At 37.4% G+C, this 288358-nt stretch overlaps 2 protein-coding genes and 1 long non-coding RNA gene across 5 annotated transcripts in view; 1 reads left to right on the top strand and 2 right to left on the bottom strand.

Moving 5' to 3' along the window:
* PALLD (palladin, cytoskeletal associated protein) overlaps nucleotides 1-110842 on the bottom strand; it is an 811300-nt gene extending 700458 nt beyond the window's left edge. For 2 of the 3 annotated variants that reach the window (XM_060184229.1, XM_060184234.1), the window contains exons 1-2: nucleotides 110709-110841; nucleotides 81333-82322 (exon numbers count right to left, since the gene is read on the bottom strand). In XM_060184229.1, the coding sequence (XP_060040212.1) occupies nucleotides 81333-82246 (914 nt within the window). In that variant the 5' untranslated portion in view covers nucleotides 82247-82322; nucleotides 110709-110841. Of the gene's footprint in view, nucleotides 1-81332; nucleotides 82323-110708 lie in introns of all 3 variants that reach the window. The other variant, XM_060184240.1, reaches the window with a different exon arrangement.
* A 25781-nt stretch (nucleotides 110843-136623) lies between these two features.
* LOC132536954 (uncharacterized) lies at nucleotides 136624-182737 on the bottom strand. The gene is made up of 3 exons (XR_009548479.1): nucleotides 182527-182737; nucleotides 141203-141329; nucleotides 136624-136918 (listed from the first exon to the last, which is right to left on the bottom strand). It is a non-coding gene; the product is annotated as an uncharacterized LOC132536954 (long non-coding RNA).
* Nucleotides 182738-184680: 1943 nt separating this feature from the next.
* Nucleotides 184681-284380, top strand: LOC103117211 (probable ATP-dependent RNA helicase DDX60). Its single transcript, XM_007527223.3, has 37 exons — nucleotides 184681-184751; nucleotides 184906-184969; nucleotides 186276-186465; nucleotides 186923-187264; nucleotides 189156-189272; nucleotides 189716-189862; nucleotides 192154-192312; nucleotides 193570-193711; nucleotides 194677-194844; nucleotides 197408-197513; nucleotides 198185-198300; nucleotides 203502-203662; nucleotides 205674-205926; nucleotides 208776-208942; nucleotides 209470-209628; nucleotides 210839-210988; nucleotides 221628-221747; nucleotides 222249-222344; nucleotides 225830-225945; nucleotides 227751-227890; nucleotides 227986-228095; nucleotides 242367-242471; nucleotides 243968-244096; nucleotides 245336-245460; nucleotides 248324-248482; nucleotides 253909-254053; nucleotides 255167-255319; nucleotides 259541-259645; nucleotides 264030-264230; nucleotides 267659-267763; nucleotides 268021-268162; nucleotides 273194-273315; nucleotides 276629-276776; nucleotides 278577-278719; nucleotides 279958-280109; nucleotides 281067-281129; nucleotides 283605-284380. Exons 1-37 carry the CDS (start codon nucleotides 184748-184750, stop codon nucleotides 283702-283704), a joined length of 5124 nt encoding a protein of 1707 aa, XP_007527285.3. The 5' UTR covers nucleotides 184681-184747; the 3' UTR covers nucleotides 283705-284380.
* Nucleotides 284381-288358: the final 3978 nt, after the last annotated feature.

Raw genomic sequence — 288358 nt, 5'->3', positions numbered from 1 at the left:
GCATGTGTTCAAATTTCTTTGAGTTTATAGCTAAATAATATTTCACTGTATATATTTACCACATTGTTCATTTAGTAGTCAAAGGATGCTTGCATTGTTTCTACTTTTTTGCTCTTGTGAATATTCTTATGAATATGGTTATACTGTACATAAAGTTTTATGAGACAATGTTAACATTAAGTTTCTTACAGATTTAATTACTCATTTTTCTCCCTTTGCAAATAATTCCTGAGTGCTTATGCAGCCTATATTGATGATGGTTATACTTGAAAGTGCTATAACTCAATTAGTTTGCAGTGTTCTCTAGAGATATTAGACTTATTCAAAACATTACTTTCTCTTCAAGTTTAAATCTGCACATGAAACTTTAGTATATCAATCTGAACTAGCAATTTTCAAGTCTGAACTAGCAATTTTCAAAGGTTAATGGTGTATTTGATTCAATCTCACATTTCCCCCCACAAAACCTGATTTCAAAAGAATGCTAAACATTTTAATCAATAGATAGTAAAGTGAATAAGGAGAAGTATGTATCATGTCTTGTGTAACTTTTAAAGTTCTTGGTCTTTGAAAAGCAATTTATACTTTAGGAGTTAGCTGGAATTGAAATGAAGGATTGTTATTCAAAAATTTTCCTTAGCTGTCTCTTAAAACTACTATACAGATGATAAGTCATAGAAATATATATATTAAAATCTATTTATTTAGTGAGCAGGAGATAGAGAGAAAAACAGCATTACTCTCATGCAGTGTTGGGGTTTGAACTTAGGACCTCGTACATGCAAGTCCATTGCTCTATCACTGTGTCACCTTCCCAGTACATATTATATAAATACTAACTTTTTGTTTATTGTAGCAAGTGAATTGTTGAGGTTGCTGAATTGGATTTATAATTTGGAGGTTCAGCTTAAACTGAAAATGAATCCAATTAGATTATTTTACTTAGAGCTACAGAACTACCCACAGAATGAGTAGGCAAATTGATTGGTAAGGGTTAAAAGTGTGTGCTACAGAATAGCTAAAGCAGAAGAAAAGAAATAAATGGTGATAACAAATGCAAGAAAGGAGAAATGAGAAATGAATGGTAAGGAAGGAAAGGTGGATAGGGTGAAGTGCAAAGCAAATTAATGGCCCAAAAGGTTTGAAGATCAACATGTTTCTTTCTTCATATGAGAAACCTGCCATTATTTTCAAAGAATAGAGCCAAAGAAATAAGCTCCAGGGAATAAAAATCAAGATTACAAAACTGAGTCAGGCATAAAGCCCAAATAAATGCATTGCAAGGCATGCATTTATATCCACCTCTTTATTATCCCTAAAATGTGCTTTGAGAAGGATTGTGGGTGGGAGAAACTTTTCCAGTTTTACATATGTAGAGGATAGGAACTGATCACTATTCAGGAACTAAGCAAGAGTGTCAATCCAGGACAAAAATCAATGTGAACAGCTGTGTTCCACAATCTGACCTCAGGACATTGGGTCTTTAGTATTTCCATAATATGACTGCAAAAAAACTATGTCCCTCCAGCCTTCTTTGCTTGCCTTAATGGATAATGCTTCTGGCTTGGATCTTTGTGTGGAAAAAAGGATCTTTTGTCTCATAAAATGTTACAGATGCTGCTATGGTAACATACTTTAATTTTATTCCTATCTCAGTAGATAAACATGGAAAATGTAATTGGCAATTTAATTTAATATTTAGCATAAGCATTAGGTTCATAGAGCATTTTAGTTTTTTATCTTGAAAAAACATTGGCACTTTTGTTAACCTGCTGTACTTAATTAAGCAGAATCCTAAAGCCCTGTCTAAAAGGTATTACTCTGCCAAGTTAAAATAACTGTATGGCCAAGTTTCAAAACCCATAAGGGAAAGAAAGCATGCTGCTTCAATGACAAAATTCTTAGGTGGCCAGAATGAGTTTGCATTTTTGGGAATTTTTCTTCTGTGCCCAAAACAACATAAAGCATCTCAGTACATAAAAAAGGCATTGCCATTCTGTTCAAAACAAATCCCATCAGTTGAATATAGAGGCAATTATGGAATAGCTTCCCCCCCCCCCCCCATACTGATGTAGAATTAAAGCCTTTGACATTAAGGTAAGCTGTTTACTTTGCACTCAGTAAATAACCAAGGTTATTGCACCCAGAGGAGGAGGAAATTTGAATCTCCAGCTCCCTGTCTAGTTATAACAATATACATTTGCACAGGAGGTAGAGAATTGCAGGCTTACCAGCAACATAAAACAGTAGAAAGCAAAAGTAGAAGGAAAGACACAGGAAACATGGTAAATATTACATTGTATGGTTTTAAATCCTGTGACATTTCCCTTTGCATTCCAAAGAGAAATCAGTCTCCAAACATGCTTGTTAAAAATTCTCTCCACTGCTAACTTCCTTTTACATTTTTTTTATTAATTTTAATTTGGTGCAATCTAAAAGTGTGGCAGTAGTAATGAAGGGCATGGCCAATTTGCACACAGTTTCAATTACAGAGCAAAGGGGATCAAGTCTAATTTTGATTCACCATATGCTACACTAACAGGTTCCAGACTACACTCTGCCACCATATCTAAACAAAGTGCCTGGTTCATCCATTAAGTGATTAGAAAACATTCAATCTGTTGAATTTGGACTTAACTCTACACCTCTGTAAATAAAAATCATCATTACTATATATTTATACACTGGTAATTAGAAATACCCCCAAACAATTCTTTTCACACAACAACACATTGAAGCACTACAGATATATACAAATGGCTAGTAATTCACTGAGGTGCCTACCTAAGTTGTCCTTGAAGCAAATTTCAGCACTTTGTAATATTTTCCTTTCATAAATGTCCACAAGAGTTTACAGTCTGTAGATGAGATCATTTTCTTGAATCAGTAAAGATTAAATGAGAGGGAGGATAAGAGTGAAAGAGAGGTTGTTCACACTAACACTACTTGTATTGAAAAGATTTGAAGGCACTATATTGATTCTCATTGGTCACTTGGTGGCCTGGGACAATATTTGCCCAGTTGCTATGTGGAGAGGGGTGGCTGCCAATTCACTTCACTAATAAGCCTGAACCTGGCCTTTGCAGATAAGAGTGGTTATTGTTTGAGTTAATGTGTTTGCTGATAAGATGCTCACCAGTGAAGGTAAAGAGATATTTTTCTTTTGTGACAGACTTTGGAACTGCTATAGACAATTCTCTGTCACTTTCTTAATTCTAACAGCTGCTGCAGAAAGTAAAGCCTATCAACTTTTTTTAAAATTAGAATTTTCCTTCTCAGAAATTCACCTCTAAAAAAGATCATGCTTAAATGATTTCTTTAAAAAAGAAACTACATCTGAAATATAGAATAAATTGTTCACTCTGAAAACCATTAAAATATAATTAAAACATTTTATGATGTAGACACATGTGCATGCATACATTATATATAATATCATATACCATACATGTCTAAACATATAACATATACTACATATTATATACATCATATATTATATATACTTTATAGCATATAATACATAATATATAGCAAATACTCATATATATGAACTATATTATAAACTTTTTTTTTTTTGAAAAATTGAAAGAGGAGGGGGAGCTACAGACGAAGAGAGGCATCTGCAGACCTACTTCACCAAGTGTGAGGTGATCCCCCTGCAGGTGGGGAGCCAGGGGCTTGAACTAGGATCTTTGCACCGGTCCTTGTGCTTCTTACTATGTGTGCTTAACCTGGTGTGCAACTGCCCAGCTCCCTATTATATACATATTAATTATTATTTAATGAAGGCTAATATTGGTAAATTTTCCACAAATTTCAAGTGAAGCAGTTTGGACAATACTCCTCACCCCTGACACACACACACCATAGTCGAAGTGTCTGTGAGCATACATAATGCACACATATGTATGAAAGTTTGGACGATACAGGACTAATGTAAAGCACATGTCAATTTAGGCAGGGCTTAAAAAATTCAAAGGCAGATGTTTTTCTTTTTTATGTTTGGAGAAACATCTTGCTATTTTTTTAAAGTTATACTAAATGTGAGTGTATTTTTGTGGCATTATGCAAAGGGATAACTTTTTAAACTCTGAAATTAGCTTCATGTTGTGAAGAGAAAGGCACAAGGAACTAAGTACTAAAAATACGTTTGGCCAAGATGGAGACTTGGAGGCAGCTGCTGGCATGAGCTCCAACAAGCAGCAGCTTGTGACCTAGGATTCACTGGATAGGGTAGGATACTGGGCTGTCAGCAGGAGGGTGAATAAGGGGTCCTAAGTCAAGGAGGGGGGTCCTATATCTCACTTGGGTTAGAAAACAGAGGAAAAAGAAAGGAAATCTTCTGATTATTTCTGAAGCTAACCCTCCCCCACACCCCAGAACCAGACCCCAGGGGCTGGACAGCCACACTTAGCAGGCTTCTCACTTTTTTCTTTACCAAGATTCCTGGCTCACCAGGAGTGTTATTCCAATCTTTTTCCATTATGATTTCCTTCTCTCTCTTTTTTTTTTCTAAGTGGCTGGAGCTCTATTTGAGTGACAAAATATCTGATCAATCAGAGCTTTACCCCTGCCAGGGAAAGACTACTTGGAGGGTTTTTTTTTTTTTGATACTTCTTACAATTGGATTTCTTTGCTCAGACTGCCTGAGCCAATCTGGAGTCGTCCAAGCTGCAGAGTGACTGTTAGGGTTTCTTACTCTATTCTATTTTATTATTACTATTAGATATACATGTGTCCCTCCCCCCACCCCTTTCAGGTTAACCAAAATTAACTGGAATTGTTTTTTCCATTGCTAGGTGACTGGGTGTCCTATCAATTGTGAGAGGATCTTGTTTCACTCCACCTCTTCCCTCCACTCTCCCCTTTTCCCCTCCTCCTAGCTAATTAAAAAAAAAAGAACTCTTTTCTATCATTGCCCCCTTTTTAATTTTTCTTGTTCTTGTCTTCTTTTCTTCCTTCCTCCTCCTTCTGCTTTCTGAATTCACTGATACTTGTTTGTGAATTATTTTGGCGAAGAAATCTGACTCAGAGTGGACTGTGTGTGTCTCTCTTCTCTACTTCCCTTTTTCCTCTTGTTACCCCTAGAATTTACAGCAGACAGTAGATTTGCATAGTTGTCTATTATTGCTTTCCTTTTTTCCTTTCTTTTTCTTTTGGATTTGGTTCCTATTTTTTCTTGGACTGGAGGTGTTGTTTGGGTAACTGGTATTGGTTAAACTGCATCAATCCTTGCTTCAGTTACTATTGTTGTAATTTCTGATTTTGGTGACTGCATATATCATAAAGGTATTTAGTATAGTGTGGCTTGTACTCAAAACACAACAACTGAAGAACAACAGAACAGAAAAATAAAAAACACATCAATTAAAAAAATGTTTAAATCAAGAGCAAATAAAACTGCTACTACAATGAATCAAGGCAGGAGCCCAGAAGAAACTCCAAATCAGTCAGAAGAAGCCATAATATGCAAGCAATAATAAATAATAATAATCACAGAAATGAAGACAACTATGGAGGAAAGGGATACCAGAATTAGTGAAACAATAAATGAGACCCTCAAAAAAATGCAAGCTACCTCAAAACAATTAGAGAACTGAAAGCTGAAATAGCTGAAGTAAAAGGTCAATTAACAGAACAAGCTAATACTATAACTGAACTGAAGAAAGAAGCTGAGGGAAGGGAAAGAAGGCTAACAGAAGCAGAAAGCAGAACTAGCCAGAAAGAGGATGAAATAGAGAAAACTAAGAAATAGGTAAAAGGGCTCAAAAAGAGATTGAGAGACACTAAAAACAAAAACAGAGACATATGAGATGATCTCAAAAGAAGTAACATTCATATAATTGGCCTGCCAGAGGAAGAAAGAGAGGAAGGGGAAGTGAATATTCTAGAGGAAATAATAAAAGAAAACTTCTCAGACCTAAACAACAGAAAGCACATTAAGATTCAAGAGGCCCAGAGAGTCTCAAGCAGAATCAACCCAGACCTTAAGACAACAAGTTACATAGTTACAATGAAAAGAAGTAAGGATAAGAAAGGATCCTGAAGGCTGCAAGAGTAAAACAAAAAGTTACATACAGGGGAAATCCCTTAAGATTATCAGCAGACTTTTCCACTCAAACTCTAAAAACCAGAAGAGAATGGCAAGATATCTATCAAGCCCTGAATGAAAAAGGGTTTCAACCAAGGATAATATATCCTGCTAGACTTTCATTCAAACTAGAGGGAATGATCAAAACCTTCTCAGGCAGACAACAGTTAAAGGAGGCAACCATCACCAAGCCATCCCTGAAAGAGGTTCTAAAAGACCTCTTATAAAAAAGAACATCATTATAATACTTGCCATATATCAGGGCAAATAAATTTTTTTTTAAATAATGGCACTACAGTATCTTAAATCCAAAATATCAATAAATGTCAGTGGCTTAAACTCATCCATTAAAAGGCATAGAGTGGGAGGATGGATCAGAAAACACAACCCAACCATATGCTGCTTGCAAGAAACCCATCTGACCCAACAAGACAAACACAGACTTAAAGTGAAAGGATGGAAAACTATTATATAGGCTAATGAACAACATAAAAAGGCAGGAATAGCCATTCTCATCTCAGACACAATAGACTTTAAATTAAATAAAGTTAAAAGATATGCAAGGACATTACATAATGATTAAAGGATCAATCAACCAAAAAGATTTAACAATTATTAACATCTATGCACCCAAATGAGGGACCTTCTAAATACATCAAACATCTACTGAAAAAACTACAAAAATACATCAATAGTAATACAATAATAGTGGGAGACTTCAACACCCTACTCTCACACTTAGATCAATGAAGCAGAGAATCAACAAAGAAACAAGAGAATTAAACAAAGAGATAGACAGACTAGACCTCCTGGACATTTTCAGAGTTCTTCACCCCCAAAAAACAGGATACACATTCTTTTCAAATCCACACAGCACATCCCCAAGGACAGACCACATGTTATGCCACAAAGAGAGCACCAACAAATTCAAGAGTATTGAAATCATCCCAAGTATCTTCTCAGACCACAGTGGAGTAAAGCTAACATTTAACAACAAACAGAAAATTACTAAAAGACAGAATTTGGAAACTAAACAACATATTACTTAAGAACCACTGGATCAGGGGGTTCCCGGAAGATGGCGAACTGAGAAGCTGCTAGAGGCTTGAGCTCTGACCACATCTTCTGGAAACGGTAGGATTTTCTGCCTTTAGTAGGCCAGTCAATAAGGGGTCCTAGCGGTGACACCAAGGAGGTGACTATAACTTAATTTGGGTTAAAAAATAGAGTAGAAAAAAAGGGAAAACATTTTTTTCTTTTAAATTATTAATCCCAAAGTACACCTCCTGCCCCTTCCCCCCCCCCCCCCCGCCCCCATAATCAGTGCCTGGGGACCAGCTCCTAGCAGGCTCCCCTGCTGAGCTTCTTTCTTTACCAAGATTCCTGTCCCACCAGGGAGTATCATTCATTTTAAGTCTATTCCCTTCTGAAACCTCTGGCCTTTTTTCTTTCTAAGTAGCCAACCCCCCCACCCCAACCCGCATAGCTAATTAAATAATTAAAAATATATAAATAAAAAACTCTTTCCTTTCACCGCTCTTTTATTGCTGTTCTTTTTCTTATCTTTTTCTTTTTTCTCTCTCTCTTTCTTTTTTATTCTTTTTCTCATTCTTGTCATCCTTTCTTCTTTAATCCTACAGCTTCCAAAGCCACAGGCACAGCCCCCCCCACACCACCAAACAGTGTGCTTTCACTGTACTGATACACTTTTGGGAATTATTTTGGGGAAGAATTCTGACTCAGAGTGGACTCTCACTGCGAGTATCTCTGCTCAACTTCCTTTCCTCCTTTAGCTACCCCTAGAATATATAGTGGAGAGTAGATTTGCATAACTGTCTATTTCAGCTATCCTTATCTAGTACTGAGGTTTTTATTAATTTTTTTTTATCCCTTTCTTAACAATCAGCTGCCTCTGATCATGAGGTTTGAGGTAATCTGGGACAGGGTTTTTTTTTACCCTGCTCTATTTTATTATTAATATTATATAAAGGCATATGTCTCCCCCCCTATAGGTTGATCAGAATTAACTCTTAGGGTATCTTTCATTGCTAGGGTAGTGGGCATCTTATCTATTGTGGGAGGAACTTGTCTTGTTACTCCTACCTCCTCTACAGACTCTCCGCTTCCTCCTCCACCTAGCTAATTAAAAAATTAAATTAAATTAAATTAAAAATAAAGTAATAAAAAAAAACCTTTCCTTTCATTGCTCTTTAATTACAGCTCTTTTTCTTATCTTTTCTCTTTTCTCTCTCTTGTTTCTTTCTTCTTTTCTTCTTCTTTTTTTTTTTATCTTATCATATGCTTCTTCCTTCCTTCTTCTTTGCCTTTCTGAATTTGTGAATTATTTTGGGGAAGAAATCTGACTCAGAGTGGACTCTGTGTGTATCTCTGCTCTACTTACCTTTCCCCTCTTGTTAACCCTAGAATATACAGTGGATAGTAGATTTGCATAACTGTCTATTCTTGCTATCCCTTCTTTCTTTTCTCTTTCTTCTTCACTGGGATTTGGTTACTATTTTTTCACAGACTGGAGACATTGTTTGGCTAACTGGTAGTGATTAAACTGCTTCAATACTTGCTTCATTTGCTATTGTAATTCCTGAGGTTGGTGAGTGCAATTGTCATAAAGGTATTTAGTACAGTGTTGCTTGTACTGAAGACACAACAACTGAGGAACAACAGAGCATAAAATAAGGAACACATAAATCAAAAAAATGGGTAGATCAAAAACAAATAAAACTGCTACTCCAATGAATGAAGACAAGAGCCCAGAAGAAACTACAAATCAGCCAGAAGTAACCATAGATAAGAAAAGTATGCAAGCAATAATAAACTTATTAATCACAGAAATGAAAACAACATTGAAGGAAAGGAATGGCAGTATTAGGGAAACAACAGATAAGACCCCCAAGGAAAATACTGATTATCTTGAGGCAATTAGAGAACTGAAGCTGAAATAGCTGAACTGAGGAAAGAAGCTGAGGGAAGAGAAAGCAGACTAACAGAAGCAGAAAACAGAATTAGACAGAGGATAAGTTAGAGAAAACTAAGAAAGAGGTGAAAGAGCTCAAAAAGAGATTGAAAGACACTGAAAACAACAACAGAGACATATGGGATGATCTCAAAAGAAGTAACATTCATATAATTGGCCTGCCAGAGGAAGAAAGAGAGGAAGGGGAAGCAAACATTCTAGAGGAAATAGTAGAAGAAAACTTCCCAGACCTGAATAACAGAAAGGAAATCAAGATTCAAGAGGCCCAGAGAGTTCCAAACAGAATCAACCCAGACCTGAAGACATCAAGACACATCATAGTCACAATGAGAAGGAGTAAGGATAAAGAAAGGATCCTAAAGGCTGCAAGAGAGAAACAAGAAGTCACATACAGGGGAAAACCCATAAGATTATCTGCAGACGTCTTCACTCAAACTCTGAAAGCCAGAAGAGAATGGCAAGATATCTATCAAGCCCTGAATGAAAAAGGGTTTCAACCAAGGATGATATAACCTGCTAGACTTTCATTCAAACTAGATGGAGGGATCAAAACCTTCTTAGACAAACAACAGTTAAAGGAGGCAACCATCACCAAACTGGCCCTGAAAGAGGTTCTAAAAGACCTCTTATAAACAAGAACATCACTATAATACTTGCAATATATCAGAGCAAACAAAAAAATTTTTTTTGAACAATGGCACTACAATACATTAAATCCATAATATAAATAAATGTCAATGACTTAAACTCACCTATCAAAAGGCACAGAGTGGGGGGATGGATCAGAAAACATAACCCAACCATATGCTGCTTGCAAGAATCCCATCTGTCACAACAAGATAAACACAGACTTAAAGTGAAAGGATGGAAAACTATCATACAGGCTAACAGACCAGGAAAAAGGGCAGGAACAGCCATTCTCATCTCAGACACAATAGATTTTAAATTAAATAAAGTAATAAAAGATAGGCAAGGACATTACATAATGATTAGAGGATCAATCAGTCAAGAAGACTTAACAATTATTAACATCTATGCACACAATGAGGGACCATCTAAATACGTCAAGCACTTACTGAAAGAATTTCAAAAAAACAATAGTAATAGAATAATAGTGGGAGACTTCAATACCCCAGTCTCACACTTAGACAGATGAACAAAGCAGAGAACCAATAAAGATACAAGAGAATTGAATGAAGAGATCGACAGACTAGACCTCTTGGATATTTTCAGAGTCCTTCACCCCAAAAAACTGGAATACACCTTCTTTTCAAATCCACATAACACATACTCAAGGATAGACCAAATGTTAGGCCACAAAGACAGAATCAATAAATTCCAGAATGCAAGGCTGGTTCAACATTCGTAAGTCAATCAATGTCATTCACCACATCAATAAAAGCAAAGCCAAAAACTACATGATTATCTCAATAGATGTAGAGAAAGCCTTTGACAAAATCCAACACCCATTCATGCTCAAAACTCTACAAAAAATGGGAATAGATGGGAAATTCCTCAAGATAGTGGAGTCTATATATAGCAAACCTACAGCCAATATCATACTCAATGGACAGAAGCTGAAAGCACTCCCCCTCAGATTGGGGACTAGACAGGGCTGTCCACTGTCACCGTTACTCTTCAACATAGTATTGGAAGTTCTTGCCATAGCAATCAGACAAGAGAAAGGAATCAAAGGAATACAGATTGGAAGGGAAGAAGTCAAGCTCTCACTATTTGCAGATGATATGATAGTATACATAGAAAAACCTGAAGAATCCAGCAGAAAACTACTGGAAATTATTAGGCAATATAGCAAGGTATCAGGCTACAAAATCAATGTACAAAAATTAATGCCATTTCTTTATGCAAACACTAAATCTGAAGAAGACATCCAGAAATCACCCCCATTTACTGTTTCAGCAAAATCAATCGAATACCTAAAGTTGACCAAAGAAGTGAAAGACTAGTATAAAACTATGAGTCGCTACTCAAGGAAATAGAAACTGATACCAAGAAATGGAAAGATATCCCATGCTCATGGATTGGAAGAATAAATATCATCAAAATGAATATTCTCCCCAGAGCCATATACAAATTTAATGCAATACCCATCAAAGTTCCACCAAGCTTCTTTAAGAGAATAGAACAAACACTACAATCATTTATCTGGAACCTGAAAACACCTAGAATTGCCAAAACCATCTTGAGGAAAAGAAACAGAAATGGAGGCATCACACTGCCAGACCTTAAAATATATCATAAAGCCATCATCATCAAACCAGCATGGTACTGGAACAAAAATAGGCAAACACACCAGTGGAACAGAATTGAAAGCCCAGAAATAAATCCCCACACCTACGGACATCTAATCTTTGATAAGGGGGCCCAAAGGATTAAATGGAAGAAGGAGGCTCTCTTCAATAAATGGTGCTGGGTAAACTGGGTTGTAACATGCAGAAGAATGAAACTGAATCACTTTATCTCACTGGAAACAAAAATCAACTCCAAAGGGATCAATGACCTGGATGTCAGACCAGAAACAATCAAATACTTAGAGGAAAACATTGGTAAAACAGTTTCCCACCTATACCTCAAGGACATCTTTGATGAATCAAACCCAATTGCAAGGAAGACTAAAGCAGAAACAAACCAATGGGACTACATCAAATTGAAAAGCTTCTGCACAGCCAAAGAACCATCATACAAACAAAGAGACCCCTCACAGAATGGGAGAAGATCTTCACATGTCATACATCAGACAAGAAACTAATCACCAAAATATATAAAGAGCTCAGCAAACTTAGCACCAAAAAAGCAAATGACCCCATCCAAAAATGATCAGAGGATATGAACAAAACATTCACTACAGAAGAGATCCAAAAGGCTATCAAACATATGAAAAACTGTTCTAGGTCACTGATTGTCAGAGAAATGCAAATTAAGACAACACTAAGATACCACCTCACTCCTGTAAGAATGGCATACATCAAAAAGGACAGCAGCAACAAATGCTGGAGAGGCGGTGGGGACAGAGGAACCCTTTTACATAGCTGGTGGGAATGTAAATTGGTTCAGCTTCTGTGGAGAGCAGTCTGGAAAACTCGCAGAAGGCTAGACATGGACCTTCCATATGATCCAGTAATTCCTCTCCTGGGGTTATACCCCAAGGACTCCATAACACCCAACCAAAAAGAGGTGTGTACTCCTATGTTCATAGCGGCACAATTCATAATAGCTAAAACCTGGAAGCAACCCAGGTGTCCAACAACAGATAAGTGGCTGAGAAAGCTGTGGTATATATACACAATGGAATACTATGCAGCTATCAAGAACAATGAACCCACCTTCTCTGACCCATCTTGGACAGAGCTAGAAGGAATTATGTTAAGTGAGATAAGTCAGAAATATAAAAATGAGTATGGGATGATCCCACTCATCAACAGAAGTTGAGGAAGAAGATCTGAAAGGAAAACTAAAAGCAGGACCTGATCAAATTGTAAGTAGGGCACCAAAGTAAAAACCCTGTGGTGAGGGGTAGACATGCAGCTTCCTGTGTCAGTGGGGAGTGGGAGTGTGTGGGAGGGATGGGTCACAGTCTTTTGGTGGTGGGAATGGTGTTTATGTACACTCCTAGTAAAATGTAGTCATATAAATCACTAGTTAATTAATATGAGAGAGGAAAAATTAATTGAATGTCTCAAAGTTTTTTATAACATAGACTGACTCTTTTTAATATATAGGCTGTGTAATTGATATGCAGACTCTTTCAAAAGCCTAGGCCAAGTAGATCAGAAGCAACCAATAGCACAGCTATATACAAGATACTGGGTACTATACAGCAAACCCTAACAAAAGGACTTTTCAAAGTTAACCCAATTACCAAATAATGTGATGATAACATTAACTATCGATTGTCTTTTTGAACCCTAAGACAGCAGGAACCTCACATCTCCACTATAGAGCCTCTACTTCCCCAAGTCCTGGAATCCTTGGATAGGGCCCACTTTCCCGTATGCCTCTCCCAATCCATATCAAATAATATTGCATCTGCCGATCACAACCTAATGAACGCAATGATTGCCACCTCAACATGCTTCAGCTCAGACTGTGTCCAGAGACTTCACGTGTGGAATGACAACCCTTCAGCTTCATTACTCAGGTGAGACCTTTCCTTTCATAGTATACTCTAATTCCATCTTAGGTGCTTCACTTTCTAACAAAGTCCCAAAACAGCAGTTTCTGTGAGAGAGAGCATATGTTCACACGTATCCATAAACTACTACAAAATATATACCTGAAAGCAGAAGTACACTATAGTTTGCAGTGAGTACCCCCCTAACACTTCCTCTCCACTATTCCAAGCTTTGCGTCCATTATTGCTCAATAATTTGTTTGGCTTCTTATGTTAACCCTCTTTTCAGTCACCAGGTTCCATATGTCATCAGGATGCCGGCCAGGCTTCCCTAGACTTAAAACCCCACTAATGTGTCCTGGAGCTCTGCTTCCCCAGAGACCCACCCTACTAGGGAAAGAGAGAGGCAGACTGGGAGTATGGACCGACCAGTCAATGCCCATGTTCAGCGGGGAAGCAATTACAGAAGCCAGACCTTCTACCTTCTGCAACCCACAATGACCCTGGGTCCATGCTCCCAGAGGGATAGAGAGTGGGAAAGCTATCAGGGGAGGGGGTGGGATATGGAGATTGGGTGGTGGGAATTGTGTGGAGTTGTATCCCTCCTACCCTATGGTTTTGTTAATTAATTCTTTCTAAAAAAAAAAACAAAAACATTGGGCCCATTGGATCAGAGAGACACTTAAGCATGAAATTCAAATGTTCCTGGAAAAAAATGAAGACAAAAGTTATCAAAATCTGGGACACAGCTAAAGCAGTACTGAGAGGGAAACTCATATCCCTACAATCACATATTAAAGAACAAGAAAAATCTCAAATAAACAACCTTACTGCACACCTTAAGGACTTAGAGGAAGAGGAACAACGGAACCCTAAAGTAATTAGAAGGACAGAAATCACTAAAATTAGAGCAGTAATAAACAACATCAAAAATAAGAGAACCATACAAAAGATCAATGAAGCCAAATGTTGGTTCTTTGAAAAATTAAAAAGATTAACAAACCCCTAGCCAGATTCACTAAAAAAAAAAGAAAATGGAGAAGACTCAAATAAATAGAATTGTAAATGATAGAGGAGATATCATAACTAACACCACAGAAGTCCAGAAAATCATGCGAAACTTCTATGAAAAACTATACGCCACCAAGCTAAAGAATCTGGAAGAAATGAAAGAATTCCTGGAAACATATGCCCTTCCAAAGTAAACCAAGAAGAACTACAAAACCTAAATGCACCAATCACAGACAAAGAAATTGAAAGTTATTGAGAATCTTCCCAACAACAAAAGTCCTGGACCAGATGGCTTCATAAACGAATTCTACAAAACCTTCAGGAAATAGTTAATACCTATACTTCTAAAGCTTTTTCACAAGATCGAGGAAACAGGAACACTCCCTTCTACCTTCTATGAAGCCAACATCATCCTGATACCAAAAGCAGATAGGGACACAACAAAAAAGGAAAACTACAGAGCAATATCTCTGATGAATATAGATACCAAAATATTAAACTCACTTTCCTGCATGCTTCTCTCAATTCATACCAAATGATATTGCATCCACCGATCCCAACCTAATCAGTGCAACAAGTACCATCTCAGCATGTTTCACTTCAGACTGTGTCCAGAGAAGTCAGGCATGGAATATCAACCCTTCACCCTCATCACTCCGGTGAGATCTTCCCTTTCATAGTATTCTCTAATTCCATTCCAGGAGGTTCACTTCCTAACAAAGTCCCAATACCTAGATTTAGACCAGGTCCTGTAAGATAGAGCATATGTTCACATGTATCCATAAATTAAGACAAAATATATACCTGAAAGCAAAAATGTACAATAGTCTGTAGTGAGTCAGTATGAAGTTCATAATGAAATAGTGTCTATTTAGACTTAGATACCCTCCTCACCTACTTCCTGTTACAGTTCTCTCACTCACTCCAAAGCTAACCTTATCAAAACAAGGACTGCAAAAGCTGAATAAAGGCAAGAGACTGGCATACTTTAATGATGACTCTTAAGTCACTATCAGGCCATTGCATAAGCTGGGGCCCTAGTCTGGGAGTCCTGAGATTCCCAAACAGACTTGATGAACCTAGACCTGGAATAAATCCCTCTCTCCATTGTTACTGGTCTTTTCTATCAGGAATAACAAAATAGACACCTTTGTGGACTCCCGTAAGACCTTGCCCTCAACTTGAATCAACAATGGTAGAGAATGTCCCATCCTCAGAAGGGAGGCTGGAGAACATACTCTATGTGGCACCTTAGGAAGATGGTTTGATATTGGGTCAGCATTGAATGTTCCTACTCATGTCTACAGATGTGAGCTCAGATCTAGAGGGATGCAGAAGTCACACAGCCTCCTAAGCTAATTATGGGCTCCAGATCAGATCAAATCGATGGGGTTTACATTCAACAATATTTATACCCCTTTCTCATATTTGGGAGCTATTCTTTTCCCTGATCCAGCTTTCTGGTCCTTTTCTCAGCCATGACATCATCTCCCCAGACAATAACTTGGATCCACCTGCATATCAGATTTCAGGCTCAGGGGCAAAATGAAAAAAAAAAAAAAAAACCAAAACTAGTATAGCCACAGGCCCTTTGGAATATAACTAAAATATGTCTACTAGTTATCTACAAAATGGAGGACCTCCTCCCAACTCCTCATCTGCACTATTCCAGCCCTTAGGTCCATGATTGGTCAACAATTTGTTTGGCTTTGTATGTTAACTCTCTTGTTAACCACCAGGTTCCAGATGCTAGCATGATGCCGACCAGACTTTCCTGGACACACAACCCCACCAATGTGCCTTGAAGCTCTGCTTCCCCAGAGCCCTTCCCCACTAGGGAAAGAGAAACAGGCTGGGAGTATGGATCGACCTGTCAACGCCCATGTTCAGCGGGGAAGCAATTACAGAAGCCAGACCTTCCACCTTCTGCATCCCACAATGACCTTGGGTCCATACTCCCAGAAGGTCAAATAGGAAAGCTATCAGGGGAGGGAATGGAATACAGAGTTCTGGTGGTGGGAATTATGTGAAGTTGTACCCCTCTTATCCTATGGTTTAGTCAATGTTTCCTTTTTATAAATAAAAAATTTTTAAAAATATCAAGGAAAAAATAAGCATACCTTTAACAAAAAAAAGCTTAAATTATACTTTAAGACTCATTTATTTCATATGAAATGGAGTGTCACATGACAAAGTCAGAACACCACCTCAGTATATGTGGTACTGGGAATGGGACATGGAGTCTCAGATATTCAAGGCCTGCATTTGGTTTGCTGAATAATTTTCCAGACTGCAACAATCTTTTTTGTCATCACTGAGACCTCACTACTCCCAGATGAATTCCCCCCCCACCATTTTTGTTTTCTTTTAAAGACAGAAAGATGTAACAGGGGGCCAGTGGTGGCACACCCACTTGAGTGCGCATGTTATCACATTCAAGAACCCAGGTTCAAGTCCCTGTTCTCCACCTGCTGGGTGGATGCTTCATGAGTGAAGCAGATCTGCAAGTGTCTATCTTATTTCTTTCTCTATCCCCTCTCATTTTCTCTCTGTCTTACAAAGTAAAACAGAAAGAAAAAAGAAAATAAGGGGGAAAAATTGGCCACCAGGAGCAGTGGCTTTGTAGTGCCTGCACAGAACACCAACTAAAATTGATGGCAATTACAAAAATGTGTGTGTGAGAGAGAGAGAAGGAGAAAAGGATAGAGATACCACAGATCTGAAACTGAGGCTTCCTTCAATACACTGGGGACCAGGCTGTTACCTGGATCATGTGTCTGACAAAGCAAGACCATGTGAGCTCTTCTCTCTGCTAAATAGTAATTTTATTTTATTATTTATTTATTTTATTTATTTATGTTTCATTTATTTTTGCTTCCAGGGTTATTACTGGGGCTCAGTGCCTGCACTACGAATCACTGCTCCTGGAGGACATTTTCCCCTCTTTTTTGCCCTTATTGTTTATTGTTGTTATTGTTATTGTTGTTCTTATTGCTGTCATTATTGTTGAACAGGACAGAGAGAAAACGAGAGAGGAGGGCAAGACAGAGAGGGGAGAGAAAGACACACACCTGCAGACCTGTTTCACTGCCCGTGAGGTGACCCCGCCTGCAGGTGGGGAGCCAGGGGCTCAAACCAGGATCCTTGCACTGGTCCTTGCACTTTGCACCACTTGCGCTTAACTTGCTGTGCTACCACTGGGCTCCAACAAGTAATTTTAGTAATGTCCTTGTGTGTAAAATAGCAAGAGAAAATGGAATAAGTTATTATCTTAACAAGTAGGATAATTTCCTGTAATCTGCAGTAGAATTTCTCAAGAAGATTATTAACACTGATGGATATTATCAATATATACTTAGATTTTAATACTAGTTACAACTTAATGAATTTTTGTCCTATATATTTACTTAATGGTTATCAATAGGTTAAAAACTAATACAGTAGTATATTAATCAGAATATATTCACATAATCTCTCATGGAATCAGAAAGGGTCATTCGCCTTACATTCTTCATTAGAATACTAAGAATTTTCAACATTCATACCACATATTTTTCAGAATTGAGACAAAAAAATTCTTGACAATTGAAAAAAAATCTCAATGCATAAACCAACAGATGAAGTTTCTGCTATCTAAAAAAACAATGTCTACTTCTCTCTCTCTCTCTCTGTTTTTCTTTTTACCAGAGCACTGCTCAGTTCTGGCTTATGGTGGTATGGGGGATGAACCTGGGACTTCAGAGCCTCAGGTATGAGAATCTGTTTGTGTAACCATTATGCTATCTTCCCTACCCAACAACATTTTTACTTAAACTCAACAAATGACACTACTAAATTTTTGTCATTTCCCCAGTGAGCCTCAGAGATATCTCACAGGGCAAGTGAGAGGATAATGCCAATAGTTAAAAAAGGGTGCTGCAGAAGGTGGTTCCAATAGTTTTTCTTTGATACTTATCCAATTAAGCAAGATTTTTCTGAAAGAGTTTCAGAGGTACCATGTGGTAAATCCCTGCCCTCTGTGCATTTGCTGAGCTCTGCTGAAGTGGCTGAGCTATATGAAGGGAGACCTTCATTTGGTGCCCATGAAAAAGCACAAGCACAAATGTCACTATGCCTATATAAATAAACCCATGTGCTTTGGTCCATACTTGATTTCATTGTCTGGATAAGACTAAGACTTAAAGAACAAGATTGATAACCCTCATGCCATTGTGTGTGTGTCGGGGGGCATGCCAAAGAACAATATGCTTATAAAACAGAATATACTTATAATTTGGAATCATACATTAACATACTTTCCAAAAACATGAGTCAAAGATAGAAACATAGGTGTTGGGAATCGGGCGGTAGCGCATCGGGTTAAGTGCACATGGTGCAAAGAGCAAGGACTGGCTAAGGATTCCGGTTCAAGCCCTGGCTCCCCACCTGCAGGGGAATCATTTCACAGGCAGTGAAGCTGGTCTGCAGAGGTCTATCTTTCTTTCCCCTTCTTTGTCTTCCCCTCCTCTCTACATTTCTCTCTGTCCTAACAACAATGATAAATAATTAGTAAATTAATTGATAAATATTGTTGTCCTAGCAATAACAACAATAATAACTACAACAAAAATAAAAAACAAGGGCAACAAAAGGGAAAATAAATATAAAAAAAAGAAGAAAAAGAAACAGGCATTTCCCTTACTAAAAAAACTGTAAGAACTTTATTTACTTAGTTACTTTAGTTTCTTTATTGGAGGATTAATGGTGTACACTGGATAGTAAAACACAGTAGTGTGTACATGTGTAACATTTCTCAGTTTTCCACATGACACTTCAACCCGCACTAGGTCCATCATGTTCCAGGACCTGAAACACTCCCTTCCCCAGATTCTTTTACTTTAGGCACAGTATATACCAACTCCAGTTCAAGTTCTGCTTTGGGTTTTCCCTTCTGTTCTTGTTTTTCAACTTCGGTCTATTAGTGAGGTCATCCACATTCATCCTTCTTATTTTTGATAGTCTAAATCTATAAAAAGTATGAGGAGAATTTGATGTCTCTAGAAATATATCACTTTTTGCTAACTGCCACTCTAGCACTCCCACAGAAAAAATTTCTGTTGGATGATGGCCAAAGAGATTAGCTAAATACTAAGAGGCTATATCCTTTCTTTTTATATTATCTCAGATCTATTTCACACTATTATAATCAAAATAGTTCCTTTGTGTCCATAATTTGCTCATAGTGCTGGTCAATTTTAAAAAAGAAGAAGAAAGCACTGTACAACTTGGAACTCATCAATTCTTCAACGGGTAGCAGAATTACTTAGGTAGTTAAAAGGCAACATTTTCTGAAGGCTATAAAGTTTCATGGGGCATAAAATATACTAAAATAAATCAATTATTTTATTATGATAGCTTTTACTTCCAATTCAAAATCAATTTATCTAGTTTATGAAGGGGGGGTGACATTTTACCTTCATAAAGGTAAAAGGTAAAATGCATTACTTGTTTTCAAACAAGGAATCTGTGGAACAGCAGGATCTGACATCTAGAAATGTAAATATGATCATGTAATTTCCTGTTTGGGATCTTCGTGGTTTTTCCTTTCCTTGTAGATGACATCAGAACTGTCCACACTATCTCTTGGGTCTCATGCTGTCTCTCTGTCTGGAGTTCACCCTGTGTTAGTCAAGTTAGATTGGCTTTGGATGAATTAATAGACATAACTCTTCATCATCTCCACCTTTCACACTCATGGTTCTCTTGACCTAAACCATCTTCCTCTCACCTCCTTTTCCTGACTTATGTTTAAACCTCTTTCCAGACTCAATGTATATATAAATGAGTTGTCCCCTAGCTCTGGATTGCCAAAGCGCCAAAATCTCCCTTCTTGTACTTAAAGACTGACCTCTCTAAGATGATCACAACAGGTCCTTCTGAAACATGTCACCTTGGCATGCAAATTATTTTTTAACTGAGGTCAATTGAGGCTTTGTAAGCTCATGGAGAATCTTTACCACTCCCTAGACTACCTAGAAGAATGAAAGTTGGGAATATAGTCTAGAATTAGTTAGTTTTTTTTTTTTTGAAACAAGAAATAACATTTCTAACAGAGAAATTTATATGGTGATATAGATTTCCCTCCCACTTCAACAGTAGCACATATCACACATGTAATTTCATATATGCAATAGACAGCAGTTGACTTTAAATGTCTTCTGTCATATTCTTAGACATTTTATTGCAATGTCTAGCTATCATCTAGTAAGCATTCAATAAACATTTATTTCATAAACATACATTTGAACAGGAATGTATACTTTTGGTAGCACTGATCAGGGAAAAAGCGAAGGACATGTTTTCTTAAGGGTAATATAATATGGACTAAAGGAAAATATGCGGTTTCTTTTGAAGAGCAAAGATAATGAGGGTAGATCTGCTTTTGATCAGTCTGAAGACCTAGGACTTTTTTTTTTTTAAAGCTGCAGTGATTTTTCTCTAAAAATATCAAGATGCAGACCAGAAGTTAATAATTACATAAACTCTCTTGGAATCTCAGCAAGATTAATTTGTACATGTAATACATATCATGATCTAGCCTTTCTTTTTCATTTATTTCTATTCTTAGTCAGTCTCCAAACTTTTAACTCCATCATAGATTTCTGTCATTAGTCTCAGTCAAAAATTCTTTTTTTTAATTAAAAAATTTTTTTATATTTATTTATTTATTTTCCCTTTTGTTGCCCTTGTTGTTTTATTGTTGTTGTAGTTATTCTTGTGGTTATTGATGTCATTGTTGGATAGGACAAATAGAAATGGAGAAAGGAAGGGGAAGACAGAAAGGGGCAGAGAAAGATAGATACCTACAGACCTGCTTCACCATCTGTGAAGCGATTCCCCTGCAGGTGGGGAGCCGGGGGCTCGAACCAGGACTTAGGCTGGTCCTTACACTTTGCATCACCTCCGCTTAACCTGCTGCACTTAACCCGCTGTGCTACCTCCCAACTCCCTCAGTCAAGAATTCTTAACAGCCATTATATATTCTTTTGTTGGAAATGCCTGGCTGTATCTATCCACAATTTGAGATTATTTTTACCTTTTGTAATAAGTTGCAAAGGGCAGTACATTTCATTTGAATTTTTATCTGTGCTTATCTCAAGTTATGCTAAAGAAACTCCTCAGATCCTTGCTAAGTAAGTAGACTAATTCTTAAGTTGTTATAACTTTATGGAAAGAATTATAAAAAATATTGTTAAAACTCACAGTACATTGAGGGGAAAAGGGGTTGCTCATTTGAAATACTGGTTATGTTGGAATCTATGTGATTTTATCTGTTCTCATCTTAGTAAGAAGCACTGGTTTTATTAACATTTGAACAAGAGGCCTGGAAATGCTAATTAAGGGCTCTCTGTAAGTGTTGAATGAATTCCCTATGAGCACATTTGGATAGTGTGAACTATGACAATATTATAGTAATGGACTGTGACAATATTATAGTAATGGTTCAGAATGAAACTTTCATCCTCCCCATTTCAGTGAAGTCCAACAAATGTTTTTTCATAGCACTTGTAGAAATTCTTTATGATTCTTTTGTAACCACCCATAAAATACAGATTGAAAGTTAGCTCCTTGGGAAAGAGGGCCTACAAGGGCCTTCTGCCTTAAAAAAAAACTTAGTTTATAATTCATATCAAATTGGGCAAAATTGTTATAATATCTGATATCTATATTTAAGAGACCTCATTCCTCCCTGGAATTTACTTTAACAAAGCTAGTTTTTTCCTTCCTTATATGCCACTCCTCAAAAATCTGCATTTATTTTATAAGATACACATATTCAAGTTACAAACATAAAGAAAAGTTGATGGAGAGCTAGCATATAGATTTATATTTAATATATAAATCCCTCTCTCCATTGTTGCCAGTCATCTCTATAAGGAACAACACAAGAGATGCCTTTGTGGGCCCCCATAGGATCTTGCCCTCAACTTGGATCAGAACGGTAGAGAAAGTTTCATTCTCCGAAGGGAGGCTGGACAACATACTCTATACTACACCTGAGGAAGATGGGTCCTGATATTGGGGCAGCTTGGAATGTTCCTACTGATGACCACAGAATGTGAGCTTAGATCTATAGAGATGCAGAGGTCACATAGGCTCCTAAGCTGAATATGGGCCCCAGATCAGATTAATCGATGGGGTTTACACTCAACAATATTTTTATCCCTTTCCCATATTTGGGAGCTACTCTATTCCCTTCCCTGATCCAGCTTTCTGGTCCTTTTTCCAGCCATGACATCATCTCTCCAGACAATAACTTGGATCCACCTGCATACCAGATTTTAGGGTCAGGAAAAAAAAAAACTAGTATAGCCATAGGCCCTTTGGGATATAACTAAAATATGCCTACTAGCTCTCTACAAAATGGAGACCCCCCCCCCCCCCCCGCAATTCTTCATCTGCACTACTCCAGCCTGATTAGTCAACAACTTGATTGGCTTTATATGTTAACTCTCTTTTTAGCCACCAGGTTCCAGATGCTAGCATGATACCAACCAGACTTCCCTGGACAGACAACCCCACCAATGTGTCCTGGAGCTCCGATTCCCCAGAGCCTAGATATAGACCAGGTCCCATGAGATAGGGCATATGTCCACATGTATTCATAAATTAGGGCAAAATATATACCTGAATGCAAAATTACACAATAGTCCACAGTGAGTCAGTATAAAGTTCATAATGAAATAGTGTCTACTTAGACTTCCTCACCTATTTCCTATTTTACTTCCCTCACTTCCAAACTATCCTTATCTAAGCAAGGACTGCAAAAGCTGAATAAGGGCAAGAGACTGGCATACTTTAACAATGACTCTTTAGTCACTATCAGGCCACCCCATCAGCTGTGGCCCTATTCTGGGGAGTCCTGAGATTCTCAAACAGAAAGGTTTGGCTTTAATCATGGAGATGGGTAATGAAAGATATCTATCTGACTGATAGCATGGTGCCTCAGTCATTTAAAAAAAAAATCCTCAAGTCTCTGTTTAGACATTTCCTAGCAGATCAGATTCACATGGTTTCAAGGGCTTTAAGTGTCTGTATTTTCCACTTTCCAACCTTTTATCTTTAGTTCCCTCCTTCTTACTGAGTGTACAAGTGCAACAAGTTTACTAGTCAGATAAGTATGTCTAATATAACATGTCTGGAACAGAAATACTTAGGCTCTCTTATCAACCTCTTTATCTGTGAAATCTGTCCTTGTCAAGTTGTTCCTATTTTAGTTAATAGATTCACTATTCATTCACCTTCGAGGGATTCCAACTATCTTTTGCTTATTCATCTGTCATTTCCTACAGTCTGTCAGAGTTTTTTCTACCTCTGCCTCCAAATCTAGATGGTAAACTCTACTTCTTTCTACCATGTATATGGCTCCAAATCATGCCCATTTACCTGCTGTACTCTTCTTTTTCTCTTTCATGTGCTCATATATTGTCCATTTATTCACAAAAAAGTTGGGAATTATAGTCAAAGCTAAACTCAAAATTCATATATATTTTTTTCTCTCTTATAATCATAAACTGGCTTCACACTGCAACTTGTGTAAGAGCCAACTCCTTTCTAAGACTTAGATCCCTCACATGGCTCGGCTTTTCCATCTGAACTGTTGTTTTCAGGGAGATCTATCCTCTTACCCCTTTGCCAAACTGTCTAAAGTAACTCAGCAATCCAGGTTCTCTCTAGTCTAAAGTTTTCTTTTTCTCAAGCTCTCAGCACCATTTGAAATTATACTGCCTAATTATTTGTTCATTTAATTGCTTTACGCTGAATGAGCAACTTGCCTGTACCTAAACTCCCAGAAAACAGAAACTATTAGTCTATTGTGTTCATAGCCATGACCCTTGTACCTAGAACTCTGATTTAGTTCTGTGTCCCCTTTAGTGTTGAGTGAATGCAGGGGATGAATGAATAGCAGACATTACTTAACTCCAAGTTTCTTTTTCCTTGTTTAGGTATTGTGAGGTTAGAAAACATATGTGAAAATCAGACAGGTGGTGAAGCAGGTGTCTTTTCTCTCCCCCTGTCTTCCTCTCTGTCCTTCTGACAATGAGTGACATCAACAACAATAATAACCACAACAAGGCTACAACAACAAGGGCAACAATAGGGGTTAAAAATGGCCTCCAGGAGTAGTGGATTCATAGTGCAGGCACTGAGCTCCAGCAATAACTCTGGAGGAAAAAAAAAAAAGAGCGTAAAGTGCAAGAACCAGCAGAAGGATGCAGGTTCGAGCCCCGGGCTCCCCACCTGCAGGGGAGTCGCTTCATAGGCGGTGAAGCAGGTCTGCAGGTGTCTGTCTTTCTCTCCCCTTCTCTGTCTTCTCCTCCTCTCTCTATTTCTCTCTGTCCTATCTAACAACGATGATATCAATAACAACAACAACAACAACAAAAAGAAAATCAGGGCTACAAAAGGGAAAATAAATAAAAATTACAAAAAAAAAAAGAAAGCATATGTGAAAATCATCTAGTTGGGTGTCACAAACAGAAAAGACTCTGAACAAATACTTGGTTACTGTAGGAAGAATGTTTTAGCTATAATGCTTAGCACTCACGGTGAGGTGGTTTGGTGAAGTGTAAAAGACATGTGGAGTTAGAACAGTGTTTGAGTTTATGATTATTTTACTGTCTATATGATGACTGAACCAATCATTTAACCTCCTGAGTCTCAGTTTCTTCATATATAAAATAATAATCCGTTTTTTATGAGGCTAAGCGCTTAGGCAATGTCTGCAAAAGTGGTTTGTGGATTGTAAAGTGGTGAACAAAGACATAAAACTTAAATATTGCTATTCTGTGGAAATGCCTGTTGATTAACAGAAGGAAGAAATTGTGATAACTTGCTCTTTCATTTAAAAAAATATTTGTTTTTATGGGACAAAGAGAGAGACAGTGGAGAGACACAGAAGACAGAACACTGATCCACACTGACATATGTGGTGATGGAGCTTGAGCTTGGAGTTCCGGGCATAAAGTCCTACTACTCTTCTCACAAAGCTTCCTTCTCACCAGCAAGCTCTCATTCTTTCTATTACTATTTCTCCTGACTTAGTCAAAGATAAATATATCGAATGCAAACTGATTCCATTTCTGATGAAATAGTTTATCCAAAGTCCACTGGTCAGTGACCAGGGAGGTAGTGAAGGGGTAGAGCCCATACTATACTATGTGAGGCCTCAGGTTCAGTCTCTGATAATAAATTTGATGGAGTAGTGTCATGGTATCTTATTAAAAAATAAGTAAATATATAAAATCTTAAAATATTTACATACCTGAACTAGTGGACATGTAGGATCTCCTTTATGTGAAGTTAAGGTAAATTCTAAGGCTACAGTGATAGATCACTGGGTAGGGTGTAAAACCTGCCTCACTGTGAGCAATGCCCAGACAAGAACTTTTGTACCACATGGGGAGTGTTACTGTGCCACTGTGGTGTCTCTCCTTCTCTACCTTTCTTTATGTATCTGACTGCAAAAGTGAATCATACATGCAACAGACTCTAACAATGTCCAAAGAAAGTTTTTTTTTTTTTTTTTTTTAAAGTTAAGGTAAATGGGGCCAGTGGTGGCACACTTGGTTAAGCAAACATATCACCATGCACAAGGATCTGGGTTTATTCCCCAGCTCCTCACCTGCAGGGAAGATGCTTCACAAGAGGTGAAGTAAGTCTGCAGGTGTCTATCTTCCTCTTTCTCCCTCCCCCTCAATTTCTCTCGTCCTGTCAAATAAAAATAAAGTAGAAAGAAAAAAAATGGCTGCCAGGAGCTGAGGATTTGTAGTGCCGGCACTGAGTAATCACCCAGTGATTACTCTGTTGGCAATAAGATTTTTCTTTAAAAAAAAATAAGGTAAACTTTATCATTCTTTTCAGGGGCTCAAAATAATAATATAAAAACTAATTGATTGTTCAACAAGTTGTCTGGCTTTGTATGTTAACTCTCTTTTCAGCCACCATGTTCTGGATGCCAGCATGATACTGACCAGACTTCCTTGGACTGATGACCCCACCAATGTGTCCTGGAGCCCCACTTCTCCAGAGACCCACCCTACTAGGGAAAGAGAGAGGCAGACTGGGAGTATGGATCAATCAGTCAAGGCCCATGTTCAGCGGGGAAGCAATTACAGAAGCCAGACCTTCCACCTTCTGCAACCCACAATGACCCTGGGTCCATGCTCCCAGAGGGATAGAGAATAGGAAAGCTATCAGGGGAGGGGATGGGATAGGGAGATCAGGGGGTGGGAATTGTGTGGAGTTGTAAGCCTCCTATCCTATGGTTTTGTTAATGTCTCCTTTCTTAAATAAATAAAAAAACCCTAATAATCTAAGTTTTCAACACCAATGAAAGTTTTTGACATGTTAAGAAGTCTGTAAATATGTTCCTAACTTATTTTTCTAACTTAAAAAAGTACTTTGAAAACTGGTCATTTGCTTTCAGTTGCTATCAGGTGCGTTGCTTATAGTTGTATAAATAGTCTTTTCTGGATTCTTCCTGTGACAACTTTGAGAGAAGGGGTCCCAAAAGTGGCTTGCATTCAGGAAGGCCAAAGAAGCACAGGACTTTTCAGGGCCAGGTTCACAGCAAACTGCAAGGTTTTATTATTACCCTCCTGGGTTCCAGACAAAATTACAAACACCTGAAAGGCTTTCCTCTCAACTTGGATGCATTTTTCCGTATCTGCCTGGAAAGTGCTTCCTAAGTTACTGTAGGTAAGCCTATTTTCCACAGTGAATGAATCATAATGAGTTTCTATAATAAAATACTACAAACTGGGTGGTTTATAAATAGAAATCTATTTCTCATGCTTCCTCAGTCTGAAACTACAAGGCCATGATTCCAGCATGGTCAAGTAAGTACTAGTCAAATTTCCAGAGTTTGGGGAGTCAGGTGGTAGTGCAGCAGCTTAAGCGCACATGGCACAAAGTGCAAGGACCAGCATAAGGATCCTGGTTCTAGCCCCCGGCTCCCCACCTGCAGGGTCGTCACTTCACAGGTGGTGAAGGAGGTCTGCAGGTGTCTATCTTTCTCTCCCTCTCTCTGTCTTCCCCTCCTCTCTCCATTTCTCTCTGTCCTATCCAACAATGATGACAATAACAATAACTACAACATAAAACAACAAGGGCAACAAAAGGGAATACATAAATAAATAAATGGATATTAAAAAAATAAAAAAAATTTCCAGAGTGTGCAGACTGCAGTTTTCTTGCATAGTCTTCACATGGTGGAAGGAAAGAAAGAAGTCTCTCTAGGAGTCCTTTAAAAGACACCACCTTCATTCACATGGAGGATTGCTCTCATGACTGAATCATTGCCTGAAGGCTCCTCCTCCAGATCAACATCACCTCAGTTGTTAGGTTTTTCAAATATGAATTTGGAAGGGGATGTAAACATATGGACGACAGCATTCTGTGTGTATCAGTCAGGGTTTTGCAGGAAAATAACACTAATAAGATGTCTATCTATCTATCTATCTATCTATCTATCTATCTATCTATCTACCTACCTACCTATCCAGATGTATCTAGTGATGTAGTTAGATAAGAGGAGATTTATAAGAATTATTAGTTCATGTGGTTTTTTAATGTTGAAGTCTGCCACAGCATGCTGATACCCAGTCTGCAAGGGGAAAAATAAGTAAAGCAGGTGATATAATTTTGTTCAAGTCAGAAGGCTGGAGAGCCAGGTGAGCTAACTTTCTATTTAGGGTTCTGAGAATGGGTAGAATATAGAAGGGTGTGGGGGTGACATGCCAGTGTAAGTTATAGAGTTCAAAGGTTTAGAAGTAAGACTTTGATATCTGAGGGCAGGAGAAACTAGATGTCTTGGATCAAAAAGAGAGAATTTGTTCTTCCTCCACCTTTTTGTTTTGTTTGGGTCTTCAAGTACCGGATAATCCTAGTTGACATTAGTGAAAGATGAGTCTTCTCTACTGATTCAAATGCTAATACTTCTGAAAACACCCTTAGGATACACATCAAGAAGTAGTAGACACCAGCTATCTGGAAAGTTAACTCATTCAAAAAATTACCATCAGATTAACCAATAGTTATGTTACGATATATGTGTACATAGTCAATAGAATAAATCTTTGTCTAATTCTAACATGAATATCCAAATGACAAGTCATCTTTCTGTGAAAATGTATTTAAGGGTTAATGTTCCATGAGACTAGAATTAGGACTGCTTTCTGAAATATTTATATTCCTGATATTTAGTACAGAATCTGGAATTTATTAGATGCTTAATAGATGGTGGTTGAATGAATATCTGGATGCTTTAATGAGATTCTGCTCTGATCTCCTGATGACTTGATCACACAAATTGGTACTATGGGAACAGACCCTACTTGGGTAGGTACTAAAAATCACTTAAATCATTTTAGTAATATTTTGATTAATAAGAATAATTTCTATCCTGATAATGGCACTCTTTGTCTTCCAATATAAGTAAGCCTTTTAGAGAAAAGTTCAAAAGAAAGCTGCCTGTTTCAAATTATGTGTGAACCTGATACTAGAAACTGTTGAGTAGTCTCAGATTACACTGTCAACATTGTGTGCAGATCTAATACTTTCTACTGTCTGCCTCTTTTCCAGCTGCAGTTTTACTGGATGAGAACTTCATTCTTAAAGGATTGTGTAAGTTGATGGGTGTCACTGGGGGGGATAAACGAATGACTTTATAGAAAAAGAGGGACATTTTTAGAGGTCATGTATTTCATTTAGGGTACCTAAATTATTTGGTTGCAAAGCAAGTTATGAGTTTAGTGTTTAGTTATTGGTCTTCTGAAAGAATATTCTGTAATCTTTTTATTTCATCTCTTGCAGTTCCTGCATTGATAATTGCAACCCTTTAAATCTCATGCCCAGAAATGTGTGTGTGTGTGTGTGTGTGTGTGTGTGTGTGTGTGTGTGTAAGTGTATATTGAGAGAGAGAGAGAGAGAGAGAGGCACCTGCTTCCCAGACACACATACCCTCCCCCTCCATTCTTTCCTTCTCTCCTTCTCTCCTTCTTTCCTTCTTTCTTTCTTTCTTTCTTTCTTTCTTTCTTTCTTTCTTTCTTTCTTTCTTTCTTTTCCTCCAAGGTTATTGCTGGGGCTCGGTGCCTACACTACAAATCCACTGCTCCTGGAGGCCATTTTCTTGATTTTATTGTTGTTATTGTTGTTGTCTTTATTGCTATTGTTGTTGCTTTTGGATATGACATAGAGAAATCGAAAAGGAGAGGAAGACAGAGAGAGGGAGAGAAAGACAGACACCTGCCTACCTGCTTCACAGCCTGTGAAGCAACCCCTCCCCCCATAGGTGGGGAGCCAGGAGCTCAAACTGGGATCCTTATGTCAGTCTTGCACTTATAGCCGAGTATACTACTGCCTGGTCCTTCCTTCCTTCCTTCCTTCCTTCCTTCCTTCCTTCCTTCCTTCCTTCTTCTTTCCTCCCTCCCTCCCTTCTTCTTTCCTTCCTTCCTTCCTTCCTCCTCCCTCCCTCCCTCCCTTCATCCCTCCCTCCCTCCCTCCCTCCCTCCCTTCCTTCCTTCCTTCTTCTTTCCTCCCTGTCTTCCTTCCTCCCTCCCTTCTTCCCTCCCTCCCTCCCTCCCTTCCTTCCTCCCTCCCTTCCTCCCTTCCTTCCTTCCTTCCTTCCTTCCCTCCTTCCTCCCCCCCTCCCTCCCTCCCTCCCTCCCTCCCTCCCTCCTTCCTTCCTTCCTTCCTTCCTTCCTTCCTTCCTTCCTTCCTTCCTTCCTTCCTTTCTCTCATTCTTTCATCAACACTGAAACTTCATTACCCCAGGACAACTTTTTCATATAGACAGATTGAGGCAGAGATAGAGAGTGGTGGGTACTGGATTTGAACTGGATTGTGCCCATGGCAAAGCAAACAAACTATCCAAGTGCGCTATCTTGTTGGTACTCCTTGACACTACACTTTACGAAAACTTTTTATATATGAAACCTATGTTGAAATTTGTAAAATATTCCATGAAATACTACTCTGCAATTAAAAAAATATGATATTGTGTCCTTTGGGACAAAATGGATGGAACTGGAGGTGATTATGCTTAGTGAAGTAAGTAAAGAAATGAAGGCAACTACTGGATGGTTTCACTCATGTGGAATCTAGAGAACTGATACACATGAACTTGGAAAACAAAACAGAACATTAAAACTTTAAGCAAGCAAACTGTTTCTAAGACCTTGTGAGAACTACTGTGGCTATCTTTGGAAGGTGGGAGGTAACAGACACAGAACTTTGGTGGTAGGTTCAGTGTGTAACTGTACACTGTAATCTTTTTTTAAAATTTTTTTTATATATATATTTTTTAAATATTTATTTTATTTATTTATTCCCTTTTGTTGCCCTTGTTGTTTTATTGTTGTAGTTATTATTGTTGTTGTCGTTGTTGGATAGGACAGAGAGAAATGGAGAGAGGAGGGGAAGACAGAGAGGAGGAGAGAAAGATAGACACCTGCAGACCTGCTTCACTGCCTGTGAAGTGACTCCCCTGCAGGTGGGGAGCCGGGGTTCGAACCAGGATCCTTATGCCGGTCCTTGTGCTTTGCGCCACCTGCGCTTAACCCACTGCGCTACAGCCCGACTCCCTGTACACTGTAATCTTATAATCCATGTTAATCACAAACAAAAATAAAAAAAATCATATGGCTCAAATACTCTTAAAATGAATACTGAGTAAACCATACTGGTTTACATAGAACTTTCTTTAAAAGATTAAAAGTCCTCTCCAAGTGCTCCTCATAGTATCATGGCAGTATCGTTTCTTCATTAAAAACATGCATATTTGAATATTATCTTAAATTAGTTCATATATGTTTGAATTCTAATGAGTTTTACTTTCTAGTCTTTAAAAACCAATGTCATGGTTTACTCAGATCAAAGCAAGTATTTTTGCATACTTTATCAAAAGGATTATGCCAGTCCCCCATATTTTGCCTTCTTAGCAGTCATTATTTTTAGCAAACCTCCATTTTCTGGTAGTCTTGTTAAGACATTAGCTGGTGAATTGGATTAAACTAATTTGAATTTTTGGAGTAAATAATCAATATGAAAAGAATCTTAAGGTAGATACTTTATGAGCAATATAAAGTGTGAAAAATGTTATGATTAAAAATTCAAGATAGGTTCGAAGCCTCATTGTGCTCTTCCAGAAGACATTCTGCTTTTTTTTTTTTTTTTTGGTCACTTGTGATTCACTGTGAGCTATAGGAGAGATTTCTAGTATCATATTGGAAACAGAAGGCTCCATTTTTATAAATCAAATGACATGGAGAAGTGATTAACTCCTTCTAACTTAGTTCTGTAGTAACCTATTAATCTATTATTTCAACTACTAAATGGAAAAGTACATTACAAAATGAGCCTTGTCCTTATATAACACAGAAAGAGGACATACTTAGGCCATGTTTTATAATAAATGGCAAGTCTTTATTGCTTCCTTTGGTATTTCCTTTGTAGTGCTGATTATGATGAACTCTTGGCATCATGACAATAAATGCCATTTCAAAGAAATTCCATTTTCACTTATGTAACAGAATATTCGAATGGGACTCTTACAGCCTGTGCTTCAGTTGAAGCATTAGTGTGATAGATGTCAGGTACCACAACCATGTTTGAATGAGAGAAAGCACATATCTGGATTTTCAATGACAAGATCCAAAGATTCTTTTTAAAAAAATATATTATTTACTTATGAGAAAGACAGGAGGAGAGAGAAAGAACCAGACATCACTCTGGCACATGTGCTGCCGGGGCTTGAACTCGGGACCTCATGCTTGAGAGTCCAAAGCTTTACCACTGTGCCACCTCCCGGACCACTGTTTAAGATTCTTATACCTTTCAGCTAATGAAGATTATAGTGCAGTCAGAGTTTGGAGAGAGAGGAATGACTGGTGAAGAAATTTCACTTGGATTGAGCTATTGCCAAATATATCTTCTGTGAAAATGTTGAGAGAAGATACTACTTCCATACCACTGGTTATTGGGGGAAAGCACCACTTCTAGAGTTTTGAAATGTTCTCCTTGTACTTGAGATAGAGTACTGGTTGCTGGTATTCCAGAGAATGCTAATTGTACTGTTGACTGAGGTCTTTTCTGTCCTGGAAAATTTTATGTGGGGAAAACACCTGAATTCCCCTACATGCATGGAGGATACAGGGAAAGACTAATATGTCTTCACTCCCAGCTCGTGGGTTCAGAGATTCAGAAGATCTTCATCTTGGATGTGTAGAACAGAGCTGCAGATGGTCCAATGAAGCAGCATGGAGGGATGAGAGACCTCAGAAAAAAGACAGGGGTAACTAATTTGCACAGCATAAGGATGATATTTACAAATGTCATTGGGAATGTGAATGCATCTACCAAATCTTGGAAACTGACAAGCTGAAGAGAAGGGCTCACCAGAAGAGGCTGACACAAGAGCTATCATAACGAAGAGGCTGACACAAGAGCTATCATAACTCAATAAAAAAAAGAACTAATACTAGTTATTATGAGGCCCAGAGAGTGCATAGGCACCGAACTAGTAAGGATTATCTTGTCCTCTTATTTCTTCCTTTTCCATTTGTTTCCTGGTAGAGTAAATAACAAGTAGAAAGATGAACAGATAGAAATTTAAGAGCAGGTGGGAATCTTCTTCCCCGTTTTCTGCTTACAATCTAAAAGAGGTATAACTTGGGGAAGGGAGAAAGTTTTACATTGTGTCAAGTTCAGAGGTTTGATAATTACAATGAGATTTCACAATCTTAATACCACTGATGACTGTGTATGCAACTTTAAAGGAACATAGAGGTTTTTTTTTCTAAGTTCTTTTTTTAAAAAAATATTTACTTATTCTCTTTTGTTGCCCTTGTTGTTTTATTGTTGTTGTTGTTGTTGTTATTGTTGTATAGGACAGAGAGAAATGGAGAGAGGAGGGGAAAACAGAGAGGGGGAGAGAAAGATAGACACCTGCAGACCGGCTTCACCGCTTGTGAAGTGATTCTCCTGCAGGTGGAGAGCCGGGGGCTTGAACCAGGATCCTTATGCTGGTTCTTGCACTTTGTGCCACCTGTGCTTAACTCGCTGTGCTACCGCCTGACTCCTTGAGAAATTTAACAAAGAGTAGACAGCATCATTGAAGTTTTCATACTGGGACAAGAGAATATTACTTTAGAACAGTGGAAGAAATTTAAAGGTACAGTGGAAACAAAGACTAAATTGTGGTTATTTATTTTCTGTATTGTGTTAATCCAATAAATTGTTATGTCTAAAATGAAATAACAGGTATGATTTAGTGACTATAATTTTAAAGTTAGCAATCAGAGATGAACACACACAACACAAAACAGAGTTTGATAGTAATTCTATTCTGGAATAAACTCAGATCCATTGGAACACCTTTGGATGCAGAATATTCTGAAGTGTTATATTATATTGAACAGTTAGCAAAGGAAAATATTAGTGGAGAGAACATTCAATAGTGACATTTCCCAGGGAAAAGGTTTGCAGAAACATCAATTTTTCTGCCTCTTTTGTATCTGGGTGGGAGGTATCTTCAAAATATAATGGGATTATAAATTATTATTAATGCTTCATTTCCTTTAGGCTTATACCTTATTCAATAGAAAGTATGATGCTCCTTATACCTAATAGTGAGAATGACTTGGAGACATAGAGTCTCAATCTTTAAAGCGTTTCTTTACATTGTCTTTCTAGTACAGCTTTCAGCACTTTCCTATGTCCTCAGCCTCTTTGTGTAGTTAATTTAATTTAGGGTATGAAAATTGATGTTGGTTATGATATTCCCCTTCACATACAATGTACATGACAAAAAACAATACAAGGTTAGAATTTCAAGCTTTGGGAGTCAAGCTGTAGCGCAACGGGTTAAGCACAGGTGGCATAAAGCGCAAGGACTGGTGTAAGGATCCCAGTTCGAGCTCCTAGCTCCCCACCTGCAGGGGAGTCGCTTCACAAGTGGTGAAGCAAGCCTGCAGGTGTCTATATTTATTTCCCCTTTTCTGTCTTCCCCTCCTCTCTCCATTTCTCTCTGTCCTACCCAACAACAATGACATCAATGATGATTACAACAGTAAAACAGCAAGGGCAACCAAAGGGAATAAATAAATAATAAAATTATTAAAAAAAAAAAGAATCGTAGGTTCACCCGTGCCCATAAACTAGGGGAAAACTATATACCTGAAAGTAGAAGTACACAAGAGCATGCAGGGTATACCCCCAACACTTCATCTGCACTATTACAGTCTTTAGGTCCATGATTGTTCAACAATTTGTTTGGCTTTGTATGTTAACTCTCTTTTCAGCCACCAGATTCCGGATGCTGATCAGACTTCCCTGGACAGAGGACCCCATCAATGTGTACTGGAGCGCCACTTTCTCAGAGCCCCACCCTACTAGGGAAAGAGAGAGGCAGACTGGGAGTATGGATCGACCAGTCAACGCCCATGTTCAGTGGGGAAGCAATTACAGACGTCAGACCTTCCACCCTCTGCAACCCACAACGACCCTGGATCCATACTCCCAGAGAGATAGAGAATGGGAAGGCTACCAGGGGAGGGGGTGGGATGTGGAGATCGGGTTATGGGAATTGTACCCCTCTTATTCTATGGTTTGTTAATGTCTCCTTTCTTAAATAAAAAAAAAAAGATCATTTCAAAAAAAAAAAGAATTTCAAGCTTCTACATAGAAGGTGGTCAGACCTTGCTATGCATGACACCACTGGGTGCCCCCCCTTTTTTTTTGTTAAGATAGAGACTGAGAAGTAGTGAGAAAGTGAAAGAGATCACAGCAACAAACCTTCTTTCAAAGTAGTGGGGGCTGGACTTGAACCTGGGGTCATACACATGGCAAAGCAACACACTATCCAAGTGAGATATTTCATCAGGCCCTCCCCTCTGATACAAGAAGAGAAAAAGAAAGGGAGAGACCCCAGTACATCATTTCATCATCCACGGAATTCTCCTGGTACTGTCTGTAGTGCTTTCAGGTGGCTCCAGAGATTGAACCCAGAACCTGATGCATGGTAAGATATGTACTCTACCTGATGAATCATCTCTCAGGCCACCTTTTCCATCTTTTTAGTTCCGCCTACCCAATGAAGAATCTTCAAACATTCCAAATATCCTGCTATGCTCCGCTTACCCTCATCTAGGAACTCTCCATCCAGAAAGCCAATTTTTAAGTAATGGTTTATTTCTTAAGTCAGAAGTTCCGTCTTTTAAGAGTTTCTAATTATATGAGTTACTATTTATGGTTACATTTAAGTGTTCAGAACTGTGTTAAGAGGTCTTAAGCATGTCCTTTCTAATCTGCACTAGTTGCTCAACCTGCATTTTATGAAAAAGGAAATAAAGTTTTAAGATTGAACAATGTGCTTTAAGAAACAAAATGTGTTTTTCTCTGAATCTGGAATCAATCCTTTCTTTATGACTACACTACAGAAAGCTTTTGAATAAATTATAAAGAAGGTGTCAAGACAGGCTATGATGCTGAGTACGTGGATAGATAATGAGGGACTAAATCAACTGTCTTGGAATGAACTGCATTTTGTTTCCAAGTCTGTTAGCCTTGGTAGGTCTAGCCAAACATGAAACAGCTGGCCTACTTTTTCTTGTGGTGACTGACCTTGCACTTTGATTTAACTGTATTATCAGAAGGAGGAGAACGGGACAAGTGGTCTGCTAATATTGAGTCCTCTCTTCTAATACTCATATTCAGACTTCTAATAAAAAAAATAACGTAGCCTTATGGTTTCTCTGGATAAAACCCAGGGAGAAGGAAGTGTCCTATGCGGATGATCCAAAAATGGCCAGCTGCAATGCACAGCTCTGATTAAATTCTCTAACCCCAGGTCATCCCTTGCTTATTAGATAGCCTTATCATCTCCATTTTTCTTGGTTAGGGAAAAGCTACATATTGCATGGATTTCCCGTGGGGTCAGCCCTCTGGTGCAGTTTTAGCCATTTCAGTTTCTGTAGTTCTAGTCTCTGTGCTGTGTTTATACCCAGCATTAACATATATCCAGAAAATATCATTACAAGGCATTAGAACTGGCAAATACATTCAATTCACTGAAATAAAGGGGATCTCTTTATAAGCTATATCTAATATCTTCTCCCTTGCCTTCCATGCCTCAATAGAAGACTGAACTCCAGTTTCTGTGAGAGAGAACATATCTTCACACGTATCTATAACTACTGCAAAATATATACCTGAAAGCAGAAGTACACTAGAGCTTGCAGTGAGTACCTCCCTAACACTTCCTCTCCACTATTCCAAGCTTTGGGTCCGTGATTGCTCAACAATTTGTTTGGCTTCGTATGTTAACTCTCTTTTCAGTCACCAGGTTCCAGATGCCATCAGGATGCTGGTCAGGCTTCCCTGGATTGAAGACCCCACCAATGTGTCCTGGAGCTCAGCTTCCCCAGAGACACATCCTACTAGGGAAAGAGAGAGGCAGACTGGGAGTATGGACCGACCAGTCAACGCCCATGTTCAGCGGGGAAGCATTTACAGACCTTCTACCTTCTGCAACCCACAATGACCCTGGGTCCATGCTCCCAGAGGGATAGAGAATGGGAAAGCTATCAGGGGAGGGGGTGGGATATGGAGATTGGGTGGTGGGAATTGTGTGGAATTGTACCCCTCCTACCCTATGGTTTTGTTAATTAATCCTTTATTAAATAAAAAAAAAGAAAAAACAAACAAACAAACAACAAAAAAGACTGAACTCATGTAAAATTATTACTTAAAACATTATTTGAGAATATTTACTTATTCATTTTGTATAGAGATAGAATTGAATGGGAAGGGGAAGATAAAGAGGGAGAGAGACCTTGCAGTACTATTTGATTGCTCTAAAAGTTTCTCCCCAATAGGTGGGGATCCAGAGATTAAACCTGGATCTTTACTGTAACATCTGCACTCAACCAGGTATATCTCCACCTGGCCCCCAGTAAAATTATTTTTAGACTTCATATTTTTTTTCTCATGATATTCACTACATAGAGTTGAAAGTAGAGAAAAATCACTCAAAATCAACCTAACTAGAGTCAAACACTAATTTTATTTTGCTGTATTTTATTCTAGCATCTATCACTCCTATTTTCCCTCCTGAAGTCATTCTGCCTAAATAGGAGATGCATGTGGTAGGTTTGTCCTCTAAATATTAGTGATAATCTCGAGAAACTTGCTAGTGAATTCCTTGTTTTTGAGAAACTCTGGCACTTCCTGCATTGAGGCTTATTATTGGAAAAATGCTAAAATGTGAAAAGGCTTTTTAATCCCTATAATACTTAAGACTCTCAAATTGCTACAGAATATAAATATTTAAAAAATTAATTAAAGACTCCTGTCCCAAGAACTTTAAACTGTTTGTACTGTACCCCAACCCATAATTGTAGATACGGTTTTACAGAAACACTACATCAAGTTTGTATTATGGTTTATTAAATAATGGTGATCATTTTTGTTTTTAGAAAGTTCTAAAAATATTGTGGGACGGGAGTTGGGCTGTAGCGCAGCGGGTTAAGCGCAGGTGGCGCAAAGCACAAGGACCGGCATAAGGATCCCGGTTCGAACCCTGGCTCCCCACCTGCAGGGGAGTCGCTTCACAGGCGGTGAAGCAGGTCTGCAGGTGTCTCTCCTCCTCTCTGTCTTCCCCTCCTCTCTCCATTTCTCTCTGTCTTATCCAACAATGACGACAACAACAATAATAACTACAACAATAAAACAACAAGGGCAACAAAAGGGAATAAATAAATAAATAAAATAAAATATTAAAAAAAATATTGTGGGACTCACTATCTGAAGTGTGAATGTTTGTATGGTTACAGTGGGATGTGAGAATCAGAAATCTTAAAATGTTGTTATAATTCTGTAATTTTACAGCTTACTCCCTATCATGATGACTGTGTTGGTAGATTTCCCCACTAATTGTTAGGGACCTGAGAGAAACTGAATAGGAGTTAAAAAACAGATCATTCCCATGTGCCTTATGATGTACAAGGCTGTTGATTTAATTCTCAGCACCGTACCTAGGGAATCATGACACCCAGGGAATCTTCATGGATGGTAAAGGGGTGCTATGACATTTCTCCCTCTTACTTTTTTTTTTTTTGCCTCCAGGGTTACCACTGGGTCTCAATACCAGCACTATGAATCCACTGTTCCTGGTAGCCATTTTTTCCTTTTTTTTTTTTTTTCATTTTAAGGCTTTTCTATTCTAAATTTTATTAGTCAAAAATACTCAATTTATTTAGCTTTCTGACTTTGTGCTTGTGCCTTCAACACTTTGATGAAAATTTCCTTTTTTTTTTTTTTTTAAATCATTGGATAGGACAGAGAGGAATAGAAAGAGGATAGGGAAGGAGATAGAGAAAGAGAATGATAGACATCTGCAGACATGCTTCACCACTTGTGAAGCGTGCTTCCTGTAGGTGGAGAGCAGGGGCCTCAAACTTGGATCATTGTGTGGGTCCTTGTGCTTTGTACTATATGCATCTAATCAGGTGTACCACTGCTAGGTCCCCTACTCTTTTCTCTAAAATAAAAAGATTGTAAAAGTTGGTGGCCAGGTGAGGTACCCAAGCAGCATTAAAAAGAAAAAAAGAGAGAAACTGAATAAGGGTTTTGAAGAAAATTGTAAGTGAGCCAGTTTCCTTACAATCAGAAGTTACAAGAAGTAATAGTTTCTTAATATAGAGAAAATAGTCACAAAAATAAAGGAACAAGGAATGATCTAATAAAGTGGTTTCAAGTATCAAGTATTTCAGAAGGACTATGACCAGATGTTTCCCATCCCCATAAAATGGAGCCAATTGGCTTCAACTACAAGCTGAAGGGTTGTTTGCATTTAGCAAGGACTTAGTGACATTACTCTGTGTGGGTCAGATACATTCTGGGGGCCAGACAGAGGAACTCATGTAGAGATACAGCTTTAAAAATCACCACTGTCATAAATACCTGAAGGAGTACATTCAACAAAGATTCTTTCCAGCATTTGGAGGTGCCTGATTTCAAAAATAAAAAGCAGGATGCCCTAGGCAGAATGTCTCTTTGTTGACTGATAGTGTCCAGGCATAGAAGGAAGGACTAAAATCATTTAAGTAGTGGGAAATGCATATACAAAAACAACCAGATGAAGAAACAGGTAAGTGAACAAAGGGAACAAAGCTAGATATGAAACTGAAGGAAAAACAAACAAACAAAAAACATTATTAAAATGGCCATTTTACCAAAAGCAGTAAACAGTTTCAGTGCAATTCCTATAAAAATTTCAATGGCAGGGGAGTCAGGTTGTAGTGCAATGGTTTAAGCACAGGTGGTGCAATGACGACATCAGTAACAACAACAACAACAACAATAACTACAACAATAAGAAACAAGGGCAACAAAAGGGAATAAATAAATATTTAAAAATTCCAATGGCATTTTTTAAGCAAAGTGAACAACTTGTCCAAAAGTTTGTGTGGAACCACAAAAGGTCACAAAATGCCAAAGCATTTCTGAGAAAAAGGGAAAATATGGAGGCATCATATTCCTCAACTTCAGTTTATACTGCAAAGCAATAGTAATGTAAACAGAATGGTACTAGAATAAAAAATGGATACTTGAATCAATGAAGCAGAGTTAGAAGACCAGAAATGAACCCACACATACACAACCACCTAATAAATCCATGATAAAGGTGTCAAAACCATTCAATGAATTAAAGAAGGTTTCTTCAACAGCTGGTGCTGGGTAAATTGGACAGCTACATGCTGAAAAATGAAACTAGACCACCGCCTAACATCATACACCAAATCAACATGAATTAAAGATCTATACATTAGAAATTCTAAAACTTATAGAAGAAAATATCTGTGAAACTTTGTAGGATCTTCACATCAAAAATGCATTTGTAAAGTCAACCCCTGGGCATGGAAAATGAAAACAAGAGAAAATAAATGGGATTACACCAAACTAAAAAGATTCTACCCATCAATAGCAAACTACCCAAAGATAACCAGGGAACCCAGTAAATGGGAGAAGATATTTTCACATTGCACATCAGACAAATGACTGATATTAAACATCTATACAGTATTGGTACAGATTCACAAAAGAAGCAAAAATAACCAAATTAAAAAGTGGGTTATTTAGAAAATTAAACAGGCAGTTTTCTTTGTTGTTGTTGTTGTTGTTTTTATATTTATTTATAAAAAGGAAACATTGACAAAAAACCATAGGATAAGAAAGGTACAACTCCACATAATTCCCACCACCAGAACTCTGTATTTCATCCCCTCCCCTGATAGCTTTCCTATTCTTTAACCCTCTGGGAGTATGGACCCAAGGTTATTGTGGGATGCAGAAGGTGGAAAGTCTGGCTTCTGTAATTGCTTCCCCGCTGAACATGGGCGTTGACAAGTCAATCCATACTCTTGGAACAGGCAGTTTTCTAAAGAAGACATACACATGGCCCACAGACACATGAAGAAATGCTCCACTTCACTTATCATCAGAGATATGCAAATTAAAGTTATACTGAGAATAGCTTACATCAACAATCCAGGAAATGACAGGTGTCGGAGGGGTTGTAAAGAAAAGGGAACTCTGTTTGCTACATTGCTGGTGGGAATACAAACTGGTCCCAGTGCACTGAAGGAAGCTTCAGTGCTGTGGTGTTTTCCTACCTGTGGCATTTGCCTATCTCTATTTCTGCTTTTCTACCTGAAAAAAATTTATACTGAAGTGGTGACCCTCAGTGATGTAAATAACAAAATCTATTTCTTAAGCAAGGAGACTCTAGAGACTCAAAATGACTCTAGAACCACAGACTGAAGAATAGATGTTGTGTTAGCAGGCATGAAAACTACACTAACCTTTTACATATCTTTGTAATGGCTCTTGAATGCGTAGATGCATTGTGCATGAGCAGTGAAACTAGCTATAGTTTCTACACCAGTACTTGCTGCTTTACTTGCATTTATATTAGGGTGACTTCTTTCCTTAAATGTCATAAGCCAACTCCTGCTAGCTTCAGTCTTCTCTTCTTCAGCTCCCCGTCTTTTCTCCACAAAATTAAACAGAACCTTGCTTTAGATTAGACTTCGACTTAAGAGAATATTGTGACTGGTTTTATCTTCTATCCAGACCACTAAAACTTTCTGTATGTAAGCAATAAATCTGTCTGGTTTATCTTACTCATTTGTTAACTGGAACAGCATTTTAAATTTCCTTCAATCACTTTTCTTTTGCATTCACAACTTGGCTTACTGTTTGGCACAAGAGACCTACCTTTCCATATGTCTTGGCTTTTGACATGTCTTCATCACTAAGCTTAATAATTTCCCACTTTTGATTTAAAGTAAAAATCATATGTAACTCTCCCTTCACTTATACATTTGGAGGTCATTGGAAGTTTATCAATTGTAGGGCTATTAATAGTGTGTCTGGGAGCTGGAAACCCTGATGAATGGAAGAGAAAGAGAAGGAATAGTTTGGTAGGTGGAACAATGAAAACACAAAATTTATCAATTAAGTAATTATCTTATATAAATATATAAGAAAGAATGTTAAGAAGGATAATTTTATGAAAGTGTCTTGTTAAAGTATAATTCTAGGGGCTGGGTGGTGGTACACCTGGTAAAGTGCACATTATAATGTGCATGGACCCAGGTTCAAGCCCCTGGGGGAGGCTTCCCAAGTGGCAAAGCTGCACTGCTAGTATCTCTCTTCCTCTCTACCTTCCCTTTCACTCTCAATTTCTCTGTCTCTATTAAAAATAAATAATAAATAAAATATATTTTAAATACATTATTCTATACAAATATCTGAATTATCATTACACTTTTCATTTGGCAAAAGAGTTTTAGAGAAATTAAGCTTTGCTTTTCCCCCTCTATCCTCTGAATTAATCTCAACTTGATGAAAAAAATAAATCTACCTTAACTACATTTTTTGCAACTATTTCTGCCACATAAGATACTTTCAAATTACTCAGTTTCCTAACAGTTGGGGTGTATTTAAAATTCCGAGTCATTTTTCCCTTGAACAAATAGCCACAAGTATCTAATAGTTATCTTCCCTGAAACTGGATAACCAATTGATGGATATATTTGGCATTGTATCTCTCAGTAGAATACTGAAATAAATTGTGGAATATATTTTCTCTAGAAATAGGAAAGCTCCCCCCCTTTCAAAATAGTTGGGTGAAGTCTTACTGAGAGGGAAAAAATGAACTGGGTTAAAAACATCAAGATCCTATGGTACTAGATACTTGAAAACAAAATAGGCACAAGTGGAAAATCTTACTTAATCAAGTAGCTTATTCAACTATATTTTGTTTACCTAATTGACATTATTATATCAAAAAAGTAAGCATTAAAATATTTAAACCAACTCAGGTCTGTGTTTTGAGACTGTGCAAATACTCATACAGAGACATCTGACTTAAAAAAATTGTTTTGAATACCCAACCGATGAACATCTGTTTTTCATTGACTGCCTTATGCATTTGGTTTAGATGCTATAGTGCTGACATTTTTTAAACTGGTGTGACATTGCAATCAGATAACAATTATTAATTATTACAGTAATATTTTTTAAAAGAAGAAAAGGCATACTACACAAAAATTTAATTCAGTGGACAGTAGGTGACATTTATGTCCTTTCAATTATTAGGTGGCTGTCTTATTCTGAGATAATGATTTTCTTCTCAAGCTTTAAGAGTAACTTTCATTTAATTTACCATCCTCTCTAAGTTGTATCTGAATATTAATCTTAAGAATAAAAATAATAAAGGTAAAATTTTAAGGGATCTTTATATGAAACCAACACAAAAAAACAGCGTTTTATAAGAATTTCATTATATCTTTAAGATATCATAGGCTTCTCCTCCAGTCCTTTAAGCTTAAACTTACAGTGGTTTTATCTTTCCAGCAGTGGTCATGAACTGGATTACACTTTAGATTTCCCTGATGGTGCCCAGATCCCAACCCTGACCCATCCTAGCTGAATCTGGGGGTAGGAATCACACATTGGTACTTTATTTGCCTCCTCTGAGATTTACCTCAGTGAGTCTTTTGGGATCAAATCAATTACTGGGAAGAACACAGAACTTAACATTTATCTAAAATGATTGCTTCTTTTCTCTGTATGCACCAGAAAACAGTGTATAAAAATAGTTTAGAATAAATAGACTATCTTGGAGCACTGGAGTTTTCCTATCCAAGTCAGAAGAAAAGGGTACTTTTTACCCTTTTATTTCTGAACAACTCCTGCCACTTTTAAGCCATAGTAGTAACCATTAATGTTTGCTCCTTTTGACTGATCTCTCCCTCCTTCCTTTAGCTTTTCAGATTTTTGTTCAGTGACTTGAGATAAGATGCATCTATCTATCTGGTCATCTCCATCAAGGAACAACATCGGACCTGGCCCCTATCAGACCTGGCCTTCCATGTGAACCAACAATGGTAGGGAATGTTCCATTCTCCAAAGGGTGCTTGGATAGCATAGTCTGCCTGTCACCTGAGGATGATGGGTCCTGAAATTGGCGCAGCCTAGAAATTTCCTAGCTGTGACCACAGAATGTGAGCTCAGACCTACAGGGATGCAGAGGTTACATAGGCCCCGGTGCTGAACATGGGCCCAAGATCAGATTGATGGGGTTTACAGTTAACAATACTTATATACATTTTCCATATTAGGGTGCTACTCTCTTTCTTCCCTGATCCAGTTTTCTGGTCCCTTTTCCAACCATGACACCATCCTCCTCCCCCCCCCCCCCCCCCAGACAATAGCTTCAGTCACCTGCATATTAGATGTCAGGCACAGGCAAAAACTAGCTAGGTCATGGGCCCCTTGGAATATACCTAAAACAGACCTATTAGCTTTTTCCAAAATGGAGATCCCAAATCTCCACCCACAATATTCTTGCCTTTAGGTTCATGATTAGTCAACAATTTGCTCTGCCTTCTATCTTAACTCTTTTTCAGCCATCATGTTCCATTATGCTACCATAATGCCAACTGGACTTCTCAGAGCAGACGACCCCACCAATGTGTCCTGGAGCCCCACCTTCCCAGATCTCTGCCCTACTAGGGAAAGAGAGAGACAGGATGGGAGTATGGATCGACCTGCCAATGCCCATGTTCAGCGGGGAAGCAATTATAGAAGCCAGTCCTTCCACCTTCTGCACCCCATAATGATCCTGGGTCCATGCTCCCAGAGGGATAAAGAATAGGAAAGCTATCAGGGGAGGGAGTGGGATATGGAGTTCCAGTGGCGGGAATTGTGTAGAATTGTACCCTTCCTGTCCTATGGTCTTGTCAGTGTTTCCTTTTAATAAATAAAAACTTAAAAAAAAAGATGCATCAATCTCACTGATTTTTATGTTCCCAGCAGCTAGGGTATTTGTTCTGTTGTATACTATAGCAGCAAATACTCAATAAGCAAGTACTGAATAATTGTGCATATTAAGTGCTAACCCAGAAGGAACTACTTCTTAGAATTATTTTCTTCATTTTTTTCTTTCTCATTTTATTGGGGGGAGGTAATGGTTTACAAGAAAGTTGTAATATGAATACAACTTTATCTGCCTATGACAGCTATTGATACACCACTCCTGCCACCAATTTCTCTTTCTCCACCATTGTACACTGGGTTTCCAACACTCATTTGAGCCCTTCTCTCCCATCTCACCCCACCCAACCGCAAGTTCCTGGCTCCTCTAATAGACCACAACTAGTTGAATTTTCTAATATCTTATTATTTACAGGGCAGAGATAAATTGAGAGAAAAGGAGGAGATAGATGGGAAGAAAGAAAGAGAGATACTTGTATCACTGTTTCAGCATCACTAAGTTTCCCTTCTTTAGGTGGGAGAACTGGCCTTGAACCAAGGTCTTTGAGCACTGCAACATCTGTGCTCAACCAAGTGTGCCACTGCCTGGCCAAACTGAGTCTAATTTTTCTCCTCCTTCTCCTCCTCCTCCTCCTCCTCCTTCTTTTAAATATTTATTTATTTATTCCCTTTTGTTGCCCTTGTTATTTTATTGCTGTAGTTGTTATTGATGTCATTGTCATTGGATAGGACAGAGAGAAATGGAGAGAGGAGGGGAAGACAGAGAGGAGAGAGACAGACACTTGCAGACCTGCTTCACTGTATGTGAAGCGAACCCCCTGTAGGTGGGGAGCTGGTGGCTCGAACTGGGATTCTTTTGCCAGTCCTTGTGCTTTGCGCCATCTGCACTTAACCTACTGACTCCCTAACTCCCCCAAGTCTAATTTTCAATCTGTGTTTTCCATTTTTTTCCCTCTTTCTACCTTTCCTTTTTTCTTTTTTCCCTTTTCCTTTCTCTTCCTTCCTTTCTCCCTTTCTAGTTTTTACCTATAAGTGAGGTCATCTAGTATTAGTAAAAAGAAACTAGTTAAAGTATCCCAAAGACTGCACACTCAATGTGGCCTTACTAACGATGTTAGCTTGTCCTCACAGAATGCAGAGATGCTAAGAATGCTAATAAAGTATATGAAAACTCGATTTTGCAAGTATTTATGCATATGTATGTAGTATATATAGCATATATACACATACCACCTCATTTTAAAAATCTGAGACAGGTTTGCCAGAAATTGTTTTTTTTTTTAATTTTCTATCTACTGGGTAGGGAAATTGAGGTTGACAAAGGTTAAGTCACTGGCTCAGAGCTTGTGACACCCAACTAGTGATAAGTAGGATCAATAATCAAAGTCTGAATTCATATTTCTTTTTCACAGCACCTACAATCTATGGCAGGATGAAGGCATATAGATCACATCTGCAGCAGACATGAGGGATGGAAAAAATCAGAACACCAAAATATTTCAGCAGGTTAGATTGCTAATAAAATAATCCCAAAACTGAATGTTTTCAATATATAGGCTGTGTAATTGATATGCAGACTCTCTCAAAAGCCTAGACCAAGTAGATCAGAAGCAACCAATAGCACAGCTATATATAAGATACTGGGTACTGTACAGCAAACCCTAACAAAAGGACTTTTCAAAGTTAACCCAATTACCAAATAATGTGATGATAACATTAACTATCGATGGTCTTTTTGAACCCTAAGACAGCAGGAACCTCACAGCTCCACTAAAGAGCCTCTACTTCCCCCAGTCCTGGAACCCTTGGATAGGGCCCACTTTTCCGTATGCCTCTCCCAATCCATATCAAATAATATTGCATCTGCCGATCACAACCTAATGAACGCAACGATTGCCACCTCAACATGCCTCACTTCAGACTGTGTCCAGAGACTTCACGTGTGGAATGACAACCCTTCAGCTTCATTACTCAGGTGAGACCTTTCCTTTCATAGTATACTCTAATTCCATCTCAGGTGGTTCACTTTCTAACCAAGTCCCAAAACCTAGATATACACCAGTTTCTGTGAGAGAGAGAATATGTTCACACATATCCATAAACTACTGCAAAATATATACCTGAAAGCAGAAGTGCACTAGAGTTTGCAGTGAGTACCCCCCTAACACTTCCTCTCCACTATTTCAAGCTTTGGGTCCATGATTGCTCAACAATTTGTTTGGCTTCGTATGTTAACTCTCTTTTCAGTCACCAGGTTCCAGATGTCATCAGGATGCCGGCCAGGCTTCCCTAGACTGAAGACCCCACCAATGTGTCCTGGAGCTCTGCTTCCCCAGAGACCCACCCTACTAAGGAAAGAGAGAGGCAGACTGGGAGTATGGACCGACCAGTCAACGCCCATGTTCAGCGGGGAAGCAATTACAGAAGCCAGACCTTCTACCTTCTGCAACCCACAATGACCCTGGGTCCATGCTCCCAGAGGGATAGAGAATGGGAAAGCTATCAGGGGAGGGGGTGGGATATGGAGATTGGGTGGTGGGAATTGTGTGGAATTGTACCCCTCCTACCCTATGGTTTTGTTAATTAATCCTTTCTTAAATAAAAAAAAAAATCCAAAAGATAAAATTTAAGAAGGGAAGACTGAGATCTTAAGTTTAGATTAAAAAAAAAAGTCTATGGCAATGAGATTGATTAGCATGCAAACAAAGTGCAGTCATAATGCAAGCTAGGGTTGTTTTTAAAATTTTTTATTATTTATTTATTTATTTTTTATTTAAGAAAGGAGACATTAATAAAACCATAGGATAAGAGGGGTACAGTTCCACACAATTCCCACCACCCGATCTCCATATCCCATCCCCTCCCCTGATAGCTTTCCCATTCTCTATCCTTCTGGGAGTATGGACCCAAGGTCATTGTGGGTTGCAGAAGGTTGAAGGTCTGGCTTCTGTAATTGCTTCCCCGCTGAACATGGGCATTGCAATCCATAGTCCCAGTCTGCCTCTTTCTTTCCCTAGTAGGGTGGGTCTCTGGGGAAGTGGAGTGGAAGTGGTTGTTTTATATTATTGGTAGAAATAGTATACATTCCAGGAAATGAGAGAGATTCTAGAATTTTACATTCTGTTTTAGCTGCTACATTTTTAAAGCTTCCCCCCATATCCACTCCCACCCCTGGACCCCCAGATATAAAAAGCAAGATAAAGAAGTAGAGAGAGAGGGAAAAAGGGAAAGAAATCCTAACACTGATGTTACCCTTGATATAATGGGGACAAGACTTGAGCCTGGGTCACTCACATGACAAGGCAGCACACTATCCAATAAGCCAGTTTGCTGGCCTTACTACGACATTTTAAAGAAGACCATAACAAACAGACATTATCCGGGGTATGGTGACCATTACCATCCATATATTAGTTGGCATCCTCAAACATCAGACCAGATTGATCCACTTTCCACTATTTACCGCTGTGCACATGAAATATCTATGATTCTTCAAGGACTTTAATTTCCCTGGATTTTTTTTTTTTGTTGTTTACTTTTTTTTACTGTATGCTCCTGCTTCTTTAAACTTAGATTACATATCTTGTCTGGGCTATGTAGGTCTATTTTATTCTTCATAATTCAAATAAGCTCAGCTTCTTTTCCTGACTTCCACAGATTGTATGTTAGCATGAGATTGCTTGGTGCTAAGAGCCTTTTCTGATAGTTTATGTAGATAAGAAAAGTTTATGGAGGAGAAACAATAAATAATTTAAATTGAAAAACAGATATTTACCTTCTTAAAACATTTTTTTTGGAGGAAGCCATCCTTTTTCATGGGATTATTTTACTATCTAACTAATAAAATTGGGCTGACACATGCAGATGAATGAAACTGGACAACCACATATCACCGTGCTCAAAAGCCAATTCCAAATGGATCAAAGACTTGGACATTAAATGAGAAACCATTAAGTATGTAGAAGAAAACATTGGCAGAACACTTCACAATCTATGCCTTGGAAATGTCTTCAAAGACTCAATTCCAACAGCAAGGAAAACAAAGACAAAGATAAATCCATGGGACTATCTCAAACTAACAAGCTTCTGCACAGCAAAAGGGGAACAATCACCAAAACAAAAAGATATCCTATAGAATGGGAGAAGAACTTCACACACCATACATCAGATAAAAGACTGTTAACCAAAATATAAAGATAGCTCAGTAAACTCAGCAATAAAGAAACAAGTAAGCCATTAAAAATGGAGAGAGGACATGTCCTCATCAAAGAAGAGACACAGAGGGTCAAGAGACATATGAAAAAAGTATCAAAGTCACTGATTATCAGAGAAATTCAAATAAAGATAAAATGAGATGTTACTTTACAGCTATGAGAATGTCATACATTAGAAACTACAGGAACATGTGTTGGTGAGAAAGTCCTTACTTGACATCTATCAGATAAAGGGTTAATAAACAAAATATACAAAGAACTCATGTAACTCAGAAAATAAACTTTAAAAAATAGAGAGTGAGAGGACACAATATTCTCCAAAAAGATTCACAGGGCCAACAAACATTTAAAAAAATGCTGAAAGCCACTGATTTTCAGAAATAGGCAAATAAAGACAACAATGATATATCACTTTAAACCTATAAGAGTGATGCTAGGAAGTACAGAAAAAAGAGTACTGATGAGGATGTGGGGGATAAGGAGCCCTTCTGCACATCTAGAGGGTTCCATATTTTAAAAATGTCTGGAGATTCCTCATAACACTAGAAATGAACCTACCATATAACTCAGCAATTTCTTTCCTGGTTATTTATCCAAAGGAAACAAAAACACCTACCCATACAGATGTGTGTAAACTTATGTTCATAGCAGCACAATTTATAATAGCCAAAACTTGGAAGCAGCCCAAATACCTAAAGCTAGATGAGTGGCTAGGAAAGTTGTGGTATACAGACACAGTGGAAAACTACCCAGCTGTTAAAAATGATGAGGCCAGGGCAAAGGAGATAGCATAAAAGCTCTGCAATAATCATACCCGAGGCTCCAAAGTCCAAGGTTCAACCACCTGCATTATTAAATTAAAGTTAAGCAGTGCTCTGGTAAAATCAATCATCTCTGCCTCATCTTGGATGAAACTTGAAGGTATCCTGTTAAGTGAGATAAATCAAAAAGAGGACAGATTCTGGATGATCTCATAGGTGGAATTTAAGAAACAAGGATAGAAAGGGAAAACACAAAGTGAAAATTGTACTGAGTGTAGTGCACCAAAGCAAAGGACTCTAGGTAGGAAGGAGGGTAAGGGAAGGGGTGGAAAGGGCATTGTGGTCTTGGCACATAATGATGGGAAAAAGCCCAAGTAAGAGGTGAAAGTGTTTTGCAGACACCTTTCACAGGGAGATGAGAACTTGTACCCATGAGTCAACAACTGTAATGTAAACCATTAAGCTCCCCCCCAAAAAAATAATAAAAAAACAAAACCAACCAAAAAAAAAAAAAAACCCCAAAAACAAAAAACAACTCTGATTTCACTGGTCCCAATCACCTCCTTAAGTTTGCTCTTCATTCACTTCCTCTCAAGTTATCTGCAGAACTAGCATGTTTCTCAGTTTATGACATTCAACAATGCACCTTGCACCATTCCTTATCCTGAAACACTCTCAGTCAACTTGTGCATGTACAGAAACTGTTTAGATAGTAAGATAAACAAAAGGGCTATCCTTAGAAGAAGTTCTTTTCCAACTGAAGTCATTCTTCCTACACTGGAATTGTGCGTATAAATAGAGCTTTATGGGAGTCGGGCAGTAGCATAATGGGTTAAGCGCACGTGGTGTGAAGCGCAAGAACCCATGTAAGGATCCTGGTTCGAGCCTCTGGCTCCCCACCTGCTGGGGAGTCCCTTCACAGGCTGTGAAGCAGGTCAGCAGATGTCTATCTTTCTCTCTGTCTTCCCCTCCTCTCTCCATTTCTCTCTATCCTATCTAACAACTATGACATAAATAACAACAATAATAACTACAACAACAATAAAGAAATAGGGCAACAAAAGGGAAAATAAATAAATTTTTAAAAAATTATAAAAAAACAAAACAAATAGAGCTTTATTCCTCTTCTGAATCAGAAAAAGTGAAGGGTTTGAAAATTGTAGCTTTCTAGTACTTATTTTAACTAATTTAAAATAATAAAATAGCTATGTGAGAGAACATTCCACTTTCCCCATCATAATCATATGTGAATAGAAACTTCTTTTTGATAAAAATACATGTTAAAATGAAAGTTTATTTGTTTTGTCATTGTAAATAAATGCTAGTAGTTATAACACAATCTTAGAGACTGAAAATAACAGTGTTATAATTCTCCATATGGAATGGATCTAAGACAGATGTAGGAAAGAGGATTAACAAAAAGTTCAGACTAAAATGATGAATAATGAAAGGGAACCAAAAAAAGGTACATGATTTGCTACATATTAGTTGTAAGAAGCAAAGGAGGAAAAGAAACCAAGTTAATTTTGTATTCCACTAAAAGAAAATAAAAGAAATAGTCACAGCAAAGGTCTCAGGCTTTAGAAAAAGATTAGACAAAAAAAAAAAAAAAAAAGAAAGAGAATTCTGAAAGCCAGAGAGGATGGGGGTGGAAGTGGGGGAACCCATAGGAAAGACAGTTTTAGGCTGAACTCTGGGAATGTTTCTGAAACTACCACTTTACTTTCTACTTGCAGGCTGAGAGAATTAGCCTAATTGTCCCAGGGCTGGAGCTGAGAAGTTAAACTTAATGTTTATCCAGATAATGCTGATCTTTGTTCAAGTTGAGTGATGGCCATTTAAAGACACAGGAATAGTGTTTGTACACAGAGACCCTGATAAAGTACTCTTAGCCTCTAGTCCCTAGAGAAGACTGGAATAATACCCAGGAACAAAGTAAACTGGGAGAAACAATGTCCTCCTTTAACAAGGAGAGTTTCTTTTAGATTAGAGTGGCCAGAATACTGAGATTGCTGCAAAATCAGGGAACATCCGTAGAATTTTCCAAATAAACTGGGAAATAATAAAGAATAGCAAAATTTTTACACACACTGTAAAAAAAAAAGTAAAGTTAAAAAAGTATAAGATTTATTATTATTACTTAAAGATTTATTTATTGTATATGAGAGAGAAAATTTCACATGAGACTGAGAGAGAGAGGCCAGACACAGCACCATAATGGTACATGTAGTGCTAGGGATTTAACTGGGATTTTCAGACATGGAAGCTGATGACCTATTTCCCCTGTGCAAAATTTATTATCTTTAATTTTAATTTTAGTATAGGTATTTTACAACTTCATAATAACTTTTAAAGTCATAAGGCCAAAATTCTATAAATTAGAATTAAAAAATTATAAATGTATGTATTTGGATTGACCCATTTGTAAAACAGATTAATTCCTCCATCCACAAATGCTTAATTGATTTTAGAAAATTTACTATTAAAGGAACCATCTATGAATATGTTATTAATATTCCTATTAATTTTTTTTCCATTTCAAACCCCCTATTAAAATGAAGACTCATCAGTATCATGAACTATTCTGTATATTGTATTGCAGCAGAGACTGCATTAATTTCTCTTTATTTTTGTGGTGGAGTCATGTTCTCATGTATACATAATTTCACTACTCTCAAACTTCTTCATTTAGATAAGAGACAGAAGGAGAAATAAACAAAGAAAGAGGGAAGATGGAGAGGGATAGGGAAAAAAAACAAAGAGAGCTTTGGTGCCACAATATAAATATACATTTCAAATATTTGTTAAAGCCACTTGAATGGTTGGCAGAAGCTTACTGTGTCTGTAAGGCAGAATTCCCTTCCTCAGTTGGATAGAAGAGAAGGTACCCTTCAAATAATGACCCTTGCTCTTTAAATAGGGTATAATGTGTACCATGTACAGTACATAATAAAATGAATGGCTTTAGTAAAATGGTGGTAGAAATGTCAATTCTTTGTCATAGGAGTAGAGATAACATAAGAAAATATCCTACAGTTAATCCTATTTTTTACATTAAACTAGATACTCCATTTGTTACCACATCTTGCCTACTTAGTCAAATTAAATTCAACTTCAAGCTCCTGGACAATGGAGACAAGATTTATGTGGCAAGGGAAGATAAAGGAGAGGGAAGAGGAGAAACAGGTAAAGAAGGAGGAAGAGGAAAATTTACATAGCAAGTACAATGAGTCAGGTGTTATTCTAACCATTCCAATTTTTTCCCCCTCTAACCATTATTTTTAAATTGACACCAGGATTATCACTGGGGTTTGGTGCCTGCACAATGAATTCACTGCTGCCAGCAGCCAGTGCTCCACCCCAGGTTTTTTTTTTTTAATATTTATTTATTTCCTTTTTTTTTGCCTTTTTGTTTTTATTGTTGTTGTAGTTGTTGTTGTTATTGATGTCGTTGTTGTTGGATAGGACAGAGAGTAATGGAGAGAGAAGAGGAAGACAGAGAGGGAGAGAGAAAAACACCTGCAGACCTGCTTCACCTCCTGTGAAGCGACTCCCCTGTAGGTGGGGAGCAGGGGACTCAAACCGGGATCCTCTGCCAGTCCTTGCGCTTCGTGCCATGTGTGCTTAACCCGCTGCGCTACCACCCGACTCCTTCACCTCAGCTTTTTATTCCTTTTTATATATTTTTATTTGATAGGACAGAGATAAACTCATAAAGATTTCCCCTGCAGGTGGGGCTGGGGCTTGAACTCGGGTCCTTTCATATGGTAATGTGCACCCTACCAGGTGTACCAGCTCCCAACCCATATATTTTATTATATCTTTTTATTCCTCCCAATAATATTATCTATTTTATACTTTACAAGTTAGGAAAATGAGACATAGACAGGACAAGTGACTTTTTCAGTGCCACACAGTCAGTAAATGATAGAATTGGGAACTTATTCCAAAGGACAGATTTCAGAAACTGTACACTCAAATATAAAACTACTTTTTCTCTTAAAACAGTCAAGGTAGTATCAGCTCATGAGAATTTAAGATCTATTTTAGTGGAAGCTGAAAAAAAAAACATTAGTATAGCTGACCTTCAAACAACAAGGGTGCCAAAAATCTTAGCATAGCAATGTAGATATGCATATATGTATATATTTATGTGTTTTTGAGGCAACTCCATCTTTGCAGGATTATACCAGTTTGGGTGAATTTTTTTCTTGTTTGCTTAGATAGAAAATGAATGACAGAGAGGGAGGGAGGGAAGAGGGGGCAGAGCAAGACACCATGGCACCTCCCCACCTCTCATGAAGACTTAACCTTTGCATGGTGTGCCCCTGTGGTGGTGGGGACTCAAAGCCTAGTGCTCTCACAAGTCAAAACATAAACTCCACCTGGTGAGCTATCTCCTTGTTCCCCATAACTTCATGTTCAAATTGTGTGTGAGAAAGAGAAGAGTTTGTGATATTTTATTTAATGTTTTTGTCTTTCTTATTGGTATGTGGTGTTGGCAAATGATCCTAGGGCCTGCCACCTCTCTAGCCCTTAGACTACTTATGATTCCATGTAACTTAACTATTAACATTCTGCTGTTAATCTGAAGTTTTATTGATAATAAAAACATTCACTTTTGTCTTTTTTTTTTTTTTTTTTTTTTTTACTGGAGCACTGTTCAACTCTGGCATATGGTAATTCAGAGGATTGAACCTGGGCTTCAGATCCTCAGGCATGAGAGTCTCTCTCCATAACCATTATGCTATCTACGCCCACCCATACATTTTTACGTTTAATATTCATTAAATGGATCACCATAACGGCCTTCATCCTCTTCACACAGAATAGACTGAAAAGGAGGTGGAGCAGCTAGAGGAGAAGTTTATTTTACTGTTTGGGGCTGGCAGAAGCAGAAGATGGATGAAGGGGAAGAGGAGACAGTCACACTTGGTGTAATTTCACAGAAATATGGTAATTTATGTTTAATAGCTTTCCATTTTGATTTTTCTGAAAAGGTGCCCATTGTATTGTCAAAATTAACTTTACTTTCAGTGCCCATATTACAAAAAGTTCCTATTTTTAAAGGAGTCAGCAGGTGCTTTGAATGATGGGGAGCTTTCTGCCAGATAGTTAAATGTTAATTTGTTTTCTGTAACTGACAGCTCCATAACTTCATCCGTTTTTGTTTATATTTAATTATTTATCTTTCAGTGCAGCCAGGGTTATCATTAGGCTCTGTGTCTACACAGAAAACCTACCACTCCTGCTTTTTGTATTCGTTCAGTTTTGGAGAAAGACAGAGAAATTGAGACAAAAAAGGGAAATAGAAACAGACACCTGCAGCCACTGTTGAGAGCGAGGGTTTGAACTATGGTTCTTGAGTATGGTAATATTTACACTCTACCAGGTGTGCCACTACCCATCCCCTTTGTTTATTTTTTTATATATAAGTTGAATAAGTGTCTTGTGCCTATATAATTTCACTGCTCCAAGCCACATTTTTCATTCAGATAGAGTGACAGAAATAGAGAGGAGAGTATGAAATACCACAATATTAAAACTTCTTCATAACCCCACTACTTTTATTTATTTTTAAAAATTTATTGTCACCAAGATTATCTGTGGGGTTCAGTGCTGGCACTATGAATCCACTGCTCCTGGTAGCCATTTTTCTTCTCTTCTTTCTATTTTATCTTTATTTGACAGGGAAGGGTACATAGAGAGGGATAAAAAAAAAGACACCTGTGGACCTATTTCGCCACTACACTGGAGGCCTCTTCAGGGTTGTATTGCCTTTCATTTTCTCTGCTTCTGTCTATCTGAAAAAGTCATCCTAGAGTAGTGAAGCCCCAGTGGTGAACACAAACAGACAAAAACTCCAGAAAAAAAATGGCTATTATTCCTGTAGCAAATTATTTCTTCTTTCCACCTGCTGAGAACTTACTATTTAAGGGGAAGGCTAGGGAGTTAGTCACAGAAGACTACGCAATAGCTACAACGCTTTTTGATCAGGGAAAAATGATTTATCATCTTTTATTGCTGGTGAGTCCTTAAAAGACAAACCAAGAAGACAAAAAGGAAAGAAGGGTATAAAAACAAACCTTCTGTTCTTGGACAAAAAAAAAAATATGTACCAACTGCGTATACAAATTGAAATGAAGTGAAAAATAATTGTTACCTCTCTAACTAGAGCTCAGGCTCACATCTAAGTGATATTAAATTGTCACCACTGGACATGTTCCTTCACTGCTAAAGCCTGTTTCAAGATGAAGACATCATTAGAGTAATCCCTAAGAACATGGAGGCTGTGAGGAGCTTTCTGTAGTTTTGTGTTTCAGAAGCAGAGAACGAAGCCCAGAGAAAGGCACAATCACTGCAACAGACACAAATCACACTGAATCACCCACTCACATAATGTGAAAACCTTTCTGATCTTTTAAGCTTGCCTGTAATTTATCTTTGGAGCCTCTGCCTGTGAAAGTGAAAAGTTGAGAAGGAACTTGATAGTAGCTGCCTATTAAGGTCAGTAATTGTAGAAAGGCTTCATAGAAAACAGCTAAAGCATTTGCTAACGAGAAAATCGTAAATGTTCATGTTCTCCAACTCTAAGGCTGGAAATGCCTTGTTCTAAATACAGTGTCACAATCAATGTTCTTCTATAGCTTCAGGTATCTTTAAGATTCTTAGAATATAAGATGGTCCCCTTATAAAAAGTATGACAAATTTGAATGTATGAAGCTGTGTTTCAGTTCAGAGGTCTCAATAGGGAATCAACAAGAATGACAGAAGTAATCTGGAGTCTTCTGATGATGAGACTGAATGCTGCATTTCACATAAATCAACTATGGAAAGAAACTGAGAGGCTTTTGCAATACCTTTAGGTTTCCCAGTGACGCTTAAACTGAGAGTGAAACAACTTGAATTGGAATCTGAAGACAGATTTACACTGATAGTTTTTTTTTTTTTTTTTTTTTTGGTGATTTAGTAATGATTGACAAGTTTGTGGGATAAGAGGGGTACAATTCCATACAATTCCCACCATCAGAGTTCTATATCTCCTCCCCTCCACTGGAAACTTCCCTATTCCTTATCCCTCTGGGAGTATGGGCCAAAAGTCTTTATGAGGTGCAGAAGGTGGAAAATCCAGCTTCTATAATAGTTTCTCCACTAGGCAGGGCGTTGACAGGTCTATCCATAACCCCAGCCTGTTTCTATCTTTTCCTAGTGGGATAGGGCTTTTCTCCCACCTGCATGTTAGCTGTCAGGCTTGGGCAAAAATTAGTAAAGTCATAAGCCCTGGAATATACCTAAAATAGATTTCTTAGCTTCTTCCAACATGAAGACCCCAAGTTTCGTTTGCTATATTCTTATTTTTAGGTTCTTGATTATTAAACTATTTGTTCTACTTTATATCTTAAAGCTTTTCAGTCACCAAGTTGTAGACCCTACCATGACACCAACCTGACTTCCCTGGGCAGATAACCTCACCAATGTGTCCTGGAACCCCTCCTCCCCAGAGCCCTACCCCACTAGGGAAAGATGAATTTTTTTTTTTTTAACTGACAAGCTGTGGAAAAGTTACTTAATTTATCCCCACTTGTAAAGTCGAGTAGCAAAACTATTGGAAAACTAAAAGGGAACAACTGTGCCATTAAAATTTGTGTTACATTATGTATGAAAAATGCTTAAAAATCAATCCCAAAACATAACTTTGGAAATTAGCTTTATCACCCATTAAAAATTTATCTAGAACTTAGAAAAAAAAGAAAAACACTCTTTTAAAAAATAGATTCATAATATTAGTCTTTAGAGAGGCAGAAAGATGGGCTAAATTCTGTGAGTAAGTTTGGAACAATGTGAACATGAATCACAGCATCCCAAAACCTGGGAGATTGTTGGGAAGACAGAGAAACTTTAGAGTTGGGAAGATTTTTTCCCCCCAAATGTTTGGGGCTATTCCAAGAGTAATTCCTAGTGTAACTAAAAATTCAGTAGGAAATCAGGATTTATTTTTTGATATTTATTTATTTATTCTTTTAGGATTTATTTTTGTGTCCAACTTTGTGCAACTGCCTCTGTCCTGAAGAGAGAGAATGAGCAACAACCACAGAAAGAATACAGGTAGAACTGAAACAAGGTAACTTGGAAAAAGTATCCCAAACAGCACTTGGTTAAGCATGTACATTACAGTGCTCAAGGATCCAGGTTCAAGCCCCTGGTCCCCACCTGCAGGGGGAAAGCTTCACGAGCGGTGAGGCAGGACTGCAGGTGTCTCTCCCTCTCTATCTTTCCCTCTCAATTTCTCTCTGTCTCTATACAATAATAAATAAATAAATAAACATTAAAGAACATTTTTAAAAAGTATTCCAAACTGTAATTTATTTATTTTCACAATTGTATGAATGTATGTATGTATTTAGGTAAATGGATCTAAATTTGGAATTTCATGATTTTAGAGCTTGTTTGGAGGTTCTAGCAGGGGAGCACAGCTATATATCCTCAACCTAAGACTAGTCTGTCTCTATTTAGGGAAGGCTGTCCTCTTCAACTGAGTGCACAGCTTCTGGAGGGACACACATGGAGCGGATGAGGGAGGAAGGCGACACCAAGCCTTGCCAGCCAGATCAGCAGTATCAACTCTGGCGATCAATGGGGTGACAGATGTCACAGCCAGATTGCCCTCACATCCGAATTTCATGACTTTAGCAATTTACCATTCTACTAAATCTTTAGATTTTTCTCTGTATGCTTACCATTTCATTTTAAAAAGTAAGCATTCTAAAACAGCTTACTATGTTCCATACAACAAAAAAGGGATTGCTAACTTACTCAGAATAATTGACTGGTTCTAAGTTATGAGGCAGATTTCATTATATGCATTATCGGTTCCATTTTCCTTCAACTTCCATTTGCTTCAATATTTTTCTTTATCCTACTTAATACCCTACTTGCGTAAGTAAATACCTCAGTAACTATTTGCGTATAATAAATACCTATATAAAGAAACACAGTTTGCTTTGGTATAGCCACTCTTGTGTATTAAAAAAGGGAAAGCATCCAAGAATATAAAGTGTCTCACAAAAAAGTTTCTTGAGTGGTTCAGTTTACAGCATAGAATAGAATTTATGACTATAGCCAAAGGTTAAATGTGAATGTGGCAATAGGTCTAAGTTATGTTGAACTGATTTTAAAGAAAATAAATTTTTCCTTCCCATGAACTTTCACCTATTCTGAAACTTTGTAAAAATTAGATAAACTTTTCTCTCTTGTTTTCATCTGTCTTTGTATTCTGACTTTGAGCCAGGATTTGAAGCAGACGTACTGGGCTCTTGCAAAAAAAGCTTGTTCCCACAAGATTGCCAGCCAAATTTTGCAGACTCAAGATGTTTGGAGAGTTTGCATAATCATTACAATTTCTGGACGCCTATCTGAGGTAAATGTAAATGCCAAACCTTGAGGGTCTCATTATTAGTGTAAGTATGATTCAGTATGAGGTATTGCTCTTCTTGGCTGAGTAATTATAAGGTTTTTAAAATTTAATTTAATATGAAATGCAGAGTAAAACATGTTAGCTTGCAAACCATCACAACTAAACAATTTGCTCTAGTACACCAGATGAACAGAAAACAAATTAATACATTCTTACAACTGCTAAGTGAACGTTAAGTAAAATAATTTATCCACCTTTCAGAAAGATTACTTATTAATTGATCAAAACATGTGTTTCTTGTTGTGACTCTAAAAATTAAGAGTGGAAAGCCTTTTAACTCTTTAAAAGGTTATAGATGAAACTGTTCATTTGTACTTGAAATATTACCTATTCTACCTTCTCTATTTTAACATAACAATATACGCTTTCAGAAATGTGACTATAATAAAGACAATTCGTAAATGCTAAAATCTAGGAGAAATTTTTTCAGAGCTAAATACTTTATATAGTCACGCTAGAAAGATGATGAGAAGAAAAATTAATAAGATGGGAGGCTTACTATAAATAATGCATCTGGAAGGTTTCACTTATAAGTGGAATATAGATAATGCACTCAAACTTGAAAATAAAGCAACAAAATTATTTCTCAGACTTGTAAGAACTGTGACAGTTATCATTGTGTATGCATGTGTATGTGTTTGTGAGTGTGTATATAACTTAAATGGTGGGTATGTTGTGACAGTATATCCCTGAAATCTTACAATTTTGTAAGCTAGTACAGAGTAACTAATAAAATAAACAGAAATAAGAATTTTTTAATTAAAGATGGATGGGAGGCTTTATGCCTAAAATGCTGAGAAGAAAAGGTTTTATCCTGAATAGAGAAAACTACAGAGTTTATTGTCATCAGAAAAATAGTTCTCCACAGCATATCATTTATTTTAATTTTGGTTTGCTGAAAGTGTAAAGAGAATCCATTTGGGCTGAAAGACAAGATGCAGTGGAGATCAGAAATAAGGGGTAAGGGGTAAGCCCTGTGTAGCAGGAAAAAAATCAGAAATCTGGATAATTTGATTGTTAAAGCTAACATTCAAAGAAAGGAAACAGAAAGCTTCTAATCTTAGGAAAAAAGATCTGGTATCTTTACATTTTAACTTTAAAAAAATATTTATTTATTCCTTTTGTTGACCTTGTTGTTTTTATTGATGTTGTCATTGTTGGATTGGACAGAGAGAAATGGAGAGAGGAGGAGAAGACAGAGAGGGGGAGAGAAAGATAGACACCTGCTGACCTGCTTCACTGCCTGTGAAGCAACTCCACTGCAGGTGGTGAGCCGGGGGCTCGAACCAGGATCCTTAGGTCAGTCCTAAGGCTTTGCACCAAGTGTGCTTAACCCGCTGCGCTACCCCCGACTCCCTTAACTTTTTTTTTTTTTATTTAGACAAGTTACAATTTAGTGAGATCTTTAACTGGCACCTAGGAGTTTAAAGTTTCTTAAATCTTGTAAACTAAACTATACACCACATTTCTTATGTAATTATTTGTGTGCGATGTAATAGTTGTATTTTTATGTAGAAAGAATCTGAGCCTTGATTGTGTGCTAAATTCCTGCCTTTGCTCAGTTACCTCCTGTAAGAAGAATTTCTGGACACTTGCCATTCATATGTGTACCTTCTTTCATTTTAAGAATAATGGATAAAGGTTTTGAGTTATTGTTTTATAGTTTTTAAATAGAGATATCATAGGAGATATTATCAAATATTTGAAGAGGTGGGGTGGGGAGACAGCATAATGATTATGCAAAGAGACTCTTGTGCCTGAGGTTCCAAAGTCTCAGGTTCAATCCCCCACACCACTATAAATCAGAGCTGAGCAGTGCTCTGGTGAATTAATAATAATAATAATAATAAATATAATTGAAGAGGCAACTACAACAGCTTTTGCTTGCCTAAACTCACTGAGTTTCTCAAGAGGGGATGGTATCCTAATGGGTTAATTTTCATTGTGATCTCTCCAGTATTGCAAAATGTCTTACACAAAATGCCATAAACATGTTCTAACCACTGTGATACGTCTTGATCCCATAATGTGATAACTCTGCATGTTTCCAACCTCTCCTAAGAGACTGATATATGGATATAAACTCCAACACATTCTTGTTTAAATTTTTTAACTTATAAAGTTATAAGTTAATAGGAGTATATATTAACACCATTCCTGCCACCAAAGGTCTGTGTCTATACCTCCACCCCCCCTACAGTGAAGCTAAAAATCTACCCTCTCCCCCCACCCAGAGTTTTTTATTTTGGTGAGACACTCCAAACTCACTCAAATTCTACTTTGTTTTTCACCCTACTCCAATACTTTCTTATCTCCCTGCTACCACCATATGGCATCCACTGGTCCAGGATAGGTGGATAAAATTCTCTGAATCTCAATTATGATAAAAAATCAATATCAACTCTGATATTAAAAGGAGAACCAAATTGAGAACCAATAAATTTGTATTCTAATTTAGCTACTGAATCCTTTGAAAAATTACTAACTAACCTGGGCCTCAGATTACCCTTCTATTCAATGGCATTAAATTTTATGTTCTATTTTAGAAATTTCTATAAAAGCCTTGATATCTTATGCTAAACATAAAGAAAACATTAAAATGTTTTAAAAAGTATAAAAACCTAGATAAGGATGTAGTATAGTGAATTATCTTCACAGTGCAGTATCTTTAACATAATAAGTGATAATCTACATGAAAGAAAATCTGGCTTCGAATTGTTCCAGGGGTTGTAGAGTATTAAAAAGTAAAGATAGCATCAATCATGTGTGAATCTTATATTAGAAGGGAAGAGGAAATGTATGTAGTCTCTACGATGATAATAGAAAGATAGTAAATGATTAGAAACAGAAATGTGAAGTTAACAATGTATACAAGCTTAGGAGAGGATACTCAAGGGTTGAAGAGACAGCTCACTGAGTTGAGCATGTGCCTTGCCATGTATATGGCCCTGGTTTTAGTCCTAGCATCTCTACTGAATGCAGAGTATACCAGATTAGTGCAGTTGTGTCTACATGAGGCCCTGATTAAAAGGGGGGGAGGGAGAAATGTGTTCAGTGACATATATAAAATGCTTAAATTGGGGACTGGATGGTAGTGCATCCTGTATAATACACCTACTACTACTTGCTAGGACCCAGGTTCACGTCCCTGGCCCCCACCTGTAAATGGGAAGCTTCACGCACAGTGGAACAGTTCTTTGGTATCTCTCTCTCTCTCTTTATCTCCCTCCTCATTTTTTTCTATCTCTACCAAAAATTATACTTACAAATTCTAAAATTGTAATGGAACTACTTCCTTTTCCTTTTTTTTTTTTTTTTTTTACTTTTTAAATACATGGTTTTCTTTCATATAAAACACATTAGCAAAATATCAATCTTCTCCATTGAAGACATTTTTTATAGGTCATAGATCTTGGGTATATAAATGGTAATAAACTTCTTCTATGGGCAGTACTATCAGGCAGCAACTCATTTATCCCTGTCCCTAAGAGAAGAGTGACTGAAGAGAGGAACTCTATTAGTTCTCAACACATATAGCAACAGTTACAATGTTCTCTGACTTTCAGATTAACACTTGTATTCCTGGTGTCCTTGAGTTCCCTGTCCTTTGTCTGGCTCCAATCCTGATCCCTGTTGGCCTTGGTCTCTATGTCCTGGCATCAGTCCCAGTATTCACCTTGAACTTGGCACTCTCTTTGGCATGTAGTATTACCTCAGCTTAAATTCATGGAAACCCATCCCTAAGGAGTTTGCTTTTTGACTTTGGGTTTCCTCTAGAAATCTAGTAAAGTGCAGCTTGGAAAGTAATTTTCTACTCTTGTATCAATTAAAAGACTGTCAGTAATGAAAGATTTCTAGATTAGAATAACCTAATTAGCCTCTTAACATACAAGATTGTTTGATCATTTAGCTATTAATTAACCTGAAATTTCTCAAGAAAAGATGACCTTATCAGTTGTTAAAACATATTCTTCTCATATCTTATTTTTGTGTGTGTGTGGCAAATATTTCCCTTCTTGTATAAAAATGTCCATTTTCAACTGTGATACTAGGTAAAGTTCACAGGACCTCAAACAAAATATATGTGACTGCTGCATTCCAAAATTGCATTCTGACATTTATTCCTGATTGTGTAGCTTTTCTCTAGATCAGAATATATGTACATTATCATCCCTCTGCTTTAGAATGAATCACATCCTTACTTGGATATGACTTAATTCCCTTCAGCCTTTCAGTCTTATTACCTGTCCAAGAAAAACAATAAAAAGTTTTGGGCTAGACTATAAATTCCATTTCATCATCATCAGTTTAAATGCCCACTGACAGATGCCTGGATAAAGAAGGTATGGAACATACATTTGATGGACTACTACTCTGTAATCTAAAAAGATGATATTGTATCCTTCAGGACAAAATGGATGGAACTTGAGGTGATTTTGCTTAGTGACATAAGGAGATAAAAGACAACTATAAGGTGCTTTTGCTCATATGTTGGATATAGAGAATTGAAATATGTGAACTTGCAAAAGGTTAAGTAGCCAAATTGCAAATTGTCTCTAATACTTCATAAGAACGGTGTAGTGATCAGTGTGTGTGTGAGTACAAGGGAGGGGTGACCCAAAATTTTGGGTGGGTGTGTTGTGGAACTATACCCCTGTTAATATGATTAACCAGTATTAAGCCACGAATAACATTATTACTATTGTTGTTTTTATTATTTTACCTTCAGGGTTATCACTGTGGCGTGGTGTCTGCATATGAATTTACTGCTTCTAGTGGCCATTTTTTCCATTTTGTTGTTGTTGTTGTTGCTATTGTTGTTGTTGAATAGGACAGAGAGAAATCGAGAGAGGAGGGGAAGACGGGGAGAGAAAGACAGACACCTTCAGACCTGCTTCACCACCTGTGAAGTGACCTCCCTTGCAGGTGGGGAGCTGGAGGCTCAACTGGGATCCTTATGCCAGTCCTTGCACTTCATGCCAAGTGTGCTTAACTCCCTGTGCTACCGCCCGGCCCCCACTAATAACATTTTAAAAATAAAAGTTATGTATGACCTTTGTATAAAATGGTTCTTATTATACAAAAAGGTCTTATCAAACAATAGTCCTACACTTTTACACCTTCACATATCTATACATTTCTCTAGCTCAATACATCTCATTACTGTCAACAAACACTAAGGATATATTATTTTACATTTTATACATAATTCAAATTATGAATATGTAATAAGAAGAATACTACTTTTGAAAGTATGACTTTTAATTTGCACAGTAATTTCTTTGAGGGAGAGCATTCCTTGTTGGCACTTGTTAGGTGCCAAAAGATGCCAAGACTTCAGGTGAGAGAAGCACTAAATCCCAGGTATCACAAGGACTAGATGCAAGATATTGTCAGGGTACAGAATATATGGAAACCACAAGGGTTTAGATTAATAGTCACAATTCTATAAAACAGATTGTTACGACACCTACGCCTATAGTACTCAAGGAAGAAGCTACTTCCAGACCACAAATGGATCACCATGCTGACTGGAGACCTTCATTTGTTGGAGGGCATGGAGGCAAACCAAGAGAGAGGAAGTAAGGCAACCAAGTACCATACATTCTTCTCTTTATCTCCTCTTCCCTGCTTTGGCTCCTAGAGGCCAAATTCAAACAGAACTTGTAGAAGTCTACTTCAGTCCAAACATATCAGCTTTCTAGAGAAAGACAGCAAGGCAAAGAAGAACTGAAAGAGGATTCATAGGAGTTATGCAAGGTTACAAAAATGCTTGTGCAACAGAAAGGTAAACACAAAGTAGAACTTGGATTGGTGTATCGCACCAAAGTAAAGGACTTGGTGCATGATAGTGGAGGAGGACCTAGGCTGGGATTGAGAGAGTTTTGCATAAGATTGAGAAATTTTATACATGTATATCAAAAATTGTATTTACTGTAAAGTATTAATTTCCCAATTAAAAAGCACATTTATTGTTGATCAAAACAATAAATATTTAACTTTAAACATCTATATTTTCACAACTTTGATATAATTTGATGGCAGAGAAATTGTAAGTTTCTTTTCTTATCTTTCGGAGAAGACTTTAAAGACATATGATACTTTTTCTACACCTGTATTCTCAGTCACAAGAAAGCAGTTGTGAGCACTGCTCTTTTCAGTAATATCCTTCACCACTTCAGGATGCCTGTCACATAAGTCTTGTTGTAAGAAACAACTGTTTGTTGACAAACAGTTGATGTGAAATCCATAACTGGTCAACAAGTAAAATACTCTCACATATTAGTTTATATCCCTTGGCAATATGACCTGGAAATATTTGGTGTAATGATGTGGTATTCACTAGCACCCAACTCACTTCTCCTCCAAGTTTTTGCTGAGAACAGTGTTTGATGCCATCTGCTTCTAATCTCTTACTTTACCTCTTTCTTATTCTCTTTTTTGATCCTCCACTTGATTCTCTGTAATTTTTAACCTCTGACATCAAGCTTTTCTACTATCTGATAATCCATTATATGTTTATTGTATTTGGCTGAATAATTATCACCATGCAGGTAAGGTTTTGAGAAAACTCTTGACAAGCCAATAGCCTCTGGTCATTTCTACTACTTATCACCCAACAATAAAAAAGTAAAAGTAAAAGTAAGGTAAGAGGGTAAAGTGACAGCATTAAGTGTGACAAGTGGCATAAGACTGATTTATAAGATGGGTATGAGTGAGAAAGAAGATGAGCTCAACTTGTCTTTCAGTTTTGATCAAAATGTACTCTTAATTCTATGGATGTGAGGAACTCTGAAAGTTTCCACCAAAACAAAGCAAATTGAAAGAAAAATTAGGCTAAGTATTTTCCTGACTTTTCAAAATCTAAAAGTCAGAAAACCATCAAAAGAAAAGTGGAAGAAACACATATGTGATAGCTAAGAGCTCGAAGAAGACAGCAAGTCACCAAGGAACTCAAAACTGTTGAGATCACATAGTGCAACCTGAATTGCAGGTAGCTATGAACTAGACATGTGTTCAGAGAAAAACATAGCCTTGTGACCCACCCCCCCAAGGTATGTGTAGGAAGCTGAATTCTAGGCTGGGAGGCAATGGGTTTGCTCACAGGTCTTGTTAGAAGGCACACCTTTAAACTGAAAAAAGCTAAAGCCATTTTACATAATACATTGGATAAAAAATATTAAGATTTACAGATGAAAAGGACCAGGTGAGTATGACATTTTTTTTAATTGGCAAGATGAACAATACATAGTGGCAGTTAAGTTACTTTGATTTGGAGTAGGATAGACACACCTTGTTAATGGATTTATCATACTACCTGCATTGGCCTGCTTAGAATTGGAAAGAAATAACAACCCAAACACAACTCTCATACAAGAATGAGTCTGCTGGCTGTTTCTCTTTGGAACTTCCATTGTTTAAACTTACAGTAATGGAATCTCTCATTTAAGATAGCACACTGTTCCATAACAAATAGTATAACAAATGAGAACTTTAAAATGATTCTCTTAGATGTATTTAAATATAATACATTTATATATAAACCATATATAGGGTTGGGCCGTGGCACACCCCATTGAGTGCACAAATTACCATGTGGAAGGGCCCATGTCCCCCCTTGTCTTCACCTACAGGGTGGGGGGATGCTTCCAGGGCAGTGAAGCAAGCGCTACAGGTGTGTGTTTTTCTCTCTGCCTATCACTCATTCTCCTCTCAATGTCTTTCTATTCTTTTAGATACAAAGAAAAAAGGAGGAAAACTATAAAGAAAAGAAAATACTGCCACTGGAAGTGATGGATTTGCATTCAGGCACCAAACCTCAGGGAAAACCTCAGTGGCAATGTTAAACAAAAAAGGATTTATAATACTTTAGTATTTTTTAAATATTTATTTATTCCCTTTTGTTGTCCTTTTTTATTGTTGTAGTTATTATTGATGTCCTTGTTGTTTGATTGGACAGAGAGAAATGGAGAGAGGAGGGGAAGAGAGAGAGGGGGAGAGAAAGATAGATACCTGCAGATACCGCTTCACTGCTTGTGAAGTGACTGTTCTGCAGGTAGGGAGCCGGGGGCTTGAACCAGATTCCTTATGCAGGTCCTTGCACTTTGCACCACCTGCGCTTAACCCACTGCGCTACCATCTGACTCTCAATACTTTAGTATTATTTTTTTAAATTTTATTTACTTATTCCCTTTTGTTGCCCTTGTTGTTTTATTGTTGTAGTTATTATTGTTGTTGTCGTTGTTGGATAGGACAGAGAGAAATGGAGAGAGGAGGGGAAGACAGAGAGGGGGAGAGAAAGACAGACACCTGCAGACCTGCTTCACCGCCTGTGAAGTGACTCCCCTGCAGGTGGGGAGCCGGGGTTCGAACCGGGATCCTTATGTCCGTCCTTGTGCTTTGAGCCACCTGCGTTTAACCTGCTGCGCTACAGCCCGACTCCCAATACTTTACTATTTTTATATATAATATTTATGTACATATACTCCTCTACAACTTTTTAAATGATGCCATTTCCCCTCTAGTGCTTTTTAATCTTTCTTACATTTTTTTTTTTGTTTTTTTCCTCATCCTTCTTATTATATGTAATACCTTGAGTTTCTTTGGTATTTATTTCTGAAATTTTGTCTTTGTTTTGTATTCTACAAGTTCTACAAATACCAGTTCTTCTATACTCATTGGTTTTAACTAACAACCACCTCCAAATATCTGCCCATCTCTTCCTCTAGCATGCATTTTATATTTGATATATTTCTTCATACATGAGTTAAAATTCATCTTGCAATATTGTGCATTATATTTCATCCACTGTGCTGCAACTTTTTCTCTATTTTATTTTCTCCATATATTAGAGATTGCTGTTATTTTTCTTATAATACATAGTATCTTGCCTAAGTACCTTTTTTTTCTTCAGGTTTATTGCTGGGGCTCAGTGCTAGTACTATGAATTCACTGCTCTTGGAAGTCATTTTTCCACGTTATTGGATAGGACATAGAGAAGGTGAGAGAAGAGGGGTAGGTAGAGAGGGAGAGAGAAGGATAGATACCTGCAGACCTTCTTCACCAAGTGTGAAGCTTCCCAGCTGCAGGTGCAGAGTGGGGGCTTATACTGGGATCCTTGCATGGATCTTTGCACTTATAACTATGTCCATTTAACCAGGTGTGCCACTGCCTGGCCCCTTGCCTGAGTGTTTTGTTTATTTACATTTAAATGAGATGGTTTTCTAGGGACAAACTATTATAAGAATGACCTGAGGGGATTGGAAGGTGGGAATGACTTATTAGGTAATGAATTTTCTTTACCATATGTAAGCCTGAGTCTGAGTTTTGACACTACAAAAGAACATCATGGAAGGCATCAGGGGAGCTTCGTGGTTAATGGAGCAGTGATGTGGAATCTCTATTGTTCCTTCCCTCTCTCTCCCCATCTTACTGACTTAAAAAAAAAAAAAAAGAAAAAAAAATTGGGACCATGAGATAGCTTAGTGCTCTTTTGTATCCAAGAAACCTTGAGTTCATCCACTATGCTTTCCCTCCCCTTGTTTCTTTTCTATTATCTTTTCTTCTAATTATTATTTTATCTTTTCTTTTTTCCTTGGAGTGCTTTTCAGCTTTGGGTTATGGCAATGACTGGGATTGAATCTGAAACCCTGGAATGTCAGACATGAAAGTCTTTTGCATAATGATGGTTCTACTTGCCAATACCTGGCTTTGCATTAAACAAACAAACAAACAAACAAAAAACCCAAACAACTTAGGGGATAGGGGAAGAAGCGAAGTCAAGGAGCTTTTTTTTTTAATATTTATTTATTAATTTTCCCTTTTTGTTGCCCTTGTTGTTATTGATGTCTTCGTTTTTTTTTTTTTTTTTTTTTGGACAGAACATAGAGAAATGGAGAGGGGAGGGGAAGACAGAGGGGGAGAGAAAGACAGACACCTGCAGACCTGCTTCACCGCCTGTGAAGCGATTCCCCTGCGGGTGGGGAGCTGGGGGCTTGAACCAGAATCCTTAAGCCGGTTACTTGTGCTTCGCGCCACCTGCGCTTAACCCCTGTGCTACCGCCCAACTCCCAGTCAAGGAGTTTTATCCTTAATTTTTGTGTGTGTTCAAGGACTCTTACTGCTATTCTTTATATCTATTACCAAATGACCTGCATTTTTCTGAAAGACAATTATGGGATTGCTTTGCTTATATATGAAATACAAAGAATTGAAACACATGAACTTTTTTTTTTTTTTTTAAACAAGGCAGCTGAACTATCATTAACACATTGCTAAAACTATGGTGGTTATCTTTGGGGAATACTGGTAATACAGTTCAGGGTGAGAAAAATAGATTATGAGACATGAACATAATTAGCATATGGCTTGGGATGCATTGGATCGACCTTCTCGTGGTGCATCCCGTGAGTACCCATTTATTGGGGAAACTGACGATCCTTCCTAGCTGACTGAATCCACATGGATCCCAGTCACTTTCAAAGCCAGCAACAAGCAGACATCAGGCTCAACCTGACGCTGTTGACTGGCTACGGAAGAAGGGCAAACGCTAGAAGAAGAAGAAGCATATGGCTGACGTCAGCCTGACATCAAGTCAAGAGCAAATGGCAGTTATAAACAAACTCACAAGGGATTGTGGGTATATAGGAAGTTATTTAAATGAGTGTCTATCAGAAATCGGCCTCTTTTTCCTGCTTGCCCCTTTTCTTGGCTCTTCTCCCATTCTTCTCTCTGTTCCTGATGCCCTTGCCTGCTTGCCTTCTCCCTGGGACCTGCCACACCACTTTCCCAGGGACCTGAACATATGTAACTGAACACTGGTAACTAGCTTAAGGATTCATAACTCTCCCCCCCTCACGGTTAACCATCCTTTCCCCTTTTGCCTGTTTTTCTGCCATGATTTTTATGTACCTAGTTAACCCGTGATATAATAAACCTCCCATTCGTTAAAACTCAGCCAAAGCTGGTAGAAATCTTTGTTTTTAATTACTATAGGGGAGGAGAGCTAGGGGTGGGGGGAGGGCACAGGACTGTGTTACTGAGCATGGTATGCAACTACATACTTGTAATCTTGTAAGACATTACTAACTACTAAATTACTAAAAAAAATAAAAAAAAACATATGCTTCACTCCTCTTCAATAATATTTTCCCCCTCAAGTATCAGGATTTACGACAGAAATGAATTGATCAAGACAATTGTTTTAAAGTTGAGTATTTTCAGTTGAGTAGCACATGAATCCAGTAAATGCAACTGACCAAAATCTGATGTAAGATGCTATTTATACTAGAGAATTCCTCATTATACATACAACTCTTCCTCATGCATCTCTTTTCACTTCTCTGAATTACTCCTTACAGATTTTTCACTAGGACAGTACATATTTGCCATATTTGATGTTTGCATTGACTTTAATGCTACAATTAAATTAATTCTATAGAGTGATCAAAAGTAAATATGACATCTTTATTTTAATTCTTTATATATATATGACATCTTCATTTTAACAAATAGGACATCTTTATTTTAATACTCACTTCTTAATAGCTGATCATTTCAAGTGAATATTATGTATTCTGTAAAATAATTATATTGTAATAATGCATTTTACAATGGATTTTTATAGGAAAGTTCCATCAGATACCAGTGAAATTTAAAACACTGTTGGTGCTTTTGGGACGTGTGCTCAAGTGATGATTTGTCCTTATTCTTAGAGCACAGAATGACTGCATGTATTAGAATTCTGGATACCACATATTAGCATTTTCTTAACTATAATGCTGGCCTCTAAACATAAAAATTAAATACTACCATACTGGCTACAGATGATTTTCTACTAAGCTCTGTTTATTAAGACAAAGGGAGACCTAGCTCAATAGCATTGACAGTGGAATTTACAACCCATGCCCTGGATGCATCAACTGAAGTTATCCCTACAAAAAAGCGCTTCTCACTTGTCCTAACACTGTAAAGGGGGTTAAATGTGAACATAGTAGATTTTTTTTTCATGAGGATTAGTAAGTCATTGATCAGGGCTTTTTTTTTTTTTTTTTCTTTTCAAAGTTATCTTAACATTGGGGGAGTGGAATGAAGCCATTTTACAGGCATTTCATTTTTAGAGGAAGAAAGATTTTTGTGTTGGGTAATTCTGATGTTAATCTGGGGCTCACTTTAATTCTGGGGGTCCTGCTCTACAAGAAGGGCTGTACATTTCATTGTGTTTTGCTCAGCAGTGTGGTGACATAATAAAAATGCAAATTGAGACAATTTTCCTAAACTATCATCTTTTAGTTCATTGTTTAAAAAAAACTGGAGATCTAATATTGTAGTTCACTGATTCTAATAAGTCATGTACTATTAAGACATTATTTCATAAACCATGAAGAAATGTAACAGAGGTAGCATGTAGTACCAACAAAGCAAAGAATTCAGCTAAAGTGAGGAAATAAATACCAAATTTATAGGTCCACAGGAAATAGCAGTCACATTATGACATCTGACAGTGATGTTAAAATGCTCTATTGTGATAGACATTCTGACACTAATGATGTTAAAATGTGACAAGATCTATCTTAGAATCCAGAGAGTACAGGTCCTAGAAAAGGATGACAGAGGACCTAGTGGGGGTTGTATTGTCATTTGGAAAACTGAGAAATATTATGCATGTACAAACTATTGTATTTACTGTTGACTGTAAAAAAATCCCCCAATAAAGGAAAAATGTTAATAATAATAATAATAATAAAATCCAAGAAAAAAGTGAATCTCCACCTTATAAAAGTTTATATATGGGAAAAAAGTTTATATATGCAAAGTCTTTAGAAAATTGTCTGGCACATGCTAACTAATCAAGAAATGTTGACCATTAACATTACTAAGCCAATGGAGTGTGTACCTTACCATGCATGCAACCTTAGTTTCCAGCCCAGTGCCACATGGCACAGCTATGTGGGGTCTCTCTCTTTCTCTGTGTCTGTATCTCTGTGTGTATGTGTCTGAAGTAAAAAGAATGAAAAGATGTCCAGGAGCAGTGGACTTGCACATGAGTGAGGCCCCAGAGCACACAAAAAAAGTATTAGGAGCTAGTCATATAACCAAGTGTCATAAGACACACATACACACACACACACACACACACACACACACACACACACACACACACACACACACACACACTATGGCAAACGTGCTAGCCAGGAGTAACAATGTCTTGTTAAGACCTTACTGTTAACGAAATTATCTTATTTGTGAATAATATCCTCCGAGCATTATTCTTTTATAATAGTTACTGGTACATATCGAGCCCTTTCTCATAACTAAATTCATACAATGAAGTGGAAAATTGTTAATCTCTATATAGTGGCTAAAAACAAAAATAAAAAAGCATTTTTTCTTCTCCATATCACCATCAACTGTCTACCTATTGCCTTTTTATGCATATGTACAATGGGAACATGCTCAGTCAATCCAGATGGTTTGTGATGCCTTCTATGATGGCACAAATGATTTCTCTGGGTTTTAAAGGAAGAATGCACTATCATCTTTAAATATGAATTCCCCCTCCCCTCCTTCATCCATAATTTCAGCCCTTTCTACTTTCCTCTCACTTCTTATGTTCCATTCCCTTTCTGTCCCCACATCTCTTCCCTATTCTTTTTTTATTTTTTTATCTCTTCCCTATTCTATTCTCCCTTTCGTTTCCTACTTGTCGAACTGCGCTGCGGAGAAGAGAGAGAGAGGAGATCCGGAGCGAAGAGGGAACACAAATCTTTATTTGCGCTGGCACCTCAGAGTTGGGTGAGAGAGAAACAGCTTGGGCCACACGGAGGTAGCAAAAATGGCCACCTCACACAGTAACCTTCCCTGCGTCTAAACACAGAAGTGAAGGTCCGGCAAGAGAGAGAGGTGCAGAAGAAGAAGGGCTTTTATGGGAGTAGCTCTCAGGAGAATGGGAAGGGGAGGAGTAACCACAGCACTCCAGGATAATAACTCTCCTGAGAATGGGAAGGGGGAGGAGTAACCAAAGCACTGCAACTATTGCGGGGAATTGACAATGCCTTGAGGGCACAACATGGTGAAACAGGCGCTCAGAGAATGTCCCAACTCTCGCAGGAACTAGCAGTAGCCTGAGGGGACAACATGGCAGATGTAACTGCAACTGCACAATTTCCCAGCACCTACTCTTGATCTTTTTTCTTTTTTTAATTGGGAGGAGGTTAATGAATTACAACACATTCATCTATACATGTGTATGGTTTCCTAGTTCTATGTAACAGGTGTCTGCTACATACACATATACCCCTACATCAAGCAACCCAAACCCCTGCTCTCCCCAAACCCTATATTCCATTCCATCCCCAGAGTCCCTTACTTTGCTGCAGTATACCACCCCCAGTTCAAATTTCATCTCATGTTTCCCCAATCCTAACTCTCAAGTTCCACCCATATGTGGAGTAATATAGTATTCATCCCTCTTTTCCTGACCTATCCCACTCAACAATTTTCCTTCTGCTTTCAGTAAGGGTGAGGCCAAAAAGGTGAGACTTTTAGAGTTTCTGTTCTGATGTTTAGGTCTTTGATAGTTGACCTTGGCTCATAAATATCGCTCATATCACTGTGTCCTTTCTACTCTCTCTTTACCCATATATTTGCTCCTTTTTTGCTATTGTTTGAGTTCCAACTTCTTTTCTCCCACAGATTATCTCATTTGGAGTTGAAATTCCTTTATTTATTTCCCAATAGGACTCTTTCAGTAATTTTTGCAAGACCGGGTTGTTGTTGGTGGCTTCCTTCAGTTTCTGTATGTTTGGGTAGCTTTTTTATTTCTCCTTCATACTTGAAGGATAGCTTGGTAGGAGAGAGTATAATTCCTATCTCATAATTACTGTAAAAATGTCATTGTATTCCCTTCTTCCTTCTTGGATTTGTGTTGAGAAGTCTAGTGAGAGACTGATGTCTTTGACTCTGTATGTCAACTTCTTCCTTTCTCTTGAAGCCTGCAATTTCTCTTCCTTGTTCTTACATTTCCGTCTTTCAGTTGGATGTGATTTCTGCTGTTCAACCTGCAGGTGGTGCTGTAGTTGTACTGTTTATATGTGGTGGTGTGTGTGTTGTGTGGGGATGGAGCAGCAAGGAGAGTCACTCTTCCTTGTAACTCAAGTTGGTTCAGGTAAGCCGAAGTGGGTGGTGGGCATTTCAATAAGGCTCTGCTTATTTTCCATGGCTGAGGCTTCAGCACCTGACCCTTAAACTTTGTAGGTGGTGATGTGAGGTTCCAGGTGTTCTTTTTCTTTTTCTTTTTTTTTTTTTTACTCTTTTACCTGTTTTTTTTTTTTTTCTTCCCTGGGAGAGGTCTTTTTGTAGGTGTTATTCCTTGGCCATGCCCCCTTCCTTTTGTATTTTTTGGAAGGTTTTCCTTCATTACTTAAAACTCCTTTTCCCCTGACTTCTTATTGAATTTATTTCCCATTAGAAAATACTTCCTCAATTCCAGCAACTGAAGCTAAAAGCTATTACTTTAGGAAAAGAAAATTTTATTTCCTATGGTAGTTAAGTTTTCTGACTTACATATGGAAATATAATCAATGACTGAATGCCTGCTTCTGTGGGTTAATTTATCATTTGCTGTTATACAGAGCCAGACTTCAGTGTTAAAACTTAAAACTCGGAAAACAGAATGAGTTCCCACTTGTAATTACTCACTTTCCTGATACTAAGGCTTTTGACTGAATTTTCTATGGTGCTCAGGTAATGAGATGCTTACTTCTATTCCATCAAATAAGGAATACAACACTATTTCTTGACTCAAAAAATAGTTAAAATTAAATTTAAAAAGTGACTTTTCTATTGATTCACATCATTTGAACACACCAAATGGTAGAAAAATTTTGCATCTTCTTCAGTACAGTAAACTGCATCTAGTTTCAGACTCATAATGATATTTTCCACAGTTATACTTATAAAGTAACTCCTATCTGTCAAAAAATGTGATGTTGAAATGGAATTCTTGAATTGCTATGGTTATATCTAAACAGATCCAGTGATCCATGCTTTAGTATTGCTTCAAGGCAAATGAAGGAACATGTCATGAAGTACTTAAAGCAAACACACCAAAAAGATCTGAGACTTAGAGCAGTTTTGACTGGGAAAGTATTGAAGCTTCAGAGTCAAATTCTTTCCAAACAACCATTTCTCAATAGTTTGCATTATAGTGAATTAAACATCCAGAAAGCACATACTTTTCCTTTTGAGAGCACTGCTGTATGGTTTAATACTTAGTAGGAAGAAAATACAAAATCAAAGCCAATTTAATCTAAGTGGGGGAAAAGCCTGCATTTGTTACTCAAATTATTTTTAAAGTTTTCTTCCTGCTGAAATTATTGAAATACAAAAACAGGGAGTGGCTAAAGCTGGAGAACCACTTTCAATTGCCCTTAGCAAATATTTAACAAGGAACTATGGAGCAAACACAGGGAAGTTACTAAACAATATTAGAAGCAGCAAGAAAACAGTGGTCAAAGAGATTTATTTTTTGGCAGACTTTCCATTTTCACAGTAATATACACCAAGATGACCTTTATAGCTTTGAGGTTTTGAAAGAGAGGATGAAGAGATAATTAGTTGTAGGAGGGAGCAGTAGACTTTGAAAGGAATCACTACATACTGAGTAATGTTGCTTTCTTACCAATTATCTCCCACTTTGGTTGCTCCTATCTCCAAGCTATGATGACAGGAGGGCAGTTATTGGGTTGGTGAGGGAATCTCAAGACTCTCACTGGTTCTAAAAAAATACAATATGTGTATGTTTGAGTGTTTTTTTTTTTCTTAAGAATAAGAAGTATGTACAATATACACCATAACAGATTTTTGACACAAGGATGAACACATAGAGTATTATTCAGAAAGACTTTTATGCATAGGACTCCAAAGTTCCATGTTCAGTCTTCTGCATTACCAAAAAGCCAGAGGTGAACAGTGTTCTGGAACAAAACAAAACAAAATACCTTTGACCAATAAGATAGGTCATTTGGATAATGCACTTTCTTTGTCATGAGCATAGCACTGATTCAAGCATGGTCTGTATCATACTGAGAGAAGCTTCTGTGGTCTGATGTCTTTCTCTCTGTTTCTCTATCTATGTCTTAGTCCTTGTTTTTTCACCTGAAGGGCTGGCCTGGAGTGTTGAAGTCCCAGTAATGAAAGAAAAGAAGAAGCAGAAGCAAGAAGAGGAGGAGGAGGTGGAGAAAGAAAATACACTATGACATTGAAACAAGAATTTTTTTTTAATTATTTATTCCATTTTGCTGCCCTTGATTTATTGTTGTAGTTGTTATTGTTACTGATGTCATCACTGTTGGATAGGACAGAGAGAAATTGAGGAGGGGAGACAGAGGGGGAGAGAAAAATAGACACCTGCAGACCTGCTTCACCACTTGTGAAATGACTCCCCTGCATTCGGGAGCAGGGACTCGAACTGAGATCCTTATGCTGGTCCTTGAGCTCTGTGCCACCTGTGCTTAACCTGCTGTGCTACCACCCAGACTCCCTAAACAAGAATATTTTAAGAGATTAAAAATGGAGAGTTCTAGGGGTGTGGCCAAAGAGTAACAATGACCAAAAGAACACACCTAGGAAAAAAAAGACAACAACAATAATAATCAAAGATCCAGATTCTCACAGCAGCCAGGCTCAACCTGACGCTGTTGACTGGCTACGGAAGAAGGGCAAATGCTAGAAGAAGACAGCAGCCTACAAATTCTAAGGATCAGGCATGAACCATTAGATGTGTAGAAAGTAGTGGGAAGAACTTTGTGGAGCAGAGGAAGCCTGATTCTTGTCTCAAAGACATATCCATTTTTAATGTTTGAGTTCTTTCTAGTGTTTCAAAATAATGTAGCAATTGTCAGTTGCTATTATTGGTGAATGAGACACAACAGCAAATACATAAGATGAAAGTTCATTTGATCAAGAGTTTTATATTCTAGTGAGGAATACAGACAGGAAAAACAAGTGAAAAGTAGAGTCTATCCAACAAGTTCTATGGAGAAAAATAAGAAAGTATAATAAATGAGGTAGGTGGGTAAGACATTATTTTATATTGGGTAGTTATAGCAGGCATCACACTTTGAAGGTGATTTTAAATTTTTATGGTTGTTTCCAGGGCTTCACTGCTTTGATTTCATTTTTTTTTTTTTTCCAAATAGAAGATGAGAGGGCTAGGGAGGTAGCATAATGGTTATGCAAAAGACTCTCATACCTAAGGCTCCAAGTTCTCATGTTCTGTCCCCATCTCCACCATAAGCCAGAGATGAGTAGTGTTCTGGTCTTTCTCTCTGTTTCTTTCTTTCTATAGCTATCATTACAATAAAATAAATAGCATTTAAAAAAGAAGATGGTTGGGGGCCAGGTGGTGGAGCACCTGGTTAAGTGCTCACATCACAGTGCACAAAGACCCAGGTTCAAGCCCCTGGTCCCCACCTGCAGGGGAAAAGCTTCATGAGTGGTGAAATAGGGCTGCAGGTTTCTCTCTCTCCCTATCTCCCCCTTCCCTCTCAATTTCTGTCTCTATCCAATAATAAATAAATAAAACAAAAACAAAAAAAGATGGTGAGATAGAGGGAGAAGGAAAGAGAGGAAGAGAGATATCACAGCACTAAAACAACTTCTAAGATTAATATTCTTATATAGTGTCCCAGGGCCTTGAGCCTGGGTCACATTCTTAGTAGGCAGGGATCTTGCCAGGTGAGCTACTTTGCTGGCCCACTGAAAGTGTTGTTTAAGGAATAATATGAAATAGATGACAAGTGCAATCTTGTATTCTTCTTGGGTAAGATATAGAGGAAAGAGCAAGGGTGCAGATGCTGATGTAGGAATGTACTTTCTATACTGGAAGTACAGCAAGGCCATAATTGGGACTAGACATTACTTAACAGGGGTGAGCATGGGATAAGAGAAGAAAGATGGAGTCTTATTAACATGAGTTTTAGCTTGGTTTGGTTGCATGGATTGACCTGTCAATGTCCATGTCCTCTAGAGAAGCAATTACAAAAATCAGAACTCTCACCTTTTGCACCTCAAAAAGAATTCTGGTCCATACTCCCAGAGATTTAAAGAATAGGGAAGTTTCCAATGGAAGAGATGAGAAATGCAACTCTGGTGGTGAGAACTGTTTAGAATTATAACATTGTTATCTTACAATCTTGTCAATCATTATTAAACCACTATTTAAAAAAGACTATGAGTTTTATTTTGATTTAGAAAAGAAGGTATTGGATAACTCTGTGCTATATTGTCGTGACAATTTCATTAAAAGAACCATGCCAGGAGCTGCACAGACTGTGATGCATCAGAATGGAAACAAAGAGACAGGCAGGTAAGGAAATACAAATATTCAAGAAAAAGATGATGGTAATTCAGACCAGTGCCTCAATAGTGGAAAGTAGTGCAGATGGCAAGATTTGAGGTTTATTAAATGTAGAGACAGTCTGCGGATATGAATCAACCTGTCAGCGCCCATGTCCAGTGGAGAAGCAACTACAGAAGCCAGACTTTCCACCTTCTGCACCCCATAAAGATCTTTGGTCCATACTCCTGGAATGATAAAGAATAGGGAAGCTTCCAATGGAGGGGATGGGATATGGAACTCTGGTGGTGCGAATTGTATGGAATTGTACCCCTCTTATCCTACAATCATTATTAAATCACTAATAAAAAAAAGTGGAGACAGTTGAATTGTATGTGAAATATGAGATAAAGAAGCATCAAGGCTGACTTGGTGTTTACAAAGTTCATACCTAGAATAATTGTAAAGACCTAAGTTCTACAAATTAATACTTCTGGAGCTTTCTATTGTCCCTTCCCCCTCTTAATTTCTCTTTGTCGTATATAATAATAATAATAATAATAATAATAAAATGGCTGCCAGGAACAGTGGATTCACAGTGACTACATTTGAGCAGAGCCCTGGTGCTAGCCCTGGAGGCAAAGCAAACAAATAAACAAATGCATAGCAGAGAAGGCCAAGATATTTGCAACAAAAATAAAGAGAAACTAGTACAGATTTACACTCTTCCTCTTAACAAATCACACACACACACACACACACACACCACACACACACACACACACACACACACAATGAAAAAAACCAAAACCAAAAACCAAAGAAACCCAGCAAACTCAAGAAGATATAAAATTGACCAGCTAGCTTTAAATAATGGAGAATGTTTGTTAAAGACTTATTTACTCACGAAAACCACAACTTGTAATAACTAATGAGCATTAGTCATAGACTTTTGTAGACTAGAAGTTGACAAGAGTAAACTAATTTAACAATTCTACAGATTTTGACTAAATAAATGCCTTCTCCCTATGTAAAATGAACAGAGACTGAAGCATGAGTTTGCCGTTACTCAAATTACCAGGTAGTTAACTTTAATACAGTCATTATGATTATCTGAATTAACCTACGATATGAAAATAAATTGGTTTTTGACATTTCTGAAAGAGTATGGTACAACTCTTTATCATGCTAGTACATTTGGGATGGGTATATTGCAGAGGTAAATGTCAGTGGAATATATGTAGTGTGTAAACCTGTTTTGAGTGACACGTAAATTTTTAAATGAAGAATTCTTATTCCCAAGACTAACTGGGGGTTACAAAATCTGAACAGAATCTAAAAAGAATACACAAGTTCTTTTCTACTATAGAAAAACAAAACAATTTATGAAGAAGACATATATATGCATAATTTAAGATAATAAGTGGATCATTAGGAAGTTTTTTACTGCCCTCTGCTGTCAATTTCTAGAAGAAATGTAGTATAAATTGCTATTAAAACTGACTCAAGGTGAAACAACTACACAAATCTGTTAGAAAAGTAAAATTCCCATCTCTAATTATACAACTTTTCAGTGATGTTAAAGATTACTTCATTTTTATAAGTATTTACTTATCAAACTAAGAAACCAAATACAACAAATAATGTATTAATGAATGTAGGGTGAGGTAAAATTTATGATTTGTAAATGCTGTTAATAAGGAAATACCAGGTTATAATTTTTATAATTTTTGAAAAATTTTTGAAAATTTTCAAATTTCATAATTTGGGGATATATTTACATATATTTATATAATTCAGGCAAAATTTTGTTTATTAACAAAGTGAAACTTTCAAAGTACATGAATGATTGATTTTTTTTTCTAGTAATATCATAATTTGAAGTGTTGTTTTTCAATGTGACATAAGAAATGGGAAATGATAGCAATAGATAATACTAGGGTAGCAGATATTAGGTGCAAGACCCCTAAGTTAGTTTTTCCATGTGATTCTATTTAGTCATTACAAAGTAAAATGAAGTAGCTATTATTATAACTCCCATTTCACAACTGAGTCACAAAGTAACTTGCCTAAATGATACAGTTAGTTAAATATGAAGCCATTCTTGGATACTCTGCAGTCTGACTCCAGGGTCATCCTGCTTAATCTTTTTGCACAGGAGGTTTAAATTATGCAATTAAGAAAGAAGTCTTTATCAAATGCACTTACTGGCTACAAACAACCATACACTCACTTACCTAACTGCTATTATCATTCCTTTTTGCTGTATGCACTCTGGTGGCTAGAGCACTCCACTCTGGTTCCTCAGTCTTGTTGGCAATGTTGTGCCTTTCTTGGTTACATCAATTGAAAATGTTGCCTTAAGTGAATATGTGTCAATTTAACCCAAGACTACAATCAGGGCTAATCCTGTGGTTCATCCCTGCTGTACACCTAGGCTTTTCATCTCTGCACTGCCAGGCAGCTTCTAGTTTTGTCACACTTTCAACCACCTTCAGTAATTTATATTCAATGCAGACCAATACCTTTCGTGGTACTTGGAATAGTCAGCTGCACAATTTAAATCTCCCAGACAGTGATTCCAGACTCCTTGAAAACAATCTGTGCTGCTCAATGCCTGTCCTGTCCTTTCCCTTTCCTCTTTCTTAGCCAGTAGCATCTGGTTTATGACAACAGCTATATCTTGTCAGGAACAATGATTCAACTCGGATTTACTAGTCTGTGATGCTGTTGCCTTTATAGGCACATGAAAAAAACACAACAAACAAACAAACAAACAAAACTATGACAGGCTCCAAAAGGCCAACTTTCCTTTTAAAGCAAATTTAAAAGGAAATTAAAATGAAAAGCAAATTTCCTTTTATCCCACATTTAAGTCAAACTATAAGTCAACTCAGGCCATTTGATATTCATAATAAAACATGTCTTACCTGACTCGAGGAGCTGGGTTTCCAGTTACTCTACACTCCAAATAAACTCGACTTCCTTCCTCCACTTCTTGACTTCTAAGCTTCTGGATGAATCGAGGAGCTGCTGGCAAGTGAAGTGCACCCTGGATCTGGGGGTGGGAAATACTATGGAAGGGCACTGCTACATCCTGGTCAGCATGGTGGCAGTCTCTGGCCTCTGCTGACTTGCCCTCTGTTTCCATCTCCTGTTGGTCTTCAGTGGGGCTCTGACTGGCTGAGGCACTCATTAGGGCAGACGGCTGATTTTTAGGAGACAAGTACCCACTGTCTGGAGACGAAGACTCGCCATTTGGGCTTCTATTTCTTGGTTTTGCTGCTTCTCTGAATATAGATGTGAGTTCCTCGATGAAATTAGCTGCCTTGTCACACAGCTGGCTCTGGGGGCCAGCCTTACCTGGACTCACAGGTTTGGGTTTCACACTTGTGCTGGGAGTTTTTGCTCCATGGTTTTCAGCTTTTCGGAGACTCCGGATATAGCTGGGCCTGGCAAGCAAAGGTGATATAGCAGGTCTCTTCTTGGAAACAGTTGAAGAGATGCTTTCTGTTTGTTCTTCTGGCAGAGTCTGCACAGGTGTTGACCTGTTACACTGAGGTCTCCCTGGGGAGGGTGTCTCACCCAATTTAGCCTCCTTATGGGAAGGGGTTTCACAAAGGCTGCCAGAAGAGGTATTAAAAATCTGAGAGATCTCCTTTTCTGAGTCAAAATCTTCTGTATCAGAGTTGACTATAGCCCTTCGAGCCAAGTAAAGACTCTTGTCTATCTCTTCCTGGCTGAGGAAAGCAGATAGCTGAGGGAAGAAGTCAGTAGTCTTGCTGTCATCCTGCATGTCTGACAGGGAATCATAGAAGGAGTCATGGGAGGATGTCTCTGACATATTTGAATAGTCTTCACACACTTTTGTATTCAATAGGAAGGCAAGAGGTACTGGAAATCAGCTCACTTCTTGTGCTCTGAAAAACAAGATAGACAGAATGCCATTAACAATAACGTTGTGTGTGTGTGTTTAATTATGCATATATTCCTTTTTTTAAAGATTTTTAAAAATATTTATTTATTTTCTCTTTTGTTGCCCTTTTTTATTGTTGTAGTTATGATTGTTGTTGTTATTGATGTCATTGTTGTTAGATAGGATAGAGAGAAATGGAGAGAGGAGGGGAAGATAGAGAGGGGGAGAGAAAGATAGACACCAATAGATGGGCTTCACTGCCTGTGAAATGACTCCCCTGCAGGTGGGGACCTGGGGGCTCGAACAGGGATCCTTATGCTGGTCCTTGTGCTTTGTGCCACCCGTTCTTAACCCACTATGCTACCGCCAACTCCCCTATGCATGTATTTCATTATGGTTCTAAACTATAAGCTGGGAAACACATTCAAATGAACACATACATCTTTTCTTAATTGTGTGTATGCATATATGTGTGTGTGTGAGAGAGAGAAAGAGATCAAATCCAGTACCATAAGCAAGCAAGACAAGTACTCTGACATCAAATCACCTTCCAGGGCCCCTTTATTTGCATTTTTAGGCTCATTTTTCTCTATTCTGTAAGTTTGAAGAAAAAAAGTACCTAAATGTGTGTTTATCATTTTAATTTAGTATTTTCCCTTTGAGGTAATATCAAATATCTTAATAACCAGCAGTAAATAATTCAAGAAGGTAATTCCACAATACATATTATGGGACTAGTAAGACATTCTTCATTTTTCAGGGCAGCCCTGAAATACAGGAAGTCTTTAAGTAATGTCTTTCCATCCAACACCTTTTTGTTATAGCGTTATGAGAAAACAAATAAATAAACCTGGTCCCCAGTCTCTCTGGAGTTTGCACATTCTCATGTTTTCAAGGGTTTTCTCTTAGGTACTCCAATTTTCTCACACTCCAAATATGTGAATGTGAGCCTGAGTGTGTGTGGAGATGACAAGCTTTTAAACTGTGCCCACTTGGCACCCTGACATGCTACTATAAGTTTCACCGGAATAAGTGGTTTGGAATATAAGTAAGTGAGTGAATGAGTGAATGAATGAATTGAACGAATATTGGAAGTTAGTCTTTTTTAATATTTTATTTATTTATTTTATTTTTGAGAGAGATGCAGAGAAAGACACAGAGAGAAACACCAGAACACTGCTCAGCTCTGGCTTATAGTAGTGTGCGGGATTGAACCTGGGAGCCTCAGGCATGAGAATCTGTTTGCATAACCATTATGCTATCTCCCCAGTCCCTAGTTTGTTTTTTAATTGCCACTTGGATTAATGTTGGGGCTTCATACTGTCTGCATGACAAAATCACAACTCCTGGAAGCTTTTCTTTTTTCTTTTCTCTTTTAATACTTTTTAATTTATTATTGGATAGAGACAGAGAGAAATTGAGAGAGAAGGGGGAGATAAAGAGGGAGAGAGAGAGAGAGACAAAAAGATACCTTCAGTCCTGCTTCACCACTGGTGAAGATTTCCCCCTTGCAGGTGGGGACCAGAGACTTGAACCTGCATCCTTGAGCACTGTAATGTGAGTGCTTAACCAGGTGCATGGCCTTTTCTTTTCTATTCTTTCTTCCTTTCTTCTTTTCTTCCTCCCTCCCTTCCTTCCTTCCTTCTCCTCCTCCTTCTTGTTTTATTTTATTTACTCATTTTTTTAGGTAGGACATACAGAAGTTAAAAGGGATGGTGGAGGTAGGGAGAATGGAATAGACACCTGAAGCACTGCTTCATCACTTGTGAAGCTTCTTCCACCAGACTGGGGGCTTGAATCCCTATTTCTGAGTCTTTATTTAGACATGTGATGATTCTGTGACCAAAAATATGACATAGTAATTAACCTTTGTTTAAAGTATTTGGCCTGTCGTAAAATTGGTTTCATGGTTGATGAGGGAAAAAAAAAATCCGGTCTCTCACCTATGTTAAATGAAAGACATTATGGGGGGGGGGGAGGTGCGCGAGAGGGTACCACAGTGGGTTAAGCACACATGGCCCGAAGCACAAGGACCAGTGTACTTATCCTGGTTCCATTCCCCAGCTCCCCACCTGAGGGGGGGGGGTGTCTCTTCACCAGCGGTGAAGCAGGTCTGCAGGTGTCTTTCTCTCCCCCTCTGCCTTCCCCTCCTCTCTCCATTTCTCTCTGTCCTATCCAACAACAAGGGCAACAAATGGGGAAAAATGGCTTTGAGGAGCAGTGGATTTGTAGTGCAGGCACTGAGCCCCAGCAATAACCCTGGAGGCAAAGAAAGAAAGAAAGAAAGAAAGACAGACAGACCTTATGGATTAGGGAGGTTGTATAAAGGTTATTTAGACTTCATGCCTGAGGCATTGGTTTGTGAGGGAAGGGGAATTAGTGAGAGAAAGAAAAAGACACAGACCTGAATCACCACTCATGAAGTGACCCTCTTCAGGTGGCGAGCCAGAAGCTCGAACCCGGATTCTTGAGGGTGTCCTGGAGTTTAGAATTCTGTGTGCTTAAACCTGTGCGCCACCACCAGGCCTCAAGAGGCATTGATTTCTCAAATTCAGTAGCTAGCACTACCATAAACCAGAGCTTCCGGCATGGATGTTTTTCACATAACCATTGTGGTATCTCCATGGTCTAGGAATTGCTTTTCCTAAATGTAATTTCAGCTAAAGTTACAATCGCCAGTAAACTACTGAGGATCTTAAATGAGGATTTATCTTACCGTGCCTTGTAGGTTCACTGCAAACAATTTTTTGTGCCAAGCCGTAAGCCTTTCTTTTCCTTGCCTAATTGGTCGTAAAGCAGTTTTGCCGCAAAAGAGAAAATTAGTTGATTGACAGTTTGCTTTCATACCTATGTGATAAGTTTAGCTGCCTTGGACTTCTGAATTTATTTAGTGTATTTAAAAACTAGTTGCCAGCTTGGTTTCATTTCTCCATTGAAAAATAAGCAACCATCCGCTTCCCCGGAGACCCACCCTACTAGGGAAAGAGAGAGGCAGACTGGGATTATGGATCGACCAGTCAACTCCCATGTTCAGCTGGGAAGCAATTACAGAAGCCAGACCTTCCACCCTCTGCAACCCACAATGACCCTGGGTCCATGCTCCCAGAGTGATAGATAATGGGAAAGCTATCAGGGGAGGGGATGGGATATGGAGATTGGGTGGTGGGAATTGTGTGGAGTTGTACCCCTCCTACCCTATGGTTTTGTTAATTTATCCTTTCTTAAATAAAAAATAAATTAAAAAAAAGACAAAAAAAGAAAAATAAGCAACCAATCCTTACAATTTAAAATGTATTAGAATATTTTTTGTAGTATACTAATATTTCAATATTTGTATTTTTAAATTTTTGTTAAATATATTTACACACATATAAATATTTCTTAATTTTATGAGAGGTACTAGAGCATTTGATTTAATTGATGTATAATGCATATCTCATATACATTGTTTATTAAATGTATGTAATTATATATATAAATATATATGTTACTTTTATGAGAAAGGTGTCAGAACTGCTGAGCTCTGGCAAACTCACTTCTTAGAACTGAACTGGGAGCCTCAAGAATACCAAACCTGCACTTTACTACTGAGTCATACTTCCAGCAACTATCTTCTTAATTTTAGTATTAATTTTTCACATTTAATGATGTCTTTTAGACTGTGGCATTTTTTATGGTTATCTACTTACATAACAGAATATGGGGAAGTTGCTTGGTATGGAATTACCTAAGATCCCACCCAGTACACCCCTTATTGAAGTTCTAGCTTCAATAATGTTGTAAATTAGTAGCTCTTTATTTAATCAAGTATAATTCTGCTCATCTCACCCTAAGACACACAATACATTTTGATTCCAACTTTCATTTGTTTCAAGTTTTCAATGAAATATTTGAAGGCTTACTATTTCATCCTTTTCTTAATGTGCTATAAGGTTCGCCCATATTCGTTCAACAGGTAATAACACAACAGTTTATAATTACTAACTAGGTTCCAGGTGCTAAAGTTCAATTGTGCTCTAGACCAAGAAGTGACAAACTTCTCCATAAAGGGCCAGATAGTAAATATTTTTGATTATAGGCTATACTGTTTCTGTTGCAATTACTTGGCTCTGCCATTATACTAGAGAACCATTCATAGAGAATATATGAGTATGGTTGTTTACAAGAATTCCTTATTTATGTACCTGATGCTAGAATTTTTAATTTTTTAATTATATTTATTTATTGATTGAATAGAGAGTCAGAAATTGAGAGGGAAGGGAGGGATAGAGAGGGTGAGAGACAGAGAGACACCTGCAGCACTGCTTCACCACTTGTGAAGCTTTCCCCCTGCAGGTGAGGACTGGGGGCTTGAACCCAGGTCCTTGCACACTGTAACATGTGTACTCAACCAGGTGCACCACCATCCGGCCCCCGATGCTAGATTTTTTTTTTTTCAGAGCTAGAGTCTTGAGCAATAAGAGTTTCACTGCTCTGGGCTGCTTTTTCATCTAGAAGGGGGGGGGAGAGGGAGAGGAAGAAGAGAAGAGGAGAGAGAAAGAGAGAGAGAGAGAGAGAAGGGAGAGAGAGATTTCATAACAACAGAGCTTTCTCTAGTACATAACACATCTCGTGATGGCGGGGCTCAAACCCAGGCCATGTGCATGGCAAAGCATGCACCCTACATGAAGAACTATCTTTCTGACCCTAATATTTAAATTTTATTTAATACTTAAAATGTCATTTCTTCAAATTTGATTTTTTTTTTTTTTTGGTGGAATGAGGCCTCATACATACACAGTTTCACTACTTTCAGGTCAACTTTTATATTCTTCTCTACTTTAGAGAGACAGACAAATAGACAGGCAAACCCCAGCACAGGAGTGTTCAGTGACATAGCAGTTACATGTAGTACTAGAGCTAGAGCCCAGGCTGTGCTAGAGACCAGACATGAACCCGACCAAATGTCTGATCTTCTGGCCTCCTTAAATTTGATTTTTAGAAGAATATAAATCGCAAAATAAAAAGATACTCATTTGCAGGCCACCTACACAAGAATAGGCAGTGGGATGGATTTGACCCAGAAGCTCAAGTTTCTAATACTTGATCTAGACTGATGACAAAATATTTACAGTAGAGTTAAAAGTTGTGCAGGTGGTAAATCTGGGAGTGGTGGAGGATATCTTAAATGAATAATACACAAAAAGTTGATAGATTATCAAGGGGAAATGAAAATAATATGGTTGCTATAGTAGTGTTATCTAATTTCCAAGAACATGCAGGAGAACTATGTGCCTTGCATTGAATATTTGTATGTGAATGTCACCAACATTAAATAAATGTTTTGTTATCTGCAACATAATTGAAACACAATTTAAATAACACTATATTTTGAACTAAAAATTGTGAAGCAATAATTCTCTTGTTACCTGGAATATGCTACTCTTTTCCTGTATATTGTGTACAGAATGAAAGAGGAAAGGTCTAGGAAATGTTAGAAGTTATCCTTGCCTCAGATAGTCTAGATACCAATGAGAAGAACTTGCTGAATATAGTAAAGCTGAAGTTCACAAGTTACGTCTGGAGAAAACTTGGTAAAATGTTCATTATCTCTCTCTTTTTTTAAAAGTTATTTTTATTTATTATGGGATAGAGACTGAGAATTAGAGAAGGGAGGGGGGACAGATAAAGAAGGAGAGAGACAGAGACACCTGCAGCTCTGCTTCACCACTTGTGAAGCTTTTCCCCTACAGGTGGGGACAGGGGCTTGAAACTAGATCCTTGCACACTGTAACGTGTGCACTCAACCACGTGTGCCACTGCCTGGCCCTTCTGAGATGTTCATACTCCAGAAGATATATGTGTCTCATGAGGGCAGAATTGGACAGCTTTTTTAGAAGCAGTTTTCCTGGGCTACTGCTTAGACTGATGAGAGGTTTTGTTCTTATTCAGTAAGTGAAGTATTTTTTCTTTACATGGCTGAAAGGTGATATTTTGCCTCCTTTGGTGGCTGGAATTTCAAAAAACATCATGCAAGTGTTGAGAGGGGTACCAAAAATCTGTCTTAAATGTCTAGATAGGATGCGGTGATTGACTGACTATAGAATCTGTTAATTGAAGGGAAGATATGTAGCCAGAGATTCTAAAGCTTTAACATTAACCTTCAAAATCTTCATCAGTTGAATGTTGTACTTGTATTCCAGAAATTTTCTTGAAATATGACTCAATTTGATATTCTTCACTGTGAGATTCTCCACATTCTGGTTCTTTCTCTCTCATTAATAAGTAAATATTTCTTTTAAGAAATAAATCTGGGAGAGGAAGATGGTGGACTGAGAAGTCTCTGACAGCGAGCGCTCTGACCGCATCGTCGACAACGGTAGGATTTTCTGCCTTTAGCAGGCCAATTAATAAGGGATGACACCAAAAAGTGAGTACAATTTAATTTGGGTTAAGAATTAGAGTAAAGGTGACACGGACTAGCGGGGCTCCAGAATTCCCAGGGCGCCGGGCAAGGCGAGTGCGCCGGGCATTGTCCTCCGCCTGCCCAGGAAGGCGGCTCCTCCGCAGGTTGCAGAGCGCGGCGGGCAGAGGAACCGGAGAGAGCACTTTAGCTCGGGGGCTTTCTCTTGGGAGTCTGCAGGGTCCACCGCGCCCCTGAGAACAGATCCAAAGACTTCTTGAGTATAGCTCTCATTGGATCAAAGGATTTGGAGCTAGTTTTCATTTTTGAGAAATCCTTTTAAAAAGTCTGGAGGGAGGGGTTTCCCGGAAGATGGCGGACTGAGAAGCGGCTAGCCTTGGAGCTCCGGACACATCTCGTGTAAACAATAGGATTTTCTGCCTTTAGCAGGCCAGCCAATAAGGGGCCATAGCGGTCATACCAAGGATGTGTCTATAACTTAATTTGGGTTAAGAATTAGAATAGGGGAAAAAAATTCTTTTTTCTTCCTTTTAATTTTCAAGCATACATCCTTCCCGCCGTCCCCCCCCCCCATAAGCAGTGCCTGGGACCAGCTACTAGCAGGATACCCCATACCACCAAAAGGGTTTTTTTTTTTTTTTTTTTTTTTAAACTCACTGATACACATTTGGGAAGTTCCTCGCATTGCTCTTTAATTACAACCCTTCTTCTTATCTTCTCCCTTTTCTCTCTCTTATCTCTCTCTATCTCTTTTTTTATTTATTTTTTATTTTTTTTTTATCTTGTCATACACTTCTTTCTTCTTTGCCTTTCTGAATTTGTGAATTACTTTGGAGAAGAAATCTGACCCAGAGTGGACTCTCTATGTGTGTATCTCTGCTCTAGTTCCCTTTACACTCTTGTTACCCCTAGAATATACACTGGATAGTAGATTTGCATAACTGTCTATTCTTGCTATCCTCTCTTTCTTTTCTCTTTCTTCACTGGGATTTGGTTACTATTTTTTCACGGACTGGAGAAATTTTTTGGCTAACTGGTAACGATTAAACTCCTTTAATATTTACTTCAGTTGCTACTGTAATTCCGGAGGTTGGTGAGTGCAATTGTCATAAAGGTATTTAGTACAGTGTTACTTGTGCTCAAATCACAACAACTGAGGAACAACAGAGCATTAAAAAAAAAAGAGAGAGAAACACATAAATAAAAAAAAATGGGTAGATTAAAAACAAATAAAACTGCTACCCCAATGAATGAAGACAAGAGCGCAGAAGAAACCACAAATCAGTCAGAAGTAACCATAGATAAGAAAAGTATGCAAGCAATAATAAACTTATTAATCACAGAAATGAAAACAACATTGGAGGAAAGGAATGGCAGTATTAGGGAAACAACAGTTGAGACCCCCCAGGAAAATACTGATTATCTTGAGACAATTAGAGAACTGAAAGCTGAAATAGCTGTAATGAAGAAAGAAGCTGAGGCAAGGGAAAGCAGACTAACAGAAGCAGAAAACAGAATTAGTCAGACAGAGGATGAGTTAGAGAAAACTAAGAAAGAGGTGAAAGAGCTTAAAAAGAGATTGAGAGACACTGAAAACAACAACAGAGACATATGGGATGATCTCAAAAGAAGTAACATTCGTATAATTGGCCTGCCAGAGGAAGAAAGAGAGGAAGGGGAAGCAAACATTCTAGAGGAAATAATACAAGAAAATTTCCCAGACCTGAATAACAGCAAGGATATCAAGGTGCAAGAGGCCCAGAGAGTACCAAACAGAATCAACCCAGACCTGAAAACACCAATACACATCATAGTCACAATGAGAAGAAGTAAGGATAAAGAAAGGATCCTAAAGGCTGCGAGAGAGAAACAAAAAGTCACATACAGGGGAAAACCCATAAGACTTTCTGCAGATTTCTCAACTCAAACTCTAAAAGCCAGAAGGGAGTGGCAAGATATCTATCGAGCCCTGAATGAAAAAGGGTTTCAACCAAGGATAATATATCCTGCTAGACTTTCATTCAAGCTAGATGGAGGGATCAAAACCTTCTTAGACAAACAACAGTTAAAGGAGGCAACTATCACCAAGCCAGCCCTGAAAGAGGTACTAAAAGACCTCTTATAAACAAGAACATCACTATAATACTTGTAATATATCAGAGTAAACAAATCGTTTTTTAGAACAATGGCACTACAATACATTAAATCCATAATATCAATAAATGTCAATGGCTCAAACTCACCCATCAAAAGGCATAGGGTGGGGAGATGGATCAGAAAACATAACCCAACCATATGCTGCTTGCAAGAATCCCATCTGTCACAACAAGATAAACACAGACTTAAAGTGAAAGGATGGAAAACTATCATACAGGCTAACGGTCCACAAAAAAGGGCAGGAACAGCCATTCTCATTTCAGACACGATAGATTTTAAATTAAATAAAGCAATAAAAGATAGGCAAGGACATTACATAATGATTAGAGGATCAATCAGTCAAGAAGACTTAACAATTATTAACATCTATGCACCCAATGAGGGACCATCTAAATACATTAAACACCTATTGAAAGAATTTCAAAAATACATCAATAGTAATACAATAATAGTGGGAGACTTCAATACCCCACTCTCACACTTAGACAGATCAACAAAGCAGAGAACCAATAAAGATACAAGAGAATTGAATGAAGAGATTGACAGACTAGACCTCTTGGACATTTTCAGACTCCTCCACCCCAAAAAACTGGAATACACCTTCTTTTCAAATCCACACAACACATACTCAAGGATAGACCACATGTTAGGCCACAAAGACAGCATCAATAAATTCAAGAGCATTGAAATCATCCCAAGTATCTTCTCAGACCACAGTGGAGTAAAACTAACTTTTAACAACAAACAGAAAATTATTAAAAGACATAGAATTTGGAAACTAAACAACATGCTCCTTAAGAACCACTGGGTCAGAGACTCACTCAAACAGGAAATTCAAATGTTCCTGGAAACTAATGAAAATGAAGACACAACCTATCAAAATATTTGGGACACAGCGAAAGCAGTACTGAGAGGGAAACTTATAGCTATACAATCACATATTAAACACCAAGAAGAAGCCCAAATGAACGACCTTACTACACACCTCAAGGACTTAGAGGAAGAGGAACAAAGGAACCCTAAAGCAACCAGAAGGACAGAAATCACTAAAGTTAGAGCAGAAATAAACAACATCGAAAATAAAAGAACCATACAAAAGATCAATGAAGCCAAATGTTGGTTCTTTGAAAGAGTAAACAAAATTGACAAACCCCTAGCCAGACTCACCAAACAAAAAAGAGAGAAGACTCAAATTAATAGAATTGTAAACGATGGAGGAGATATCACAACTGACACCACAGAAATCCAGAGAATTCTGCGAAACTTCTATAAAGAACTATATGCCACCAAGCTAGAGAATCTGGAAGAAATGGAACAATTCCTAGAAACCTATGCACTTCCAAAACTGAACCAAGAAGAACTACAAAATCTAAATGCACCAATCAAAGACAAAGAAATTGAAACCGTTATTAAGAATCTCCCCAACAACAAAAGTCCTGGACCAGATGGCTTCACAAATGAATTCTACAAAACTTTCAGGAAACAGTTAATACCCATACTTCTTAAGCTATTCCATAAGATTGAAGAAACAGGAATACTCCCTTCCACCTTTTATGAAGCCAACATCACCCTTATACCAAAAGCTGATAGGGACAGAACAAAAAAGGAAAACTACAGACCAATATCTCTGATGAACATAGATGCCAAAATATTAAACAAGATCATGGCCAACCGGATACAGCAACACATCAAAAAGATTGTTCATCATGACCAAGTGGGATTCATACCAGGAATGCAAGGCTGGTTCAACATCCGTAAATCAATCAATGTCATTCATCACATCAATAAAAGCAAAGCCAAAAACCACATGATTATCTCAATAGATGCAGAGAAAGCCTTTGACAAAATCCAACACCCATTCATGCTCAAAACTCTACAGAAAATGGGAATAGATGGGAAATTCCTCAAGATAGTGGAGTCTATATATAGCAAACCTACAGCCAACATCATACTCAATGGACAGAAGCTGAAAGCATTCCCCCTCAGATCGGGGACTAGACAGGGCTGTCCACTGTCACCGTTACTCTTCAACATAGTATTGGAAGTTCTTGCCATAGCAATCAGGCAAGAGAAAGAAATCAAAGGGATACAGATTGGAAGGGAAAAAGTCAAGCTCTCACTATTTGCAGATGATATGATAGTATACATAGAAAGAACTAAAGAATCCAGTAGAAAATTACTGGAAGTTGTTAGGCAATATAGCAAGGTATCAGGCTACAAAATCAATGTACAAAAATCAGTGGCATTTCTTTATGCAAACACTAAATCTGAAGAAGAAGACATCCAGAAATCACTCCCATTTACTGTTTCAGCAAAATCAATCAAATACCTAGGAATAAAGTTGACCAAAGAAGTGAAAGACTTGTATTCTGAAAACCATGAGTCGCTACTCAAGGAGATAGAAACTGATACCAAGAAATGGAAAGATATCCCATGCTCATGGATTGGAAGAATAAATATCATCAAAATGAATATTCTCCCCAGAGCCATATACAAATTTAATGCAATACCCATCAAAGTTCCACCAGGCTTCTTTAAGAGAATAGAACAAACACTACAATCATTTATCTGGAACCTGAAAACACCTAGAATTGCCAAAACCATCTTAAGGAAAAGAAACAGAAATGGAGGCATCACACTCCCAGACCTTAAACTATATTATAAAGCCATCATCATCAAAACAGCATGGTACTGGAACAAAAATAGGCATACAGACCAGTGGAACAGAATTGAAAGCCCAGAAGTAAATCCCAACACCTATGGGCATCTAATCTTTGATAAGGGGGCCCAAAGGGTTAAATGGAAAAAGGAGGCTCTCTTTAATAAATGGTGCTGGGAAAACTGGGTTGAAACATGCAGAAGAATGAAATTGAACCACTTTATCTCACCAGAAACAAAAATCAACTCCAAATGGATCAATGACCTAGATGTCAGACCAGAAACAATCAAATACTTAGAGGAAAACATTGGTAAAACACTTTCCCACATACACCTCAAGGACATCTTTGATGAATCAAACTCAATTGCAAGGAAGACCAAAGCAGAAACAAACCAATGGGACTACATCAAATTGAAAAGCTTCTGCACTTCCAAAGAAACTATTAAACAAACAGAGAGACCCCTCACAGAATGGGAGAAGATCTTCACATGCCATACATCAGACAAGAAACTAATCACCAAAATATATAAAGAGCTCAGCAAACTTAGCACCAAAAAAGCAAATGACCCCATCCAAAAATGGGCAGAGGAAATGAACAAAACATTCATCACAGAGGAGATCCAAAAGGCTAATAAACATATGAAAAACTGCTCTAGGTCACTGATCGTCAGAGAAATGCAAATCAAGACAACACTAAGATACCACCTCACTCCTGTAAGAATGGCATACATCAAAAAGGACAGCAGCAACAAATGCTGGAGAGGATGTGGGGACAGAGGAACCCTTTTACATTGCTGGTGGGAATGTAAATTGGTACAGCCTCTGTGGAGAGCAGTCTGGAAAACTCTCAGAAGGCTAGACATGGACCTTCCATATGACCCAATAATTCCTCTCCTGGGGTTATACCCCAAGGACACCATAACACCCAACCAAAAAGAGGTGTGTACTCCTATGTTCATAGCAGCACAATTCATAATAGCTAAAACCTGGAAGCAACCCAGGTGCCCAACACCAGATGAGTGGCTGAGAAAGCTGTGGTATATATACACAATGGAATACTATGCAGCTATCAAGAACAATGAACCCACCTTCTCTGACCCATCTTGGACAGAGCTAGAAGGAATTATGTTAAGTGAACTAAGTCAGAAAGATAAAGATGAGTATGGGATGATCCCACTCATCAACAGAAGCTGACTAAGAAGATCTGAAAGGGAAACTAAAATCAGGACCTGATCAAATTGTAAGTAGGGCACCAAAGTAAAAACCCAGTGGTGAGGGGTAGGCATGTAGCTTCCTGGGCCAGTGGGGGGTGGGAGTGGGTGGGAGGGATGGGTCACAGTCCTTTGGTGGTGGGAATGGTGTTTATGTACACTCCTAGCAAAATGTAGACATATAAATCAGGAGCTAGTTAAAATGAGAGGGGGAAATCAATTGTATGTCTCAAAGTTTCTCAAAAGACAAACTGAATCTTTTTAATATATAGGCTATGTATTTGATATGCGGACTCTCTCAAAAGCCTAGACCAAGTAGATTAGAAGCTTCCAATAGCACAGCTATATACAAGATACTGGGTACTGTCCAGCAAACCATAACAAAGGGACTTTTCAAAGTTAACCCAATTAACAAATAATGTGATGATAATATTAACTATCAATTGTCTTTTTGAACCCTAAGACAGCAGGAACCTCACATCTTCACTATAGAGCCCCTACTTCCCCCAGTCCTGGAACCCTTGGATAGGGCCCACTTTCCCGTATGCATCTCCCAATCCAAACCAAATAACATTGCATCTGCCGATCACAACCTAACCAAAGCAACGATTGCTACCTCAACATGCTTCACCTCAGAATGTATCCAGAGACTTCACGTGTGGAATGACAACCCTTCAGCTTCATTACTTGGGTGAGACCTTTCCTTTAATAGTACACTCTAATTTCATCTCAGGTAGTTCACTTTCCAACAAAGTCCCATAACCTAGATATACACCAGTTTCTGTGAGAGAGAGCTTATGTGCACACGTATCCATAAACTACTGCAAAATATATACCTGAAAGCAGGACTACACTAGAGTTTGCAGTGAGTACCTCCCTAACACTTCCTCTCCACTATTCCAAGCTTGGGATCCATGATTGCTCAACAAATTGTTTGGCTTCATATGTTAACTCTCTTTTCAATCACCAGGTTCCAGATGCCACCAGGATGCTGGCTATGCTTCCCTGGATTGAAGACCCCACCAATGTGTCCTGGAGCTCAGCTTCCCCAGAGTCACACCCTACTAGGGAAAGAGAGAGGCAGACTGGGGGTATGGACCGACCAGTCAACGCCCATGTTCAGCGGGGAAGCAATTACAGAAGCCAGACCTTCTACCTTCTGCAACCCTCAACGACCCTGGGTCCATGCTCCCAGAGGGATAGAGAATGGGAAAGCTACCATGGGAGGGGTGGGTTATGGGGATTGGGTGTTGGGAATTGTGTGGAGTTGTACCCCTCCTACCTTATGCTTTTGTTCACTAATCCTTTCTTAAATAAAAAATTTAAAAAAAAGAAATAAATCTTACAAATAAAAGTAAAGAAGAATGTAGTGATGGAGTAGGGCACCTAATAAAAACCCTGGGGTGAGGGTGAGGGTGAGGGTGGATGTTCGGCTTCCTGGGATGTTGGGGGGTGGCTGGTGGGTGGGATGGGACACAGTCTTTTGGTGGTGGGAATGGTGTTTATGTACATTCCTATTAATTTGTAGTCAGATAAATCACTAATTAATATGAGAGGGTAAAATTGATTGTATGTCTCAAACTTTTTAAAGCACAGACCATAGGCTGAGTCTTTGATATGTTGACTCTCTTACAAGCTTAGTCCAGGGAAAACAGAAGCAACCGGTGGCACAGCTATATACAAATAATGTCAAAGGACATAAATTATGGTGATGTTGTGTATGATACAGCAAATCATAACAAAGGGATTTTTCAAAGTTAGCCCAATTACCAAATAATGTGATTATAGCAGTAACTTTCTATTGTTTTCTTAACTCTAAGACAGCAGGAACCTCCCACTTCCTCTACAGAGCCTATATTTCCCCCAGTCCTGGAACCTGTAGGGTGGGGTTCACTTTCCTGCATGCTTCTCTCAGTTGATACCAAATGATATTGCATCCACTGATCCCAAACTAATCAACGCAACGAGTACCACGTCAGCATGCTTCACTTCAGACTGTGTCCAGATGTCAGGCATGGAATGTCAACCTTTCAGCCTCATTGATCAGGTGAGACCTTTCCTTTCATAGGATTCTCTAATTCCATTCCAGGAGGCTCACTCCCTAACAAAGTTCCAAAACCTACATATATACCAGGTCCCGTGAGATAGAGCATATGTTCACATATATCCACAAATTAGGGCAAAATATATACCTGAAAGCAAAAGTACACAATAGTCTGCAGTGAGTCAGTATAAAGTTCCTAATGAAATGGTATCTAATTAGACTTGAAACCCTTCTCACCTACTTCCTATTACAGTTCTCTCACTCACTCCAAAGCTAACTTTATCAAAGCAAGGATTGCAAAAGCTGAATAAGGGCAAGAGACTGGCATACTTTAATGATGATTCTGTAGTCACTATCAGGGCACCCCATCACCTGGGGCCCTATTTGGGGAGTCCTGAGATTCCCAAACACACATGATGGGCCTAGACCTGGAATAAATCCCTCTCTCCATTGTTACAGGTCATCTCTATCAGGAACAAAAAAATAGACCCCTTTGTGGGCTCCCCATAGGACCTTGCCCTCAACTTGGATGAACAATGGTAGAGAATGTTTCATCCTCCAAAGGAAGAATGAACAACATACTCTTAGTTATGCCTGAGGACGATGGATCAATACTGGGGCAGCTTGGAATGTTCCTACTCATGACAACAGAATGTGAGTTCAGATCTATAGGGATGCAGAAGTCATATAGGCTCCTAAGCTGAATATGGGGCCCAGACCAAATCAAATCAATGGAGTTTGCAGTCAACAGTATTTATACCTTATACACCTTTCCCATATTAGGGAGCTACTCTCTTCCCTGATCCAGCTTTCTGGTCCTTTTCCAGCCATGATATCATCTCCCCAGACAATAACTTGGATCCACCTGCATATCAGATTGCAGGCTCAGAAAAAAACAAAAACTAGTATAGACAGAGGCCTTTTGGAATATAACTAAAATAGGCCTATTAGCTATCTACAAAATGAAGGACCCCCACAACTCTTCATCTTCACTATTCCAGCCTTTAGATCCATGATTATTCAACAATTTTTGCCTTTGTATGTTAACTCTTTTTTCAGCCACCACGTTCCAGATGCCAGCATGATGGTGACCAGACTTCCCTGGACAGACAACCACACCAATGTGTCCTGGAGCTCTGCTTCCCCGAAACCCCACGGTACTAGGGAAAGAGAGATGCAGGCTGGGAGTATGGATCAACCAGTCAAGGCCCATGTTCAGCTGGGAAGCAATTACAGAAGCCAGACCTTCAACCTTCTGCATCCCACAATGACCTGGGGTCCATAGTTCCAGAGGGATAAAGAATAGGAAAGCTATCGGGATGGGATGGGATATGGAGATCTGGTGGTGGGAACTGTGTGGAGTTGTACCCCTCTTATCCTATGGTTTTGTCAATGTTTCCTTTTTATAAATAAAAAAATACAAAAGAATGTAGTAAAAATGTATGTGGAATATGGAAGTATTAAGATAATGAAATTTCTGAATTGGGTATTTTAATTATCTTTCCATTTTTCATTTTTATTTTTATGAAGGGTGAGACAGAAAGCCGAGAGAGAAACAGAAGAGGGGATACCTTCAGCACTGTTCCATCTCTCATGGCATGTCCCCTCTTGCAGGTGGGGACTGGGGGTTTGACTGGGGTCCTTGCACATGATAGATAACATGTGCACTCTATAGGATGCACTGGTCTCAAAGTGATCAAATTAGAGACAGTATTTTAATCGCTGACTACATTCAGAATGTGAACATGTGATTATCTATGTTTTTGTGAGACAATGTCGGAATTGAGTGGCTGCAAAAGAAATAAAATAATCCTGAAATATTCATCTTGACTCTTACAGAAAAGTTTTCCGGGTACTGCTATAAACATCAGCTAATGAATTCATAGAACATGCATAAACACTAACAGTGGTGATTATGATAATGATAGTGACTTAACAATAGACTGCTTCCCATGAGGCCAGCAGGTATTTTGTCAAGAGCTTTTATAAAGATTATTTTACTGGGAATTCTCATGGTCATCCCAAAGTGAGAAAGAAGGAAACAGAGACAGGAAATGTGAAAGAATTAACAGTCAAACCTAGTGATTCAAGAGTGCATAATTTTAACTGCGCACTTTAGTATTTTTATATTGTAGATTTTGCAACTGAGAATCCTATCCAATGTATCAGACTAGTAAATCTGTGAATCAGAAATCACAGTTCCAATATTAATTAACATTTATTGCAAAGACAACATAATTTGATACATTATAGAACTTCACCAAAATATCAGATGAGGAAGTTTAACGTATCCTTCTGAATGATGAAACAATTTTCCACTTTTTTAAAGAAGGGAGTGTTTGCCAGAGGCAGATTAAATCACCTGCTTATTAACTTATATTTCTGTTTTAAGGAGGCCCCATCTGATGGGATCTAGTTGTCAGGATTAGGTATAACTTAAAAACTGCTTGCACAGTGAAAAAGAAAATAATAGCTTTACGGCATATCTGGTCCAAGTTCAATTGGCAACCTAGTTATTGCTACTAGAATATACACATCTAGGGGAAATACTTATTCAGTGAAGAATGGAGGTTTTTCCAGGTGGCCCCAACTCACTGGGAAATTATGCTTCAGAGATTTCCATGTCAATCAACACACTGAAATTAGAAGGTTATAATCAGGAGAAATATAACTGCAAACATCTCCATTATTGCTCATGCTGGGTTTTATTTTTTAACAGTGCTTTCACTGATTCTATGCTGGTTTGATAGATACAGAATATGAAATACACTAGAAATAATTAATTACACTACCTTTAATGAGTAAAGACAAAGTGAATTAAATGCCAAAACCACTGTAATGTTTCATTTTAGATAGTGGAATGGAAAGATTGTGCAATTTTCAAGAATAAAGCTTTTTGCTTCCCCTCTACTTTCTTGTTTCTTTTTTATTTATTGTTTTTGGTGGGCAGACACCTCTCCCTTTACTTAAGGAATATGAACTCTCCTGAGATTCCTTCTTTTTTTCTCATCTTTTTATTCATAATTTTCATCATTACTAGTTTGTCTTGTCATGTCCCCTTAAAACTTCCATAAGCCACAACTATTTTTCTAATTTCTTTGAATTTGAGGAGTTCTAATTTATTCACCATAAATGGCATGACTTCCTGTACCTCACCCATTTTAGAGCCACTCTTCTTTCCTGCAATTCTACTTTCCCAGAAAAATAAGTTGAACAGGAAACCAGTTGGACAACATACTACAGTGAACTATTTGTCATTACATACAGGGGAAGTTTCAAGGAGGGCAAAGATGAGCCAGACAGTCTTTTCTTTTAGTGATATTACAGTTCAGTTGGAAAGGTGAGGGGGCTTAGGTTAAAACAATAATAATGAAAGAAGACTCAAATAGGGGCTGGGTAGTTGTGCACCTGGTAGAGTGCACATGTTACAATGCCTAAGGACCCAGGTTCAAACCCTTGGTCCCACCTGCAGGGGGAAAGCTTCATGAGTGGTGAAGCAGGACTGTAAGTATTTCTCTGTCCATCTCTCTATCTCCCCCTTCCCTCTTGCTTTCTGGCAGTCTCTATCCAATAAATAAATAAAAATAATAAAACAAAATTTTTAAAAAGATTCAAATGGGGACTGGGTGGTGGCACACCTGGTTGAGTACACATGTTACAATGCTCAAAGACCCAGGTTCGAGTCCAGGTCCCCACCTGCAGGGGGAAAGTTTCACGAGTGGTGAAGCAGGTGTCTGTCTGTCTGTCTGTCTGTCTCTCTCTCTCTTCCTCTCTAACCCCCTCTTCCCTCTTGCTTTCTGGCTGCCTCTATCCAATAAACAAATAAAGATAACAAAAAATTAATAAAAAAGATTAAGATGCAAGAATCAACATGATAATTGCTATTAAAATAAGTTAAACAAATTGCAGTGGGGGAATCCAAGATGGTATGATCAACAATATTTATAAGTTTGACTATGGCATTCCTCCTCTACCCTCACCCTTACTGATATGAGTGGCACCTCATTACTGATAGGAGAGGTTCAAAACATGGCATGCAGATTATCTACATGCCCTGATATAAATGTCTATTCTTATACTCTGACACCTGTCCTCAGATCTCGCTGACCTCCTTCTTGTCATTCTTCTTACAGTTCATGTTGTTTCAAATCTATACATTTTGTTTCAGATCTATACACTTTTTTTCCCTTTGCTCTCTGTTTCTGTATTTCAAACTCCAGTTTATACTTGAAGACTTAACTTTCATTACTGTCTACTGTTTCGGTGCTTACCATGACAATTACCCCACAGTCAATATAATTCTCTCCTTTGGAACACGGCACTTTCTACAGTGTTTCCTTAGATATAACAACCATCTTATTGCATTACTAAAATGAATTCAGAAAAAATATTTCCCTGTTCGACTGAGTACTTCTGAAACAAGAGTTGTGATTCATGGTTGGCACAGTGTCTGAGTCAAGGCAAGTGATGGAAAGAAATAAAAAAAGTATATGGTGTTTGAAATTTCATTTGAACGCTGGAGAGGATTTGACAGAAGAAACCACATAACAAGGTAAAAATGTATATCCATCCTCTTCTCTTGGCTGCCCAAGCCTCCAAACAGTATTTCTCTGGGATAAGCTCTCTTCAGTGAAACACTGTTCTGCTTCTTACCCTGCTTTTTCACTTGCCTTGTCAATAATTACCTATCCCTTTTGTTTTGTTTCCTGATAAAAACTTGATGAAGGACAACAGACTTCTGAAAAATATCCTTTTCTTCAATGTTAGTCAGATTTTTTTTCTCTCTGATCAACATATAGAAAAGCTGTTGAATGAAACACGCTATTCAAAGACTAGTTTTCTCATACATACTTTAACTTAAAGTACTTTTCAAGAACTTATTGATAATCTGAAATAATTCACTATCAACAATGCTGTATGCCAAAAGTTGCTAATATATATATATGTAAAATACACTGTGTGTACATCTGTCACTAATACAAGTCAGCAGCATGTCAGACACTATATTAAAAAAAACTTATCTATAAAGATAATGATTTTTATGTGTCTCATTAGCTCAACCTCAATGAAAGCTTATTATGGAAACAGACCAGGCAAATTATTTATTCTGTTTTCTGGCTTTTATACTTAGTCTTAGGCAGTAAGAATTCTGTAATCTTCGATGATGTTCTATCAATGCTCTCTGACATAGATGCTAATGAACCAAGAGTGAAATTCTGAAACATAGGCATACAAATGTTTTTAGCCAAAAATATTTTTAACACCTTATTTATTTTCTTTCAGTGAGAGAGAAGAGAGGAAAAGAGCAAAAGTGAGAAAGAGAGAGAGAGAGAGATAAAGGAAGAGAAAGAAAAAGATTCAGAGAAAAAGAGCAGAACACTGTTTAGCTACTGGAATTTGAACGTGGGCCTCAGAGCCTCAGGTGCAAAAGTCATTTGCATAGCCATTATGCTGTCTCCCAAGCCCAGCGAAAATGATTTTTGTGTCCACTTTTCCTGTTACCCTATTCAGCTAGCACCTAGCTGCAGAGTGCTAGCCTCATTTTTTATACAAAGGGGAACTTTAAGACATAAGTCTCTTTCTCAAGAAGCTACCATTCTAATAGGAGAAAAGGCAAAAGTAGGAAATTGAGAAAATTTCAGGTTCTGAATATATATTCATGCTTAATCTCATGTATTTCATTAATAATTCTGTGCAATCACCCTATATCGTTTCAATGTTTTAAACCTCAAATTGTCTTTGAAACACAATGTGAAAAAAATTACTTTGTCAGGGTACAAATGAAATCCATATTTGCATTTTATATACTGGGGTTCTTATAGACTATGTCTGCTTTGGAAGGCACACCCTTGGAGGGAAGGTGGTGACAGTCACAAGAGGAAGATACTCTCATTCAAGGGATGTTTCAGATTGTCTCAAATCCTACCATCAAGGCAGCTGTAGATTTCTTCATGGCATCTCGAAGTCAAATTCTTGCAGGTGAATTTTGACAGTTAAAGCAGCATAATGTTTTAAGCATATGAATAATTGAACTTAAGCAAATATTTGGTAGATCAAAGGTTTAGAGGATTGGCAAATATTGTGAGGCAATGCACATTTCCCTCCACCTTGAATGTCAATAGGCAGCTTATCAGAATCTAATCTTTTTCCAAGCAACATTTAAAAAAATTTATTATTTAATTATGATTTTTAAGTGCCACCAGGATCACTGCTGGGGCTTGGTGCCTGCACAATGAATCCACCATCATTCTTAGCAGCTTTATTTTATGTATTTATTTATTTTTAGACATAGAGAAATTAAAAGGGAAGGGGAAACAGAGGAAGGAGAGAGAGACAGCTGCAGCCCCTCTTCATTGTTTGTGAACCTTCTCCCCAGAAGGTTACAACATTGCTTTAAATTGCATGTTTGCACATCATCTATTTTGTAAATCCCTGTACACACTTTATCCATTCTTCAGGAATGGTATAACACTTAATTTATAGATTATTTGTAATTATAATTTTGTGGTTCAGAACTTACGAGTTAATAGCATCTGACTTCTATTGGAATCATGTTTTACTATGAAATATATAGATCATGCAAGTAACTTTTTATTGAGCATTTTGTTTTTGTCTGTATATTAAACATTCTACATAAACAATCTTTATCATCTTAAATTGCCTAGATGTTACTATCCTATAATTTGAAAGAATCATTTCAAAACTGCGTATACAGTATAAAGAAAGCATATATTATTCACATACATATATAGACATATAAATAATAGAAAAGAGACAGATTTAAATATTATGAATAACATTTGATTTTGGGATTGCTGACTTCTCTCGAAACCAAATTTACTATTGGATAGTATTCCATTTTGAAAAAAACAAAAAAGAACAAATCAAGAAAAACAAATATTTTTCTTAATTTTATACAGTAACTACATCATAAAAAAAGTCCAGGAAAAGGCAAACTTAAGTTTGAAACATATTCCATAGTGAAGTTTTCTCTTCATTGGAGGTATTATAGTTACTTACTTTAAGAATTTAGAGAGTGCATGCTAGTGAAAAAGGACTTAAATTGGGCATGAGAGTGTTTCACAGACACCTATCACAAGGAGATTAGAAATTGTACCAATGTGTCAACAACTATATGGTAATCCACTAACCCTCCAGTAAAGTAAAAAATAATAGTAATTATTAAAAATAAAAGTTTTGATAAGTGGAGAATTGTTGCTGTCTGATTATGAAATGATTTGTAGAGACATTGACAAGCTCCCACAGTGTTAAAAGAAAACAAACAAGTTTAATGTTGGCAGGCACCAAGGGCCACTTAATATTGCATGGACTAGACACTTTAGAGAATTCAAACAAGCATAGTTTCTTTCTTTCTTTTTTCTTTTATCTTTTTAAATTTTTTTCTTAAATCTTTATTTATTGGATAAAGACAGCCAGAAACCAAGAAGGAAGGGGATGATAGAGAGGGAGAGAGACAGAGAGACACCTGCAGCACTGCTTCACCACTTGCAAAGCTTTCCCCCTGCAGGTGGGGACCGGGGGCTCGAACCTATGTCCTTGTGCATTGTAATACATGCGCTCAACCAGGTGCACCACTACCTGGCCCCAAACATAGTTTCTTTAACAGGTATTTAAAAGAGATGCATCTATAGTTAGGAATTAATACAGAAGTTGGAAAAATATGCACTAATTAATGCTGATTACCTCTTAGTAAGGGTTGGGCAGTGTAGGATTAGGTGGTAGGACACTTAGGAATCTTTTATTACTTATTTCACATTCTTTATTTTTAAAAAAGCTAAAATTATGAGTGATTTTAAAATTTAAATTTAGCATTTTGGTCTCAGTCTATTTTAAAACAATACCTAAAGCACTTACATTTTTTTTCTTGTTTTTAAATAATAAAACAATCCATTGACCAAAGTTCTGTTGAGCTTTCTTCAACAGACCCAAAACATAACTAAATCTAAGAATAATAGGAGCCTTGGGCTGGGGAGACAGCTTAATAGTTATGCAAAAAGTCTTTCATGCCTGAGGCACCAAATGTCCCAGGTTTAACCCTCAGCACCACCACACACTAGAGTGGAGCAGTGTTCTGGGAAATAAAGGAAGGAGGGGAAGAAAGAGGGAAGGATGAGAGAGAGAGAGAGAGAGAGAGAGAAAGAGATGGGGAGAGAAAGAGAGAGAGAGAATGGAAGGAAGAATAAGAGGAACCTGCCATAATCTCTTATGACTACTACACCAAAAGTCTGAGGGGAAAGTATTTATAGTATATACTAGTATATATGAATAAGAGGTAGTGAAGTAAAAGAAACAAATCTATATATACATATAAACATGTATGTTAATATTGTGTTATATGTATATGTATAAAATATAATGAGATAAAAGAAAACAAATGGGGAGTTGGGCTGTAGCACAGCGAGTTAAGCGCAGGTGGCACAAAGCACAAGGACCAGTGTAAGGATCCTGGTTTGAGCCCTGGCTCTCCACCTGCAGAGGAGTCGCTTCACAGGTGGTGAAGCAGGTCTGCAGGTGTCTATCTTTCTCTCCTCCTCTCTTGTCTTCCCCTCCTCTCTCCATTTCTCTCTGTCCTATCCAACAACAATGACAACAATAATAACTACAATAATGAAACAACAAGGGCAACAAAAGGGAATAAATAACATAAATATTTTAAAAATTATTTTTTTAAAAGAAAATGAATGATATATAAAGCAGAAATTTACATGTATACATGTTTCCCAGAAAGTTTCCAAAATTTGCTGAAGTTCTCACAAAGCTTCTGGGATCCTGGAAAAGTTCCACACTAGGAGTATTGGGCATCCTCAAGCACTAATGTTAGAGGACTGACATAATTGGGTAAATCTATAGCATATACTATTGGGGATCTTGGAAAAACAAGTTGACAAATTTCATTTAATCATCAAAATCAAAATTGAACTAGGCACAAGCAGGGTGGTGAAAAGCCGTTGGAGGGTGGAGTTGTGACGGTAGCTCAGGAGGTAGCACCTGTATTGCATGTTAGGGACCATACAGTAGCACTGAATAAAAATCAGGTAGAACTCCACCAGACGGTGAATCAGTATTTTTTGGTCTCTCTTCCCTTATAAAAATTAGGGAGATTGCTCAGTAAGAAAAACACAGAACTTGTATATGTGAAGCTCTAAGTTTGCACCACATGTGCCCCAGCAGTCTCTCTCTTTCTCTCTTGGGAACAAATACTTTTTTTTTTTAATTTTATTTTTTATTTAAGAAAGGATAAATTAACAAAACCATAGGGTAGAAGGTGTACAACTTCACACAATTCCCACCACCCAGCCTCCATATCCCATCCCCTCTCCTGATAGCTTTCCCATTCTCTATCCCTCTGGGAGCATGGACCCAGGGTCATTGTGGGATGCAGAAGGTAGAAGGTCTGGCTTCTGTAATTGCATCCCTGCTGAACATGGGCTTTGACTGGTCGGTCCACACTCCCAGTCTGCCTCTCTCTTTCCCTAGTAGGGTGGGTCTCTGGGGAAGTGGAGCTCCAGGACACATTGGTGGCTTACTGAGCACATGCCTGAGTCTGAATTCAATTTACAGCATTGGATTAAAAACAGAAAATTAAGATATCTGCCACGATATAACAAACAAACAAACAAACAAAACCTCTTGAAATGACTAATGAATCTGTTGCTAATGGAACTAAAAGAAAGCAAAGACACAAAATGTGGTGGTCACAGGTGGGCCAATTAAAAGATGCCAGTGTTTGTCTCTGGTACTGGGATAGATTGGTCACTGAACGGGTAAGAATAATATCAGGTCACCCACCAACTTCGATAAAAACTTTTGTGTAATGAAGCACATTGTGAAAAATGGCCAACTCCCAAGTCTGCAGTACATTCTTCCTAAATTTTAATTTGACCCCAGTAGATCCAGGGTTTATCTAGAAGAAAGGGGATTCTAAAGTTTAAAAACATCAAGTGCGCCATCTGCTGGTACACCTGCTTATTTTTGTCTAAGATCCTGGTTGTGGAAGTTGTGGAAATCTAAAAACAAAACAGGTAAGTAACTACAAGGAGCTGGCAAAATAGCTCACTTGGATAATATGTTGATTTGCCATATGCATGACCAAAGTTCAAGCCCAGCCAAATCTCCCAGCAGGGGATTGAACCTGGGACTTTGGAGTTTCGTTTTTTTAATATTTACTTATTTATTTATTCCCTCTTATTGCCCTTGTTTTATTGTTGTAGTTATTATTGTTGTTGTTATTGATGTCATTGTTGTTGGATAGGACAGATAAATGGAGAGAGGAGGGTCAGACAGAGTGGGAGAGAGTGACACCTGCAGACCTGCTTCACTGCCTGTGAAGCAACTCCCCTGCAGGTGGGGAGCTGGGGGCTCTAACAGGGATCCTTACTCCAGTTCTTGTGCTTTGTGCCACCTGCATTTAACCCTCTGCGCTACCGCCCAACTCCTGACTTTGGAGTTTCTTTGCATAACTATTATGTTATCTACCCTCACTAATTTCCAATTTATTTGATTTTATCTGACTTGGATTATGGAGATCCTGACTCAGAAGTGTTCTCTAAATCACAGGCATTATTTTGTTGTGAATAATTATTATCTCCCAAACATACTGCATTGTCTGAAAAAAATTAAATGCAAATGGAACATCATTGACCAGCAGACAGATGATCTCTTCCTCAGTGGAAATGATATAATAGAAGAAGAATGTTACTAGCTCTAAGAATAGAAGCCTACACGGTCTCTTATCATTATTCCATGTGGACCTAAAAAACAATGGTAACTAAGAGTCACACTAAAATTTCTTCAAGTTTATTTATTGAATTGAAGTGGATGTGATTACACTAAGTGAAATAATCACTAATTAAAATAAAAACGATTTATTTATTTATGTATGAGAGAGAGCAAATGCGGAGAGAAAGACACTGAGGAGGAACTCTTGAAATAACATTGTAGACTCAAGATAGAAACATTCTTGCCTGTACTTTACATCAGCAAACTTCTAAATCACTGTAAACTTGTCCTCACAAGGGAAAATGTTGACTATCCAGCCAATCAGTCCTCAAACATAAAACTAAAATGTTTGTACTCTGCAACTGATTCTTCTATTCCCACTTACCCCAAACATTTCCCAATCAAATATTTTATATTGTCTTTTTTTGTTACTCCTTTAAAAATAATGGTGGTGGGGAGAGGAGAAGGAGAGACACCAAAGCATCACTTTGCCTTACATGGAGTTGCCTTGGTGCTGATCATAGTGACAGGAATTGAACCCAAGACCTCATATATGGAAAGCATGCACTACCCACAGAGTCACCTCCCTAACACTCTTTCTTGTTCATTTATCTCTATACTGCAAAAACATTCTACTGTTAGTACTGTTTCAGAGTTTTCTGGTAAAAGACTGTCCATTTTTCAAAGTCTTAGGCAACATTTGTATTACTCAGGCTGCTTTCTTCAATTATCCTCAATCCTTCCTTCCTTCCTCCCTCCCTCCCTCCCTCCCTCCCTCCTTTCCTTCCTTCCTTCCTTCCTCCCTCCCTTCCTTCCTTCCTTCCTTCCTTCCTTCCTTCCTTCCTTCCTTCCTTCTTCCTCCCTCTTTTCCTTCCTCCCTCTCTTTCATCCTCCTCTCCATCCCTCTCTTCTTCCTTCTTTGCAATGTTCTTTTCAAGAAAAACCCTATAGGGGAAAAGATGAACATAATATATATTCTCTTGTTTGATACAAAAATGCAGAAGTCTATAATTTATTAACAGATACACATATATTCCTCTCCTAACCTTTAAGTAAACTATAATACAAAAGGGTATGTCATATTTATCCTATTTTTATGTACCCCCAAGCAATGTACTTTATATCGGTTTCAGGACCATAATGCCCACACCAATCATTTAAAATATTTTAGAGAATAGTATATTTGAAGTTATCACAAGTTTCCTCCTCATATTATCTTTATCTATCACATCAGATGAGTTGCAAATACCCTGATTTTGCTTCCAAATTACCCATTTCTACTGCTACATCTTTATTTCTCACTTTTAAATTCAAAACCTGTTTATCAAATTTCTTTCTAATATGACTTACCAGTTACAAATTACACAGTCAAAGCCACACTACTCAGCATTATTTTCTTTGCTGGAATTTTACCAGGACATACCAATTAACTCTCAATGTATGAATTCTGGACTGAGACATGTTATCATAATCCCTTACATATTGTTAATGAAGTGAAGACTTTTATCTTGGTCTTATAGATTTCAGTTGCTATGTCTTTAAGAATATGTCAAATTTGTTTTGAAACCTGGCTAATATTTTCTCTCTACATTTTTCTTTAATGAGGCAAAAAATCAAAGTAATTGAAATTGTTCATTACAACTAATATCCCCACTCTATTGTGAAGTATGCTACAGGGCACCTTCATTCTAAAAATTTTTTAATATTTATTTTCCCTTCTGTTTATTTATTTTTATTTACTTATTTATTTTGCCCTTTTTATTGTTATTGTAGTTACTATTGTTGTTATTGATACTGATGTCGTTGTTGTTGGATTGGATAGAGAGAAATGGAGAGAGAAGGGGAAGACAGAGACGGGGAGAGAAAGAGAGACACCTGCAGACCTGCTCATTGCTTATGAAGCCACTTCCCTGCAGGTGGGGAGCCGGGGGCTGGAACCGGGATCCCTGAGCTGGTCCTTGAGCTTCACACCACTTGCGCTCAACCCGCTGCGCTACCACCCGGCACTTTTTTTTTTTTTTTTTTTTTTTAATGTTAGAGATGGCGGAGAGGTGGGGAGAGAGAGAGAGAAGCTTCCTTCAATATGGTGGAGGCTGGGCTTGAGCCTGGATCATACACATAGCAAAGCTGCATACTATCCAACTCACTGTTAAGTTTTGACAGTGAAACAAGGATGCTCAGAGAACTGACATACAACACCTAAAATATGGGGGGGGGGCATTTGTATTCTAGGACCATCTAATAATTTTATTATAGAGAAACTACCGGCAAGATGAATAGATTCAGTGGTGTCTATTGCTAACAATAATTTGTTAAATAGCTATGATTTTAAAAAATCTGGATAATTGAGGTGAATATTCATTCTCTCTTTAAAAATATTGGAAAGTATGCTAATCATGTAATAAGGGTTTAATTACTGTACTTATTTGATAGAGTAATTTTGAATAGCATTATATTGTCTAGGCAATAGATTTTGTATGTGGTCACATTAATTTTATAAGGTATCTTTGTAGCAAATGCTAAAAAGTAACATGAACTTGGAAACATTCTATATCAACATCGTATATTAAAGACAGTTTCATGTGTAACCTAAAACAACAAAGTATAAAATTACACTGATATTTAAATTTGAATAGACTATAATTTCCCTTAGTAAGTTTTCACATTTTAAAGCATGCAAATCTAATGCATGTTTAAGTTAAAATGTATATTAAGACTTGTTAAGTAATATCTTCTCAAAGTATAATTAGTGACTTAAAATGTTACTAAAATTGTTAATATATCATTTTAAGATAGTATTTAGCTTAAAAGTGTATTATGAGATTCAAGTGAAGTTCATTCCTATATTTTGTGAAGCATAGCACATACACAATTTTGGCAAATCTTGCTCTATAACTACATTTAATCCCATTGGAATTGATAGTACCAGTTTATCGTGGTTCAAATTACAATAAGAAATTCAGTTCTCTGACAGTTTAGGTAGAAATAAAGCCTATAGGTGAATCAGGTAGTATCAGTTTTTTGAGACATAAAATACACATTATTTTCCTTCTCCCAATAAAAGAAACTATTTCTAAATAGTATTCTGACTTTTGGCAAATTACTATTATATTTTGAGCCCTAAATTTTTTTTAAAAAATGTTGCCCTATTAGTATATTGAGGTACATTAACAAACCTTTTAAATCCTTGGCTACTTTGATGATTCCACAAAGGTGGTGGTGAATTTCAGATGAGCAAGTCTTCTTTCTGAGGGACTGGAGGTTAGTCTTCCCTACTCATTTAAGACTGCTTGGTCCGTGGTCACTTTGAGGCAACTGTGGCCTGAGATTTGTATCTGCCCTCTTGCTCCACTCAACTATATTTGGTAACTGAACTCATGTTTCAGCAGACTGCCATGATCAGGAATTCCAGCAGCAGGCTGCGAAGTAGCCCCAAGTCTGAGGGCTGGGTTCTTAGAAATTAAAAGCACTCAGTGCAGAAAGCCCTATATTTATGGATCTAATAAAATAAGATTTACACATCTTCCTTTATATTCTGACCTTCTGGCAGAAAATCACCATCTACCCTTTTAACATATTCTTAAACAATTAAAACTTCACTATGTACTATTTCCAAGCAGAAAGAGTAGCAATCATAAGATCTACTACTTACTATTATCTTTGGCTATATATATATTTAATTTGTTGCCACATGGCATTTTACACTAAAATAGTATATTATTTTGAAATAGAGACTATTTTAAAATTTAGCCACCTGTCAAATTAAGCTTCACTATTTTCAAGTTGCTAGAGAAAAGTTATTACATGAATTTTATATCAATTAAGGACATAGTGCACAAAAGATTAAACAGGCATGAACATACAGGTATTGAATCTTATATACATTGCAGCACTGAGTTCTTAGCTCAGTGCCTAGTACACTGTGAACTTTCAACAAGTATTTGTTCAAGAAATAAATAAATGCTGGTTGAACAATATTTCACAACTATTTTGTTATTTATTTTGTAGCTTCTCCTTGTAATATACTTTACTATTTTGAAATTCCAAATGATCAATAGAGGTAAAAGAGACAGAAAGCATTTCTGTTTCATGGTCAGGTAGCAGAGTCAAGTATAAGAGAGAGAAAAAAAAATAATCATACAGACTCTCTCAGTTAAGTTAACTTAGAAATAAAGTGCTGAGTTTTCTATTGTGTGAATATAATGTCACAATCCAGTTTCTTATCTAAAAAGGGGTTTTTATTTCTAGTTGTTCAAAATTTATGCCCTTTCCTTTATAAAAAACAGATATTTTACAAACAGTCTTTCTTGAACCAGAATACTTTTTGTGAATCCTTTTATGCATATATTCATTAAAAGTTAAGGGGGGAGTCAGGCAGTGGCACATTGGGTTAAGTGCACACAGTACAAAGTGCAAGGGACCCGCTCAAGGATCCCTGTTTCAGTCCCTGGCTCTTCACCTGCAGAGCAGGTGTTTCACAAGTGGTGTGTATCTTTCTCTCCCTTTCTCTATCCCCCATGTTCTCTCAGTTTCTCTCTGTCCCATCCAATAAAAAAAAAAAAAAAGAAAAAAAAAAGGCCACCAGAGGCAGTGGATTCATAATGCAGGCACCAGGCACAGAGCCCCAATGATAATCCTGGAGGCAAAAAAAAAAAAAAGGTTTTAGGGTGGTGGTTCATTGGATTAAACGCACACAGTACTAAGTGAAAGGTCCAGCACAAGAATCCTGGTTAGACTGGCTCCTTACTTGCAGTAGCCTGGTGTGGGTGGGGGTGGAGGGTGCGGGGGAGGGTGGTCGCTTCTCAATCAAGCAGTGAAACAGGGCTGCAAGTGTTTATCTGTCTTCTGTCTACGGCCATACCGCCCTGAACATGCCCTATCTTGTCTTTCTCTCTTACTATCTTCCCCTCTCCTCTCAAATTCTCTCTGTCCTAGCCAATAAAATGGGAAAAATAGCTTCCAGTAGTAGTGGATTCAAAATGCCGGAACCTCATCCCAGCGATAGTCCTGGAGGCACTGTACACACACACACACACAAAAGTTTTAAAAAATTTATATATATGTGAAAAATAAAAACAAAACAAAAATCCTTTGAGAAAATGTCTGCTTACTGAAAACATGTAAAGTAATAGTAAGAACTCAAGAGGATAGAGATCGGGAGGTAAGACAGTAGAAAATGCTAGAATTGTTGGGAAGATGATTAGTGTAAAGTTGAATAGAATAACTAAGTTAAGGAACTTAAATATCTGCCAAAAGAGATGCTGATGAGAAACAAGTGATTTGCCCTTCAGAGTCCTAGAAAGTCTCAGGGATTGGAGGTGCTGGATCCCTCTCATATTTTGTAAGATATACTTATTAATGGGGGACAGAATGAGGGAGAGAGAACCATTTTATGTACTGTGTTACCTCCTAGGGTCTTTTCCATATTACTAGAAAGAGAGACAGGAGCTCAAAACAGGAAATCAGATGAAAAATAAATAAATAAATAAATAAATTCCATACTGAGAAGTTTGTTCTTACATGACCTTTCCACTTCAAGCAGCTAAGAGGCCATCTTTGTCTATGCCTTGAGAAGATAGACAGTCTTCAGTCTTAAGAATACCAAACACGGAAGATGGAAAGCATAAGACATGGAAGAAATTTTTAGATTTTGGTCAGAGAAGAGAACAGAGTTTTCAACTTTACCTAATATTATACTTCTAAAATCTAGTAATGATATGAATATGGAAGAATGGTGATTTTGATACATTTTGCTTTTTGTAGGTGTCCATGACATTTATATATGTATTTTTTGCATTTTTAAATATTATTTATTTTATTTCTATTATTGGATAGAAACAGAGAGAAAGTGAGAAGGGAAGGGGAGATAGAGAGAAAGAGAGAGAGAGAGAGAAAGAGAGACACCTGCTTCACCATCATTACTGTATTGTGAAACTTTCTCTCTGCAGGTGGGGACTAAGGACTTGAATCTGGGTCCTTGAACACTGTAATGTGTGCACTTAGCCAGGTCTGCCACTACCTGGCCCCCTTTTTGCATTTAATAATTGCTATAGTCAAAAATTAAAATTAAACTTCTGTTGCATTCTAAGGCAAACTGAATGTTTTAACTTACTAGTGGAAATAATTGCTGAAATTAACTCAGCAAGTAATTAAAATAGTCAAATATAAGATGAATGTATTTACTATTACTATTAATTTTAGGAGTGTTAACTGTAACCATAATTTTAATGTTTTAAAAGATTTTTATCACCTTATCAATAATAAATGAAACTGGAATCTTCTCCTTCTAGGCCAGACTACAAGCAGGCAATAATTTTTGTTAATCTCAGGTTCATTTTTATTTCCTGACTTATGTGAGAAGATAAGCACACTTATATTAACGTTTTTCTCATATTGAGGTTCTCCTAGACAGATATTCTTGCAGTTTCTAGAAAGATACAAGATGGAAAAAAAAATAAAGAAAGATACAAGGTGGGAATGCAATCCAAAAATATACTCTGTATTAAATGACAAAAAACTCATAATGAGTTATTGATAGTGACTGATAACTTTTTTGCCTGTTGAAGAGACATTCAATAATTAATGTAAATACATACCTCCTTCTTTTGAAGAAGTGTGATGGAGACTAGATAAAACTAAACCACATATGCCAAGAATCACTCCAAATGTAAATAGTCTCAATTCATCTGTCAAAAGACTCAGAGTAACAAAATAGATTAAAGAATATCAACTATATGTCTTTAGGAATCACACATCCCAAAAAAAAAAAAAGACAGAAGCTTACTGTTAAAGGTTGAAGCAAGACAATTCAAGGTAGTAACTCACAAAATAGGGCAGGGACAGCTATTCTGTTCTCTGCTAAAATAGACTTTCAGGGGAGTTGGGCGGTAGCATAGCGGGTTAAGCTCACGTGGCTTGAAGCTCAGGGACTGGCATTAGAAACCGGTTTGCGCCCTGGCTCACCACATGCAGGAGAGTCTTTTCACAGGTGGTGATGCAGGTCTGCAGGTGTCTACCTTTCTCTCCCCCTCTCTGTCTTCCCCTTCTCTCTTCATTTCTTTCTGTCCTGTCTAGCAACAATGGCATCAATAACAACAATAATAACTACAGCAACAATAAAAAACAGCAAGGGCAACAAAAGGGAAAATAAATAAATATAAAAAATTTAAAAAATAGGCTTTCAGGTAAAGAAAGTAAACAGAGACAGAGAGGGTCAAAGGATTAATCCAACAAGAAGACATAACTATTCTAAATATATATGCCTCAAAGTCAGTTATACCCAAATACATAAAACAATCACTTACTGAACTTAAGGGAAACACTGACAGAAACATAATTATAGTAGGAGATCTTAACACAGCACTCACAGCAAGAGACTGATCATCTAGATAAAGTGGTAGTAGGGAAATAGCAGTCTTAAAATGAAACCATAGACAAATCAACCTAACAGATATATACAGTACTTTTCATCCCGAAAGTAATGAATACACATTATTCCAAAGCACACAAGAAACATTCACAAGGATTGACCGTATGCTGGGCCATAAAGACAGCTTAAACAAGTATGTAAATATTAAAATTATAACATGCATCTTCTCAGACCATGATGATATGAAGTTAAAAATCAACTAAAAAAGAAAAGAAACTGCCCCAAAGTCTAAAGATTCAACATGTTTCTGAACAACACATGGGTCATTAAAGAGATGAAAAAAGAAATTAAGAATTATCTCAATACCAATGAAAATGAAGAAACCAGCTATCAGACCCTATGGGATGTAGCAAAAGTAGTCCTGAGAGGGAAGTTCATAAAATGCAGGCCTACATTAATAAAGAAGAGAAATCACTAGTAAACCATCTAACAATGTAACTGAATTAACTAGTAATAGAGCAACAAAGAGATCCACCAGTCAGCAGGCAACAGGAAATGGTTAAAATTAGAGCAGGAATTAATGAAACAGAAAACAAAAAGACTATTAATAAGATTAATGAAGCCAATAGTTGGTTCTATGAAAGGATAAATAAAATAGATAAACCAGTAGCTATACTCACTAAGAGAAAAAGAGAGAAAGTTCTGGTAAAATCACTTAAAAATGAGAGAGAAAATAATACAACAGACAAGATTAGGCAGAGATACAAAGGATCATGTAAGACTATTATGGACATCTATATGGAAATAAATTTGACAACTTAGAAGAAATGGACACATTCTTAGAGTTATACCAACTGCAAACCTTGACAAAAGGAAGTAGCTAAATTAACAGACCAATAGCTAGTAAAGAAATTAAAACAGTAATCAAAAGCCTCCTCAAGAACAAAATCCCAAGTCCAAATAGCTGTACTAATGAATTCTACAAAATATTTAAAGAAGAACTAACACCAATCCTCCTCATTATAATCTCATAAATCACTATTAATTTAACATGTGTGTATGTGTGTGGGGGGGTAGATTTAATACTTCAAGCTCTCTAACTGTCAAGACAATAGTTCTGAGTATAGATATTTTCTGTAGTCTAAGTATTTAGTGTTTCAGATGTATAAGATGATCAAATACTGACACTAGGATTAAACTGTTCAAGGAACTCTAAAAAATGTGTATATATATTTTAAATATCTAAGTTGCCTACAACCTTAATCTAGATAGATCAAAACCATTTAACCCTGTCAGTATAGAAAATACAGTTATTAGTAGATATTCCTAAAGGCCCCAAAGCATAGTGAGGTCAGGCATATCACAGCAGATCCTAACTTGGGTTTTCATATAAAAACAACCCCCTAACTAACTTGGTTATAACGATAATTAACTATTGCTATTTTAAACCCTTTCTAATACTACAAAGAACTTTTATCATTCTCTTTAAGATCCTTATTTCTTCTAGTTCTGGAACCTCTAGGACTATGCTCATATTTCTTCATGGTTCTGCTATCTGATCCCTTACCATCATACTGCCTCTGTTGACCTCAATGAAATAAATTCTACCAGTGCTGTCATGCCAAGTTATGCTGCTACTGACTTGTTACTGCAGATTGTTGCCAGAGACAACAAACCTGAGATGTCAACCTCCCAACTCCTCTAATCTGGTGAGGTCTTTCCTGATAGATGGGGCTATCTAGTTCCACGTCAGATGGCACATTATCTAACAGAGTTACAGATACTAGATACAGGCTAGGGTTTAGGGGACTTGGTATAGGTGAATATGTAGCTCTATCAAGGAGTAATTATATAACTCAAAGTAAAAGTGCTGAATAGCCCCCTCCGTGATTAGACTTAGACCTAATAAGCTTGGGATTTTAGTAGAAGAGCTTAAAGAAGGGATCATAAATTCTCTAACCGATTAGATTAAGACTAAATAAACTTGGTAAATTAGTAGAAAGGTACAAAGAAGGAAGACTTCATAAATCTAATACTGGTTTGGGCACAACAAATGACATTCAACACTTTAATAACTGGGAAAAAATCCAAGTTCATCTGATAAAGAACAGAGTACAAAAGCTGGATAGGGCAAGAGATTAGCTCACTTAATGTCTTTTTTGGTCAATACCAGAGTAGTCCACCATATGGGGTCCTAGTTAAAGAATCCTTGGATTCCCATACAGATATGATGGGTCTAGACCTCTAATACATCTCTTTATCCACCATCACTGGTCACTTCCATCAGTAACATCAGCATAAGCCCTCTTATGGGGCATTCTAGAACTTGTCCTTCCTTTAAAGTAGCAGTGGCAGAGACTGCCCCACTCTCTGAAGGGAGGCTGGATATCCTGCTCTGCCATGTGAGGAAGACTGGTCCTGAAATGAGTGCAGCCTAGTATTTTCCTAGCTGTGACCATTAACTGTGAGCTCAGACCAACAGGGGCTCAGAAGTTACAGTCTCCTGTGCTAAATATGAATAGATATGGGCCCTGGATCAAGTGGATTAGGTAAACAATTTAAAAAAAAATTTTTATTAAAGAAAGGATTAGTGAACAAAAACATAAGGTAGAAGGGGTACAACTCCACACAATTCCCACCACCCAATCCCCATAATCCCCCCCCTCCCATGATAGCTTTCCCATTCTCTAGCCCTCTGGGAGCATGGACCTGGGGTCGTTGAGGGTTGCAGAAGGTAGAAGGTCTGGCTTCTGTAATTGCTTCCCCGCTGAACATGGGCGTTGACTGGTCGGTCCATACCCCCAGTCTGCCTCTCTCTTTCCCTAGTAAGGTGTGTCTCTGGGGAAGCTGAGCTCCAGGACACATTGGTGGGGTCTTCAATCCAGGGAAGCCTAGCCAGCATCCAGGTGGCATCTGGAACCTGGTGATTGAAAAGAGAGTTAACATATGAGGCCAAACAATTTGTTGAGCAATCATGGATCCCAAGCTTGGAATAGTGGAGAGAAGTGTTAGGGAGGTACTCACTGCAAACTCTAGTGTACTTCTGCTTTCAGGTATATATTTTGCAGTAGTTTATGGATACGTGTGCACATAAGCTCTCTCTCACAGAAACTGGTGTATATCTAGATTATGGGACTTTGTTAGAAAGTGAACTACCTGAGATGAAATTAGACTGTACTATAAAAGAAAAGGTCTCACCCGAGTAATGAAGTTGAAGGGTTGTCATTCCACACGTGAAGTCTCTGGATACATTCTGAGGTGAAGCATATTGAGGTGGCAATCGTTGCTTTGGTTAGGTTGTGATCGGCGGATGCAGTATTATTTGGTTCGGATTGGGAGATGCATACAGGAAAGTGGGCCCTATCCAAGGGTTCCAGGACTGGGGGAAGGAGGGGCTCTATAGTAAAGATGTGAGGTTCCTGCTGTCTTAGGGTTCAAAAAGACAACCGATAGTTAATATTATCATCACTTTATTTGTTAATTGGGTTAACTTTGAAAAGTCTCTTTGTTATGGTTTGCTGTACAGTACACAGTATCTTGTATATAGCTGTGCTATTGGATGCTTCTAATCTACTTGGTCTAGGCTATTGAGAGAGTCTGCATATCAAATACACAGCCTATATATTAAAAAGATTCAGTTTGTCTTTTGAGAAACTTTGAGACATACAATTGATTTCCTCCTCTCATATTAATTAACTACTGATTTATATGTCTACATTTTGCTAGGAGTGTACATAAACACCATTCCCACCACCAAAGGGCTGTGACCCATCCCTCCCACCCACTCCCACCCCCCACTGGCCCAGGAAGCTACATGTCTACCCCTCACCACTGGGTTTTTACTTTGGTGCCCTACTTACGATTTGATCAGGTTCTGCTTTTAGTTTCCCTTTCAGATCTTCTTAGTCAGCTTCTGTTGATGAGTGGGATCATCCCATACTCATCTTTATCTTTCTGACTTAGCTCACTTAACATAATTCCTTCTAGATCTGTCCATGATGGGTCAGAGAAGGTGGGTTCATTGTTCTTGATAGCTGCATAGTATTCCATTGTGTATATATACCACAGCTATCTCAGCCACTCATCTGTTGTTGGGCACCTGGGTTGTTTCTAGGTTTTAGCTATTATGAATTGTGCTGCTATGAACATAGGAATACACACCTCTTTTTGGTTGGGTGTTATGGAGTCCTTGGGGTATAACCCCAGGAGAGAAATTACTGCGTCATACGGAAGGTCCATGTCTAGTCTTCTGAGAGTTTTCCAGACTGCTCTCCACAGAGGCTGTACCAATTTACATTCCCACCAGCAATGTAAAAGGGTTCCTCTGTCCCCACATCCTCTCCAGCATTTGTTGCTGCTGTCCTTTTTGATGTATGCCATTCTTACAGGAGTGAGGTGGTATCTTAGTGTTGTCTTAATATGCATTTCTCTGACGATCAGTGACCTAGAGCAGTTTTTCATATGTTTGTTAGCCTTTTGTATCTCCTCTGTGGTGAATGTTTTGTTCATTTCCTCTGCCCATTTTTGGATGGGGTCATTTGCTTTTTTGGTGCTAAGTTTGCTGAGCTCTTTATATATTTTGGTGATTAGTTTCTTGTCTGATGTCTGGCATGTGAAGATCTTCTCCCATTCTGTGAGGGGTCTCTCTGTTTGTTTAATAGTTTCTTTGGATGTGCAGAAGCTTTTCAATTTGATGTAGTCCCATTGGTTTGTTTCTGCTTTAGTCTTCCTTGCAATTGGGTTTGATTCATCAAAGATGTCCTTGAGGTGTATGTGGGAAAGTGTTTTACCAATGTTTTCCTCTAAGTATTTGATTGTTTCTGGTCTGACATCTAGGTCTTTGATCCATTTGGAGTTGATTTTTGTTTCTGGTGAGATAAAGTGGTTCAATTTCATTCTTCTGCATGTTTCAACCCAGTTTTCCCAGCACCATTTATTAAAGAGAGCCTCCTTTTTCCATTTAACCCTTTGGGCCCCCTTATCAAAGATTAGATGCCTATAGGTGTTGGGATTTACTTCTGGGCTTTCAATTCTGTTCCACTGGTCTGTATGCCTATTTTTGTTCCAGTACCATGCTGTTTTGATGATGATGGCTTTATAATATTGTTTAAGGTCTGGGAGTGTGATGCCTCCATTTCTGTTTCTTTTCCTTAAGATGGTTTTGGCAATTCTAGGTGTTTTCAGGTTCCAGATAAATGATTGTAGTGTTTGTTCTATTCTCTTAAAGAAGCTTGGTGGAACTTTGATGGGTATTGCATTAAATTTATATATGGCTCTGGGGAGAATATTCATTTTGATGATATTTATTCTTCCAATCCATGAGCATGGGATATCTTTCCATTTCTTGGTATCAGTTTCTATTTCCTTGAGTAGCGATTCATAGTTTTCAGTATACAAGTCTTTCACTTCTTTGGTCAACTTTATTCCTAGGTATTTGATTGATTTTGCTGCAACAGTGTATGGGAGTGATTTCTGGATGTCTTCTTCTTCAGATTTAGTGTTTGCATAAAGAAATGCCACTGATTTTTGTACATTGATTTTGTAGCCTGATACCTTGCTATATTGCCAAATAACTTCCAGTAATTTTCTACTGGATTCTTTAGGTCTTTCTATGTATACTATCATATCATCTGCAAATAGTGAGAGCTTGACTTCTTCCCTTCCAATCTGTATCCCTTTGATTTCTTTCTCTTGCCTGATTGCTATGGCAAGAACTTCCAATACTATGTTGAAGAGTTATGGTGACAGTGGACAGCCCTGTCTAGTCTCCGATCTAAGGGGGAATGCTTTCAGCTTCTGTCCATTGAGTATGATGTTGGCTGTAGGTTTGCTATATATATACTCCACTATCTTGAGGAATTTCCCATCTATTTCCATTTTTTGTAGAGTTTTGAGCATGAATGGGTGTTGGATTTTGTCAAAGGCTTTCTCTGCATCTATTGAGATAATCATGTGGTTTCTGGCTTTGCTTTTATTGATGTGGTGAATGACATTGATTGACTTACGGATGTTGAACCAGCCTTGCATTCCTGGGATGAATCCCACTTGGTCATGATGAACAATCTTTTTGATGTGTTGCTGTATCCGGTTGGCCAAGATCTTGTTTAATATTTTGGCATCTATGTTCATCAGAGATATTGGTCTGTAGTTTTCCTTTTTTGTTCTGTCCCTATCAGCTTTTGGTATCAGGGTGATGTTGGCTTCATAAAAGGTGGAAGGGAGTATTCCTGTTTCTTCAATCTTATGGAATAGCTTAAGAAGTATGGGTATTAACTGTTTCCTGAAAGTTTTGTAGAATTTGTTTGTGAAGCCATCTGGTCCAGGACTTTTGTTGTTGGGAAGATTCTTAATAACGGTTTCAATTTCTTTGTCTGTGATTGGTGCATTTAGATTTTGTAGTTCTTCTTGGTTCAGTTTTGGAAGTGCATAGGTTTCTAGGAATTGTTCCATTTCTTCCAGATTCTCTAGCTTGGTGGCATATAGTTCTTTATAGAAGTTTTGCAGGATTCTCTGGATTTCTGTGGTGTCAGTTGTGATATCTCCTGCATCGTTTACAATTCTATTAATTTGAGTCTTCTCTCTTTTTTGTTTGGTGAGTCTGGCTAGGGGTTTGTCAATTTTGTTTAATCTTTCTAAGAACCAATATTTGGCTTCATTGATCTTTTGTATGGTTCTTTTATTTTCGATGTTGTTTATTTCTGCTCTAACTTTAGTGATTTCTGTCCTTCTGGTTGCTTTAGGGTTCCTTTGTTCCTCTTCCTCTAAGTCCTTGAGGTGTGCAGTAAGGTCGTTCATTTGGGCTTCTTCTTGGTGTTTAATATGTGATTCTATGGCTATAAATTTCCCTCTCAGTACTGCTTTAGCTGTGTCCCAAATATTTTGATAGGTTGTGTCTTCATTTTCATTAGTTTCCAGGAACATTTGAATTTCCTGTTTGAGTGAATCTCTAACCCAGTGGTTCTTAAGGAGCATGTTGTTTAGTTTCCAAATTCTATGTCTTTTAATAATTTTCTGTTTGTTGTTAAATATTATTTTTACTCTACTGTGGTCTAAGAAGATACTTGGGATGATTTCAATGTTCTTGAATTTATTGATGCTGTCTTTGTGGCCTAACATGTGGTCTATCCTTGAGTATGTGTTATGTGGGTTTGAAAAGAAGGTGTATTCCAGTTTTTTGGGGTGAGGAGTCTGAAAATATCCAAGAGGTCTAGTCTGTCAATCTCTTCATTCAATTCTCTTGTATCCTTATTGGTTCTCTGCTTTGTTGATCTGTCTAAGTGTGAGAGTGGGGTATTGAAGTCTCCCACTATTATTGTATTACTATTGATGTATTTTTGAAATTCTTTCAGTAGATGCTTAATGTATTTAGATGGTCCCTCGTTGGGTGCATAGATGTTAATAATTGTTAAGTCTTCTTGGCTGATTGATCCTCTAATAATTATGTACTGTCCTTGCCTATCTTTTATTACTTTATTTAATTTAAAATCTATCGTGTCTGAGATGAGAATGGCTGTTCCTGCCCTTTTTTGTGGACCGTTAGCCTGTATGATAGTTTTCCATCCTTTCACTTTAAGTCTGTGTTTATCTTGTTGTGACAGATGGGATTCTTGCAAGCAGCATATGGTTGGGTTATGTTTTCTGATCCATCCCCCCACCCTGTGCCTTTAGATGGGTGAGTTTAAGCCATTGACATTTATTGATATTATGGATTTAATGTATTGTAGTGCCATTGTTCTAAAAAACAGTTTGTTTGCTCTGATATATTGCAAGTATTATAGTGATGTTCTTGTTTATAAGAGGTCTTTTAGTACCTCTTTCAGGGCCGGCTTGGTGATTGTTGCCTCCTTTAACTGTTGTTTGTCTAAGAAGGTTTTGATCCCTCCATCTAGCTTGAATGAAAGTCTAGCAGGATATATTATCCTTGGTTGAAACCCTTTTTCATTCAGGGTTCGATAGATATCTTGCCACTCCCTTCTGGCTTTTAGAGTTTGAGTGGAGAAATCTGCAGATCGTCTTATGGGTTTTCCCCTGTATGTGACTTTTTGTTTCTCTCTTGCAGCCTTTAGGATCCTTTCTTTATCCTTACTTCTTCTCATTGTGACTATGATGTGTATTGGTGTCTTATGGTCTGGGTTGATTCTGTTTGGTACTCTCTGGGCCTCTTGAACCTTGATATCCTTTCTGTTATTCAGGTCTGGGAAGTTTTTTAGTATTATTTCCTCTAGAATGTTTGCTTCCCCTTCCTCTCTTTCTTCCTCTGGCAGGCCAATTATACGAATGTTACTTCTTTTGAGATCATCCCATATGTCTCTGTTGTTGTTTTCAGTGTCTCTCAATCTCTTTTTAAGCTCTTTCACCTCTTTCTTAGTTTTCTCTAACTCATCCTCTGTCTGACTAATTCTGTTTTCTGCTTCTGTTAGTCTGCTTTCCCTTGCCTCAGCTTCTTTCTTCATTACAGCTATTTCAGCTTTCAGTTCTCTAATTGTCTCAAGATAATCAGTATTTTCCTTGGGGGTCTCAACTGTTGTTTCCCTAATACTGCCATTCCTTTCCTCCAATGTTGTTTTCATTTCTGTGATTAATAAGTTTATTATTGCTTGCATACTTTTCTTATCTATGGTTACTTCTGACTGATTTGTGGTTTCTCTGGGCTCTTGTCTTCATTCATTGGAGTAGCAGTTTTATTTGTTTTTAATCTACCCATTTTTTTTATTTATGTGTTTCTCTTTTTTTTTATGCTCTGTTGTTCCTCAGTTGTTGTGTCTTGAGTACAAGTAACACTGTACTAAATACCTTTATGACAATTGCACTCACCAACCTCAGGAATTACAGTAGCAACTGAAGTAAGTATTGAAGTAGTTTAATCGTTACCAGTTAGCCAAACAATTTCTCCAGTCCGTGAAAAAATAGTAACCAAATCCCAGTGAAGAAAGAGAAAAGAAAGAGATGATAGCAAGAATAGACAGTTATGCAAATCTACTATCCAGTGTATATTCTAGGTGTAACAAGATGGGAAAGGGAACTAGAGCAGAGATACACACATAGTCCACTCTGAGTCATATTTCTTCCCCAAAGTAATTCACAAATTCAGAAAGGCAGAGAAGAAAGAAGTGTATGACAAGATTAAAAAAAAAAGAGAGAGAGAGATAAGAGAGAGAAAAGGGAGAAGATAAGAAGAAGAGTTGTAATTAAAGAGCAGTGTAAGGAACTTCCCGAATGCGTATCAGTGAGTTAAAAAAAAAAATACCCTGTTTGGTGGTATGGAGTATCCTGCTAGTAGCTGGTCCCAGGGACTGCTTATGGGGGGGAGGGGCGGCGGGAAGGATGTATGCTTGAAAATTAAAAGGAAGAAAAAAGAATTTTTTTCCCTATTCTATTTCTTAACCCAAATTAAGTTATAATCGCCTCCTTGGTGTCTAAGGACACCTTATTGGCTGCCCTGCTAAAGGCAGAAAATCTTATTGTCTCCAGGGGAGTGTGTTCGGAGCTCAGAGGCAAGCAGCTTCCGGGAAACCCCCCCCCCCCAGCCTTTTTTAAAGGATTTCTTGAAAATGGAAACTAGCTCCAAGTCCTTTGATCCAATGAGAGTTATACTCAAGAAGTCTTTGGATCTGCCCTCAGGGTCACGGTGGACCTTGGAGACTCCCAAGAGAAGGCCCCCGAGCTAAAGTGCTCTCTCCGGGTCCTCTGCCTGCCGCGCTCTGCAACCAGCAGAGGAGCCGCCTTCCCAGGCGAAGGACAATGCCCGGTGCACTCGCCTTGCCCGGTGCCTGGGAAGTCTGGAGCCCCGCTAGTCCGTGTCACCTTTATTCTAATTCTTAACCCAAATTAAATTATAATCACCTCTTTGGTGTCACCCCTTATTGACTGGCCTGCTAAAAGCAGAAAATCCTACCATTGCCGACGATGCGATCAGAGCACTCGCTGTTAGCAGCTTCTCAGTCCGCCATCTTCCCGCACTCCCCGGTAAACAATTTTATTCATAGGTTGTCTTCAAGTCTGTGAGCTACTTTCTGCCCTAATACAATTTTTTCTTGCCTTATTCTCAACTCTGACATCATCTTCACAGGCAATATTTTTGTCTATTTTCATTTCTTTATTTTTTTATTTAAGAAAGGATTAATTAACAAAACCATAGGGTAGGAGGGGTACAATTCCACACAATTCCCACCACCCAATCTCCATTTCCCACCCCCTCCCCTGATAGCTTTCACATTCTCTAGCCCTCTGGGAGCATGGACCCAGGGTCATTGTGGGTTGCAGAAGGTAGAAGGTCTGGCTTCTGTAATTGCTTCCCCACTGAACATGGGCGTTGACTGGTTGGTCCATACTCCCAGTCTGCCTCTCTCTTTCCCTAGTAGGGTGGGTCTCTGGGGAAGCTGAGCTCCAGGACACATTGGTGGGGTCTTCAGTCTAGGGAAGCCTGGCCGGCATCCTGATGACATCTGGAACCTGGTGACTGAAAAGAGAGTTAACATACGAAGCCAAACAAATTGTTGAGCAATCATGGACCCAAAGCTTGGAACAGTGGAGAGGAAGTGTTAGGGGGGTACTCACTGCAAACTCTAGTGTACTCCTGCTTTCAGGTATATATTTTGCAGTAGTTTATGGATACGTGTGAACATATGCTCTCTCTCACAGAAACTGGTGTATATCTAGGTTTTGGGACTTTGTTAGAAAGTGAACCACCTGAGATGGAATTAGAGTATACTATGAAAGGAAAGGTCTCACCCGAGTAATGAAGTTGAAGGTTGTCATTCCACACATGAAGTCTCTGGACACAGTCTGAAGTGAAGCATGTTGAGGTGGCAATCGTTGCATTCGTTAGGTTGTGATCGGCAGATGCAATATTATTTGATATGGATTGGGAGAGGCATACGGGAAAGTGGGCCCTATCCATGGGTTCCAGGACTGGGGGAAATAGAGGCTCTATAGTGGAGATGTGAGGTTCCTGCTGTCTTAGGGTTCAAAAAGACCATCGATAGTTAATGTTATCATCACATTATTTGGTAATTGGGTTAACTTTGAAAAGTCCTTTTGTTATGGTTTGCTGTACAGTACCCAGTATCTTCTATATAGCTGTGCTATTGGTTGCTTCTGATCTACTTGGTCTAGGCTTTTGAGAGAGTCTGCATATCAATTACACAGCCTATATATTGAAAAGATTCAGTTTGTGTTTTGAAAAACTTTGAGATATACAATTAATTTTTCCCCTCTCGTATTAATTAACTAGTGATTTATATGACTACATTTTACTAGGAGTGTACATAAACACCATTCCCACCACCAAAAGACTGTGACCCATCCCTCCCCCACACTCCCACCCCCCCACTGTCCCAGGAAGCTGCATGTCTACCCCTCACCACAGGGTTTTTACTTTGGTGCCCTACTTAAAATTTGGTCAGTTCCTGCTTTTCGTTTCCTTTTCAGATCTTCTTCCTCAACTTCTGTTGATGAGTGGGATCATCCCATACTCATCTTTATCTTTCTGACTTAGCTCACTTAACATAATTCCTTCTAGCTCTGTCCAAGATGGGTCAGAGAAGGTGGGTTCATTGTTCTTGATAGCTGCATGGTATACCACAGCTTTCTCAGCCACTCATCTGTTGTTGGGTACCTGGGTTGCTTCCAGGTTTTAGCTATTATGAATTCTGCTGCTAAGAACATAGGAGTACACACCTCTTTTTGGTTGGGTGTTTTGGAGTCTTTGGGGTATAACCCCAGGAGAGGAATTACTGGATCATATGGAAGGTCCATGTCTAGCCTTGTGAGAGTTTTCCAGACTGCTCTCCACAGAGGCTGTACCAATTTACATTCCCACCAGCAATGTAAAAGTGTTCCTCTGTCCCTACAACCTCTCCAGCATTTGTTGCTGCTGTCCTTTTTGATGTATGCCATTCTTACAGGAGTGAGGTGGTATCTTAGTGTTGTCTTAATATGCATTTCTCTGACTATCAGTGACCTAGAGCAGTTTTTCATATGTTTGTTAGCTTTTTGGATCTCCTCTGTAGTGAATGTTTTGTTCATATCCTCTCCCCATTTTTGGATGGGGTCATTTGCTTTTTTGGTGCTAAGTTTGCTGAGCTCTTTATATATTTTGGTGATTAGTTTCTTGTCTGATGTATGGCATGTGAAGATCTTCTCCCTTTCTGTGAGGGGTCTCTTTGTTTGTTTAATAGTTTCTTTGGATGTGCAGAAGCTTTTCAATTTGATTTAGTCCCATTGGTTTGTTTCTGCTTTAGTCTTCCTTGCAATTGAGTTTGATTCATCAAAGATGTCCTTTAGGTGTAGGTGGGAAACTGTTTTACCAATGTTTTCCTCTAAGTATTTGATTGTTTCTAGTCTGACATCTAGGTCTTTGATCCATTTGGAGTTGATTTTTGTTTCTGGTGAGATAAAGTGGTTCAATTTCATTCTTCTGCATGTTACAACCCAGTTTTCTCAGCACCATTTATTGAAGAGAGCCTCCTTTTTCCATTTAATCCTTTGGGCCCCCTTATCAAAGATTAGATGTCCATAGGTGTCGGGAGTATTTTCATTTTTATCTATCAAACTCAAGCAGAAATTATGGAAGTCATGGTCCCCTAGGAACACACCTAAAATAGACTTCCCAACTTATTTCCATCCTAAAATCCCTATTCTCATCTGCTCTACTCCTACTTTTGCATTCCTATATATTCATTAATCATTTGTCTTGCTTTATATATTTTATTGGCTTTCAGCTACCAAGTTGATGATGTTATCATGATTTCTTCCTGACTCCCCTGGGCAAATTACCTCTTCAATGTGTCCTGGGACCTCACCTTTTCAGAGCCCTCCTCTACTAGGGAGAGGTAGAAACAGGCTGCTGGATTGACCTTGATCTGCCAATGCCCATGTTTAGTATAGTAGCTATCACAAAAGCCAGAACTCCCACCTTCTGCATCACCCTCCCCCCCCCCCAAATTGGTTTATACATCTAGTGGAGGAGAAATGATAGGAGAAGATGACCAGAGGACTATGGAACTCCAACTCCATCAGGACCCAGAGAGAGAAGAAGAAAAAAGGAAGAACATTTGGAAGTAATAATAGATATATGTGTGACTTAGAATGGAAGACAAGGCAGGACCAAAGGGGGAAAAAAAAATGGAAAGGAGACTAGGTGATCCTCCTGTGCCACTCGAGGAAGACTGGTCCTGAAATGAGTGCAGCCTAGAATGTTCCTAGCTCTGACCATGCACTGTAAGCTTAATCTGACAGGGACTCAGCGGTTAAACAGGCTCCTGTGCTAGATCGATGGGGTTTACAGTCAATGGTATTTATATATATTCCTCATATTTGGGATCTACTCTCTGCCCTAATCCAGCTTTCTAGCCCTATTCTCAACTCTGATGTGATATTCCCAGGTAATATTTTTAGCTCACATTCATGTTATCTATGGGGCTCAGACAAGGATTACTAAAGTCATAGGTCCCTTGGAATATACCTAAAATAAACTTCCTAGCTTCTTTCCTCACAAAGACCCTTATTTTCATTTGCTCTATTTTTACTTTTAAGTTCCTATTTACTCTTTTGATCTTGTTTTTCAGCTTCTTCCTGAGAGTGAGATCATCCCATATTCGTCTTTCTATTTCTGACTTATTTCACTTAACATGAATTTTCAAGGTCCATCCAAAATTGGCTGAAAATGGTGAAGTCACCATTTTTTATAGCTGAGTAGTATTCCACTGTGTATATATACCATTTATTAAACATTTCTTTCCTGCTTTATATCTTACTACTTTTCAGTCACCAAGTTGCAGATGCTACCATGACACTATCCTGACTTCCTTGGAGAGACAACCTAACCAGTGTGTCCTGGAACTTCACTTCCCCAAAGCCCTATCCCACTAAGGAATGATGGAAACAGGCTGGTGGTATGGATCAATCTGCCAATGCCATGTTCAGCAGAGAGGCAGTTACAGAAGCTGGATCTTTCACCTTCTGCCCCCCACAAAGAATTTTGATCCACAATCCCAGAGGGATGACTAATAGGGAAACTTTCAATGGAGGGGGTGGGATACAGAACTCTGGTGGTGGGAATTGTATGGAATTGTGTCTCTGTTATCTTATAGTCATGTTAATAGTTATTATGTCACTAATAAAAAAAAGAAAAATTGGCAAGTATACACAAATATAGATGATATTTATAGAAATAATAGTTAACCCATATCTGGAACCATGGGAGAACTACTATAGTGTCCAAAGGAAGAAATGGGGATACAGAACTCTGGTGGTGGGAATGGTGCAGAAGTATCTTTCTGTTAAGTTTGTAAATCAATATTAAATCACTAACAAAATTAAAAAAAATAAAAAACTTAAAATTTGTAGGCAATAAAAAACATGAAGTGGTATTGACTGCATGTATAATTAAAGCAGATATGTTGGATTATCTGCAGAAGACGGGTCCGTTGCTTCTTGACGACGATGCTGGCTTTTGCCAAGCAACGAGTTAGGTTTTTAGAAATTAGGGGGGACAGTGAAGTGATTAATTTCTTGAATGATTCTGATCTTCATGCATGATAAGAACAAGTACTCTTTGTAGCTAGGTCTGAACATGGATACCATAGATGCCTGGGTGCTAATTAGTAAAAATCATGACCTTGGGAGTTGTAAGGAAAGAAGTAGATGCTTCTTTCTTTATATTTTAATTTTCATTTTTAAATTATTTAATTTAATTAATTAATTTATTAGATAGAGACAGAAAAAAATTAGAGGGGAGAGAGAGACAGAGAAACACATGCAGTCCTGCTCACCACTTTGAAGCTTTTCCCTTGCAGGTGGGGGGACCAGGGGCTTGAACCTGGGTCCTTGCACACTTGTGTACTCAACCAGGTGCACCTCTGCTTGGCCCCTTGTGCTTCTTTCTAATAAGCTATGGAGGCTAGAAAAAGTATATAACTCATAATGTATTTCAGAGGTGAACTGATCAGAGGTAGACAGTTCTTTTCCACATAGCTCTGGAATATTTGGTATCAATATCTGGATGTAATGGTGGGGAAATGATGAAGTCATAACACTAATCAACCAGCCATAACAAAAAGAAAATGGTGGGGTGGGGAGACAGCATAATGGTTGTGCAAAAGCCTTTCAAGCCTGAGGCTTTGAGGTCCCAGGTTCAATCCCCAGCACCACCATAAGCCAGAACAAAGCAGTGTTCTGGTTTCTTTCTCTCTCTCAGTATCTTTACCTCTGTGTCTACTCTTTCTCATTAAAATAAAAATTAAAGTATTAAAAAAAAGAAAATGGTTTATGGTCCACAGAAAACAACTAGTTATAATTTTATTTTAAAATATAATTTGACAAGGACTGGCATAAGGGTCCTGGTTGGATTCCCCCAGCTCCCCACCTGCAGGGGAGTCGCTTCACAGGTGATGAAGCAGGCCTGCAGGTATCTATCTTTCTCTCCCACCCTCTGTCTTTCCCTCCTCTCTCCATTTCTCTCTGTCCTATCCAACAACGACGGCATCAATAATAACTACAACAATAAAACAACAAGGGCAACAAAAGGAAATAAATAAATATTTAAAAAATAAAATATAATTAAATGTGCAATTTATTAGTTGTTGTGAGAACTGTAGTAAATTATACTTTTTTTTAAAAAGGACAGCACATTATTCTGGACACGTGGCCCTTGATTTAAAAAATATTCAGATCCAAGGGAGTCTGTAGGTAGCGCAGCGGTTACCCACATGTGGCGCAAAGCGCAAGGACCTGCATAAGGATCCAGGTTGGAGCCCCTGGCTCCCCACCTGCAGGGGAATCGCTTCACAAGTGGTGAAGCAGGTCTGCAGGTGTCTCTCTTTCTCTCCCCCTCTCTGTCTTCCCCTCCTCTCTCCATTTCTCTCTGTCCTATCCAAAAACGACATCAATAATAACAATAATAACTAGAACAAAAAGGGCAACAAAAGGGAATACATAAATATTAAAAAATTTAAAAAATTAATATCCAAAGTACCATGTTACACCTTGTTAATCACATGTATCCTTACAAATAGGAGTGTTTACTTGTCATACTTTTCCCTTTATTTTTCTATTTTTAAATATTTTTTATTATTGGATTGAGGTAGAGAGAAATTGAGAGTTGAGGGAGAAGTAGAGAGGGAGAGAGACAGAGACCGAGAAACCTGCAGCCCCGCTTCACCACTTGTGAAGCTTTCTCCCTGCAAGTGGGAGCCAGGGGCTTGAACCCTGGTTCCTAATGTACTGTAACAGGTGCTCCACTGCCCTCTTACCATACTTTTTTGCAGGTTCATCTGGTCTAGTTATCTATATTCCATGTGAGTGAAAAATCTTATAATCTTGTGAACCCTTATTAAGTCATTAATAAAAATTAAAACACTCCTAAAATAAAATAAAATAAAATACCATAAGAATATAGAAAATACTTGGAGAAGACTCTGGGATCTTAAGATATTATAAGAATATTCAGTAAAATGCTTAAAAAATTAAGGCATGGGAGACAGCTCAGCTTTAATGTCTGATATTGTATCTCCACCTTTCAAGGTTCAATATGGTATCTCCGTATGCCACAGCTGAGTGGTGGCTTAGTGTTTCCTTTCTCATTAATAAAAGAGTATTTTTAAAAGAATAATAATAAAAGAATATTCAGTAAAAATGAAGCTATGGTGGTCCAGGAAGTGGTACAGTGGATAAAGCATTGGATTTTCAATCATGAGGCCCAAGTTCATCCTCTGCAGCACATGTACCAGACAGATGTCTTGTTCTTTCTCTTTCCTATCTTTCTCATGAATAAATACATTCTTTCATGAAAAAAAAAAAGAAAAGAATGGGACTATGGGGTGAGGGAGCTAGCATAATAGTTATGCAAAAACACTTTTTATGCCTAAAGCAGCAACAGTTCAAGGTTCAGTTCACAGCTCAACCATATGCAAAGGATAAAGTCATGCTCTGGTTAAAAAAAAAAAAAGTAATACAGTTTTTTTGCACTTGCATATTTACCCTCCAGAGCCTACTTTGTGTGCATGGGAGATTGAGTTATGAAGTCAATGGCCTCTTTATTAAGTCTCAGTTCAGCTTCTAAATCATCTCTGTCTTGTAAAAATTCCTTGTCTTCTGAAATGCTTGTATTTGAGTCAACCACCTTCCATCCACTTTCTTTCAATTAAAACTCTGGATCCCAAGCTATTGATTCTCTTTACCTCAGGTGCTGCCATTATCTTGAATGATATCAGCACCTATTTTTCCCACTCACATTGCACCCGATCATATTAGTTATTTGATCTGCTTCTCTGTAGTAATTTTCATCTCTTTTCCTTCAAATCAGTGATATAAATAGTCCTGCTCCAAGCCTAATGAAACAGATTGCTTGGAGAATGCACAACTTCATCATGTGCATGACCCTAGTTCTGACTCTGCCCCCACTTCATTGAAGGAAGTTTCACTCCCTCTGCTTCTCTGCCTCTCTGTCTCTATCTGAAAGAAAAAGGGTTCTGCTCCCTCTTTCAAACAACATTATAGGTTACATACTGCTTCACAAAAATTATTGAAAGAATAGTATCTTAAAGCCAATATAAAATTAGTATTTTATTGTTTCTGTGATAGGAATCCAATAGGGACTAGTTGGGTAAGGGTATAATATTGAGGATATACTGAAATTGTAATCATAATGTTGCCCATAGCTTCTTTTACCTGAAAATATAACTGAGTCTGGAGGACCAACTATCCAGGTGGCTCACTCTTGTGTCTGTGAAGTTAGTGCTGTTGTTAGCAGGAACCATGTGAACTTTTTCACTTTTTTCAAACATAAGCTTTCTTTTAGAAGATGCTGTGTATAATTCAGACAAAGTATAAGTACCATAAAGGGTAGAAAAGCATCTGGGGGGAATGTTGTGATAAGTTGTATATAGATACGTTCATTTGTCTTTCCCCACCTCCCCCTGGATATTCAGGGAACTCTGAAAATCCTCTGATTCTTCCCTCTTTTCCAAACACTTTTCTTCCCTGTTCGTCTCTGGCATGCTCTACCAGCTTACAGAAGTCTCAAGACAGCAAATAAAGTAATAATTAAAAAAGTATGATAAAGAAATAACAAACTAAAAATGGACATACGTAATGCTTGCATATTTATCCTTTTTGGTGATCATGTATTCAAACTACCATTCATCTTTCTGCTTCTTTTCACTTTGTATCTGACTTAGATAAAGGACACAGAATCAGGTATGCCCCAAAGACTTGTTTAAACTGAACATTTCCATCTGTCTGTGGAAGTGAATCTCAGATTTGTCCCTCATGAGCTATATTTTATAAACTGTGGTTAAATCTGCTACATGTGTGTAGCTTAACTCTGTGGGTGGTCTTTAGATCACAAGTTTCTGTTTCTTGAGATGTTTCCCAATTTGTTTATATGTATAAAAATGAACAGAGGGAGGGGGATGGAATACAGTCTTTTGGTGGTGGGAATGGTGTTTATATATTAAAAAAATCAATAGGGAAAACATGATCATAATAATAAAAGTAGAGTTGAAAATGTCTGAAAATGAATTATATAAAGCATACTTAATCATACGCAATATATGAGTATTGGGGCACATTAATGTGTTATTTATTTTTATTAGACGTTTTTATTAATGACAGTACTGCTTTATGGGATTATAAAGTTATAGAAGATTGTTTCTGAAAAATAAAATCTTAGAATGCTTGTTCATTTTAAATTTGTATTGAAATTTATATGTACTTACATTATACATGCATCAAAAAAATGAAGGAAAAAATGAATCACACAATTAGTTAAAGCCATTTAAGACTTTTGATACCCTTTCTTAGATAATGAACCTAGAAAAGAATAAAAAAATTTGGAGTCCTTTGGGCATAGAGAACACTCAACTAAAGAATTCTAGCATTTAGTTTACTTCAAGTTGGAGAGTTAAAAGTAAACTTTAATTTTTTAAGTTTTGTTCTTAAATTGATTTTTATTCCACATTAAATAAATATGACAGAGCCTTATAAACTACATAGACAAAAATTTTCTTTTTTCTAAATTGGTTTTTAAATTTTATTATATTAATTTATTTATTGTATAGAAACAGCCAGTAATTGAGAGGAGGGCGAGGCAGAGAGGAAGAGAGACAGAGAGACATCTGCAGCACTGCTTCACTTGCAAAGCTTCCTCCATACTGAAGGTGGGGACTGGGAGACTTGAACCTGGGTCCTTCTAGATTGTAGCATGTGCACTCAACCAGTTGTGCCACTACCCAGCCCCAGACAAAGAACTTTCTTTTGGTAAAGCATATAAAATATAAGAACTACTGAGAATGGGTAAATGACTGGTAAAGCATCAGGCTCATTTGCTTGATGTTCCAGGCTGTCCTTACCACTGCGTGTACCAGAGTGTGCTCTCTATTTTCTCTCCTTCCCCTGTCTCAAGTAAAACTCTCTCTTACATGTAATCAATAAAATTAACCTTAAAAAGTAAATCTTTATAAATGGAAGATTTTGACAGTATTTAAACATCTATATCTCATTACTTTTTAAAAATTATTATCTTTATTTATTTATAGGCTAGAGACAGCCAGAAATTGAGAGAGGGATGGGGATTTAGAAAGGAAGAGAGACAGAGAGACACCTGCAGCACTGTTTCACCAGTCGTGTATCATTCCCCCTGCAGGTGGAGACCAGGAGCTTGAATCTGGGCCCTTGCACAATGTAGCATAAACGCTTAACCAGGTATGTCACCACCTGGTCCCTAATTACTTTTTTTTTTGTAGAGTTCTTTATATTTACATACAATTGAAGCATATAGTAATAAAAATATGGTTTGTATGATATATAACAATGTGATACATATATTGATAGACTTATGTTATAAAATTTTATGTTATAAAATATAATGTAATCATATAGCCCTAAACAAACTTTATTGAGTTTAAATCTCTTTGGCAAGTTCTATTATTTTAGATAAACTCTTCCTCTGTTATTTCAAACTCCTGAGATTATTTATAATTGTATTCTATTTTGCAAATAACAACATTTATCTTCATATGACTAACTTTAAAATGCCATATCCTCTGACTTCCTATACACTAGGTCTGAAGACATAATCCTAACTGCTAACCAGAAAATGTCTACATAAAAACATGCTAAATTCTACATTACTTATGAGAGCAAAAATTTGAAGCATTTAAATATAAGATATAAAATGGCTTAGTAAACTGATGGAATTTTAAAGTGGTCATAAAAAGTGCTTTTTTTTTCCTGTAGTGTTTATCTTATTATAGAAAAAAAAATCCTATTGTACCAGGCTAAAGGAAACAGGAAACTGACCAACAGTTTTCACAGCTTGCACATAACTTAAAATATCTTAATGATCAACATATGTTGAATGTCTAAGTTGTTTCAGTTGAATTGGTTTGTTATTTACAAAAATGTGAAGATGTGACCAAATTATATTAGATGATTTTTTTTTTCTCCAGTAGAGGGGAAGGGAAAAATCTAGCAAGACCACAGAATATTTTAAAATGACTTACTCAGACTACATTAAAACTAACAACCTTTTGTTTCTCTGAAAGGTTGCAGTTTGCGTGCTTCAGGAGGATACTTAGTAAGGGAAAACCAGGGGAGTAGCTGCTGCCAGGTGACAAGGGACAGCTGTGTAATAATTTCAGAAGCTGCTCACCCCCAAAAGTGAAAGGGTGTGGCTTTCATTCCCTGGGAAAATAAAAGGAAGACAGAATATGACAAAGGAGAAACAAGCTGTTGGGTCAAACCATTTAAGCCTTGGAAAAAATGCCAGTCTTTGAAGACAGTTGCTGTGCTACACAAAATCCTGAGGTCTGTCCACCATCTGCTTCTGTGGGTCCAGCAATTTACTCAGCTCTTGCTATTTTGGGAAGGAATTTCCCCAGAGCTGGCCTATCTTCAGCCCCTGGGGTTTACTCTGATTGACTGATCAACAGGTGTTGAAAAACACTGTGGCAGAAATATCACAGACCCAGTGTGCTCATCTGACTTCTGTAACTGTGACTATGGTTTCACTTGAGTGTGACATTTCTTAATCAGTAAGCCTTTTTGCAATAAAGAAGTTAAGATAGTTTTTCACAACATGTAAGGTCATTGCTTTCCTATATAGATTTCATGTTATTTTATTAGTAGCCCTTGTTTATTACTGATTTAAAGATTGAATGTTGTGCTAATGATTACATGACTGAAACCTACATACACTTTTCAGAAAATTGACATTATAACTATAAAAAATTAAATTATCATATTAATTATTTCACATAAGAAGATTGTTGTAAAAGCTATTATAAAAAAGTCTATTTAGAGAAAAAGAAGAAAACATATATGCGATGTAACTTGTTATATAATTTATACCAAATTTATTTTTTGAATTTTATCTTTAAATTTTATTTTAAACAAAAGAAACATCACTGCATTAATTATTCAGATTTCTAATAAAGATAAATAAAACTTACTAAAGTCAAAGTTCTCAATATACGTTTTTACTGTCCCATACCTTCTGATCATATTCAGAGTAAAAATATCAAAGTTCTTACCTTATTGTGGTGTTCAGAGCCCTACATAATGTACCTTCTCAATTTATTGTTGTGACTTTATCTTCTTCTCACCTTGAACTCTCAGTTCCAGTTACACAAATTTCTCTTTTTTTATTAATTTAATTTATTTGTAAAATTAAAAAAAAAATCGACAAAACCATAGGAAAAGAGGAGTAAACTTCCACACATTACCCACCACCAGAGTTCCATATCCCATCCCTTCTACTGAAGGCTTTTCAATTCTTTATTTCTCTGGGAATAGGGACCCAGGATCATTATTGAGTGCAGAAGTTAGAAGGTCTGGCTTCTGTAATTGCTTCTCTGCTGAATATGGGTGTTGGCAGGTCAATCCATACTCCCAGCCTGTTCCTATCTTTCCCTAGTGGGGTAGGGCTTTGGAGAGATGGGGTTCCAAGGTACACTGGTGAGGCCATTTGCCCGAGGGGGTCAGGCTGGTGTCAAGGTAGCATCCTCAACTTGGTGTCTGAAAGAGCTTAAAGATAAAAAGCAGAGCAAACTGTTTAATAGTTGGTAACCTAAAGGCAAGAATATAGCAGATAAGATCTGGGGTTTCCATTTTGGAAAAAGCTAGGTCTTTTGTAATTATATTCCAAGGGCTCCATGACTTTTACTAGTTTTTGCCTGAACTTGACAGCTAATGTGCAGGTGGGGCCAACAGTATTATCTGGGGAGATAGTGTCAAGGTTGGAAATAGGACTAGAAAGCTGGATCAGGGAAGAGGGTAGCTCCCAAATTTGGGGAGAGTATATAAATACTATTAACTGTAGACCTCATCAATTTGATCTGGGGCCTATATTCAGTGCAGGAGCCTGTGTAACCTCTGCACCCCTGTAGGTCTGAGCTTGTATTGTGTGGTTATGGCTAGGAATATTCTAGGCTGCATCCACTGCCAGACCCATCTTCCTCAAGTGGTAGAGGATTTTGGTCCAACCTCTCTTTCGAGAATGGGGCAGTCTCTACCATTGTTGAATACACAGACCTCTCTTAAGCTACAAGATTCATTGTACTTCAGAATCTCTCTGCCTTTCAATCAAGTATGGTGTCTTCTAGAGAATAAAATGATGGGAGAACTTACTTCCTTCAGAGCTTTAGTAAAAATTCACCTTCTTGGTGGGGTTTCCCCTTCCTACCTTGCCCAATACCCAACTTTCTTGCTCCATCAATATGTTATATTCCCTCTTCCTTGTATATTTTTTCTCTTACAGCTTATCTTTTTTATGTTTTATAGTTATAGTGTAGATGTTTGATTTTTTTTTTAATTGGGAAGTTAATGGTTTAAAGTATAGTTGTTGCCACATGGTTACAGTTTCTCATCTCACCATGATAAGTATCTACAAAACACACTTACCCCCAACTTAAATTTTTTCCATAATCAGATGAGTGTCTGAAAAAAATTGTGGTATATCTATATACATGATGGAGTATTATTAAGCTGTTAAAAATGATGAAGTTGTCACATTTGTATCCTCTTGGATGAAACTTGAGGAAATCATGTTAAGTGCAACCTCTCCTCTCTTTGTTGTTACTATCCTTTCTGATGTATGGTAGTCAGAGTAAAGCAGTATCTCATTGCCTTTATTTGTATTTCTCTGATAATCAGTGATTTTGAGCATTTTTTTAGATGTCTGTTCACCCTCTGGATCTCTTTTTTGGTGTATATCCTTATAGCTTATCTTCATCTAATACAATGCTCATTTGACTTCTCTTGGTATTGCTTACATTTTTTACTAGTTTTTTTCATTACACTTACTGTCAAATGATCAGTGTCTATAAGTGCCTGTAATGTAGTATGTAATTGATAATTTACAAATTTCCTGAATTCCTAGAGTCATATTTATACAATATGATGCTTGACTTCAACTCATTTGGTATTCCCTTGCCACTCCACAGAAAGATTTTTTAAAGTGCTGTATTTTAAAAAATAATTAATTTTTTATTTGGGGGTATGATTTACAGTAAATATAGTTATTGATACATGTGTAAAATTTCTTAATTTTATGCATATTTTATTCTTTAATGAGAGAGGTACAGGGAGAAAGATACATAAATAGATTGATCCATTTGGCTTCTTATGGTGGTACCAGTGATTGAACAAAGGACCTCAGAGCCTCAGGCATGAGTCTTTTGCATAGCCATTATGACCTTGTCATTCATTCTCCTCTTCCTCCTTCTTTTTAATTCACTCATTTGGTGACTGGGATACCACTCAACTGTTAAAAACAATGAAATAATCTCTTTTGCCTCATCTTGGATGGAACTTGAAGAAATCATGTTGAATGAGACATGAAAAATACAAGGATGAATACCATATTGTTGGTATGCTTCTAATTTTGCTTTTAAAAACCCCTTCTGTTTCATTTGGTTTAATCCCCCCTGCATTCTATTTACATAACACTGTATTCTATTTACATAACCTCTGTTAACAAGCACCACCCTCCCTCCAGGGCATTGGTGGTTCAGTGGTAGAATTCTTGCCTGCTCCGCCCCCTCTCCTTGTCATACCCTGATTTTCACCAGTCACTTTTCTCTCCACCCTCTCTGCGACACATCCTGTTCCTACCCTACTGGGCTAGTATATTTATAAGGACAAGATTGTAGTTTTTAGTTTAGCTTAGCTTGGTATAGATTGCATTGTGTCTTGCATGAATAAAGAGATACTGCGTACAGCCCAGCCATGAGTCCCGGGTCGTCTGTTACCCACCCATGAAGCAAGCCCGGTGAAAACAACACCATATAATTTCACTTATAGGTTGAACTTAGAAAAAAGGACAGAAAGGGAGAACACAAGTAAAATATGAACTGAGTGTGATGTATTGCAGCAAAGCAAAGGACTGTGGGGACTAAGGAAGAAAAGAAGGGGCTAGAGGGTAGTGGTAGTGTCCTGGTACATGATGGACCTAAGTTGAGGGTGATTTTATTTTATTTTATTTTATTTTATTTTATTTATGAAGAAGGTAGGCAGAGACAGGTTCGGGGTGGGGGAGTGAGGGGAGAAAGAAACAGACATCACTTTGGTACATGTGTTGTCAGGGATTGAACTTGAAACCTCAAGGTTGAGAGTCCAATGCTATATCCACATAGGTTCTAGGAATTAGGATATGGATATCTTAGGGATTGTTAATTGAAATTGGATAAAAGTATTTTTTATAAAATTATCAAACTGAGTAGTACTAGAGTCTAGGATAGTCAGTCCTCAGATGACTTTGAATGAAAACAATCATTCCAAACTTTGAGTGCTAGTAGGGAAATTTTATTTATTGTGTACACATGTGGAAATATTAAAAGAAATATCTCATCTTAGGGATTTTGCATCATAGTAGCTGTTAGACAGTATGATTCAATGCTATCTATAAATTAGGTAAACATGTAGGGTCATTGATTTTTCTAGACTCTGCCCACTGAGCCTATTTTTCTGGGAATTAATAGTTGGAAGCCTGGAAGATCACTCTTCTGCATATTTTGAAGGTTAATGACTATCATTTCTCAGGTCACTGTGCCTCTGCTCTTTCACAGAGTCAGAGATTTCACATTCAGCCTCTTTACAGAATCAAATCAATGTTGTTCTGACTTAGGCTCATACATTTACAGTGAGGATGGCAGGCTTCAACTAGTTTGTCTTCAGAGATTTTCTCAAGATCATTTATTTACCTACCACAATCTCTTCTTTCCCTCTTAATATTGATATCTATTTCTTGTTTCTCAACAAAGATTTTTAAAAAATTAATAATTATTATTGTCAAGATATTATTTCAGATTTTAAATTACAAAAGAGGTCTTACATATATATAATTACCAGCAGATGATTATGAGTGAGGTCAAGAAGGTAAAGTGGAGGCCTTGAAATAAAAATATTTGGAAACTTGCAGATATGATAAACAAATTAGCTAATAGTGCTATGTTTTTACAACAACATATTTGCCTTATCTCTCTTATTTTTTTTTAAATGGTTTACAGCAGACATTAAAATACAGCAGTTTGCACATGTGTAACATTTCTTAGTTTTCCACATAACAATTCAACTCCCTGTAGGTCCTCCTCTGTCATCATGTTCCAGGATCTAAACCCTCCCCTCCACCCCAGAATCTTTTACTTTGGTGCAGTACACCAAACCCAGTCCAAGTTCTGCTTTGTGTTTTCCCTTCTGTTCTTATTTTTCAACTCCTGTCTATGAGTGAGATTATTCCATATTCATACATCTGTTTCTGGCTGATCTCACTTAACATGATTTCTTTAAGCTCTATCCAAGATGGGGTGAAGAATGTGAATTCACCATTTTTAATAGTAGGGAAGTATTACATTGTGTATATATACTGCAACTTACTCAGCCACTCATCTGTTGTTGGGTTGCTTCCAGGTTTTGGCTATTACAAATTGTGCTGCTATGAACATAGGTATACACAAATCTTTTTGGATGGTTGTGTCTGGTTTCTTAGGATATATCCCCAGGAGAGGAATTGCATGGTCATAGGCTAGGTCTACTTCTAGCCTTCTGAGAGTTCTCCAGACTGCTCGCCGCAGGGTTTGGACCAATTTACATTCCCACTAGCAGTGTAGGAGGGTTTCTTTGTCTCCACAACCTCTCAAGCATTTGTTGAACCTGGATCCTTGTGTACTATAACATGTGTTCTCAACCAGGTGTGCCACCACCTAGCCCTAATTGAGCTAAATTCTAATCCTACCTCTACTGTAAAGTGAATAGATAATCCATGGCAGATGTAAGTGCCTGCAAAGCTTTTCCTTTACTTACATAGGCTTATTGTAAATGATTTCTCTCTTCAGGTCATCCACAAATGGAGTAAAGATTCTCCATGAGACTCCAGCAATTTTCAATTTTGATTTATTTGTTTTGTGCTTTGAGATCATTATGAAGGAATCTGTAGAGTGGGGAGGAATTGTTTAGGTATTATGCCTTCTGAATCCATAGATATTATCAGAGATTTAAATGTTTCATAATACAATTTAATATTCATCCTACTCCAAAGTCATATAAAATCTGACCACATTACAGGATCAATACAGGTTAAAAATTCTATTTAAACCTCATCAGCTGTAGAGATCCAAATCTCATCGTCTAAATTATTTATATCTGGTTTGATTGAAGCTTGTTATAAACATATGGAAATAAAATTCCTCTTATCTGTGAATGTATGAAGTTAAAAAAGCAAGTTACTTGATTCCAGAATACAGGAATTACTTGTTTCTAGAATATAGTGGGGCAGGGAGGGAGAGAGTACCTGTTACAGATATCACTATTAAAAAAGGAAGAAAAGTAATGGGGAAAAGGAGCCATTGGCCTCGTGAAATGTTAAAATCCAGAAGGTAACTTCCATTAGATTTCAAGGCCAGGGACTAATCCTTTGTGGCTTTAGACTTTGTTCTCTGGGCCAGAGTATTCCTTCCTTTATATAAAAAGTAGTATGTTTTTACAGTCTGCTAGCTTAACACATGGTTTCCCACTTTTAGATATTGAGAATACTATAGTCTTCTATCATTTCTCTCTGTCCTTTTTTTTCAAGCTAGCATGTATCTGCTAATATAACATTTTTAAAAATTATTTTTATTTATTTCCTTTTGTTGCCCTTGTTATTTTATTGTTGTAGCTATTATTGTTATTGTTATTGATGTCATAATTGTTGGATAGGACAGGGAGAAATGGAAAGAGGAGGGGAAGACAGGGGGAGAGAAAGATAGACAACTGCAGACTTGCTTCACCGCTTGTGAAGCGACTCCTCCTGCAGGTGGGGAGCCGGGGGCTCAGAACCAGGATCCCTCCTTGTGCTTGGCGTCATGTGCGCTTAACCCGCTGCTCTACCACCTGACCCCTTATAAAATTGTTAAATACCTTGTGACCGCCTATGTAGTTGGAGATTTACTCCATTGTACAGAGTATATATGGAGGTTTATCCATATATCTTCCCAGAAAAATCTCACTTGTATTCCTGATTTTTGTTGAGAATTCTAAAGGGACTCGTGAGTCACAAGCCCTGTATCTTCATAATCCATCTGTATTTTCACTCTTACCTTTTGATCTTTTGAGAAATTAGCCAAAGAATGTTCAACCACACTTTTTCTATTTTCTCATCAGTGGATACTTTCCTGATACCAAATCTCCTAATTTTAGCATCTTTCTCAAGCTGGATAGATAGGCTGTGAATTTTCCAAATCATTGGGTCCTGGTTTCTTTTTGCTTGACAGCTCTTTCCTCTTCAAAGGATCCTTGTGACTATGTAGGTCCATTCAGATAAGCCCACCATAATTTCTCCAACCCAAAATTCTGAGCTTAATCACATTTACAAAGCTCTTTTGTGTTGTGTGAGGTGACATGCTCACTAGATTGAAGATTAGGGCATATTCATATCCACACTTGGGAGAACTTTATTTAGTCTGCTATATCAGTAGGCAAGGGGAAGCTAATACTGTAGGAAATTAAAGGACACTGTGCTGAAATTTTTAAGGAAGGTGAGAGTAGTCAAACACAAATAAAAAGGATTAAATATTCGTGTATAGAGCACCATGTAGCTTTGTAAACTGAAAGTTGGAATATTAATGAAGATATTAGAGATTTGAGAGAATTATCTTTGACACAGTTGCTATTTATATGTTGAGGAACTTGAGAAAATTAAACTGCTATAGAATTCTAAGGGTCACTGTAAAAAGTAGAATAACTGGTCATAGACAAGAAATACAAGACCATAAGTATTAGACATCTTTCTCAATGTCTTAGAAGGTGGAAAGAATTGGTTGCTAAAAACTTTCAGGGAAGATACAGGGGAAAGCCTATGAATAATGCAGTTGAGGGTAGAAATTAGTCAAAGGTGATTATTATGGAGTTGAGTCTGTGGAGGCAAAATTCTGAGGCTGCCAGGGAGACTCAAAGATTATGAGGGACAGAGGCTCTGAAAATTGGAGATGGAGTTCATAATTTTTTAACTTAAGACTGTAGCTTAGGGTGGAGTCATAGAATATATATTATAGCAGAAGACACCTATGTGTCAATTTGTAGTAGTACTTTCTTAATGAGAACTGTATGTGTTCTCTGGGAAGGAAGTAGGATGAGAAGAGTCAACTAGGAAATACCCACTTAAGACATTTTTGATCATTAAAATGCATTGGATCAACCTTCCCGTGGTGCATCCCGTGAGTACCCATTCATTGGGGAAACTGATGATCCTTCCTAGCCGACTGAATCCACATGGATCCCAGTCACTTTCAAAGCCAGCAACAAGCTCCTGACAGCTTTCAAGCTGTTGGTCCTGCTCTTCGAGTCCACCCAGTCCAACGTTTGACGTCTCGTCATCCAATCTGGTCTCCTACTCCTACACTGAACTTCTCTGTTCCAGACTCTTGGAAACAGAGTTGGCAGTCAGCTGAGGTAAAGAACAAACACCTCATCACAGACCCCTGCAAGCGTCAACCCGGCTTTGACCTAGCACGTTATGATTGGGCCCTCCTCAATCGCTATCGAACAGGCCATGGCCGGTGCGCCGCTATGTTCCAAAGCTGGGGAGCCAGAGACAACCCGAACTGCCCCTGCGGCTACAGACAGACTATGTCCCACATAGTCAACGACTGCCACCTCTCCAGATTCAAAGGAGGTCTCGAAACTTTACATCAACCTGACGCTGTTGACTGGCTACGGAAGAAGGGCAAATGCTAGAAGAATTAAAATATAAAATAGGGCTGGGCAGCGGCATGTCTGGTTAAGTGAACACATTACCAAGGACACGGTTCCAACCTCTGCTCCCTCACTTGCAGGTGGGATGATTCACAAATGGTGAAGCTGGTCTGCAGGTATCTATCTCTTTCTGTCTCTCTCTTCCCTCCCCTCTCAATTTCTCTTTGTCCTATCAAAGCAAACTGGAAAGGGGGGGGGGATAACCACTGGGAATAGTGGATTCATAGTGCCATCACCGAGCCCCAGAGATAACCCTGTTGGCAATATATATATATATATATATATATATATATATATATATATATCAAGAAGAGACTATTATTTTCATTAAGAACTTGTAGAGATCATTTGAGTAACAGGAGAAGAAATAAAAAACTAAATTACATGTTCTTTACCTGGAGTATTAGATTATAATATTTAAAATATTCATGTGAAATAATTGCATATAATCATTGTTTCTAGGTGGAGATATTTGAAGTTAGAGTAATTTTCAAAATATAAACTAATTTTAATACCAGCTGAAGGGGCTTTGGACAAATGATTTAACCTCTCTCTAAATGTTTTTTACCAGGTCCATAACAAGACAGCTATAATATTATAGTATGTGTCTTATGGGATATTGCTATGATTAAAAGTGATACTAAGGGCTCAAAAACTTAACTAATAATAAAAATATTTAGTAAATGCCTTTTATAACAAAGTCTAATTTTCTTTTCTTTCACTATCTTTATTTATTAATTAGATAGAGACAGCCAGCAATCAAGAAGGAAAGAGGGAGAGAGACAGAGAGACACCTGCAGCACTGCTTCACCACTTGCAAAGCTTTCCTCCTACAGATGGGGACTGGGGGATTGAACCTGGGTCTTTGAACATTGTAGCATGTGTGCTCAACCAGGTGCTCCACCACCCAGTCCCACAGAGCCTAATTTTGTTTACAGTCAACAATATTTATACCCCATCCCCCTAATAGGGAGCTTTCCCAGAGCCCCACCCTACTAGGGAAAGAGAGGCAATCTGAGAGTATGGATCGAGTAATCAATGCTCATGTTCAGCAGGGAAGCAATTACAGAAGCCAGACCTTCCACTTTCTGCATCCCACAGTGACCTTGGGTCCATACTCCCAGAGGGTTAAAGAATAGAAAAGCTGTCAGGGGTGGGAATGGGATATGGAGATCTTGTGGTGGGAATTGTGTGGAGTTGTCCCCCTCTTATCCTACGGTTTTGTTAACGTCTCTTTTTTTAAATAAATAAAATAAATAAATAAATAAAAAGGAAACACTGGGATAAGAGGGGTAAAACTATGGTAAACCATAGGATAAGAGGGGAACAACTCCACACAATTCCCACCATCAGAACTACAATCCCCTGCACTGCCATAAACCAGAGCTGAACAGTGCTTTGGTAAAAAAAAAAAAAAAAATTGGAGTAGGGCACCAAAAAATCTCTGGGTTGAGGGTGGAAGTCTGGTTTCACATGGGGGGGGGTGGGCTACAGGGGGAAGGTGGAATGGGACAGTCTTTTGGTGGTGGAAGTGAACACTCCTATTAATTTGTAGTCATATAAATCACTTTTTAATTGATATGAGAGGGGGAAAAGATAGTTTGGACTGAATCAAAATTCTTTGTGGTGTGTTATTGGTATTTCAAAAATTCATAATAGACTATATGGCAATGGTCTCAACAGATAGATTTTTCTCCAATGTGTCTAGATAAGACTTTTTTTTTAGCATCTGCTGAAACCATGTGAAAAGAGGTTCATTTGAAGTCCTCTTCAGAGATACTGTCACTATTACTTGAAGAATGCAGAATATCTGCCGCAGGTGCCACCATGCGAGCTGCTTAACATGGTACCATCTTTGCAGGAAGTTCAGCACGGCTGGACTCTGCAGGCCAAACTGAAACCATCCTGCCTTTTGCCATGTATAGGGTTTGGGATTAAGCTCTGTGTGGTTTTAACAATCTTTACCTATGGTTGGGCTCAGAGCCTGACCTACAACAAAAATAATGACAGAACCTGCACTACACTCTGTAATATTGATCATAATGGAACAAGCAATATCAGTAATACAGAATTTTTTAGGAGATTCTAAGAGGAAGAATTGTTTTCCCCTTTGTCTATACCACTTTCTTTAGTATTCCCCCTAAAATATAGGGAAAGATTGGTGCTTCCCAGAGTGGAGGGGCCCCCTTACATAGCATAATTAATTAATGGAAAGTTATGGTACCCTTCTAGATACAATGGATCTACCACCCACCACTATGCTCCCACTTCCTTATGCAGGAATAGTACACGAGAACCTAGGTCATGTAGTGAGCATACACAGAAGATGGATTCCAGCTATGGAGAGGCTGGCCAGGTCAGCACCACCTTGGTGCCTTCTCAGTAAGGAACAAAACAGAACTCCTTGATCAAACAATGGAACAGATTTTATGAAAAATGGACTGCTTAATTTAAGGCCCCTAGAAACATTAACAAGCTTGAACTTTCTATGAACCATGCCTTCTGATGCATAGGGACACAAGGATGGTATAAACACACAGATAGAATGTTAATCTTAAACAATAGGACATCTGCCTAGAACACAGATACAGGAATAACAAAAGACATAGAAACTGTGACATGATTTCTAGGGAGAAAAGTGCCCCTGGCATGTGAATGTTCCACAAAGCAGGAGGTGTTCCATACCTGTGCTGTTCCTGGTGATTTTTGTTTTAATAATCAACACCTTGGTGATTTATGTATTAGTGACCAAAGCCTTGGTGTTTTTTGTTTTAATGATCTAAGTCTTATGAGACTATAAAAATAAAGTTCTGCCTGAGCATGGCAGAGATGTCTCTCTCCTGCTCCTGAAGCAGTTGACATGTCTCTCATTCTTCCTTTTTCAGGATACCCTAATGATGCCCCTCCTTTTTCAGGATACCCTAATGACCTGCAGGAGCTGGCCCCTGGCAAATACCCAGATTTAGATTTCTCTAGAAATGACTTTAAAAAATTAGGGAAACCTTGTTTATGACAAGGCAAACATTCAGATGGATGGTTTTGTGAAATGAAGTTATCCCCTCCTCACCAAATGAAACATTCTCTTGGACATCCTACCCCCAGGTTATAAATTCCAAGCTTTCACCACTTACTTAAGAATGTATAGCCATGCATAAATTATGTGTATTCTTAAACTTGGTCTTTTTCTGTTAATGTGTGATGTTAACTGGTTCTTTTCTTCAGCTTCAGAAGAACCCAGAGGTCTGGTGGAATTTTTCCCTGCACCTGACAGCAATAATCAGATTTGATGTTTTTCATAAAAATGGGTCTATGATGACAGATTGGTTTTAGTATCATTTATCACATATTATAATATGTAATCAACTTCTACCAGTATACCTTGGAGCTCCACCTCTCCAGAGCCCTGCCCCACTAGGGAAATATAGAAACAGGCTGGGAGCATGAATCGATGTGCCAATACTCATGTTCAAAGGAGAAGCAATTAGAGAAGCCAGGCCTTCCATCTTCTGCCCCCCATAGTGATCCTGGGTCCATACTCCCAGAGGGATAAAGAAGAGGAAAGCTGTGAATGAAGGGGATAGGAAATGGAGTTCTGGTGGTGGGAATTGTGTGGAATTGTACTTCTTATCCGATGGTCTTGTTGGTGTTTCCATTTTATAAAAATTATAATAAAATAAAATACTGCATAGTATACCACTGTGTAAATGCACCACAGCTTTCTCAGCCATACATCCATTGTTGGGCACCTGGGTTGCTTCCAGGTTTTAGGTATTAAGAATTGTGCTCACTAGTATAGCCACAGGCCCTTTGGAATTTAACTAAAATATGTCTATTAGCTATCTACAAAATGGAGGGCCCCTCAACTCTTCATCTGCACTATTCCAGCCTTTAAGTCCAAGACTGGTCTACAGTTTGTTTGGCTTTGTATGTTAACTCACTCTTCAACCACCAGGTTCCAGATGCTAGCATGACGCCAACCAGACTTCCCTGGACCGACAACCCCACCAATGTGTCCTGGAGCTCCGCTTCCCCAGAGCCCTTCACCACTAGGTATCAGACAGACTGGGAGTATGGATTGACCTGTCAACATCCATGTTCAGTGGAGAAGCAATTACAGAAGCCAGACCTTCCACCTTCTGCAATCCATAATGACCCTGGGTCCATACTCCCAGAAGGATAAAGAATAGGAAAGCTATCAGGGGAGGGGATGGGATACAGAGTTCTGGTGGTGGGAACTGTGTGAAGTTGTACCCCTCTTATCCTGTGGTTTAGTCAATGTTTTCTTTTTACAAATAAAGAATTAAATTTGAAAAATTAAAAAAAAAAAGAATTGTGCTGCTGGAAGTCGGGTGGTAGTGCAGTGGGTTAAGTGCATGTGGCACCAAGGGCAAGGACTAAGGATCCCGGTTTCAGCCCCCAGCTCTCCACCTGCAGGGGAGTCGCTTCACAGGTGGTGAAGCAGGTCTGCAGGTGTCTATCTTTCTCTCCCCCTCTGTCTTCCCCTCCTCTCTCCATTTCTCTCTGTTCTATCCAACAACGAAGACATCAACAACAATAATAACCACAACAATAAAAACAACAAGAGCAACAAAAAGGGAATAAATAAATAAATAAATAAATAAATAAATATTAAAAAACCAAAGAAAAATAAAAGTGTCTTCCTGGTGAGACCCACTATACTCTTATCTGAATTCGACTCTAAAGATGCCCTAAATGACCTCTGGTCAATCTATCTAAGTTCCCTCAAGAGGGAAACAGCTTTATCATGGAAGATGCAAGTCATATTGAGCCATAGAGTTTGCTGATGGCAAGTTTTTCCTTTTCTTTTTTCTTTTCTTTTTTTTAAATTTCTTTATTGGGGAATTAATGTTTTATATTCAACAGTAAATACAAAAGTTTGTACATGCATAACATTTCTCAGTTTTCCATATAACAATACAACCCCCACTAGGTCTTCTGTCATTCTTCTTGGACCTGTATTTCCCCCACCCCACACCCACCCCAGAGTCTTTTACTTTGATGCAGTACACCGATTCCAGTTGAGGTTCTACTTGTATTTTCTCTTCTGATCTTGTTTTTCAACTTCTGCCTGTGAGTGAGGTCATCCCATATTCATCCTTCTGTTTCTGACTTATTTCACTTAACATGAATTTTTCAAGGTCCATACAGGATCGCCTGAAAATAGTGAAGTCACCATTTTTAACAGTTGAGTAGTATTCCATTGTGTATATATACCACAACTTGCTCAGCCACTTATCTGTTGTTGGACACCTGGGTTGCTTCCAGGTTTTGCCTATTACAAATTGTGCTGCCAAGAACATATGTGTACACAGATCTTTTTGGATGGGTGTGTTGAGTTCCTTAGGATATATCCCCAGGAGAGGAATTGCAGGATCATAAGGTAGGTCCATTTCTGGTATTCTGAGAGTTCTCCAGACTGTTCTCCACAGAGGTTGGACCAATTTACATTCCCAGCAGTGCAGGAGGGTTTCATTGACCCTATAACCTCTCCAACATTTGCTGCTGCTACCTTTTTTGATGTATGACATTCTCACAGGAGTGAAGTGGTATCTCATTGTTGTCTTTCTTTGCATTTCTCTGACAATTAAAGACTTGGAGCATTTTTTCATGTGTTTCTTGGCTTTTTGGATCTCTTCTGTGGTGAATATTCTGTCCATGTCCTCCCCCTATTTTTGGATGGGGTTATTTGTTCTCTTGTTGAATTTGGTAAGCTCTTTATTTATTCTGGCTATTATTTTTTTGTCTGATGTATGGCATGTAAAGACCTTCTCCCATTCTGTGAGGGGTCTCTTGATTTGGGCAGTGGTTTCTTTTGCTATGCAGAAGCTTTTTAATTTGATGTAGTCCCATAGGTTTTTTATGCTTGCTTAGTCTATTTTTGTAATTGGATTAATTTCATTGATGATGTCTTTAAAGTTTATGTGGAAAAGAGTTCTGCCAATATATTCCTCTAAGTATCTGATAGTTTCTGGTCTAACATGCAAGTCCTTGATCCATTTGGAATTAACTTTTGTATCTGGTGAAATATAGTGGTTCAGTTTCATTCTTCTGCATGTTTCAACCCATTTTTTCCAACACCATTTGTTGAAGAGACCCTGCTCACCCCATTTAATAGTCTGGGCACCTTTGTCAAAGATTAGATGTCCATAGGTGTGGGGGCTTACTTCTGGGATCTCAGTTCTATTCCACTGGTCAGTGTGTCTATTCATGTTCCAGTACCAAGCAGTTTTGATGACAATAACCCTACAATACAATTTGAAATCTGGGAGTGTGATGCCTCCGGTTCTGTTCTTTTTTCTCAAGATTGTTTTGGCAATTCTAGGTCTTTTCTGGTTCCAGATAAACATTTGTAGCATTTGTTCTATTCTCCTAAAAAATGTGGTTGGGATCTTGATGGCGATAGCATTAAGTGTGTATACTGTTTTGGGTAGTATATTCATTTGAATGATGTTAATTCTTCCAACCCATGAACATGGAGTATCTTTCCACTTCTTTGTGTCTTTTTCAAATTCCTTGAGTAGTGCCTCATAATTTTCAGTATACAAGTCTTTCACTTCTTTGGTTAGGTTTATTCCTAGATAGTTTATTGTTTTTGTTGCTATGATAAAAGGAATTGATTTCTGGATTTAAACTTTTTCAAACTTAGTGTTTGCATAGAGGAATGCCACTGACTTTGTAATGTTAATTATGTAGCCTGATGATTTCCAAAAGCTTCTTGCTGGATTCCTTAGGTTTTTCTATGTATACTATAAGGTCATCTGCAAATAGTGAGAGTTTGACTTCTTCTTTTCCAATCTGTATGCCCTTAATTCCTTGCTCCTGCCTGATTGCTATGGCAAGTACTTCCAACACTATGTTGAATAGTAATGGTGATAGTGGGCATCCCTGTCTAGTACCTGAGCTGAGGGGAAATGCTTCTATTTTTTCACCACTGAGTATGATGTTGGTTGTAGGTTTGCTATATATAGACTCTACTACTATCTTGAGGAATTTTCCTTCTATTCCCATTTTTTGTAGTGTTTTGGTAATAAAGGGATATTATATTTTTCCAAAGGCTTTCTCTGCATCTATTGATATGACCATGTGGTTTTTGGTCTTGCTTTTGTTGATTTTTGGTTTTACTCTTATTGATATAATGGATCATGTTGATTGGTTGACATATATTAAACCAACCTTGCATGCCTGGGATAAACCCCACTTGGTCATGATGAACAATCTTTTTAATATACTGTTGTATCCAGTTAGATAGAATTTTGTTCAATATTTTAGCATCTGTGTTCATCAGAGAATTTGGTCTGTAGTTTTCTTTTTTGGTTGTGTCCCTGTCTGCTTTTGGTATCAAAGTGGTGTTGGCTTCATAGAAGCTGGAAGAGAGTATTCCAGTGTTTTCAATCTTCTGGAAGACTTTTAAAAGTGGAAGTACTAACTCTTCCTTGAATGTTTTGTAGAATTCATTTGTAAAGCCATCTGGACCAGGACTTTTATTTTTGGGAAGATTTTTGATAACTGTTTCAATTTCATTAGCTGTGATGTGCCTGTTCATGTTATCTAGTTCCTCTTTACTTAGTTTTGGAAGTTCATAGGTATCTAGGAAATCATCCATTTCTTCCAGGTTCTCTAGCTTGGTGGCATATAGTTGTTCATAAAGCCTCGCATGATATGTTGAATTTCTGTGGTGTCTGTTGTGATATCTCCTCTTTCATTTATGATCCAATGTATTTGAGTCTTCTCCCTTTTTTATTTTGTGAGTCTGGCTAAAGGTTTGTGGACTATGTTCACTCTTTCGAAGAACCAGCATTTACTTTCATTGATCTTTTGTATGGTTCTCTCATTTTCAATGTTATTGATTTCTCCCCTAACTTTAGTGACTTCTGTCCTTCTGGTTGCTTTAGGGTTCCTTTGTTCTTCTCTTCTAGGTCTTTAAGATGTGCAATCAGTTAAGAGTACATGGCACAAAGTGCAAGGTCTGGCATAAGGATCCCAGTTCCAGCCCCTGGCTCCCCACCTGCAGAATCCCACCTCCAGCCTCTGGCTCCCCACCTGCAGGGGAGTCACTTCACAGGCAGTGGAACAGGTCTGCAGGTGTCTATCTTTCTCTCCCCCTCTCTCTGTCTTCCCCTCTTCTCTCCATTTCTCTCTCTCCTATCCAACAATGATGACATCAATAACAGCAACAATAACTACAATGCTAAAACAACAAGGGCAACAAAAGGGAATAAAGAAATAAATATTTAAAAAAATTAAAAAGATGTGCAATCAGGCTGTTTATTTGTGCTGTTTCTTGTTTCTTCATGTGTGCTTGTATGGCTATGAACTTCCCTCTCAGGACTGCCTTAGCTGTGTCCCAAGTATTTTGATAGCTAGTGTCTTCATTTTCATTGAACTCTCAAAACATTTTGATTTCTTCCTTTATTTCCTCTGTGACTCAGTAGTTGTTAAGTAGCGTACTGTTGAGCTTCCACATTTTGGGACTATTACTAATCTTTTGTTGATTCTTAAGTGTTAGTTTAATTCCACTTTGGTCTGAGAAGATGCTTGGGATGATTTCAATGCTCTTGAATTTGCTGATGCTGTCCTTGTGGCCCAACATATGTTCTATCCTTGAGAATGACCCATGTGGACTTGAGTAGAATGTGTATTCCAGTTTCCTGGGATGAATGACTCTGAAAATGTCCAATAGTTCTAGTTTATCTATGTCCTCATTTAGCTCCCTCATGTCTTTATTGATTTTTCTGCTGGAAGATCTGTGGAGTTGTTGAGCAAGGTATTAAAGGCCTGCAGATTGGAAGAGAACAAGTCAACAAGAACGATAAACAACAGAGGCAACAAAAGGGAAAAATAGCCTCCAGGAGCTGTGGATTTGTAGTGCAGGCACCGAGCCCCAGAAATAACCCTGCAGACAAAAATAAATAAATAAAAGAGAGAGAAAGTGAAATGATGTGATATTGCACAAGTTAATCCTTAACTGCTTCCTTCACTTCCTACTTATTCCTTTTTGATAACAATACACTATCATTTTCACTTTATAAAACTGAATATTGATAGAGACAGTTGAAAATTATTTAACCTGTTTTCTTGCCCTTGGTTATAGATGTTATCTTCATTACATTTTTTCTTCTTAAAGCAGTGCTTACTTTTGATATTTTTGTTTATGTCTAGATTTTAGCCTTAGGGTAAATTCTTAGAAGTGTAATTGAAACAATCATTTTAATTAACTGTGTACCACATTAATCTGACCTGGGGCCCATGTCTATTAATAGTTAGCAAGAAGCTTGTATGACCTTACACTCTATCATCAGAACTGGACCATGTTTTGTTTTTTTTTTAACTTTTTATTTATAAAAAGGAAACATTGACAAAACCATAGGATAAGAGTGGTATAGCTTCACACAATTCCCACCACCAGAACTCTGTATCTCCTCCTCTCCCCTGATAGCTTTTCTATTCTTTAACCCTCTGGGTTAAGTATGGACCTGAGGTCATTGTGGGATGCAGAAGGTGGAAGGTCTGGCTTATGTAATTGCTCCCCTGCTTAACTTGGTGTTGACAGGTCGATCCATACTCCCAGCCTGTCTCTTTCTTTCCCTAGTGGGGAAGGACTCTAGGGAAGTGGAGCTCCAGGACATATTGGTGGGGATGTCTGTCCAGGGAAGTCTGGTCGGCATCATGCTAGCATCTGGAACTGGTGGTTGATGAGAGTTAACATACAAAGCCAAACAAATTGTTGATCAATCATGGACCTAAAGACTGGAATAGTGCAGATGAAGAGTTGGGGGGGTGTCCTCCACTTTGTAGATAGCTAGTAGGCATATTTTGGTTAAATTCCAAAGGGCCTTTGGCTATACTAGTTTTTTTTTTTTTTTCCTTTTTCTTTTTGCCCCTGAGCCTGAAATCTGATATGCCAGTGGGTCCAAGTTATTGTCTGGGGAGATGATATCATGGCTGGAATTCTATTCCCCCATTTGATACCATTTCCACAGATAATACTTAAGTTTAATTAATATTAGTCTACAGTTCTTGCTTGTCCTTTCTAGACATTAAATGGCTGGGAGTACAAAGCTGTCCCAAAAGTTAAAAAAAAAAAAAAAAGACAATTGTGTGTCAAAAAAAGAAAAAAAAAAGGTACGTTGCTGCCTAATGATGGCCACACATCATTAAAGGTGTTATGGTTTGTCTCATTTTCATTTGTCCTAACAATTATTTTTTGAGCTGACTATAAGAGAAGATTCCAAGTGGACCTACAGATCAGAAAACTGCTGCACACATCAGAAATTTCTGGACTCAGCCACTGATACGGACTTACCATACTTGTTTCCTTACTGTAATGTATGGTCACCCTTTGTGAATATTTGCTACTGTTATAAAGTTAGCCTTAATATTTGTTATAAAGTGATGTTGTTTGACCTTTCTGAGTTAGGTTACAAATAAAGTGTTGAAATTAAGGACAACTGCTTATACCAGGCTCCTTTTAGCCACCTGTAAATCCTAAGCCTAACCCTCTCTTCTTCTTGGTGTTTGCAAAAGCTCTGGCAGATTTAAAGCCAGCTTCTGGTATTTGTAAAAGTTGTGGCAGCCTTTGACCTTTATGATCCCTGCCCTTCTCTTAGTCCTTGTATGCATAAATGTGAATCATTTTTGTCAACTTTTCTTTATCTATAAAAGGGAAACCTCACAGCACATTAAGGCCCAGAAGCTTTTTGGCATTAGCCGATTCTGGGTCTGGTGCACCAAAAATAAAAACTGTTTTCTAGTAAAAAAAAAAAAAGTGTAATTATGAGGATAAAAGCATTTTAAAAACTTTGGATACTGGGTGGGGTAGATAGCATAATGGTTATGCAAAGATACTCTCATGTCTGAGGCTCTCAATTCCCAGGTTCAAGCCTCCACACAATCCTGAGAGCTCAGTAGTGTTCTAGTGGGAAAACAACAATAAAACAAGTTTGGATATAATTATGAATTATTCACCATGGCATGTCAGAATGTGGTGATAACTTATTGCAGGGGACTTGCTTTATTTTCTTGGAGAAGTCTTTCTGTCTAGGGGAACTTCTAATGTTTTAATAGAGAAATTTCCCTTTTCTTGGGAAAAAGCTTATTTTACCTTTGCTTATTCTATTACATTAGTTAACTCTGTAATGGCATTTTATTCTATTTGGTTAATGAATATCTCCTGACTTCTTTTTTCTTTTGTCATTAGGCTTATCTTTGGGACCAGTCCCAGCAGCCACTTTTTTTTTCTAGTTGAGAGACAGATAGAGAGAGGGGGAGAGAGCAAGAGAGGAGAGTGACTGAAGCACTCCTCCAGTCTCTACTGCTCCTGAAGTTTATCCCCCCTTTTCTTCTCTTCCTTCCTTTTTTTTTTTTTTTTTTTAGATAGTGAGACAGAGAGAGCATGAAAAGGATCATATAGCACCAAAGCTTCCTTCAATGCACAAGGCCAAAGCAGCAAGCAGAACACTATCCAAGTGGATTACGGGTTTATGATTCTTCTCCCTGTAGGTACTCTTCTTCTTTTTTAAATATTTATTTATTTTCCCTTTTGTTGCCCTTGTTGTTATTGTTGTCGTCGTTGTTGGATAGGACAGAGAGAAATGGAGAGAGGAGGGGAAGACAGAGATGGGGAGAGAAAGATAAGACACCTGCAGACCTGCTTCACAGCCTGTGAAGCGACTTCCCTGCACGTAAGGAGCCGGGAGCACGAACCCGGATCCTTACGCTGGTCCTTGTACTTTGCGCCAAGTGCGCTTAACCTGCTGTGCTATCGCTGGACCCCTGTAGATACTCTTCTGTGGAGGCTGGGGGTGGGAGGCTTGAACCAGGCTCTTTTCTCATGATAACATGTACAGTCTAGTGGGTGAGCCACCTCAGGACCTTCGGTTGGAAAGTTTCTGTGGTCATAAAATATTTTTATTTATACAAGTTCAGAGTCAAAGAGCAGCCTCCCTTTGCACAAGTTATAATTGACTCATGAAAAAAGAAACATAATTTTTATTGAAATGAAAATTAAACATTATTAATTGCTGTACGTTTTCTTTCTTGTTTTAGACTTTGAAAGGGGTGTTTTAACTAGTACAGTTTATGAGAAAAGGTGAAAAACTGAAGACTTTAGCACCAAAGTGTATTCAAGAGTTAAGTCAGTGTTTGTGGCTAGTGCATTAACATTAATACTGTGATTTAATTGAAGTTCAAAGTTTGTTAGGGACAAGAGCAGAAAATATATCTTGTTCACTTAAAGATGGACCATACTTTGAATTAACTTTTTCTTTTTTTTTCCTCCAGGGTTATTGCTGGGACTCAGCCTGCACTAGGAAGCTTTTTCTTTTTTTAATTTTTATTTATAAAATGGAAACATTGACAAGACCATAGAATAAGAGGGGTACATTTCCACACAATGTCCACCCCCCCCCCCAGAGCTCCATGTCCAATCCTCTTTCTTGATAGCTTCCCTATTCTTTATCCCTCTGGGAGTATGGATCCAGGATCATCGTGGGGTGCAGAAGGTGGAAGGTCTGGCTTCTGTAATTGCTTCTCGGCTGAACATGGGGGTTGGTAGGTCCATCCATATTCCCAGTCTATCTCTCTATTTTTTTTTTTTAATTTTTATTATCTTTCTTTCTTTATTGGCTAGAGGTAGCCAGAAATCGAGATGGAAGGGGTTGATATATATATATGGGGAGAGAGAGAGAGAGAGAGAGAGAGAGAGAGAGAGACTGACCTGTAGCACTGCTTCACCAGTTGCAAAGCTTTCCCCTGCTAGTGGGAACCCAGAGCTCAAACCCAGGTCCTTGCACATTGTAACATGTGTGCTCAATCAGGTGAGCCACCACTCGCCCTCCCTGCCCCCCACAACTTCCTTTTGATTTTATTGAATAGGACAGAGAGAAATTGAGAGAGGAGGGGGAGACAGAGAGGGAGAGAGAAAGACACACACCTACAAACTTGCTTCACCGCCTGTGAGGTGAACCCCTTCAGGTGGTGAGCGGGGCTCCAACAAGGATTCTTCCTCGGTTCCTTGCACTTCTCACTATGTGTGCTTAAGGCGGTGTACCACCACAGGGCCTCTTTTATTTTTTTCTTACCGCATCAGGAAAGGAGCCCAGGGCCTTGCAAGTGTGTAATACTACCATGGTGTGGCCTCTCCATACCCACTTTTTCATTATTTTAGAGAGAGACACAGAGAGAGATAGAATAAGAGAGGAAAAATAAAGAGAAGATCCAGAGGTTTACTAATAATCTACCGTCCATGGCGTTTCACTAGAGCTGCCATATGATGCAAGGCACATGCTCCACCAGGCAAGCTCCCTCCAAGCTCTGAATCGATACTTTTCATTATTTCTGAAGGAAGAGACTATGAGTAGAACACTTGCTTTAAGAGTACACATGCAACATAAATCTGTTGTTCTGATTCAAGTCTGTCTGTCTGGACTTTAAATTATAGGTGTTTTTCTCCCACTGCTAAAAGATGAGTGTCAAATAAGGAACCCAGTGACACTTTTGTTTGCCAACACACTACATTTTGTGCTCTTACTTTTTGTTCTATGTAGCGCAGAAACTTTGGCCACTGTTACCTCAGATCTTTTTGCATAGTGCCATATGATTTATCTGCTTCACTATTTTTTTTCATAACTAGTTTAAATGGCTTAATAATTTTAGACATGTTACAGATTTTGGAGTCAGTAGTGATTCAGATTTTAATTTCTTCCTTCCTTCCATCCATCCATCTATCCATCCATCTTTCCTTCTTCTTTCTTCCTTCCATCCTTCTTTATTAAAGTAGAAACCAGCAAGAAGAGATAGAGAGAATGAGAGAGAGAGAAATGGTGAAAAAGAGCATATTAGGTTATATACATGGTAAAGCGGCACACTATCTAGGTGAACTATCTCTCTGACCCTGATTCTATTTTATAGTTTTGTTTATAGGACCAGGTGGTGGAGCACAAGGTAGAGTACATGCCTTACCAGGCACATGGACCTCAGTTCAAGGCTCTTGCTTCAATCTCCTGGTCTCCATCTGTGGGAGTGGGAGGAGCTTCATAAGTAGAGGAGCAGTGTTATAGTTATCTCTTCTTCTCTCTGTCTCTCACTCTCCTTAACTATCTCTCCCTCTCTGTCAGAAAAGAAAGGAAGACAGAAGGAAACAAAGAAAGAAAGAAAAGAAGGAAGAAAGACAGGAAACATGAAAAGAAAGACTATGGCCGCCAGGAAATGGTGATGGAGTTGTGCAGATAACCATGGTGGCAAAAATTAGCAAAAAAATAAATACATATTTATTTATTATGACAGGGAGAATGAAAAAAGAAAAAGAGAACAAGAACTCTAGCTCAGCTGCTCAGTTCTGGTATAAGGTGGTGCTTGGATTTGAACCTGAGACTTCTGGGGTCTCAGGATGCAAGTTGTATTCTAATAGGTGGATCTATCACCCCAAATATGGTTTTGCTCTTGATCTTTCATAGGGGCCTTTAATTTTTCTGGGAGTATGTAAAAGGTTCTGAATATTTCTTTTTTTTTTTTTCCTCCAGGGTTATTGCTGGGCTCGGTGCCTGCACCATGAATCCACCACTCCTGGAGGCCATTTTTTCCCCCTTTTGTTGCCCTTGTTGTTGTAGCCTTGTTGTGGTTATTATTATTGCCCTTGTTGATGCTATTCGTTGTTGGATAGGACAGAGAGAAATGGAGAGAGGAGGGGAAGACAGAGTGGGGGAGAGAAAGATAGACACCTGCAGACCTGCTTCACCGCCTGTGAAGCAAGTCCCCTGCAGGTGGGGAGCTGGGGCTCGAACCGGGTTCCTTTCCTGCGCCACCGTCCGACCCCTCTTTTTTCTTTTTTTTAATATTTATTTATTTATTTATTCCCTTTTGTTGCCCTTGTTGTTTTATTATTGTCATTGTTGTTGGATAGGACAGAGAGAAATGGAGAGAGGAGGGGAAGACAGAGGGAGAGAGAAAGATAGACACCTGCAGACCTGCTTCACCGCCTGTGAAGCCACTCCCCTGCAGGTGGGGCTCAAACCGGGATCCTTATGCTGGTCCTTGCGCTTTGCACCACTGGAGCTTAACCCGCGTGTGCTACTGCTCTACTGCCATGTGTTCTTTAATGCACCCTTATTTCTTAATGTGTCACTTACTGTAATCAGTTTATGGATCCTTTTCGAATTCTGTCACTTGACATTAATTATGCCAACTATACTTTGAAATTATTTTTTTAAAGAATTTATTTATTTATTAATGAGAAAGCAAGGAGGAGAGAAAGAACCAGACATCACTCTGGTACATGTGCTGCCAGGCATCGAACTCGGGACCTAGTGGTTGAGAATCCAATGTTTCATCTACTGAGCCACCTCCTGGACCACTATACTTTGACATTCTTATTGTTTGTTTAGTATTGAGTGTTTTGAAATCATTTGCCTTTTTATTTTCAAATTCTAAAACTTTTCTTTCATTCACCCTATTGTTGCGATTTTCTGTTTTATATAACATTTATTATTATTATTATCATCATCATTATTTATTATTTTATTTTATTTATTTTTTTAAAATTTTTTATTTAAGAAAGGATAAGTGAACAAAAGCATAAGGTAGGAGGGGTACAACTCCACACAATTCCCAACACCCAATCCCCATAACCCACCCCCTCCCATGGTAGCTTTCCCATTCTCTATCCCTCTGGGAGCATGGACCCAGGGTCGTTGAGGGTTGCAGAAGGTAGAAGGTCTGGCTTCTGTAATTGCTTCCCCGCTGAACATGGGCGTTGACTGGTTGGTCCATACCCCCAGTCTGCCTCTCTCTTTCCCTAGTAGGGTGTGACTCTGGGGAAGCTGAGCTCCAGGACACATTGGTGGGGTCTTCAATCCAGGGAAGCCTAGCCAGCATCCTGGTGGCATCTGGAACCTGGTGATTGAAAAGAGAGTTAACATATGAAGCCAAACAATTTGTTGAGCAATCATGGATCCCAAGCTTGGAATAGTGGAGAGGAAGTGTTAGGGAGGTACTCACTGCAAACTCTAGTGTAGTCCTGCTTTCAGGTATATATTTTGCAGTAGTTTATGGATACGTGTGCACATAAGCTCTCTCTCACAGAAACTGGTGTATATCTAGGTTATGGGACTTTGTTGGAAAGTGAACTACCTGAGATGAAATTAGAGTGTACTATTAAAGGAAAGGTCTCACCCGAGTAATGAAGCTGAAGGGTTGGCATTCCACACGTGAAGTCTCTGGATACATTCTGAGGTGAAGCATGTTGAGGTAGCAATCGTTGCTTTGGTTAGGTTGTGATCGGAAGATGCAATGTTATTTGGTTTGGATTGGGAGATGCATACGGGAAAGTGGGCCCTATCCAAGGGTTCCAGGACTGGGGGAAGTAGGGGCTCTATAGTGAAGATGTGAGGTTCCTGCTGTCTTAGGGTTCAAAAAGACAATTGATAGTTAATATTATCATCACATTATTTGTTAATTGGGTTAACTTTGAAAAGTCCCTTTGTTATGGTTTGCTGGACAGTACCCAGTATCTTGTATATAGCTGTGCTATTGGAAGCTTCTAATCTACTTGGTCTAGGCTTTTGAGAGAGTCCGCATATCAAATACATAGCCTATATATATATATATTTTTTTTGACTTTTAAAAAAAATTTTCTTTATTGGGGAGTTAATGTTTTACATTCAACAGTAAATACAATAGTTTGTAAATGCATAACATTTCTCAGTTTTCCATATAACAAAACAATCCCCACTAAGTCCTATGTCATCCATTCTTCTTGGACCTGTATCCACCCCCCTCCCCAGTCTTTTACTTTGGTGCAATACGCCAATTCCAGTTCAGGTTCTACTTGTGTTTTCTCTTCTGATCTTGTTTTTCAACTTCTGCCTGAGAGTGAGATCATCCCATATTCATCCTTCTGTTTCTGACTTATTTCATCTGCAAAATATATACCTGAAAGCAGGACTACACTAGAGTTTGCAGTGAGTACCTCCCTAACACTTCCTCTCCACTATTCCAAGCTTGGGATCCATGATTGCTCAACAAATTGTTTGGCTTCATATGTTAACTCTGTTTTCAATCACCAGGTTCCAGATGCCACCAGGATGCTGGCTAGGCTTCCCTGGATTGAAGACCCCACCAATGTGTCCTGGAGCTCAGCTTCCCCAGAGTCACACCCTACTAGGGAAAGAGAGAGGCAGACTGGGGGTATGGACCAACCAGTCAACGCCCATGTTCAGCGGGGAAGCAATTACAGAAGCCAGACCTTCTACCTTCTGCATCCCTCAACGACCCTGGGTCCATGCTCCCAGAGGGATAGAGAATGGGAAAGCTATCAGGGGAGGGGGTGGGTTATGGGGATTGGGTGTTGGGAATTGTGTGGAGTTGTACCCCTCCTACCTTATGCTTTTGTTCACTAATCCTTTCTTAAATAAAAAATTAAAAAAAAAAAGTTACATAGCCTATATATTAAAAAGATTCAGTTTGTCTTTTGAGAAACTTTGAGACATACAATTGATTTCCCCCTCTCATATTAATTAACTACTGATTTATATGTCTACATTTTGCTAGGAGTGTACATAAACACCATTCCCACCACCAAAGGACTGTGACCCATCCCTCCCACCCACTCCCACCCCCCACTGGCCCAGGAAGCTACATGCCTACCCCTCACCACTGGGTTTTTACTTTGGTGCCCTACTTACAATTTGGTCAGGTCCTGCTTTTAGTTTCCCTTTCAGATCTTCTTAGTCAGCTTCTGTTGATGAGTGGGATCATCCCATACTCATCTTTATCTTTCTGACTTAGCTCACTTAACATAATTCCTTCTAGCTCTGTCCAAGATGGGTCAGAGAAGGTGGGTTCATTGTTCTTGATAGCTGCATAGTATTCCATTGTGTATATATACCATAGCTTTCTCAGCCACTCATGTGGTGTTGGGCTTCTGTTGATGAGTGGAATCACTCATAGTGATTAGTCAGCTTCTGTTGATGAGTGGGATCATCTTAGTCAGCTTCTGTTGATGAGTGGGATCATCCCATACTCATCTTTATCTTTCTGACTTAGCTCACTTAACATAATTCCTTCTAGCTCTGTCCAAGATGGGTCAGAGAAGGTGGGTTCATTGTTCTTGATAGCTGCATAGTATTCCATTGTGTATATATACCACAGCTTTCTCAGCCACTCATCTGGTGTTGGGCACCTGGGTTGCTTCCAGGTTTTAGCTATTATGAATTGTGCTGCTATGAACATAGGAGTACACACCTCTTTTTGGTTGGGTGTTATGGAGTCCTTGGGGTATAACCCCAGGAGAGGAATTACTGGATCATATGGAAGGTCCATGTCTACCCTTGTGAGACTTTACTGCACACCTCAAGGATTTAGAGGAAGAGGAACAAAGGAACCCTAAAGCTTCCAGAAGGACAGAAATCACTAAAATTAGAGCAGAAATAAACAACATCGAAAATAAAAGAACCATAAAAAAGATCAATGAAGCCAAATGTTGGTTCTTTGAAAGATTAAACAAAATTGACAAACCCCTAGCCAGACTCACCAAACAAAAAAGAGAGAAGACACAAATTAATAGAATTGTAAACGATGCAGGAGATATCACAACTGACACCACAGAAATCCAGAGAATTCTGCGAAACTTCTATAAAGAACTATATGCCACCAAGCTAGAGAATCTGGAAGAAATGGAACAATTCCTAGAAACCTATGCACTTCCAAAACTGAACCAAGAAGAACTACAAAATCTAAATGCACCAATCACAGACAAAGAAATTGAAACCGTTATTAAGAATCTCCCCAACAACAAAAGTCCTGGACCAGATGGCTTCACAAATGAATTCTATTTATTATTTTAGTAGAACTTCTGGAGAGCCTTTACCTGGTTATCTTTACCTGGTTACTTTCATTAAAAAGTCATGAATAAAATTTTGTTCGGTATTATCAGGCAAGAAAGGTGGAAAACCTAGGAAAAAATAAATTTGAGGGTGAAAGAGGGAAACAAAAGAGAAAGCCACATGAGGAGAAATAAGACCAAGATCATATGCTGGAGAATTATTTCCCTTATGATACAGAACTTCACTGTCATGTATTGCAAGTCAAAAAGGGGGAAAAAAACCGACCTCTCTCCATACTCTGCAAAACCAAACCAAACCGAAACAGACAACAACAACAAAAACCCACAAAAACCCCAACAAAAACAACCAATAAAACCATCTATTTTCAGATAGGGAGAGAGACATGCACACATGAAGGGAAGGAGGGAGAGAGAAGAGAAGATAAGAGAAGAGAAGAGAAGAGAAGAGAGAGATAGGGAGGGAGGGAAGGGGGAGAGAGAGAGAATGAGAGAGAGAGAGAGAGAATGAGAGAGAGAGAATGAGAGAGAGAGAGAGAGAGAGAGAGAGAATAATAGAGTGAGCACTACCACAGCATTAAAACTTCCTTCAATGCCTTCGGGGGGGGGGGTCTGGGTTGAACCTGGGTGATTACATGGCAAAGCAGCACACTAAGTGAGCTACATTGCTACTCTAATATATATATATATATATAATTTTACATATCTTGGGGGCAAGATAGCTCAACTGGAAAGGTCCCAATTTGTCATGCCAGTGACTCAGGTTTGAGCTTCAAGCCTGGGCCCCTTGGGGGAAGCTTATACCCTGTGTTTTTCCCTCTGTCTCTCTATATCTGAAAATGTTGGCCTAGAGAGATGAAGACCCAGAAATGATAGAAAATGAATCTTTTCTTGTTCTTGACATTATTTTCTTTTCTAATTTAAATATACCACATACTAAATCTCATAGAATAAGCTGAGGAGATTGGGGTTTTATAAAGAAAAGCTTACATATTTCATCCATTTTAAGGATACTGCTGCATATATTTTAGAAGTTATGCCTCCCTGTTCCAAAGTACCACTCCACTGCGCATGTTCTTTGGTCTGAAAAACTAAATCCAGTCCCTGTGCTGAAATTTACTTCTCTTAACGTTTCTATGCAATGACTAAAGTTTCTGTTCAGGAACTACTATTTCTCCTTACTATTCCAGCCTTCTCTTCTTCTCATCCTTACCAAAATCTCATTTTTGGAAGAAACCCAATATTGTTTAATTACTATGGACTTCCATGTAAATTTAATTATGTTGTTATTATACCCCTTGATACCTTCTAGGGGTGAGAAACTGGCTTTTATCTCTGAATGAATTTTGCTTGTTCCTAGAATCATATAGTCGATCTTTCTGGGAACTAACATCTTTAACTTAAATCTATGAGCAGCTGCCTTTTCTCCCCAAATATCAGGCTGCCTCTGTTTGGAGAAATACAGTTAAATCAGAAAACTTTGATCACACCTCTATTCTTGTGTGTGTTTCTAATATTTGCTTTATCTAAAAGAATGTGCCATGTAACAAGAACCAGAAAATAAACATTAATTATTTTACTTTTGATTTTTCTTTGAGAACACATTAATTATGCCATAGACATTTCAAACACATTTTAGTTTCATCACGATCTGAGGTCTACTTTCTTACTTTCATTGAGTCAATGTTTTGATTTCACGCCAATATTTTGAAAAGTCTTCCAATTTGGAGTAAACATTTACTCTGTTTTATATTAAAAGTAAGTTTAAAAGAAGGAAGCCACCTGTGGGTTTATGTTTCTTACTCAATGATGATTTATTATCTAGAATTTATATGTGAAGAAGTAATCCAGTCATGCATATAAACTAAAGGAAATAGCTAAGGCCCCCATCTCCATTCCTGGTCAGCTAGGAGCTGAGTATAGTTACTTAGCTCAGCTGTATATGAGTCTTGTTCTTTCTCTAAATCTCTTTGATTAAATCTCTTGTGACTCAGTCTTTTAGTGCTTTCTTTAGAAGAGGAATCTAGTCTGGAAAGGTTTATTTATTTATTTATTTATTTGTAGCATAGCAGCTGACACAGATCACTAAACTGTGTACTTTTAAGAACTTTTTTTTAAAGCAAGTAACATGATTTACAGTATCAAAAACTAGCTGTAGATTGTCTGTTAATATACTATTTTATTTTATTTTTGTCTTTAAAAAGTAGAATTCTTTCTTTGTGTTTGGGAAGTTGCCTCACTGGTAAAATGTAAGACTTGATTGGGCTAAATCCCAAGTCTGGTCCTTGGTAGTGATGCTCTGATTATATTTCCTTCTTTTTTAATAAATCAATTTTAAAATAAAAATAATGTATTTATTCTTTCATTCAAATGGCACATCTTGCATGACTAATCTATGAGGCAAGATCTGCTCCTAGGTGTCTTCCTCGTGTTACTCAACTCCCTCCCTCTTCCTTTGTTGCTTAAAGAATGGACCACTTTGAGGGGTTGGGTCGTAGCACAGTGGGTTAAGCTTATGTGGCGCCAAGCACAAGGACCTGATTAAGGATCCCAGTTCGAGCCCCAGCTTCCCACCTGTAGGGGGTTGCTTCATGGGCGATGAAGCAGGTCTGCAGGTGTCTGTCTTTCTCTCCCCTTCTCTGTCTTCCCCTCCTCTCTCCAGTTCTCTCTGTTCTATCCAGCAACAACAACAACAATAATAATAACCACAACAATGTTACAACAGCAAGGACAACAAAAAGGGAGAAAAGAAAAAGGCCTCCAGGAGTTGTGGATTCGTGGTGCAGGCACAGAGCCCCAGCAATAAACCTGGAGGCAAAAATAAAAAAAGGACCACTTACTAATTTTACTTTCATTTGTAAGAAACTGTTTTCCATATACATTCAACACAAGGTTGTGACTGACAAGAGGTATCAGGTTGGTAACAGTTAGAAATCTACTTTCTACAATCTGCTTTAAGGATTCTTTCCCTCCTACAAACAAAAACCAGTACCTTCAAAAGTAAGTGTGAGATTGCTTTAGTTATCAGGATGGCCTTATTGCTATCACATTCTCTCACTTTCTGTACTCTGATTTCTTCATCATCATATCATTGCCACCTTGGTTCTGTTTATAGTCAGATAACCTCTGCCTTGTTCCTCTTCTGCTGAAGCTGTTGTGCTATTATGCTGGTGTCTTGGTTAAAGTTTTGTCCCAGATTCCCCTGCTCTGGTTCCTCATGCATATCTGTGGCAGCATGGTACTGAGAGTGTGGTCCGGTCCTAGATTTTCTAGGAGTAAATTCTGGCTTTGCTATTTATTAGCTGTGCAACCTTGGGGAAGCTAATCACTTGGGGTGTCTTCATCTGTGTTATGATGAGAATCATAGTTTGTATCTTACTAGTTTGTTATGAAGACTAACTGAAAAGTGTGCAGCATTCACAATTCTGTCTGGTACATAGTAAACGCTTAACAAATGCCACCTGTCTTTAATATGGTCTTTCATATCCTTGATTCACCATGTGCACTTTAGATTTTTTAAGAGGCTTATTTCTTTTCTTTTTAATTACTTAATTATATTTATTTATTGATTGGATAGATAAGGCCAGAAATTGAGAAGGAAGGGGAGGGAAAGAAGGAGAGAGACCGAGAGAAACCTGCAGCCCTGTTTCACCACTCGCAAATCTTTCCCCCTGCAGGTGGGGGCCGGGGGCTCCAACCCAGGTCCTTGTGCATTGTAAGATGTGTGCTCAGCCAGGTGCATCACCACTCAGCCCCTATTTATTTTCTTCTTTTTTTAAATTTTTAAAAAATTTATTTTCCCTTTTGTTGCCCTTGTTGTTTTTCATTGTTGTTGTAGTTATTATTGTTGTTGTTATTGATATTGTCATTGTTGGATAGGACAGAGAGAAATGGAGAGAGGAGGGGAAGACAGAAAGGGGGAGAGACAGACAAACACCTGCAGACCTGCTTCACCACTTGTGAAGCAGCACGTGGGGAGCTGGAGCTCGAACTGGGATCCTTTTGCCAGGCCTTGTGCTTTGCACCACACGCTTAACCTGCTTCACTACCACCTAACTCCCCCACCCCCCATTTATTTTCTTAGACGGATTTAGACAGAGATGGATAGAGTCCAGAGCACTGCTTTGTCATTTTTGGTGCTAACTGCAGTTTGTATACATGTTCTCTCCGTGCAGAACCACCTCTTCACTGCTATTTTCGGTTTGTCTAATGTTCTTTTCTCAAGATTGGTTTTATTTAATATAAGATACAGTGCTTCACATGAGGGGAGGAAGCCAAAGCAATATTATGGTGTGTGGTACCAGGGATCAAGCAGTGCCAGGGATCATATGCAGTACCAGGGATCAAGCCTGGAGCCTCAGCATACAAGTCTCATGTTGTCCAGTTGAGCTATTCCTCTAGTGATCCACAATAATGTTCTTTCTTAGTGTGCACCCTCAGGCAGATATTTTTGGTTACTGAGCTCTAATTTTTACGGTGTCATGTTAATTTACACTGTTCTCTGCTTCTCTCAAAATTCTTAAAGAACCCTTCTCTCCTTCCTTGAGTGAACACTTTTTTTTTTTTTTTAATTTATAAAAAGGAAACACTGACAAAACCATAGGATAGGAGGGGTGCAACTCCACACAATTCCCACCACCAGAACTCTGTATCCCATCCCCTCCCCTGATAGCTTTCCTATTCTTTAACCCTCTGGGAGTATGGACCCAAGGTCATTATGGGATGCAGAAGGTGAAAGGTCTGGTTTCTGTATTGCTTCCCTGATGAACATGGGCATTAACACATCGATCCATGTCGGGTTGTGTCATGGGGGAGACAAAAGAGACCAGGAACTCGTGGTAGAGCGGGAATGCAAATCTTTATTCACGTGGATGCTCCAGAGTTGGGTTTGAGCATAGTGGTTTATGCCACGTGGAGCTAGCAAAATAGCCACCTCCCACTATGCCCACCAGCCCTTCTCCAGGTCTTCTCCAGGTCAGGACCCGGAAGAGAAAAAGCTGCCAAATTAGAATAGCAGTGGGTTTTATAGGATAAAAACTGTAAGCAGCAAGTTGGAAATGGAAATGGCTCAGAAAGGGGGTGGAGAGTGACAAAAGGAATGCTATGAAGGTGAAAGCATCTTTAGCAACTGTTGAGATGGTTTTAACTGAAGTAGCAATACCCTGAGGGGATAACATGGTGGGGATCTTTCAGGCAAAACAATGATTATGTAAGCAGAGCAGGGTTGCTGGCTTTAAGGCCTAACAGATCCATACTCCCTGCCTCTCTCTCTTTCCCTAGTGGGTCAGGGTTCTGGGGAATTGAAGCTCCAAGACACATTGGTGGGGTCATCTCTTCAGGGAAGTTTGGTTGGCATCATCTGGAACCTGGTGGCTGAAAAGAGAGTTAACTTATAAAGCCAAACAAATTATTGACCAATAATGAACCTAAAGGCTGGAATAGTGCAGATGAAGAGTTGGGAGGGGGGGTCTCTGTTCTGCATATAGCAAGTAGGCATATTTTAGTTGTATTAAAAAGGGACTGTGGCTATACTAGTTTTTTTTTTTTCTTTCTTTCTTTTTTTTTTTTTTTTCCCTGAGCCTGAAATCTGATATGGAGGTGGATCCAAGTTATTGTCTGGGGAGATGATGTCATGGCTGGAAAAAGGACCAGAAAGCTGGATCAGGGAAGATAGAATGTTCCTACTCATGACCACAGAATGTGAGCTCAGATCTACAGGGATGCAGAGGTCACATAGGCTCCCAAGCTGAATATGGGCCCCAGATCACATCAGATAGATTGGGTTTACAGTCAACAATATTTATACACTTGAGTGAACTCCTAAGCCCTCTTCAAAGCTCAGTCTGAGCTCTCATTAGATTTTTCCTCAAAGTCTTCTGTAAGCATTCTGCATCCCTTCTTTCCCTGTTTTATCATTTGTTCTTTTTATATGTGTGTCACCTAAGTTATTGCTGGGCCTTAGCACCTGCATGAGTTCACTGATCCCAGTGGCCTCTGGAGTTTCCCCCTGGTAATGCTTTTTATGGTGCACATACATAGTACTGGGGCTTGAACCCAGGGCCTTGTGCACGGTAAGGTTCGCACACTACTAGGTGAGCTACTTTCTGACACTCAGAATTTTTCCTTATAGGTGTACTATTGTACTGAGGCATTTCAGGATTATGGAAAGTGTGACATTTTCTTTCTCTTTTTTTCTTTTCTTTTCTTTTTTTTTTTTTTTGCATTTCCTGATCAAAGAGGAATGACTATGCTTTGGCTTTTTTAAATTATTGATTTAATAATGATCAATAAGACCATAGGATAAGAGGGGTAAAATTCCACACAATTCCCACCACCAGAGTTCCTTATCCCATCCCCCCATTTGAAGCTTTCCTATTCTTTATCCCTCTGTGAGTATGGACCTAGGATGATTATGAGGTGCTGAAGGTAGAAGGTCTGGCTTCTGGAATTGCTTCTCCACTGGATATGGCATTGGCAGTTCTATCCATGCATAGCCTTTTTGTGTTTTCTAATTAATACTGTGTAGGTTTATGACCATACCAAACTAACAAAAGTTGTTACAAGCTGTAATCAATGTTCAGTGTTACTAATTAATCAGGTCAGACAATATCTATTAATCATTTATATTGGTGTTAAATACTCCTTGCATGTGCAAATAAGTTAAATCATAACATACATTTTTCACATTTTTCTCCATTTTGATCAAGAAGATAATCCAATGAGTTTTGTATGAGTTATGTTAACACTTGCATGGTTACAAATTTTCAAAATTTAACTTTGTTAGTTTTCTTCAGTGACCTTTTATATAATGTCTATCAAGTCAAACATGGAATATACAGTACAAAATTGCAACAGATTTGTGACATTGCCCAAACTTCAGGTATATCAATATTATCTCCTTCTCTGTCTCTTCATTTTTGTCTGCATTGAGATGTTTTGCCTATAAACAAATGTTTTACAGTTGCCAAAGTACTATAAGCTGAGAATAAATGTATTTTCACTCCATTGAATTAGTAAGTATATTTTTGGAGGTCACAGAACTTTGTGGATACAGTACGGAACTATTTATTTGTAATCTTGTGATTTTATAAACCATTATTAAATAAGTAGTAAAATAGCAAAGATCTGTGGAGTGAATATGTATCATGGAAGTAAAAATATTTGCAGAAGAGGAAACTGAAGCACATGCATGTTGTCCAGTTTTCCTATGGTCATATAGTTTATGTGTCAGACCTTAGTTAATTAAACCTAACTAACTACCTTTCAACAACTACAGCATTGTGTTTAAGTGCTTTGAGACACTTAAAGTCAGAAAGTAATTAGAAAATTATTTATTTTCCATAAAACATTTATTTGTAGCATATTCTTTGATTTAATTAACAACAATGTTAAGCAAAATAACAAATCAAGACAATGTCTGTACAAACTTGAGTGTATAGAAGAAAAGGCTGATTTTTATAGAATAATCCTGACGAGAAGATAATCAAAAGGAGGTGAGCACAAATCTGTACTCTTCAACCTTATAAGGCTACTGGAAAGAGCTCTATACCTGGACCCTAAGTATAGTTACTGGTGTATCTCCACCATCCAGACCATTGAAACTAGCTCAGTTTCTTTGCATTTTAAAGTATTTCAGAGAACCCTTCATATTCATTCTAATATAATGGAAAGCCAGTATCCCTTACCTTTTTTTAAAAAAAATTGTATTTACTATTCTTTCTTTCTTTTCTTTTTTTTTTTTGTATAGAGACAGACAGAAAGACACTGAGAGGGAAGGAGGAGATAGAGAAGGAGAAAGAGAAACACCCATAGCACTGCTTCACTGCTCATGAAGCTTTTCCCCTGCAGGCAAGGATGCAGGCTTGAAACTTGGTCTTAGAACATTATAACATATACACTCTACCACCACCTGGCCCCTATGGATCTCTTTTCTTAAATCTAAGATAATCATAAAAACAAAATTTGCATGGTGATCTGCTGAGGTTATTTCCGTTTTTACTAAAAAAGAGAATCATGCCCCAGTTCTAGAGATATATTAGAGAACTGTCATTTCTGAACATTCTGTTGTTAGCAGAAAGAGATATATATGTAGATCAGGAAAGGGGGGACCGGGTGGTGCACCTGGTTGAGTACACATGTTACAATACACAAGATTCTATCCCCCAGTTTCCACCTGTAGCTTTATAAGTGGTGAAGCAGTATTACAGGCATCTCTCTGCCTCTCTCTCTCTCTCTCTCTCTCTTCCTCTCTATCACAACTTTCCCTCTTGGTTCTGGCAGTCTCTATTCAATAAATAAAAAAAGATAAGAAAAATAAAAAAAGAGTTAGGCCTGGAAAGGGAAATTATTCTTTTAAACTGCCTCAGTATTAGATAATGGTTTACTTGCATGTTGTATTAAATAATCTATATCTTTAAATGTCGAATGTGCTACAATTGGGTAATACCTGTTGTATATCTGTCAATATAGATTAACTGAGAAATTATTATGTGAAAAATGTAGGAAAAAAAATCAGAAATCATAGTCACTGTTTTCAGGGAAGTGGTTCCCTGGCATATATATATATATATGGGGTGTGTGCACTTGAGAAGATGGCTCACAGCACAGGGTGTTCATGGGAGGTAGCATATGTGTCCCTAATCCATTGTCTAGCATTGACACAAGATCAGGCAGATAAAAGACATAGCAGTAAATACTCAGAATACTGAATGAGATCCCATCCCCTTGATCTTGTTGCAGAACTGTAACTATTGACATATTCTTTGGTTTTTATCAATTCACAGATAGACTTGTATGAAAAAAAATATCCCAAGGAAAATTTTCATACTGTCTATTGTAAGCACTTGAGGAGACTCATTATTCATCGTATGTCCATAGTGCTTTCTGTAAGAACCCACTCAGAAATTCTTGTCTGGTTTTAGCACGAAGAGTTATTTATTACTGGACATTGGGAAATGTTCAACTAATGAGTTTTGCTCTCCACATATAGTTACTAGGATTTTATAATATAGTATGTAGTCTATTTTTGGACAATCTTACGCCTTTTTCTTTTCTTCTTTGTCACTATTTTATTTACATAATCTTAATATGTTTTATTTATCCTTATAGAATTCATGGTAAAGTGAAGGATATGACTTTCTAATGTTATAGTTTCCCACTCATACTATTTTTTCTTACTGGAGGGGATTAATGGTGTACAGTATATACAGTTATTGGTACATGTGTAAACTTTCTGTTTTCTGTGAACCTCTCTCAATCCTAGCCTAAGTTCTCCTTTAACATCATGCATAAGGACTTGAAAGCTCTCCATGTCCCCTCAGCCACCCAGATTCCTTTACTTTGATGTAATACACCAAGTCCAGTTCGAGTTCTACTTTGTTTTTCCTTTCGGTTCTATTTCCCAACTTCTTTCTGTGATTGTTCAATCTTCTCTTTCTGGCTTATCTCACTTAACATGATTTTTTCAAGCATAAGGCTAATTATCAAAATTTATAAGTAGCTCATCAAACTCAACAACAAAAATCAAATGGCGACATCCCAAAATGGGGAGAAGATAGGAACAGAATATTTATTCATGCTATTTTAAGCTAACAGTCTTGAACCTCAAAGATTTTGTGTTTAAGTATGTGATTTGAAAGCAGATCTAGCTTGCAATATCAACTACTCTTTACCTGATACCTTTTACCTGTTTGACTTAACTTTACTTTTGTAAGTTTAGTTCTCATCCTTAAAACATCAATGAAAATGACAACTAGAGATTAACTGAGTCAATTGGCAAAGAACAACACAGTGTTGGCACACAATCTGAGCTCCATAACAAACTGATGCTGCTACTACATACTAATTATTTGTACTCTAAGCATGTGAATATTTGAAATGCATACATGTATTTGAAATCTATACAAAATATATAAGATCAGCTTAGGACACATGTCTACTTAAATGATGATTTTGATTAGGTAGAGTCAAAACAAAATTTTAAGAGGAAAGATATTTGCTTTTTATGGATGTTGGCTAAAACCCAAATAGGATTTTACCTTAATATCTACAATGAGTTAAGTAAGCACTGACTTCATTGAATAAACATTCATCTGTAAAACTATGCCTCAGCCTTTCATCAAGCAATTTAATTGTTTAAATAAAAGTGAAGAGCACTTTCTGAAAAGTATTTTGGCTGTAGTTCCTTTGTAAACTCCTGGAGAATTTTAAGGCTGTTTCACAAGTATAACTTGAAAGTGATGGGGGGGGTTTGTCACCTTATTACAGATTGTTCACAACTTGGTGAATGCAAGAAATTAATATTGAATCCCTTTGTCAAGAATGACTAAGTGGGGGTTCCCAGAAGATGGCGGACTGAGAAGCTGCTAGTGGCTTGAGCTCTGACCACATCTTCTGGAAACGGTTCCAGATGCCACCAGGATGCTGGCCAGGCTTCCCTGGATTGAAGACCCCACCAATGTGTCATGGAGCTCAGCTTCCCCAGAGACACACCCTACTAGGGAAAGAGAGAGGCAGAATGGGAGTATGGATCGACCAGTCAATGCCCATGTTCAGCGGGGAAGCAATTACAGAAGCCAGACCTTCTACCTTCTGCAACCCTCAATGACCCTGGGTCCATGCTCCCAGAGGGATAGAGAATGGGAAAGCTATCAGGGGAGGGGGTGGGATATGGAGATTGGGTGGTGGGAATTGTGTGGAGTTGTACTCCTCCTACCTTATGGTTTTGTTAATTAATCCTTTCTTAAATAAATAAAAAAAAAGAATGACTAAGTGAACTTTAGTCCATTTCAGGCACAATTAAACAAACAAAAAAAAAGGGTCTTGCCTAAAAAAGAATATGGATGTCAGGTAGGGGCTTCAAGTATAGTAAAATGAGATCATTCTGGAACAACTCTATTAATTTCAATATTCAACTCATAGAAAACAAGTTTGCTTATTGTAAAGTGTGGTAATGTCTTATTTTTTCCTAATAAAGACATTTAATTATCTTCAAGTGTTAACTGAATAAGAAAAAGACAAAGATATAAGTATTTCATAAGTAATTTTGATGGAATTTTGTCTATATGTTAAATCTGGAACATCGGATTAGAAAATGTGGCTCATAGGGAGTGGGGCTGTATAGCACAGCTAGTTAAGCTCACGTGGTACAAAGCGTGAGGATCAGAGTAAGGATTCCTTTTGGAGCCCCTGGCTCTGCACATGCGGGGGAATCGCCTCACAGGTGATTAAACGGGTCTGCAGGTGTCTATCTTTCTTTTCCTCTCCTCTCTTGATTTCTCTCTGTCCTAGCCAACAACAACGACATCAGTAACAACAACAATAATAACCACAATAATAAAACAACAATGGTAACAAAAGGGAAAATAAATAAATACATATTCAAAAAAGAAAATGTGGCACATAAAGGAGGAAGCAGAAGCTACTAAAATAAACACAATTACTGTCTCTTCATCTCTTTTCCTAAGACACGGTGTAACCCAGTGACTGCATACATAATCTCTATAAACTGAGTAGAGAGTCTAGATCCTGACTCTTCTACTTAGTATCTATGATATCTTCTGCTGTTTACTCAACCTCTTGTGCTTCAGTTTTTTAATCTGTAAAATAAAAGTATATGCTTTTATTTCTTTTATAAATTCACTGAGGATTAAGGGGATGTATAATGTTTACTTAGTTCTGAAAACAGTGAATAGCACAAGGTCTATTAAACCCATTCAATCCAGTACTATAGCCAGTAGCCTCAAGTCACTAATATTAAATTTGCTTAAATTAATTAAATGTTTAAAATGACAAGAAAGATTAAAAAACCCCCAGCTCATCTGTTATATTACCACACTTGAAGTGTTCAAAAATCACATCGCTAGTGGTTCTAAGTTTGAAGCTAGGAGAAGCAGAATATTACCACTTCAGAAAGCTCTGTTGGATAATACAGCCAACACTGTTGTCCTCTATCTTCACTTAAAAACAAACAAACAAACTAACAAACAAAACAATTTATGGTTGGAGAGATAGTTCACCAGGTAAGGCAATTCCTTGGCCATGACACTGGGTTAAGTATTCAGATCTCTCTCTAACCTAATGAGAATGTCAGCTTGGGAGAAGTAAAGCCTTGCCTGTATGAAAGGAAGGAAGTATGGGGAGATGGGAGAAATAAAAGAAGGGAGGGAAAGAGGAAGAAAGATAAGGGAAAGAAAATTTAGAATCAGGAATCTCCTAGGGAAGACTAGAAGATCAAATGGAAGGGAAGAGTGGTGGTATACCTGGTTGAGAGCACATGTTACAGTGTGCAAGGACCTGGGTTCAAGCACCTGTAGGAGGAAAGCTTCATACGTAGTAAAGTAGTGCTGCAGGTGTCTCTCTGTCTCTCTCCCTATTTCCCACTTTCAATTTCTGTCTCTAGCCAATAAATAAAGATTACATATATATGACTAAATGAAGAACAGGAGCTAGGGCCAGGGAAATATGATTCCAGAGGTCCTAGATTTAATCCTTACCCCATGCCAGAGCTGAACAGAGACCAGGGTCTGTCTCTCTCTGTTTTATGAAACTAAAGACACAAGTCCTTTTTTTTTTTTTAACTTTATTTAAAAACATTATTTTTATTTTGTTTCTCTTCCTCCTTTTTTGCCTCCAGGGTTATCAATGGGGCTAGGTACTTGCATTATAAATTGACTGCTCCCGGTGGCCATTTTTTCCCTTTTATTATTATTATTTTTCTTTGTATTTTTATTTGTCAGGAAAATGTAGGTTTAATTTGCATTTCTCTAGTAATAAGTGAAGTGGAGCATTCCTTTATATGTTTTTTGGATTCTTTTATATGTTTTTTGAATAGTTTTTTAAATAAGATATATATATATATCTTATTTATATATATATATATATATATATATATATCTTATTTAAAAAACTATTCAGTTCTTTGGCCCAGTTTTTTATTGCATTAGTCTTACTTTTGCAGATAATTCTGTATAGATATTTGTTATCAGTTACTTGTTGGATGTATAACTAATATGGCTCAAACTCTCCTGTAGGGTAAGGGGTGTATATATCACTTTAAATTAGTATATTTCCATTTTTCAGGTAAAAACACAGAAGTGGGATAACTGGATCCTGTGTTATTTCTAGCTCTAGTGTTTTGAAGAATCTTCATAATGCTTTTCATCATTCCTGTCAACAGTGTGCAGCTTCAAAAGATAATTTTTTTAAATAATTATACCTTTATAAAACTCTTACTTTAAAAACATTTACTCTTTATTTAAAAACATTTCCCCCCCTCCAGAATTATCACTGGGGCTTGGTTCCTGCACTACAGATCCACTGCTCCTGGCAGCCATTTTTTCCTCTTTTCAATTATTGTTTTTTCTTTTTATTTATTTGACAGGACAGAGAGAAATTGAGAGAGTAGGGTAGATAGAGAAATAGAGAGAAAGATAGATATCTGCATACCTACTTCATTGCTCATGAAGTTTTCCCTGAAGGTGCTCATCGGGGATTTCTATACAGAATTGACCTGCAAAAGTAAAACTAACCCAGATTAAAAAAAATGGCCCAAACAACTAAACAGTTTTCTAAAGAAGAGATGCTTATTATCCTCTGTATTATTTAGCCAACATTTTGGATTCAACTGGACTCTTGGTTTTCTTCTTCCCAATTCATGCTATTCTTAGATGACATCAGCATCCACTTTATTATTAATTCTACTGCTTGGCATATGAGTTCATATTTGAAACTTGATTTTTGTTTATCTAGTGATAGTTACCTCTGTTTAATCTTAACCTCTTGGGTCTACATCTACACATGGATATGCTCCATTTTCAAAATCCAAATATATATATTTACCTAGATAACAGGTTGGAGACTTAACATGATAAACATAATGGGCTTTTAAACATGGAAAATAGCCATAATTGAATTTAAATCTCTGAAACAAAATGTTCTCAGTTTTATATTTGGCTTTGTATATTTAGATCCATTTGTAATTAAGGATTTACTTTTATACACTTTAAGCGTTCATGTTTCAAATGCTCCTGCCCTTTGACCCACCCTAACTTACTCTACTTTTCTATTTATAATAGCAAGCAAAATGTTGATAACAATCCAAATCTCTAATTTATGGAATGGTGAAATAAACTCATAGACTTTTAAAGAGGTCATAAAAAGTGATGTTTATAAAATGTTTATAATACCATAGTAAAAGTTCATTATAGAATGAAAATGGAGTGAAGATGAAAGCAGTTTTTATTTAAATATGATGCAGAGTTTAAGATGGAAATGTTTTTATGGTTGAAAATTTCTATGTTTTAAATTGAGTTGATCTGAGGAGAAATCAAAGCTTTACCATATGAAATAGTTGATTTTTCTTTCTCCATTACATGGGAGAGGCTAGACTACCAAGATAATGGCATATTTAAAAATGGCTTTGAGGAGTACTTGATCTAAATCAAAACAGACTTGTTCTTCTGACTGCATCTTATATGCCTCATGGATGTATTTAGTGAAGGAATACCATGATCAAGTGGAATAGATGCTGTCTGGTGAAGAGGAACAGCTGCTTAATAATTTCAGGAACTGCTCATTTGTGTAAGTGTACTGTAAAAGTATGTGACTAAGGAAGAAAGTATATGACAAAAGAGGAAATCAGCTGTTGACCAAAGGAGGATTTAAATGTTTTTAAAATGACAACCACTGAAGACAGTTGCTGTCCTAACAAAATCCAGAGGTCTGCTTCTACTGGCCCAGCAATTTATTCAGTACTATTTTGGAAAAGAATTCCTAGAACGGCATATCTTTTGTCCTTCATCTTTCCTCTCATTGTCTAATTAACAGGTGTTGAAAAGCTTATGGTAGAAATCTCACAGTACATTCATTTTAATTGTGTATCTGCATCTGTGATTTTACTTGAAAATTTTGTTATATTTCTACAGAATAAAATAAATAGTACATAAATCAATACTTGCTTTTCTGTCATTGTACACCCATCCCCAGCATCTCATTACTTTCTTTTCTCTTCCCCAGAATCCTTTGGCTTGGTGTAATACACAGCCATCAGTCCAAGTTTCACCTTATGGTATCCTTTATTCTCATTGCTTCTTAAATTCCATGTTTGAATGTATGTGTGAGATCATCTGACATTCATTTTTCTCTTTCTGGTTTATCTCACTCAATATGATATCTTCAAGTTCTGTCCAAGATATGGCAAAGGAATTGATTTCATTATTTTTTTGAATACTTAAATTTTTTAAAAATATTTATTTATTTTCCCTTTTGTTGTCCTTGTTATTTTATTGTTGTAGTTATTATTGTTGTTATTGATGTCATTGTAGTTGGATAGGACAGAAAGAAATGGAGAGAGGAGGGGAAGACAGAGAGGGGGAGAGAAAGATAGACACCTGCAGACCTGCTTCACCACCTGTGAAGCAACTCCCCTGCAGGTGGGGAGTCGGGGGCTCGAACTGGGATCCTTACTCAGGTCCTCACACTTTGCACCACATGCACTTAACCCGCTGCGCCACCACCCAACTCCCTGATTTCATTACTTTTAACAGCCTCACAGTATTTCATTATGTATATGTACCACAACTTTCTTATCCACTTATCTGTCATTAGGCATTCGTTGTTTCCAAGTTTAGGCTATTACAAATTGTTATGCTGTGAACACAGTTGTACATAGATCTATTAGGATAGGTGTCATTGTTTTCTTTGGATATATCCCTGTGGGACTATGTGAAAGCTTGTTAGAAGCTCTCCCATCCTTGGATGGAAGTCTGGAAAGACACCCCACTTGCTAGCCTCTCTCCTTATAGAGATGAGCCAAGAGGAAAAAGTCTCCCAGACTCAGTTTCTCCTTATTAGTCTCTCAAGCTCACAGAAAGCCTACAAGCCTCTCACACTTAGTTCTCCCTGATAGCAGCAGACCAAATGGCTTCCTGCTTTAGGGTTCATTAAAAGTTCACATATGCACTTCACCTTTTGATCACAAAGGAGAACACACTCTATCATACACCCTGCAACACCAGACAGTGAAAACCCACCAAATACTATTTCCTTGTGCTCCTTGATATCTATGATTTACATCAAGTTTTGTTTTTCTTTTCTCTATCTCACCTTACTAGTTTAACCCTTATGCTTCTCTCAAATGCCTTTGGATAATTAAACTGCCTGCATCATGGAGACTAATCATTTTTACCTTTATGTATTGCATCAATTCTACCAGCCCCCTACCATAGGGGCAAGCTGACCTTTAAGAAAACTAATTTCTGACATATTTGAAAAATGTTCTTTATTTAACTCTCTATATAATCCCATACCAATCTCCAGATAAATGAGTGTTTGTACCAGAATACTCCCCAATGCCTCCTTTCTGGATGGTGCAGCCCCTTGAGTTGGCGAGGGAGGGTTGGTGGGTTACCCCCTGGCTGGAGCCACTCCACGTGAGCGCCAGCATATCCCCAGGAGAGGAATTGCTGGGTCATAGGGTAGGTCCATTTCTAGCACTCTGACAATGTGTTTTTTATTTAGAGAGAGAGAGATAGTGGGAGAGAGAGATAGTGGAAAAGAGAGAAGTACCACAGAACTGTAGCTCCCCTCGGTGTGTGGCATTCCCATGTGGTTCTGGGACTAGAATTTGGGTTGTAAGCATGAGTCTACCTGTTTTCCTAGTTCTTCATTTCCCTTGTCCTGCAAATAAGATCTTAAGATTAGTAAAAAGAAAAATCTCTCAAATATTTTAGAAAGAGGAAGAAATGAAGCAGGTAAAATGTGGTCCTCAAGCACAAAGGGGAACTGAAATTGACAGACTAAGGCAAAAGATAATTTGTACAAAACAATACATATGTTAAAAACTGTATTTTCAAAGAATGAACCACAAACAGAATTCACACACATCTCTGTTTCAACTTGCCTTTTGCTTCCAGTGTTTCAGACTTTCTAGAAGAAGATATGTTCCCAAATGAAAACTCATAATCCAGAAAGATACATGATCACAAGCCTCCCCCCTTTTTATCCTGAAACTATCTCCATTTTTCAAGAAATGGACAAAACAGAAGTCTCTAGTCTTTCTTTGCACCAACATAAATATTCTCTGAAATAGAATAATGAGGAGGTAGGTCTGAACATTATATTCTGAGTTGTGGTAAAAAGCTGGCATGACAGTGTTTGGCTTGCTGGTGGATCAGGCAGAGCATTCAAGTTTGGTGTCACATGGACTTAACAATCATTGGCTTTCACAATCACTTAAACATCATTGTTGATCCTTAACACATAAATTTAAAGGTATGGAATAAAAGGCACAGTTGCATTAGACATATTAGTCAAACATGGGATAAAAAAGCAATATACCTAACCTCATCGAAGCAAGGACTGCAAAAGCTGAATAAGGGCAAGAGACTGGCATACTTTAATGATGACTCTTTAGTCACTATCAGGCCATTCCACAAGCTGGGGCCCTAATCAGGGAATCCCGAGATTCCCAAACAGACATGATGGGCCTAGACCTCAAATAAATCCCTCTCTCCATTGTTATCAGTCATTCCTATCAGGAACAACACAATAGACCCTTTGTGAGCCCCCATAGGACCTTTCCCTCAACTTGGATCAACAATAGTAGAGAATGTTCCATCCTCTGAAGGGAGCCTGGACAATATACTCTATGCTACACCTGAGGAAGATAGGTCCTGATATTGGAGCAGTTTGGAATGTTCCTACTTATGACAACAGAATGTATGCTCAGATCTACAGGGATGCAGAGTTCACATAGACTCCTAAGCTGAATATAGGCCCCAGATCACATCAAATAAGCGGGATTTACAATCAACAATATTTATATACCTTTCCCATATTTGGGAGCTACTCTTTCTGGCTCTTCTACCAGCCATGGCATCATCTCCCCAGAGGATAATTAGGATCCACCTGCATATCAGATTTCAGGCTCAGGCAAAACAAACAAACAAATAAACAAACACTAGTATAGCCACAGGCCCTTTGAAATATAGCTAAAATGTGCCTACTAGCTATCTACAAAATGGAGGGCCCCCCAACTCTTTATCTGCACTATTCCAACCTTTAGGTTCATGAATGGTCAACAATTTGTTTGGTTTTGTTTGTTAACTCTCTTTTCAACCACCAGGTTCCATATGCTAGCCTGATGCCTACCAGAACCCCACCAATGTGTCCTGGAGCTCTGCTTCCCCAGAGCCTTTTCCCACTAGGGAAAGAGAAGGACAGGCTGGGAGTATGGATTGACCAGTCAATGCCCATGTTCAGTGGGGAAGCAATTACAGAAGCCAGACTTTGCACCTTCTGCAACCCACTGTGACCTTGGATCCATACTCCCTGAGTTAAAGAATAGGAAAGCTATCAGGGAAGGGCATGAGATAGAGTTCTGATGGTAAGAATTGTGTGAAGTTGTACCCCTCTTATCCTATGGTTTTGTCAATGTTTCCTTTTTATAAATAAAAATTAAATAAAAAAACAAACAATAAAACAAAACAAGAAGAAGGAGGAGGAGGAGGAGGAGGAGAAGAAGAAGAAGAAGAACAAGAAGAAGAAGAAGAAGAAAAAGAAGAAGAAGAAGAAGAAGGAGAAGAAAAACCAATATACCTTAAGACCAATCCTGTGCCAAGTTCCAGGTTCTTTTATTTCTCAACTTCATCATCAATGAAAACATTGCAAATTGCTGGTGAGCTGCAGTGAATGGATAAATAAATCAGTATGAATAAAAGCCAGATAGATGTAAGGAGTGCTCATTTTCTCAATCCCCACCATTTATTTTCTTTAACAACTTGATTCTCCAATATATGATTTTAAAAAAGTCATTCTTTGCTCTCTATTTTGTTTTCCTTATTGCACACTGCACTGCTTGCCTGCTGGCCTGCTTTCCCTCCTTCCTTCTTTTGTATTTTCCTTCCTTCCTTCCTTCCCTTTCCTTTTCTTCCATTCCTTTCCTTTCCCTGCCTTCTTCCCTTCCTCTCCCCTCCCTCCCTCTCATTAGACAGATATTAATTTGTGACTTCCCATGGACTCTATGATACTGTTTTGAGGCACAGGAAATTTCCAACTGTAGATTACATAGAACTTCACTTAGTAGAAATATGTGTTCTTGCACACTGCATGTCTTATTTTTTATTTTTATTTTTTTGCATAAAGAAGCCGATGTATACACCACAGCTCATGGTGAATTTTCAGATTCCATAATGTCTTACATTTCACCTATTTTTAAATTATTTTTGTTTATTTACCGACCTCAGTCAATTGTTGAAGAAGGGAAACTGAAACTAACCAACTCCAGAGATGAGAAAGGAAACTGAAACTTACGTCCATATATAACAGACTGCTGGAGGAATTCTGAGTGTGGACTTATACACATCTCTGCTACTCTCTCTTGGCTGAGCAGCATTTGGGATTCAGCAGCACTTGGGATTCAGGCTGAGCAGCATTTGGGATTCAGCAGATGTGTGAGTAGAGGGAGGGGTGGGTGAGGAGAGCAAAGAGGGTATACCAGAGGTCCAGCACAGATTCTGAAAGGTGACACTCCACCTCTTACCTTCCAGCTCCTGGGCAACACAGGAAATGCAGGGTCTTTAGGCTCCTACTAAAATGGAGAAGAGTCAGGAAAATGCAGAAAGGTGGGGCTTAGGGAGAAAAAAATAATTGTCTCTGAAGTCTGAAAGAAAAACGAGTGCTGGTGTTCTTTTCAAAGTAAAGGTGCTTGGGATCTGGTGTATTGAAGATAAACTAAGGGGTGACAGATTTAAAGCCTAGACACAGATAACAAGCTGCAACCAGCTTCATCTTTTTAAAAATTTTTATTATAATTATTTTTAAGAATCTCTGGTCTTACTCTAAAGTGGCAAAATCAGAACTTGCATTTGAATAAACTATTTGACAAAATAATAAATATATTTGACAAAATAATTTAACAAGAGTAAAGAGAATGCATCCCTTGCCACTGGGTATGTACTAGCCTTTTTATTGATGTTTAACAAACCTACTGGTTGACTACTACAGACATTTATAATTTTATAGTTTCTGTCAATCATAATTCCAAAAAAGATAATCTGAGTCTTCTATTCAGCATCTTGTGGAACTGAAATGAAGGTATCTGCTAGGGCTGCTTTTCATTTAGGCTGAGTATTCTTTCAGATTATTGGAAGAACCTATTTCCTTAGTGTAGTATAGTGGCAGAGGGGTGTGTGGTGGGGCACCAGGTTAAGCACACATAGTACAAAGAAGAACAAGGACTCGTGCATGGATTCTGGTTTGAGCCCCCAGCTCCCCATCTGCCGGTTGTGTGTGTGTGTGTACATGTGTGTGTGTGTCTTCACAAGTGGTGAAGCAGGTCTGTAGGTGTCTATTTTTATCTCTCTCTTTCAATCTTCCCCTTCCCTCTCAATTTATTTCTGTCCTAAAAAATAAAATAATAATAATAAAAAAACAAAAAAAAATCATAGGAGCAGTGAATTCATAGGGCAGGCATCAAGTCCCCAAGATAACCCTGGAAGTAAAAGAAAAAAAAAAGCAGTGTAGTGGGAGTAGACTCTCTGTTTTTGTTTGTTTTATCCTCTTCCTGTTGATTGGGAGTTATGCTTATGCTCGGAAGTTATATCCTACCCTCAGGTTCTACCCTATAAGTCCTCTGACTTCATGACAGTTAATGTTACAAAGACAGTGGCAGAATCGCTCCCCATTGATAAGATTGTGTAGGGGAGGAGAACAAATTTTCGCCTACCTCTTTAGTATGAGAAGAAAACAAAATTGAAACCCATATATTAATTATGGATTTTTAATTAAGTGGCTTCCAAAGACAATGATGCAAAATAAGGGTATATATTCCATTCCACTGACTTATTATTGGGGTCAGGTTTCATCCACACTTTATCATACCCTTGAGTTGTTAAACATGGGATTATGATATTTCCTGTGGTTGTGATACTTCCCTTACCTGTGCTTAACTCTTATTTTGTCCTTTAGAGCTTAAGCATTTCTTCTTCAGAAGAGCCTCCTTATCATTTTGACTTTCTTTCCTTCCTTCCTTCCTTCTTTCCTTCCTTCCTTCCTTCCTTCCTTCCTTCCTTCCTTCTTTCCTTCCTTCCTTCTCTCTCTCTCTTTTTTTTTTTTAATATTTATTACCTTTTGTTGCCCTTGTTTTTTATTGTTGTCGTTGTTGGATAGGACAGAGAGAAATGGAGAGAGGAGGGGAAGACAGAGGGGGATAGAAAGATAGACACCTGCAGACCTGCTTCACCACTTGTGAAGCGACTCCCCTGCAGGTGGGGAGCCGGGTGCTCTAACCAGGATCCTTATGCTGGTCCTTGCCCTTTGCGCCACCTGCGCTTAACCTGCTGCTCTACCACCCGACTCCCTCTTTCTTTTCTTCCTATGAAGGAGGGACACGGAAAGTACTTCTCAGAACTGGTTTATGGTGTATGGACTGAGTCTGGGACTTCTGGGGCCTGGTAGACAACTGCTGCTCTATCATCCTGACCCTCACATTCATAATTTCCATTATTAAATGATTGATCTTTGTTTTTTCCCAATTGATTTAAACCTAGTGAGAAAAGAGTGCTTTCATTCATTTTTATATTCTCAGTGCTTAATATTTTGCTTAGCATGTGGTAATCATTCAGTACTTTTTGTTGATGGAATAAATTATTTTTTCTCTTTATTTTGTAGGTCTGGTATTTTCATTAGAGGTGCCAAAGTAAAGGATATTTACTATATTTTATATTTTCCACTTCAGGTTGGAGCCACAAATAGCTTCAAGAATGGGTAATTTAAAATATTTATCAATTATAAAATTTGATTCTTTAAGTAAGACTTATTTAATATGATTAAATATTTTTTATTATTTATCAAATAATAAAAAAATGATATTCCCTGTTAAAAAGACTGATTGGAAATCATTTCTTTTCTCTTTTTGTAGAAAAATGCACAATGTTTTTGAAGCAAATGTCACAGTTCATTTTAGATGAAATCCCACAAGCTAAGTAAGTACTGCCATTGTAATAAAGAAATATGAAGCCTTATACTGTATTCCCTGCATGTCCAGTTAGCCTTAAATTAAGATCTCTCTAATCTGTTTATCTCACTATATGTAAGATATTACAGTGTACTATGTGTACTATGCAGAGCATATATTTATTATTATATTACCACCAGGGTTATTGGTGGGACATGGTGCCAGCACTATGAATCCACAGCTCCCAGTAGCCTCCCTCCCTTCCTTCCTTCCTTCCTTCCTCCCTTCCTTCCTTCCTTCCTTCCTTCCTTCCTTCCTTCCTTCCTTCCTTCCTTTTCTCCCTTCCTTCCTTCCTTCCTTCCTTCCTTCCTTCCTTCCTTCCTTCCTTCCTTTATTTCTTTCTTTCTATTGTACTGGATAGGACAGAGGGAAATTGAGAGAAGAGGGGGAGATACAGAGATAGACACCCGAAGCCCTGCTTCACTGCTCATGAGGTATTGCCCTGTAGATGGGGAGTAGGGGAAGGAACCTGGGTCCTTGAACATGGATATGCGTGCACTCAACTAGGTGTGACACCTCTCAGCTCCCAGAGGAGATATGCATGATAGCTATGGTTTATTTATATACTATGCTGTACATATGAATATATTATAATACAGTTGTATATAATCATGTATGTGTATATATTTTAGTATATGTAGTGTCTTTTGAATAGGTTATAGATTATATATGACACATATATAATGTATATAACATATATAGTTGTAAAATTGTTCAATATAACTTTTTGAGTTATTTGATGATAACTGGAAAAAGTCCTCTGCTTATTTTTCCACAATTGTTAATGTCTCAAAGTCCTGAATCATTAGGAAGGAAATATAATTCAAATTCCTGAGTTCAATCTAGACTCTTCCATGTGACCTTAGATAGTTTGTTCTATTTCATTATGCCATTTTTATTGGAAATTTTAGTGGAAATGACCCTGCCTTCTGATGAAGAAAACTCTTGCATATGGATATATTAATTTTATTTTCTTTAAAATTTACTTATCTAATGAGACAAAGAGTGAACCCAAGCACTACTCTGGTTTATGTGGTGTTGCAGATCAAACTCAGGACCTCATGTATGCAATTTACATAGACTAGGGCTGGAATGCCAGCCCCTTATCACTGAGCCACGTCCTTTGGTCAACATATAGGTCTATTTATAAAGCCTTAGCATAGAGCTTATCAAAATACTATTCAGAATGCTCACCTGTTCATGATCACGAAAACAGTATTACTGCTTTTTTTAAAAGACAATATTATATGTATTTTTGTTCTGGTTTCATTTAGGTATTCCAGCTTATTCAATGATTTTGTTGAATCTGAATTTTTTCTGGTGGATGGAGATTCATTACTTATCACATACATATGTGAGCAATCATTAAAACAAGGACAGGAGCTCCACTTCATCTTTCTGGTTGAACTTTATCTTGTGGATCTTATTAGTAAAGGAGGACAGTTTGCCATTGTTTTCTTTAAGGTAATATGTTACAGTTGAGCTCTTCTTTTCTTTTGATGTTTGAGAACATCAAAAATCCTTATTCTACTGTCAGTATTTAATGACAAAGTAATATCTATAAAACTTAAAAAATACTTCAATGATAGTTCTAATCAGCTAAATGGATAAGTTAATAATTGTCTGTTTCAAAATAACATACTTCTCCAGGGGCCAGGTGGTGGCACACTTGGTTGAGTGCATGTATTACAATGTGCAAGGACCCAGTTTCGAGCCCCCGGTCCCCACCTGCAGGAGGAAAGCTTTACGAGTGGTGAAGCAGCACTGCAGGTGTCTCTCTGTCCCTCTGCCTTTCTATCACCCACTTCCCTCTTGATTTCTTGCTGTCTCTATCCAATAAATAAAGATAATAAAAATTTTAAAAAGATACAATTAAAAAAATAACATACTTCTCCCTTCCCACCCCCCCCAACCCTTCCAGGATGCTGAGTATGCATATTTCAACTTCCCTGACCTCCTTACTTTGAGGACTGCTCTAATTCTTCATCTTCAGCATAATACTACTATTGATGTTCGAACAGACTTTTCTGGATGCTTATCACAACAGTGGAAAAATTTCCTGGAGGAGAGTAGCCCATACTTTATCATAGTTACAGATGAAGGCCTGGATCATCTACAAACACATTTTTTCAACTTTTTAATCCTTCACTCTTTGGAAATGAAGGTCAATGTTGTTCTTTCCTTGGGACAAGAATCTGATATGCTTCGACTTTATGCGTATATGATGCCATGCAACCAGAGAAACCAAAAATTTTTCATGAAGGTAATTTTATATTTAAATGCAAAGGAGGATTAGTGGGGGTTGTACTGTTATGTGGACATGTTATGCGTGTACAAACTATTGTATTTTACTGTTGACTGTAAACCATTAATCCCCCAATAAAGAAATTAAAAGCAAAGTTATACCTCTGTTGCTAAGACAAACAAGTGAAATTATATTTAAAGTATTACTTTTAGTGAGGGAGCAGTATATAAAGTTGGTGAAGGAAAAATAAGTTTATTTGCTACAATTAAATCATTATAGAATTTTCAAAGTATTTAGAATTTTAATACCATCATCTTGGTATATTTTACAATTACTGTTGTTAAACTTTGTTTACACCCTCTCCAGTTGCTGGGGCTTGGTGGTGGCACTACAAATCCACTCTTCCTGTCTGCTTTATTTATTTATTTATTTTGGATAGTACAGAGGGAAATTGATAGAGGAAAGGGAGAGACTGAGAGGGAGCAAAAGACACTTGTAGACCTGCTTCACCAGTTGTGAAGCGTTCAGTCCCTTACCCCACAGGTGGGGAGATGGGGAGTATCAAACCTGGATCCTTGCATGGGTCCTTGTGCTTCGTACTATGTGAGCTTAACTGGGTGCACCACTGCCTGGCCCCCTGTTGTTAAACTTTTGGAAGTGAAATATGCATAAGGTTTTGTAAATAAGGTTAATTTCTGTTTACTTTTCAATACTTCTAGTGAATTGTGTTTTTGAAAAAATGATTTTTGAGTAAAAATAATTTTACTTTCTGAGAGCAGTATCACAATCCTGCCTTCTCGTTTTGGACATAGATTGTTTTTGTGGAATTTGGACAAATTGTTTATTTTGCTAAAGCAGTCAGATTATTTTGAATTCTAGGGTTTTTTTTTTTTTTCCTTCCTTTTTAACTGGCTGTGAGCAGGAACAGTCCTGAAGTTCAATCTCATATTAAATAGAGGTTCTGTAGTCATTTTGCTACATTTAATTCTGTTAGTGCAATTTCTGAAACTGAGTTTGAATGTTGACCTACAAACATCCTTTTCAAAATCTCTATAAGAAGTTTTAATTTTTTTATTATTTGTTAATGCTTCTATGAGTTTATTTAAAAAATATTTGTTTATTATTTTTTATGAGAAGAGAGAGAGATAGATAGAAGTGTAGATGATAGATAGAGATCAGGCAAGGATCAGGAATCTGGCATATGACATAGCCCAAGACAGAACCTAGGACTTCAGATTTGCAGATTCTGTGCTCTATCTCTGAGCTATCTCCCAACTGCTAGATGATTTCTTTCTTACTTTAATAAACAGTTTTATTTCTGGTAAAATTATTTATTTCCTGATTTGTTTAATATTCACTTTAAGGATTTTTTTTTTAATTTAGCACTTTGAAGACTATATGAAATAAAAATAGAAATGCAATGCTTACTGATAATAGTTATTGGGTGACAAGCAACCTGGGGTTGGAATGCTATTCTCTGTTTATCATTTTTCACAATGCAATATAATAAAGTCAGTGGGAAAATATTTCTTTTAGAGATGTTTAAAATGTTCTTAAACTAGATTTTAAAATTTTAAAAAAATTGTACATGTGCCTAAGGTTTTAAAATTATACATTTAAATTGAATTCATTTTTAAATTGAATTCAATTTGTCTAAATTGTACCTTCATCAAAGTGTAGAAAGAATAAAATGATCTAAGACCTCAGATAGAAACTAATTTGCCTAAGACAAATTGGTGCCATTTTGCAAACTGTAAAAGTACTATAAATGATCTATATTCACATTAGTGTGTTTTTAATATATATATACATATATATAGTAATTATATTTTCAATACTTGACATTTTTGTAGCTAGAAAGTAGATATTTTACTTATATTAATTTTTGTGACTTTCCTTCCTTTCACAGAACAAAAATAAAATCAAAGATGTGTATAAAACTCTGATAAGACAATTGGAGAACCATAGTGTCTCTGCATTAACAGAGCTTTTTGGAAATTTAGGATGGGAAAATATGATGGATGAGGTATATTATATTTTAAATATAAAGCTATCAATGTAAAGTATGTTTATAACAAAATTATGTATTATGTGAGTAATGCTATATAAACATTTTCTGACTTCATAAGAAAATTCCTACGAATTGTATTTTTTTAATGGATTTATAATTTTTTTTCTTTAATTAGAATGTGTACTTCTTTTAGTGGAATTTTCTCTTGTCTCATCAGATTCTTAGGTGTTTTCGTATTGATTTATAGGATATATACCGATGTTTTACTTATTTTGTTGAACTATTTATTGCACTTATTTAAACATTTTGTGTTTAAATTGAAAATTAAAAATTTTATTTGCTATATTATATTAATAATATATTGTTTTTATAGTCATATTTGCCCACTTTTTCCTATGTGATATCTTCTAGTAAAATCACATAAAATAAAATTCATAATTGATTTCCTTTTGTGACAGGCATATGGAACTATGTCTTTACTTAAGCAGCTCTGGCCAGAAGGATCTGACATTCGACGTGTTCTTTGTGTAACAACATGCTCATGGTCTTTGAAAATGTACAATTGCTTTTTAGAAAACAGAAAGGGGAACACTAATAGTAAACAGGTATTACTTTCACAACTTATCGGTAAAATACCATTGCTCTCCATTTTTGACATTTTACTGATTTTCATCTACTATTTCTTCAAGTTTGCACTTTATTTATGTCCTTAATTTGATTATGAATTTCCAAAAATGTGGGAAAACTATAATTTATAAAATGAATTCTAAAAAGATGCTTGTGGGAAACATCCGTTTGTATTTTCACATGCTATATTGTTTTACTGCTCAGATTTCTCCCTTAAGGTTTATTTTGCCTAATTTGTCCAATCATTTTGCCTTTAAATCCTCAGTACAGCATTTCAAAGGAAGTATTATTATTATTCTTTCCCTTATGGGATCATTGGTGTTCAGTTAATCCAGGAAGCACCCATTAAAGCTTAGACATTAAATGTCACTGTAGCTAAAATGCTGATTCGTCTAGTCTAAGTTACATTAACACTGAACTTTATTTTGAAAGAATTTCTGCTATATACTAGTTTGGTGTCAACCTAACTGAAGATATGCTAACGTTATTAACTTTCTCTATATCAGAGAGGGTTTATTAAAAAAGTTGTTTGTTGGGCTGGGAAACTATCACAGTGGTAGAACACTGGACTTTAAACCTGAGGCCCAGATATTCCAGGTTCAGCCCCTATTAATACCACAAGCCAGAGCTAAGAAGTCCTCTGGTCTCTTTATCTAATTATATCTCTCATTAAGTAAATAAATAAACAAGATATATTTAAAATAATTGCTCATAATATTTAAAAATGATGAAGTCATCTCCTTTGCATTATCTTGGTCAGAACTTGAAGATATCATGTTGAGTGTGATAAGCCAAAAATAGAAGGACCAATACAAAATGATCTCACTTAGAGGTGGAACTTAGGAAACAAGGACTGTAAAAAACAAACAAACAAACAAACAAAAACATAAAGTGAAAATTAGACTGGGTGTAGTATATTGCACCAAGAAGGGGGAAAGGAACGAGATGGAAAGGAAGTGGGGTATTAGTGTATGATTGGAGAAAAAGACCTAGGTTGGGGGTGCAAGTGTCTTCTGATATCTAGACACCTATTATAGGGAGATGAGAGGTTGTACCTATGTGTTAGCAATTACTATAAACCATTAAACCCCAATAAAGTATTTAAAAACTCAAATATTTGTATAATAAGGTCTATGTAGCAATTTATTATCTGTGACTAACCATTATACTCCCATTCATCTCTATGACATTGTATTGAAGTCATTATAGTTACTTTGGTCACTAGAGTATATCACTTAAAAGATATATGGTTGCAAGTAATAAAATTCCATAAAGTGGCTTGAACAGAAAACAAACAAAACAAAACAAAACAAAAACATATTGTACTGATGATATCACTCACTGGGACAGTTCACTGCTTTACCTCTGTCTTTTTCTATCTGAAAACACCAACCTGGAGAGATGAAGCCAATGGTGGCAACAAAATTCAAACAAACAAAAAGCCTGAACAACTGTTTGCCAATAAGAGTTTTCTATCCAACTATTAGTTCCTCACTATATGTGTATATATGCACATGTGACATACCTGGACATTTTGTAATGAATGTAAGGACTAGAAAATTCTCCATTAAAAGTACTAAAGGAAAATGAAGTTTTGTCTCTTCTACAATTTCAGAAATGACCAGGATTTATCATTCCTTAACATCATTTATATCGTTTTCAAAAAATGCACTTGAATGTATTTGCAGTGAAGTATTTCTACATAATTAATGCAACAGTTTAAATTATCATAAACATTAGGTTAAAATTAATGAACGTTCTTGAAATTCTAATAATTAGACCTATTTGATCATTTGAAGGTATGCAAAACAAGTCTTATTCTTGTAGCTTTGTGGTCCTTGTTTCATGTTAAGGATGCCCACTTTTTACACTTTTTTTTTTCTAACTGGGCGTGCTTTTCAGGTATTTTACCATCTTGGTTTAATTACTCTGTTAATGTTCAGTGTTCCTTTAGACATATGAAACCATGACAGTAAAGTAATGTGCAATCCATCATTGTCACTTCCCCGTGTGGGCACGACATTAGAATTTGCTCCACCAATCTATATAAAATTTGACTGCGCTGGAAAAATATGTAAACTCCTGTTGATTCTTCTTTCCTTATAAATGTAGTTGAGTTTATGTTTGAAGACATGGATTTTCTCAAAAATAGGAAAAAGAATAAAGTAATGTATGGTTATGCCACACAAACTTTTGTGATATATTATTACATGCTATTGTTTCATAGTCTGTTACTCTCTAGCTTTCCTCCTCTTCTTTTTTTTTTCAGATGGAAAACAACTATGCAACCCTACAAGAGATGGAGGATTTTTGTAAAATGTATTGTCTCAGTGTGGTTCTTCTACTCCACTTACCTCTTTCTCAAAGAGCTTGTACTAGGGTCATCACTTCCCAATGGAATAAAAATATTCAGACTTTCTTAAATATGGTAAGTATGCTATTATTCATTTATTAACTTTAATTTCAACAGTTTGGTAGCTAAAACTCATAGTAACCTCTAAAAATATATTTACGTGAATACAAGGAACTATTCACATGATGTCCAGCAGTCCATGATAATTACAGAGCAAGTGGGCCAGGTGGTTACACACCTGGTTAAACACACATAGTACTAAGTGCAAGGACTGGCACAAGGATCCTGGTTTGAGTGCTAACTCCCCACCTGCAGCAGGTATACTTCACAAGTGGTGAAGCAAGTCTTCAGGTGTCTTTCTCTCTCCTTTTCTATCTCCCCCTCCACTCTCAATTTTTCTCTTTTTCCTACTCAATAAAATAGAAAACAACAACAACAACAACAAAACAGGCCACCAGGGGTGGTAAATTCCTAGTGCCGTCACTACCTCAACAATAATCCTGGAAGAAGACGAAAAAAGCGATTCTTTCTGTCAACTAAAATTACAAAGCAGGTCCTGTAGGGGTTATCAGAGAACCTTCCAAGTAATGTTATTATCTAATGTTCATCTTGTACACCAAAGCTGTTTAGAAAACTTTATGTATTATAGAGAACTTTCATTTAAATCTGTAATTCCATACAAGTATTAGATTCTGACCATTCCATAGTTCATACATACAATTCAAACTATATAAAGTGAATGAAAAGAAATTAAATATTTCTGAGAAGTAAGTCTATCACAAAACTCAAAGCATAATATTCATACTTACTTCAGTATAACATTTAATATCAAGTGGTTTAGTATTGTAATCTGACTTATCTGAAATGACTAAGTAAATTATATAGGAGTCAGAAATGGAGTGTTGTTTTTTTTTTTTAACTCCCTATAATGAACTGTAGTCTGTTTATTCTTGATGAAATATAAAAAAGGTCTAGGGGACGGAATTTGGGAAAGTATAGGGAGGAACTTACATAGCAGGACTTGGAGATACTGGATTGTAGTAAAAGTCAGGACATATTTTTGCATAAAAACATAGAACAATAAGACATGACTCCACTAAACCACCTTCCTACTTGTTATTTTATTTTATGCTTTAATTTTTTAAGTATAAAGTATTAATCATTACTAAGCCCAAAAACACTTACTTAAATTGACTAGTAAGAACTGGAAAAGCTCTGCAAACTTATCTTGAAGTGGAATCAGGGACAGTTTTCAGTTGAAGTTACACTATAACTTATTGTTCACATAGAAGTTATCAACAACTTGAATTTATTTTATTTTATTTTTTTCAGAAAAACTGGTGTGACCATTTCATCCTAGATAATATAAATAAATTCAATATTTGGAATCTGAATTTAGCTCACCTTTCTGACTTAAGTGATGACCTTTTGTTGAAGAATATTGCTTTTTACTATGAAACTGAAAATGTTCAAGGTACTATCTTAGTATATTAAAATGATTATGACTTTATCCAGAGATAATTATAAATAATTAAAAACTTCAAAATTATTTTCTTTTATTCCCCAAATTTTACAGAGTAATTAATCATTTCTTTTTATTGTTTGCTAATACATGCATTTTTTTGTATTCAGTTGCATAGTGAATGTTCCATTTACAATTTTTTAGCTTTATATTACTCTGCAGTTACTTTTAGAAGAATATATGTTTGGCTAATTGGAATTTCTAGATAATTTTTAAAACATCTTTATTGGGGGATTGTTTATAGTAAATATAGTTGTTAGTACATGTGTAAACTTTTACATTTTCAGGAAAACACTCTCACTCCCCAGCCTGAGTCCTTTACTTTGGTGCAATACACGCAATCTAGATAATTTTAACAGTTGATTTTTTAAATTTAAATATATACACAACATTGTAAATTTATGCTAATTACTATAATCATCTTATTACTATGCAATCTTTTGAAGACACTTTCTCAGATACTAATGATTTATGTGTTTGTAACTTTATAGCCTGATTTTCTTTCTTTGAGTTATTTTCTTCAGTACATTTTATGCTGTTTAATAATCAAAGACAAAAAAGATATTTTAAGAGCTATAACTGACTGAGCATTGTTGAGACATTTTTTTGTCTCTAGGATTTTTTGTAAAAGTAGTTTTTCATCACTTTTAGGATCATAAAGTTCTGTGTGGCACAAAATTTTTATTACCTTAAAGACTAGTCAGACATTTATCTTTTGCTATTGTGAGGCAAGATAGGTATAATTTTAATACATAGCTATAAAAATCAAAATACATTTAAAATATAAAAATCGCAAGCTTAACACAGATGTATTTTCAGTGTTTGATAAATATTTCAAAGTTCTATGAACTCATTTAAATGTGTTCTGTGTATGTGTGAATGATTTCTAATATTTATTGCTTTTAACTATTATATAGGTCTGCACCTGAATTTGGGACATGCCATTACGGAAGATTATGAATATCTCTGGAATACTGTAGCAAAGTTGGTCCAGTTAGATAGACTGAAGTTTGATGTTGGAATGCCATTTCCTTTAAGAAAAACAAAACTTCAGTTCCTCAGAAAGATTCCATCACCAATTAAAGGTAATAATTTCTTAATTTAAATTGAGAACCTTGTTTCATATATGTTTTGTTGATAACTGTTAGATTTCTATCAAGGTGGCACTACAGATCTATTGAAAATTCTCAGGAAAGCAATTGAAATATTGGATAAAAGGCAATAAATATATTTTTGTATAATTATAGCTAAGCACAAAAGAATATAGTAGAAATTCCAGAAACCAAAAAATTAAGGTGTAGACTTTTCTCTGAAAATAACAAATAAATTATTGTGAGAACTTCTAATTAAGGGGCTGGGCAGTGATTCAGCAGATTGAGTGCACATGTTCCTTTATGCAAAGATCCGCACAACTGGTGAAGCAGTGCTGTAGGCGTCTCTCTCATTCCTTATTTCCCCTCCCTTTCTCAACTTATTTCTGTTCTATCAAATTCAGTAAACAAAAAATAAAAATTTCTAATGACAAGTTTTCTTCCTAAGGACTTTATTTAATTACAAGATCAAGGAAACTTTATGTTGGGAAATTATATAATCAACTGAATGTAACAAAGTCTGTAGAATAAAACATTGAAAACTCTAGGGAGTCAGGCCTAGTGCAGCAGGTTAAGCGCATGTGGCGCGCAAAGCCCAAACACCTGCATAAGGATCCTGGTTTAAGCCCCTGGCTCCCCACCTGCAGGGGAGTCGCTTCACAGGTGGTGAAGCAGGTCTGCAGGTGTCTATCTTTCTCTTGCCCTCTCTGTCTTCCTCTCCTCTTTCCATTTCTCTCTGTCCTACCCAATAATGACAATATCAATAGCAACAGCAATAAAACAACAAGAGCAACAAAGGGGAATAAATAAAAACTAAAAAAAAAAAAAACCTCTAGTTTTACAAGTCTTTATTCAATTGCAAATTGAAGAAATTTATAAAATAATAGAGGAAATTAACCATTAAAAACAATAAGCCCAAAATAGGATTTTTACATACTTTTGATTTAACATTTATAGAGTATAATACACATGCTTTCCCTTTCTATATATAAAAAAGACAGAAATTTGTACATTTGGAAGTATTATGAATATCAAGTGGAATAAATAAAAATGAATACATACTCTAGACATTACACAATGAAATTATAGAATATAAAAATATCTTAAAAGTATGTTACCTACAAAGAAACAAAAGCCAGTTTATTATTATGCTCCCAATAACAGTGGCAGAGTATGATAAAATTATGTATAACTTTTAAAATATAATCTAAGAATGAAGAAACACAAGTTTATTCATTGTAGCATCAATAAGGATAATTCTGTATACTGAGCTTCACGAAGAAGAAAATATTCCCAGGTGTAACCTGTGCATCCCTGTTGGTCAAAGCTCACATTCCGTGGTCATAGCTAGGAACATTCTAGGTTGCACTCATTTCAGGACCCAGCTTTCTCGTGTGGCAGAGTATGTTGACCCAGCCTCCTGTTGGAGAGTGGGGCAGTTTCTACCATTTTTTAAATTATCTTTATTTATTGGATAGAGTTAGCCAGAAATAGAGAGGGTAGGGTAAGATTAAGGAAAGAGACAAAGAGATACTGATAGCTCTGCTTTATCACTTGGAAAGCTTTCCCGGGCAGGTGGGGACCAGGGTCTTAAATCTGGGTCCTTGCACATAGTAACTTGTGCCATCAAACCAGGTGTACAACCACCTGGCCCCAGTATTTTATTTTTGTTTTTTATTTTTGCTTTCCCCCTTTTTGTTGCCTGTTTTTGTAGTTATTATTTTTGTTGTTGCTGATATCATGTAGGACAGGACAGGGAGAAATGGAGAGAAGAGGGGAAGACAGAGGAGGAGAAAAAGACACCTGCAGACCTGCTTCACTGCCTGTGAAGTGACGCCCCTGCAGGTGGGGAGCTGGGGGCTTGAACCGGGATCCTTAAGCAGGTCCTTTTGCTTTGCGCCACTGCGCTTAACCCTCTGTCTATGCTACCGCCTGACCCCCAGTATTTTGTAATTCCAGAGAGAGACAGAAAGAGAGAAAGAGAGAGAGAGGCAGATAGACAGAGAGAGAAAGAGAGAGAGAGAGGCAGAGAGAGAGACAGAAAGAGAAAGGCAGAGACAGAGAGAGAGAGAGAGAGAGAGGAAGAAAGATGGATGCAGACACAGACACAGACACAGACACAGACCCCGGAATTCTGCTCCAATATTTTCTGTGCCGGAACCTCATGCATGCAAGGAATGTAGTCTACTCACTGACCTTTTATTTATATAGGAGGGTAATGAGTAAGACATGTTTAAATACTGTGATAGGGAATATTCAAAGGAATAAGCATTAATATAGGAGACCTAATGCTCTAGCTATATCTTTCATCTTCCTTAAATTCTTTTTTTCTTAGAAAAATACATTGCTGTGTTCCAAAAATGCTTTCATGTGGGGAAAATAAGTTTATTGGAAGGGATAAAATTGACAGATGTATAAAATCAATGAAAACTGTCTTTTGTGTGTGTGTGTGTGTGTGTGTGCGTGTGTGTGTGTGTGTGTATGTGAAGTACTGATAAAAATTATAATGTTCCAGCATGATAGTTTCACATTTGATTTTGGTTTTACTTGTTTACAGATAGTTCCAAGGTAAAAATAAATAATTTGGGTTTTATCCCAATGACATCTAAAGTGATCGGCATGTTTGTTGGAGACATCTTGAAAGAATTTCCTTTTCTAAAGAGGTATAACTTAATATCTCTCAGTAAATACTTGTGTGTAATGAATACACTACTCATTAAAATTATTTTAAATTCAGTGGATTAAGTGGAGTATACTAAATGTGATATGTCCTTTAACACACAATGAGCTTAATATCAAATTTATCACTCTCACTTGATTATTGCTAGGTTTAAATCAGTACAATTTTAATCTTAAAGTCACTCCTGCATATTTTAAATGATTTATCAATTGATGTAGATGGCACTGTTAGAGAAACAGAGCACTCTGCTTCTTTTTTTTCATTTGATTATTATTATTATTCACTTATTGGTTGTCTATACATGGGTACCATTTCCCAGCTCCACATCATGAGTGTCTTAAGTATTCTTACCACCAACCTGTGACACCAAGCTCCACCTTTCCCAAAACTGTTCTCCTATTCCTTCTCCATAGTTCTTTATTTTGGTGCAGTATTCTACCCTCAGCCCATGTTTCTGGTTCTTAAATCTCTAATAAACTGCTCTTTGCATTCAACTAACTGCATCATACTTCAGAAAGAGGAAAGGGGAGTATGAGTTTTAAAAATATTAAAAATGAAATTTGTGCTGTGTTATATCTGTGAATATATTTAATGAGACTATGTTTTAATTTACTTGTAAGATATGTAATATGCACATTTCTTTCTGTCTCATAGTGATGATCCCACTGTAAAGTCACTGGTTAAACAAAAGGAATTTGATGAACTTGTACACTGGCATTCTCACAGACCCCTTAGTGACGATTATGATAGGACAAAGAGTAATTTCGAAGGTGAGTTCTGTGACCCTGGTAAAATGAATTAAAATAAGTTTCATTTGTGTCTTTTGTAGTGAAAACTTATACTATAAGACAGAAGTTATATTTATCTAATATGAATAGTTTGTAATGTGTTTAGATATAGGCCAGTAAAGGTGGTAATGCAGAATTCATTTTATTTAACAATAGTTGCATATTTTTAAAGAGTGATATATTTAATAAGCATAGATATAAAATTTGGGATAAATAATATTCATCAATATGTGAAAGAAATAATACATCATGTCTAGTGGTATCAGTCTTATTTTTTAAATTTATTTATAAAAAGGAAACATTGACTAAACCATAGGATAAAAGGGGTACAATTTCACACAGTTCCCACCACCAGAACTCTGTATCCCATCCACTCCCTTGATAGATTTCCTATTCTTTTTTTAAAAAATATTTATTTACTTATTTATTCCCATTTGTTGCCTTTGTTGGTTTATTATTGTAGTTATTATTGTTGTCGTCGTTGTTGGATAGGACAGAGAGAAATGGATAGAGGAGGAGAAGACAGAGAGGGGAGAGAAAGAAAGACACCTGCAGACCTGCTTCACCGCTTGTGAAGTGACTCTCCTGCAGGTGGGGAGCTAGGAATTTGAACCAGGATCCTTATGCCGGTCCTTGCACTTTGTGCCACCTGCTACCCTACCACCTTACTCTCAGCTTTCCTATTTTTAACCCTCTGGTAGGATGGACCCAAGGTCCTTGTGGGATGCAGAAGGTTATGGGTATTGACAGGTCGATCCATACTCCCAGTCTGTCTTTCTCTTTCCCTAGTGGGGAAGGGCTCTGGGGAAGCAGAGCTCCAGGACACATTGGTGGGGTTGTCTGTCCAGAGAAGTCTGGTTGGCATCATGCTAGCATCTGGAACCTGGTGGTTGAAAAGGGAGTTAACATACAAAGCCAAACAAATTGTTGACCAATTATGAACCTAAAGGCTGAAATAGTGCAGGTGAACAGTTGGCAGTTCTCTGTTTTGTAGATAGCTAGTAGGCATATTTTAGTTATATCACAAAAAGCCTGTGGCTATACTAGTGTTTTTTTTTTTCCTGAGCCTGAAATCTAATCTGCAGGTGGATCCTAATTATTGCCTGGGGAGATAATATCATGGCTGGCAGAAGGACCAGAAAGCTGGATTAGGGAAGAGAGTAGCTCCCACATATGGGAAAGGTGTATAAATATTGCTGATTGTAAACTCCATCGATTTGATGTGACCTGGGGCCCATATTCAGCTTAGGAGCCTATGTGAACTCTGCATCCCTGTAAAACTGAGCTCACATTCTGTGGTCATATGTAGGAATATTTCAAACTGCCCCCAATATCAGGACCCATCTTCCTTAGGTGTAGCATAGAGTATGTTGTCCAGGCTCCCTTCGGAGGATAGAACATTCTCTACCATTGTTGATCCAAGTTGAGGGCAAGGTCCTATGGGGGCCCACAAAGGGGTCTATTGTGTCGTTCCTGATAGGAATGACTGATAACAATGGGGAGAGGGATTTATTCTAGGTTTAGGCCCATCATGTCTGTTTGGGATCTCAGGACTCCCTGATTAGGGCCCCAGCTGATTCAGTCTGATTTTTTATTGATCTACAAAATCATAAGATAACGGATAAAATTCCACACCTTCCCATCACCAAAGTTCTGTATCCCCATTACCTCCACTGAAAGCTACAATAAGTAGTCCTCCCAAGGTTGCAGGTATGGGTTGACTATTATTTCTATAACTGTCTGTCTATATTTGTATCTATCTGCCCATTTTCCCCTACAGTCCTGCTGTCTCTTTCTTTCTAAGTCAGACCTACACCTTTTCTTCTGTCTCTGGGTTCTGATGTAAATGGAGTTCAGAGATGTCTGGTCATCTTCCCCTGTCATTTTACTCCCACTGGGAATATGGAGCAAATCTTTTTTGGAGTGTAGAAGGTGGGAGTTTTGGCTTCTATAATGGTTTCTCTGCTGGAAATGGGCATTGGCATATCAATCCATTCTTTCAGTCACAACAGGTATGTAGGTGTCTTAGTAAGTAGCCTAAAGAATTAGTTCACTATGCAAAATATATAAATGTGTTCAATGTTTTATATATATATTTGTAATACAAATTGAAATCATAATGGAATTCCCTCTCACATTTATGAAAATTATGGACATCAATAAAAGTTATTAACATTATATGATATTCTATAGAAACTAAAATTATTCTCTATACTATACCTATGTAGTGTAGAGAAGTGTTTACCTCTGAGAAATGCTGACTGAGATACAAAATATTATTGGCAGAGATATGAAACTATTATATATATTGACATAATTGGGGGTTATACGGATGCATCATTTTGTCAAAATTAACCAGATTCTTTCATTTAATAGTTATGCATTTAATTGTGTAACTTTAGTACCCCAAAATCTATAAACAGCCAAACTTAGGTATTTTATTTTATTTTATTTTTTTTATTTTGGACCCAACATCACTCAGTTCTGGCTATAGGGGTTGTAGATGTATCAGAGATTGAACCAGGGAACTCTCACATGCAGGTGCTGTGTACTGCCACTACACTATGTCCCAGCACTGTTGAATTTAGATCATTTTCTTTTTTTTTAATATTTATTTTATTTATTTATTCCCTTTTGTTGCCCTTGTTGTTTATTGTTGTAGTTATTGATGTCATTGTTGTTGCATAGGACAGAGAGAAATGGAGAGAGGAGGGGAAGACAGAGAGGAGGAGAGAAAGACAGACACCTGCAGACCTGCTTCACCGCCTGTGAAGCGACTCCCCTGCAGGTGGGGAGCCGGGGTTCGAACCGGGATCCTTATGCCAGTCCTTGTGCTTTGCGCCACCTGCGCTTAACCCGACTCCCCATTTTCTTTTTTTTTTACAGTTTAAATTGGGACGTCTGAAACTATTTTCTGTATAAGTCTGAGAAAATAGGTAAATATATTGTCCTGAAATTTTAGAGACCTATTGTATAAGAAATTTTATAAATAAATTTTAATGGAAAGAAAGTTCTCATAAAAACTTAAACTGAAATAATACACAGTTAAAGAAATCCATCATTTTCTCAAAAATCAAATATATTGAGGACATTGTTTTTCAAATAATTTCAGTTGTTTCATGCACACAGTTGATGGTACCTCACAAGTGTCAACATTATATTTATCAGAAAGGGATATTTATCAGAAGTGAGGGGGAGAGGGAGTGAGGGAGTGAGGGAGAGAGAGAGAGAAAGAGAGAACTAATAAAACACTGCTATGCAATATTTGGAGTTTTGTTATTTTATCATTTTAATTTTTATATGGTGTCAGGGATTTACCCCATGAAATCACTCATACAAGTCATGAACTCTGCCATTAAAGGATATCTCTGCCCCCAACTGCCGACATAAGTAAGGATCCCGGTTCGAGCCCCTGCTCCCCAACTGCAGGGGAGTTGCTTCACAGGCAGTGAATCAGGTCTTCAGGTGTCTATCTTTCTCTCCCCTCCCTCTTTCTTCTCCTCCTCTCTCCATTTCTCTCTGTCTTATCCAACAATGACGACATCAATAACAACAATAATAACTACAACAATAAAACAACAAGGGCAACAACAAAAGGGAATAAATAAATATTAAAAAAAAGAAAAACTTAAGAAATAAGATTGGTATGTGGGAGTCGGGCAGTAGCACAGTGGGTTAAGTGCAGGTGGTGCAAAGTGCAAGGACTTGCATAAGAATTCTGGTTCAAGTCTCTGGCTCCCCACCTGCAGGGGAGTAGCTTCATAGGCAGTGAAGCTGATCTGCAGGTGTCTATTTTTCTCTCCCCCTCTCTGTCTTCCCCTCCTCTCTCCATTTCTCTCTGTCCTATCTAACAACGGCATAAATGACAACAACAATAATAACTACAACAACAATAAAAAACGAGGGCAACAAAAGGGAAAATAAATAAATATTAAAAATTAAAAAAATTTATTGGTATGAACATAGAAGTGCAAACAGCCTTTTGAATGAATGGTTTTGCATTCTTTGATAAATGCTTACATATGGTATTGTTAAAAATTATGGTATTTCCATGTTTAATATTTTAAGATTAATATTTTAATCTTAGAGATTTTAAAAATTTTTAGTAGAGGCTGCATTCCAATTTTCAGAGTACAAGAATTCCTTTTTCTCTACACCTTCCCAATGTTTGTTATTTTAAGTCTGTAAAAATTATATATATATATATATATATGTGTGTGTGTGTGTGTGTGTGTATGGAAAGAGAGGGAAAGAGAGAGAGAACTCAAGCATATGAGTGAATGCATAATATTCATGATAATGGTAATAGGCAGTGGAATCTTGAACCTCTTGATACTCAAAAGTAAATGTTGTTTGATACAGTACTACTGTACTATCTTCTTGGCCCCTGTTTTCAATATTTTTGATCCAGGTCATTCAGTGTACAACTTTTTCTTTCTTTTTAAATTCTCTTTATTTATTTATTGGATAGAGACAGTCAGAAATCTAAGGGAAAGGAGCAATAGGGAGAGAGACAAAGACACCTGCATCCCAGCTTCAGCACTTGTAAAGCTTTCTCTTCTGCAGGTGGGAACGGGGCTTGAACCTGGACCCTTGCACATTGTAATATGTGCACTCAACCAGTGTGCCACCATCAGCCCCATGTAAGAATTTTTCTATACATTGATACAATTAGTTAGAAAGTTCTAGATGATAATCTTGAATCTTTTTGTCTTCTTTATCTCCAATTCATTCACAGTACACATGAGAGCTGTTGTACATTAGGTGTCATTCTTTATAGCATCCTTATATTTGCTTTTTTTCCCTCTCATTGCTGGAGTTTCACCACTTTGAGCTGTCCTTTCAAGAGAGATACACTATAGCACTAAAGCTTCCTCCAGTGTGGTTGGAACTATACTTGCTGGGTTGTATGCATAGCAAGACAGGTGTACTAGTCAGCTGAGATATTTTGACAGCTCTCTAATATTCTCTTTTGGAGGGACAGAATAAGCATCTCCTTAACCAATGTAATAAGGCATTATTCTGTTGGCAAGTGGTAACCCAATTTAAGATTACTTCTATAACAGCCTGAATTACTGTCCCAAACTCCAAATGAAAATGCATATGTGACTGGGATGGTGTAGAGCATTAGTGGGATTATTATTAAAAAAAAAAGTATCATAACACATGTATTTTTTTTCCAGATAGATATAAAGATTCCAAATCTTTTAAATCCTACCAACAGTTTCTTACTTATCAGAGATTTTACGGTAATTCATTAGAATCAGTTCCTTCAAAACTCATTATAACTCAAGATGGCAAGACAAAGAAGAATTTAAGTGAATCTAAGAGCAAGAAAACACATGTAGGTTCTGAAAAATTTTCTCACAAATGCTTACTTTTGTCTTAAGTTGATATTTACTTAGTTCCTTTGGTAACTTTTAAATGCTGTGCTTTTTCAATTTACATGTGATCACTTTTTATTTTACTTGCTAAAATGGCTTAACCTCCATATAAAATGTTATAGTTGGTCATTGACATAATAAAGTGTATATTAATTGCAAAATAATGCATGAGGTAACAGGAATCTTGGGCTTAGAAATATTGAATAATCATTTTTTCATGGATCACATAGAGAATGGAGCACATGATATAAATAAGGAAATCTCAAACTACTTCTGGGATAATAATATACCTTGATTATGACAATACTTAATAGTTTCAGATGTAAAATAATTGTTTATTATTCCTGATAATATAAATAAATAAATATAGAAATTTTCATGTTAAAACTATATTTACTAATGTTATGAGTTCAAGGGAGGATAACACTTGCTATCTTTAAAAATGGACTTCTCTTTGGGCTGTAGTCTATTTCTTCTGGTTTATAAATTAAGAATAATAAAAAGAGCTTTTACTTTTACCAGTTTTCTCCTAAAATAAAAAATTTAAATATTAAAGAGACTCAACTTCACACACACAAAAAAATGCCCATCTATCAAGTTGAAGTAAACATTAAAGTATGGGGAACGAAATTGTAGAGTTACTCCTTCAAAATACACAAACACTCAAGAAAGCCTTTTCATTCCCAGTTTTGAGTATATTGTAGGGGATATTGTATATTGTAGGGTTATTCTTTTGCCTGACTGATAACCAACTAATAAGCATAGGTAGGATGTTTTAATCTCTGAGAGGCAAATAACTACTTCACCAGCTGGAAGACCATTTCTTTTCTCCTTCCTTCCTTCCTTCCTTCCTTCCTTCCTTCCTTCCTTCCTTCCTTCCTTCCTTCCTTTCTCCCTTCCTTCCTTCCTTCTTTCCTTCCTTCCTTCCTCCCTCCCTCCCTTTCTTTCTTTCTTTCTTTCTTTCTTTCTTTCTTTCTTTCTTTCTTTCTTTCTTTCTTTTTTTCTCCTTCTTTAACCAGAACACTGCTCAATTTTGTGGTACAGGGAACTGAACTTAGGACTTTGAAGCCTAAGGCATAATTTTATGCATGATTATTATACCATCTCTCAGGCCCTTCAAAGACATTTTCAGCAAATTTCTATATTTTCTATTCAAGGTAACAACAAACAGTAAATTAATTGCCTTAAAATGTTCTCAATCCTGTAAAGCTTCTACTGAATTACTTCAGACATCTAAGCAGAAATTGGGGCTTCTGCATCAAAAAAGAAGCCTTTTAAAACCCAGCTAGACAGTCTTTCTCTCCTTGCTGTGGCCATATCTTTATTTTCATAGCTAATCTATGGAAGAATGGAAGAAAAAATTCCAGGAAGAGAGACAGGTACCAGTGTTTGGGAAAAAAATTCAAAATGGTCATATATTGCTGATTTTATGACATTTAATTTGCAATCTATATTATTCAGGAATATTGAAAATTATCTACAGTTAACACTTACACTTAAATTAATATTTCATATATTTTTCATTAACAGAAGCTTTTATTTTAAGAAAGAAACACAAATATTAAAATTGTGTTCACTTGGGAGTCGGGCAGTAGCACAGCGGGTTAAGCACACGTGGCTCAAAGCACAAGGACCTGTGTAAGGATCCCGGTTTGAGCCCCCGCAGATGGGGAGCCACTTCACAAGCAGTGAAGCAGGTCTGCAGGTATCTATCTTTCTCTCCTCCTCTCTGTCTTCCCTTTCTCTCTAGATTTCTCTCTGTCCTGTCCAACAATGACGACATCAATAGCAACAACTATAATAACTACAACAATAAAACTACAAGGGCAACAAAAGGAAAAAAATTTAAAAAAATTGTGTTCACTCAAGAATGGAATGGTGGTCAAAGTAATTGACATATGCTTAAAATCTCAATCATGAAATATCCAATATTTCCCAACATATTTTCACATTTCGTTCTGTTCTGGCTAGGCAACTAAAGCTGAAATGATTGCTAGAGAAAATAAAAAGAGATTACTTGCCAAGGAAAAACAAAAAGAGGATCAAAAATGGAGTGTTATGTCCCATTCTATTGAAAAACAGATGAAAGAGAATTTAATCTCTGGAATAAAAAGTCTAGAAGATTTCATGAAGTCATGTAAAAGTAACTCACTGAAACTTAACGTTGAAATGGTAGGATTAACTGCCTGCTTGAAAGCATGGAAAGAAGATCGTCAAGATGAAGGTATGCACCTCAATTCTTTAAAAAATTTTTGTGGTTTGGAGAAATAATAAGAAGGACTGTTGGTGATTGATATCATCAGGAATTTGAACTAAAAGTTTAGGTGCATCATCTTACTTTAATCATATAAAATTTCTCTTATCATTGTCTTATCAATGTATAGTGAAGTCTTGAAGGACCCCAGTAGCAACTACACAGCACCTTTATAAATAAATTAAAACCAAATCATAATCAAAGGTTGGTTTTAAAATCAACTACCTACAAAATAGAGGACACATTGTGAAGGAGACTATGTCAGCTACCTTTCATTTCCAAAGAATAGGCCTTTTTTATTTCTGGATAAAACTAGGATTGTGCTTATCTAGCATGCTGGGTTCTTTCAAAAGCTGTGTTGCCTTTATGAACTTCATCTTACTATTTCTGCAATAACAAGTATTAAAGAAAAGATGGGATGATTAAGATAAAGGAGAAAATACTATTAGAATTGTATAAATTGACAGCAGATGGGCAAGGTGTACTACATCAAAGCAAAGAACTTGAGGGAAAGAGGTGGGGGTGGGAAGAGAACTGTGGGGTCCTGATGCATAATGAAATTATACTCACATATCAGTGATTGTGCTGTAAAGCATTAACCTCAATTAAAAATGACTATGTGTCATAATACCTCTAAAATGACAATTCTTGTTAGTATATCTAGTGAACCTGTACATCTTTAGCATTTCACATGTATTTATTTAACAGATAGTAGGTTCATAGCCACCACCACTCTCATTCTACTAACTTTAATCCATGCTTGCAAAATCAATCTCATTAATAGTTGAGTCCATCCCAATTAGAGGTATTAGACTGACATGTATTTCTCCCAACCAAGACATTTAGCTGGTCATTAACGTAGATGATTTAAGAGTGGTTAAAGAATATAGAATATTTGTTTAGCTCATTTAATGAAATTCATATGTTCAGAACTTGTGGCATCTACAGTATATGAAAGTACCAAGATTCCTTAATTATGTATACCACTGTCCCAAGCAAATGACTTTCATGCTTCAAATAGCTTCATAAGACCAAATAACTGTATTGTAATAAATAGTAGGAGAATGAAAGCAGACAGAAACCTATGTTCTTTCTGGTGTCTTCCAGATGATCACAACCTGTTTTGATATAATTAGCCAAAACAGTGCTACAAAGAAGAGTAAAAATGTAGATATTTATTTATTTGTTTGTTTATTTATGTCATTATCTGGGGTTTCACACTTCCAGGTTTTTTTTTTTTTAATAAAAAGAAACATGCAGAGAGACAAAGGGAGAGAGGAAGAGACACCACAACACCCAAATTTTCACTAGTGTGAAGGTGGCCAATCTTGAACTTAGATCATTTTATGGAAAATCAAACACACTATTCAGAAGAGCTATTTTTACTAATGCTAAATGTAGACTTTTGCATCATGACATTGAAATTCCCAGTAAAATAAAAATAATAGAGGAATGTTATGTGATGAATAGAGAGCTAAAAGCATTTGCCGTTGATATTCTCCTTTTCCCCATCTGTCAAATTTCTATATATACTCTAAATATACCTCAGGAAATCTCATTCCACAAAAGCATCCATATGTAATACAGCTGATAGAACATTTATATTGCTCAATTTGCTTAGATTGAGAATTATCTTTCTAAGTGGACTAGAAGTTCCTGGAGTATAAGACTGCCATATTGTCTCTTTTGTAGCCTCCACAATAAGTGGTACATAAAAATCTTAAGTAAACAAGATGCATTTTTATTGAAGAAAAGTTGGAATCAAACAACTCTGACATGATATATATATACATATATGAAATATTAGTATTGAAAAGAGCAGAAATAATATGTTCGACTATAAAAAATGGAAAGAGGTTAGGAGAAATAGCATGATAGTTTACACAAGAGACTTTCATGCCTTTAGTACCAGAAGTATGAGGTTTAATATCCAGCACTTCAGTAAGCCAGACATGAATAGTGCTCTGGTAAAATAAATTAATTAATCAATGATAAATAAATGAGAGGAGTAGCAAAATATGAATATGACAGAACTGAGTTGAAAGGCTGCACTAAATACTTACTGAAAATGTAACAGGATACTTAGTTCTACATATATATATATTTATTACTATATATATCTTTATTATTATTATTTTTTTGCCTAGGTTTATAGCTAGGGCTCGGTGGCTGCACAACAAATCCACTGCTCCTGGAGACCATTTTTCCCATTTTTGTTGTCCTTTTTGTTGTTGTTATTCTTGCCATTACTGTTGTTGTTGGATAGGACAGAGAGAAATGGAGAGAGAAGGGGAAGACAGAGAGGGGGAGAGAAAGACAGACACCTGCAGACCTGCTTCCCTGCTTGTGAAGTGAACCCCCTGCAGGTTTGGAGCTGGGGGCTCTAATATGGATCCTTATGCTGGTCCTTTTGCTTGGTGACATGTACGCTTAACCCTCTGCTCTACCACCCAGCCCCTTACAGATACATATTTTTAACATAGTGGGGAAGACATGAGCATCATACTAGGTGAAGATTTGTTACTCTCCAGAAATATAGACCAACTCGATCTTTAAAAATTACATTTCTGACATAAAATTTTTTTTTCTCAATACTTTTACAGATACATGGCAAATATCCATGAAAATGGATAAAATTTCACTTTAGTTTTATTTAATAGTCTTCTGTATTCTAAAACATTCATTAGCTTGGAGTCAAATTGTGAGTGTAAGTCAGAATGAGAGACTGGAGAACTAATATCGGATAATAAAACCTTGTACTTTAAACAATAAACCAATATTTTTTCTTATTTATTTATTTATTTATTTATTTTGCCTAGATAAAACCACAAAGGATTTTAATATAGCCATTCAAATGATGAGAAGGATCCATTCATTGATGGAAAGGTACCCAGAACTTTTGCAAGAGTCAGATCGACACCTCATAGCCAAGTGTCTTACTTATTTAGGATTTGATGAATTGGCGTGTTCTTTATATCCAACAAAGGTAATACTTTCAGAATAGCTCCATCTTTGGAAATAGTAAGTACAAATGTCTTGAAACCCGTCTTTTCTAGAAATTTTAGCAGAAAATATTTTCATTAAGCAAAGTCATGTAGGTTAGGAGAAATGCTTGTCCAAACATTAATCAAATGATCTCTGCAGATCTGTGAAATTAATCTTGTGCTTATTTTTAGCCAAACAATTAAAAATATGTCAGATTGTGACTATAAATGCCATTGTGAATATTTGAAAAAATATTTTTCTTTTCCTGAAAAATTTTTAACTGGCTATTGTATAAAAAGCACTATATAAGTTTCACTTGTGCATCATTGAAAACCAAAATGTGCAGTATCTGCTAATTTTTTCCTACTTAAGATGATAATCTATGTGGAAAAGAACTTCTATAATAAATACTATAAAGCATAAAATGTGGTAAAACATCTGTATCATGAAATATTTCAGTATTTTAATTATTTCATTACTGTTCTAGCTTAAAATAACTTTAACATGTTTTTTTTTTAAATAATATAGGTTGAAAGAGACAATTTAAAAGAAAAAGGAAAGAATAAATACTCAGTTGGCATTGGGCCAGCTAGATTTCAACTACAATACATGGGTCATTATTTGTTTCGAGATGAGAGAACAGACCAAGACCCTAGAGTTCCAGATTTTATTCCTGATACATGGCAGGTAATGATACAAATGAAAAGACTGTATTTTATTATTAAATATGTTTTCAGGAGCTTCTTGTTATTGTAGTTGGACATTTTGTGTTTAGCATTTCCTTATTAAGTAATATAATTTCAATTATATCGTCACTAAAATTTCAAAATGTAGACTTTTCCTTCATTTAAAGAAAAATGGGGGGTTTGCTGAATGGTGGTGCACCTGGTTGAGTGCACATGCTACAATGCACAAGGACCCAGGTTCGAGACCCTGGGCCCCATCTGCACAGGGAAAGCTTTGCAAGTGGTGAAGCAGTGCTGCAGGTTATCTGTCTCTCCTCCTCTTTATCTCTCCTTTCCCTCTGGATTTATGATTGTCTGTATCCAATAAATAAATAAAGATGAGAAAAAAAAGGAAAAGAAAATGAGGGCTGAGAGACTAGTATGCAGCAATAGGTCAAAGAAATTGCATACAGGAGGTTCCGATTCCCCAGTACCACCAATGACTGGAGCTTAAACTAAAAGAAAATTTCATGTTACTCCTTTTTCATATATAGACTGTTTCCTTATAGGTACTTTGATGGATTCACACCCATATTATTTTCAGTCTGTCTGTATCATAGAACTGTGTCACTGTGGTATACTCCAAATTTCCTCTGTATTAACAGAATTTCAAATATAAATTTATTAGTGTGCACAGAAAATTATGGGTAGTTTAAGTAATATAGTCTTGTTAATTATACTTATGTGCTGCACCTGTCACCATAGTAGCTATTCTGTAATTTAAAATTAATATTGATGGTTATAAAAATTGGATTAAAATCATGTTTATGCATAGAATAAACTCATATATAATTCCTATAAATTCTACATATTTACCTACAGAAGTGCTATCTCGTAATGTTCTATTCATAATCTGATTTTACCTTTGTTATGGTGATAATGGTTGTGGCATTTTTCTATATAGGAAAATATAAGGATTCAAATTATTAACCATTGAAAAGTTTCTTCTCAGCCACTTGTCCACAAAAATAATTAGTTACCACTTCTCAGAAGTAGCATTCTGAGAGGATGTCATGAGTTGATTTGAACTTTATGTAGATCCCTTTCTGTATCTGCAACTCCCAATCTTTTCATATGGAGTTCAGAGAATCCTACAGAAAGTGTGTTGATTTATTTGTTTTGGTAACATGATGTTCACATGTTTAACACACATGACGATCCAAAACCTGCAGCGAGAGCTCCTTGATGTGGTGGATAATAACGAGTCAGCAGTGATTGTTGCTCCAACATCTTCAGGAAAAACATTTGCTTCTTACTACTGCATGGAGAAAGTGTTGAAGGAAAGTGATGATGGGGTGGTTGTGTATGTTGCACCAACGAAGGTAATGCTCAGATGATTTTACTTTTCGCTTTCATTCTTGAACCTTCTCTTCTATAATAATGTATGTGGCTGTGTGGTGAATAAGTGTCATAGATGTATGATGTATTTATACATTTGTAGATTTCTTTATTTAATTTGCCACCAGGTCTATTGCTGGGGCTCTGTGCTGGCCTAAAACTCCACTGCTCTCATTTCCCCCCTTTTTTGTTATTATTTAATATCATAGAGCAGAGAGAAATTGAGAGAGGAGGAGGAGACAGAAAGGGAGAGATAAAGATATGTCTGCAGACTTGTTTCGAGAAGCTTTTCCCTCTGTAGTTTTGGGCAGCAGGGGTTAGAACCCAGGTCCTTGAGTATGGTAATGTGTACACTTAACCACAGGAACCACCTCCCAGCCTGCTATTTGCAGTTTTAAGAGGTATAATTGACATAGAGCATCATATCAGTTTAAAGTGATCTGATGTATACTTATATTGGGAAATGAACACCACATTAAATTTAGTTCTCATCAGTCACCTGATATTTTTGTGATGAAAACGTGCAAAATCTACTCTCAATACCTTGTAAATATACAAGACAGCATTGCTAACTAAAGTTGCTATATATATTTATATAATTTATTTATCTTATAACTGGAACTTTATACCTTTTGATCACTCATTTTCTCTATTCCTCTCCTCACTTCTGTTAATCACTGTCTGCTCTCTGTTTCAATAAGTTACACTTACCTTGTTAATTTTCTTTTTTATTCTTCTAGGACCACAGGTTACATAGAGCCATTATGAGAAAATCTGGTTTAGTGACCTTGTCATTCAGTATCATAGTTACATTGAACATAACACTATGTTCATAACACTAATGGTTTGCTGGGCAGTTTTGACTCAGCATTTACTATCGCCATTGTAGTGTGTGGATGTATCTGTTGTGCTTTAATAAAAATATTTATTTGGGGCTGGACAGTGGTGCACACCTGATTGAATGCACATATTACCAAACACAAGGACTCAGTTTCAAGCTCCAGGACCCCACCTGCAAAGGGGAGCTTCAGAAGTGGTAAAGCAGTGGTGCAGTTCTCTTTTTCTTTTTCTTTTTCTTTTTCTTTTTCTTTTTCTCTTTTATTTAAGAAAGGATTAATCAACAAAACCATAGGGTAGGAGGGGTACAACTCCACACAATTCCCACCACCCAATCTCCATATCCCATACCCTAACCCGATAGCTTTCCCATTCTCTATCCCTCTGGGAGCATGGACCCAGGGTCATTGTGGGTTGTAGAAGGTGGTAGGTCTGGCTTCTGTGATTGCTTCACCAATGAACATGGGCATTGACTGGTCGGTCCATACTCCCAGTCTGCCCCTCTCCCTCCCTAGTAGGGTGGGTCTCTGGGGAAGCAGAGCTCCAGGACACATTGGTGGGGTCTTCAGTCCAGGGAAGCCTGGTCGGCATCCTGATGACATCTGGAACCTGGTGACTGAAAAGAGAGTTAACATACGAAGCCAAACAAATTGTTGAGCAATCATGGACCCAAAGCTTGGAATAGTGGAGAGGAAATGCCAGGGGGGCACTCACTGCAAACTCTAGTGTACTTCTGCTTTCAGGTATATATTTTGCAGTAGTTTAAGGATACCTGTGAACATATGCTCTCTCTCACAGAAACTGGTGTATATTTAGGTTTTGGGACTTTGTTAGAAAGTGAGACACCTGGGATGGAGTTAGAGTATACTATGAAAGGAAAGGTCTCACCCAAGTAATGAAGGTGAAGGGCTGTCATTCCACACGTGAAGTCTCTGGACACAGTCTGAACTGAAGCATGTTGAGATGACAATCGTTGTGTTGGTTAGGTTGTGATCAGCAGATGCAATATTATTTGATATGGATTGGGAGAGGCATATGGGAAAGTGGGCCCTATCCAGTGGTTCCAGGACTGGGGGAAGTAGAGGCTCTATAGTGGAGATGTGAGGTTCCTGCTGTCTTAGGGTTCAAAAAGACTATCGATAGTTAATGTTATCATCACATTATTTGGTAATTGGGTTAACTTTGAAAAGTCCTTTTGTTAGGGTTTGCTGTACAGTATCCAGTATCTTGTATATAGCTGTGCTATTGGTTGCTTCTGATCTACTTGGTCTAGGATTTTGAGAGAGTCTGCATATCAATTACACAGCCTATATATTGAAAAGATTCAGTTTGTGTTTTGAAAAACTTCGAGACATACAATTAATTTTTACCTCTTATATTAATTAACTAGTGATTTATATGACTACATTTTACTAGGAGTCTACATAAACACCATTCCCACCACCAAAAGACTGTGACCCATCCCTCCTGCCCACTCCAACACCCCCACTGGCTCAGGAAGCTGCATGTCTACCCCTCACCACAGGGCTTTTACTTTGTTGCCCTACTTACAATTTGGTCAGGTCCTGCTTTTAGTTTCCCTTTCAGATCTTCTTACTCAACTTCTGTTGATGAGTGGGATCATCCCATACTCATCTTTATCTTTCTGACTTATCTCACTTAACATAATTCCTTCTAGCTCTGTCCAAGATGGGTCAGAGAAGGTGGGTTCATTGTTCTTGATAGCTGCATAGTATTCCATTGTGTATATATACCACAGCTTTCTCAGCCACTCATCTGTTGTTGGGCACCTGGGTTGCTTCCAGGTTTTAGCCATTATGAATTGTGTTGCTATGAACATAGGAGTACATACCTCTTTTTGGTTGAGTGTTATGGAGTCCTTGGGGTATAAGCCCAGGAGAGGAATTACTGGATCATATGGAAGGTCCATGTCTAGCCTTGTGAGAGTTTTCCAGACTGCTCTCCACAGAGGCTGGACCAATTTACATTCCCACCAGCAATGCAAAAGTGTTCCTCTGTCCCCACAACCTCTCCAGAATTTGTTGCTGCTGTCCTTTTTGATGTATGCCATTCTTACAGGAATGAGGTGGTATCTGAGTGTTGTCTTAATTTGCATTTCTCTGACAATCAGTGACCTAGAGCAGTTTTTCATATGTTTGTTAGCCTTTGGGATCTCCTCTGAGGTGAATGTTTTGTTCATATCCTCTGACCATTTTTGGATGGGGTCATTTGCTTTTTTGGTGCTAAGTTTGCTGAGCTCGTTATATATTTTGGTGATTAGTTTCTTGTCTGATGTCTGGCATGTGAAGATCTTCTCCCATTCCGTGAGGGGTCTCTTTGTTTGTTTAATAGTTTCTTTGGATGTGCAGAAGCTTTTCAATTTGATGTAGTCCCATTGGTTTGTTTCTGCTTTAGTCTTCCTTGCAATTGGGTTTGATTCATCAAAGGTGTCCTTGAGGTGTAGGTGGGAAACTGTTTTACCAATGTTTTCCTCTAAGTATTTGATTGTTTCTGGTCTGACATCTAGGTCTTTGATCCATTTGGAGCTGATTTTTGTTTCTGGTGAGATAAAATGGTTCCATTTCATTCTTCTGCATGTTACAACCCAGTTTTCCCAGCACCATTTATTGAAGAGAGCCTCCTTTTTCCATTTAATCCTTTGGGCTCCCTTATCAAAGATTAGATGCCCATAGGTGTTGGGATTTACTTCTGGGCTTTCAATTCTGTTCCACTGGTCTGTGTGCCTATTTTTGTTCCAGTACCAAGCTGTTTTAATGATGATGGCTTTATAATATAGTTTAAGGTCTGGGAGTGTGATGCCTCTATTTCTGTTTCTTTTCCTTAAGATGGTTTTGGCAATTCTAGGTGTTTTCAGGTTCCAGATAAATGATTGTAGTGTTTTTTCTATTATCTTAAAGAAGTTTGGTGGAACTTTGATGGGTATTGTATTAAATTTGTATATGGCTCTGGGGAGAATATTCATTTTGATGATATTTATTCTTCCAATCCATTAGCGTGGGATATCTTTCCATTTCTTGGTATCAGTTTCTATTTCCTTGAATAGCGACTCATAGTTTTCAGCATACAAGTCTTTCACTTCTTTGGTCAACTTTATTCCTAGGTATTTGATTGATTTTGCTGAAATAGTAAATGGGAGTGATTTCTGGATGTCTTCTTCTTCAGATTTAGTGTTTGCATAAAGAAATGCCACTGATTTCTTTACATTGATTTTGTAGCCTGATACCTTGCTATATTGCCTAATAACTTCCAGTAATTTTCTACTGGATTCTTTAGGTCTTTCTATGTATACTATCATATCATCTGCAAATAGTGAGAGCTTGTGTTCTTCCCTTCCAATCTGTATCCCTTTGATTTCTTTCTCTTGCCTGATTGCTATGGCAAGAACTTCAAATGCTATGTTGAAGAGTAACGGTGACAGTGGACAGTCCTGTCTAGTCCCCGATCTGAGGGGGAATGCTTTCAGCTTCTGTCCATTGAGTATGATGTTGGCTGTAGGTTTGCTATATATAGACTCCACTATCTTGAGGAATATCCCATCTATTCCCATTTTTTGTAGAGTTTTGAGCATGAATGGGGGTTGGATTGTGTCAAAGGCTTTCTCTGCATCTATTGAGATAATCATGTGGTTTTTGGCTTTGCTTTTATTGATGTGGTGAATGACATTGATTGACTTACGGATGTTGAACCAACCTTGCATTTCTGGTATGAATCCCACTTGGTCGTGATGAACAATCTTTTTGATATGCTGCTGTATCTGGTTAGCCAAGATCTTGTTTAATATTTTGGCATCTATGTTCATCAGAGATATTCGTCTGTAGTTTTCCTTTTTTGTTCTGTCCTTATCAGCTTTTGGTATCAGGGTGATGTTGGTTTCATAAAAGGTAGAGGGGAGTATTCCGGTTTCTTCAATTTATGGAAAAGCTTAAGAAGTATGGGTACTAACTGTTTCCTGAAAGTTTTGTAGAATTCATTTGTGAAGTCATCTGGTCCAGGAGTTTTGTTGTTGGGGAGATTCTTAATAACGGTTTCAATTTCTTTGTCTGTGATTGTTGCATTTAGATTTTGTAGTTCTTCTTGGTTCAGTTTTGGAAGTGCATATGTTTCTAGGAATTGTTCCATTTCTTCCAGATTCTCTATCTTGGTGGCGTATAGTTCTTCATAGAAGTTTCACATGATTCTCTGGATTTCTGTGGTGTCAGTTGTGATATCTCCTCCATCGTTTACAATTCTATTAATTTGAGTCTTCTCTCTTTTTTGTTTGGTGAGTCTGGCTAGGTGTTTGTTAATTTTGTTTAATCTTTCAAAGAACCAACATTTGGCTTCATTGATCTTTTATATGGTTCTTTTATTTTTGATGTTGTTTATTTCTGCTCTTTAGTGATTTCTGTCCTTCTGGTTGCTTTAGGTTTCCTTTGTTCCTCTTCCTCTAAGTCCTTGAGGTGTGCAGCAAGGTCGTTCATTTGAGCTTTTTCTTGGTATGTAATATGTGATTGTATGGCTATAAGTTTCCCTCTCAGTACTGCTTTAGCTGTGTCCCAAATATTTTGATAGGTTGTGTCTTCATTTTCATTAGTTTCCAGGAACATTTGAATTTCCTGCTTATGTGAATCTCTGACCCATTGGTTCTTAAGGAGTATGTTGTTTAGTTTCCAAATTCTGTGACTTTTAATAATTTTCTGTTTGTTGTTAAATGTTAGTTTTACTCCACTGTGGTCTGAGAAGATACTTGGGATGATTTTGATGTTCTTGAATTTATTGATGCTGTCTATGTGGCCTAACATGTGGTCTATCCTTGAGTATGTGTCATGTGGATTTGAAAAGAAGGTATATTCCAGTTTTTTGGTGTGAAGCACTCTGAAAATGTCCTAGCGGTCTAGTGTGTCAATTTCTTCATTCAATTCTCTTTTATCCCTTTTTTTTCTCTGCTTTGTCGATCTGTCTTAGTGTGAGAGTTGGGTATTGAAGTCTCCTAGTATTATTGTGTTACTACTGATGTATTTTTGAAATTCTTTCAGTAAGTGCTTAACGTATTTAGATGGTCCCTTATTGGGTGCAAAGATGTTGATAATTGTTAAGTCTTCTTGGCTGATTGATCCTCTAATCATTATGTAATGTCCTTGCCTATCTTTTATTACTTTATTTAATTTAAAATCTATCGTGTCTGAGATGAGAATGGCTGTTCTTGCCCTTTATTGTGGTCCATTAGCCTGTATGATAGTTTTCCATCCTTTCACTTTAAGTCTGTGTTTATCTTGTTGTGACAGATGGGATTCTTGCAAGCAGCATTTGGTTGGGTTATGTTTTCTGATCCATCCCCCCACTCTGTGCCTTTGATGGGTGAGTTTAAGTCATTGACTTTTATTGATATTATGGATTTAATGTATTGTAGTGCCATTGTTCAAAAAAAATTTTTTTTGTTTGCTCTGATATATTGCAAGTATTATAGTGATGTTCTTGTTTATAAAAGGTCTTTTAGAACCTCTTTCAGGGCCAGTTTCCTACTTTAACTGTTGTTTGTCGAAGAAGGTTTTGATCTCTCCATCTAGTTTGAATAAAAGTCTAGCAGGATATATTATTCTTGGTTGAAACCCTTTTTAATTCAGAGCTCGATAGATATCTTGCCATTCTCTTCTGGCTTTTAGAGTTTGAGTAAAGAAGTCTGCAGATAATCTTATGGGTTTTCCCCTGTATGTGACTTTTTGTTTCTCTCTTGCAGCCTTTAGGATCCTTTTTTTATCCTTACTCCTTCTCACTGTGACTATGATGTGTCTTGGTGTCTTCAGGTCTGGGTTGATTCTGTTTGGAACTCTCTGGGCCTCTTGAATCTTGATGTCCTTTCTGTTATTCAGGTCTGGGAATTTTTCTTCTATGATTTCCTCTAGAATGTTTGCTTCCCCTTCCTCTCTTTCTTCCTCTGGCAGGCCAATTATACCAATGTTACTTATTTTGAGATCATCCCATATGTCTCTCTTGTTGTTTTCAGTGTCTCTCAATCTTTTTTTAAGCCCTTTCACCTCTTTCTTAGTTTTCTCTAACTCATCCTCTGTCTGACTAATTCTGTTTTCTGCTTCTGTTAGTCTGCTTTCCCTTGCCTCAGCTTCTTTCTTTATTACTGCTATATCTGCTTTCAGTTCTCTAATTGCCTCAAGATAATCAGTATTTTCCTTGGGGGTCTCATCTGTCGTTTCCCTAAAGCTGCCATTCCTTTCCTCCAATGTTGTTTTCATTTCTGTGATTAATAAGTTTATTATTTCTTGCATACTTTTCTTATCTATGGTTTCTTCTGGCTGATTTGTAGTTTCTTCTGGGCTCTTGTTTTCATTTATTGGAGTAGCAGTTTTATTTGTTTTTGATCTACCCATTTTTTTGATTTATGTGTTTCTTTTTTATGGTCTGTTGTTCCTCAGTTGTTGTGTCTTGAGTACAAGCAACACTGTACTAAATATCTTTATGACAATTGCACTCACCAACCTCAGGAATTACAGCAGCAACTGAAGCAAGTATTGAAGCAGTTTTGTCACTACCAGTTAGCCAAACAATGTCTCCAGTCTGTGAAAAAATAGTAACCAAATCCCAGTGAAGAAGAAATAGAGAAGAAAGAAGGGATAGTAAGAATAGACAGTTATGCAAATCTACTATCCACTGTATATTCTAGGGGTAACAAGAGGGGTAAGGGAAGTAGAGCTGAGAAACACACATAGAGAATCCACTCTGAGTCAGATTTCCTCAAATAATTTACAAATTCAGAAAGGCAAAGAAGAAGGAAGGAAGAAGTGTATGACAAGATAAAAAAAAAAGAAAAAAGAAACAAGAGAGAGAAAAGAGAAAAGATAAGAAAAAGAGCTGTAAATAAAGAGAAGTGTAAGGAAAGGTTTTTTTTATTACTTTATTTTTAATTTAATTTTTTTAATTAGCTAGGAGGAGGAGGGAGGGGAGGGTCTGTAGAGGAGGTAGGGGTAAAGAGACAAGTTCATCCCACAATAGATAAGATGCCCACTACCCTAGCAATAAAAGATACCCTAAGAGTTAATTCTGATCAACCTAAAGGGGGGGGAGATATATGCCTTTATATAATATTAATAATAAAATAGAGCAGGGTAAAAAGAAACCCTGTCCCAGATTACCTCAAACCTCGTGATCAGAGGCAGCTGATTGTTAAGAAAGAGAAAAAAAAACCCAAAACCTCAGGACTAGACAAGGATAGCTGAAATAGACAGTTATGCAAATCTACTATCCACTGTCTATTTTAGGGGTAGCTAAAGGAGGAAGGGTAGTTGAGCAGAGATACTCGAAGTGAGAGTCCACTCTGAGTCAGAATTCTTCCCCCAAATAATCCCCAAATTTGTATCAGTGAATTTAAAACTTCACACTGTTTGGTGGTGTGCGGGATGGGGCCTGTGGCTTTGGAAGCTGTAGGATTAAGGAAAAAAGGATGACAAGAATGAGAAAAAGAGAAAAAAAAAGAGAAAAAAGAAAAAGATAAGAAAAAGAACAGTCATAAAAGAGCAGTGAAAGGAAAGAGGTTTTTTATTTACTTATTTTTAATTATTTAATTAGCTATGTGGGGTGAGGTGGTGGGTGTTGGCTACTTAGAAAGAAATCAGAAGGGTATAGACTTAGAATGAATGATACTCCCTGGTAGGACAGGAATCTTGGTAAAGAAAGAAGCTAAGCAGGGGAGCCTGCTAGGAGCTGGTCCCCAGGGACTGGTTATGCGGGGGGGCAGGGGGAGGATGTGTGCTCAATAATTTAAAAGAAAAAATTTTTTCCCCTTTTTTTCTACTCTATTTTTTAACCCAAATTAAGTTATAGTCACCTCCTTGGTGTAGCCGCTAGGACCCCTTATTGACTGGCCTACTAAAGGCAGAAAATCCTACCATTTCCAGAAAATGTGGTCAGAGCTCAAGCCACTAGCAGCTTCTCAGTCCGCCATCTTCTGGGAACCGCAGTTCTCTCTCCCTCTTCTTCTCCCTCTCCCTCTCCCTCTCCCTCTCCCTCTCCCTCTCCCTCTCCCTCTTCCTCTCCCTCTCCCTCTCCCTCTCCCTCTCCCTCTCCCTCTCCCTCTCCCTCTCCCTCTTCCTCTCCCTCTCCCTCTTCCTCTCCCTCTTCTTCTCCCTCTCCCTCTTCTTCACCCTCTCCCTCTTCCTGTCTCTCTCTTACTCTTTCTTCCCCTCTCCATGTCCCTTCCTCATCTTTCAATTTCTCTTTGTCTTAATCAAGTAGAAAAAAGAAAAGGGAAACAATGGGTGCTGTGAGTAGTGGATTCCTCTGGCTGTTACTGAGCCCCAGCAATAACGCTGTTGGCAATTTAAAAGAAACACCAAGATTAATTAATTAATTAATTAATTGGAAAGAGACAGAGTGAGAGGGGAAGACAGGGAGAAAACTGGAGTGCCATGAAATTAAGATTATTAGAAATTGAATTGATAGATCAATACAAAAAGATTGTTATATTACCCTTCAAAAGTCTAAATTCATTTTATTCCACTGGCAGTATATAGTGGTGTAGATTCTTTTGACTTTTCCCATTTTTTCATTATCATGCATTTTTTTGGTGACAGTAGTAGCTGAAAACTGTCAGCTCACATTTGTGTTTCATTTTTTGTGATGATTAGTAAATTAGATATCTTTGTGTGATTTTTGGGCACTGAATTTTTTAAAAATTTCTTTATTGGGGTATTAGTATTTTACAGTCGACAGTAAATACAATAGTTTGTACATGCATAATATTTCCCAGTTTTCCAAATAACAATGCAACCCCCACTAGACCACCCTCTGCCATCCTGTTCCAGGATCTGAATCCTCTCCCCACTGCACCCCAGAGTCTTTTACTTTGGTGCAATACACCAATTCCAGTCCAAGTTCTGCTTTGTGTTTTGTCTTCTGATCTTTTTTTTTTTTTCAACTTCTTCCTATGAGTGAGATCATTCCATATACGTCCTTCTGTTTCTGACTAATCTTATTTAACATGATTCCTTCCAAGATGGGGTAAAGAAGGTGAAATCACCATTCTTAATAGCATGCCTAGTCCTTACAGTTCTAGCTTCAGCAATGCATGCATTAGAATGGTATTGTGGCTTCTCTCAAGCAAAATTCTTTCTTTATCTCATATGAAATGTGTAAAATCTATTTAAAAAATATAGTAATCACATATCCACCTTGAGCACATTTGACCTTTGTTTCATAAAACATTCACAGATTCTAAGGCTAGATTATCTTAGCTATACGTTTTTTTTCCTGTTGTATGAGCAATCTTCCCTGTTTTAAACTTCAGATGAGGTGATTCTCCCCTCCACCATTTTATTTTAGGTTGAAGTTTACCAAGGAGTTTCACTATTTTTTTCTTTATTTTTTTGTATTACTTCTATTTATTTATTGGATAGAGAAAGCCAGTGATCAAGAGGGAAGGGAGTGATAGAGAGGAAGAGAGAGAGAGAAACACCTGCAACACTGCTTCACCACTTGCAAAGCTTTTCCCTGGCAGGTGGGGACTGGTAGCTGGAACCCAAGTCCTTGAACATTGTATGTAACATGTGTGTTCAACCAGGTGTACCACCACTCCACCCTGGAGTTTCACTTCTGTAGTTATGTTTCACAAAGCACAATTTGCATTTAGAGTAGATGGATATGACAGACAAGTTACTAAATTCTCTTCACACATACCTAAAAGAACATAGTTTTTATATTGTTTCCATTGAAATTTCCTTTGAAGTTTTACCTTTATCTCTGTACAAAATTAATGGATTAATTTTTATTACCAATCAGGCTCTTGTTAATCAAGTGTCAGCAACTGTTCACCATCGTTTTACTAAAAACCTGCCAAGTGGTATAACTGTGTGCGGTGTTTTTACAAGGGATTATCGTACTGATGCTCTAAACTGCCAGGTAAGATAAACTACTCCATTCCTTAGAAAACTATAAAATATAGTACTTACATGTCTCTCTCATCAGAGATTTAGCATTTTCTTAAAGTTTTGTGGAGACTATCTTCTTTTTTAATTTTTTAAAATTATCTTTATTATTGTAAAGAGACAGCCAGAAATTGAGAGGGTATGGGGAGTTAGGGAGAGGGAAAGAGAGACACACCTGCAACACTGCTTGACCACTTGTAAAGCTTTCCCCCTGCATGTGGGGACCGGAGGCTCAAACCCAGGTCCTTGTGCATTGCAGCATGTACACTCAATCAGGGGAAACAGTATTCTTAAATTTACAAAAGTTGAAATTATTTTTTTTAGAGAAAATTCGAAAGAGTGAGAAACTGAATTTTCATTCTGTATGAACATTTATATTTTGAGAATAATTGTCTATTATAGCTTATTATCTCATATAACTTCTCTTGCACATAGTAAACACTTAGAATGCTTATTTACATGTTGCTATTTTTAGGTACTTGTCACAGTGCCAGCTTGTCTTGAAATTCTGCTTCTAGCTCCTCATCGCCAAGCATGGACTAAAAGAATCAGATATGTTATATTTGATGAGGTAGGTTCAGTCTTACTTCTCTAGGTTGATTTCCTTGAATGCATAGAAACTCTAATGAAAGACCATTAGTGCTTTACCACATCTGCTACATTGTGTGGATTTCATACAGGGAAAGTACTTCTTCAGAATGGCTGGGGAATAAAGCTCACACTCTTTTGGTTCTGTTTGCCTGTGTGGTTAGGTAAGGATGTCAATGTATGCTGAAGAAGGATCTATCATTGACTGTTTTAAAGGATCAGAATTAACCACCATGGCATAAGCTTTACTAGACAGAGAATTTACAGGCTAGTCTTTGATTTCAGAAGCAATGAATTTTGGGCTCTAACAAAAGTGTCAGTTGCATGTTTGTTTGTTTTTTAATCTATTATGACTCCAACACAAAATAAATGCTACACTGAAAAAATAGCAATTCAAGAGGGTTGTTTCCCAAATGTGTATGAGAGAAAAACTACAAAAATTACTGACGTCAAACTAATTGCTTATCCAGAATCTTAAAAAGTGACAAGGCAAGGAATTTGTTATTGGGAATTAGAAAGTGGGGGCTGGGCAGTAGTGCACCGAGTTTAGCTCACAGAGCTAAGTGCATATTGTGCAAAGTGCAAGGACCCATTTAGGGACCCTGGTTCAAGTCACCGGTACCCCTTTCAGGGGTTCACTTCACAAATGGTGAAAATAAGGTTTACAAGTGTCTGTCTTTCTTCCTCCTCTCTGTTTCTCTCTGTCCTAGCCATCTTAAAAAAAAAAAAATTGGTCTCCAGGAGCAGTGGATTTGCTGGCACGGAACCCCAGTGATAATCCTGGAGGAGTGAGAGAGGCGGGGGGGGGGGGGAGAGGGAGAGGGAGAGGGAGAGGGAGAGAGAGATTAAAAAGGTTCTTATTGAGTTGGACACTTTGTGAACAGTTGCCTCTATTGAGGTAACCTTTTAAGAAAGGAGTCAATAGATCAAAAATCTCATTCTTATTCTCCTACATTCTTCTTACTAAGAGTATATATTCAAGACAGAAAAATAATAATTTGCTTTTTTTTTTTTATTTCCAGTGGAACCAAAGAGCATCGGCATCCTTAGGTACCTTAGGTCAGTTTCTGAACACATAGTGAAGTGATTTGCCACTAGGGTTATCACTAGGGCTTGGTGCCTGAATGACAAATCCACAGTGGCCATTTTGTTCCACCTCCCCTTTCTTTTATTTGAGAACACAGAGAAAAATTGAGAAGGGGAGATAAAGAGGGAGAGAGAAAGAAAGATACTTGGAACACTGCTTCTCCACTGGTGAAGCTGCCTGCCTGCCAGTGGGGAAGCAGGACTTGAACCTGGATCTTTACACGTGGTAACATGTGTGCTTAGCCAGGTGTACTACCACCTGATCCTCTTTTCCTTTTTAAACATGGAGATACTGAACAGACTTCTTTGGGTTTGTCTGATACGGACTCATTATATTTACTACTAGCTAATCTATATTTATTGCATTTCAAAGGACATAGAAGTCCCGTAAAATATAGCATTTTTGTAATTAAAACCTTGAATCTCTAATCTTAATAACACTGAAGTGATATGATATTGTGAATCTCAGTTTCCCCAAGGCTTCCAAGGTTACTGTTTGTTTTAGTAAGTCAAGGAAAAGTGTTATTTAGTACAAAGGTTAAAACTACTTAGCGTGAAGTAGTTAAATGCATAATGAATTTAAAAATATACAGTCAACTTTGATAATCAGTCATTTCTCATTGATTGTTAAGTGTGACGACAATCTGTTTCATGAAGACCACAGTTGAAAATATTATCTGACTCTAGTTAAATTTACTTTATTTCCTCAAGATATATTCATTTATTTATTCAATAGCTATTTAGGTCATGCCACCATAGTGTCAGGTACTTTCAGCTGAGACTCCTTGGGCATCAGAGTAATTGATACAAGGTAATTGAACTTTTATGCACACAAATGACTATGCCAATTCATCATAGGAAAGTAAAGTCGGGCTGACATGACTGCTGTAATGGGTGGCAGACCAGCTTTTCTAATGAAGTGACATTAAAGGAAACTGTACAGGCTGAAAAGAGAGTGTTAGAGAAGGAATTAAATTAGTGAAAGCTCTGTGGTTGGAAATTTATATTCAGAAGACAAAGAAAATACCCGTGTATCTGAGCAAAGTGGCAGTAATATAAAAGAACATAACCTGAGGCCAAGCTAGAGATGAAAGCAAGGGTTAAATTGTGCCAGGTATAAAATACAGCCTGTTAAGGAATTTATATATTGTCTCATTTGCAATGGGAATCTAATAAAATTTTAGATATATGACCCAATATAGTTTTGTTTTTCAGACAAATCATTTTAGCTGTGATGTGAAGAATCTAGGGGACTGGAAGGGAAACTAAGTTAGTAGTCAGACATCATTACAGGGTCATTAATGCCGACTGCTCTTCAAGGTGCAGGTGAAATTGTTGGGAGTAGATGTGGAAATAAATATAAGATAAATAGGAATTATTGCTGGTTTGGTTATGGAGATTAAAGGCTATGTGACAAGATTTTCTTTTAAAAATTTTTATTATCTTTATTCATTGTATAGAGACAGCTAGAAATTTAGAGGGAAGGGGGTGATAGAGAGGGAGAGAGACAGAAAGACATTTGAAACACTGCTTTGCTATTTAAAAAGCTTTCGCCTTGCAGGTGGGGACCAGGGCTTGAACCCCAGTCCTCATGCACTGTAACACATACACTCAACCTGGTGAGCCACTCAATGGCCCCTCAAGATTTTCTACCATCTGAATTTGCAAATACTTATATAATCATGACATTATTAATCAAAATTCATAGGAAACTATACATATAATCATTCAGCTTCCATATCTTACTTTTATTTACTATTTTAAAATCAACTTTAAAAATATTTTATTTATTTATTTACTGGATTGAGACAGAGAGAAACTGAGAGAGGAGAGGGGAATAGAAATGTAGAGAGGGCGGCCAGCCGGCACAGTGAGTTAAACGCACATGGCGCAAAGCACAAGGACTAGCATAAAGATTCTGGTTTGAGCCCTTGGCTCCCCACCGGCAGGCAGGGGGGTCGCTTCACAAGCAGTGAAGAAGGTCTGCAGATATCTCTCTTTCTCTCACCCCTCTGCCTTCCCCTCCTCTATTTTGCTCTGTCCTATCCAACAATGACAGCAATAACAACAACATTGATAAACAAGGGTAACAAAAGGGAAAAAGTAGCCTCTGGGAGTGGTGGATTCGTAGCACAGGCACTAAATCCCAGCAATAACTCTGGAGGCAAAAAAAAGAAAAGGAAATGGAGAGAGCTAGAGAGACACCTGCAGTCCTGCTTCACTTCTGATGATTCCCCCCCACACACCCCTTACAGGTGGGAACCATGGAGCTTGAACTTGGGTCCTTGAGCACTGTAATGTGTGTACTTAACCAGGTGTGCCACCATATAGCCCCTAAAATCAACTTTTCAATGCGACTTTTCTTTATTTTTTCTTTAATAGGTCCATTGTCTTGGTGGGGAAATTGGAGCAGAAGTCTGGGAGCACATCCTTGTCATGATCCGATGTCCTTTTCTGGCTCTTTCAGCTACTATAAGCAACCCCCAGCATCTGACTGAGTAGGCATTAAGTTTCATTTTGGGCAGAACTCTTACCCATATTTAGTATTTGAATATCATCGATTAGACACTGGTTTTGAAGAGAACTTTCTGGTATATTTGCTAACATATTTAGACATTCAAGGAAAGAGTCTCTAATATCTTCTGACAGTGCAGGGTGGGGTCGCCCTCAATAAAAGAAAATTGGAGATCTCCTGACAGATCTACAACCTAGTAGAATATTTCCTACATATTTCAAAAGTAAAGAAAAATTAACTGAGTGACATGTTTATGTTTCTTTTTCTCCCTCTTTTTTTAAAAAAAAAACCCAACAACTAAGAATTAAAAAATGAATCAACATGGCTCAGGGAAATAACACCGTAATTATACAACAGACTTGTATGTCTGAGACACTGAAAAGCCCAGGTTCAGTTCCAGCACCACCAGAAGCCAGCACAGAGCAGTGCTCTGGTAGGAAAAAAAAACAATAAAAATAAACTGGCATACTGTCGTACTCTACCATGGGCTATGAGATTTTATATATTGTTCTACTTTGAGGATGTTTTAGGAATATAAGAAAATTTTATTAAATGAAAGCCCTATATGTTTTTTGTTTTTATATTTTTTTAAATTATTTTTATTTAAGAAAGGATAAATTAACAAAACCATTGGGTAGGAGGGGTACAACTCCACACAATTCCCACCACCCAATCTGCATATCCCACCCGCTCCCATGATAGCTTTCCCATTCTCTATCCCTCTGGGACCATGGACCCAGGGTCATTGTGGGTTGTAGAAGGTGGAAGGTCTGGCTTCTGTAATTGCTTCCCCGCTGAAGATGGGCGTTGACTGGTCAGTCCATACTCCCAGTCTGCCTCTCTCTTTCCCTAGTAGGGTGGGTCTCTGGGGAAGCAGAGCTCCAGGACACATTGGTAGCCCATATGTTTTTGTTATTGGCCTAATTTTTTGCCTCAAAATACAATAATAATGAAGATTTTTCTGTGTCAAGTACTATTCTAAGTGCTTTCACTATACTGGTCTATCTAAAATTCCCAACAATTATGATTTGGTGTTATCGCCCCATTACTATTATTAAAATTTATTTCAATACTATTATTATTTATTCCATTTTAAAATACGGAAAGAATGGAACAGAAAGACCGGCGTAAGGATCCCGGTTCGAGCCCCCGGCTCCCCACCTGCAGGGGAGTCGCTTCACGGGCGGTGAAGCAGGTCTGCAGGTGTCTATCTTTCTCTCCCCTCTCTCTCTGTCTTCCCCTCCTCTCTCCATTTCTCTCTGTTCTATACAAAAACAAAGCAACGTCAACAATGGCAATAATAACCGCAACGAGGCTGCAACAACTAGGGCAACAAAAAGGGGGAAAAAAGGCCTCCAGGAGCAGTGGATTCATGGTGCAGGCACCGAGCCCAGCAATAACCCTGGAGGAAAAAAAAAAAAAAAAAAAAAAAAGAATGGAACAGAAAGATTAGATGATTCAAGCAATAGTCATAACTTATATAAGAGGTGGAAATTCAGTCTCATGTAATCTGGCTCTGGGGCCTATTGCTTTAGTACAATTATTAAAAATATCTATTTATGCATTTATTTATTTGAGAACCAGAGCATCACTCTGGTATATGCAATACCAGAGTTCAAACTCAGGATCTTTTGCTCCAAAGTCCAAAATTTTACCACAGTGACGTCTCCCAAATTGCTTAAGTTTAATTTTTAAAGCATATGAAATTTTCTTAATTTAGAATATTTAATGCCCCAAGAAGTTGTTCCTATTTTTTCATATATAAAATGTAATTTAATTTTTTTTAAGATGGCTACAATCAGTGAAATGGTACTGGAAAGAAATAGACAGCAAACTAGGAAAAAATAATCCAAAAAAGAAGCCTGGATCTCATGGAAGTTCTCACAAAGATTATTCACAAATAAAACAGTCATATAAAGTGAGACTTGGTATGTGATGTATTCATGATTATTTTATCTGTTACCTTAAGTTACTTTATGCATTAGAGATTCATTGATTGGAAAATTCTTGTCTTCATTCTTAGTGCTTTATGGAGAGAGATACAATGATTTAGAGAAGCATATATGTTCAATAAGAGGTGATGATGTTTGTTTTGATCATTTTCACCCATGTGCTGCATTAACAACAGATTATGTAAGTAAAACTTTAGCTATATTTGCTCTAAGTAATATAACTTAATATGTATATTATAAATGATAACCCACCTAGTTGATATTTATCAGAATTATAGGAGGGATATTTACGATAGATATATAACCTTTGTTTTATTTTTTCATTTACTTATTTTTATGAAAGTACAAGGGAACCAGAGCACTGCTCAGTTCAGGCATATGTAATACTGGGGATGGATTTATGCACTCAGGCATGAAAATCTTACATGCTACTGCTAAACCATTTTTACTTGTACTTTTAAAGTAGCTGGCATAACCTCACACTTTTCACTGATTCTTCAGTGGTATCTGCATCCACAAAGCTTGAAAACAACTAAAATGGATTTTTTGTGGCTAATTTTGTTTATTCATATATGTTATCTTTCTCCATTTAAAAAAATTCTGATATTTATTTTCCTATTTCTCTAAATCTTATTGCAGTTACAACTAATGTGACGCACTTTTTAAAACAGACTTTTAACTATATTTTAATTAAATTATTTTTATTTATTTATTTGGTAGAGATACTCAGAAATTGAGAGGGAAGGTAGGGTGATAGAAAGGAAGAGAGACAGAGAGACACCTACAGCACTTCTTCATGACTCATGAAGTTTTCTCCAGGTAGGTGGGGACTGGGGGCTTGAACCTGGATCCTTGTGCATTGAAACCTGAACTCAACTAGGTGTGCCACCAACTGGTCCCCTGAAATTCTTGTGTTGTTTTTTAATTTAATTTAATTTTAATTTTAATTTTTTATTTAAGAAAGGATAAATTAACAAAACCATAGGGTAGGAGGGGTACAACTCCACACAGTTCCCACCACAAAATCTCCATATCCCACACCCTCCCCTGATAGCTTTGCCACTCTCTATCCCTCTGGGAGCATGGACCCAGGGTCGTTGTGGGTTGCAGAAGGTGGAAGGTCTGGCTTCTGTAATTGCTTCCCTGCTGAACATGGGCGTTGACTGGTCAGTCCATACTCCCAGTCTGCCTCTCTCTTTCCCTAGTAGGCTGTGTCTCTGGGGAAGCTGAGCTCCAGGACACATTGGTGGGGTCTTCAGTCCAGGGAAGCCTGGCCGACATCCTGATGACATCTGGAACCTGGTGACTGAAAAGAGAGTTAACATACAAAGCCAAACAAATTGTTGAGCAATCATGGACCCAAATCATGGAATAATGGAGAGGAAGTGTTAGGGGGGTACTCATTGCAAACTCTAGTGTACTTCTGCTTTCAGGTATATATTTTGCAGTAGTTTATGGATATGTGTGAACATATCTCTGGACACAGTCTGAGCTGAAGCATGTTGAGGTGGCAATCGTTGTGCTGATTAGGTTGCGATTGGAAGATGCAATATTATTTGATATGGATTGGGAGAGGCATACGGGAAAGTGGGCCCTATCCAAGGGTTCCAGGACTGGGGGAAGTAGAGGCTCTATAGTGGAGATGTGAGGTTCCTGCTGTCTTAGGGTTCAAAAAGACAATCGACAGTTAATGTTATCATCACATTATTTGGTAATTGGGTTAACTTTGAAAAGTCCTTTTGTTAGGGTTTGCTGTACAGTACCAGTATCTTGTATATAGCTGTGTTATTGGTTGCTTCTGATCTACTTGGTCTAGGCTTTTGAGAGAATCTGCATATCAAATACACAGCCTATATATTAAAAAGACTCAGTCTGTGTTTTAAAAAACTTTGAGACATACAATTAATTTTCCCCCTCTCATATTAATTAACTAGTGATTTATATGACTACATTTTACTAGGAGTGTACATAAACACCATTCCCACCACCAAAAGACTGTGACTCATCCCTCCCACCTATTCCCAACCCCCACTGGCCCAGGAAGCTACATGTCTACCCCTCACAACAGGGTTTTTACTTTGCTGTTCTACTTATAATTTGGTCAGGTCTTGCTTTTAGTTTCCATTTCAGATCTTCTTACTCAGCTTCTGTTGATGAGTGGGATCATCCTATACTCATCTTTATATTCTGACATAGCAACTTAACATAATTCCTTCTAGCTCTGTTCAAGATGGGTCAGAGAAGGTGGGTTCATTGTTCTTGATAGCTGCATAGTATTCCATTGTGTATATATACCACAACTATCTCAGCCACTCATCTGTTGTTGGGCACCTGGGTTGCCTCCAGGTTTTAGCTATTATGAATTGTGTTGCTATGAACATAGGAGTACACACCTCTTTTTGGTTGGGTGTTATGGAGTCCTTGGGGTATAACCCCAGGAGAGGAATTACTGGATTATATGGAAGGTCCATGTCTAGCCTTGTGAGAGTTTTCCAGACTGCTCTCCACAGAGGCTGTACCAATTTACATTCTCACCAGCAATGCAAGAGGGTTCCTCTGTCCCCAAAGCCTCTCCAGCATTTTTTGCTGCTGTCCTTTTTGATGTATGCCATTCTTACAGGAGTGAGGTGGTATCTTAGTGTTGTCTTAATTTGCATTTCTCTGACAATCAGTGACCTAGAGCAGTTTTTCATATGTTTGCTAGCCTTTTGGATCTCCTCTGAGGTGAATGTTTTGTTCATATCCTCTGCCCATTTTTGGATGGGGTCATTTGCTTTTTTGGTGCTAAGTTTGCTGAGCTCTTTATATATTTTTGGTGATTAGTTTCTTGCCTGATGTATGGAATGTGAAGATCTTCTCCCATTCTGTGAGGGATCTCTTTGTTTGTTTAATAGTTTCTTTGGATGTGCAGAAGCTTTTCAATTTGATGTAGTCCCATTGGTTTGTTTCTGCTTTAGTCTTCCTTGCAATTGGGTTTGATTCATCAAAGGTGTCCTTTAGGTGTAGGTGGGAAAGTGTTTACCAATGTTTTCCTCTAAGTATTTGATTTTTTCTGGTCTGACATCTAGGTCTTTGATCCATTTGGAGTTGATTTTTGTTTCTGGTGAGATAAAGTGGTTCCATTTCATTCTTCTGCATGTTACAATCCAGTTTTCCCAGCACCAGTTATTGAAGAGAGCCTCGTTCTTCCATTTAATCCTTTGAGCCCCCTTATCAAAGATTAGATGTCCATAGGTGTGGGGATTTATTTCTGGGCTTTCAATTCTTTTCCACTGGTCTGTGTGCCTATTTTTGTTCCAGTACCATGTTGTTTTGATGTTGATGGCTTTATAATATAGTTTGAGATCTGGGTGTGTCATGCCTCCATTTCTGTTTCTTTTCCTCAAGATGGCTTTGGCAATTCTAGGTGTTTTCAAGTTCCAGATAAATGATTGTAGTGTTTGTTCTATTCTCTTAAAGAAGCTTAGTGGAACTTTGATGGGTATTGCATTAAATTTGTATATGGGTCTGGTTGAATATTCATTTGATGATATTTATTCTTCCAATCCATGAGCATGGAATATCTTTCCATTTCTTGGTATCAGTTTCTATTTCCTTGAGTAGCGACTCATAGTTTTCAGTATACAAGTCTTTCACTTCTTTGGTCAACTTTATTCCTAGGTATTTGATTGATTTTGCTGAAATAGTAAATGGGAGTGATTTCTGGATGTCTTCTTCTTCAGATTTAGTGTTTGCTTAAAGAAATGCCACTGATTTCTTTACATTGATTTTGTAGCCTGATACCTTGCAATATTGCCTAATAACTTCCAGTAGTTTTCTGCTGGATTCTTTGGGTTTTTCTATGTATACTATCATATCATCTGCAAATAGTGAGAGCTTGTGTTCTTCCCTTCCAATCTGTATTCCTTTGATTTCTTTCTCTTGCCTGTTTGCCATGTCAAGAACTTCCAATGCTATGTTGAAGAGTAGTGGTGACAGTGGACAGCCCTTTCTAGTCCCCGATCTGTGGGGGAATGCTTTCAGCTTCTGTCCATTGAGTATGATGTTGGCTGTAGGTTTGCTATATATAGACTCCTCTATCTTGAGGAATTTCCCATCTATTCCCATTTTTTGTAGAGTTTTGAGCATGAATGGGTGTTGGATTTTGTCAAAGGCTTTCTCTGCATCTATTGAGATAATCATGTGGTTTTTGGCTTTGCTTTTATTGATGTGGTGAATGACATTGATTGACTTATGGATGTTGAACCAGCCTTGCATTTCTGGGATGAATCCCACTTGGTTGTGATGAACAACCTTTTTGATATGCTGCTATATCTGGCTGGCCAAGATCTTGTTTAATATTTTGGCATCTATGTTCATCAGAGATATTGTTCTGTAGTTCTCCTTTTTTGTTCTGTCCCTATCAGCTTTTGGTATCAGGGTGATGTTGGCTTCATAGAAGGTAGAAGGGAGTATTCCTGTTTCTTCAGTCTTATGGAAAAGCTTAAGAAGTATGCGTACTGTTTCCTGAAAGGTTTGTAGAATTCGTTTGTGAAGCCATCTGGTCCAGGACTTTTGTTGTTGGGGAGATTCTTAATAACGGTTTCAATTTCTTTGTCGGTGATTATTGCATTTAGATTTTGTAGTTCTTCTTGGTTCAGTTTTGGAAGGGCTTATGTTTCTAGGAATTGTTCCATTTCTTCCAGATTCTCTAGCTTGGTGGCGTATAGTTCTTCATAGAAGTTTCACATGATTCTCTGGATTTCTGTGGTGTCAGTTGTGATATCTCCTCCATCATTTACAATTCTATTAATTTGAGTCTTCCCTCTTTTTGTTTGGTGAGTCTGGCTAGGGGTTTGTCAATTTTGTTTAATCTTTCAAAGAACCAACATTTGGCTTCATTAATCTTTTATATGGTTCTTTTATTTTCGATGTTGTTTATTTCTGCTCGAACTTTAGTGATTTCTGTCCTTCTGGTTGCTTTAGGTTTCCTTTGTTCCTCTTCCTCTAAGTCCTTGAGGTGTGCAGTAAGGTCGTTCATTTGAGCTTCTTCTTGGTGTTTAATATGTGATTGTATGGCTATAAGTTTCCCTCTCAGTACAGCTTTAGCTGTGTCCCAAATATTTTGATAGGTTTTGTCTTCATTTTCATTTGTTTCCAGGAACATTTGAATTTCCTGCTTGAGTGAATCTCTGACACAGTGGTTCTTAAGGAGATGTTGTCTAGTTTCCAAATTCTGTGACTTTTAATAGTTCTCTGTTTGTTGTTAAATGTTAGTTTTACTCCACTGTGGTCTGAGAAGATACTTGGGATGATTTCAATGCTCTTGAATTTATTGATGCTGTCTTTGTGGCCTAAAATGTGGTCTATCCTTGAGTATGTGTTATGTGGATTTGAAAAGAAGGTGTATTCCATTTTTTCGGGTGAAGGACTCTGAAAATGTCTAAGAAGTCTAGTCTGTCAATCTCTTCATTCAATTCTCTTGTATCTTTGTTGGTTCTCTGCTTTGTTGATATGTCTAAGTGTGAGTGTGGGGTATTGAAGTCTCCCACTATTATTGTATTACTATTGATGTATTTTTGAAATTCTTTCAGTAAGTGCTTGACATATATAGATGGTCCCTATTGGGTGCATAGATGTTAATAATTGTTAAGTCTTCTTGGCTGATTGATCCTGTAATCATTATGTAATGTCCTTGTCTCTCTTTTATTACTTTATTTAATTTAAAATCTATTTTGTCTAGATGAGAATGGCTGTTCTTGCCCTTTTTTGTGGTCCGTTAGCCTGTATGATAGTTTTCCATCCTTTCACTTTAAGTCTGTGTTTATCTTATTGTGACAGATGGGATTCTTGCAAGCAGCATATAGTTGGGTTATTTTTTCTGATCCATCCCCCCACTCTGTGCCTTTTGATGGGTGAGTTTAAGCCATTGACATTTATTGATATTATGGATTTAATGTATTGGAGTGCCATTGTTCAAAAAAAATTTTTTTTGTTTGCTCTGATATATTGCAAGTATTATAGTGATGTTCTTGTTTATAAAAGGTCTTTTAGAACCTCTTTCAGGGCCGGTTTGTTGATGGTTTCCTAGTTTAACTGTTGTTTGTCTAAGAAGGTTTTGATCTCTCCATCTAGTTTGAATGAAAGTCTAGCAGGATATATTATTCTTGGTTGAAACCCTTTTTAATTCAGAGCTCGATAGATATCTTGCCATTCTCTTCTGGCTTTTAGAGTTTGAGTAAAGAAGTCTGCAGATGATCTTATGGGTTTTCCCCTGTATGTGACTTTTTGTTTCTCTCTTGCAGCCTTTAGGATCCTTTCTTTATCCTTACTCCTTCTCATTGTGACTATGATGTGTCTTGGTGTCTTCAGGTCTGGGTTGATTCTGTTTGGAACTCTCTGGGCCTCTTGAATCTTGATATCCTTTCTGTTATTCAGGTCTGGGAATTTTTCTCCTGTTATTTTCTCTAGAATGTTTGCTTCCCTTCCTCTCTTTCTTCCTCTGGCAGGCCAATTATACGAATGTTACTTCTTTTGAGATCATCCCATATGTCTCTGTTGTTGTTTTCAGTGTCTCTCAATCTCTTTTTGAGCTCTTTCACCTCTTTCTTAGTTTTCTCTAACTCATCCTCTGTCTGACTAATTCTGTTTTCTGCTTCTGTTAGTCTGCTTTCCCTTGCCTCAGCTTCTTTCTTTATTACTGCTATTTCAGCTTTCAGTTCTCTAATTGCCTCAAGATTATCAGTATTTTCCTTGGGGGTCTCAACTGTTGTTTCCTTAAAACTGCCATTCGTTTCCCACAATGTTGTTTTCATTTCTGTGATTAATAAGTTTATTATTGCTTGCATATTTTTCTTATCTATGGTTTCTTCTGGCTGATTTGTAGTTTCTTCTGGGCTCTTGTCTTTATTCATTGGAGTAGCAGTTTTATTTGTTTTTGATCTACCCATTTTTTTGATTTATGTGTTTCTTTTTTATGGTCTGTTGTTCCTCAGTTGTTGTGTCTTGAGTACAACCAACACTGTACTAAATACCTTTATGACAATTGCACTCACCAACCTCAGGAATTCCAGTAGCAACTGAAGCAAGTATTGAAGCAGTTTTGTCACTACCAGTTAGCCAAACAATGTCTCCAGTCCATGAAAAAATAGCAACCAAGTCCAAGTGAAGAAGAAAGAGAAAAGAAAGAAGGGATAGCAAGAATAGACAGTTATGCAAATCTGCTATCCACTGTATATTCTAGGGGTAACAAGAGGGGAAAGGGAAGTAGAGCAGAGATACACACATAGAGAGTCCAGTCGGAATCAGATTTCTTCCCCAAAATAATTCACAAATTCAGAAAGGCAAAGAAGAAGGAAGGAAGAAGTGTATGACAAGATTAAAAAAAAAAGAAAAACAATAGAGAGAAAAGTGAAAAGATAAGAAAAAGAGCTGTAATTAAAGAACAGTGAAAGGAAAGTTTTTTTAATTGATTAATTTATTTTTTATTTTATTTATTTATTTATTTTTTTAATTAGCTAGGAGGAGGAAGCAGAGGAGAGTCTGTAGAGGAGGTAGGAGTACCGAGACAAGTTCCTCTCACAATAGATAAGATGCCCACTACCCTAGCAATGAAAGATACCCTAAGAGTTAATTCTGATCAACCTAAAGGGGTGAGTGTAAGATATATGCCTTTATATAATATTAATAATAAAATAGAGCAGGGTATAAAACCCTGTCCCAGATCGCCTCAAGCCTCCTGCGCAGAGGCTGCTGATTGTTAAGAAAGAAAAAAAAAAAAAAAAAACCTCAGGACTAGACAAGGATAGCAGGAATAGACAGTTCTTCTTCTAGCGTTTGCCCTTCTTCCGTAGCCAGTCAACAGCGTCAGGTTGAAAGCTGTCAGGAGCTGCTTATGCAAATCTACTATCCACTGTCTATTCTAGGGTTAGCTAAAGGAGGAAGGGAATTTGAGCAGAGATACTCACAGAGAGAGTCCACTCTGAGTCAGATTTCTTCCCCAAAATAATTCCCAAACGTGTATCAGTGAATTCAGAAAGCTGTAGGATTAAGGAAGAAAGGATGACAAGAATGAGAAACAAAAAAAAAAAAGAGAGAGAGAAAAAAGAAAAAGATAAGAAAAAGAACAGTAATAAAATAGCAGTGAAAGGAAAGATTTTTTTATTTATTTATTTTTTATTATTTAATTAGCTATGCGGGGGTGGGGAGGGAGAGAGGGGAGCTGCCTGAGCAGAGGCAGCTAGTTGGCTACTTAGAAAGAAAAAAGGCCAGAGATTTCAGAAGGGACTAGAGTTAGAATGAATGATACTCCCTGGTGGGACAGGAATCTTGGTAAAGAAAGAAGCTCAGCAGGGGAGCCTGCTAGGAGCTGGTCCCCAGGGACTGGTTATGGGGGGAGTAAGGGGGAGGAGGTACGCTTTGGGAATAATAATTAAAAAGAAAAAAAATTTTTTCCCTTTCTTTCTACTCTATTTTTTAACCCAAATTAAGTTATAGTCACCTCCTTGGTGTCACCACTAGGACCCCTTATTGACTGGCCTACTAAAGGCAGAAAATCCTACCATTTCCAGAAAATTTGGTCAGAGCTCAAGCCACTAGCAGCTTCTCAGTCTGCCATCTTCCAGGAACCCTGAAATTCTTTAATATATATAAAATTGATCTTTCTAGATTAGGTTTAGGGAGGAAAAGACACTTTTTAAACATAAATATCATAAAATAATGCCAATATTTTTTGTGCTGAATCAAGAAGTTAGAGTTACTTATGAAGATCATATTTGTAGCATTAGATATACATGAAGGAAAATTTCTTAATTTTGCTTAGATATTTCTCTTCCTTTCTTTAAAAAATTTATTAGTGATTTAATAATTATTAAATAATTATTTTATTAGCAAGATTATAAGATAACAGGAGTACTGTTCCATACAGTTCCTACCACCAGAGTTCCATCACCTCTATTGAAAGCTTCGCTATTCATTTTTTTTTTTTCACCTCCAGGGCTATCACACAGGCTAGGTGCCTGCACTACAAATCCACTGCTCCTAGAGGCTATTTTTTTCCATTTTTTGTTGCCCTTGTTGTTTATTCTTATTGTTATTATTACTATTGCCATTGTTGTCACTGTTGTTCAATAGGAAAGAGAGAAATGGAGAGAAAAGGGGGAGATAGAGAAGGCAAGATAAAGATAGACACACCTACAGACCTGCTTCATCACTTGTGAGGCAACCCCAATGTAAGTGGGGAGCTGGGGGCTCGAACCACGATACTTACACAGGACCTTGCACTTCACACCATGTGCAACTTCCCTATTCTTAATCCCTTTCTGGGAGAATGGACCAAAATTCTTTATGGGATGCAGCAGGTGGAATGTCTGCCTTCTGTAATTTGCTGGACATGGACATTGGCAGGTTAACCCATATGCCCAGCCTATTTCCATCTTTCCCTAGTAGAATAGTGCTCTGGAGAGGTGAGTTTCCAGGAAAGGTGAGGTGATCTGCCCAGGAAAATTAGTTGAATTATAGTAACATCTGTAGCTTGGTGTCTGAAAGGCAGTGAGATATAAAGAAAGACCAAACTGTTACCCAAAGTTTGATGAAACTAGGGGTCTTCATGTGGGAAAAATCTAGGAAGTCTATTTTATCTATGTTCCACGGGGCCCCTGACTTTAGTAATTTTTGCCTGAGCCCCATAGCTAACATGCAGATGGACTAAAAGTATTGTTTGGGAAGATGGTGTCAGAGTTAAGAATAGGCCTATAAATCTGGATTAGGGCACAGAGTACAGCTCCCAAATATGAGGAAAGTATCTAAATACTATTAATTGTTAATTCCATCGATCCAAACTAAGGGCCATATATTTAGCAGAGGAGGCTTGTGTAAGCTCTGAGTTCATATCAGTCTAAGCTTGCAATCCATGGTCAAAGCTAGGAACATTCTAGGCTGTACTCATTTCAGGATCAGTCTCCCTAAAGTAGCAGGGTAGGATGACCCAGCCTCCCTTCAGAGAGTGGGGTAGTTCCTACCACAGCTGCTCTCCAATGAATGCAAAATCCTGGAGAGGCCCAGGAAAGGGCTTATGATAATCTTCCTGATGGAAGTGACCAGTGATGGTGGAGAGAGGGATCTATTTGAGGTCTAGGCCCACCATATATATGTGGGAATCCAAGAAATCTTTGACAAGGGCCTCAAAGTTGAGGAAAAAGAACAGAAATGGAAACACAAAATCGAATTTGGATTAGGTTTGAAGTATTACTCCAAAATAAGACTCTGGTGGGGGGGGGGAAGGGCTGTGTAGATTCTCTTCCTTTATTATCCTATTACCAAAAATTACAGTAAAGCTCTGATTACCTTTCAAAGTAGTAGACAGTAGTTGGTTTTCACTCCAAGATCTGAAAAGTTAAATATATGCTGAAATTGCTATGAGAATAAGCTTCATAAATCATAACTGTGATCTTGCCAGCACTTTAGTGGCTTACTTTCAGAAACAGCTAACTGCACAGTTTCTTAACTTTGTTTGCTAGATCTTCTATAACCTGGCTTTTATTGATCCTGAATTACTTCTATTTACCCATTAGATGTATTTTACTTGGAATCTCACACCATTTATACTACCCCTAAAACATTTCAGTCTAAATGCTAAAATTCAGTTGTCCAGATCCTGTTAAATTTTTATGCCTTTTCTAACGTGAAACATCTTTAGAATTCTTCTGAGATTTCCTTAGTTAGATGTGATCTTTTTCTCCATAGCATCTCTTCTTACATCAATGACCGTCAACTTGCTGTTAAAGCTACATACATCACTATTTTATGTTATTAGAAAAGTACGATTTCTTGATGACAAATCTGAGTCTGTAATTCCTGACAAGCTACTATATACAAAAGAAGTTTAGTGACCTGGCAGGTGGCACACACAGTGGCTAGATTCAATCTCCAGCATCACACATGACAGAATGAGGCTCTGATTCTCTTTCTCTTCTTTCTCTCTCATACTAACAAATAAATAAATATTAAAAAATATAACATAAAAGGTGCTTAATAAATGTATGTTAAACAATTATACCCAATTTAATTTGGTAGTTGTTTTGTGTATTATAAGACTTTTATACATTTTTGTCTTTCTTAGCTATCACAATGACTTTGGGATATTCCATTAATAATTAATAATTATTTTATATATAAAGAAGGTGATATGTAGGGAACTTAGCCAATTAATGTTGAACCACTAAGTGGTGGGGTCAAGGTGTAATATGATATAGTGAATTTCCAGAGGCTGCTTCTTATCATAGCATTTTCAGCTATCTCTTGAAGAAATATTTGAATAAGAATAATTTCATAACCTTTGGGCTAAAGTTCAGTGGCTTCTAAAAGCAGTGGAATGAATTCTAATCTTGGCAACTTTCTGACATGTTCTCATTATAGAAATTTATTTTTTGTAGTAATAGTCCAATTCGAATTCCAAATAATATATGTTAGGTATATGTACTACATTCATATAATAAAATAAAAATAAAAATCCTGTGGCTTAGAAAATACCCACACCTAGAATATAGATGATAACCCACACATAAATTAAAACAAAAACCATCTTCCTCTAGTCCTTTCTGTCTCTCTTTCTTTTTCTGTACTTAAACATATTTATTGTGTGTGTTTGTGTGTGTAGCTTGTTCAAAGCAGGTTATCTTTAATAATGAGTGCAGTGGCTTGGAGTACTTGCTGAAATTAACATTTTGTTCCAAGCACCTTTCCTCTGTTCTCAGAAGCTATTAATGGAGTAACTGGGAAGCAGTAGTATTGCTATGGTGTACGCTGACCTCATATGACTTCTGCAAAGGTCATACTGCTCTCTTCTTAAAACTTCTAGACCTGCAGCAGGAATACTGAATGAGCACAAAAATTCTGGTGTCATTAATGTGTTGGCTGCTGTGTGTACCATACTTAATATAGAATGTTGGCAGTAGTAGCTGTTATAAAAAGCAAGGAAATGTTTCCACATGAGTAGTTTCTGATCTTGTACATTATATGTCACATTAATATAAAAAGAGCTAAGTGGGGAGAAAACACATATAGCAACACAGATAGAGGAAATGTGTACCTTGATATTTGCTCATAGACATGGTTTCGGGAGAGAAGCAGGAGTTAGGAATGAGAAAGTTCCAGTGAGTTGATTTTAATACAAGTGAAGTGAGGGATTGCCTTCAATCCATATGAGACTTCTTTTTGGCAGAAAGACAGTTTGGCCTTTACTACCAATTATCGTGCCACAGAGGAATAGCTGCTCACTATTGGAATGAGATGTCTGTCAGTCTTAGGGAGTCCTTGAAAGAACTTCAGCCTGATTATTTTCACTCAGCACGAATCTGTGCATACAATTCTCTGTTATGTTGTAGACCATTTCATTTGCAAATAAAACACTGTCATCCATAGTGCTCATGAATTTTTATACATTGACATATGATTGCCATGGAAGCTTTAGCTATCATCACTACTACATCATATAATTATTCTTGTGTTTGTTGATACTAATTCTAATCTCTTCATAATTTTAGTGTCTGTAGTACAATATTCTATGTAATCACTACATTGTTCATTAGGTCTCCAACATATATTTATCTAATAGTCTGCATCCATAGTTTCAAAAGTTTGAAAGAGCATATGCTGTTCCATTTCTCTTATTTGAGTTCAACAGTTTTTAACATGGAAGTAAAGTCATTTTTAAATGTTAACATATTTTAATGAAGAAGTGGCATTTGGGTATAGAATTGGAATCAGATCTTCTGATTAAATTTTTTTATTCTTCCAAATAAATTTTTATATTTAAAAGACTTATTTTATGTCCTTTAATGTTTTTTATTTTTTTTAATTTTTATTTATAAAGAGGAAATACTGACAAAAAAACATAGCATAAGAGGGGTACAACTCCACACAATTCCCACCACCCGAGCTCCGTATTTCATCTCCATCCCCTAATAGCTTTCCTATTCTTTAACCCCATGGGAGTATGGACTGAGGGTCATTATGGGGTGCAGAAAGTGAAAGGTCTGGCTTCTGTAATTGCTTACCTGGCTGAACAAGGGTGTTGACAAGTCGATCCATACTTCCAGCCTGTCTCTTTTGTTCCTTAGTGGGGAAGGCCTCTGGGGGGGCTCCAGAGATCACATTGGTGGGGTTGTCTGCCTAGGGAATTCTAGCTGGCATTATGCTAGCATCTGGAACCTGGTGGCTGAAAAAAGAGTTAATATATAAAGCCAAACAAATTGTTAACTAATCATGAACCCAAAGGCTGGAATAGTTCAGATGAAGAGTTAGGGGGTCTCCTTTTTGTAGATAGTTAGTGGGCCTATTTTAGTTATATTCCAAAGGGCCTGTGATTATACTAGTTTTTCCCTGAACCTGACATATATTCAGGTGGGCCCAAGTTATTGTCTGGGGAGATGATGTCATGGCTGGAAAATGGGCTAAAAAGCTGGAACAGGGAAGAGAGAGTAGCTCCCAAATAGTAAATGACTTATTTTTTAACCTAGAATTATTCCAACCCTTATTAAAATAAGTGCCTATGAAGAAAGAATTTTTTTGATCAATCCGAATACTATAGTCTTTTTCTTAAGATTTAATATTTTTCAATGAGAAACCTTAAAGAAGTCTATTTAGTAGAATGCCCATGAGAAATTTCCCAGCCCTTCATTATTTGAAGGAATTGGGGTGAGTTGTGGTTTCATATACAATTGAGTTGTAAATGTAGTAGTTGTAACCAGTAAAAATATTATAATGCTAACTTTTTGAGAACAGAATAAACGGAATTTTTTTGGTTGACACTTAAAAATATTTTCTAAAAGTGTAGTGGAATATGTATTTTGAAGGCTTAAAGCAGAACCAAGTCAGTAACCTTGGGCAGAGGTTTCCCTGAGTGTCTTAAAGATGGTATGTGAGCTTTACTTGTGAAGTTGAAATAGTTGTGACCTTAGAACTTAAGCAAATAGGTTTAGCCTGACTAGGTACTCAAAAGCAAAATATCATATCCATAATGAAATCAATTTTAGTTTTAGCTACAGGGTACAGATTATGACTTCTCATTTAAGATGAATATACAAATCACTTATTGTCTCAGTATTCTATTATGAATTGTAGAAACATTTCATAGAGAACCAACACGCTTAAACAATCTTACGAAACAATACGAATTATATAGTTGGACAATTTTTCCCCGTGTAGTAAATCATAGTATTTTGTTTGCACGCAGTTATTATTAACATTTGAGTGTTTTATTGTTATGTGGAAAACTAGGAAATGTTATTCATGTAAAACTATTTTATTTGCTGTCTAGTGTAAAACATTAATCCAACAATTAAAAAAAGATAAAAAAAATTGAGTCTTCTAGTTGCTTACTGCTTTTACTGTTTTTAGATTTGTGATAGTGATTCTGAGGAAAAAAAAATAGAACATAAGAACAGACAAACATTGTAATTTGTTTTAAATGTAGATTAAAAGATATGGATTCCCTTCTGATCTTGCTCTTTCACCTGGAGAAACCATCCAGCTGTATGATACTATGTTTCAATCTTGGAAAAGTTGGCCTAGGGCCCAGGTAAATAATAATCATATAATTAAATTTGAATTAATGCTATTTATATTGGATAGTAACACTGCTATTTATAAACTCCCTTCTAAGCACTTATATCTGATCTTATGAAATTGTCAATGAACTCTTTAAAATAAAGTTATCCTTCTCAGGCATTCATTCTGAAAATTTGCATTAATGATTGGGATACCATTAAAATTCTTGAAAATATACCTTCTTTCAACTTTTAGGCACTAGTATACTTTACTCTCCTCATAGTTCTTGTATTTCTATCTGCATTTTCTCCCTTCCTTCCTCCCTTCCTTCCTTCCTTCCTTCCTTCCTTCCTTCCTTCCTTCCTTCCTTCCTTCCTTCCTCTTTTTTCCTTCTTTCTTTCCTTCCTTCCTTCCTTCCTTCCTTCCTTCCTTCCTTCCTTCCTTCCTTCCTCTCTTTCTTCCTTCCTTCTTTCCTTCCTTGCTTCCTTCATTTCCCCCCCCCCCCAACTCTAAGATCTCCTCACTGAGGAAATGCTGATTTATGGGACTTTTCTTGTCACAAGTGAACATTTTCCCTAGATATACATGTGTACATTGCACCCTCAATAAATTATCACTTCATTCCACCATAGGGACTTAGGTGAAACCCAACCTATCTTCCCTCTATAGAGTCCTTGAATTTCCTGTGATAGACTATAACCAATTGAGGATTCAACCGTTGTTATACTTTGTTTTGTTTCTTAGAGCCCATCTGTGAATGAGATCATCTAGCATTTGTCCTTCTTCTGGCTTATCTTGCTCAACATGAGTCCTTTAGATACTTCCATATTTTAGCCATATATAAATGATGATATATAAATATAAATCATCATATAAATTATGATATATATATAATCATTTCTTTTAAAAATATTTTATTTATTTAATTTTGAGAGAAAGAGAGAGAGAGAGAGAAACTCCAGAGCACTGCTGAGCTCTGGCTTATTGTGGTGTGGGGGACTGAACCTGGGACTTTAGAGCCTCAGGCATGAGAGCTTCTTTGCATAACCATTATGCTATCTACCCCCACCCAATATATCATCATTTCTTACAATTACATAGTTTTCAGTTGTGTGTATATGCCACACAGTCTATAACCATTCTTTTGTTGTTGGATATTTGGGTTTTTCCAAATGTTGGCTATTACAAATAGCACTGTATGAATATAGGTGTGCATAGATTTTTTTTGTTTTTGTGTTCTTTAGATGCCTAGGAAGGAGATGTCTCATATTCCTCCATTTTCTTTCATTGTAAGACCCTTCTTTCTCTATTCCATGTATGCAGTAGCTGCTGCTTTTTTTACTTGGATTTTCTCTGAATGTTTTCCTTTGGTAAATCTAGCATTTTTATCAAGTTTATATACCAGACACAGTGGGGAGATGAGAAATTCAAGAATCTTCTAAAAACTTGTGTTGCTGTTAGATATATAATTGATAACTATCTTTGTTCTCACATTATTTTATTAAATTTGTGGTGTTTCTTTTCAAGGAATTGTCTCCAGAGAATTTTATACATTTGAAGAATAAAATAGTCATTAAAAAGCTGGATGTGAGAGAATATGAAAACAGTCTAAAGAAAGAATTTGAAAATTGGATTAAAAATGACAATGTAATGCAGGTAATTTTCATACTGTTTTGGTAAAGCACTTTGTATATTTTAATTTCTCTCTTTGAACACTTTTATTCTGTTTAAATCTTCAATTTTCACTTTCAAAATTTAATTTCAGTCTGAAATACTGACTCTGAGTAATAATAAAAGGAAAGGGGATTGGTCTTTGTCTTATCCTCAGAATCTCCTAAAACATTTGCCAGAGTGACTGCTTGCTGCTGTTAGAACAGAATTTGGGCTTTGGATATTGCAGCAGTAAGGAATAAAGAGAATTAACTCATGATAACAGTAGCTTAAAATATTTTTTTATCCCTTTATCTTTTTGTTTTTGTCTTGAGAAAGTTTCCTCTTAAATATTTAAAACTGTAGGAACTATTTATGTATTAAAAGTGTAACATGGAGTCATATGAGTTATATTTATTTTACATAAGCTGATGGTCTTTATATTCTGAAGTTTGCTTTATTATCCCATATAGAAGTACACAATTTTTTTAGAGGAGAAACATATATTAGGCTTTTGTCATGTGATGCTTCTCCCATTATTATTTAATTCAGATTGTCTCCTACCACCAAAAAGTATAATATAAATAAGTTTCATTCTTCTATTATGGGTCATTAATGTAGTTCACATGAAAAATACATTTATTTTGTCATGCACAGCCTAGGTTCTGCCCTGACCCCCACCATATGGTGGCTTTCTCTCTATCTTTCCCAGTCTGGATATTTCTAGATAAAAACCAACCAAGCAAACAACCAAAAAAAAAAAAAAAAGCAGTCTGGAGCTATGAAATCCATAATAACAACAACAAAAATGTTTTTTCATTCTATTTTTATTTAAGGACTATGCTTGGGAATTATTCTTCTATATGAGAGGGGAAGAAACTAAAGACTCCAATTCTTGAATTAGTTGAGCAGCATTATTTACTGAGCAACCACTCATTTGTGTGTGTGTTTTTATAAATTGCATGTTAAAGTACATGTGTACATGTATGTCCGTGTATACGTACAAAGACACAGAAGTATGTATCTCTCTAGTTTTTATACTGTAGTACAATGAGCTGTATGTCACTGATGTTATTTTCTAAAGTTTTATAATATGCTTTCAATTACTATAAATTTTATCATATATTATTTTAAAGTGTCATAGAAACATAGGTTATACAACTATGAGAATATTTTGGTAAAAATTAATCAATTTTTTTTAGTATGTAGAATTTTTAAAAAGTGTTTTTTTACTTTTTACTGTAGGCTAAAATGGTCCTGACAAAACTTAAGCCTCCTTTAGTTGCTAGTTCGAGAAATATGATGGACATGTTTCCTCTTCTTGTTGAAAAGTTAAGGCATATGGAGAAATTACCTGCACTGGTATTTATGTAAGTAACTATATAATGTGTGCGTTTGAAACTTATATTAGACTAATTTCTCAGCCTTGAATTCTTCCTCTGTTCATAAAAGGAGATGATTAAAACAATAATATATAGGGTTGGGTGAGAAGTAAATATAAATTATAAAAGCAGCTAGTAAAAATATTATCATCTGATATACACACAGAAAGATACACACACATCAGTATGTAACAATCATTAGATATAGTTTATCAGAAATTTTTTAAGTGATTTACTTTCAAGTGATAAAGTAGTGATTTTCTTTCTTGGATACTGTTTTTCTCTTTTTCCCCTGCCAGAGGTGTTTTTTTTTTTCCCCCCAGCTGCACGATTATAACACTTTTGCTGATTTCTTTTTCTTTTGGGGTTGTGTGTGTGTGGGGGGGGAGTGAATAGTTCTTATTTCTCTTTATATCTCACTAATTAAGAAAAGAAAAGAAGGTGATATTACTTCCTGAAAACGAAATACTGTTGGAAAAATAATGGTGTGTTTCAGGGAATTAAATATACATACAGGGGTTGGGTGGCGGTACACCTGGCAAGCACACGTGGTACCATGCACTAGAACCCGGGTTCAAGTCCCCACTCCCCACCTGCTCAGAGGACTCTTCATGAGTGGTGAAGCAGGTCTTCAGGTGTCTGTTTTACCTTTTCTTTCTTTCTTTCTTTCTTTCTTTCTTTCTTTCTTTCTTTCTTTCTTTCTTTCTTTCTTTTTATTTAAGAAAGGATAAATTAACAAAACCATAGGGTAGGAGGGGTACAACTCCACACAATTCCCACCACCCAGTCTCCATATCCCACCCCCTCCCCTGATAGCTTTCCCATTCTCTATCCCTCTGGGAGCATGGACCCAGGGTCATTGTGGGTTACAGAAGGTGGAAGGTCTGGCTTCTGTAATTGCTTCCCCGCTGAACATGGGCGTTGACTGGTTGGTCCATACTCCCAGTCTGCCTCTCTCTTTCCTTAGTAGGGTGGGTCTCTGGGGAAGCGGAGCTCCAGAGCACATTGGTGGGGTCTTCAGTCCAGGGAAGCCTGGCTGGCATCCTGATGACATCTGGAACCTGGTGACTGAAAAGAGAGTTAACATACAAAGCCAAACAAACTGTTGAGCAATCATGGACCCAAAGCTTGGAATAGTGGAGAGGAAGTGTTAGGGGGATACTCACTGCAAACTCTAGTGTACTTCTGCTTTCAGGTATATATTTTGCAGTAGTTTATGGATACGTGTGAATATATGCTCTTTCTCACAGAAACTGGTGTATATCTAGGTTTTGGGACTTTGTTAGAAAGTGAACCACCTGAGATGGAATTAGAGTATACTATGAAAGGAAAGGTCTCACTCGAGTAGTGAAGCTGAAGGGTTGTCATTCCACAAGTGATGTCTCTGGACACAGTCTGAAGTGAAGCATGTTGAGGTGGCAATCGTTGTGTTGGTTAGGTTGTGATCGGCAGATGCAATATTATTTTATATGGATTGGGAGAGGCATACGGGAAAGTGGGCCCTATCCAAGGGTTCCAGGACTGGGGGAAGTAGAGGCTCTATAGTGGAGATGTGAGGTTCCTGCTGTCTTAGGGTTCAAAAAGACAATCGATAATGTTATCATCACATTATTTGGTAATTGGGTTAACTTTGAAAAGTCCTTTTGTTAGGGTTTGCTGTACAGTATCCAGTATCTTGTATATAGCTGTGCTATTGGTTGCTTCTGATCTGCTTGGTCTAGGCTTTTGAGAGAATCCGCATATCAAATACACAGCCTATATATTAAAAAGACTCAGTCTGTGTTTTAAAAAACTTTGAGACATACAATTAATTTCCCCCCTCTCATATTAATTAACTAGTGATTTATATGACTACATTTTACTAGGAGTCTACATAAACACCATTCCCACCACCAAAAGACTGTGACTCATACCTCCCACCCACTCCAATCCCCCACTGGCCCAGGAAGCTGCATGTCTACCCCTCACCACAGGGTTTTTACTTTGGTGCCCTACTTACAATTTGGTCAGGTCCCTCTGTCCCCACAACCTATCCAGTATTTGTTGCTGCTGTCTTTTTTGATGTATGCCATTCTTACAGGAGTGAGGTGGTATCTTAGTGTTGTCTTAATTTACATTTCTCTGACAATCAGTGACCTAGAGCAGTTTTTCATATGTTTGTTAGCCTTTTGGATCTCCTCTGAGGTGAATGTTTTGTTCATATCCTCTGCCCATTTTTGGATGGGGTCATTTGCTTTTTTGGTGCTAAGTTTGCTGAGCTCTTTATATATTTTGGTGATGAGTTTCTTGTCTGATGTATGGCATGTGAAGATCTTCTCCCATTCTGTGAGGGGTCTCTTTGTTTGTTTAATAGTTTCTTTGGCTGTGCAGAAGCTTTTCAATTTGATGTAGTCCCATTGGTTTGTTTCTGCTTTAGTCTTCCTTTAATTGGGTTTTATTCATCAAAGATGTCCTTGAGTTGTAGGTGGGAAAGTGTTTTACCACCTCAAGGACAGTACTAAAAATCAAATATATTTTCCAGGATGATAACAAAAGATGAAATTATGATCGTGTTTTATGTCTTGTTTTATTTATTTATTTCCCTTGATATTTTTTTTGCTGTTGTTGTTAGATGGGACAGAGAGAAATTGGGAAAGAAAGGGCTGATAGAGAGGCAAAGAGACAGAGAAGTGACTGCAGACTTGCTTTATCATTTGTGAATCCACCCCCCCACACACTCTGGTGGGAACCCAGGGACTCAAATCCGGGGTCCTTCCACACATCAATATGTGCACTTAACCTGGTGCACTGACCCTGTCTTTTATGTCTTGTATTCTTTTTAAGGCAAGGAATATTTTCTCATTTTTTCCAGATTCAACTTAGGGGATGTAGAACAAAGTGCTACAGATATGAGTGACTATCTTGAGAAGAAACAAGAAAGACAAAGATCTCACACAGCTGATAAAGAAGCCCATGCCATGGCTAACAAACTTCGGAAAGTCAAAAAATCCTTGGAGAAACAAAAGGCATTGTAAGCATTTAACTGGAAATTTGATGTTAAGAGGTTAATAAATTTAGTCCCAGTAAGAAATGTCGGGCTACCGTTGCGAGAGGGAGAGATGTCCCAGGAACTAAGCTCATGGCAATAAAGCAATACAAATCTTTATTAATTCGAGTGCCCTAGAGTCTGGCTCTAGCACACCTGGTTAAGCCATGTAGCGCCAACTGCAATGGCCGACGTCAGCTGTCCTCCTCCATGCCCGCCCTCCTCCAGGTCGGGAGACAGAAGACAAGACAGAAACAGAAATAGTTTGACAATACCATACATGGTTAGGAAAGGGTTAGAGAAAGGCAAAGGGTGCCCACAGGAATGGTATGGACCTCCCCAGCAACTGTTGCTAGGGGTTCAACTGGCAGGATCAGCAATACCCTGTAGGGAATTGGGAAGGAAACATTTAGTCATTTGTAAGACAAAACAGAAGATTGATATGTAGATAATAAAATGAGAGGCCAAAGTATCAAGGAATGTAGGGTGGAGCAGGCTTCATGTTTTTTAAGGAATGCCAGGCTTTGGCAGGAAGATGCAGGATATTTTTGTGGGGGATGGAAGACTTACATGGCCGCCAACCTTTTGAAGTTTATGTGTCCCCCCTTTTGCTCAACCCCTCTGAAGAGAGAGAGACTTATCAAGAGGGGCTCATCTTTCAGGTCTGCCAGGCTCCACCACATCCCAACAACCTCCCTACAAGAAACATGTGTAGTGATCCATTAAGTTTTAGTTGTTGCCTGCATTTATTTGCAAATAAATAAATGATTGAAGTGTGGAGATTAAGACTTGAATATTTACATAGTTTTTTTGTTACATAAATATGGAAACTGCACAGTTACTGCCCGTGAGACCTGGTACATTCAGCTCTCAAACTAAGCACGTCTTTTGACATGTTGGTTAGTCTGACTTTCAGGAAGGTCTCAGAAGTCAACACACATTGTCTGGGGTCACTACATGGAGATAGAGACTCACGTTACACAGTTGAATATATTGATAGAGTTGAATATATTGATAGAGTGAGCTTGAATATGGGACAAAAGCTCAAATTCATGTTTGATAGCACACTACTCATTTGACTTCTCTTTCTTCATGTTTAATTTTGACAACTCTGTCTTTAAATTGTTTCTCTCTCTTGACTGCTCTCTCTTAGGCACTTCCTACTTTAGAAGCTCATTGCTTATTCCTTGGGTGACTACAAAGGTCTTACTTTTGAACTCTGAGAACTTTAGACTCACCACTATTCAATTTTTCTAACAAATTGTCTTTCTAATATTCAAATTGACTGGATTTTCATGTATTTAATATGTTTTCTTGCTTAGGTGATAAAGTGTAAACATCCTGGTAAGGGTTGGTATGCCGATATGTTTTGTTTTTTTTGCTCAAAGACTTTCAGTTTCCTTACCAAAAATGATATACCTTTATGATGTTCCTAACATGACACTTTCTTCTACTTCTGTGCTTTTCCAAGGTCAGGCTCACACTTTCTTGTTATTCCCAAAACTTTCCCTCATAAGTTTTCCATCTTCTTTTTGGGTCTTTCCTTATTTTCTCTAGTTAACTTGCACTCATGCTGCAGGGAAGTTATTATAATGTGCTGTTGTTATGTTTTAAGTACCCTTGCCCCAGTTGTCCATATGCAATAAAATCTATATATTTTTCTCATTTTATTGCATTGTCTGGTCTGGGAAAGTTACTTCAAAAATATATTTTAATGTTCATTTACTTTAATGAGAAAGAGTGTAATTTTACCATATGCAGTGTCAGGAATTGATTTGGTACTTCATACATCCAAGTCCTGTGCTCTACTACTGAGTAACCTTCATGTATGCCATAAATATTTTTAAAATGAAAGCTATATACTTCTCTCAGTGTTAAAAAAGCTGTTAGAGCTTCCCTGACTAATATCTATCAAGTTCCAGTGAAAGTTAGAATTTGTTGCTCACTCTTCTGCATTTCTTTCTTCTGCTTGTTATACTGTGTCCAAAAAGACAAAAGGGGAAGAGCTCAGACATAGCACAGGAAGTGTCAGTTGTTTTTAGCAACTGATCTTTATATATATATATATATAAATTTATTTTCTTTTCGTGTCCTTGTTGTTTTATTGTTGTAGTTATTACTGTTGTCATCATTGTTGGATAGGACAGAGAGAAATGGAGAGAGGAAGGGAAGACAGAGAGGGCAAGAGAAAGATAGACTCCTGCAGACCTGCTTCACCTGCCTGTGAAGCGACTCCCCTGCAGGTAGGGAGCCCGGGGCTAGAACCAGGATCCTTAATGCCAGTCCTTGTGCTTTGTGCCATATGTGCTTAACACGCTGTGCTACTGCCCAACTACCTTTAGCAACAGATCTTAATTAGATAACTTTTCTTCAAGGCACCAGGAGCCACCATTTCGAATTGAGTAAGTGAGTAACAATATAAGCTATAAAAAATAAAGATGTTTTAGTGTTTATTCAACACCACCATTATATTGAGGAGAGGGTATCTCTGCCATGGCCCTCGGGCAAGTACAACTCTAGCTCTTCTCCATCTGCATTTATTCTCATAAAACTAGGAGAAAGTGGAGTTTAGGAGGCATGTCCACCACAGCTTACTCTCTTTAATTTCCCAGGTAGTTAAAAACTCATCAAAATAGAAACTTTGAATGTATTTGATTTGAATGCACTATATTTTAATTTGTTGTTGTAATTATTAAAAACATAAACAGACAACTCCACAGGGATTTTCATTAGTACTCTGCCCTATGCTATGTAAGCTTTAGTATCATATATTTCCATATTCTTGATATTATCTTTGGAGTTCAGAGTATTAGTAGTTGGAAGTGAGAATGATTTGGAGTGTTCTTTTGTTTTTTAATTTTTATTTCTAAAAAGGAAACAATGACAAAAAACATAGGATAAGAGGGGTACAACTCCACACAGTTCCCACCACCAGAACTCTGTATCCCATCCCTTTCCCTTATAGCTTCCCTATTCTTTATCCTTCTAAGAGTAAGGACCCAGGGTCATTATGGGGTGCAGAATGCGGAATGTCTGTCTTCTATAATTGCGTGCCCAACGAACATGGGTTTTGACAGGTAGACACATATTCCCAGCCTGTCTCTTTCTTTGCCTATAGGGCATAGCTCTGGGGAAGCAGGCCTCCAGAACACATTGATGGGGTTGTCTGCCCAGGGAAGTCTGGTTGGCATCATGTTAACATCTGGAACTTGGTACCTGAAAGAAGAGTTAACATATAAAGACAAACAAAATGCTGATTAATCAGGAACCTAAAAACTGTAATAGTGCAGATAAAGATTTGGGGAGTCTCCATTTTGTATATAGCTAATAGGCATATTTTAGTTATATTCCAAAAGGCCCATGACTATACTAGATTTTTTTTTTTCTGAGTCTGAAATCTGATATGTAGGTAGATCCAAGTTATTGTCTGGGGAGATGATGTTATGGCTGGAAAAAGGGCTAGAAAGCTGGATCAGGGAAGAGAGTAGCTCCCAAATATGGGAAAGGCATATAAATTTTGTTGGCTGTAAACCCTATAGACTTGATGTGATCTGGGGCCCATATTAAGCTTAGGAGGCTATGTGATCTTTACATCTCTGTAGATCTGAGCTCATATTCTGTGGTCATGAGTAGGAATGCTCCAAGCTGCCCCAATTTCGGGACCCATCTTCCTCAGGTAGAAGATAGAGTATGTTGTCCAGCCTCCCTTCAGAGGATGGAACATTCTCTACCATTGTTGATCCAAGTTGAGAGCAAGGTACTATGGGGGCCCACAAAGGGGTCCATTGTGTCATTCCTGATAGAGATGACTGGTAACAATGGAGAGAGTGATCTACTCAAAGGCTGATCATATCTGTTTGGGAATCCCAGGACTCCCCAACTAGGTCCCCAGCTGATGGAGTAGCCCGATGGTGACTAAAGAGTCATCATTAAAGTATCCAGTCCCTTGGCCTTATTCAGCTTTTGTAGTCCTTACCTTGATAAGGTTAGCTTTGGAGTGACTGAGGGAAGTGTAATAGGAAGTAGGTGAGGAGAGTATCTAAGTCTAAGTAGACACTATTTCATTAGAAACTTTATGGTGTCTTTGTAGGTCTTTCTACTTGCTTGCTGCATATACTGACTCACTGCAGACTATTGTGTACTTTTGCTTTCAGGCATATATTTTGCCCTAATTTATGGATACATGTGAACATCTGCCCTATCCTGGGACCTGGTCTATATCTAGGTTTTGGGGCTTTGTTAGGAAGTGAAACACCTGAAATGGAATTAGAGAATCCTATGAGAAAGGAAAGGTCTCAGCCAAGTAATGAGGCTGAAAGGTTGACATTCCATACCTGATGTCTCTGGACACAGTCTGAAGTGAAGCATACATACCAAGATGGTACTCCATGCATTGATTATTTTGGGATTAGCAGATAAAGAGTATTCTTCAATGCAAAGTTAAGATAACAAACTGGAAAAATCCAAGGAAAGATAAATAATTTGAAATTTTTAAACAGCTATTCTAGTGAGCAATATTAGACACTAGATTTTATTGCTTTGATGATGAAAGTGAGGGAATCTAAAGAGGACAGATGAAGAAGATAAGCAAAGGTATGGATTTTGCTAGTACGTTGCCTGAACCTGGTGTAACAAGGAGACATTGAGGCACCACAGTATTGTCCTGAGCAGGCAGATTTGTGCATTCCCTATCAGTCAAATACTAGATATGGGTCATTGCCCTATTTCTTGGACTGGTTGTAATCTTCTAGGTATTTCTGGAGGCTTGAGTCAGATGAGGGCAGTTTTCCAAGGAATGGGATAACCAAAAATCCTTGGCAACCAACTAATCTTAGAGCCTCTGTGGCAAACTAGTGAGGGAAGAATGGCCTGGGGATAACTTATTCATCAACAAGGACACCAACTTTACCTCCAAGACTAATGTCATGAAAACCAAGAAAGGGGAAATGACCGTCACTTTAGCAAATGCCACTACTTTAGCAAGGGGAAGTAGGACCATCTGGTTGGAAATGTATTTGGCAAGAAGGTTAGAGAAACAAAAGATAAGGGAACAGTAGGAGAAAATATGCATTGATAGGAGGATTTTCTGATGAGGGAACACAAATTCCAGAGGCAAATAAGGAAGTACATTTGAGGAAGAAAACCAAGTCAGGATAATAGGAATATATAACATGAATGAAAATTTCTGGGTAGTTAGGCATATCTGGGAAGTCTTGGGCTTCCTGTGTTGGCCAAGTGACCCAGGACAATGTTAGTAACTAGAGTATTGGACCTGAAAGCATGGGATCCCTGCAGTTTGAGTATCAGAATAATTCTCTGGTTCTCTCTCCTCTAACATGTTAATGAATAAATAAATATAAATATAAATAATACTGATCATCCATTACTTATAATTTAATTTTTATACACAGAGAAAAAGGCCAGAAAAAATCCAGAAAAAATGAACAAAGTTTAATACTTGAAGCTGAGCATGAGGATCTACGCAAGTTTCTAGACAAGAACCTGGAAATCCCTCAGGACTGCACATATGCTGATCCAAAAGTGATGGACATTGAGGTCAGAAATTAGAGTGAGGGCAGAGGGTAGATAGCATAATGGTTATACAAATAGACTCTTATGCCTGAGGCTCCAAAGTCCATAAGCCAGAGCTGAACACTGCTCTGGTAAAAACAAACAAACAAAAAAACAAACAAAAAAACTTAGAGTGAAGGACCAGGCGGTAGCACACTGGGTTAAGTGCACATAGTATTAAGTGTAAGGCCTAGAGCAAGGATCCCGGTTTGATTCCCCATTCCCCACCTACAGGGGTTTCACTTCACAAGCAGTGAAGCAGATCTGCAAGTGTCTATCTTTCTCCCCCTCTTTACAGTCTCCCCCTCCCAATTTCTCTCTGTCAAAAAGAAAAATAAGAAGAGGAACTTAAGAGTGAAAAAATTCTAGGAAGTGTCAAAGGAGTATCAAACATAGTAACTAAATCTTTATATAGTAACTCAATCTTGTCTTGAGAATTTGACTGATTCACAGTCCAAATAAGCATCCCCTGAGCATCTAAGGCAAAAACTTGTTCTGTATATTTGGGAAAATCTTCTCTCTTCCTTAGGAAGAAGTCTAAAGCTCCATCACAGAACCACTGTCCTTCAGTTAGGACCAGGTTTGCCCTACAGCTCCCCTGGGTGTTTATAGCTTTGTCAGTCCCTTTTACCCCTCAAAAGAAATGAAATGGTGCTCACCAATCTGATCAAACATCTGGAAGTGTTTCCTATTTATGTATTTATTTATTTCTTTGATATTGGATAGAGACAGAGATAAATTGAGGGGATGGGAAGATAGAGATGGAGAGAGACAGAGAGACACCTACAGCCCTGCTTCGCCACTCTTGAGTGAAGCTTTCCCCCTACAGGTGGGGACCAGGGGCTTGAACCTGGGTCCTTGTGCATGGTAGTGTGTGTGCTTAACCAGGTCTGCCATGGCCTGGCCCCTGGACGTATTTCCTAAAGTTACTGTTGCCACCACAAAATGTTTTTGGCTGCTTATAGATTCAATTCAAACAGGTTTTCTTTAGTCAAATTAATACATTGTAAGTCCGTTATTTCTATTTGAACATCTTGACTCTTTTAAAATGAACATTAGATAAATGATTAAACCCTCCGAACTCTTTGCTTCTTGTAGTCTCTGCAGATGGTGTTCAGTCGCCTTAAGTTCTCAAGAAGAGGTGAAGAACTAAAGGCTTTGGCAAGAAGGGGGATTGGATATCACCACAGAGTTCTGAATCAAAAAGAAAAACAATTTGTTGAGGTTCTCTTTAGGAAAGGATTTATTAAGGTAGGCAATTCTTTTTCATTCTATAATTGAAGCTATGTCCATAGAAAGTTAAAACTTTGGAAATGTAAAATATATATATATATACACACATATATATAAACACTATTTTCATCTAAGTATGTCTTCACTTTTGCACAAACCAAGCTGTAGCTGCATGTTTGATATCATTTGATTAAGGAAAGTCTGAAATCTACCTTTAAGGAGATTAAACTATTCCCTAAAAAGATACTTTTGTAAATACTTTGATAACGAAGCATGCCTATGATGATCTTGGAAAAGCTCTGCTTTTTATCTTACAATAGGGACTATTGTTTTCTGTTCATAAAATTTGGTTGCAGACATTCTTCTCTGGGCTCGAAAGACATTCATGATATAATTTAAACTAAATCTTTTTTTTTTAATGTGATAGCCGAGATAAGTTTATAGAAACACATAGTTTTCTTCCAGCCACTGCAATCTCAGTAGAGGTTTTAGATGCATTTCCCCATCACTGATAGCTTGATAGCAGACTAGAGGAAGATTGCCTTAAAATAGTTTGCAGATTGGCCCCTTGTTATGTTCCCTAAGAATGCTTGAGAATGGTCTGAGTAAACTCACAAAGAGGATTTGCATGTTTTAATCTTTAAAAGAAGGAACTGAATCTTTAAGGAAATTTAGCATTATACTTACAGATTCTTTTTAAAAATATTTATTTATTTATTCCCTTTTGTTGCCCTTGTTGTTTTATTGTTATAGTTATTATTATTGTTGTCATTGTCATTGTTAGATAGGACGGAGAGAAATGGAGAAAGGAAGGGAAGACAGAGAGGGGGAGAGAAAGACATCTGCAGACTTGCTTCACCACCTGTGAAGCCACTCCCCTGCAGGTGGGGAGCCGGGGGCTCAAACCAGGATCCTCACACAGGTCCTTGCACTTTGTGCCACCTGCGCTTAACCCACTGTGCTATAGCCCGATTCTCTCTACTTACAGATTCTTTTAACTTAAAAAACACCAAAAATATATCACTAGACTTAGCTTTTTGTTTAACTAGTAAAAAGTTATTTATTTATTTAATTAAAAAGTCAGTAATAATTGGAGACCAAACTTATTTTTCCTCCTTCCTTCCTTCCTTCCTTCCTTCCTTCTTTTCTTCCTTCCTTCCTTCCTTCCTTTCTCTTTCTTTCTTTCTTCCTTCCTTCCTTCCTTCCTTCCTTCCTTCCTTCTTTCTTTCTTTCTTTCTTTCTTTCTTTCTTTCTTTCTTTCTTTCTTTCTTTCTTTCTTTCTTTCTTCTTTCCCTCACTCTCCTCCCCCCTTCTCTTCTCCCTCCTCCTCCCCCTCCTTTTTTGCCTCCAGGGTTATCACCAGGGCTCAGTGCTGGCACTACAAATCACCTGCTCCTGAAAGCCATTTCTTTCTTTTCTTTATTTTCCATTAAAATAATATTCAGTAAAACAGAGACAAATTAAGTGGGGAGAGACAGAGAGGGAGAGAGAAAGATAGACATCCTGTAGACCTGCTTTACTGCTCTTGAGGCATCCCCACTGCAGGTGGGAAGTGGGGGCTGGGACCTGGATTCTTTCTTTCTTTCTTTCTTTCTTTCTTTCTTTCTTTCTTTCTTTCTTTCTTTATAAAATGGAAACACTGACAAGAAAATAGGATATGAGGAGTACAATTCCCACCACCAGAGCTGCGTATCCCAACCCCTCCCTGATAACTTTCCTATTCTTTATCCCTCTGGGAGTATGGACCCAGGGCAATTATGGGTACAGAAGGTGGAAGGTCTGGCTTCTGTAATTGCTTCCCCACTGAACATGGGCATTGACAGGTCAATCCATACTCTGATCCTGTCTCTCTCTTTCTCTAGTGGGGAAGGTCTTTGAGGAAGCAGGGCTCTAAGACACATTGATTGAGTTATCTGTCCAGGGAAATCTGGTTGGCATCATGTAGCATCTGGAACCTGGTTGCTGAAAAAGAGTTAGCATATAAAGACATACAAATTGTTGATTAATCATGAGCCTAAAGGTTGGAATATTGCAGATGAAGATTTGGGGTCTCCATTTTGGAAATAACTACTCGGTGAATTTAGTTATATACCAAAGGGCCCATGACTTTATTAGTTTTGCCTGAGTCTGACCTCTGATATGTAGGTGGACACAAGTTATTGTCTGGGGAGATGATGAAATGGTTGGAAAAAGGTCCAGAAAGCTGGATCAGGGAAGAGAGTTGCTCCCAAATATGGGAAAAGTGTACAAATACTGTTGACTGTAAATCCCATCAATTTGATCTGGGGCCTATATTCAGCATAGGAGCCTATGTAACCTCAACATCCCTATAAGTCTGAACTTGCATTCTGTGGTAATCAGTGGGAACATTCCGAGAACCTGGAATGTTGAGTGGGCCTTGCACTTAACTGGGTGTGCCATTGCCTGCTCCTGAGACCAAATTTTCTACATGTTTAGAAATTTAGGTAAAGAGGCACATCTATTTTGCTCATCATATTTTGCCTCTAAATTGGTACGAATTAAATAATAGTTACTTATGATTAATTTAATGAATAACTTAGATCCTATGAGAAAGTATACTGTAGTATTAGTGACGGTGTTGATACAGAGAATACATTTTAGGAAGTATTCTAGTTACAGTCTGAATTTAATCATCTTTTCCTATTTTGTTGCATTTTGATATAGTTTTCAATTACATGACATTTAGAAAAAATACTCTGCATACTTTAATATTTGTCAAAACATGAAGAATGATTAATAAAAAGAGGAAAAAAGTAATAAATTTATACATCTCTACTTGAAAGAAAGAGGAGAAGTGAATTACCTAAGAAACTTTAAGGTTTCCCCTGCTTTTTTTTTGTGATTAGTTATCATGGAAATCAGTTTCAAGAAACCTTAATTTTACTTTTATCAGTTAGCTATGTTATTTCCATAGATACATCCTCTACAAATATATTGTAATGATGAAAAAGGGTTTGTAAAATTATAATTCTGTCAGAGAAAAATTGCTTTTTCAGTAATTTATGATGGTGTTTGATAAATATATTCTTGTAATTTATTTTTATTATTGAGTAGAGACAGAGATAAATTGAGGGTGGGGATACAGAAAGAGAGATAGACACATGTAGCCCTTGTTTCACAGCTTGCCAAGTTTTCTCCCTGCAGGCGGGGACTAGGGGCTTGAATCTGGGTCCTTGTGCACTGTAGTGTGTGCACTTAACCAGATGAACCATCTCCTGGCCCCAAAAATATCTTCTTAGGATGTCGGGCTCTAGTGCAGCAGGTTAAGCGCAGGTGGCGCAAAGCACAAGGATCGGCATCAGGATCCCGGTTCAAACCCCGGCTCCCCACCTGCAGGGGAGTCGCTTCACAGGCGGTGAAGCAGGTCTGCAGGTGTCTATCTTTCTCTCCTCCTCTCTGTCTTCCCCTCCTCTCTCCATTTCTCTCTGTCCTATCCAACAATGACAACAACAATAATAACTACAACAATAAAACAACAAGGGCAACAAAAGGGAATAAATAAATAAAACTAATAAATTAATTAATAAAAAAAAGGACTACGAATGCCTGGTTAATGACTTTGGAGTTTGGTGTAGGACAATTAAACAAATAAAAAAAAGTACTTTAGAAAATCAGTAATACTGTGAAATTAACGTAGCATGGGTAGGGAAGTAATGAGTCTAAGGATTGGCTATTTTAGATGTGATGGTCCAGAAACTTCTCTGTGATCTTCAAGCAGGGAATTGAATGAACTGGATGTGCAAATATTTTAGGGAAAAAGATATTTGTTGCCAAGGTTTTGACTATAGCCCTACACTAAAAATGTTATTCATGTGTCCGTGAAGTAGAAAAGATGTGAATGTCCTTAAGACCTCTCATTTTCCTAGTGCAGTTTAGTGTGGTTAAGAGTTTCAGTAAATATGGTTAAGAGTTTCAATAAATAAGGGAAACTCAGAGCAGGATTTGACTGAATTTGTAGTAGTGCACCAAAGTAGAAATCTCTGGGTTGATGGTAAGTGTGGATTTTTGGCTTCATGCGGGGGTGGGAGGAGTGGGGGTTGGGGTGGGACACGTCTTTTGGTTGTGGGAATGGTGTTTATGTACACTCCTATTAGTTTGTAGTCATATAAATCACTGTTTAATTAATATGAGAGGGGAAAAACAGAAGTTTCAGTAAATGTATGACATGCTATTGAAATGGTATATCTGTAGAAGTAACTACTTTTATTTTCTTTTTAGGTCGTGACAGCCACTGGTACACTTGCTTTAGGGGTCAATATGCCTTGCAGATCTGTGGTTTTTGCTCAAAACTCAATTTATCTGGATGCTTTAAATTACAGACAGGTATTTCAACATGCACATACTTGTTGGTGCATTACTAAACTGGTCATAAAATAGTAAAAAATACATGTCTTTAGTTTCCAAACACATTACAATTCATGGCCTAGCACACGTGATGAGATTCATTCATATCTGACTGTAAATTTCAGTTGTGATGTTAGAAAATACATGAGGTTGAGATTATGTGACTAACACTAATCAGATGTATCTTGTGTAAGATGTATCTGGACTAAGGATGTTGATTACTATCCCACAGGGTTTGCAAAATTAAGTAATGCAATTTGTAGGAAAGATATACACTGAAGTTTTTCCATAGATATTTACTTATTTATTTCTCATGTACAAAATTACACTCCAGAGTTATCCCTAATACCTTTTTCTTCTGCTGCACAATCTACAGTCAAGCACATTTTATTCCTTTTCTAAAGTGGTGTCTTACAGTTTTTGTTTTCACCATATTTTTTAAATCATTGTTTTCCTTTTTTTCTTTTGGCAGGACAGAGAGAAATTGAGAAGGGTAGAGGATATAGAGAGGGACAGGTTCAGAGACACCAGGGATTTGGATCTGGGATGACCCTTACCCATATGGTAACATGTGCATTCAACCAGGTGAACTACTGCCTTGTCCATTTTATTTTATCACTTTATCGGCAGGAGTTAGTGGTATATGTTACAGTTGTTGACACATGGATATAATTCCTCATCTCTCTATGATAGATGTCCACAAAACGCTTCTCACCCTAACTTTACCACCATCATTCATCCATCCCCTTACTTCTCCTCCCTCATAGTTCTCTGGAGCAATAAATTACAGCTAGTCCAAGTTTTACTTTTTTTTTTCCCTATCTTTTCTTATGCTTCTTTTATTTTGTCTTTGTATTACTAAAAAAAACTTCTAATGCTTAATTTTCCGTTCACTGGGTAGACATTATAGTTTGTTTATGTGGTTTCCCTGATTAACAATCTCTAAAGAATATTTTGTCTAGTGCCATACTCAGCTATACCATTCAACAGTTGAGATTCTTTTTATTTATTGTGATAACTGAGACTTTAGAGCACCGCTCTGTCAATTATGATGTTCTATTTTATTTTTCTTGTTACTCTCTGAAGGGGATCTGACTCACGGTCTCATGTCTTTAGGGCGTATTCTTTTAAATGAGCAGTCTCTCAGGTAAGGTCTCAAATTTATAATCAAAGCTCCCCTTTCTCTCCTCTCTAATAATTTACTTCTTCTTCTATTATAAGTTTTACTTCTACTGAAGCAAGCACACTTATTTCCAAGTCTATCTCTCATTTCAACTTTTTAGTTCCCTCCTTGCTTCTATGCTGTTCATGAACTCTCCCCCCATATAATCATTTTTAATAAATATTTTATTTATGTTATTAGATAGAGACAGAAAGAACATGAGATGGAAGGGAGAGAGAGGGAGGGAAGGAATGAGGGAGGGAAAGAGAGAAAGAGAGAACTATAGCCCTGTTGCACCACTTGTAAAAATTTCCCCCTGCAGTTGGGGACCAGGGACTTGAACCTGGGTCCATGTGCTTTATAACATGTGTGCTCAACCAAGTGCACTACCACCTGGGCCCTCCTCCCATATAATCTTTGACAGTTTTATATTTAGGGCTCCAGAACTAGGGCACTATTGCATTTCAGTAGATAGACTTGGAAGTTGAAATGTCTAGTTTAGAATCTTGATATCTTCATGCCCTAGTTGTTATGTGTACTATGGTTCAGTTTCTAAATTGAGACTAATGACTATATCTGCCAAATAGGGGTGTTGTGTAATCTGTATAAAACACTCCAAGAAGTTAGCACAGTTTGGATATTTAATTAATGAGAACAAATATGACTTCTTTTCTTCACTTTATTTTGTTGTTATTGACTGGTCTTGGCCACTCTGGCCCACCTTTTGTTTTTAAAGCATTTTATTTATATTTTAAGTATTTGTATTTATTTATTTTTGGATAGAGACAAAGAGAAATTGAGAGGGAAACAGGGAGACAGAAAGGGAGAGAAACACCTGCAGTCCTTCCTCACCACTAGTGAAGATTTCTGTCTGCAGGTGGGGACCAGGAGGTTCAATTTGCAATCCTTGCACACTATAAGATGAGTGCTTTACCAGGTGTGCCACCAGCTGGCTCCTGAAGCTTCCACTTTTCTTTTTTTTTTTTAATTGATTTTAAAAAGGAGACATTAACAAAACCATAGGATAAGAAGGGTACAACTCCACACAGTTCCCACCACCAGATCTCCATATTCCATCCTCTCCCCTGATAGCTTTCCTATTCTTTATCCCTCTGGGGGTATAGACCCAAGGTCATTATGGGATGCAGAAGGTTGAAGGCCTGGCTTCTGTAATTGCTTCCCCGCTGAACATGGGCTTTGACTGGTCAATTCATACTTCCAGCCTGCCTCTCTCTTTCCCTAGTAGGGTGGGACTCTGGGGAACGGAGCTCCAGAAAACATTGGTGGGGTCATCTGTCCAGGGAAGTCTGGTTGGCATCATGCTAGCAATCTGGAACCTGGTGGCTGAAAAGAGAGTTAACATATAAAGCCATACAAATTGTTGAACAATCATGAACCTAAAGGCTGGAATAGTGCAGATGAAGAGTTGGGGGGCCCTTCATTTTGTAGATAGCTAGTAGGCATATTTTAGTTATATTTCAAAGTGTCTATAGCTATACTAGGTCTTTTTTTTTTTTCCTCTGAGCCTGAAATTTGATATGCAGGTGGATCCAAGTTATTGTCTAGGGAGATGATGTCATGGCTAGAAAAGGAACTGAAAGTTGGATCACGGAAGAAAGTAGCTCCCTAATATGGGAAAGGGGTATAAATATTGTTGACTGTAAACCCCATCGATTTGATTTGGTCTGGAGCTCATATTTAGCTTAGGAGCCTATGTGACCTCTGCATCCCTGTATATCTGAGCTCACATTCTGTGGTCATCAGTAGGAACATTCCAAGCTGCCCCAATATTGACCCATCTTCCTCAGGTGTAGCATAGAGTATGTTGTCTATCCTCCCTTCGGAGGATGGAACATTCTCTACCTTTGTTGATCTAAGTTGAGGGCAAGGTCTTATGTGGGGCCCACAAAGGGGCCTATTTTGTTGTTTCTGATCGAGATGACTGTAGCAATGGAGAGAGGGATTTATTTGAGGTCTAGGCTCACCATGCCTGTTTGGGAATCTCAGGACTCCCTGAATAGGGCCCCAGCTGATGGGGTTGGGTCACCTTTTTTAAGGAGAGAGGGGGGGGAGGGGGAGGGGGAGGGGAAGAGGGAGGGGGAGGGGGGAGGGGGGAGGGGGAGGGGGAGGGGGAGGGGGGAGGGGGGAGGGGGAGGGGGGAGGGGGAGGGGGGAGGGGGAGGGGGGAGGGGGAGGGGGAAGGGGAGGGGGAGGGGGGAGGGGGGAGGGGGAGGGGGGAGGGGGAGGGGGGGAGGGGGAGGGGGAAGGGGAGGGGGGAGGGGGGAGGGGGAGGGGGGAGGGGGGAGGGGGAGGGGGAGGGGGGAAGGGGAGGGGGAGAGGGAGGGGGAGAGGGAGAGGGAAAATCTTCTAATGCTGTTAGGGCTGGACTCAAACCTGGGTTGAGTAAATAGCAAATCAGATGTACAACCATTGGTTTTATATTTCTGGTCATTAGTTTGATTTTTATATGCATAATTTATTTTATTTATTTGTGCATTTTTATGGTGATGTGTAGATCAATACACTTGCATGTAAGAGAGAACAGAAGAAAAAGGAAATGAAACAGGGAGAGGTAGAAAAGGGTAAATTGGTGCTTCAGTTTCAGGGATAAGTGATCATTTAATCAGGGTCTATTCTTGTTTTTTTTTATATATATCACAATCCAAATATCTGGTATGATTATTGGCATAAATAGGTAGATAATAATGATAAATGTCTAATTTTTAATCTTATTTTAGTCATGGTAAATTTTCTAAGTGCTACAAAGTTGGATTGTAATTTGTTAATTATTGGTTGGAATTATTCAATATTTACTTGCTCAGATCCAGTATAAAAGACTCAAATCTGGAGTCAGCTGTAGCGCAGCCGGTTAAGTGCATGTGGCACAAAGAGCAAGGACTTGTGGTTGGAGCCCTTGCCTCTCCACCTGCAGGGGAGTCGCTTCACAAGCAGTGAAGAAGTTCTGCAGGTGTCTATCTTTCTCTCCCCCTCTCTGTCTTCCCTTCCATTCTCCATTTCTCACTGTCCTATCTAACAATGACATCAACAACAATAATAACTACGACAACAACAGAAAACAACAAGGGCAACAAAAAGGGAAAATAAATATAAATAAATATAAAAAAATAAAAAGACTTAAATCATATTCTGACCAAAAAGGCATTTAGAGAAACTTGACTTTGTCATTCTACTCTATTTCCAGATGTCTGGACGTGCTGGAAGAAGGGGTCAAGATTTGACAGGAGATGTATTTTTCTTTGATATTCCATTACCCAAAGTAGAAAAACTTATAAAATCTAAAGTTCCTAAACTGAGAGGCCAGTTTCCTCTCAGCGTGAGCTTGGTATTGCGACTCATGTTGTTGACTTCCAAAGGAGATGACCCAGAGGATGCAGAGGCAAAGGTATCATGCTGGACATTGTCTGAGGTTGACTTTGTCACCAAGTTCCACTGTAGTTGGATCTAGAAGACTATAGTAATAACTTTAGTTTCAAAAATCTGTAATGCCTTGTAGTCTGATATACTTCGGTAGGAAGGATAATCATTGGATTTGTCCCTTCTATCAGATATAAAATTTTTAACTGGATGGGCATTTAGAATTTCCCCAGGTTACTGTTTTCATGTGTTTTCATGTTTTTCACATATATGCTTTGTCTCATAGTAGTTTGCGTGCTTAATTTAAAATAAAAGGACCTGAACTCCTTTATTCTATCAGTAAGAACAAAATGTTGTATTATCATAGTAAAAGAATTATTTTTTTCATAAAAACTAGCTTAATATCATTATAATAATATTTGGATATTGTAGAAAGTTTTTTAAAAAGGATGAAAGCATACACACAGTCCTACTATCAAAAATAATTATATTATTATTTAGGTAGTTTGGGATAATTTTTCTAGGCATAAGTGTATACTTAGTTTTTAATCAGTCATGAAATATGTGTCTTTCTAGCTTTGTCATATTTTACTTATTTCCTCTGTATTTCTTACTGTAATATAAGCATTAAAAGACTAAGGATGTTTGTGTTAACCCCTGATGTAGACATTTATTAAAATTTGTAGCACTATTAAGTAATTTTGAGATGACCAGTTTTCTTATAAAATGTTGACTTATTGTGAAAATTTCAACTTTATCATTTTTGAATGAAAATACATTTATCTAAAAGAGATGTTTATCAAGAAATAGAATGTATTAATTTTCTTTTACATTCATTCTCTGCTCGGTGAAACTAGTTTTGGGCTTCAAATCTCAGTATTTTAATTGTTTCATGTTGTTGATTAAAAGTTTATTGTTTTCTTTTGCTAATCTTACTTGTTTATATGGATGTTGTTAGTCATTATAAGTATATGTTGTCATCAGAATTCTTACTACTTTAATAAGCTTTTCATTATGTGATCTACATCTTAAAGCTACCTTGCACCATCATTACTATTCTATTGCTATCTATTCTAAATATAGATTTAAGTGGGGAAAATGAAAAGGCATTTAGGAGTTTTCAGAAGATACCACATCACTATAAAGATGACGGTACAACTCTTTCTCCCCTTCTTTCCCTCTATTTTTCTTTTCTTTCCTCTTCTCCTTCCTCCCTTCCTCTTTTTCTACTCCCTTTCTTCCCTTTCTTTTTTCTTCTCCTTATTCCCTAAAGCTTATTCCCTAGCTTTGTCAGTGGCTGACAGATTCCTTACAGGTTCTACAAACTCTCAGAATTAAAGACAGCCGATCTTAAATTTAGATGATCTTGGAAAGTTTTTTTTCAATTGAATTCTTTTAGATAACTTATTGGACAGTTGCAGAACATCTGGTCTGCTAACTCTCTTACTCTCACAAATCAATACTTTATCTTTGTTTACCTTTGTTCATTGGTTTTGTTCAACCTTATTTAATGATTTTGTGACAAGATCCCAGACCATAAAATAATATATTTTACTTTCTTCCAGGTCAATCCAAAAGCTATAAGCTTTCTCTCTTTTATTTTCTTTTTTCATTGTTAGATGGTGGAGTGGAAGGAGAGGGACAGAGACAAAGAGAAAGGTAGAAATGGGTGGATAACTGCAGTAGTTTTCTATTGATTTTAACCAGGAGCTTAAACGTTGGCCCTCATGCATGACAATGTGTGCATTCTAGCAGGTGTTCCACCAGACTGGCCCAAGATATATGCTCTTAATTTTTTTAAATTCGATTTGTGTATATATTACAAAATTGTTTAGTAATATATTTCATTTCTGACCATTCTATTCTGTATGACTTGTATTTTTTACTTTTTAATGTTATATTTATTTATTTATTGGGTAGAAATGCCAGAAATTGTGAAGTAAGGGGAAATAAAAAGTAAGAGAGACAGAGAGACACCAGAAGCACTGCTTCACCTGTTGCAATACTTCCCCCCTACAGGTGGGGACCTGGAACAGCAAAATACAACATGCAAGTAAAAATACAAGGATAGTTAGGAGGTGAAGACAGGAAGGAGAAAGTTTATGCCAATGTTTTGTTTTTTTTTTTAATCATTTTAGTGGTGGTTTAGTAAAGGTTTACAGTACTGTAAGATTACTGTCACACTGCATTCGTCACTGAAACTCTTTTTTGCCTTTCCCCGTGCCATAGTCCTCACAAAGTATTGGGGACAGTTAGGTTGCATTTTATTTATTTTTTTTGCAATTGTGTATGTTTCAGTTCTTTCTATTCTGCATATTAAAAAGCCTTTGGTAGTTTTCCTTCACCCCCTTCCTTACTTCATTAAGTATAATCACCTCCAATTCTATCTATTTTGTCTTCCTGTAGGACACAATATAATCTTTTTAATTCCAGAGTAGTATTCCACTGAATATATAACCCATAATTTCTGTCCTTTTTATTTATTTAATTTTTTGCCATCAGGATCATTGCTAGGGCTGTGTCTGCATGATGACTCCCAACAACCTCTACTTTGTTTTTCTTATCCATTTTCCTTTATTCTGGTAGAGACAGAGAAAAAGAGAGTGACTGAGATTGCAGAACTGCTTCATTGCTTAACACACCCTACCCCTACACACACACACACACACACACACACACACACACACACACACACACACACACACACACTCACATGTAGATGCTAAAAACTCTACTGGATGTGTGATTGTCACAATTTCATTGTTTATTTATCAAGTTTTTCATTGATAAGCCAATATTCCCAAGATTTTCATTTGAGTTTCCACAGAAAATCAAGACAGACCAGAATAACCAGTTTAGGATAGACTACTTTGAATAGTTTCATCAGATTATGAGATACACAGGTAATTGCTCGGTAACCTACCTGAACTTTGAATTATTTAAGACAGAAGTAATAATTGGTTTGTTGAGTTATAACCAGTTAAAGAAGGAATTGGGAGTATATACTGGGGATTGATTATTTTTTATATGAAAGACTTGTTCTTAGGCATATTTTAACTATCTTTAGGAATTTACCTCCCAACCAGAAAAATCTATTTCTCACTTTTTGAAGCATAAGAGGGCCTTTGTGCATTTTCATTGCTCTGGGCTGTTTTTTTGTTTTTTGTTTGTTTGTTTTGTTTTCCATTTAGACAGGCGGGAAGAGGATGGAGGCAGAAAAAAAATCACAAACCACTTTTGTGACAATTGAATGTGGTACAGAGACACAAACCTGGGCTGTGTGCATGACAAGGCAGGTGACCCAACTAGGGAGCTACTTCTTCAGTCTCAGAAATATTTTACCTTTGAGATATCAAAACATCATAATGGATAAGAGATTTAAAAGGAAATTCCGGTATATTTATATGTAATTTATTAACACCAAGATTGTGCGACTGAAGGTACTCTTCCATATAGGTGCTGTCAGTGCTTAAGCATTCACTGATGTCCTTCAAACAACCCAGAGCCCAGGACATGTTAAAGCTTTATTTCTTGTTTACTCTGCAGCTACTGGTGAAAGAGGTATGGTTGTGCTTTCTCTTTTTGTGACATAGTATCTGTACTTTATTTTTACTATGCTGAATGCCTGTAACCTTTAGAAGATTGTCCCTAATGATTATATCACTAATAATTACTATTACTGTTATCATTATTGAGCCAGGTAACAGTTATCATTCTTCCTTATATTGTAATTAAGTACTATTTTAAATTTGGTTAATATGTTATTAATGCATGTATTGAGATGAATCAGCAAATCAGTGTATTTCATTCCTTTTCAGGGCTATTTGGATCAAGAAGGTAATCCAACTGGATTTGCTGGACTTGTCTCACATTTGCATTATCATGAACCTTCTAATCTAGTCTTTGTCAGTTTTCTTGTAAAAGGGCTTTTCCATGATCTCTGTCAGCCAACCAGGAAAGGTAAGTGCAGTATTTTTTTATATTATCTAAAAATGGCAACAGAATCTAGAATGAAGCTGGCATTTCAGGAATATTTTTCCTAAAAATAAATTGCTAATTTGCATTTGAATAATTTAGAGGTACCAAATAGATAAAACAGATGTTTAATAATATAGATTATATATAATCAGTAATATTTTGACCTATTTAAACGTTACAAGATTTTCAGAGTATTATCTTCAGTATTTCATACAGTATTCACATTTATAAATGAAATCATGCAGTATTTGTCTTTTTCCTTGTGGCTTATTTCACTGAATATGATTCCTTCAAGTTCTATCTAACATATGGAAAAGAAAAGATTTTATCATGTCCCCCACAACCTCTGCAGTATTTATTTTTCTATACTTTATGTTGTCTGATGGTATTTCATTGTTGTCTCTATTTGCAATTCTCTGACCTTCAGTGACTTGAAGCAAATTTTTTTCTCATGTCTGTTGGTCTGTTGAATCTCTTCTTTGGTGAATATTCAGTTCATATCCTGTCCATATTTTTGTTGTTGTTGAGTTTGGTGAGTTCATTATATATTTTGGATATTAGCCTTTTGTCTGATGTGTGGCATGTAATCTTCATAATTTTTACTTGCTTCTGGCTTGTTTGAGACTTTTTTCTGGGATTCTGTCCTGATTCATTATTGAAGTTTATCTCCCTATTATTTTTAGTGTTTTTGAATAGATGTGGCAAGGGTCTTTACATGTATAGGCCTTTACAATTATTCCCTGCTACGTTTTTCTGCTTCCTGCGCTATACACAGTTGAGCTTGAGCCTGACAGTATCTGAAGTGATTTCTGGAGTGGAAGTGCGTTAGATCTTGCTTCATTCACAGATCTTGGAAATTCCCATTTTTATATTTATTTATTTATTATTTTTTATTTAAGAAAGGATTAACAAAACCATAGGGTAGGAGGGGTACAATTCCACACAATTCCCACCACCCAATCTCCATATCCCACACCCTCCTCTGATAGCTTTCCCATTCTCTGTCCCTCTGGGAGCATGGACTCAGGGTCATTGTGGGTTGCAGAAGGTAGAAGGTCTGGCTTCTGTAATTGCTTCCCCGCTGAACATGGGCGTTGACTGGTCGATCCATACTCCCAGTCTGCCTCTCTCTTTCCCTAGTAGGGTGGGTCTCTGGGGAAGCGGAGCTCCAGGACACATTGGTGGGGTCTTCAGTCTAGGGAAGCTTGGCCGGCATCTTGATGACATCTGGAACCTGGTGACTGAAAAGAGAGTTAACATGCGAAGCCAAACAAATTGTTGAGCAGTCATGGATCCAAAGCTTGGAATAGTGGAGAGGAAGTGTTAGGGGGATACTCACTGCAAACTCTAGTGTACTTCTGCTTTCAGGTATATATTTTGCAGTAGTTTACGGATATGTGTGAATATATGCTCTCTCTCACAGAAACTGGTGTATATCTAGGTTTTGGGACTTTGTTAGAAAGTGAACCACCTGAGATGGAATTAGAGTATACTATGAAAGGAAAGGTCTCACCCGAGTAATGAAGCTGAAGGGTTGTCATTCCACACGTGAAGTCTTTGGACACAGTCTGAAGTGAAGCATGTTGAGGTGGCAATCATTGTGTTGGTTAGGTTGTGATCGGCAGATGCAATATTATTTTATATGGATTGGGGGAAGCATATGGGAAAGTGGGCCCTATCCAAGGGTTCCAGGACTGGGGGAAGTAGAGGCTCTATAGTGGAGATGTGAGGTTCCTGCTATCTTAGGGTTCAAAAAGATAATCGATAGTTAATGTTATCATCACATTATTTGGTAATTGGGTTAACTTTGAAAAGTCCTTTTGTTAGGGTTTGCTGTACAGTATCCAGTATCTTGTATATAGCTGTGCTATTGGTTGCTTCTGATCTACTTGGTCTAGGCTTTTGAGAGAGTCTGCATATCAAAGACACAGCCTATATATTGAAAAGATTCAGTTTGTGTTTTGAAAAACTTCGAGACATACAATTAATTTTTCCCCTCTTGTATTAACTAACTAGTGATTTATATGACTACATTTTACTAGGAGTGTACATAAACACCATTCCCACCACCAAAAGACTGTGACCCATCCCTCCCACCCACTCCCACTCCCCACTGTCCCAGGAAGCTGCATGTCTACCCCTCACCACAGGGCTTTTACTTTGGTGCCCTACTTACAATTTGGTCAGGTCCTGCTTTTAGTTTCCCTTTCAGATCTTCTTACTCAACTTCAGTTGATGAGTGGGATCATCCCATACTCATCTTTATCTTTCTGACTTAGTTCACTTAACATAATTCCTTCTAGCTCTGTCCAAGATGGGTCAGAGAAGTTAGGTTCATTGTTCTTGATAGCTGCATAGTATTGCATTGTATATATATAACACAGCTTTCTCAGCCACTCATCTGTTGTTGGGCACCTGGGTTGCCTCCAGGTTTTAGCTATTATGAATTGTGCTGCTATGAACATAGGAGTACACACCTCTTTTTGGTTGGGTGTTATGGAGTCCAGGAGAGGAATTACTGGATCATATGGAAGGTCCATGTCTAGCCTTGTGAGAGTTTTCCAGACTGCTCTCCACAGAGGCTGGAACAATTTACATTCCCACCAGCAATGTAAAAGTGTTCCTCTGTCCCCACAACCTCTCCAGCATTTGTTGCTGCTGTCCTTTTTGATGTATGCCATTCTTACAGGAGTGAGGTGGTATCTGAGTGTTGTCTTAATTTGCATTTCTCTGACAATCAGTGACCTAGAGCAGTTTTTCATATGTTTGTTAGCCTTTTGGATCTCCTCTGAGGTGAATGTTTTGTTCATATCCTCTGCCCATTTTTGGATGGGGTCATTTCCTTTTTTGGTGCTAAGTTTGCTGAGCTCCCAATTTTTATATTTAAACAAAAATCTTTTAAAGATAAACCCTACAAGTAATGTATACTTTTTATTTAAAAATTTCATTGTTTTTCTAGGTTTTTTTCTATATTCTCTGGGGCTTCAGCACTTCAGTCAACTTTTTCAGATATGAATACAGAGGTAGAAATAGAAAGACAGAGAAACACCATTATCATCTGAGTCATGGCCATGACAAGCAAGCACACTGTCAAACTGAGCTATCTAGATGACTTAAGTTTCCTATAGTGTCTTGTTCCCAGTTGATTCAATCTATTTTATATTATATGTCCTTATATCCAGTCACTTAATAGTAGAATCATTGCGCATAGATGGGTCATTGTTTTATGAGATAAGGGTGCTTTGGCTGAAAGGTAGTAAGATACAAACAGGACAAAATGATTAATGAACAGAAAACAAAAAGTAGTAGGGGAAGAGTAGATGAAAATGGGATCTTAGGGTAGAAAGAAGTGAAGAATTTTAGGTATGCTCCTAGGGACCTATGACTTTCATGGTCTTTACTCGAGTTTGATAGCTAACATGAAGTTGGGCAAAATATTGCCTGAAAAGACTGTGCCAGAGTTGAGAATAGGGCTAGAAAGTTGGATTAAGGCAGAGAGTAGCTCCCAATCTTGGAAAAAATATCTATGAACAAAATAGTTTATTCCACACACCTGATCCAGGCTCATATATATTTATTAGAAACTACATTTCAGTGCTGTGTTGTGAAGAATACAGAGTAAATTAGGTTAACAGTTTCTCAACTCACATGGTATTTTGTCATCTTCAAAGGAAGTTGGACAAACTGAGGCAAACAACACTGTAAATACACAGAATAAGTAGAACTGGGACAAAAGAAATATATAGCAAACAACAGGTGAGTGCAAATAGACAAAGAAAAGGTCAGGCCTTACAAGATCTAAGGAGGAAACTGTCTAATTGGGTAGTAGTGTTTTGAACAAGTCAGCTAGAAGAGAACAGAGTTCAGGATAGTGGTAACTTCAAACTGGCTGCAGGTTAATTCTAGATGCTCAGGAAGTGAGGAACCTTTTATCTTCTTGTTATGTGATCTACAAATGCTACCATGTTGAGAAGGACCCTCTAGGATCTTTCTGACTGCATTTTAAACAAGTTTATTATTATTATTTGGTGAAATATTTATTTATTTATTTTCCCTTTTGTTGCCCTTGTTGTTTTATTGTTGTAGTTATTATTGTTGTTGTTGTATAGGACAGAGAGAAATGGAGAGAGGAGGGACAGACAGAGAGGAGAAGAGAAAGACCCCTGCAGACCTGCTTCACCACTTGTGAAGCGACTCCCATGCATGTGGGGAGCCGGGGCTCAAACCTGGATCCCTATCCCGGTCCTTGCGCCTTGCACCACATGCACTTAACCTGCTGCGCAACACCTGACTCCTTGGTGAACTATTTTTAAAGGCCTTAGCAACTGGACTGGAGATTAGATTATCTTTCTGAAGATTCTTCTTCTAGCGTTTGCCCTTCTTCCATAGCCAGTTAACAGCGTCAGGTTGAAAGCTGTCAGGAGCTGCTTGTTGCTGGCTTTGAAAGTGATTGGGATCCATGTGGATTCAGTCGGCTAGGAAGGATCCTCAGTTTCCCCAATGAATGGGTACTCACGGGATGCACCACGAGAAGGTCGATCCAATGTATCACAAATGTGATGCATTTCTGAAGCACTGACATGCATCAACGATTATTGAGTAGGTGAGAGAAATAAACAATATTTTAGGCAAACTCTTCACTCACTAGCACAGGTTGAAGGAGGTATCATCCTGGTAAAGCAATTTATGGATGAAATGACAAGGGGTTATAGTGGGGAAGACTGGAGGGTTTTGGTACTTTGTTGGTAAGTGTAATTTGATAACATATGTTTGCAGTGCTATTACTCTACTCCACAAACATTTATGATATTGTAAACCAATGTTACCTCAATTAAAATAATAGGCAATGATGAAAAATATACCAGTATATTATCATTCCATAGTTGCTATTAATTGTAATAAAATTTTAGTTTCTGTGAAATTAAGTATGTTGTAACATTCACTTCAAACATTAAAAGACTGAATTGACAGGCTTTATTGCCTTAATATTATAAGATACTTTGTTTTGTACAGGCTCAAAATCTTTTTCTCAAGATGTTATGGAAAAGCTTATGTTAGTACTGGCACATCTTTTTGGAAGAAGATATCTTCCGGCAAGGCTCCAAGACACTAAACCCAAATTCTACCAATCAAAGGTAAAATTTATGATTCTGATATTATTTAATAATAAGTGTAAGTTTCCCCATACAAATCTATCAAATGGTTAAATGCCATAAGTAGAATAAGATAAAATTTTTTACTCATGATTTCCATTTGATCATATCACATCAGATAGCATTTAACAACTAAGGAAAAATGTGAGTAATGTTACACTATGCAGACTGTAGTAATCCTCTCATTGAACCTGCAATTCTGTGAAGGTATTTTTCTTTTACCTTAAAGTAAGACTATACACAGGATCTGTATGTTGTGAAATATGTCTTCACTTAAAAATATTAGAATAATCATCTAAGAAACTCTCCTTTAGCAGAGATTAAAAGCATTAAAACTCTTTTCTAATTTTATAACATTATAGCTATCATAACTCACTATTATTAAGCCAGTATCAGAATAATATTACTAATATACTCTACTAGTATTTGAAACTGTGAGATAGCCTGGTTTATGCAGATGGCTATATTAAAAAGGTAGTATAGAAAAGAGAGAAGTTAATGTATATTAGTGTTAAACTACATTTTTTGATTCATGAAGTATTCTCTAAGCCTTTATTCACTGGTCTACCATTTTCATATTTTAGTGATGTGTACAGTCTTGAACTATTACTTGATTATTCTTTTAAACATTCATTTATTTATAAGAAGAGAGAGAAAAAGAGAGATGGAGAGAGAACCAGAACATCACTCTAACACATGGGATACCAGGGACTGAACACAGACACTCAAGTTTTTTCCACTGCACAATCTCATGGGCCTTACTTGAATCTTTACTACAAGCCATTTTACACTTAATTTATAAAGGTCTACATCTCTATCCTTAAAATAACATCAAAAATATCATAAAAAATTTTCAAGTAGATATATCTTTTATCTCTCTTTTTCTCTCCTTAACTGTTATTGGAAATATGTGTGTTTTCAGCCAGGTATAATATATATGATCACTCTTAAGGCATCAAAGACCTGTACTAGTAATGGAAATTAGATCGGCTAAAACAATAAGATGGTGGGGGTAGGTAGCATAATGGCTATGCGAAGAGACTCTCATGTCTGAGGCTTCAAAGTCCATCTTAATCCCCCACACCACCATAAGCCAGTGCTCTGGTAAAAAAGTAAAAAGTAAAACAAAAATGAAATGGCAATATTTTTTAATCAAAGGTTCAGTAAGCTCCACCTATGTTATATCTTCCAAAGAATTTATCAGTTCTAATCATGAGTAAAAAAAAAATGTACTCAGCATACACAGAATCTCTCTTTTGAGATTCAAAAAAATATAATAATCATATGGGGGTAGAGTGGCAGACTAGAAAATTGAGAGCAATAGCAACTTAAATAGAACATTTCAGGGGTATAGGATTTGCATGGAATTTCTTGCAGTCTTTGACATTTATTAAATAAAATTTTTTGAGAGGAAGGTCTGAATTTATGAATAGATTTGTATCCCTCAGGATATATATTTTCTTCTGTGATGTTTTTATTTAAAAAAATTTTTATTAGTGATTTATTATTAATTCCCACCACCTGAGCTCTCTACTTCCATTCCCTCAATTGGAAGCTATAGAGATTCTCACAAGGCTGCAAATATAGGTTAAATATTATTTCTACAACTATCTGTCTACATATGCCCATTTCCCCACCTTGGCCTCATTCTTCTCTTCCTTTTCAAGTCACACCTGCACCTATTACTATTTCTGAACATCCTTCCCTTTTTCATCTTCTTTCTTAGGGTTCTAATGGAGTTCAGAGCCCTCTGGTCATCTCCTCCCTATCATTTCTCCCCTGATGGGAGTATGGACCAAAATGCTTTTTGGGGTACATAAAGTGAGAGTTATGGGTTCTGTAATTGCTTCTAAACTAGACATGAGCATTGTCTGCTTGATCCATGCTCCTAGACTGTTTATATCTTTCCATAGAAGTGTAGGGCTCCAGAGAGGTGAGGTTCTAGGATTTATTGGTGAGGTCATCTGCCCAGAAAAGTCAGGATGGAATCATGCTAGCATCTGCAACTTGGTGGCTGAAAGGTGGTAAAATATAAACCAGGACAAACTGATTAATAAACAGGAATAAAAAAGTAGGATAGATCAGATGAGGATAGAGATACCAGGGTGGAAATGAGGAAGTCTATTTTAGGTAAATTCCTAGGGGTCTATGACTTTTGTAGCTTCTGCTTGTGTTTGATAGCTAACATGGAGTTGCAAAAAATATGAGAAGATGGTGTCAGAGTTGAGAATAGGTGCTAGAAAGTTGGCTATTTATTGCTGAAATACATGAAATCAGGCTAGAAAGCTCAACAAATAAGAGCATGTTGGACAGTCTTATGGGCCTGGAGGACTGACACTTAGCCTCATATTCAATTTCTCAGTTCCTAGGAACAGATAAGACAGATATATATTAGGACTTGTTCAAACTGAAAAACAATACCAAACCCATTGAAATCTCAACTTAGATTGAAGCGACCACGTCTTCACTCTCCTGGTTCAACATAAAGTTTGCACACAAGAAAACTTCTCTTAAATTGTATCAGATGTTTTTTTCCCCCACCAGGATTATTGTTGGGACTTGGTGGCTGTACAACTCTACCACTCCTGGTTGCCATTGTTTTTATTTCCTCTAGATATGTGGTGAGAGACAGAAGGAGGTAAAGAGGGATCTCCTAGGGCCAGGCTGAATGGTGAATCTGGTTGAGAGCACATATAGCAATGTGCAAAGACCCAGGTTTGAGCCCCCAGCCACCACCTGAAGGTAGAAAGCTTTGTGAGTGGTGAAGCAGTGCTGCAGGTCTCTCTTTCTCTCCCCCTCCCTTTCCTGTCAATTTCTGGCTGTGTATATCCAGTAAATAAATAAAGATAATAGAAAATATTAGAGGAGAGGAGAGATAATGCGGTAATGTTTCGCTGCTCTTGAAGTTTCCATGTGGAGGCCCAAAGTTTAAACCAAAGTCTTAGTGCATAGCAATATGTGTGCTCTACTGGGTGAAACACCTGCTAGACCCCAAATTCTTTTATAGACAATTCCAGGTGTATTATTAACTCCTGCCAAAGTCAGACAAGGATATGCTTTTATTTTGATTAAATAGCATAAAAGCAAAAATGCTAAGAGCGTTGGTTTTTATAGAAGTAGATAGAAAAATATTATCTCAGTTTCTCAGATGAGATATGAGCTAGTGATGCTACTGAATCATTATAAAGTTGCATTGCAATATTCTTTTACTTCTTCCAAAATTTCAGTTTTTAAGGTGGGTATATGAAAAACATCTATTGTGTAGCTGTCATTGAAGTTTTTCTCCATAATTTAGGTGTTTCTGGAGGATCTCCCTGAGAATTTCAATGCTGCTTTAAAAGAGCACAACAAAAACATTAAAAAGGATTTTTCCTTCTTCCTACAAATTGTTTCCAGATTAGCTGATATGAAAAAGGAATATCAACTTCCATTGTCAAAAATAGGTATATATGTATATATATATATATATCTTTGCACCACTGTAGAATATTCTAAAAAAAAACAAATAACTTATTATACTTCATCTTAGAGGAAGAGTGGTGTCTTGTTATGTCTGTTTTAGGATAAGGTGGTTATTCTGCTTTTGAAAAGAAAGAAGAATTCATTTTAGAAGCTGAAGGGGCATAGGCAGATGAAAATAGTCTTTTGCAAACCATCTTGATCGAATGTTTGCTTTGGGGCTAATTCTGATAATGATAAGGCATTTAGGAGGAGAACTGAAATTAGATCCTATTCCTTCACTCTATTTCTTGAGAAGAAATAACATGTAGAGGTCATTAGTATAAACTTTGATCCTGCATCCAAACTCTGTCACTTATGATTATCAGAGAGATTCTAAGCAATTTTGTTCCATGTACATTTCTTAATTTTGTCAATAGAAATATGAACACAAGAATAATTATCCAATTTGGATGAACTTTATATGATTAAGTTAACATATATTAACACAATACAAAATGGTACTCTTGCTTTTCATAAAGTCTTATATGAAATCTTCCAGGGAAAATTAAGAAGGAAAAAAAATGACTGATCTTCTACCTTCTGCAACCCTCAACGACCCTGGGTCCATGCTCTCAGAGGGATAGAGAATAGGAAAGCTACCATGGGAGGGGGTGGGTTATGGGGATTGGGTGTTGGGAATTGTGTGGAGTTGTACCCCCCCTACCTTATGCCTTTGTTCACTAATCCTTTCTTAAATAAAAAATTAAAATTATAAAAAAAAATGACTGATATAAAGGGAAAGGGCAAAGCTATGGGGAGTGATTTTCTGGTACTAATATCATCTAAAATCTTCACTGGGAATAACTCAAGAGCTGGAGTTTACGGTTTCCTGGACCTGAATTAAGTGAGAACCACATGTATAAAAGCAGGCAGTAATGGTAGAACCCTTTTAATCTCCCTCAAGAGGAAAGATGGGACTGTATAAATATTTCCCTGTCATTATAAACATAAGTCACATTTGAATGATTGACCTAGTGTTTCATAAAAGCATGAATGGAAAAATACTACTCAGATAATTTTCAAATACATGCTTGAGATAATTTTTCTAGAAAAGATTCTGAGGCCTAATCTTAATGTGATGGGTTGAAGTTCTATGATAAAACACACAAATTTACATATTTTTAATTTCTTGTTGATCAAAGTAGAATAGACATTTTTTATGAGTGGTAATAGTAATAATTAATATTTCTTAAATATATTCAATATTAAGATGTAGAGCTCACATTATATGTAAGATATCTTATTTAGTCTTCACTATGGTGTAAGATTTCCCTAGAAAGTTGACCACTTTTGTAGCATGGTCTATTAAAAGTATATGTTTTGGGAGTTGGGCGGTGGCGCAGTGGGTTAAGCGCACGTGGCGCATAGCGCAGGGACCCGCGGCGTAAGAATCCCGGTTCGAGCCCCCGGCTCCCCACCTGCAGGGGAGTCGCTTCACAGGCGGTGAAGCAGGTCTGCAGGTGTCTATCTTTCTCTCCCCTCTCTCTCTGTCTTCCCCTCCTCTCTCCATTTCTCTCTGTCCTATCCAACAACAAAGCAACGTCAACAATGGCAATAATAACCGCACCGAGGCTGCAACAACTAGGGCAACAAAAAGGGGAAAAAATGGCCTCCAGGAGCGGTGGATTCATGATGCAGGCACCGAGCCCAGCAATAACCCTGGAGGAAAAAAAAAAAGTATATAAGTTTTGATAAATTGGATGATTTTTAAAAACTGATTTATCCCACCCTTTTATGCTTAGATTTCACAGGAAAAGAAAGTGATAAGTCTCAATTTGTATCTCACTTGATGAACTGCAAGGAAGGGAAAGTTGCCATTTCTCCATTTGCTTGTCTTTCGGGGAACTTTGATGATGATTTGCTTAAATTCCAAAATCCAAGTTGTGTAAGTAGAAAATGTGGCTTATTAATAGAAAACATGGAAGAAAGAATGGACTTAGGGCCTGAAAAATAGCTCACATAGTAGACTTTTCTCCCTTGAAATGTACTTTGGAAGTGTCATGGTAGTGGAATTCTGTCTCTCCCTCTTTTCTCTTTCTGTCTCTATCTGAATGAAAAAGGAACCAAAGAATGGTAGAGCTGCTGGTGTGAGGCCCTGGATCTAGGGGTGGGTTGGAGTGGGAAGAATGGACTTATACTTTAAGTCAGCCTTGAAAGGACTTCAAGCTTCCTAAATTAAAACAAAACAAAAACAAATAAAACCAAACAAACAGGGACTGGCTGGGAAGATAGCTTAATAGTTATGCAATAGACTCTCCTGCCTGAGGCTGAGGTCCCAGGTCAATCCTCATGGCTACCATAAGTGGGATCTGGTCTTTTTCTCCTATATGGATATGGATATATGTATGTGTGTGTATCTTTCTCTGTGTATCCCTCATTAAAGTAAATAAGTAAAATATTCTTAAAAAGATTAGATATTTACAGTATCATTTCCCTTTATTCTTTCCTCCTTATAGCCTTTCTTTTTATTTTGGTGGTGAATTCCAAAGAGTTCAATTGAACCCTTTCTTGAGACATACAACTTTGTCATTACTCCATTTACAGAGATTGTACTTGTGCCAATGAGTTAATATTAAAATTTTAATAGACTTTTATTTCCCTAATGAATTTTACTGTATTCCACTGTGTGGGTGCTATATCTAGTATGCTGTCAGAACACAGTACTAATTGGTGGTGTTACACCCCTTTACCTCTACTAGGCTTGCTTACACATACACAACAAAGTGTATGTGAAAGACTCTTCTCATCCAACTTGAGTGCACTTTTCAAGTGCTGATAGGGGTCAGGCGGTAGCACATCTGGCTGAGTACACGTTACAATGCTCAAAGACCCAAGTTCAAGCCACTGGTCCCCCACCAGCAGGGGGAAAATTTCCCGAGCAATGAAGCAGTGTTGTATATGTCACTATGTCCCTTCCTCTTCATCTTCCCCTTCCCTCTCAATTTTTCAGTCTCTATCCAGTAAGTACATTTTTTTAAAAGTGCTAATTTAAGGGAGTAACTAGACACCACAATAATAAGATAATTCATTTTGTGGTCTTGAAATAACAGATTATATGAAATGTAGAAGAAATTATAAATATTCTTTACTCAAAAGTAACAAAGAAGAGTTTCATTTCTTCAGGTCGTTCTTCATACAGTCAGTATCCATCACTATCAAGCTCCTATACTAAATTCACAGAAATTTGATAACCAAGGAAGAAGAATGCCACTTAATGCTTATGCACTAGATTTCTACAAACATGGTTCCTTGACAGGATTATCCCAGGACAACAGGTATGTTTTACTTATCTCCCTATATCTCTATTTCATTTATGACGTAAGCTCTATCTCTCCGTTTCTTCCCACTTTTCTGTCTTTATCTCCAACTCCGTGTCTGTATCCACATCTTTTGATCTTTTGTCTCTACTTCTCTTTCTGCATACATTTCATTATTTAGCTCTATCCTCAGCTTTATAAAGTACAGATGATTTATTATATTTACAGGCTAGTAACAAGACAGAATAATGAGTTCTGTGTTGCTTTTATTCACTTAAGGTTAAACAACTGTTGCAATTTTGATTCACTTGGCATAAAGATATACTTTACAAATATAAATACTTTAACATGGGCTGGCATGAGAGCTCACCTAGAGTATCTACTTTACCAATGCACACAACTCAAATCAGAGCCCAGTCCCCACCATAGTGGAGGCAGCTGCAGTGCTGTGGGTCAAGGATCCACCTGCGGGGGTGGGGGGAGCTTTATAAGCAGTGACACAGTGCTGCAGTTGTCTCTATCCCCTTCTTTTTAATTTCTTCCTTATCAAATCAAATCAATACATTTTAAAACTATTCAGCAGTATTTATTAAAGCATTTCACACTGTGACATAAAAAATGCTGTATGGTGTTTCGAATGAAGTAACCATGACAATTATAACTTATTATTTCATTTTGATTTTCTAACTCCCACTTACCCTCCTGAAGTTTATTTTGCTATAATGGATTTCGTTTTGGATTTTGGGATAATGACCTTCCTATGATTATCGATTCCTTATGGTTGTCATTATTACGACTTTTATGTTTATAATAGTTCCCACAGATTAAACCATCACATGAGGGTGTAAGGCATAAATGATTCTAATAAATATTTTTATGGTAAAAAATAGCCCATTACTGACAAAACCAATGTTTTGTATGAAAGAAGTTTAATATTTTTACATGATTAAATTTTCTGAATGTTGTTTTCCTTAGGATGAATAAAGGAGAAGCTTATGAATTGCTGAAAGATTTTGCCCTAACCCTTAAAAGTATCAGGTGTGTCATATATTTTAAATACTACTTTTATGAAAGATTTATAAAGTTTATTGGTGGGTTGGGCATTAACACAGTGGATTAAGAGCACACGGAAGCACAAGGACCTACATAAGGATCCGGGTTCAAACCCCCTCCTCCCCCCCCCCCCCCCCGACTTGGCTCCCCACCTCCTGCAGGGGAGTCTATTCACAGGTGGTAAAGCTGGTCAGCAGGTGTCTATCTTTCTCTCCCCCACTCTGTCTTCCCCTCCTCTCTGTGTTTCTCTCTGTCCTACCCAACAATGTCAACATCAATAACAACAACAATAATAACTGCAATAACAATAAAAAACAAGGGCAACAAAAGGGAAAATAAATTAATTAATTTTAAAAAAGTTTAATGGTAACTTGAAAAATGTTGAACTCATATGTGCCATTGAGTCTGATAGGTTCTATACTCTCCAGTAATTCAGTCTTTGAACTTTATGCAAAACTCTGTTATGTTATTTCTATAATAGAATTAATTTCATAATCTATTTACATAAAGTTCTGCTCACACAAAGGCCCCAGGCATAATGCACCAATAGGCACCAATATTCCAAACATATTTGATTTCTAATCTTTTAAATATATATATTATTTATTATTGAATAGAATCAGAAATTGAGAGGGGAGGGGTTTTAGGGAGAGAGACAGACAGAGGGACACCTGTAGCTGCTTCACCACTTATGAAGCTTTCCTCCCTGCAGGCGGGGACCAAGGACTTGAACCTGGATCCTTGAGTACTGTAATGTGTGCACTTACCCAGGTGCAACAACACCTGGATCCCAATTTCTAGTCTTTAATATATTCAGTTCTATAGCCAGTATACTAGATATATGGTACTTTAATACTCATACATTCTTAATTTTCTTGCTTTGTCTAGTATTTCCTCTAGACCTTTTATAACTCTGATTCCTCAAAGGGACTTCTTATTTCTATCTTTACAAAGCTTTCTTGATACTTAAGTAATTAAAAACTTTTTGTGATAACACCATTCCTAAACTGGATTTAAAACTTCATCCCCAGAATCATCTAGTGTTCTATGTTTTGATGATTTCTGTTTAATGTACTAGTTTTTGATGCAGTTGGAGTTTATTTCTGTGCATGGTTTATGTGATGGTCATATTTCGTTCTTCTATTTAAACCAATTTCCCCAGCACCATTTTTGGCAAAGATTTTTATTTTTCAATTTAATATTCTGGACCACTTGTTCATAGGTTGGGGGTTTACTTATGGTCTCTTAATTCTATTCCATTGATCTGGGTGTCTGTTTTTGTTCCGCTATTATACAACTTTTATTCTAATAGCACTGTGATATAGTTGAAAGTTAGAAGTATGATACTTTCATTTTTTTGTCCTTCTTTGTTAGAATTGCAAAGGCCTTTGCAAAGGCCTTTGCAATTCTAACAACTTCCAGATGAACTTTTGTAGCTTTTGTTACATTCTCTTAAAAAAAATTCAGTGGGACTTTGATAGGAAGAACACTTCATGAGGGTTACAATGAAAATTGTGAAGTCTAGCAAAAATAAACTAATAGGACTGCATCAAACTAAAGAGTTTCTGAACAACTAGAGGAACCATCATCAAAATAAAAAAAGCATTTTACTGAGTGTGAGAATAACTTCATACACCATGCATCAAAGGACTAGTACTGAAAAATATACAAAAAGCAGCTCACAAAACTCAACAAAAGCAAATAACCCCATTCAAAATGAGGAGAGGACATGAATAGAATGTTCACTTAAAAAGGATCCAGATATTTTTCAAATGCCAATGGACATATGAAAAAAAATGTCCATAGTCACAGATTATCAGAAATATCCAAATAAAGACAACAATGAGACACTAGCTCATTTTCAGGAGAATAGCATACATTAGAAAGGACAGAAACAAGTATTGGTGAGAATGTGGAGGAAAGAAGCCTTTTTACAATCTTGGTTGGAATTTAAATTGATTCCCCTGGTTCAGCACACAAATTATCACTTGCAAGAATCTAGGTTAAGTCTAGGATCCCCACCTGCAGAGGAAGGGGGCCAGGGAAAGCATCAATGCTCTGTCTCCATCTCTCATTTTTCCCTCTCAATTTTTCTCTGTTCTATCAAACTAAAACAATAAATAATTAAAATAAATTTAAAAGGAAAAGAAAGATAATTTTTGTCAATTTATCTTGAAGTGAGAAGATGATCTGGTTATATGAAATTTGGTGATCTTTCCAAATTCTTTGAAATAGACTTGGGTTGGAATTACAGAGGGCCTATCTTGGTATATATCTCTATTTTGTACAGTCTTTTTTTTAAGTGTGTTTTTTTAATTGGTATTCTTCCTGGTTTGTTAACATATTATCAAGCAGATTTAATTCTACATATTTAGAGATTATCCTGTTAATATGGATTTTTAATAATATTTATATAAATATTCTTAATAATATTGACAGTATTTATATTTCACTTTACAGTGTCTCCTTACGAGAACTATGTGAAAATGAAGATGATAATGTTGTCTTAGCATTTGAACAACTGAGCAAAACCTTTATGGATAAATTTAATGTCATCTAAAAACAAAGTTCATCCAAACTATTTAAAATATTTCCATGTTGTGCTATTTTGTATTTTCCCCTTTTTGTGAGACACACACACACACACACACACACACACACACACACACGCACACACACACGATAAAGTAGAAAAACAAGCCCTTTGGAGCCAAAGTTATAACCAAACCTGCCTTGTTCTCTGTGATTTCTTAAAGATGAACTATTTAATATTTCAAAATTTTGCTTTCTATATAGAAATATAAAATGCCGTATATATGATGATACATCTATATAAAATGCTTATATCTCACCTAGTTTGCAGATTTAAAAAAATCAAGTTTTTTATGACTGAAGAATAATTTCTTCTCCATGGGGTTTAAAAGAATTCTATCTTCTTGGCATTTTTTTCTCAATGAAATCATTTTTGAAGAGTCAATAAAATGGCTACAATAAATGTACATTAAATATTGTTATCCTGAAATTGAAATCTTGTATCTCTTAAGAATGTAAATATAATGACTTAACTTAGATATATGGATATTATAAATATGACTCCTAGTAAATATTTACTACTTAAAATGTAAATTATTTTGATATAAATTTTGTAATGCTTTATGAAATAAAACATAGCTGATGATTTGGTTTGTAGTTTTATCTGACTGGAAAACCATAAAAAATAAAGTCAATATATGTACCATTGGCTTATTTGTGTTAAATACATGTATAAGTTAAACTATTTACACACATGCATTTTTATGTTTAATATTATTTATTAGTGATTCAACATTGTTTTATAAAATTACAAGATAACAGGGGTACAATTCCACACCATTCCCACCACCAGAGTTCTGTGTCCCTATTCCCTTCATTAGAAACTATAGTGGGTTGAATATTATTTCTATAACTTTCTGTTTTTCTGTCATCTATCTATCTATCTGCCTGTCTGTCTGTCTGTCTGTCTATTTATCAACTGTCTAACCTTTTCTCCCCACAGTCTTGCCTTATTTTCTAAGTCATTCCTTAACCTATTACTACATATGAATATTTTTAAAGGTTTTATTTATTTACTAATGACAAAGATAGAAGGAGAGAGAGAAAGAACCATACATCACTTTGGTACATGTGCTGCTAGGGATTGAACTCAGGACCTCCTGCTTGAGAGTCTATTGCCTAAGCCAGTGTCCCTCCTCCTGGACCTCCTTCTGAATATATTTCTTTTCTTCCTTTTCTCTTTTTGGGTCCTTATGGAACTGGGTTTTAGAGTCCTCTAGCCATCTTTCTCTAACATTTTTCCTCCTCTGGGAGTATAAACCAAAATTCTTTCTTGGGTGCAGAAGGTAGGAGTCTTGGCTTTTGTAATTGCTTCTCTGCTGGATACCACACATTTACTTTATATATAATAGTTTGTGTAAACTCATCATCTTTCCTAGTATTAACTTCAGATAACCTAGTAAACTAGATTCTATCTCAAGCAGAGGGTTTTTTCTCTTCTATTATCAGGATGCCTTACTGAAAGTTAAATTTTGTATCATATTATTTACATATACATGGCATTGACTTAGAAAAGCACATCTGGTTCATTTTGTCTGGAAACAGAATACTAATTTTCCTGAAACTTTTCGTCATTGCTCATTTTATGTTAAAGGTCTTTACATTCTGTGGGTCAAGTATTCATTATTTTAAAATGAACACTACTATAATTTCTGAAAACCAAAGTGATTTTCCCTTAATCTCTACCCAAAATTTTAAGGCACTGTATTAATATATTGTCATATCAGAGGAACCGTTCCTTTTACATTGCTGGTGGGAATGTAAATTGGTACAGCCTCTGTGGAGAGCAGTCTGGAAAACTCTCACAAGGCTAGACATGGACCTTCCATATGATCCAGTAATTCCTCTCCTGGGGTTATACCCCAAGGACTCCATAACACCCAACCAAAAAGAGGTATGTACTCCTATGTTCATAGCAGCACAATTCATAATAGCTAAAACCTGGAAGCAACCCAGGTGCCCAACAACAGATGAGTGGCTGAGAAAGCTGTGTTATATATACACAATGGAATACTATGCAGCTATCAAGAACAATGAACCTAACTTCTCTGACCCATCTTGGACAGAGCTAGAAGGAATTATGTTAAGTGAGCTAAGTCAGAAAGATAAAGATGAGTATGGGATGATCCCACTCATCAACAGAAGTTGAGTAAGAAATCTGAAAGGGAAACTAAAAGCAGGACATGATCAAATTGTTAAATAGGGCACCAAAGTAAAAGCCCTGTGGTGAGGGGTAGACATGTAGCTTCCTGGGACAGTGGGGGGTGGGAGTGGGTGGGAGGGATGGGTCACAGTCTTTTGGTGGTGGGAATGGTGTTTATGTACACTCCTAGTAAAATGTAGACATATAAATCAGTAGTTAATTAATATGAGAGGGGGAAAATCAATTGTATGTCTCAAAGTTTTTCAAAACACAAACTGAATCTTTTTAATATATAGGCTGTGTATTTGTTATGCGGACTCTCTCAAAAGCCTAGACCAAGTAGATTAGAAGCATCCAATAGCACAGCTATATACAAGATACTGGATACTGTACAGCAAACCCTAACAAAAGGACTTTTCAAAGTTAACCCAATTACCAAATAATGTGATGATAACATTAACTATCGATTGTATTTTTGAACCCTAAGACAGCAGGAACCTCACATCTCCACTATAGAGCCTCTACTTCCCCCAGTCCTGGAACCCTTGGATAGGGCCCACTTTCCCGTATGCCTCTCCCAATCCATATCAAATAATATTGCATCAGCCGATCACAACCTAACGCCAACGATTGCCACCTCAACATGCTTCACCTCAGACTGTGTCCAGAGACTTCACGTGTGGAATGACAACCCTTCAGCTTCATTACTCGGGTGAGACCTTTCCTTTTATAGTACACTCTAATTTCATCTCAGGTGGTTCACTTTCTAACAAAGTCCTAAAACCTAGATATACACCAGTTTCTTTGAGAGAGAGCTTATGTTCACATGTATCCATAAACTACTGCAAAATATATACCTGAAAGCAGAAGTACACTAGAGTTTGCAGTGAGTACCTCCCTAACACTTCCTCTCCACTATTCCAAGCTTTGGGTCCATGATTGCTCAACAATTTGGCCTCGTATGTTAACTCTCTTTTCAATCACCAGGTTCCAGATGCCACCAGGATGCTGGCCAGGCTTCCCTGGATTGAAGACCCCACTAATGTGTCCTGGAGCTCAGCTTCCCCAGAGACACACACTACTAGGGAAAGAGAGAGGCAGACTGGGAGTATGGATCGACCAGTCAACGCCCATGTTCAGCGGGGAAGCAGTTATAGAAGCCAGACCTTCCACCTTCTGCAACCCTCAATGACCCTGGGTTCATGCTCCCAGAGGGATAGAGAATGGGAAAGCTATCAGGGGAGGGTGTGGGATATGGAGATTGGGTGGTGGGAATTGTGTGGAGTTGTACCCCTCCTACCTTATGGTTTTGTTAACTAATCCTTTCTTAAATAAAAAAAATATCATAAAAAATATATATATTGTCATATTAGCTTTAATATCCTATTTATAGTTTTTTTTAATATTTATTTTATTTATTTATTCCCTTTTGTTGCCCTTGTTGTTTTATTGTTGTAGTTATTATTGTTGTCGTTGTTGGATAGGACAGAGAGAAATGGAGACAGGAGGGGAAGACAGAGAGGGGCAGAGAAAGATAGACACCTGCAGACCTGCTTCACCGCCTGTAAAGTGACTCCCCTGCAGGTGGGGAGCCGGGGTTCGAACCAGGATCCTTATGCTGGTTCTTGTGCTTTGCACCACCTGCGCTTAACCCGCTGCGCTACAGCCCGACTCCCCTATTTATAGTTTTATACATCGGAGGGAGACCTGAGAATTTTTTCCCATATGACTACATAAATGTGACTCTAATTTTTGGAGAAGATTTTTTCTTTTAATTTGGTAATTTCTTAATAAAGGGATCACACACAGCCTTTTTTGAGATTTATCTAATGGACAGATTTTTTATTTTTATAAATAATGCTTTTTCCATAATTTTATTGGGGGATTAATGATTTACTGTACAGTTGTTGGGTATGGGTAAATTTTCTCATCTCACTATGTTAGATGTGTCTGCAAAATACTCTGACCCTTAACTTGTGTTCTGTTACACCATCTTATACTATGACCCCAAAAACCCCCCATCCACTCTCATTAGCTGTCCTATGCTCTCCTTCTTCAGCCAGAGTCCATTGATTTGGTGTAAAACCTCCAAATCAGTCCAAATTTTACTGTTTTGTTTTATGTTTCCCTTATCTATTCTTGTTTTTAAGTTCCTCCAATATGTAAAATCATTGTATATTCATCCTTCTCTTTTTGACTTATCTCACTTAACACAGTTACTTTCCATATGAGGTGAAGAAGGTGAGTTTATGATTTTAGCAGCTGAATAGTATTACACTGTGCATATACAGTACAACTTTCACAACCACTCATCTATTGGTAGACACTGCCTTCTTTATTTTCATTGATGCCAGAGCAGGGAGAAACTCAGTGGGATGGTACCAGTGACATCTGGAGAGGATGAGGTATAAAAATGATCAGTCCTTACTCACACTGCCTTCTCAAGTTGCTTAGGCTATGTTGGTGAGGGAATCTGAGC

Source organism: Erinaceus europaeus, chromosome 2 (assembly GCF_950295315.1).
Source record: "Erinaceus europaeus chromosome 2, mEriEur2.1, whole genome shotgun sequence".
Lineage (NCBI taxonomy): Eukaryota > Metazoa > Chordata > Mammalia > Eulipotyphla > Erinaceidae > Erinaceus > Erinaceus europaeus.
This window is presented reverse-complemented; position numbering and strand designations above follow the sequence as displayed.

Coding starts and splice junctions, on each gene's coding strand:
- LOC103117211 (XM_007527223.3), top strand. Junction 248,483..253,908: donor TTGGAGAAACAAAAGGCATT/GTAAGCATTTAA, acceptor TTTTATACACAG/AGAAAAAGGCCAGAAAAAAT. Junction 278,720..279,957: donor AATTCCAAAATCCAAGTTGT/GTAAGTAGAAAA, acceptor TCATTTCTTCAG/GTCGTTCTTCATACAGTCAG.